This window comes from Hydractinia symbiolongicarpus, chromosome 5 (assembly GCF_029227915.1).
Source record: "Hydractinia symbiolongicarpus strain clone_291-10 chromosome 5, HSymV2.1, whole genome shotgun sequence".
Taxonomy (NCBI): Eukaryota; Metazoa; Cnidaria; class Hydrozoa; order Anthoathecata; family Hydractiniidae; genus Hydractinia; species Hydractinia symbiolongicarpus.
Genome location: NC_079879.1, coordinates 7224800 through 7513157, shown reverse-complemented (window position 1 = coordinate 7513157; position 288358 = coordinate 7224800). Strand labels below are relative to the sequence as shown.

The 288358-nt window shown below is 33.5% G+C and overlaps 25 protein-coding genes across 34 annotated transcripts; 15 read left to right on the top strand and 10 right to left on the bottom strand.

Annotated features, from left to right (window-relative positions):
* The first annotated feature begins 19143 nt into the window (after positions 1-19143).
* LOC130644501 (armadillo repeat-containing protein 2-like) lies at positions 19144-30455 on the top strand. Its single transcript, XM_057450138.1, has 17 exons — positions 19144-19858; positions 20796-20910; positions 22578-23114; positions 23262-23364; positions 23545-23717; positions 24114-24164; positions 25184-25329; positions 25895-25994; positions 26167-26307; positions 26385-26441; positions 26635-26731; positions 26828-26953; positions 27023-27136; positions 27331-27463; positions 28374-28534; positions 29117-29307; positions 29571-30455. The coding sequence occupies exons 1-16, from the start codon at positions 19647-19649 to the stop codon at positions 29284-29286; spliced, it is 2436 nt and encodes an 811-aa protein (XP_057306121.1). The 5' UTR covers positions 19144-19646; the 3' UTR covers positions 29287-29307; positions 29571-30455.
* A 297-nt stretch (positions 30456-30752) lies between these two features.
* Positions 30753-43767, top strand: LOC130644499 (transient receptor potential cation channel subfamily A member 1 homolog). Of its 2 annotated transcripts, XM_057450137.1 has the most exons (19): positions 30753-31068; positions 32485-32615; positions 32962-33127; positions 33699-33833; positions 34134-34342; positions 34491-34649; positions 34964-35322; positions 35465-35648; positions 35864-36078; positions 36243-36638; positions 37164-37279; positions 37742-38004; positions 38421-38729; positions 39271-39401; positions 40049-40256; positions 40864-41037; positions 42155-42223; positions 42363-42527; positions 42895-43767. In XM_057450137.1, the coding sequence occupies exons 2-19, from the start codon at positions 32517-32519 to the stop codon at positions 43057-43059; spliced, it is 3522 nt and encodes a 1173-aa protein (XP_057306120.1). In that variant the 5' UTR covers positions 30753-31068; positions 32485-32516; the 3' UTR covers positions 43060-43767. The 2 variants fall into 2 exon arrangements, with proteins under 2 accessions (XP_057306120.1, XP_057306119.1); XM_057450136.1 differs by lacking the exon at positions 30753-31068 and having other exon boundaries at positions 32339-32615.
* Positions 43768-50336: 6569 nt separating this feature from the next.
* LOC130644505 (uncharacterized) lies at positions 50337-52084 on the top strand. The gene is made up of 2 exons (XM_057450143.1): positions 50337-50566; positions 50920-52084. The coding sequence occupies exons 1-2, from the start codon at positions 50485-50487 to the stop codon at positions 51159-51161; spliced, it is 324 nt and encodes a 107-aa protein (XP_057306126.1). The 5' UTR covers positions 50337-50484; the 3' UTR covers positions 51162-52084.
* A 10-nt stretch (positions 52085-52094) lies between these two features.
* On the top strand, positions 52095-56079 carry LOC130644503 (coadhesin-like). Of its 2 annotated transcripts, none has more exons than XM_057450141.1 (8): positions 52095-52216; positions 52426-52482; positions 52819-53231; positions 54046-54165; positions 54481-54651; positions 54848-55021; positions 55162-55290; positions 55538-56079. In XM_057450141.1, exons 3-8 carry the CDS (start codon positions 53165-53167, stop codon positions 55777-55779), a joined length of 903 nt encoding a protein of 300 aa, XP_057306124.1. In that variant the 5' UTR covers positions 52095-52216; positions 52426-52482; positions 52819-53164; the 3' UTR covers positions 55780-56079. The 2 variants fall into 2 exon arrangements, with proteins under 2 accessions (XP_057306124.1, XP_057306123.1); XM_057450140.1 differs by having other exon boundaries at positions 52127-52332.
* Positions 56080-70548: 14469 nt separating this feature from the next.
* LOC130644504 (UPF0538 protein C2orf76-like) lies at positions 70549-71170 on the top strand. Its single transcript, XM_057450142.1, has one exon. The coding sequence runs from the start codon at positions 70593-70595 to the stop codon at positions 70965-70967; it is 375 nt and encodes a 124-aa protein (XP_057306125.1). The 5' UTR covers positions 70549-70592; the 3' UTR covers positions 70968-71170.
* A 2073-nt stretch (positions 71171-73243) lies between these two features.
* LOC130644497 (leucine-rich repeat serine/threonine-protein kinase 2-like) lies at positions 73244-91375 on the top strand. 2 transcript variants are annotated; one of them, XM_057450132.1, is made up of 14 exons: positions 73244-74046; positions 74682-75062; positions 80170-80805; positions 81172-81379; positions 82765-85778; positions 85966-86176; positions 86509-86743; positions 87117-87656; positions 87823-88041; positions 88162-88389; positions 88475-88673; positions 88946-89172; positions 89252-89501; positions 89620-91375. In XM_057450132.1, exons 1-14 carry the CDS (start codon positions 73287-73289, stop codon positions 90324-90326), a joined length of 7815 nt encoding a protein of 2604 aa, XP_057306115.1. In that variant the 5' UTR covers positions 73244-73286; the 3' UTR covers positions 90327-91375. The 2 variants fall into 2 exon arrangements, with proteins under 2 accessions (XP_057306115.1, XP_057306116.1); XM_057450133.1 differs by lacking the exons at positions 73244-74046; positions 74682-75062 and adding an exon at positions 79876-80094.
* A 754-nt stretch (positions 91376-92129) lies between these two features.
* LOC130644502 (nucleolar protein 56-like) lies at positions 92130-95992 on the bottom strand. Its single transcript, XM_057450139.1, has 10 exons — positions 95759-95992; positions 95477-95677; positions 95216-95381; positions 94661-94848; positions 94364-94515; positions 94145-94245; positions 93909-94057; positions 93615-93826; positions 93201-93305; positions 92130-92773 (listed from the first exon to the last, which is right to left on the bottom strand). The coding sequence occupies exons 1-10, from the start codon at positions 95961-95963 to the stop codon at positions 92669-92671; spliced, it is 1584 nt and encodes a 527-aa protein (XP_057306122.1). The 5' UTR covers positions 95964-95992; the 3' UTR covers positions 92130-92668.
* Positions 95993-102693: 6701 nt separating this feature from the next.
* On the top strand, positions 102694-110631 carry LOC130644498 (mucin-22-like). Its single transcript, XM_057450134.1, has 13 exons — positions 102694-103358; positions 103461-103562; positions 103741-103831; positions 103948-104031; positions 104124-104225; positions 104305-104445; positions 104600-104815; positions 105465-105536; positions 105623-105700; positions 106037-106126; positions 106204-106266; positions 106348-106416; positions 106770-110631. The coding sequence occupies exons 1-13, from the start codon at positions 103009-103011 to the stop codon at positions 110460-110462; spliced, it is 5151 nt and encodes a 1716-aa protein (XP_057306117.1). The 5' UTR covers positions 102694-103008; the 3' UTR covers positions 110463-110631.
* A 6833-nt stretch (positions 110632-117464) lies between these two features.
* On the top strand, positions 117465-120861 carry LOC130644495 (uncharacterized). Of its 2 annotated transcripts, XM_057450130.1 has the most exons (5): positions 117465-117641; positions 117723-117776; positions 118859-119055; positions 119140-119259; positions 119782-120861. In XM_057450130.1, exons 1-5 carry the CDS (start codon positions 117583-117585, stop codon positions 120135-120137), a joined length of 786 nt encoding a protein of 261 aa, XP_057306113.1. In that variant the 5' UTR covers positions 117465-117582; the 3' UTR covers positions 120138-120861. The 2 variants fall into 2 exon arrangements, with proteins under 2 accessions (XP_057306113.1, XP_057306114.1); XM_057450131.1 differs by lacking the exon at positions 117723-117776 and having other exon boundaries at positions 117466-117641.
* A 1874-nt stretch (positions 120862-122735) lies between these two features.
* Positions 122736-130914, bottom strand: LOC130644490 (autophagy-related protein 16-1-like). Of its 2 annotated transcripts, none has more exons than XM_057450124.1 (9): positions 130715-130914; positions 130110-130240; positions 129682-129804; positions 129482-129612; positions 128027-128109; positions 126177-126288; positions 125960-126085; positions 123548-123712; positions 122736-123396 (listed from the first exon to the last, which is right to left on the bottom strand). In XM_057450124.1, exons 1-9 carry the CDS (start codon positions 130801-130803, stop codon positions 123277-123279), a joined length of 1080 nt encoding a protein of 359 aa, XP_057306107.1. In that variant the 5' UTR covers positions 130804-130914; the 3' UTR covers positions 122736-123276. The 2 variants fall into 2 exon arrangements, with proteins under 2 accessions (XP_057306107.1, XP_057306108.1); XM_057450125.1 differs by having other exon boundaries at positions 129682-129802; positions 130065-130190; positions 130715-130847.
* LOC130644493 (tigger transposable element-derived protein 4-like) lies at positions 126295-128020 on the bottom strand. Its single transcript, XM_057450128.1, has 2 exons — positions 127199-128020; positions 126295-127085 (listed from the first exon to the last, which is right to left on the bottom strand). Exons 1-2 carry the CDS (start codon positions 127570-127572, stop codon positions 126935-126937), a joined length of 525 nt encoding a protein of 174 aa, XP_057306111.1. The 5' UTR covers positions 127573-128020; the 3' UTR covers positions 126295-126934.
* Positions 130915-131281: 367 nt separating the features above from the next.
* On the bottom strand, positions 131282-133313 carry LOC130644485 (polyamine deacetylase HDAC10-like). Its single transcript, XM_057450119.1, has one exon. The coding sequence runs from the start codon at positions 133281-133283 to the stop codon at positions 131928-131930; it is 1356 nt and encodes a 451-aa protein (XP_057306102.1). The 5' UTR covers positions 133284-133313; the 3' UTR covers positions 131282-131927.
* A 1251-nt stretch (positions 133314-134564) lies between these two features.
* On the bottom strand, positions 134565-136318 carry LOC130644489 (uncharacterized). The gene is made up of 2 exons (XM_057450122.1): positions 136300-136318; positions 134565-135990 (listed from the first exon to the last, which is right to left on the bottom strand). Exon 2 carries the CDS (start codon positions 135988-135990, stop codon positions 134884-134886), a length of 1107 nt encoding a protein of 368 aa, XP_057306105.1. The 5' UTR covers positions 136300-136318; the 3' UTR covers positions 134565-134883.
* Positions 136319-137868: 1550 nt separating this feature from the next.
* LOC130644487 (uncharacterized) lies at positions 137869-153229 on the top strand. The gene is made up of 11 exons (XM_057450120.1): positions 137869-137981; positions 140713-140881; positions 141827-141926; positions 144113-144230; positions 145075-145480; positions 146567-146681; positions 147151-147208; positions 147451-147530; positions 147609-147666; positions 148055-148117; positions 151334-153229. The coding sequence occupies exons 2-11, from the start codon at positions 140776-140778 to the stop codon at positions 151454-151456; spliced, it is 1227 nt and encodes a 408-aa protein (XP_057306103.1). The 5' UTR covers positions 137869-137981; positions 140713-140775; the 3' UTR covers positions 151457-153229.
* A 153-nt stretch (positions 153230-153382) lies between these two features.
* LOC130644492 (pleckstrin homology domain-containing family A member 7-like) lies at positions 153383-163813 on the top strand. The gene is made up of 10 exons (XM_057450127.1): positions 153383-153560; positions 157156-157255; positions 157401-157515; positions 158304-158372; positions 159070-159234; positions 159517-159558; positions 160561-160628; positions 161275-161326; positions 162239-162310; positions 163283-163813. Exons 1-10 carry the CDS (start codon positions 153458-153460, stop codon positions 163430-163432), a joined length of 936 nt encoding a protein of 311 aa, XP_057306110.1. The 5' UTR covers positions 153383-153457; the 3' UTR covers positions 163433-163813.
* Positions 163814-164204: 391 nt separating this feature from the next.
* LOC130644483 (uncharacterized) lies at positions 164205-176929 on the top strand. The gene is made up of 11 exons (XM_057450117.1): positions 164205-164345; positions 165584-165683; positions 166105-166201; positions 166280-166553; positions 167227-167695; positions 167859-167892; positions 169442-169521; positions 169706-169763; positions 170151-170213; positions 171477-173122; positions 174058-176929. The coding sequence occupies exons 1-10, from the start codon at positions 164258-164260 to the stop codon at positions 171594-171596; spliced, it is 1383 nt and encodes a 460-aa protein (XP_057306100.1). The 5' UTR covers positions 164205-164257; the 3' UTR covers positions 171597-173122; positions 174058-176929.
* A 6404-nt stretch (positions 176930-183333) lies between these two features.
* On the bottom strand, positions 183334-184545 carry LOC130644494 (uncharacterized). Its single transcript, XM_057450129.1, has 7 exons — positions 184360-184545; positions 184212-184280; positions 183979-184038; positions 183816-183866; positions 183633-183698; positions 183440-183552; positions 183334-183347 (listed from the first exon to the last, which is right to left on the bottom strand). Exons 1-6 carry the CDS (start codon positions 184502-184504, stop codon positions 183488-183490), a joined length of 456 nt encoding a protein of 151 aa, XP_057306112.1. The 5' UTR covers positions 184505-184545; the 3' UTR covers positions 183334-183347; positions 183440-183487.
* A 6295-nt stretch (positions 184546-190840) lies between these two features.
* LOC130644482 (uncharacterized) lies at positions 190841-197882 on the top strand. 2 transcript variants are annotated; one of them, XM_057450116.1, is made up of 11 exons: positions 190841-190938; positions 192217-192341; positions 192793-192892; positions 193025-193142; positions 194626-195613; positions 195770-195818; positions 196230-196314; positions 196405-196484; positions 196564-196621; positions 196973-197035; positions 197337-197882. In XM_057450116.1, the coding sequence occupies exons 2-11, from the start codon at positions 192239-192241 to the stop codon at positions 197454-197456; spliced, it is 1764 nt and encodes a 587-aa protein (XP_057306099.1). In that variant the 5' UTR covers positions 190841-190938; positions 192217-192238; the 3' UTR covers positions 197457-197882. The 2 variants fall into 2 exon arrangements, with proteins under 2 accessions (XP_057306099.1, XP_057306098.1); XM_057450115.1 differs by lacking the exon at positions 190841-190938 and adding an exon at positions 191509-191651.
* Positions 197883-198564: 682 nt separating this feature from the next.
* LOC130644484 (GPI mannosyltransferase 2-like) lies at positions 198565-199953 on the bottom strand. The gene has a single exon (XM_057450118.1). The coding sequence runs from the start codon at positions 199951-199953 to the stop codon at positions 198589-198591; it is 1365 nt and encodes a 454-aa protein (XP_057306101.1). The 3' UTR covers positions 198565-198588.
* A 42-nt stretch (positions 199954-199995) lies between these two features.
* Positions 199996-222049, bottom strand: LOC130644480 (phospholipase DDHD2-like). Of its 4 annotated transcripts, none has more exons than XM_057450113.1 (19): positions 222029-222049; positions 209079-209133; positions 208133-208974; positions 207746-207950; positions 207333-207422; positions 206292-206430; positions 205205-205307; positions 204817-204922; positions 204698-204732; positions 204236-204318; positions 203623-203773; positions 203445-203540; positions 203114-203367; positions 202914-202983; positions 202700-202711; positions 202512-202602; positions 201772-201957; positions 201496-201643; positions 199996-201052 (listed from the first exon to the last, which is right to left on the bottom strand). In XM_057450113.1, the coding sequence occupies exons 3-19, from the start codon at positions 208955-208957 to the stop codon at positions 200998-201000; spliced, it is 2649 nt and encodes an 882-aa protein (XP_057306096.1). In that variant the 5' UTR covers positions 208958-208974; positions 209079-209133; positions 222029-222049; the 3' UTR covers positions 199996-200997. The 4 variants fall into 4 exon arrangements, with proteins under 4 accessions (XP_057306096.1, XP_057306094.1, XP_057306093.1 ...); XM_057450111.1 differs by lacking the exon at positions 222029-222049 and adding an exon at positions 214652-214819; XM_057450110.1 differs by lacking the exons at positions 209079-209133; positions 222029-222049 and adding an exon at positions 214652-214957.
* On the top strand, positions 215073-218171 carry LOC130644491 (stimulator of interferon genes protein-like). The gene is made up of 3 exons (XM_057450126.1): positions 215073-215223; positions 215380-215714; positions 216489-218171. The coding sequence occupies exons 2-3, from the start codon at positions 215391-215393 to the stop codon at positions 217242-217244; spliced, it is 1080 nt and encodes a 359-aa protein (XP_057306109.1). The 5' UTR covers positions 215073-215223; positions 215380-215390; the 3' UTR covers positions 217245-218171.
* On the bottom strand, positions 219121-220960 carry LOC130644488 (stimulator of interferon genes protein-like). Its single transcript, XM_057450121.1, has 2 exons — positions 220583-220960; positions 219121-220421 (listed from the first exon to the last, which is right to left on the bottom strand). The coding sequence occupies exons 1-2, from the start codon at positions 220919-220921 to the stop codon at positions 219615-219617; spliced, it is 1146 nt and encodes a 381-aa protein (XP_057306104.1). The 5' UTR covers positions 220922-220960; the 3' UTR covers positions 219121-219614.
* On the top strand, positions 221578-229403 carry LOC130644481 (uncharacterized). Its single transcript, XM_057450114.1, has 2 exons — positions 221578-222573; positions 227419-229403. Exons 1-2 carry the CDS (start codon positions 222333-222335, stop codon positions 229290-229292), a joined length of 2115 nt encoding a protein of 704 aa, XP_057306097.1. The 5' UTR covers positions 221578-222332; the 3' UTR covers positions 229293-229403.
* Positions 229404-238343: 8940 nt separating this feature from the next.
* On the top strand, positions 238344-283121 carry LOC130644479 (uncharacterized). The gene is made up of 2 exons (XM_057450109.1): positions 238344-238460; positions 280290-283121. Exon 2 carries the CDS (start codon positions 280918-280920, stop codon positions 281896-281898), a length of 981 nt encoding a protein of 326 aa, XP_057306092.1. The 5' UTR covers positions 238344-238460; positions 280290-280917; the 3' UTR covers positions 281899-283121.
* LOC130645933 (tigger transposable element-derived protein 6-like) lies at positions 241427-242641 on the bottom strand. The gene has a single exon (XM_057452059.1). It carries the CDS (start codon positions 242639-242641, stop codon positions 241427-241429), a length of 1215 nt encoding a protein of 404 aa, XP_057308042.1.
* Positions 283122-288358: the final 5237 nt, after the last annotated feature.

The following is a 288358-nucleotide window of genomic DNA, read 5'->3' as shown; positions in this document are numbered from 1 at the left end:
CAAGTAGCTAGACATTTCTTTTTTGAGTATGCCGACTTCTTCTTCACATCTTTTCAACAGCTCTAATTCAATCAGAACAACTCTTTTAAATTTCATCGACAATCCTTTAAAAAATACGATGTAGTATATATTGGGAGATATTTTTGTGTAACAATATTTTCGTTGTTGCCACTATTTTTTGAGCCCTACAGTACCTCTATCCGAATGTTTTCACAATAAATGTAAAATCGTGATATACGAAGTGTCAAGAAATGTAACAACAATTCTACTTACCATCAATTCCGGTATTTTCCATCTATTGGGATGACACTTCATGAAGTCTACCCATAGTTGAGAACTGTTTTGTGATGGCGGCATTGTAGCCAATAAATCCAATGCTAATTGAATGTGTTCCTTCAAATATGAAAAAGTAGAAAATAAAGTATGATGACACAACATGTATCAACAAAAATGTATTGGAGTTTGTTTCACTATCCAAAATTCAAAACAACAGACAAAATGTTTTTGAATATCAAGCCAAAAAAATCTGTATATTTTGAGATAAAAATATAGTATGTTCCCTAATTCTAATAACCATATCCTAATACTGTATATATTTAGAAATAAAAACACATTGAGCAAAATATTTCAGCATCAAGCATTCGTTGTAAAATTTAAAAACTTTAAAAATGTAAAATTTAAACCCTCTACTTTTATTTTATACATAAACAGTATTGGCTCTCAAGTTTTACTACCATACAATATAATTTTCAACATTTATAATTTTTATCAGAGTCTCCACAGATTTACATACTATGTAATTCAATTCTCCTTTTATTATCTGCCTTCTTTGTTTCTTGTTTGTCCTTATATGCATTGCTTCTGCCCATGAAATAAGGTGTCGTTGTCCTTTTCGCTAGCTGTTGTTATTTTTAAATTTTTCACGGAGCAACTTTCCCATTTTGCTAGATCTTTTTCAGAGAGAAGATATATTCAGATGATATAATATATCTTACCTACTTTAATCATAGAAACTTTGCAAGATTGAATTGAATTGAAGAAGAATTTCGAAAAGTGAAATTAAATTTCGTGAGATAAATTTTCGCCATGGCACCATTATGCGATTGTTTCATGAAAAGTACATACACATTTTCAATGTGTTTATTGAAATTTCAACACGTTCTTGTTTCAATTATTCCTTTTGAAATTCACTATATTGGTCAGGAAGGAATCATTTTTAGCTCGAAATATAATTTTTCTGCACTTCACTCACAAGCTACCTAGATATACAACCACCTTCAATCTACATTCGCTCGGCGTTCATTTTTTTAAATAATGAAACAATATTCAGCAACCTTTCCCAACAAACTATCTGATGCTGATTAATTAAGTCTCAAATGATCCTCCATTATAGAAAACTTCATAGATTGTTATTAAACAATTGATATTTTATACTCTTAGCCTTTTACTTTGTGTTTAGTACTCTACTGTGAGTTCCTGTGTTATGATAGTTATCCTTTTTAAGCAATTTAGTTTGGTGCGGTTGTCTATACCATGGCAAACAACTCTGTTTGTGAGTGACCACGGTAAAATATACAGTATGAATTAATGGCCCCTTAACTCACCGCTGGAGGCAAAAAAGAAGGTGAGATAACTCTTGTACACGCCTAACTGGCTGGCCATCTCCAAAGGCTTTCAGTCTGTCTAGCCATAAATTTGGCCAGGAGACCCAGCGTTGTCCCTTCAAACCACCCTTATAATCATTTTTTCTTTCTCTATAAAAGAAAGCTTAAATAACTAGGCCAGCCATAAATTATAATATGAAATGTTGTGGAAGGTTGAGCTGGGTATCCTGGCTACAGCCTCTGCTGTCTAGTGTAAGTGGCGGCTCTCAAGTTTGTAGATACCGATGATGGCGTAAATAAATAAATCTTAGTGTTATATTTCCTTGTCTGAAAACAGGGTAGAGGGTGGGGAACAAGGATGCAGTAGTCCGTAAACCGCGGAGCGCCCTGCAGTGCAGCGGATAGACGCAGAAGCGATGCGCTCCGCCCTGACATGGTCACCAGGTCTCTACATTATATGGATTCTTGGATCTCCTGAAAAAATCATCATTATATCCATTTTTTATACATATGGTCAATATATCAATATTTAGAAGCCCGTTCATTCCAGTGCATATGGACATAATATCCATTCTACATTATCGATATATTGTCCGTTTTTTATAGTGAGGATGTTGTAAAAACAAAGCCCTTAGAAGTCAAAAAAGTCATAACGAGGACATTTTAAACCTTGTCAAAACCCAACCCAACAACTTTACTATTTAAATCTGACTGTTCAAATCTTCGTTGTCGAACCATTAACTTTTGATTAATCACGATAGAAAATTCGAAGAGCTTAAATTTCTGATTTGTTTCCATTTTAAAAAAGCTGCAAAAGATAAATAAGAATTTCATCCATATCGTTACTTATAGGTACTGGCATGGATAGAACTTGATGATGTGGTTACAAAAGATTGCGTACGGCGGTTCTTATTATTAATGGCAATTAAAAATAATTAAAATACCCCGATATCGAATTGAACCTTCGATTTTTTTTGTAGATTAATGGAGCTTATTCTGTTCACCGCAATTTTGCACACAAAGAGACGGAAAAAGGGTATAACTGTATGAATTTTAAATTTTGAATTGATTTGGATTATTGTTTGTTGCAGTATGAAACTAATTACTGCACACCATGTTGTTCTTCCATTTGAACTACCACCTTCAAAGATGGATTGGATTCGAACCAATAACTTTCATGGTTTTACAACAATAGACATTTGCTTGGAATTCACAAAATTCAATGTCACTTCAAATAAAAACACATCATAAAGCTTGTTGTTACAAAATTAATTGTGAGTTAAAAACCCTAGCTAAGTATTACAGGTTTATTGAAACTGTTGTCTCCTTGAATTAACAAACTTTAGACTTCGCCAAAGTTTTTATTAAAGTAAAGGGTGTAGCCAGCTATTTGAAAACTTTTGTTGCAGCCAACTGGTATTCGGCTATTTTTGCTTTTTAGGCAAATTTTTTAAAAAATTCACGTTAATTTAAATACAACCTAGACCCGGGACGACGTTGTACTTATGAAACATAATACAAGTTAACCTGGGAAGAGGTCAGGGAAGGGCAACAAAAAGTTAGTATGTATCACCATGCTCGACAGCATGACTACATGTATTAATGCAACTGTTTCTCTTTTATTACTTGCAGAGTAATGAATTACCCAATGGGTTATAGCATATGCTTGCCATTTATAAAACAACGCCTCCATCCATGATCGTACGCATTTAATATTTTGCAACGTGAAATTCATCCTTGAACAAAATTTAAAATTTTAGGCCTACTAAATATCTTGAATTAACATTTAAGGTCGATTTTGATCACATGAAACGTGTACAACTGTTCTAAATTTTAACGAGCTTGTTTGAAAACGCATGCTGTACAAAAAAGCAAGGGGAAACTTCATTCTAGTCAATACATAAGCAAGCGAACTGAATTAAGTAATAGGGGAAGATGTCCTATTAGGGTAAATATTTAGGCAAGTAGCCAGGCCCATCCATACCTACACATACAATACTAAAAACAAAATTTAGGAAACTATTCCCGCAATAAATACGATATTGAATGTATTGTGAAGCTAAACAAGGAAAAGCTTATTCTGATTAAAAAACAATTAGACAAGTAGTGAAACCTATCAATTCATCATTAAAAAAGTATTTTAGGGAATAACCTTACGCAATATAAAAAAAGAACAGAATAAAAAAACGTCAAACGATCACTTTTTTCTATTCAAAAATCGAAAGGGCGAGTAGCACACGCGTGCGTATATCATTGCATGTGCATACATCAAAGATTTTGTTAAAGCTCTCTCGCACCAAATGAAATGTTCAATGTTCTAGTAAGCAAATAAAAAAACCTTTCTTCTACTCTGTAAACAGGCAAGGGAGCAAAAGATCCTGCAATACAACCTAACAAAGAGATCTGATAAAAACGACATCGCGAAAGGTGAAGTATTAAATCTCTTGGTCGGCCAATTCGAGACTTTATTTCACTCAGAAAACAGGCACGAGAGTGTGAGACCCAATCCATACATCATTTAAAATGAGAATTTTGGAAGTTGCTTTTCACGCTGAATAAAAAGTTAGATATCCATCCATACACTACTAAAAAGGAGATTTAGATAATATCAGATGTCCTAACATGTGAATTCACAGGAAGACTTTATCCCACTCAGTAAGAAGCAGGAACGGGGGAGACTGATTCATACCACCATACAATATTAAAAGGATATTTTGCAAAACCTTCCTTCAGGCGGAAAAAACATACAGCATGTCGTAGCAGACCTGTGTATACAACATTAGTTCTCCTCAGTAAACAACCAAGAAAATGAGAGATCCATCCATACCTTATAAAAATAGAGATTCTATCGATATACATGCATCATTTAAAAAACGCATTTCTTTTATTTACCCTTCTCGCGAATTAAAATATTCAGCACGCCAACCTGGTAGAAAACTTTATGCTAGACACTAAACAAGGAGTGATGTTTGATGCCTATCCATACACCACTAAGAAGGAGATTTTGGAAAAAAGTCGCAAATACGCTAGTACGAAATAATAAATTAGATGTTCTAACAGCTCAATTCATGGAATACTTTATTTTTTATCTTAACACAGTAAGTTTGCTGGAATGTGGGACACCTATACATACATTTATCAAAGGAGAGATATTAAAACAAACAGTAGATTTGGATAACTATCCATACACAAATAAAAACGATATTTTAGAAAAATAATTGTGTGTCATGTTTTTTTTTGCTGTTTATAGGAAGCAGTGTAATTTGATTTTGAACTTTTAATATTTTTAAAACTAAAACCTCATGACAACAATGATAAAAAAGTATATGGACTTTTTTTGTTCGTAGCTGTTAGAAAAACTAATATTGCTAATATTTATAGGACACATTTTAATAGCAGACGATGTTTTATACTGTATAAATATTCATTATAAATAAATGAATGAATAAAAAATGAATAAATAAATAAATAAACTATTCGAAGGAACATAGTTATTAATATAGTGTAACTAGCTATATAAAATTGAGTTATGACTGCATCTTTCACGTTTTACCGGCAATGTTAATTGTCTACATTTATAACGACGATATGGTTGCTACGAAGTTAAGTTATATTGCGCTGTACAAGGCCCGTTCTTAAAGCTCTCTAGCCATTGAACGCTACGACTTTCTCATAACCGGTTGAAAATAGCTATTAGTTAATAATAGGGTAAATAGAATTTGATTTAGCTAATATTGCGTGTATTTCGACTCCTAAAAAGAAATAGTACTGTAGCATTTTTTTTGCAAAACAGGAAAATTTGTTGAGTTATTTCTAAAAGGTTTTTTAGTAACACTAATTGACCAAGGCAGTTCACAAGATAGCGTATAGCTCTGAATAGACCATTTCGGAGATTATGCGCCATTATGAATTTGCGGAACTCGGTGGTGCAAGTTGAACTTTGGACTTCACGTTTATTCAGTCATTTGCCTTGCGAAACTGCTGGCGGCAGGACAGTTTTGATTTTTGATATCTGTTTTTATCTTTGTGATACTAATTTTATGATATATATTTTGAAAAAAACTTTTATTAGGCACTTATTTGTACTTTTAATTTCTTTTTGTACAATAAAGGCAACTTAATATATCCTAAAAGCCTTTAAACTAGCTAGCTAGCTAGAGGTCTCCCAAAAATGCTTTTAGGACACTGTACTGTAGCTAGCTATAAGGCTGTAATTAGTAATTAATGCTTGGTTAAAGGTAACTTCATTTTATATTTAGATATTTAAAATTGTGTAGCTACTTTGTGCATTATAAACATATTGGCATTGGATTTTAAACTTGGATTATACTTTACTTTAGAGAGAAATTTTTGATTTTGGAAATACCTTACTGGATTTGGACTTGAACTATGTTTTTGGATTTGTAAAGAAATGTTTAGGTTGTAATATTTGTAAAGATCTAGAGAGTTATAATCCATTGTCAAAATACTTGTCAAAACTCTATAGTGTTATTTATTCCTAAAGTGAAACTTAAGCTCGCAAAATAATCTGGCTTCTTTTCTATAACGGATGTAAAAATTTTCAATACACTGCCCATAGAGATACGGTAACAGGTTCAGTCGCAGATTTTAGGAATAGAGTCATGAGTCATTTTAATTGCAAATAATTTTTATTATTTTGATATTTTTATAATTTTGTTTCTCGGTGAATGTTTGACCCTTGATTCGTCTACTTAAACACTCCTATCTTTGAGTCTTTCAAGAGTGGTATTAGAAAGAATACCTGTCTTTCTTCCCTGCTTTCGCTATTGCCCTATAATTTTTTTGTACGCTTCTCTTATTGAAAAATATCAAAAAGGGAGAAATGAGTTTAGTTTACAGACTAAAAGTGTTATTCAATTTTTTGTTTTTTTGTTTTTTTTTTTCAGTCACAATGTATATTTTACATGATTTTTTGTTATATATACGTATGTCTTTGTCGGTTTCTTTATTAGAACACGCAATTATAGCAGTAACTTATTACTAAAGTGTAAATCTTTATGATAAATAAATAAATTACTCTGTGAAGCTTGTTTGAATTATTGGCATAATAAGTTCCATAGCAGAAAAAGCTATTAATTATTAATATGAGGGGTGGTAATAAATTGAAATGGGTCATAAAATTTTTCGAAATTTGGTGTTGCTTGTTCAATTTTTCAACACAAGTCAATAATAAAAAAAGGTAGGAAATTAGCTCACTGAAGAGAAAGGGGTATTTCAACTGGCAATATTACCTGTACATATAATGTGACCCTCCTGAAAGTCAATATACTGAATAAAAATTTGACTACTTATTTGAATAATTATGGTATCAAGTTAGCAATATCTCTACACTCTCTCAACTTAACAAGGATTGTCCAGATTTCAGACATTTCTAGCCTAGTTAACTAAGTTTTCTTCGAGATATTAAAATTGAGTTTCTTATTTAATAATTTTCCAGTGCAAAACCGAATTAAAATCAACCAATAAACATAAAGCCAGCATGACCACATCTAACATTAAAGATATCTCAATACTGATCACGTGAGCAAAAAACAATAGAATTTCTTGCCTTAAAGTATTCACAAATTTCTTTCATACAAGACAAAAAATATCTTCTGAGCAATTGTATTTCAATTGGCATAACTGGTATTTTATTTAATAAATCATGTTAACATCAAAGATAAATGTATCATAAATGTAAAAAACAACTTTTTAAGACAAAGCATTCTTACTACAAAGTGAGCACACAACACTATTCTTCTTGCTTTAAAAAATAAGATTAAAATAATTCGTTAACAAAATTCAATCTAGCTCAGGCTACAAAAAGTTAATTATATGCTTAACTCAGATATCTTTGAAAAGATGCCATACACTGCCTCTTTTTTCAACAATAAATGCAAATGCACTAGCTCTTTTGGAACATGTATTCAGTATGCAATTAGCTACCTTTCATGTTGATAGAAAATATATTTAAAAAAAGTATTCTGTTTATATAAAAAATCAACTCTGGCCTACTTTTCACCACATCAGATTTTAAAAACTAACGTTTTTCTCAAAAAAATATTTTAATTTTTTTATAAAATTATTATTCAACAGATAACCGAAAAAAACATATCAATTTAAACTTTTTAATAGCAAATTTCCAGAGTTAATGTATACTATTAATAGCATGGCTTTATTACGTATTATGACGTTTAACAGTTAAAAATTTATTGTTGCCAGAAATTGTATCCTGGAAGAATCAATTTTTATATGAAAATTATACCAATAATCATAATTTTCCTCAAAAAGTTACTTTTTGGTCTTATAACAGCAGATCACTGAGAATTTACACAACTAAAAATCTTGTGGTAACATTTTTAAAATTAAAAATCTTGATTTTGTAAACATTATATGCACAAATTCTAAAAAATTATAAAAAAAAATTAAAAGTAATTGGAAATATCATCTTTTTTAAAACATCTATGGACACGCTGCGTACAAAAAAAGAATTGTATGGAGCAAAAGATCGAAATGGAACTGAAGTTTAAAAAAAATGTCTTTTAGTAAAAAACACAATCGTTACGGAGAAAATATCACTTGCCGTAAAAATATAGTCTGCGGCCATGTGGAGGGGCGGATGGACATAGCAAACAAAATAGTAGATGATCGCAGTGAATACAACATGGTATGACATAGCCCTCCCTTTGTCATGTATTCCTGCAGTATATATTTGCTATAGGTTACTTCTAACGACAAAGCAATGTGTTTCGTTAATATATTAACACTTTTAAACCACTCCATAAGTGAATAATAAAAAATAACAAATTAACAAATATAGGTTCATTCGTGTTGTTTTTTTTCATGGAATTCCTGGTACAATGTGCATATGTTATACAGTGACAGTCTTATCTCTAGTTCTGATTCACTGGTGGGACTGTCAAGATTGAGGCCCTAGACGCCTCTTTAGTTTTGATCTTTAATAAATCCCAGTTAAATGAGATGTTCTAAGGGTACAATCTTAACGGCCCCATCACTGCTTCTCTGCTATGGTAATAACTCCAGTTTAAAATGGTGCCAGGAGTAATTCTTGTAAGTAGATGTTTTTTATCTTCTCTTTTTTTCTCATTTTCTGTGATCGCTTTTACTTTCGATTTTTTGTCGATTTATTATTTGTTACTTTTTCTGTTTAAAGTGTAAATGATACAGTTTCCCTGTAGTGTGTGTGGAAAACCAGTTAAAAACAACAGACATGCAATTTTAAGCAATTATTGTGATAAGTGGTCCCACTGTAATTGCAATGAAATCTATACTTTTGAATACCTATTTCATTAAACAAGGTCCAATGATCCTTGGCTATGCCTAAGTTATGTAAATCATGCCATGCCCTTTTTTTATTCCTCAGATACAAATGTTGTAAAAATATGGACAATGCTCCCACTTCCGTAATAACTAAAACAGGTAACGACTAGTCTCCGCAGAACCACCACAGAACAAGCAGCGAACCACCAGTCTCCGTAGAACAACCAGAGAACCAGGAGCGAACCGGCAGTACTATGACAGAACGAGTAGTCTTGGTTGAGAACCACCAGAAAATGTTGATGAGAAAAAACAATAGTTGACGGAATCATCAGAATAGCGATCGCTGTAAATGCTCCATGCCTTATAAAAAAAAAAAAAAAAAAAAAAAAAACTGCAAAATTTCGGTAGAATTTACTATCCCACCCCTTATTTCCGGGAATATTGAGAATAAATTAGTAGTATATGTCATTATGTTCATTATATCTTTTAGGTTTATATGTACGGCTTTATGCCATAATTAAGAATAAAGATCTTTTCACATTCTGGTAGCAGAGGCTAGTTAAGAAGATGGCAACTGGAACAATCATGATGGCACAAAAGTATGGATTGCCCCAATTTTCTGAAGATGGGATTTTATGGGAAGTAGTTACAGAACTCAGAAAAGAAGAAACAAGGACCAGTTGTTTATTTGAGTTTAAATTCAGAAGTACGTCAGCCTTAACGAAAGAAGAATTGAATGAAGAAGATGGTTTAAATAAACTTGTTAATAAAATAAAAGAACTATATGGCATTACTGAAGATCAAGCAATGTTCAATGCTTACGAAAAATTTGAGACCTTTCACCGTTCCAAGACAATGTCGATTGGTGATTATGTAAATGAATTTGAACAGTTGAATCAAAAACTTAAGAGTTTTAAAATTGAGTTACCAACTGCAGTTCTTGCATATCAACTACTAAAAAATGCACATGTACCGAAAGCTACACGTGAACTAACACGTGCTACGGTTCCTTCCCTCACATACGACTCTATGAAAAAACAGATAAAAGCCATTTATGATCAATGTGCTCAAAGTGAAAGTAGTAGAGACAGTAATGATATTGGTGTTGAGCAAGAAGTATTATATGGTCAAAAGTTTGACAGACGACGTTTTACCAATTGGAACACTCATGGACGTGGCAGAGGTGGTAAATATTTCAGTGCTAAAAGAAGCCAGTACAACCCTGATGGTCCTGATGGACATCCATTGCAATGTCACCATTGCAAATCTATAATGCATTTCATGAATGACTGTCCTGATAAGAATAAAGGAAGCAAAGGGCAGGATAAAGTACATGTGCAGTTTTTCGCAAAGGGTGTGGAACAATGCTTTATGGAGCAAGTTGTGTCTGAGTCTTTGAATTGTGCTTTACTAAACTCAGGATGTTCATCGACAGTTTGTGGTAAAAATTGGCTTGACTGTTACATAGACACTATGCCAGAAGGGACAGCTTTAGCTGAAAGTAAGAGTAACAAGTCCTTTAAATTTAAAGTTAACATCCCTGTTAATATGGCTGGAATGCAAGCCCATATTCTTACTGATGTTGTCGATTGTGAATTACCATTATTGTTATCAAAAAAGAGTCTGAAAGCAGCTAATAGCCAACTTGATTTTGTTAATGATAAAGTCACTATGTTTGGAAGAGACATTCCTTTACAACACACGTCAAATGGCCATTACTGTATACCTCTTACACCTAAGCAAGTTGCTGTTAACAAAACATCTCCGGGTGTAAATGCCACCAGAGTTATATTCACAGTCAACGATCTCACTGTAAAATCACCTGAAGAAAAATGCAAAATAGCTACAAAGCTTCACAAACAGTTTGGACATCCCATAGACAGCAGCAAACTAAAAACTCTTCTCCAAGATGAAAATGTTGAAGATAAAGAGTTATTTCAGCAAATTGACAATGTTACAAACTCTTGTGACACATGCAGTAGATATATATGAAGGCTCGATCAAGGGCCAATTGTCTCACTACCAATGGCCTCAGATGTCAATGAATGCCTTGCCATGGACCTAAAATTCCTGACAGTTAATCATAAAAAGTTAACCATACTTCATATGATTGATGTGTTCTGTAGATACAGTGCATCAACAATTATCAAATCCAAGAATAAGGAAATTATCGTAGACACAATTCTCAAGCACTGGGTTGCTATTTTTGGCACACCAAACTCGATTTTTTCAGACAACGGAGGGGAGTTCAACAATGAGCTCTTAAAGGGGCACTCCAGTGAAAAAAAATATTTGAAAAAAATGTTATTTTAAGAAGACAATACATAAATATGTCAGAATAAACCTTTTACAATCGTTAAAAATCTTTATTTATACCTTAATGGGGTCTGTAAACATCTTCAATTTTAAATAAATTTGCAAGGTTGCGTAAAGTTGAGAGGACTAGGTCCGAATAAATAGGCATACGTCACATCGTGCAGACAGTCCGTGAGCTCAGCAGCACACCTTCTAAAAGTTTGTTTACTTAGTGTTTACATTGTTCGTTGATAAAACGTCTTGTAGTAATGACGGAGATTTTAACTTAGAAAACATAGAATAGGATAATTAGGATAAACATAGAATAGGATAATCTCTTCATGAAAAAGACTTAACAAAGCTACAGCCACACGACTTCGAACCTCTTGTGTCTCACAAGGGAGAAATTAATAATGATGCAAAGTGACGAGGTGTCTTCTACTAACTCAAAACAACGTTCTGAGCAAAATATTTTTTAAAGAAATAGAAAATATATTTAATTGGCTTTTTTTTAACATTCTTTTCATCACAAAAACTTTATCATTTGTTTCAGTAAAAAAACTTTCTTACTTTACAAGCCAATTTATTTTTATTTCACAATTCAGCAATATTTTTTTTTAGTGTGGTGCAGTAATTATTCATCAGCATAATTACATTAGTAACATTTCACCAATTAATTTGACCAATAGTACGTCTACAATTCCACTTACAAAATATGAAGCACGTCAAATTCAATGGGCAGCAAAACAAACTAGACCTGATGCTGCTTACGTTGCCTGTGATTTAAGCACTCGCATAAGACATGGAACAGTTGCTGATGCTCGTAGAGCTAACAAGCAGCTGAAACATCTGCAGCAAACTGAAGTAAAGATTGTTATTTCAAACACTGGAGATGTTAAAGCATCATCGCTCATACTTTTCAGTGATGCATCACATGGAAATTTAATTAATGGCGGCTCACAAGGTGGATTTGTTCTGCTACTGCATGGTGAAAGCAAAATTCCGCCAATTATTTGGAGATCTCACAAGTTAAAATGGGCTGTTAAAAGCGCCATGGGTGCGGAAACCATGGCTCTCTTAGAAGGTGCGGAACATGCTATGTTGATCAGATCCCTAATTAAAGAGATTTTTTCAGTTGTTATACCAATTATCTGTATATCAGAAAATAAATCACTTGCGGAAGCAGTCAAAAATACCAACGTCATAGAAGATAAACGATTGTATATTGATATTTGTGCACTTCGTGAGATGGTCGAAAAAGGAGAAATGGGGGAACTCATTCTTACGAAATCAAGTGATCAGATTGCTGACTGTCTTACGAAAGGCACTGCTTCAGCTGAAAACCTGCTACGTATACTATCCGGTAGAGAACAGTTGAAATACCGTTAAGTTTTGGTTAATTAAAACAAATATAACAGTATGCCAAATGACACTTTAAAAGCATTCTTACATTGTGTTCCTGCGTCTTGCAGTTTCTTTTCTTGAACATACTTTATGATTTTGTTTTATTGAGAGAGAATGTAGTGGCAAGATTGTCATTATGTTCATTATATCTTTTAGGTTTAGATGTATGGCTTTATGCCATAATAAAGAATACAGATCTATTCACAGTATACACTATATTAGTGAAATATAATCCAAATTATACCGTTCTGGGATTAAAAAATCAAGACTCATTCTGTTTCCTTGCAATTTACTCTTCAACGCAATAAATAACAAACCAACATTTCAATCTTTTTCAGTAATTTCAATCAGGAATGCTAATGATTACCATGATAACAACAATAGCTAGAACATAGAACTCGGTAATACGACGACCATCTTTTTTTAACGAGCGTCTAAAATACATATGTTACCTCCAGCAAAACAACACTTTTCTTGCTGATTCAAATCGTGAATTTTTATGAAATGAATAACAAAAGATCGACTTTTTGTATTGTGATTATTTTTTTTACGTAGAATGAAGTTTATAACACTTTGAGAGTCATTTTTAAAATTCACCTGCACGAGGACCGTTAGTTTGTGTACGAGGGACACGAAATAGCCAGTGGAAAGTAGGGTCTTCGACTGTTATGTATTTAATTAGCTTCGTTGCGCTCACTTTAGCGTGGAAGTTTAATATTGGAGCTATTTATTCATTGGTGGTTCTGTGATGATACTGCTGGTTCGCTGTTGGTTTTCTGGTCATTCTACAGGGACTGCTGGTTCTGTGGAGACTGGTAGTTACCTGTTTTAGTTATTACATCCCATTTCAACTAATTTACAAACCTTTGTTCAACCGATTTGGAGAGGTGAACGCAAAATGCCCTTTCTCGAAACGAAAAAAAACAGGTCATGGTCCTGGACGCGAGATGAAGAGGGATTGCGAGGATGATGTTGAAGGAAGCAATGAGGCACTATGCATGTACTGTAAAAGGTCATCTATGCATTAACCATGTGCAAGCAATGGAGTTGGTCAAATGCGTAGACAGCAAAAAAACTTATATTGATTGGCAAACTAAGTTACAAAGTGTTGTATGTAATCATTTCCTTGCAAAGATGCAGAAAAAAGACAACACACCAGGACTTAACCCTTATGTGTGACTTATTTGTGGTCATTCTTATAAGGGAGACATTGTGACCACTGCCACTGTTTTTACATTCAGGTCATACTCACCTATATCATCCGTCGAAATACGCAAGGCTAAAAGAGCATTAAGCATAGGAGAAGAAGCAGGTCAAAGTTAACATACTAGCACTTCTTAATAATTTCCACGTCCCTTTTGGGCACAGGATGGGTAGGCGGAATAAAGGGAAAAAAGTGCGCAAAGCATCAACATTGCCATTACAGCAAAACCGAAAGGAGAATGGCAGCTGAAGTTGTGTCAGTAACAGTTGAGGGCAATATTTGTGTTCTTGTGGCCGAAATACAATCAGAGTTTCCTAATTGAGCCCTAAGGGGCCTTCAAAAAATTTTTGGGGCCCTGTTAGCGGGATATTGGCGCTAAGGGAGGGAGGGGGGTTCAACTTTGAAAAAAGAATCCGCGAACGATTGAGAAATTTCAAAAATTTGTTTGTGGCCTGAAAATTCTTCGTTCGCGAGCATAATGTCTCATGTCATCAATTCCGATAACTTTTATCTACAAAACACGCCCCTGAGCCTTCTAAGATTTATCCAAATGTATGTATTTCACGGACAGAAATCTGCTAAAAGAGGGGGGAGGGGGTCCAAATCTTAGCGGCGATATCCCGCTAACAGGGAACAAAAAATTTTTTGAAGGCCCCTAATTTTGTCTCTAGGGAATTGCACTGGATTGCTTTTAAATCCAACTTTATCAAAATTTAAGGTTACAGACTTAGCTTTACTCTTTCTCGCAGCCAAAGTTTTGTTTTAAAGGAACATTTTTTAAGCTTTTTTGTTGTAGTTGTCAGAGGGATTTTCTCCTCCTGGAGGTCAAAGTTATTGCACATGCTCCAAGGTCTGACAAATGGCTTTGTATTTTACAGGGCAGGATCAAAACCAGTCAGTAGCCATTTTATTACCTGGATTCTATTCTCGTCTTAAAGCAATAATCAAATTTTGCACATGATAGAATACCAATGACAAATTTCCCTCCACAACTACTTAAATTAGAATATACAGTTCGAATTTCGAAGGAAAAAAAAACATTCGAAATTACATAAGAAACGAACCAACCAAATAAGGGTATTTGTTTCATTTATTTTAAACCGACTTACCCTTCCAAACATTCCAAGTCAGCGCATCGTCTGATTCAAATGTCTTTTCGCATGTTACGCAGAAGCAAATTGTATATTCAGCAGTGGCTTTTACTTTTACTTTTTGCTCATGAGCAATCAGAGCTCTTGCAGTATTGAAGTTTGTACAAATTTTTTTGCATAGGGTCCTACTCGCATCTTTTAACTGGCCTTCGGGCTGTTTTGAGAGGTCCCCTGCTGGTTGTGATAGTTTGTTAATACTTCCTTGTATTTATTCAGTTCAATTTTTGTAAACTTTCATTCCCAGAAAAGATTATCTGTATCTGTATCTATATCTGTATCTGCAGCCAACGTTCCATGTGATATGTGAACCAGCCCACGCTGGGAAGAAAAAATACCCAGAATGCTTTGCGCAACCGTCAAAGATCTATTACATGTATTACAGTATATTACTAAGTATTACAGTGTATTACCAAATACTACAAAATATTGCAGTTAGATGTTACAAGTACTACAGTGTATTACCGAATACTACAAGGTATTACAGTGTATTACTGAATACTACAAAATATTACAGTATATTACTAAGTACTACAGTGTATTACTGAATACTACAAAGTATTACAGTGTATTACCGAATACTACAAGGTATTACAGTATATTACTAAGTATTACAGTGTATTACTAAATACTACAAAATATTACAGTATATTACTAAGTACTACAGTGTATTACTGAATACTACAAAGTATTACAGTGTATTACTGAATACTACAAGGTATTACAGTGTATTACCGAATACTACAAGGCATTACAGTATATTACCGAATACTACAAGGTATTACAGTGTATTACTGAATACTACAAGGTATTACAGTGTATTACTGAATACTACAAGGTATTACAGTGTATTACCGAATACTACAAGGTATTACAGTGTATTACTGAATACTACAAGGCATTACAGTATATTAACGAATACTACAAGGTATTACAGTATATTACCGAATACTACAAAGTATTACAGTATATTACTGAATACTACAAGGCATTACAGTATATTACCGAATACTACAAGGTATTACAGTGTATTACCGAATACTACAAGGTATTACAGTATATTACCGAATACTACAAGGTATTACAGTATATTACCGAATACTACAAAGTATTACAGTATATTACTGAATACTACAATGCATTACAGTATATTACCGAATACTACAAGGTATTACAGTGTATTACTGAATACTACAAGGTATTACAGTGTATTACCGAATACTACAAGGTATTACAGTATATTACTGAATACTACAAGGTATTACAGTGTATTACTGAATACTACAAGGTATTACAGTATATTACCGAATACTACAAAGTATTACAGTATATTACTGAATACTACAAGGTATTACAGTGTATTTCTGAATATACTACAAAGTAATACAGTGTAAAATACGGGATATTACTATGTACTACACTGTATTACTGTATATTACAAAGATATTATGCTAGGCACTAGTATGTATACTAGGCAGTATTATGTGTTAACAACATTACGACGTTGATAAATTGCTTAACGTCGTGTGTCGGATGTCGTTGGAAGAATACGACAATGTCGGATACGACATATTCACAGACTAAATGGATCCTTCCATGAAGTGCTTCCCAATTTTGGAGCATATATCTCATTTGCTTTCGAAAAGCTATTATTATTCTTTTTACAGAAAGAGAAATCACTGTTGACAAAGAATTCAAACCTGTTTTTTCTTCCTGTTAGATAAATGTATTAATATTATCCTTCAAATATAATTGTAATAGACTAACATAGCCAGCTATAGCTAGCTATTTGTTCCTATTTTTATTCTTTTTTACTAGAAAAAGGTTTCTTTAGTTTAAAAAAAATCTTCCCTTGGTAGTGTCAGCTCAAATTTGGCTTGCTTAGGCAGGAGAAATAATGATTTCTGTTAAATGAATTTAATTTAGTCAAGTTACTGAGTTTATAGGCCACTCTCACTAAGTAGAAACAAAGAAAAAAGGGACTGCAAATCATACCGTTGTTACATTGTATCAAAAAGGAGGTCCAGGCCAGGATAATATTATTATGTATTACCCAAACAAAGGTCTCTCTCCTGCACACCAGAATAGGCAACAAGTAAGATCTGCCCTCTAATTTGCAAGGATAGGTTTTTTGAGTCTGCTGTTTCTGTGACAAGCATTTTCAAACCTTGTCTCTGACAACCTCTGCAATATACAACAGCACTTAAATAAATATCTTATCCCTGCAGTCACTGTGCCTGCCAATAATTTAAAATAGCAGGCAAGTTAATTTTTTCATCAGTCAAGAAATGGAAATTATTGGAGAGACAAGGCGCCGTAGATTAGCGGTTATATCTCTCGTACTCTGTGCAGGAGACCAGGGTTCGATTCCTCTTGACGGCGATTCAACATGCGCGAGTGAATGTGGAATTGCTTTTTTCAGTTTGTTTGATAATATCCAAAGTCGAGCCTGCTATGGCAATTTCTAAAATTGCCATAAGGCTACCATAAGATTGGTAGCCTTATAATGAATAATAATAATAATATAGTAATAATAAATATTTAAAGTGGCTAGCCCAGAAAATCACTAAAACCTATAGTTGGTGGATTGTTTCCACTTGGGGCCACTAGAACAAAAAAAGAACCAGAAAATGATAAACCTGACAACATAGTTACATTTATAGTCTGAAAATTGAAAAGAAAAAGAATAAAAAACAAAAATTAAAAAGTTAAAAAGTGATCTCCATTAGAATTTGCCAAATACATTGAGATGGAAGTCTTAAAAGAAAGCAGAATTCCATCACAGGTCACTTGGTCGGGAAGATTATTCCACACTTTTGCAGCCCTAAATGGGAAGGCTTTTTTGCTAAATTCCATGTTGACCAAGGGAAGTGTGAACCTGTTTTTGAAGCTCCTCTTGTTTGATGATTATGACAGTTTTTTGTCAAAAGGAATTTTGAGCGCATAGGAGCAATGTGATTCATGGCTTTGAAAACTAATATATATGGCATCGTTTTTGATGAGTAAATTATTTAGTGAATATTCCCTCTTTATTCCAAGAAAGGTACGGACACATTTTAATCGTTTTTCTAGTTTTCCCAATCTACCTTGGGTAGCACAAGCCTATGCCGAGGAGCAGTAGTTGAAATATGGCATGACAAATGCATTAATTAAAAGGTTTTTTGTGTGGGATGTTAAACAGGATGCAATGGCTCTAATTTTAGAATATTTAATTAGTATTTTTCTGTTTATGTTATTATTGTGCTCTTCCCATTGCATTTTTTGATCAAATGTTACCCCAAGATATTTAACTTTTTCGCTCCTCCTCAAAGGAATACCCATATAGTTAATAGTTTTGTTCTCAACGTGGCGCCGTAGATTAGTGGTTATAGCTTTCGTACTCTGTGCGGGAGACCGGGGTTCGATTCCTCTTGACGGCGATTCAACATGGGCGAGTGAATGTTACCATAGCCCCGGGTTAACCCAAGCCATGTGAGGGAAATTGGGGAGATGGCACACTGTGTGGGCCGTTGGATGTTGCCGGGAGTTGTCTAGTAGAGCGTGGGCCCTACTAATTGGGTCTGCGTAGCTCAAAATGAGCATTAAATACTCTAGGACTCTCCATCTAAGCCATGGCCCCTCCTGGAAATAATAGACAGGGTATATCCCTCGATATTTGTGAGGCTAGCCATGTAAAATATGCACATCTATCTATCTATCTAATGTCAATGAGCACAGCACAAACAAAGTTTTGTTGGTCAAGCTCAGTAAGAATAAAATGAGAGACATCGACTACTGCAGTTTTGTGGAAAAACGTTTTGAATAATTTTAATAATAATAATAATAATAATAATAATAATTTACTATAAATTGTTGCGACGATTTAGAAACAATTGTAATCTACACCATCTACTACAACCCCTTTGTTTTCACAATTATGGTTTTATGATTTTTAATCTACGGCAATGATTTTGTTTTCTGCAATCCAATTTTCATGATTTTCAAACGATCTACAGCGAAATTTAGATGCTGTTTTGACTATATTTAAATGATCTGTAGCAATTTTTTTTTGCTTTCTACAACACTGTTTTCCTAAAATGTTAAAGCATCTACAATGATATTTTTGCTTTCTATGATGCTATATTGACTGTATTTAAACAATCTACAAAAATCTTTTCGCTTTCTACTATCTCATTTTTTTTTTATTTTTGTGATGAAGAATGCAGATATTTACATAATTTGATAGTTAATTTCTTTAAAAATTGGCGCTTGTGTGATAAACTTGTTATATTAAAAGCAATGTTAAAACAATTCAACCAAAACGAATTTAAGTCTTACAAATTAATTTTAATTTTTTGAAAGGATAAAACGAATGTGAAACTATTTAGAAACAATTTCAAAACAATTTTCAATTCAACAAAGTGATTTGACACTATTTAAGGATGATTTGAAACAATTTTTTGGATTTTTTTTTTTAATTTGTTTTGAGATCGTATATAGAGATCATTTTAAATAAAATATTATACAAATTGAATCGATTATTTTTTAAACACTTATGAAGACAATCCTTTACATATCTTTCCATTCTTTGATACATTATAATCTGTTAGCACAAATCAAAATATCTGGTTCCTATAAAAATGTGTATAAATGTTTAATTATACTCTCTTTTTTAGATATAATATCTTCGGAAACTAAAAACATACAATATATTTTAGGTTTTATAATTCCATGGATCCATCACCTCCTAAAACAAAAAAGTCAACTAAACACCGTCCATTTTATGAAGCAAGTAAAAAAACAAGTGCCGAGATAATTTCAGAAGCAAGATCATCTGTGCGATCATTGGAAACTAAAAGGCCTTTTACACCTGCTGAAAGTACCAGGACACTTTTTGGTAGCAAGGGGCAATATCAGCAAAATCGTCCTCCATCAGCTTGCAGGTAAATTACGTGATTTAAAATGTTATTTGTAATGTTCTATTAAAGTATAGTTTCAAAATAAAGAGATATTTATGCACACATAGTAGTGGTTATAAAAACTTTTTTTAAGAGATATTTTTAATGATTTTTTTTACATAATATGTATTAGTTAATTTTTTGTTTTGTCATTCTACAACTGCTGAATCATGATCTGTTCATTTTATACTAAAATCTGCGTTATTTGAACAGTTTTCATGTATTCCTTTATTATTTTGTTCCTTTTCAACAAAGTTATTCTGTAAAGTCTTGTGGTCTATTAGTAGTAGCTAGTTACATGAAAAAATCCAGATTGAATTGGCTGGGGCACTTGGAAAGAATGGAGGGGGATAATTGGGTAAGAAAGTGTAGAGACTTAATAGTTCCTGGGGCAAAGCCCAGAGGCAGACCGAGAAAGTCTTGGCAGGAGGTTATAAGGACAGACTTGATACAGAGGAAGGTGAGTTTAGATCTAACACAGTCTAGATCAGATCGGAAGAGGGTCATTAACATACCCCGTCCAACCCATGCTAGCATGGAAAACGGACGTTAAGCCGAAAATGATGATGATGATGATGATGATGATGATGATGATGATGATGATGATGATGATGATGATGATGATGATGATGATGATGATGATGATGATGATGATGATGATGATGATGATGATGATGATGATGATGATGATGATGATTTGGTATGGTCAACACCACAAGTTATCACAATATCATCTATGGATATAAAACTCCACCAAATGATTAGTAGTGATTATTACTTTCTGTAGTCTATAATATAACAAGTATAACATTTTTAATTGTTATTTAACAGGGATAACTCATCAACCTTGGATATATATCATGATCTATGTGTATTTTACCTAAATTTTGAAAGCCATAATTAACTTGTTTTTAAATTGCAGCATAGCATCATCTTACACAGATTCCCGTCCACCAACTGGCAAAAGGCTAAGTCCCATCCAAAATGTTCCTGATTTTAAAGAAATTTCTTCATATTTTGATTCAGACCAAGAGAACGTAAGTTCTGATTTAGTTTCTTTTTATTTACAAGTCTTGTCATTTATAATTATTTTGCTAAATTTTTAGAATCAGAATGTGTGGAATTAGAGCAAAGTCTGGAAAAGTCTAAAAAGTCTGGAAATAGTCTAGATGTGCCTCACTAGTCTAAAAAATGTCTGGAAAAGTCTGGATAATAGTTACAATAATTGTTTAGATAACAATTTGTTTTTCAATTTCTTGAATATTACTTTTGCACGAATATATAATACTCTATTGTGTGGTATATATGTTATAACAAGGAGATTCATCTAAGCAACTTCCATTCGAATTCTATTCAAGTTTGTTTACGTGCTCCCATTAAACATATTAAGAACTGCAACGGACATAAATAAACACATGGCTTTGTAGAACTATAAGAATTAATGCTAGTAAAGTTTTTTTCTCTACTTGCAAAACGATTCAGCTGGTATTTGGAGCTTGTATTGCGTAAATTGTTGCCCTGAGATATAATATAATTTTATATCTTATAGATATTTCTGTATGTTCCCTTCTAGCACAGCATCAGTTAAATGTTTGATAAAACTTTTAAAAAATATTACTCCAGGAGGGGTTACATATTTTTTTCTTCAAAGTTACTGAACTTTCGGTATAGAATCAGTGTTTGGTGACTATTGTTTCTTGCATAGAAAATATTAATCATTTGTTACTATCTCTTACGCGTTTTTCATTGGGTGATGATTTACTTGTTTTTTGCGTTTTTATTTTCTAAGATTGTTTTTTATTTTTATTTTACCATAATTTCCCCAAAATAACCCTTATATTCGGCTGATTTTACTTATTTTCTGCATATATACCACAAGATATGATTAAAAAATGATTTTAAACAATCAAATTACAAAACAAACAATTTTTTATCGCTGTAAAAATAATTTATAATTTATGCAAAAATAACAATCAGCAACAGTTACTTTTATAATTTACACACAAGATTTAAAAAATTTTGTTTACAAAATTGAATTTGAAAACAATGCAGCAACTTGCAAATCGACAATGGATGGTTTCAGTAGAGACTACTGAGATGTATCTCATTCTCTCTTTAAACCTCCTTGGTCGCATAAGTTAAATAATTGGCACTGTTTCTGACTTGAAATTACAATAATATATATTTCCAAATTATTTCACCAGGTTTCAGTCTGGAAAAATATTCTCTTTTTAATTAATATCCATTTCACTCCAAGAGTCAAAAAAAAATAATAATTGTTATGATATGTCTGGAAATTTAATTGAGAAAAGTTTGTGACAACCCTTGAATTCCTGTGATATATTTTAACAGTAACTTTTAATGGACTTTGTCATTTTTGGTTTTGCTTTTTGTTGTAAATAAAGCTAAGAAACATTTAAACCATTACACTAACATAATTACTTGCATCTGCCAAAGCATTGTATATAGGCAAAAAATTATGTTAAAAATTATGTTTTAATTTTTTTAAAGAAAGTATAAATTACCATTAGCATGCTTTAAAAAATGTTTTAAATGAGAGTTGCAAATTTTTAAAATTTCTTGGAGGTCAAAACGTAAAAGATTGGGAAAATGTATTTTTCTACTTTTAATTTTTTATTTCCATTATTTCCATATTTTATTTTATTTCCAACTAATAACCAGTTTTTCTTTATTTTGACATCAGGTAACATTTGACCAAGATGATCCTAATAACAACAACAACAATGCACCTATACTAAAAAGCTCTATTGTTCCTAAACCACCTCAAAGTTCCGAACCAAAATTTTCCAAAACCAATAGAAGACCTGTAGTTCAGAGAAGAACTACTGCTCCTGGAGACCTATTAGAAACAGAAACACGAAGAATTCACAGTGGGCCTAAAGAGAGAACGCCTTTAACTGAAGATTTGTCATCATTAAGGCGGTCAAGTTCATTTGGAGATGTGTCAAATTACTCCAATGCCCAAGAAAGATCTGTTTTGTGTTTCGAAGAAACCGTTAGACCATTGTTAAAACAGATGGAACTGAATCATCTACATGGTGACATGGATTCTTTGTTAGTTAACTTTGATGTTTTATGGAGGACCTTGAAGACAGAAAATATGCTTGGAAAATCAAAATTAGGCTCTAAACGGAGATCAGAGCTTTTAACATCTGTTTTTAAATGTACAAGTGATCATAATGCTGTATTGTTACTGAAGCTGAGTCGACTTTTTATTGCGGTAGGGTTTTATTTCATTGTGTTTTTGTACCATAAGAGGAAGTCGTCAATTTCTTAAATCTGTTTTGTAGTCATGCAACGTTTCCATTACATACTATCCATAGCCGCCTTATCAATTTTTCATTTTCATTTTGTTTGCCTTTTTTAGTTGGAAGTAACAGGTAAAAATTTAGAAGTTGTCTGTAAGCTGCTGTTTAAAGTTGGACGTAATAAAAAGCATGACACATTGTTTGTTGATGAAAAGTTAATTGGTAAGTCAAGATGCTAAAACAATTATAATGGTATACTGTTGTTTTTTATTAAAAAACTTGCTTTTTATTCAAAGCTCCAAACACCTAAGGAGTTTAGAATATAATCTTAGCATGTAAAAGAAAAACAATTTTATGTTGTGCTATAAAACTGTTCTGCAAGATAAACGATTTATATTTTAGAGCCACTATTACTTCTTATGGAGAAGCCTCAGCAAATGGATCTAGTGGACTGTGTTGTTTATTTAACTGGTGCATTAAAGTTTCTTTCTTTAAATGAAAAGGTTCAAGCTGAATTAATCAAGCATGGCGTGTTAAAAACAATCTCTAATCTATTGCAGTACTCTATTGATGAAGTAAGTTTTTTTTTTTTTTTTTATGTGTTACTATCTGAATAAATAGTAGCTACAAGTACTTGAGACACTATTGGCAGAGATATTGTATCACTAACAGAAAAAGCTCAGTTTTAATTAATGAAACTTGACAGATTATGGAGTGTAAATCTATTACAATTTCACAAACAATTAAAAATACATGCTCAGTGAAAAAAAGGCTAATGAATTTACCTATTTTATTATTTTACATGCTAAACTCCTGTTTAGCATGTAAATTCAAAACGAAAATTAACTTTCCATACACTAAGAACATCATCAGACTATAAACAACTGTTGTTTATAGTCTGAGGATAATTTTCAAAGTGTTGTTTTTTGCATAGGTATACTTTTAATATCGTAACATTTAATTGATTTTAGTTAACAAATGATGCAGCTCGTAACAAAGAAAGTTGTCACATGCTAGTTCAGGTAACTTTATCTCATGTTTAGCAAGTTAATACATAACAATGTAAAGTTTATTAAAGAATTTCCAAAAGTAAGGGAGAAGTGGGGAAGTTTTATTGTGTGAATCGTTCTTGACGTAAAAGACCTCGAAATTAGCCCAAAAACCAGACATAGTTGTTTACAGCGGCAATCCCTTAGCAATAATTAGCCGGCGCAAGAAAGTGAAGTGTCAGCAATTTTGAAAATATTATTTAAATATTAACAGTATCTAGCATAATTCTTTTTTACTTCAACCTTGGTAACTAAGCAAAACTTGTGAATTATTTTCACACAAAAGAATAAATTGGATGAACGGTTAGAAAAAGAAACTTTTAACAATATCTAAAAATACACAGAACAAAATAAATTTTTTCTTTGACGATTTTAGCCACCGTATTAAATCGATTGTTTCTAATGTTTGCAGTATGCCGGTAGAAGGAAGTGGTTTAAAGTTGCGAGCATCAACATTAGTAGGCTGTTTAGCCAGAAAGTGGGACAACACGTTAAGCAAGTGGATCTGAACAGCGTCGGCAGTTTTTTGCCGTCGCGAAATGAAACCACGCCAGCAATTAATTTTAAGGGCTGCGTAATGTTTGTTTTCCATGCTACCATTGGGTGGACAGGGTACATTTATGAACTTCTTCCAATCTGATCTAGACTGCGTTAGTTATAAACTTCCTCAGCATCTAGTCAGTTATTATTACCTCCTGCCAAGTCCTTCTTGGTCTAGAGTGCAAATTAAATTTTGCTTTTCACATATTGTTTAAAAATGTTTTTATTAAAAAAGTTTACTTAGTCAAGAAATTTTCATTTTAGTCAGGGAAAGGCTTAGGCAATCCTATTTTATTAAGGTTAATTTTACGAGAATCATATGCATCTATGTTCCATACTTTAAGTGTTGCTTTAAGGAAGTCTTTGGTATTGCTGAAAGTCACTTCCTTAAACTATCTTCATCACTTAAACAGAATTTTTTTTAGTCTTTATGTATTTTATCATTTTTTTAGGTCACATCAGCTCTAAGTAATTTTGCCAACAACACCTCTCTTTTTAAAGAATTCATATCCTATAATATCTTGGAAAAATTGTTGACATTGACTGAAACAAGATTTAAAGATCGCGAGTATTTTTTGAATGTATCCAAGATATTTAGGTAATCAATTGTGTACATTCATCATAATCTACTTTAATTATATATAATGCTTCCTGAACATCATTGTTTAAAGGTTACCTCCTGGGAAAAATCAAGTTGAGCAAATATGGAAGATCTTTGAAAGTTCTCCAGAAATCTTTTTATTTTTTTTGAAAAATCTTTATCCGCTCTTGAGATATTTGTCTTCAAAGGTGCACTAATTATGCGAAATTATAACGTCATGAGTTAGCATTGAGCATAATTATGGCAACTAAATATTGAAATTTATGTAAAATGTTTAAAACGTGTCAAAGTGAACGACCAGCAAAGCATACTCTCACATCATGCATAATTAGTGAATCTTCTTAGTCCAAATTATAAAGAACCAATCAAGAATTTTAAAAAATATATTCAAATTCCTAGACAACCTTCTAGCTCTTCCATATGCAATTAACTTTATTTTTCGTAGGAGGTAACCTTTAATAATTTGTATTAACAGGGACTTTCTCACTGATTTAGACTAATTCTTTTTGTGGGTTTTTTTTGCCTTAAACACATTTTAAACGATTGCCTGTTTTTTTCATAGCAAACTAACAACTTCACTTGAAGCATGTAACGTGTTACATAATTTTAAAAAAGGATACAAAACTTTGTTGGAGGGTTTACGAACTCACTATAAAAAACAGGTAAAAACATTAAAATTTTATATGTAGTTGTTATTTCGATGGCATAATATAGCCTTATTGGTCCATTGTTTTGTTTTCGTTAGTGAGTTTTTGCTAACATTAGTGTTATGTTATCTCAAACTTTGAATTAACTTTCTTAGTTGTGTACAGGTAATACTTTTCTTTTCTTAAGGAAACAACTGTGCGATTATGTTATGCTTTCGGAAATATTGCAGACCATGTAAAAGAATCGCAGATCATTGTTGGAATAACACTTGATGGAATCAATATATTCACTCAAATTGCAATATATTATCTGAATCTCATAGAAAAGGTATGGAATCGTATTACACTGTTTAAAGATAAGATTTACTATGTACATTAGTTTTTATCAACATGATCTCCTTTTAGAATGATAAAGAAAACAATAAAGAGAGTCAATCTCATTCTGAAGATGTTATCATCAAGGTTAGTAAAAAAATTAAAATATTTCATTGCAGTTGGTTAAAGTTGAGATGTCTAGTTAAAGTTGTACACTATTATCTCTCCAAATAGCATTTTTATTCAAGGGAAAACTTAATTTGTAAGGTTCAACCAGAAACGCTTGATTAAAATGTTTAATGGAGAAGATATGTTGCCACAAATATTTTTCTCCTTTTAGGTTGTCCGGGTAATAGCAAATTTGTCACTGAGCAAAGACTGTGGTGAAGCATTTGCAAATAATTCAAAATGTGTGGACATACTTCTGCGTATCTTGGGTAAAAGACCTAGTTTTAGATATTTATTGATGAATTTGAAAGATGGATGACATGTTTACCTTCCAATCTGATTTCCATGTCTATTTCTGTATTTAGTTAAAGCCGTGGAGTTACATCTTAGCGATGAGTTAATAATTAACACTACTGCAACTATCAACAACATATCGTTCTTTGCAAAACAAAAAAGTACATTAATGCAAAAACAACAAGAATTCGCAAAAGGTAACCAACAAATCTTAATTTAAGTTGTATTTTATGTATGTATATGTTCTACTGTTTATTTTTCTTTAGCTTTCTTTAAAATTCTATTGCACGAAAATATGGATTGTGTTTTGGAAGCTGTTAGAGTGCTTGGAAATCTTACACAATCCAAATATGTACGAGAACTTGTTATAAAAAACGAAGGTATACAAAATTGTTCAATAATTCTTTTTTTTATTTACACTGACATAACAATGGAAAACTTAACAATATGAATTTTTTGTTTTGTTTTTTCTTGTGTCGTTGTAGCCTATATATCATGTGATGCACTGGACCATCGTCATACATGAAAACATTTAAACTGTCAGAATTAAAATTTGTCAATTTTTTTTGTTTAGTGTTTAAAGTGTTTATTACATTGCTGGATTCACAAGATCCGGAGGTGATATTTTGTACTTGCGGTGTACTGGTTAACATGATGGTTGACGTTTCTACGCGAAACTTGCTAAAGAAATTTAATGCAATCTCAAAGTGAGTCATTGCACTATGTACTGCCTTGTTATGAAATTTGTGTGATGCTATTATCACACTGTCTTTACAAACAAGCTAAGGTTTATATTGCATTTTTGAATAATGATGACACAAATAGTGCTATGAAGTGTAATGTTACTTTTAAATACTTAGCAACGTAAAAAAGTTTTTCTAACATGTTAGAAATGAGAAAGGGTTAAATTTGCAGTGTGCAAGTTCGGTTTGTAAACACGAATACCATCTGTGTGAATAGTTCCGAAAAGGAATATTAAAATTTACAAATACAAAAGTTTCTATTTGTTTTTAGCCTTTACTTGCTGATATTTTACTTTAAGGTTTATAGCTACTTCTTTAATTGTTCTACGTTGAGAATTTATTTTACAATCAAAGCAAGAGGAATTTCTCAAATTAAAAAAAACAAACCTCATACAAAGCAAAAAAAAATATTAACATGTTTTTTATGCCAATGAAGGCATAACAAATTCAAAACTAGTGTCATTTTGACATAAGATTTTATCTATATTATAATACCCGTATACGTCTGTCCGTCTGTCTGTCACGCAAAATGTTAGCTTAGCTGCGCAAGTAGCGAGACGCACGCAATGCGTTATAAAAAGGACGGGCGCGAGCCCGTGGAATCTTCCACGGGCTAACGACTAGTGTTAATAAAATCACCTTTATAATATCTAGTTTAAATGCACGTACCTTAATCATAATTTATGCAGCATAATTAAATCTGAAATTTTTTCAACGTGAATATCTTTAAAAAAACTAAAAAAACCTTTTTAAAAAATTTAAAAAGACTTGTTAGCCAACTTTTTAAGCACTTTAATATAAGTCCAACATTATTTTATACCTTGGGTTTCCTTTCAGCATTATTTCAAAACTTATTGAATTGCTATGTTATTAGGTTAATTGACATACTGAAAGATTTGGCTGAATCTGATTGGCTGTTAGCTGGTATGGTTTGCCAGATATTATGGAACTATAGTGAGAAAATCAAAACATCACTTTCGTGTTTTGGAGAAAATGAAACAGATGAATTAATAACTGTGTTAAATGAGCTGTTAGGTAAATAATATGTTTCCATTTGTTTTTGTTGCTTTTGATATTATAGTATAAAACACCAGTCAATAGTGAAAACTAAGTTCACATACTTTTAATGTATTTGACCGAGATTTAGTTGAAAAATCTACTGGCTTGGTTAAATTTGGAATTTTAGAACGTTAGAAATTTTAATTGTTATATAAAAACCTAGTATAGAAATAGCTTATACGTGCGGGGACAAACTTTGAATTTGCGAGAGATAATCTAAATTGTAGATAATTAGCAATCTGCAATCTTTTTCTAATAAAAATGAAAAAAAAAAACAATTTTATGCTGAAATTTAAGAAAAATTGGAATATTATTCTTAGCAGCTTCTTATCAAAATTTGCGCTTAGCAACTAAGGTTAAATGAGAAATGAAGTTTAAAAAACATGCACAAAGAAATTAAAATCCAATGTGTATATCCTTTTAAAGTGAGATAGGAGTTGTGTTGGTGTTCTATGTTTACAAGGGATAAGAATGCTCATTGGTGTGGAAATTTGATTTTTATCCTGTTATCCCAGTGAAAACGAATCAAACATAATATTCAAATGTTTTGACTTTCAGAACCTGAATTATCGTTAGACTATGATGGTCGACCTGATGTAGGAGATGAAAGTATAGAGTTTTTAAAAGAATCATGGGAAGAACACTTCCAACCTGTTGGTGTTATGTTACTTAATAGAATCGAGAGACATCATTCTGAACTTGAACCAATTATATCAGAACCTGATTAAAGAAAAAAGATATGAATATATGTAAAGAATTAATTAAGTCTTATAATATTTTTTATATTCGGCGTAATAGTTACAAATAGAATCAACAAAAACAAAAAAATGGGTAAAATTTAGAACTTATTTATAATAATCCGTGGAGACACGACTGTACTACGTCTACATTTTCTTATCACTTTTAACTTAAATAGTCTTTAATAGTGTTGCAAGATACATTTTTAACTCATACTTGTCCAATTTGACCAGCTATTTCAGTGCCCTATTGTTTTTATTTTAATTATTTTTAGCATACCAATTGTGCTGCACATTCGTTTAAATTTATTCCATCAGATTGCCTATTGAAAGATTTTCTGAGTGTGTGTTCAAGCGAATGCATTATGGAATGTTATACTGAATGGCACTTAAAGGTTGTGGACCATTATGAACCAATTTTATGGAATTTATAAAGAAATCTTTGTTTATATGTACAAGTTTATGTAGTTATCTTTTTAGTTTGTGTGACAGGATTTCAACAGATTCTAATAAATTTTTTGTGAGCAGATTTTTATCGGAAATTTTATTTCTATTTTTTTGGTTTACAGGGGTTCTTTTTAACTTCAAATTACACAATTTTTATATTAAAAAAAAGTGTTTCTATGTACGCCTGAGGTAGGCGTTGGCACAGTATTGTTCTAAAAAACAATTTTAGTATAAAAATGTAATTGAAGTCAAACCTGCCTTTCCAGCACATCTATGGGGTGGCTACCTCATCCAGTCAATTTTTAAAGCACAAAATATAAAAATACCTTTATGTGACAACCAAGATTTTGAACTCTTGCAGTTTTACTAAATTTAGATTTCCAATATTTATACACATTTAAATATGGAAATTAGTTGATCTACTTGCCGATGACTTTCAGTGACCGCACAAGAAATATTTGATGTAGTGGAATAGTCTCATTAAGGCATCTTTGAATGGAAGATTTACAACTGTTGCTATTATACAAACGATTCTTTATCAGACAGCCACCTGTCCAACGCTTTTCTTCCCTGATTGACCATTTTAAACAGGTTTGACTGTATTTTTTAAATTTAAATGTTTGATATAGAAGTTATAATATATATATGTGAGGTCTGTAAATATTAGATTAGTAATTTATTTGTTGTTTATAATATAAGATAAACAAATTATTTATGCTTACATGTTTTTTTTGTTTGTCCTTCAGAAAAACTGGATTTTTTATAATAATTATTATAACAAAAACAACAAGAACAAAAAAAGCGACAATAACAACAACAATAAAAATAATAGTTTATATTTTTGATCCAATGATAAGTTACAATACCATAGTTGTAATGTACAGGGTTTAGCATTATATTAATAAAAAAAAACATGAAATTCGAATCCATGCAAGAAATGATCACAGAAAAAAAGAAATAAAATTTGGATAAAATATACAAGACAGAAGATAAGATTTATATGGAAATAAAGTAATGAATAATGGATAAATAATGAATGTTATGTTTGTAAAACAGTTTAAATAGAGAACTGATGCAGAATGTAGTGAAAAACAGATAAAATGAAAGTAACTGTAGAGCATGGCAATGGATTTTAAATTTGCAAAATTGAATTCTCGTTTCATATATTTTGAAAATTAATTCTTTGGTGGTTACAAATGTTTAATCTTTATGGTATGCTGTTTATTAAAGCGCAAGACTGAGAGATGGCACTATCGAAAGAAGATTGGTTGAAACTAACTTGGGTTTTACAAAGCAAAAAGGGAAACTTTCATTTCAATAATTGAGGTCAGCACAAATTGCGTATTTATCTTTTATTTCTTCTTTTGTTTTTACCATTATATTGGAAATGCTAATTTTAGTTTGATAAAAAAAATTCAATCACAAGTGATGTACCAATCTTGTGGAATAGATACTTAACTACAAATCATCCCTTAGGACTTGATACACTTATATACTAATAAATTTTCAGTATTTTCGCTTTTGTTGTTTAGTCCTGGTTTCTTTATGGTTATCAAAAAGCTATTAAGTCATAAGTGTTTTTTCTTTTATCACATATACTTATTATAAAAACCAGGTGTGTCAATTGCTGAGTTACTGCAATGTTCTTTAAAATGACGAATATATATAAAATCAGTTGCATATTTAAAAATTTCAATAAATTGTTAACTTTGTTTGCTCATTTATTATTTTCATCCTTTTCTCAACTTTTCTTTTTTGTTATATTACAAAATTAGTTGTTCATATATGTATTGCTAGTTGTCACGATTTCAAACTTCTTAGAGCTGATATTTCCTAGAGCAAATTGTTGTGACGGTAGAGATTACTCTTCCTGTTGTTTTTACGGTTTTTGTTATTGTTGTTTTTGTTTTTGTTGTTGGTAGTGATGGTTGTTGTAATTGTCAAAAAAGATGGCAGAATATGTCCTCGTTGATATTAATCTTTGTTTTTCAAGGTTTTTGGTGTAGTGGTGGTGGTGAAGGAGGTAGTGGTGGTAGTGGTGGCGGTGATGGTTGTGGTGGTGGTGATAGTGTCGATGTGGTGTTGTGGTGATAGTGGTTGTAATAGTGGTGGTGATTGTAGTGATGTAGAGATGTTGTGATGGTGATTGCTGAAGACTTTTTGTTGTTGTTTTATGGGGGTATTGGTGTGGTGGTTATTAGACATAATTATAGTTAGATATTCGTATAGAAAATACCAAGTTTATTAACGTAAATCAATGGAATTTAGTTGTTTTGTAGTGGTTGTCATTGCCAGTTAAAATTTAAAACAAAAAACTGTTGCTCTCTTTTAGACATTGGTGGTCATGTTTATTTGTCACGATGAAAGATTCTAGCTAAAATAATTGAAATGTAAATGTAACTCAAAATAAATTCGAATTTCTTAACGTCTAGGTTAAACCGAAAGGTAAATACTAATTTCATAAGCATTCGGTTTATTTAGTAAATTATTAAGTATTTGAAAAATTTGTATTGAGAAGTGAATGAGGGATATTGAAAGTAGTTTAATAATTTAAAATCTCAATTTAGGTTTTTGAATCATTTTGTTTTTATCTTATATAACTATGGTTATGTCTTCTAAATATTTTCTTCTCTTATTGAAGTATATTACTTTCAAGTGCTTATGAATTTTTTATTTGAAATCAATATTCCATTTTGACACAACTGTTCTGTTTTATCAGCAAACATTATATTTTGTATTAAGATGGGAGTAAGGCAATATAAGCGTTAGTTAAAATGGAGAACGGTGGATTTGATACCCAAGTGTTTAATGAAATCAAAAAGGAAGATATTTCTCAACCGGTATCTGAGAGAGAGAAATTATCATTTCATCAAGTGAGTTAAATTAATATTATTAAAAAACAATTCATCCTCGTTAAAGTATTTCAGTTTTTTTATTATTTCTGGACCTTTTTATCTGCTCATCTCATCATGGATTTCATTCATTTTTTTCAAATGTCAAATCAATGTTTGTTTCAAATAATATCATCTAAGAAGGAAAATTGACACAACTAAAACTCCAAGAGTGTGTTGAAGATTATCATATTCAAGAAATATTGATCATTTAAATTTAACTGATGGTAAAATCATTTGTTTAGAATCTAACCTCTGCAATTTTCACCCAATCAGTGCTGTATGTTTCTTTAGATATGTTGTTTTCTAATCTTCCACTACCTTATAGGCTGCTCGGTATGGAAATGTTGCTATTGTACAAAAATATATTCAAAAGTATCATGGCAAGAAACGAAAAATAAACAAATTAAACAAGCAGGAGTTAAGCGCTCTTCATTATGCTGTTCGTTATGGACATATGGAAGTTATAAAAGTACTAATCCAGGCTAGAGCAAGTAAGTACCACGTGTGTGAAGGTCTGTTACAAGTGATTTCATTTGTTTTTAATTACATATCTTAGAAGTTTTGTACATTCTTATCTGACTGTTTCATAGAGATTTATAGCGTGTAATTGCGGAGAAAGCCTTTTACTTTCTATAGGCGAATATAACGATAACTAATATTTTGTAAAACAAGAAGTCGAAAAAAAGAGGTGTAAATACACAGTGCTTGTTGTTGTGTTTACTGTTTCAGCTTTTGTTGCTGACATTGTTGTTGTTGTTGTGTTTGTTGTATTTGGTGTTGATTTTTATGGTGTTGTTATGCTGTTGTTGTTGTTGTTGTTTTTGTTTTTGGTGATTTTCCTTTTATTTTTGTTGCGATTCCTGGTAATTTTTTGTTGTTGTTGTTGTTGTTGATATTGTTGTTGTTGTTTTTGTGGTTGTTGATTTTTATGTTGTTGATTTTTATGTTGTTGTTATTGTTGTTGTTGTTTTTGTGGCTGTTGTGTTTGTTGATAATTATTATGTTGTTGTTTATATTGTTGTTTTTATCAATTTTTTCAACAATCTCTTTGCCGACTTTTAGAGGTTAACATTATTGGTTCAGACGGAGCACAACCAATCCATTTTGCAGCGAAGTATTTTAAAGTCGATAAACATAGTGATGCAACTCATTTAATACGACATGTACAGCCTGTTATCCAAGCCGAAGAAAATTTCAGTTAGTTTCATATTTTTATGTGGTCGGAAAGGGAAATTTAGAACAACCACTTTTCCAAGACCTTTTATAAAAAAGTTTGTGACCAAACAAACAACAAATACTGATGTGATTTGAAATTACATAAGAGAAATTTTTTGTGTTACTTCTGTTTAGTAAATTTAACAATATTGTTCATGTTCAGTTAATGTTTCATCCTTCTTTGGATAGTCTTGGTGTATAAAATCTCATGTACCCAACAACTGCATGAAAGGATGGAAAGAACCCTTATATCTAAACTTCCATATTCTGATTATGTTCTAGTTAATGTTCAAAATGATGGGACAGTTCTAAAAACATTTTCCGTCAATAACGGTAACGACACGTCAGATGTGATCACATACCTTTTAAACAACGGCGCTAACGTCAATGCAGTGGATAACTACAATCAGACTCCGCTTAATTATGCAGCTGTGAAAGGAAATTTAGAAGGAATGGCAATACTTTTAAATTGGCCAGGTATAGACCTGGAGGTAAGAAAAGTCTGCAGTTATAAAATGAAGCGTTCTTTAGGAAAGTTAAATAAACCTGTGAACACGTTTGAAGAACTGGAAAACTAAAATGACAGTGAATACAAATATGTTTAATTTTTTTTTTTTTACTTCTTAAATTTTAATTTAGGTGATAGACACATCTGGAGGTACAGCCCTTCACAATGCTTGTGGTAATGGTAACACAGATGCTGCGAAGTTATTATTAATGTCTGGTGCTACTCTCATGAGGTGGGATAATGAACACATGAATCCGTTACACTACGCAGCCACTGGTGATGGTGTCTCTGTAAGAAAATTATACAAAAATACTTTCTTATCAGGTCATATTGAAGAAGAACTACTTTGCTCATCACTAACTGGGATCCACAGACGAATGTTGCAGAATGTTAAGGGTGAGCAAAGTAGTTCATCTTCAACTTGACTTACACGGATACTTGTTCGTCATAATCGGGGATTCAATCGGGGTGAAACATTCTCTGTTAAGACTAAAAATACGGATGTGCTATGATAAAAATACACCTATGTTCTTATCCGGTCTTTTCAAATAAACGCATTTGTAGCTAAACCCTATGTAATTGAAATAAATTGTTTTTTTTTTAGATTTTAAAAGAAATACTCTTTGATATCGAGAAGCAAGGTGGTACGGTTGATAACTGGACATTAAAAGACATTATCAATGACCAAGATAATCAAGGCCAAAGCATTCTGCATTTAGCTGTAGATACTGGCCACTACAATACATGCTGCTTGGTGATAGAGAAGGGTGCCAACGTAAATCTTTGCAAAAGTGGTTTTTCAACCCCTCTTCATTTGGCAGCAGCCACAGGTAATACTGATATTGTGAAGCTGCTTGTTGCATCAGGAGCCGATATTGAAAGTCAAAATATCGTACTCGAAACGCCATTACATAAAGCTGCTCTCTTCAACAGACCTGAAGTTGCAAAGTTTTTACTTGAAACGTAAGTACACCCTGTGTTTTTTATTTTTAAAAAATAGCTATCATTTGTTAATTACAAACGTTTTTACTTGAAACGTGAGGAAATTGTTAAATAGTTATATTTGTCATTTTGTTATTAACAAAATCAATGTTATTCACTTTAGGCGCTGTTCTGTTGACACTTGTAACCAAGACAACGAAACGCCATTAATTATCGCTGCTGCGAACGGCAATCTCGAAACTCTTCAAGTGCTACTGGAGTATAACGCGGATCTGCATATTGTCGACACTACGGAAAAGTCTGCTATTTTTTGGGCTGCGGAAGAAAATTCTGTTGAAGTTCTCAAGGTGGGAAGACGTCATTTCTTTTTTGTGTGTGCGATTGAACGCGATTTAAAGATTGTAAAAACCACAGACCTTTGAAGACTAGCAAGTGAATTATTTTAGCATTGTAATAATTCCTTTTTGTTATTATACATTTACAAAGAAGCCAACCAGAGCAGGTGTATAAGTTTGATCCTGAAATTACGTCATTTACAGTAAATCCTTTCTGTTTAACATAGCTTTTGTTGGAACATGTGCAAAAAAGCGATTCTTCATGTGTGGACGACCTGGTCAATCAAATGGATCGTTTTGAAAATACTCCTCTTCATGTCGCTGCTGAGAAAGGTTTTAAACATGTCGTAGAACTTCTTCTTGATACAGGAGCGGATGTCGATGCTTGTAACGATGAGGAGCTCACACCTTTGCACCTCGCTTCAATGAATGGAAGAAAAAAGTAATTACAACATTCACTGTATTGTGTTTACAAGGGATTACCAAGTTATTGAGTCATGTGTTTGACTCGATATGACATCTCATGTCCGTATACAATAGAACGAAATGTTTTTTTTGTATTGTGGTATCAAGCGTATCTCTAAATTTTTATATATATCTTTTCAGAGTGACAATGTTGTTATTGAATAAAAAGCCCTCCATTATCAACGATGAAGACGAATCTGGAAATACCGCTCTCCACCTTGCTGCTTTGCATGGTCGTCCAAAATTAGTTGATATACTCATTGACTTTGGTGCAAGTGTAGACGCAAGAAACTCTGTACTGTGGACACCATTAGACTGCGCTGCTGCGAAAGGTCACACTAGCGTTGTGTTGCATCTATTAGATCGCGATTCACCTATCGACCCAATTGATTTGGCGAGCACTACACCATTGCATTTAGCTAGTAGAGAAGGTCATGATGAAGTGGTGGAAGTACTGTTGCAACATGGAGCAGATCTCAATCTTGTTGATCATACGGGAAGAAATGCGTTAGACATGGCTGTGGAGAATTCGCATAGGTTAGAATTGCTTTCCTGAGTTGCATGCTTTCGAGCGATTCAACCGTAGTAGCCGTAAATTTTAACAGGTTTTTTAAACTTTCCCTATAATAACGGCTCTTCTAAGTTCAGTGGCCTATAGCTAAAAAAATAGGTGAAGTTTTCCATGAATGCAATTTGAAGGCATTGTAGTTCCCTGTATTTATGTAAAAAAAACATTTAAAAAGAAAATAAACGCAGAGAAAAAAAGGATCTATGTTACATGATTTAGAACAAAAAATAAGCAAAAATTTTCACATTTTTTGAAAATTTTATTTTATATTTAGCTTCTTGTTTACCGTGTGAACTCATTTTCTAAAAATGACTTTAGCCACCAAATAGTACGCTGTCGGTACGCCCCTCACCCCCACCAAAAAGAAATCACAACCCGAAAGATAAAATAAGGCTGCTGGAAGTTAACGCGACAGCTTTTGTTAGACTGCTACGATATTTCTTCTATTTTACTGTAATATATCCTTATTACTTTGACACGTTGTCTTTTCTTAGAAAAGTGGCACTTGCGATTCTTGATCATCCTGATTGGTTATCTGTAATGAAAAACAGATCGAGAGATGGACGAAATGTGACCACGCCTATGAGACAACTTATCAAAAAGTTGCCTGGTTAGTCTTCCTTTGTTATTGTTACGAATTTTAACTGTGCAATCTCTTTCGAAATGTGACCACGCCTATGAGACAACTTATCAAAAAGTTGCCTGGTTAGTCTTCCTTTGTTATTGTTACGAATTTTAACTGTGCAATCTCTTTCGAACAATCCTATAGTCAAGACTGCCTTCTCAAGTCAACTTTCGTATTTTATAATTCGATATTTTATAAATTTTGGGTGATCAACTGAGTCCAACCACACGGCAGGTAAATGTTTTCGTGATACGAACCGAAGGGTGGGTGGGAGACCTTATAATCTTAGTTGGAAGTAAACACTGAGTGAATTAGTTTGTGCTTTATATTTAAGATTTGCAAATTTATAAGGGTCCTGTGCATATTGTGAAAGAGGTTGGTTTTTCTATTCTATCATTTATTATGAAAAGAATCAACGTCTGTATTGTATGTGTTATCCATCTTCAGATGTGGCTTACCTGGTGCTAAACAAATGCATGAAACTAACAACACATCTACCGCCTGACAGTTTTGATTACAAAGTTCAGTTTTACTACGATCTCCTTGATGACACATATTCTGATTGGACGAATGACGGTGAAGAGTTGGAAGAAGACCAAAAAAGTATTGTCACGACAAGCTCGACGGTGGAGGGTGATAATGTAAACAAACTGACAGGTGAAGTACAGAAGTTAATGGAAAGAAAAAGTAATCATCCATTGTGCATGATGGTGAGTTGTTCAGTTCGTGAATTTTTTTATGTATAACAATTGAAGAGGCTATCCTGGGTAAACCATAGCAATAATAATAATAATAATAATAATAATAATAACGTCGACCCCAGTATTTTTGTTCTTTTTTTATATAAATGCCCTGTGGTCCAGGCTGGATGACTCAATATGAGCCAACGATACCTGGGTACAAGGTTTATATCTCGTCCATTTTTTACTCGGACTTAGTGTAAAATCTAAAATCGATGTGTACTTATGAGCCCAAGGTGGGAGGGTCGAATGACAGTGCTTTTTATATTTCCTATATCTGGTAAGATATAAATGTTGTAATGAATAACGAAATCTAGTGAGTTGATCAAAAAAAATCACGCCATCACTTGTTTGCCTTTCATAAGTTACTAATTTCTTCTCTTTAGTGTCAATATAAGAGAGGAGAATTATTAAATCATCCATTAGTTATATCTCTTATTTACGAAAAGTGGCAAAGATTTGGTCGTATTGTGTTTTACTCCAAATTTGCTGTGTATTTTGTGTTCCTGTTCTTTCTTACTGGATATGTATTAGTATCAAGGCCGTATCTCCCAGCTTATGTGACAAGTAACGGCACCAGAGTGTGTGTATCAAAGATCACAAGAGCTGACAAAGATGACGCCCTTGTTGTTATTTTCATGATTGCTGGTAGATTGCTTGTTATTATACTTGGTACTTTCCAGTTGTTTCTAGAGGTAAAGTAGTTTGTAAAAAGCGGAATGAAAAACTGTGTAAAAACAGAATGGAAGAAAAAATAAAAATAATGTTGCAGTGGTAAAATAACTTATCGGAAAGCACAGTTTAGGAGTTTGGACCAAATAACCTAAGTCCTAAGTCTCCTCTGAACACAAGTGAAGTTTAAAAAATTCAAAATGTGTAAATCTAATATAGAAACAGCCTACGCAATTACTTGTGGTTTCAAACTTCGAACTTAGCTGTCTTTTCTCAACATATTATTACGATTGTAGTTCGCTTTTTGCGTTCATTTACCAAATTTATTCAGCATTTACGCTTTAATCGTCATTGGTGTAATACTAGTATAATTTTTTTTCTAGTTTTGAGTTAGATTACTAGTATAATACGTTCTTATTCCTTTTCGAACGAGTTTTGCAAGTTTCAAAATAAAAAAATTCGCAGTAAAAATTTAACCTCGATTTTTTCTCAATTAAAGTAACAAGTGCTTACATGCGCACTATAAACACGATATAAACCATTAAATTATTCAAACATTTTTAGTTGTTACAACTGGTCGCAAGAGGTATCGGGTATGTTCGAGATCTCACGAATGTCATGGAATGGTCCATATACATCATGGCTATTTTCTATACATTAGATGACGTTGATCATTACATTAACACCAAGCAAAGGTAGCTTGTTTTTTGTATTTTGAGTTACATTGCTAAAATTCGCGAATTGGATCAAAAGCAACCAGCATGTAAAGTTATAAAACAAAAATATGTATATATATCTCACATAAGTACAGCTGAAAACCTGATAACATATAGCATTTATGTTGGAAAGCAGAAAATAACGAAAAACTGTGGGGAACACAACTGTGGGGAACCATTACTTATTCCAGGTTCCTGTTACCAGTGGGAAATAGTTTCGCGTAAAGGTTTTTTCGTAATAATCGAACGTGTTTCGCGCGTATCATTTTTTGCGCAAGTTTAAATTCTACGAAAAATAACAATGAAAAAATTGTAAAATTCAGGATTTTATTCTAAATATAGATGAGTGTGGAATAATTCTGTTTATAGCTGTGTTTGTTTAAAAAATGTTAAATAACTCAAAGACAAGAAATTCAGTGATTAAAACGCCTTTCCCCAGTTAGCTTGTGTTTTGTGAAAAAAAGTATTTCTCCGCTAATTATGATTTGTTCTACATTTTGCGCGTTAACGTCAAAAAGGTTTAGGCAACCGACAAATAGTTCGACATCAATTTTTTTGTGTGTTACTTGCTACCTGACTTTCTATTGTATTACATTTTATTTGTACAATCTGTATTTTTCTTCTAGTTGTAGCTCATTGCATATCAGCATTGGTTCGATAGCCATCTTTTTAGCTTGGATTGACTTGCTCTTGTTTATTCAGAAGTTTCCAACACTTGGTATTTACGTGGTCATGTTCACGGACGTTTTGAAGACCTTCTTAAAGTTTTCAATGACTTTTGTTTTGTTCATTATCGCATTTGCTCTGGGTTTTTTCACGCTACTTGGAGATCAGGTACTTTTAGTTATTTGCTAATTTTTTGATCTCTAATTTGTTGATCTATAAATGTTAAAATTCAATATTTGTTAAATAGGAAAAAATTCCAGCCTTTGTCTATTCAATTATTTTACACGACTTTTTGCGTATTTGATTTTCACATAACCTTGAAATGCAGCATTTTTGACTACCGTGAAAGCGGTAACTACTAGCTTGCGTCCCTAATTTAACCTTCCAGACGAGGCTTCCTGTTTTTCCTCAAATGGTTGATAATGAATATAACGAACTTTCCTTACTGATAAACCACGCATAACCCGCACACTTGATTTGAAAGTGTAAATGACGCAATTTCGGATTGTTACTGTTTGTGTTCGATTATATTTTTCATAATTGACATAAAAATTTCTAAACCCAGGGAAAATTTATGTTCGACTTAAATTTGGAAATACAATATTTTTTATGCGTATTAAGTTTATTGGGCAGTATTAATTATTTCTCCTGAGTGAAAAAAAACGCGTAAAAATTTAAGTATTAGGCTCTTCAATGCAATAACTCAATACTATCACCTAATATTACAATAATGCACGTGTTTTTAACTACATTCCATTTTAATCTTCTGCTGTAGATGCGAACATTCAGTACTTTCGCTCGTGGCATTGTCAAGACTACAGTAATGATGATTGGTGAATTCGATTTCGACGCGACTTTTAACTCTGCAGAATTCGACCCGCCCGTGATCACATGGTTTCTTTTCTTCATCTTTGTTATCATTATGACAATTTTGTTGATGAACTTGATGGTAAGTTGGTTTCTTAGGAGCAGGCTACTATCCAATTAGAGATTAACGAATTTATATTATTTCGCCAACATCCACTTTGCTGAGAATGGCTAAAATGAACTTTTTTAGGAGAAAATGTGTCTTTTCGGATTTGCCTAAAACTGCCACTGTATGTCTTTCGATGTAAAAAACTCTTGGAAAACAATTCTTCTAAATTTATAATTGGCTAGTCATATTTTACATCGTCAGATTATTAGAACTGTTTACATTGTGAAAGTTGGCGGCCATAATAATCTATATAATAATATGCCAGTTTCGTGTGTCTGTAACAGGCAAAGTGGTTATGTTTATTTTCCTTTGATCTTACCGAACTTTTCTTTAAAGTAACCGAAAAATGCATGTCTAATATATATATATATATATAGGTATACAAATTTCTAAAAAAAAAATTGGGGTTTTTGACGAGCCATTGCTGGACGTCAGCAAACATTTTAAACCCTTATATCTCATTGATTGCTTCTCAAAACACATTTTTTTGATCGCTCTGCACAATAGAGGCAACGTGAAAACAAATTTCCAAGAAAAATATTTTGTCTCTTGCCAGATCCTTGATGACGTCATCAATATTTAAATAAAGGTTCTTTTTTACTGTTATCCTGTCTAAGTTGACTTTCCACGGGCTTTATCAACTAGTAATAATTATAATAACCGATTTATTTCAAGCATTTCCTTAAATACATAGTTCTTCATCTTGAAATGCGTAAATAAATATATATATGTAATAACGTAAAGTAAAAAATACTTGAAACACAACGAACGAAAATCAATCATTAATTGCTCTATTATGCGGAAGTAAATCTATTGATTAAAGACACTGGTAAGGATTAGGATAACATAAGCGCGTAAATGAACGAACAGGAATTGGTAGCACTTGTGGATAAATAAAGCAAAGGCGATAAAGGATGACATAATAATCTTCATCCGTCATAGGGTACATATACTAATATGGCTTACCAAACCATGGAGGTGTTTTATTGTAGTAGATGATGATGATAAAAATATATTTCTATTGTAGTACTGTTTATGTAAGATATCTTACACTCTGTCAAACTCACCAATAAACGTGTTTGATTCACAGGTTGGTTTAGCTGTTGATGATATCAAAGGTGTGTTGGATCAGGCTGTCGTAAATCGTGTAGCTATGCAGGTATACCTCTTGAACTAGATTGCTTTCTAAATTGTTCCAAATACTTTTCTGCTGAATCATCATATTTTTTGTTTTTTTGTTCTGTTTTTATTTTTGTTTTTAAATTGTCATTTTTGGTTTTAAACATAATTGCTTTTAGGTGCATCTTGTACTGGATGTTGAAAAATCTTTACCGAGTCGTTTCCGCCAACGTTATGTAATGAAAGAAAAAACTGTTTATCCGAATCGGGAATTTCACTGGTTTAACTTGATGTCACATATCACAACAATGGATGAGATTCATGAAGCAGTCAACCCGACGAAGGTGGGTTTTCCAATCATGCTTGGTAATCATAAAATTTTTTTGAATTGTCACCGTTACCATCGTCACATATTTAATACAAAATCCACTGGGAAATAACAACCTCATCCCTGGTTCTTTTTTACGCCTATAATGCTAACGGAACGACCCCTCTGGTACATCACCCCAATAAGGGCATAAAAAGCCTAGGGACAAAAAGCCTAGGGACGAGTTTTTCTTCCTAATGTTTCTCCTACATTTAACTGGTTAATAAGTCCTCATATTGCTAACATAGAAATCCTTGAATTTTCCCTCTGAAAAATAATTAACAGACAAGCCAATGAAATTACAGTAATAATTACCGTAAATGCTTATGTCTTGTTGTTTTTAGTCTGTTTCAGATATCGTCCAAGAACATACACAGTCTATCCGCCATTCAGTGGACAAGTTGAAAACAAACTTTCAAGATATGAGTAAACAAATAAAAAATCTCGAACAAATGATGGAAGCACTTTTAAAACATTCTAATCTATCGAACGATACGGATGATTGGTGATTGGTTCCCAATATTAAGGCTGCGACTTAGGTTTTTGTGTACACAGGCTCGCTTGTTGCTTTTCCTCATTTAGGTTGGTGAACGTAATCGATATATCGAGATCAACTTTAAACACATTTGTCACCATATAAAAATTGCATCACTTTCAGCACAAGGAAAGTCTCAGAATCCGTACTTTTTTTACAATCCCTGTAGGGTTCCCTACAAAATGTTGAATAAAATATTAAAAAGGGGGTAATCGTTTCATACTTATATTGTCTGTCATAGATATTAATGTGTTTGTACTTTGCCTTTATGTTTTGTAAATTTTGAGTGTCGAAAAAAACATGTCGACAGACAAGCTTGTCGAGAACATGGTTAAGAATTACTGCTATGTCTGTAGTTAAATACATAACTTTTTTATTACGATTGTTGTAAATATTCTAAACACAAACATAACGGTTAATAAATTTAAAATTCTTACTTGTCAATTGCATAACATAGAAAAAAGACCCAAAGTTTTAGATGGCTTCCAGTTATTTTTAACTCAAATCCGTTGATTCGGATGACTTTTATTTATTTTTTAATTCATTGCATTCAATCGAAAATAACTTTCTATTAACTCTATATAACCTTTGTATATGCGATACAAGTAGTAATCAAACTAGGTAGTATGCAGTCAGTACACGGTAAATTTTCACAAGATAATATAGTTCTAATATAACAAAATATATATAATTATTTTATACGAACACTCTCACCGAGGGCGGGTGGGTTGGTCTGCAAAACTAACTAAAGGTATGCAATATTTTCCCGCTTATTCCGCCCTCTTATTTTCTTAGTCACGTGACAAAGCAAAGTGTACTTTAGCTGTATCTTGACATACCTGGTTATATGTAATAATAGTAATTTCGTATACTTGCAACAAATATACTATAGAGGTTTTTCATTGCTTAAAAAGGATAAAGAACAAGTTATAGATACCTCCATGGATCGTTTTACTTTTTGCATGTGCTTTTTACTTTACGTCATCCAAAGAGTGTTTCATGAACTTCGTATGTTATGTGTGTTATTACTCATGAAATAATAAAGTTAAATAAGGGTTAGATAGTATTTCAGTCACCATAGATGTTTTGTAAGCCCTGTGGTCAAGGTTTCGGATGATACACACAAAAAAAGTGAAATTCATTCATCAGAACGAAAAAAACGAAGGCTTTTAGTGGAGGTAAGGAACCTGCTTTTCGACAGACATTTGGTATGTTTTATTTTGTGAAAACGCCCAAATTAACAATTAAAAACAGTCATCACCATATAACTGTTTTGATCAATGTGTTTTGATCAATGATTATTTAAATGCGCTGTTTCCGACTGCGATAAGTGGGAACGAAGTTTCTTTTCGGATTTTGCACTACTTAGTAACCCGACCTTTCGGGTTATGCGCATCAGAATAGTATAAATGCACGTGTCGTATCCTCGAGCAAGCCCCGGTCTTTGGTCGTGTGGTAAGCATCGCAAAACTGTCAATAATATTAATTGATGCAATTTTCGTTCATCACCGGCGCAAATAATCAAGAAAATGTTGGCCTGAAGAAGAACAGACGGACATCGACAACTGTAAAGTGACCAGCGTCAGCGTTTTTTTTTCTTGGAAAATAAGCACAAAGGATGCAATCCACATTTGGCTGTGGATATTAAGAAAGTTTTTAATCCAGTTCCTGGTCACAAGTCGGTCGATGTCAAGTGCAAAGATCTGTGATGAATATGAAATATGTTTTATAAAATGTGTCATGCGATGTACCACCATACCAAGCTACTCCAATACTGTTATGTTTTTCTGTTCTAATTTATTGTTAGGAAGATGTGAAAAGAAATAAAGAATCTACTATGTACTTCAATCCAAGATGAGATATGAGATCAAGTTTAACTTTTTTGGTTTGTCATTACGAACTAAAAATTATATTATCTAACATTGAATATAATATGTTGCGAGAGATTATAAAGACATAATTTTCAACATAACTATTGATTGAAATTATGAAGAAGAGAATCAGAAAATTTCTCACCTTATTTGGACAAATATATAAAATATGGATAAAATTTGTTAAATAATTAAGTAAGTAAGTAAATATCTTTTCTATGTAATAAAATTTAAATTTACTGAATTAATCCATACTTTAAATCTTGCATAAAATAACCGCTCGTTTATAAATATATGTAATTTGAAAAAAGGTTTATAGCTAGAAGGTTTCTGTTGAGGTATTACAGATGATCCAATTGTCAGAAAATTATTTTTTATTAGGCAAATAAGTCTAGACCTGTGCGAAAGTAAATATTGTATTTACCCTTTCATTCCTGTCGCGGGATTAGCATGTTGTCAAAGGATGTTGTAAAGCGAGTGTAGAAAAAATAGCGGCCGAATTAATCAAAGTCCCATCTGCTGATGAGGAGTGGGTAGATAAAATTTTCTGCACGCTTTAGGAGCGATTGACGGGAGTACTTGAATGTTTAAACGTGAATGTTGGGTCCAATGGAAGGATGAGCCATAGAAGATGACACTTCGTCTTCCAAAGGACGGAAATTACCCAATGGTTAAAATGTCCCCTATGTGTTTCTTGGAGATGATGCTTACGCCTCAGAGCGCAAAGAATTTCGAAAAAACTCTTTGGCATTTTGGGAAATAGATGGAGAGGTTTTTTTCGCAATCATTAATCTAGAGACGAAATATGTTAAAGATATCATTTTTACCACTAACCACTCTTATTCTACACAACATGCTTCTCAAAAGTCTAAAGCCAAGTAAAGCCTACCGTCCGCCCTTATCGTTTACCGTCACTGTTCTTGCAGTAGGAGGAGAATGGCGCAAAAATGTTTCATTGCAAGTTCTACAAACAGGACATAATGCATCCTTGAGTGCAAAGCCAGTTAGAGGAACAATTATTTTGGTAATTTTTATATACCGTAACAATTTTATTATACGACTAATAACAAAATGCCCCTAATAAATTATAGTTTAATTATGGTTTTATCGTATTTATATAGGAGTGTCCTAGTTAAGGCTGTAATTCCACAGAGCTGCCTTGATTTCCTCCTTGTTGAGGTATATCACTTGCTTGAGAATGCAGTTCAGACACCGTTTGTTGAGGCATTCCAGAGAGAGCTTGTCTAAACATACTAAGAGTAGGTACAGCGTGTTGAGGAATTCTACCAGCTTGAAAATTAATGGGCATAGGTTGCTATATCGATGATACAGAATAGCCAAAGGAGAGACTAAATTTTTGCGAAACATCATGCAGTCATTTCGATATTACACAAATCATCTGAAATGCGTTTCTCTGCCATTCTTTTATCACGTATGTTCAGCTGTGACAGCTGCTCATCAACGTAAACAGCAAATGCGGACATCTTGAACTTTGATGATTTCTTCGAGAGTTGTTTTCTTCGTATTGGCTGCAATAGCGTCGGTACACTTTGAAAGCAAGTCGAGTTTCTCTTCAGCAATTGTCTTCTTCTTATTTTGCGGTGAAAAAATATCGTTTTCACAATCATCTTTTGCCAAACTCATTCTGTTAAAAGCATCTCAGCTTTTCGAAGCTGCGAAAACTGGTATCAGGAAAGCTAGCTTTTGGAGGTGTATCCAATTGCTAAAACAGAGGTCGTCAGTTCCTTGACCACTTTTTTTGCTTCTCTTCCTAGTGAGCTATTCTCCGAGCTGGGTTCTTAGGCTGTTTACCTTTGTTTTTATCAAAGCGACCGTGGTATCTAAAGACGTAGCCATTTCTGGGTACGCTATTTCCTTCAAATCGCGTTTCATATATAGTGCTTATGATAAATGTTCCACAAGCAAGTGTTGACTTCAAGCAATTCGATAAGTAAAGACGTTTATCATCTGTCTTTTGTCACCTTGGATTTATCGTCAGCTTCCTGTTTTGCTTCCTTTCTACTTTTATCTTTCTTCTCGGCCTTCTTTTGGCAAATAAATCTCTATTTTTTATAACCTTCTCTTTGTTTTCTAATGATGACATTTTGTCAGAAAGTTTGTTTTGCTGCACTTCATTGCCACACTAAAAACGTTTGTTTTAATTGTCGCTGAACCAAATATTTGAACGTTTAAAACACTTTTTATCGTTTATGTTTTGCACTCAGCGCAGCGTTAATAAAACAACTATTTGATGGAATTTAACTAAATACTTTTAAACAGACTTCAAACATGAAAACTTGGTTTGATGAACTCACTTTATTGGATGAAAAGTTTGATCGCGAACAAACTTCATCAAACTCCATCAAACATGAATTTTATTTCTTCTTATTTTTCGAGTTTAATGATTTATCTCAAATGCGTCAAATTTTTCATTAAAGTTGCGAGCTAGATAAATTTTGATGAACATTTTAACGCATTTGCTTCCGTCTTCAGACGTTTAGAAACATGAATATACCCTAGGTGTTTACTCGAATAAGACGTGAACGATAAATCAGTAAAATATTGTAACAGTTTATGTAGAAGACCAATATTCTGTACGTGCTTTGAATAACGGCAAAACATTCACCGCTCAACCGCTTTATCGTTCAATCGTGCACGTATTTTGTAAACTGAATGGAATTGCGAAGTGATGTTACTTAAACATCAGAATATGAAATTATCTCAATACACAAGGAAGTAATTGGTCGTCTGTCGAAATTATCAAAGCTTGTATGATACTACGTGCAACTTAAGGCAATAATAAAATACATTATTAATCATAATTGATTTGAAACTAATATTACAAATAAATTGTAATGACTAAATTTGGAAACCACGAGAATGAATTTATTATTTATTGCTGAAATCTACACTCTGTAATATAACATCGACGTACCCCCGTGTCATCCAAAAAAGATACGTCGTTTAATATAAAGTGCCTGGAATGAAATTAGATAAATGTAGTCCATAAAAGCATTGTACGGGGGGGCTGCTTTAGTTTTTTTTAATTTCCATTTTTCGATAATAAAGGCTACGAGACAGTTTCGCGTCAAAGTTCAGAAGTACTTTAACGGTTTAAGAATCAACAGGTTGAAACCAAGAAAGAAATTTTCATACCATTATGACGATACTTTTTCTTATTTTGTTGTTTTCGATAAATGGTTTCTTCACAGCAGGTAAGTGTCGATAGAGATTAGGTGCATGTTGTTTTTTCTTATATGCGAAGCATTGTAAGGCCTGAATTTTCTTACTTGTTTTTGACTGATGAAAAATTTCAGCGCAGCAAGACTCACTGTGCACTGCACTGTTTTAAAAAAAAATATTTCGTTCAATATTTGGTTCACGAATAAATACTTCTTCGACATAAAGACTTTACAAGTTTTAGGGAAATAAAATACCACATAAAACAGGAAAATATATTTGAACATTGTTTCCCATTGTATTTGAGATTTAATCAAAATACCTCGTAATTTTGAATTTGTGGATTTGTTAATGCTTCGTAAACACTGAAAATAAAGCGTAGATAGTGTCAACTTCGCTCCTAGAACTTTTTGTCTCTGCGCTTATTGACAAGTGTGACGAAGAAAAAGGTGGAGAAATAAAGGTTAAAGTTTTTCTCAACCGAACCGTAAAATCTCATATTGAAAAAGAACTACTTTGCTCATCTCTAACATACTGCCTGGCAGTGAGTAAGATTTGATCCGCGGTCCACAGAACTTAAAGCCGCAGACGAACCCACTACAATACGTAATATGTTGCGGCAATATGTTAGTGATGAACTCAAATAGTTTATCCAGATGTTGTGTATACATAGGAGTGTTTTTGTCATAGCACATCTGTTACGTAAAATTTTACTTTATTGTTTATTTAACATTTTCTCAGCTCAAAATAATGGCCATTGGGGTTCTTGGAAAGAATGGTCTGTCTGCTCGCCATCATGCGGAGAACCTCGAAAGCGGGTAAGAACGAGATGGTGTCATAATCCTGTTCCACAAAACTGCCCTAGCTTCGGCAACACCGAAATACAGACGTGCAGTGTTATTCCTTGTTCAGGTATTTAAACATTTATATTTATGTCTCAACTTTAAGTAAAACTTTTAGTAAAGCCATTCATTTTTAAAAGTTATCTTCCCAGCCCATGCTTATACGCTAAAAAAATTTCTCTAGTCCAACTTTTATTTTATTAAGCAATCAAATTGATACAAATTAATTTTTTTAGTAGTTGTGTTTTATTGTTAGCAACCAAACCATACTCAGCCTTTGATTTTCTTGTTCAGTACGTATAACAATCGCTTTGCATTGCGCAAAACAAGAAAAAAGAGAAAAAGTCGTTTGGTTTTAAGCTTTTTAAGCGGGATTCGCTTTTTATATTTGGAATTTAAAGCATTTTGTCTTCATCAAACAAGAATCTCCCATCACAAATGTAATATTGAACTGTAAAAATTTGTATTCGATGTGATGAAATTCTATTTTTTTTTTAAATACCAGTGGATGGAAATTGGGCGCCATGGTCTGGTTGGACTGAATGCTCAGCTGCTTGTGGTTATGCAACACAAAACAGAACGCGAAGTTGTACCAATCCATCACCATTGAATGGAGGAACAGATTGTTTTGGATCAGCTAGTGATGTTAGAGTCTGTAATTCCAATCCATATTGTCCAGGTAAGTTTTACAATTACTTATAAATGAAAAAAAGTTTGGTTGTGCAAACTTGAAAGTAAAAAAATGATATAACGTAGGAAGTTGTCTTGTCTGTGAAACCAGCGAAGATCTTTTTTTATTTGTCTGTTTTTAAATTAATCGTAACAGGCGCTACTAAGTCAAAATAAAGAATAAAAGGACGATATACGAGGCGAGATGGACAAAGACAGTCTAATCTTAAGGCAAGTCCTGCGAATATAAATCCTGCATAAGCAAATTTTAATTATCTGCATCACTTATTATGTCGTGGAACAAAGGTTCACATTTGTTATTTGCGTTAAAAAAAAGTTATAGCAATCCAACAGCTTTTTATAAGAGACAAAGTTTTACTCTCAATCCCATATCTTTCAAAATTTTTTTTTTAAAGGAAAAAGTGAAATCCGAGTTAGGTATAGCATTATGCTACAATCTTTGATTTTCTTAAATTTGGCGTTAAGTAATGAAAAAAAATTTGGTGGTTAGCAGGTAGTTAATTACAATTACGTTGTAAGGCAGAAGTAACACAAGTCCGATTTTTAAAGTATTTCTAAAAAATTCCCCATGATATTTTTCAAAATTTTGCGTGTAACCAAATATAAATATCGACTAACATCATTGTTTTGGTATTTAAGTGGGCGTTACAAAAGTAAAGCATTTTTCGACACGCCCTTGATTTTTAAAGTTGATCTTGAATAGCTATAGGGATTGGAAAACTAAAATTTAAAAGAAAAAGTAAGCGCAGTTTTGATTTCCTTTCACTAGGATGTGACGTAGCAGTCCAAAGAAGAATCAGATTAAACACGGAGAGTATGCAGAATGAAGAATGTGTACAAATGGGTTACTGCTTTGAAAAGGAAAATATACCAAATCCAAAATGTTACATGAAAAAAGGTAATGTTCTATATATATGTAAGTGAGAATGTGGTTATTTACAAATAATGTTTCTTCTCAAACATGTTTAATGCAAAGAGAGATGACCAAGAGCAGATTAATGCGTGTAATGCGCATATGTTCGTCCCCAGGGGTTCTTAGCCGTCAAGTAAACGCTAGAGGCTTTGACATCGACATCAAGCCCTGGTGACGAGGATGATAATGACCACACATTATTTCGTGTTTGTATTTTGACTTATAAAAGCAATGGTAAATTTTTGGTAATGTGATATTTCCACTAAGCCTTCCAAATATATTTCGTTATACCTATCATATTGTAGATACTACCCTGCTTTCCCTTATCTCTATTTTAGGTTCTGCTGGGAAACGATACGAGTCATCCATAAAAATGACCTCAATGTTTGGAAAGGAGCTGGGAAAATCAATTAGTCAAATCCAGTGCTCATTAAAATGTACACTTGATGAAAATTGTGTTGATGTTGTGTTTAAACCAACCAGTGGCAACAAAGGAAATTGTTATGTGGCTACCGGAGATCACGTGTCATCAGCTGACCATGCAAAATCTGGCTACATAATTAAATCTGTGAAACCATAATGAAAGGTTGAACGTGCAAAAGTTATATAACTATTATTGCTGTGTTGCGACATCAAATTGGAATGCAAAGCTACGACAGCATTTTGTTTATTAGGTATTTTTTGAAGTAGTTGTGTTTACCGCACTTACTTATGATAATATTGACCGTAATCGCTGGTGTTCAGCGACCTATTAGATTTTTGAGATTTTTTTTAAACTGAGCAATAACTGTGCAATGCGAAAGGAAATTTTTGTTTTGGACGAACATTACTAGTAATTTGCTGATTAATCGAAGAATAAAGGGCCGCTTAGCCGATTTATGATGGTATTTTGTAATTCTACAAGCATAGAATTCATATATAAATTTAAAAGCACTAAGCAAGCCTAATTTTTTTACGCTCTATTTCTAATAATATGTTGTTTCGATTACTTTGAAGTGTGTTGAAGTTGACGCAGCAGTTTTACCGTACTTACACAACAAACTGCTTAGACTCTTTTGTAAATATTTAATTCTGTTTAGTTTTGAATTCAAAAAACATTTATTACGACAACTTTTTGTACAAATAACGATTGTAATATAGTAGACGAGAATTTGTTGTGTTTTCATGCATAAAAGTGAATTTCAGCTATACATGATTTGTGATTATATTTTTTTCACCTCCGCTGTTAGCTTTATCGAACATAAACAAGGCGTATCATCAGACAGAGATAGGAGCCTATTATTTAGGTTTTTTCAATGTCTGATATAAAAAATAGCAATTTCACTGTATCAGCATAAATTTTTGAAATTCAGTTTTATCTTAAATAATAAATTAATCCTGTCCTGTCTCGTATTTGTTAACAGCACGCTGCCGTTTTTAAATTTTTAAAGTTCGCCCCAGGCCACGTAGCTATGTCATTGTTTTATCGAGTGATCTCCGCTGCTGACATCATAGAGATCATCATAGCTATGTATCATCGCATATTATCTTTAACAAATAGTCAGTTTACCTAACGATTTTTAATTTGAAAAAGAACGCATAGTCAACATTCTAGACAGTGATAGCTACTGCGAACAGAAGAAGTAGTTTTTTGTGGTATTAGATATTATTATATTATCGAACCGCTTTAACTAACAGCAAAATGATAGAAGATTTATAAGCTTATCGTACGTCGTTGGTTACGACGATTTAATTGTCGAGTGTGGTGGCAAGTCAGTTGCTTAACCAGATTGTTCAGCAACCTACACTGTGTCTTTAAACTTCTATTTTACAAAAACATTTGGATATACATATCTTTTTTTCAGTACACCTTCTCAATGACCTTTCCTTGCAACATCAACTAAATCGAAGTCGATTTTCAGGTAAATAAACATTAAGGAATCAAGATTGTTATTATTTTAAGTTCAGGTGATAACTTTTCGATACAAAATTAGATGAAAAAGTACGTACATAAAAAATTTACAGTAACTTATTGATAATTCAATAATTTTCAAAGTTAAATAGAATTCAGTACGAGACACATAGATTAAGAAATTCTCTTATTGAATATAAACTTTTTTCTCTCATCAAACCACATGAATGAACCGTCAAAGCATGCGAAAGCTAGAGTTCCGCTATCAATTTTAATTTTAAATTTCATGCAGTATACAACTTTGCCCGCAATCCCTATTAAGTTTTTTTTTTTTTTTTACTTTCAGATTCGGCATTTAAATTGGATTTAAAACGAGGACACAAATCCACCGGATATATCACAAGAAAAGGGAAGCTATTACTAATTGATGATTTTTTATTATTTTTTTTGCGCAATTTCTTTCAGTAACCCTTCTTCTCCCAGTGCAGCTTAATGAAAAAAGGCTTCACATTGAAATTTAAGAAATTAATTAATTAAAGCGACGGTAAGTTTTGATTTTTCTTTCATCTTTTGCTAATAAAAGAGAAAAGAGTTCATGAGTGAGGATTTATTTGCAGGCGCATAGAAGAGCAGTAGGTACTTCGTGAAGAGTTTGAATTTTACATAAGAAATCAATCAATTTTATTTTCGACATGAAGTTGGTTCAGATGACATTTTTTTTCGTCTGGTTGTTTTCGAAAATTGATTTGTCCACCGCAGGTACGAGATAGTTTTAAAGCGAAAAAGAAAATTACTATGTGAAAATGTTTTTTTTAATTGCTTTTTGATATTTTCTTGTGGAAAGTATTACGAGCAAAGGGTGTGTGTACAAAAAATACAGTCAATTTCAAAGCACTCTTCAAAAAAAAGTTAGGAAGTTTATCAACTTTTTTCATTTTCTTTTTTGCTTTTTCACTAATCTTTATTCGATTGAAACAAACGTAACATATTTCAAGAATAGGTTCAGTCAACTAAAAAAGTCCATATTTCATAATGCACTTTAGTTTTTTAAAAATATACTGGTATATGAGGCATAAAAAAACGTCTTATAGTTTCTAGTACTGTATAAATGAATTTTATACTCGAAAAATTTTGAGTTCGCCTAATTATCCAACTATTTGGTGCAACTTTACTTTCCTCCAGTATAACACAATGGGGCAAAGACAAGCCACACAACATGTTTACAAAAAAATAATTTAAATTTGCTTCGTTTTAATACACGAAATTTAACATTTATTTTCGTATTTAAAAATACGATTAGTTTTAAAGGTGAGATTTTTATTTTGTGTTCTGGGATCTCTTTAAATTTCTCTACTTACAAAAAATAAAGAAAATAAAAAAATTGTCTTTTTATTTCTCGTGATTTGCTTCACTAATAATAATAACAGCGTTAACGTAATAGCCCCCGTCCAAGCAAATTTCATTACTTCATGCTAACAGGTTGGCTAGCATGCACGAAATAGAGACGCAGGAAATATGTATGACAAGTTAACAGCCAGTGTAACATGTTATTAATTTATTCTAATTGTCTTAGATTGCAGTAGCATTCAACGATGCAGCGATTGCAATTCAGATGCTTGTGGAGGACAGTGTTTTAATTTATATGGCGGACTCCTAAATTTTTTTCAAAATGGAGATTGTTATTGGAAAAAGGGTACATATTTTGTTTTCATTTTCATTCAAATTTTTCTTTAAATAAAATACACGCTTTTTCGTTATAAATATATCAAAATTCTAACCAGGCTGGTTATTATTCATATTTCTCTATTGTTCTAAACAATAGATCTATTGTCTTTAACCCGAAATCCCAGCCTGATATTCTTTTAAAGTATATCTTTATAAAAGCAAAAGCGCGTATATTCTTTTAAAATTAACTTACACGGATGTGCGCGCATAAAAATTCTTCATGATTTAAAATCCCACAACCTGGTCTTTGTTTTAATAAAATGCATTTCTGAAACAATTTTAGTTCACGGCAACTGGGGTTGGTGGAGCAGTTGGACTTATTGCTCACGCACATGTGGAAGTCAAGCCCGATCAAGATCTCGATACTGCAACAATCCTTCTCCGCAATACCAAGGGAATAACTGTTATGGCAGTAGCTACGAAACGAAGTCGTGTTACCTTTCTCCGTGTCCAGGTAAATATTCTTTCAATGTTTTACCGCTTATCAGATAACCTTTATAGCATCTCTTTAGCCCTTTTTTCTTTTTTTTTGTTGTTGATATTTTGGAACTTGATTACAAGAGGCAATTCATCAAAGTAATAATATTAAAATTACAATTTTGCAAAATTTAAGCATAAGATGATACAACTTAATTTTTTTTAAATACCAGTGGATGGAAATTGGGCGCCATGGTCTGGTTGGACTGAATGCTCAGCTACTTGTGGTTATGCAACACAAAACAGAACGCGAAGTTGTACCAATCCATCACCATTGAATGGAGGAACAGATTGTTTTGGATCTGCTAGTGATGTTAGAGTCTGTAACTCCAATCCATATTGTCCAGGTAATCATTACTAATGTTTATACAGTGGAACCACATTAAAACAGACAATTATGGCACCAAATATTTTTTCCACTTCAGAGCTTTTTGCTAAGAAGATTTTTGTTCTTTTTAAATTTTCGAATCCTGTTTTCTTTTACTAGGATGTGACGTAGCAGTCCCAAACAGAATCAGGCTAAACACAGAAAGTATGCAGAATGAAGAATGTTTGCGTATGGGTTACTGTTTTGAAAAAGAAAATATTCTAAATCCAAAATGCTACATGAAAAAAGGTAAAATCATGTTTATATGAGTACCCACAACTTCAACCTTTTTTCTCTTTTTGATAACATACGGTGTAAAAAAGAGACAAAGAGCCCTGGGGTCGAAGTTTAAGTAACTTTGACCACTTCATAGTTGTCAATAGGTATTTCAGTCATAAACAGTAGTGTTGTTATCACCATCCATCGATTTTACAACATCACATGAGGCCTTTAGTAAGAATGACAAACATTTTTTAGGTCCTTACCTCTATTTTAGGTCCTGCTGGGAAACGATACGAGTCATCCATAAAAATGACCTCAATGCTTGGAAAGGAGCTTGGAAAATCAGTTAGTCAAATCCAGTGCTCATTAAAATGTACACTTGATGAAAATTGTGTTGATGTTGTGTTTAAACCAACCAATGGCAACAAAGGAAATTGTTATGTGGCTACCGGCGATCACGTGCCAACAGCTGACCATACAGAAACTGGCTACATAATGAAGTCTGCTAAACCGTAACGTTGGACAGATTTTTAGAAATAATAAACTTCACCAGACTTATGGCATGGAATAGAATCGTAGAATCAATTTCGTTCTAATTAAGGGCGTTTTACTTTTATAATAATTATTTAAGTATCAGGAATAGCATAGCTTCCATTACATGCAACGTCAAAGCTCCACAATGCACACAGGAACCCAAATTGTTTTGTAACGTCATGTATATAACAGAAACAGAAATATTTCCATTTGGCAGTGTTAACATTTTGTATTTTTTACGACACAAATTTTGTTCACATTTTATAACATATTGTACAAGAATTTTGTTGTGTTTTCTGTGTAGACAATATACTAACCTTTCGTGAATATTTAAACATAACGGTCCATCCAGGGTCATCTACCAGGAGAAAGGATGTATAGGTCATCCCAACTTCTCTTTAGAAATTATCAGGTATCATTGTTAAGGGTAGTTTTCTCTGCTACAATATATTGTACAGAAAAAATTTAAAGGTCACATTTTTTTTTTAAATAAAATCAGTTTGAATTAAAAAAACTAGTAGCAGGACCCTTAAATCAATTTCAAAAGAATAAAAATTTCTTTTGTTTACTGCGCATTTAAGCATTAGAAAAACAAAGTGTGAACTATTGTTATTCTTGTATAATTCTACAGAATTTTACACTAGTTACCAAAATATAGTGTACAATATTGCGTAGAATAAAGTTTATTTACAACAGAACAGAGATAAAATTGTAATTGTGCTAGGAATGACTACAGCAAAAGATCACAATAATTTTCAGAAGACGAGAAAACGGCTGGCACATATTAGAAATTGAAAAAGAAGCTCTAGGGGATAAGATTGAGTTATAGTATTTTTCACGCGCATCATATCTGCCGCAATATTTTTGCCGTCCGTGGACAATCAGGGAATGGCAGCCACAAATAGTCTTCGTTCACCGTCAAAAACAACGTTGTTTACATTTCTAGGAAAAATGGCGGCAAATTGGGCTCAAGATCAGTGGGTTGTAAATGGAACATTTGAAGATTCAAACTCAGGATAGATTTCAGGATAGAACAAGTTTTACAGCATGTTATGTTATATAAGAAAGTAGATTTTTTTGTTTCCCTATCTAGTACGACACAGATCACATAATTTGTAAGATTTTATATCCATTTTCAGGAGATCGTTTTCCCTTTTTTTAGTTTGTGGAGATAATGGAGAGAAAAACGCAACTTTTTTGCTTAGCAATTGCTATGGAAAACGCCAGGAGTTTTTTCACTTAACCAGCTCTAGCTAATTTTCAATCAATAAACTAAGTCAATTAAATTTTTAGCAACTTTTGTCTGTGAATGATTTCCCTTTCTCCACCATCAATCTTGTCCCTAGGAAGATATGCCTGCTTCAACATTCAAAGACCAACTGACATGGCCAACATTGATTGTGGGGAAAGGGGAAAGGCATTTTATTGTGTTTTTCCACTTTTAGCAATAATATTTGACAGGGATTGTAGCTAGCTACACCATTTTGTTTTACTCTCAAAAAACTCCATGTTCTAGTTGCAGTGTGACATATATGTTGTTTTAATTTTGCATCTAAAACAATCGACATGCGCACGGCTGCATGCAGGCAAGAAATATAAAGAACAGACTGCAATGATCGAAGAAATCAATTTAAAAAGGCAACTTACTTTTTGAAATAATTAACGTGATCTTAAAAAGAGAAAATTATAGTAAGAAAAACCATTTCCAGCCCCTTTTAGTCCCTTTCTTTTATTGCCTGTTAAAATGTGCGCACATATACGGACCTTTGTAAACATTCGAAACTTATCTATTTAGGACAACAATATAGCTATAAATGATTTTTTTAAGTAACAACAATGGACATGCATTACATGCATGTGAATATGCATTCACAAGTGGAAAGAAAACCAAACAAACTGCAACTGTTCCAACCTATATTGTCCGACCGACCCATGTTGTCCGAAAAATGGCACCAACCCATATTGTGATTATTTTCAGAAAATATATCTTGTGTTAATGCAGACTGTTATGACCCTTAATAAGACCTTTTAATATGGAATTTATGAGGTAACGCAAGTCTCATCCTCATTTAAACCTTTTCAGACAACATGGGTAGACATATATCTCCTACCCATATTGTCCTAAACTTTCTTAGACAACGTGGGCAGGCATGTAGCCCTCACCCATATTGTCCTAAACCTTTTTGAAAAACATGAGCAGGTGTATAGCCTTTACCCATATTGTTTATTTGTGTGGGCTGTTAAATGTTGCAGAGAGTTGTCTGGTAGAGCGTAGTACCCTAATTGGGTCTGTGTTAATCAAAACGAGCATTTAATAATCTAGGATTCACCATGTAAGCCATGTCCCTTCCAGTAAATAATGGACAGGGTATCACTCGATATTTGTGTGACAAGCCATGTAAAGGCAGGTTCACTTTTCATTCGCCATAGTCGCACGAAAAATCAACCATGAATCTACACACGTGCATCTACACACGTATTTATTGTTAGGATACTACGTAATTTTTTCTCATTCGCCAGCATTTGCGCAGTAGTTGTATTCAGATAAGTTCAATAAGTAATAGAAGACACTTATTTTTAGGTACTTAAGACCAGCAATATATTTAATTTAAAAGGGTAATAAGAATGTGAATGTCAATTAGGTCTTAACATCTCCTCTGTTATATATTAATGGTCTGTTGATCAAGATAATTGTTAGAATGTATATAGTTCCAAGTCTAATCCTCTCTTCTGTCTTTAAAAGTCATTAAACAAAACTTTAAACTTTGTAAAATAGTTATTAATAACATAACACACTGTAGTGAAATTATTGGCTGTACAATGTGAGTTAAGTTCCATTGTTGTGGGTTAAATGTACCAAACGTTTAGGAGGTAGGGGCTGTTGTTCACAACGACCTGGTGCATTGTGTGAAGCAAGACGTTGAAGTAACCGGCCAGTCCAGGGTTTTGGGGGTACTTGAGTTGCTAATTCAGGAGGGGTGCTGGTGTCTTAGATGGTGAGGTCTACAGCGGTAGGAGTGTCCATTACTGGTGTTATTGAAGGCATGATTTTGGGTGTTGGCTTCACTACTTTACGAATAAAGCATCAGTTTTGTAAAGTGATACGTCCCGAGACATCCATCCTAATCTGATACTGGCGGTTGGGAAGGGTCTCAACTATGCGACCAGTTTTCGTACACTGGCGAGGATGCTTCTTTCCACGCTTGTGAATGATGACAAAAGTGCTAACTGGAAGGGGAGGCAGTGCATGTACATGTTTGTTAAGGCCGGTTTCCATACAACTGCATTTTGCGCCCAGTCGTAAAAAGCGCCGTGACTTTTGATCTACGCATGCGCATTATCAGAATAATGCCACTGACCTCGCGCTTTTGCATGCGCTGGGGCGATTTAAAAAAAGTTGAACAGGCTCTACTTTTGCGAGCTACATTTTGCGCTTCAGCTTAACAGCCAATCAAAAGGTAGCAATCTACATGAATTACGAAAGAATTTTTAATTAGATCATTTCAATATGGCTAGCAACATCTCGTTTCTGTGTTAAATTTTTGTCAAAGCCAAATGAATGTAGAGAATCAGAATATATATCAATCAAGTGAAGTAGATGAAAAACAAAATAACATTAATGAGTCTGTGGAGGCACAAAGAAACAACATTGTAAAAAAACTTAAAAAGACTACTCGTGATCTGATGACATAAAATCCATAAGCAAAACGTTTGATTCTTCTTTCTATGGAAAGTCGTCTCATCCACATGTTTTTCTTACGTATTTTACAACGTTGTTTATTTCTACGCTATAAATATATTGCTAGGACTACTCTCAAATTTTGCAGCAACAAATATCGTCTGTTTACATCAGCCGTGTTTTGCAAAAAACGTGAGCAAAAAATTGCTAAATGGAAATGGTTCGGTATATGTGATAAAAGTTGCGGTGCATTTTACGACTGGGCGCAAAATGTAGCTGTATGGAAACCGGCCTTTATAGTCTTCAACTAAGACAATGTTGTGGTTATGTAGTGCAGCCTCTCGTTGCTTAGCTGAAAGGGTCCAATCTTGGTGCGGGCAGTAGTGATGGGGGTGCGCTGGTAGGTGATCCCGAAGTTGTCTGTGGAATAGAATTTGGGCTGGACTTAAGTTAATGTCAGGTAATGGTGTGTTGCGGTATTGTAGAATGGCCCGAGATGCCCTATCATTATCTATAGAGTGGTTGTTAGAGATACTATCATAAAGAATACATTAAGAACTCTTAACACCAAGTTCTGCTTGTCCATTAGACTGGGGGTATTCAGCAGAAGACAGTTGATGGTGTACACCCCAATTCAGTAAGAAAGCTTTGAAGGCGTTGGAGGTCAATTGTGGCCCTCCGTCAGTGCTGAAGTACCATGAGTGGTGAATAAACTGTGACATACTGATATAAACTTCTTTGTTGTAGCCTCATTCAAACCAAAATGGTAAACACAAATCCAGCCACTAAATCGGTCAACATGGAGAGGTAGTGGATCCCATTGATGGTAAAGTAGTCTCCACAGATCTTTCGAAATGACCATTCTGGAGGTGGTGAGAGTGAGAGTGGTTCTTTGGATTGACTAGGCGTGTGTTGGATACACGTACGACAGTTGTCTCGAAAAATATGGATGGTAGAATTGAGTCCAGGCCAGTAAATGCATTTTGAAGATCGAGCTTTCATTCCAGTGCACCCTTAGTGGGCAGAATGCAGTGATGTTAACACCTCTGTTCTGAGACTCGATGGAATAATAATGCGTTTATTTAGTAGGGCGATGCCATTCCATGTTGAAAGTCTCCCACGAATGTTCCAAAATTGACGGAGCATGTATCTTTTCGGTTATCTGGAAACCCGTCAGAGATGGCAAGTAGTAGGGCCTGATATTTAAGGTCATCCATCCCACAATGACGTACACGGTCTAAGGAGGTCACTTAAATGCCTTGTTTGGCATCCTAGAATTGTTCCATTGCATGGTTTAGGGGTGTTCTGTGTTAAAATCTGTTTCATGCAGGGGTTGTCGTATTTTATTGAGCAATGGGGATTCAGCAAATGCAATTTCAGCAACCGAGGGGAATCTGGATACAGCATCTGGACCTCGGAGCCATTTTCCTGGGCAGTGATGCATTTTAAAACGAAATCGTAGGGTTCTGCTTTTGAGTTTTTGCAGTCTTGGGTTTGTTATAGTTCCAAGATCATGGTCACCAAAGATGCCCAAAAGTGATTGATGGTCTGTAGTGACCGTTAGGTTGGTGCATCCCAGTAAGAACATCCGTGCATGCTTCAGACCCCATGCTACTGCAAGGGCTTCCCCTTCTCTAGGTGAGTAGCGACTTTCAGCCTCTGACGTAAAGCAAGAACCTGCATATACCAAGTGCCATCCATCTGGGCAGCAGATAGGGGCAGGTGTCACAATTGCAGTACTTCTATAGTAGAATGTATCCAATGCCATCTTTACTCCAGTCACTCTGTAGACAGGTAGACAGGTAGGCCTGGCAGGATCAAATGATTTTATTCCATCTTCAACGAGGGATATCAACTGTATTTTGGACAGACGAAACAGTTCTTCCAGTGTATCATCCCAGTAAAATGTTTCTTAACTAATTCTTTAAATGGGAGCATAATTTTACTCGTTGCATAAGCCCAAGATGTTTGGTTAACTAGTCCAAACCAAAAGCGAGTCCCACTGAAGTTTGTTGGGATTGGAAAGTCTCTGATGGCAGATAGAATATGCAAGGATGGTGCAATGCCTGTAGGAGTTATTGTTAAGCCGGCAAAGTTGACTGTATCTTGACAGAATTGGAATTTATCAGCGTTAATTACTATCCCCTTTTCAGCACAGAGGGTGAGATAGTCCCATGTGTGATAGAAAGATTCTTTAATGTTGTTGTTATACAAAAGGGTGTCGTCAACGCATTTCACCTTATGTGGTACAGTACAGTCCAGATGTAAGCGTACGCGTACGCTCAACTTGCAAAAATAATTGCTTTCATTAAAAAAAACAATGGGATAGCGAGTTCCTTTCAAATTGCGCGAAAATAATTGCTTCGTGTTAAAAACAAAAGCATAGCAAGAAACATTGTTTAAAAACAATACTCTGCGCGGGAAAAAATTAAACGCGAAGGCCATTGAATTTTTATTTTTTTTAACAACGAAACTAATTATAGTAACGCGATTATAATCTGATATATTTAAAAAACACAAGCTCTTTTAAAAAACAACAAATCCAATGATCTAAATATTTTAAAAAAACTAATGCTACTTTTAAAACTTTTAGTAATATTTCTTTATCGTCGAAATATATTTTTTAACATGCGAAACTTTTAAAAGTTCTTTTTATAAAAAGCAATGTTTAGCAACGCAAACGGAAAAACCCTACGTTCAGGACTTTTCCCTTCGCAATAAGATTTCGAAAACAAATTAAATTTTAATACCAAAGAAAGAAAAAATCTAAAAATATAACTTTTGACGTTTTATAGTATCACGCTACATTTTATTGTTAAAAACATTGTCTTTGTTTTTTTAGCGCGCAACAGCTCTATCTCTTAAAAGATTTAAACAATGCATCTCGCTGTCTATTTAGTTTTCGCGCAAATCTTTTATTTTATAAAACTATCAAATAATGGCTCGCCGTGTCACATTGATAGAGTTCATAACGAAGCTTTCCTATCGCCGTTCTTCGTTCTTTAACTTTCTAAAAAATCATTTCTATCGCCGTTCTTCGTTTTTAAACTTTTAAAATGCGATCTAAATAAACATTTCTATCGCCGTTTTTTGTTTTTAAACTTTTAAAATGCGATCTAAATAAACATTTCTATCGCCGTTTTTCGTTTTTAAACTTTTAAAATGCGATCTAAAAAAACATTTCTATCGCCGTTTTTCGTTTTTAAACTTTTAAAATGCGATCTAAAAAAAACATTTCTATCGCCGTTTTTCGTTTAAAACTTTTAAAATGCGATCTAAAAAAACATTTCTATCGCCGTTTTTCGTTTTTAAACTTTTAAAATGCGATCTAAAAAAAACATTTCTATCGCCGTTTTTCGTTTTTAAACTTTCAAAATGCGATCTAAAAAAACATTTCTATCGCCGTTTTTTGTTTTTAAACTTTTCAAATGCGATCTAAATAAACATTTCTATCGCCGTTTTTCGTTTTTAAACTTTTAAAATGCGATCTAAAAAAAACATTTCTATTAAAATTAAAGTTTCAATCTTTGTTAAAATATAATTATTTCTATCGCTTAAAAGCTTTATTTAACCCGCGCAACCAACAATGCTTTCTCGCTAGTTTATTTAGTTTCCATGCAAAACATTTGTTTAATAAAACTATTAAACAATGGCTCTTCGTGTCACATTGATAGAGTTGATAACATTTGCAATTATGCTATTGGGAATAGTTATGTTTACACTATTTAACAATAGTTACGCGCAGTTATAATAAGCTATTTTTTCTTCAATAATCCTTTGTTTATTACGCGCAAGTTAATGACTTACAAGACTCGCAAGATAATTAATAAGAACAAAAGACAAACAACTACCGCCTCCGAGAAAAAGGTGTGAAACTTGAGCGTACGCGTACGCTTACATCTGGACTGTACTGTATGTTCTTTATGACTTCGTCGTACCGTCTGGTATAAGCATTCCCAGATGCAACAAAGCCTTGTGGCATGCGGAGGTACATATACCAACCCCATTCGGTGATGAATGCGGTTAAGGGTTGATTTTGTGCATCAAGGGCAATGGCACGGTATCCGTCAACTGCATCAAGAATAGTCTTCTTTGTGCTGGGTGGCACCTAGCACGCTAGCTGGAAGGGGGAAGGGCAGTGGTGAGTTTCACAAAGGTGGTTGTTTAACTGTTGAAGATCAATGGTTCTGCGGAGTTTTCCGTTTTTCTTTTCGGTAATAACCATTGTGGTGGACCATTCCACAGGAGTCCCGATAGGGACGTGTGCTATTATCCCACGACAGACGTCCTCGTCAAGACTAGCCTTGACCTCTTTTTTCCAGTGGTAGGGTATAGAGTATATTTTACTGAATGTCGTTGTAGAAAATTGGTCTAGTAGGTATTTTTCTAGTTTTGTAACATTCTTTTTGGTAGCTGGATAAGGCAGATTACCTGGTCGTGGAGGTGGTGATGCACGGTGATGATAATTATTTTCTTGTTCGATGTTTGCAACATGAGCGGGAGTATTATCCATTGGATATGGGAATGAAGATGGTAAGATGTTTACTGCAGTGCAACCTTGGCGGCTAAAGTAGATACGATCAATGTTGTTGCATATGTGTAGTGGCTGTTTGGTTGAATGGTTACCAACGGTAAAGCGAACAGGAACCCATCCTTTGAATCTGAGTGTTGTTCCACCCACTGCATGAACTCGTTTTTGACAGTGTATTAGAGCATTTGCTGTTATTCCAAGTTGTCGTAGATGTTGTGGCCCAGCTAGGCATATACTGGCACCACTGTCTGGAAACATTTTCAGTCGGTTGGGGTGGCCGGAATAGGCTTCACCTGGTAGCAAAGGTGTTAATGATGTGAGAATGTCTGTAGTTGTGCTGCTTTGGGTGTACAATTTGCTATTAGTGTTATAGGTTACGTGAGCAATCAAGGCTCCAGCAGTATCAGGCGTTTCCAACTTTTCTGAAGTTCTGAATGGTTTCTTTCTGCATACTCTGGCAAAATGATTTGGGGTATTACAGCTTTGACAGATTTTTCCCCAAGCTGGGCATTTCGCAGCCCTCTCTCTGCCAGTATGGTTGTTACTCCCGCATCCTGTACATACAGGTGTGTGTTTGGTGATGGGAGTTCTCTTTTGTTTCTGGTAATCGGTCCAACGTACGGCCATGACATCAGATATGTCTTGGAGTTGGGCGGGGTCTGGTAGAGCAGTCTCGAAGGCTTCAGCATGTTTTAGGATGTCCTCTAGTGTTGTTAGTTGGCTGGCCTTAGCAAGGACATCTACTTGAAATGTTTCATTATTCAAGCCTCTCATAAATTGGTTTCAGATATGTGTAGGTGATAGATCGAGGTTGCAATGGGGACATGCAAACTCACAGTCTTGCACAGTAGATTTAGGACGAACTAAATAATCTTTCAATGACTCATTTTCATGTTGTGAAATAGCGGTAAAATGCATTACGATGGACAGTTGGGTTGGATCGTGTAGTCACAATTTCCTCAATGGCATCTAACAGTTGTGGTTCAGGCAATGTCAGGAAATCTGGCACGGTATTGATGATGCTATGTTGTGTGGTGTCATCACAGGTGTTTTACAACATTGATGTTAGATGGGTAGGTGCCATGACTGAAATGTTTTTGTAGACTTCCCAGTCAATCTTAAACTTTCGGAACTGGGGACGTGTTATCTCAGAGTTTATTTCTGGTAGGAGGAGCTTTTGATTGTGGTGTACTAGGGATGGTGGTGAGAGCACTCTTTATCCGTGGAGGTAACTATTTGATATGGTTTAATATTTTCAAGATATCTCCAATAACGGTAATCCCTAGGTCTGTTAGTAGGGGTTTGTCCAATGAAGGAAGCAGTTCTCAAGGACTCGATTGTCATAAAAGCTTTTTGCATAGATTTGACTGGCTGTATCAGGAATACCAATAGAAAGAAAAAGATGTTCTCCAGTCAGATTCTGCTTGCAGCGCCATATTCAGATAAGTTCAATAAGTAATAGAAGACACTTATTTATATAGGTACTAAGACCAGAAATATATTTAATCTAAAAGGACAATAAGAATGTAAATGTCAATTAAAATTTAACAAGCTGGAATAAGTTCAACTACCACCATGAATAGGATTTTTATCAACCAATCAGATTTCGAAATACAATTTCACAACAATATTTAAAAATAATATCTTAATTGTTACATGCTGTTTATTTTTAACTGCTTTTTGTCATTTGCAACAAGTAGATTTTTTGTATTCGCCTTGCTCAAACGACCATAATTAATGAATGTGAACCCACCTTAAAATATGCACATCTAATCTATCTGTTACAACTCTGAAGATACATTAATATAAATTTCATGGCCTTTAAATATGATAAAAACTCTTGACCTCTAATTTTGTAAAAAAGACCGGAACAAATGGGGGTTATGATGTGGCTATTTTAGCTACAAATTATTATCATTATATACATTGATTGTTTCATTTAGGTTTGTAGTATTTCAATTTTATGTAGCTTTTGGTTGCACACGTTGCTTCTCTTATGATTAATTGTCGTAAACTTTGCGTTTTTAGCAACGTTCAATAACACTTGCTGCGTAATAACATTATTTGCTTCAGACAACTTAAATTATTATGGACAAATCACTACAGTTAATACAATTTGACCATAAGTTGAGCAAAACATTAATGTCAATTAGTTTTTTGAGAAGTTTTGAGAATCAATGTGAAAAATTACTTTAATTTTTATTCTTAACTTCTTAAACTTCTTTGGCAATGAAACCAGCAGAAGCTACAGTGTTAATTAAACTTGTGATGGACGAATTTTTCTTAAAATTAGTTTTCCGAAATTTCAAGTAATTCGGACTGTAGGACACTTGTTACTGTTGTTTGCTTGCACCCTTAGCAACTGGAGAAAAGTGTCCTATTTAAATACTAAACTGGTAATACTTATAGCCTAATCATGTAACAGGATTCTAATATACTTCTTGAAAGTAAAGAAAAAAAAATTGTTTTGTTGATAAAGTAGGAAATTGTCTAATAAAACTAATTGTTGTTCTTGAAATATTTAATACAACTAAATTTAATTAAAAAAGCACCATTGTAATTTTGATAATTTCATAAGAAAGGCTGTGATGCATCTGTTATTGGCCTTTTCTATCAAAACCTTTTTGTGAATTTTGTTTAAGCATGTCTTTAAAATTCTTTATTTAATTCATAAGCTACTGATACACATGTGCACACTGATCTGAGTAGTTGTTGGCTGAAAGTTTGTTTAGTAAAAAGAAGATAAAAAGCAATGCAGGTGTAAATAATGTTAAAGTTCTCGTGCTACCATAATGTAAAGTTACTTTGTGACAATTAATTATGGTGTTGTTAGTAATAATTTTCTCTTATGTGATTCACTTGCATAGTGCTCAGACACATGCTATTCCGCTATTGCTTTATATTTGGTGTGCTCTGCCTTGATATACGATTTTTATACTATGGGCCTGAAATGCAACAAAAACAGGTAATGTTTTAACGACACAAGTGTAATAATGGGCATTACACTGTAATATGGCTAACTAGAAGAGAAAAGTTTGATAATTTCAATATCCTTTTTAATAAGGCTCAAAAAAATGGGTTTAGCTTGGAAAGGTGTTGCTAAAAACGAACCTTGAAAGTGAAAAAAGCTGCTGATTATTACTTAGTGTTGATTAGCAATGTTAAACAAAAACTAAATATTTTAAAAATTAGACAAGGTCTTTCAGATGCAGATATAACCATTTGTAAATGCACATCCTTTTTTGACAAACCAGACCAAAGTGATTAAAATATGAGGGTGATTTGAACCGTTTGTGATACTTTATTACGGAAGATTAGAAAATCATTTTATTAACTCGGCAAATTAATGCATGAAATTAAATCGTTTTTAGAAACCCTAAAACAAAAAATCATATTAGTCTAAAATCATAATCTTTTCTAATCATAAAAATCGATTAAAATCTACTACAGTGCCACTTCTGGCGTCTTGCTTGAAACACTCCAACTGCTTTTCAACCATTCCAAATTTTTTCATACTCTTTGATTTTAAAGTGATGATCACCCTTGCGTGGATTGGATCAAGAGTAGACAATTTAAGATCCACTTGAATAGTCATTACATACGGTGATGGTTTTAGTGAAATCTGAAGGCTTTTTTTCATCTTTATTCCCTTAAAAAAATTATTTTTTATATATTTTTTTATTGATTATTTATGAAATTTACATTGTTACTTTGCTCTTCCACCCGCTGTACAACAAAGAGCCACAAGGCGTCTCCATTTTGAACAGTCTTTAGCAAAGCAAGTCCTTTGACTTGAAACTAGTTGGTGTCTTTGTGTATTATTTATCACAGTAGAACCACAGGTCTTTTTTGGTTTCTCACGAGATCGCATGCCACTTAAGGGGTCACTTTTGCCTGTCTGCTTTGAGATAAACATAAAAAGGTGACCAGTAAATTAAACTCGTCTGCCAGCTGCAATTCTACTAAGTGTTCTTGATTTTGCTTTTTTAAGAACATTTCTAATGTGATCAAGTTGAGATATGCTTTTTAAGAAAACCATGTATTGAATTTACAAGGCTAAATAGCCCATAAAAGCACTATTATATAGTTATACTCTTTAATATACTGTAGTCACTGGAATTTAAGCTAGCAAGTTGGCATTTAAATTTTTATACCTGTTCACACCTTGTATTACCTTAAAAAAGAAAAAAACTTTTGCAGGAAAAAAATTTCACCATACTAATATCACCTTGGTATTTTGGAAATTAACCTTGGAGTTTTTTGTTAAAAGATCTTTAATTTTGTGCTAATGTAAGTTTGCTGGAATAAACGTTTGTAGCTGATTACCTTGAACATGTGTAAAAAAGAAATATTTGCAGCTTAAATAACCAATGTTTTTCACTGCAAAAGTTTTCTTTTTAAAAGTAGTTCACTATGAAAAAAGCTGCTGATTATTACTTAGTGTTGATTAGCAATGTTAAACAAAAACTAAATATTTTAAAAATTAGACAAGGTCTTTCAGATGCAGATATAACCATTTGTAAATGCACATCCTTTTTTGACAAACCAGACCAAAGTGATTAAAATATGAGGGTGATTTGAACCGTTTGTGATACTTTATTACGGAAGATTAGAAAATCATTTTATTAACTCGGCAAATTAATGCATGAAATTAAATCGTTTTTAGAAACCCTAAAACAAAAAATCATATTAGTCTAAAATCATAATCTTTTCTAATCATAAAAATCGATTAAAATCTACTACAGTGCCACTTCTGGCGTCTTGCTTGAAACACTCCAACTGCTTTTCAACCATTCCAAATTTTTTCATACTCTTTGATTTTAAAGTGATGATCACCCTTGCGTGGATTGGATCAAGAGTAGACAATTTAAGATCCACTTGAATAGTCATTACATACGGTGATGGTTTTAGTGAAATCTGAAGGCTTTTTTTCATCTTTATTCCCTTAAAAAAATTATTTTTTATATATTTTTTTATTGATTATTTATGAAATTTACATTGTTACTTTGCTCTTCCACCCGCTGTACAACAAAGAGCCACAAGGCGTCTCCATTTTGAACAGTCTTTAGCAAAGCAAGTCCTTTGACTTGAAACTAGTTGGTGTCTTTGTGTATTATTTATCACAGTAGAACCACAGGTCTTTTTTGGTTTCTCACGAGATCGCATGCCACTTAAGGGGTCACTTTTGCCTGTCTGCTTTGAGATAAACATAAAAAGGTGACCAGTAAATTAAACTCGTCTGCCAGCTGCAATTCTACTAAGTGTTCTTGATTTTGCTTTTTTAAGAACATTTCTAATGTGATCAAGTTGAGATATGCTTTTTAAGAAAACCATGTATTGAATTTACAAGGCTAAATAGCCCATAAAAGCACTATTATATAGTTATACTTTTTAATATACTGTAGTCACTGGAATTTAAGCTAGCAAGTTGGCATTTAAATTTTTATACCTGTTCACACCTTGTATTACCTTAAAAAAGAAAAAAACTTTTGCAGGAAAAAAATTTCACCATACTAATATCACCTTGGTATTTTGGAAATTAACCTTGGAGTTTTTTGTTAAAAGATCTTTAATTTTGTGCTAATGTAAGTTTGCTGGAATAAACGTTTGTAGCTGATTACCTTGAACATGTGTAAAAAAGAAATATTTGCAGCTTAAATAACCAATGTTTTTCACTGCAAAAGTTTTCTTTTTAAAAGTAGTTCACTATTTGTACGCCTGATGCGGTATTCTAACTTAGCAAGGCATGACAGCCAGCCAGCCAATGGTCTGCTGGAAGGTTTTTTACATGTCTCTTTTATCATCAGGAAAAAGTATTTTTCTCTCAAGTTTATTTGGGATATAGAGGTGTAGCTTGAAATCTTCCACACTGTTTTCTCAGAGTTTCCAGACCTTCTTTATTATTGGCTATTACTCAAAACTACCCCTCACATTTATGTCAAAGTCCTATATACTCTGCACATCTAGTAACTCCTGTTGTGATTATGGTTAAAACTTGTAGCTTGCATCATAACTTAGGAAACATATTATGCATATTTTTGACACATCACTTATTTCTTCGGGCACCTTTTGCTATCTTTATATTTAAAAAATAAGTATACAGCATGTACTATATAAGCCTTACAGAGGGATGCACAAGTTCTAAGAAGCAGAACTGGGCGCTTTGTTTGAAGTAGTTTTAAATTATTTTCATAATACGTCTATTTATCCACAATTCAACATTGTGTGTAGCTGAAATATTTTTGCTTTTCCACGTTATATGATGACCACTTAATATTCGGTAATGTGCAAAGAGTCCCTCATTAAAATTTTTTAATTCCTTGCTGCAAATCATTAACCAGTTTTAAGTTAGTTTCCGGGACAAAACTCATAATTTTGAAAAACAATCTTTACACTTCAGTTCATTAAGAAGGATCTTTTTAAATTAACTGCAGCCAGAGAATTTACCTCCCCCTTTTTAACATGGCAGGCATTTTTTCCGACGAGTCTCCAAAAATTATCTGAAGTGCTGGATTGAGGTATAAATACTATGTTGTTTGTGACTATAAATTTGTTTTTATTTAGTCTGATAAAAACAAGAAAATTATGAGTAGTTATATCATTACAGTCAGGCTGATTCGTTCATTTGAGTATCGAAATATACGGAATGTAGTGTATCATCATGTTGATTTGAATCAAACTGGACTAGAATTTATAAATTTCGTGAAGGAAGACATTTTAAAAAGAACAGAACTCCCAGCACCTTTTCGTAAACACTTGTATAACGCTATGAAAATTGAGCAAAAACAGTTTGGATCCAAAACCAATGATCCAGTCATAAACAATGATAATGACGAGGAGCTTAGGATTTGTGAGCACAAAACACTTATCGAATGTGGTGTAGGAAATGAAACGGTGATATCATTTTACAACAATGAAGAATACGAGAAATACAAGCACAACCCACAACACTTGTGGTAGAGATGGTGTATAGTGGACAGAGGGAGTGTGTACAAATTGCTTCACACACGCCCTTCGTCCACCATTCTTTTTCAAGATTGTTATCAAGCTGGGCGTTGTTATCAAGTTGGGCGCTATTTGTAGAAAAAAAGGATTGTGGGGCGTATACTGGATTGATGGCGTATGTAGAAATTCCTTTGTGACCTAAGATTTGTTATTAAGTTCACATGTTAAAAGAATTGTTTGTATTTGAAAACAAACACAAAATATATCTGCCTATAAACTGTTACTATCATGTGACACAATACGCAATTTTTTTGTTTATATTTGTTTAGTTTTAAGTAAACCATATTACTCAGAGAATTGTTCTCTTTGTTATATCCCACTTTACCCTTTACTTAAAAAAGAGAAATTCGTAATTATAGACTTCTATATTAATCTTGTTACTTAGAATAATTACTATGTTCTTGGAAGTTCTCGTTGTACTAACTTGTTTGTTTTTGGTTTTGCCAGCTACATTTTTTGTTATTGTTAAAACAATAGTTTGAAATAAAACGAGGGAGATGTTTATATTTATAAGTGTGGTTTTCTTGTAATTTCAAAACGTGTTTTGTGGAACGATTTTGTAGTGTTTAGATAAAGTAAACGAGGTTTCTCCATCATGCAACGCTCAAAGGTATTTTTTTTTCTTCCTTAATTTTAATTTTTTTTTATTAACTAGGCTGTAATGATTCTATAAAGAACTTTAATCTTCTTAAAAAATTAATTTTAGCACAGGTAATGTTTAGTTGTTTTGATTTTTATATATAAATATATTTTAATTTAAATTTGAAACTTCGTAACGTAAAGTGTAAATAATGATAAGGTAATGATATCATATAAAATATTACTGTTTTATTTATCTGAGGCTAGTTCTTTCTTGAGCCTTTTTTGTTCCAAGTAGTCATAACACAACTGTAGAATTCAGCTTTTTATTTCATACTTGTGAGTTTTTCCTCGAATTTCTTTTAAATTTATGATTTTTATAGAAAAAAGAGGTGGTTTTTGTTGCTTTAAGGTGTTTTTTTTGTTGCTAACGAAACTCTTTAATTTAATTTAATGATTACAAATAATCGTATTGGAAATATTTAGTATTGGATGTTAATTTACATCCTGTATTTTTTTATGGTAAAGTTCAGATTCAGGTTGGTTTTAGTTATAAAAAACATTAGTTCAAGTCTTTTTTATAGGCAAAATCCGAGGCTACTTGTTGTTATAAAAAAAAAAGGTTTGTATTGTAAGTCCGTCCTGGATTTTAATATTAATAGTCTTTAATGATCTTTCATACTTAAAAGTTCAGATTAAGAAAGTAGAAGGAGAAGCAATCGGCTTTGAAACTAATTTCTACATGCTTTGAACTTGAAGCAAAATCTGTCACTCTGGGAATGCTCGTGTAATTTTCTCAAAGGAGAATTTCAGATTTTTTATTTATTTTCCTTAAAAAGTATGACCAATCAGATCGCTACAAAAAAATTATTTCAGTGGTTGTACTTTTTTCCATTTATTTCAAGAATTAACAAGTTAAACTCGAATGGCTAAATGTTTCTTATAAATTTTGCCATTTCTGGGCCTTAATTAATAGTTATTATGTAAAATCAATGTTACTCTTATTCATAAGGGCTCCCTTGTAGTCTAATGTACGTAAGCGATTAAGAACCAAATTGTATATCTCTTTTTTCTGTGCATTGGCATGGTGAAAGGTGTTTGAATGTATGCTCTGAAGAGTCGCCAGGGAAACAGTTAAAGTAAAAATACCAAAATAAACTATATTTATAAAACAGTGATAATTTATAATTAAGAATTGTAGAAATATTTTTTTTCGATATATTCAGTTAAAGTATGATGTGTCGAAACGTGATATCGAAAGTTGCATATTTAGCGGTAAATTAACGACTTCGTGGAAATTCCGTTATCCATTCAGCCATCATGTGACGTTTATCATTTTTAATCGTTGTTGTAAACCATTTTCAAATGTTTCAGGGTTTTTTCAAACAATGTAATTGTTCCTGAAGACCATAAAGCTATTGCTCAATGCTCACTTCGTCCCCACGACTTTTTGTTTTCATTACAGCAACCTAGGAAGATAGTTATAGTAGCTAAGTAAATCTCTCTTTGCTGAGCTGTGCTTTATGTTCTCCCTCCCCGTGCTTGTAAACTATGTCGAGGAAGCTCGGGAGGTTATGGGCAAATTCTATAAAATCAACCCTGGGTACAATTTTTTTCATAATCATAAAACTGTAATTTCAAATATTAGGATGGACTATTTCATTACACACTGTTATTTTTTAGTCCAAGAAAGAAATGGAATTACAGGACGATGGCGTCCTTCACTTAGAGGGGCTGGAAAATTTCTTAAATCATTATCAAAGCAGCCGAATGAATTTTCAGGAGTTGATAAGAAGCTCTGAACATCAGATTACTAGTATGAACACGGCGTTGCATTACCTTAAGAAGAAAAATCTTGCTCATAATGAAGTGATCGAACTGTTTAAAATGTTGCTTGGTGTTGATGAATACGAGCAAAGTCCACTTCCACCTCAATTTTTTGATCTTCTATCGCACAAAGATTTCTTAAAGAAAATCGTCCGTTACTTGGATCAGTCCTACTTCTTCGATTCTCGTATTCAACAGTTATGCGTTTGCGTTTTAACCAACGTACTTCAAAATACGACGGAGAAAAACCTATTTACAAAAGGCTTGCAGAATAAAAGCAAGTTTTACACAGACATCGCGAATATTATCAAGTTTTGCTTCAAAGCTGATGAAGATTCTTACCGCTACAACAATTGTGTCAACACATTGACATTAACATTAAATATGCTGAAGCAATTGAGGCTATGCCAGGCAGGAAATGTAGACGAAAAATATGAGATTTCTATTCTATTCTATCAACTCGTGTTGCAATGTTTGACTCGCTTCATCGGTGAAGAAGATCTTTGTGAATTGAGTTTGGAATTGTTGAGAATTCTTTTAGGTGACAAGACGGATGAAATGGAGAGGTTTATTTTTGATAGGCGGTATGATTTACTGGTGAAGGCAATGACTGAGAATCCTCACAACGGTGAGTTGTACTAATTATTTACTTGTTCTATACCAAAAAGCGCGTCTAGAAGTAAAATTTTGAAATGTGTTAAACTTAAATTTCTTTTCGCTGCATTTTTAGAAAAATTGTCATGTGAAGAAAAAAGAAAAGAACCTAAAAAAAAGCGAATCGTATTTTTTTAAACTTATTATGTTGCACTAACCAGAAACACACAAAGAATTAGTATTCGCCAACATAATTGACTTTCAATTGGGTTTATTCCCTTAGTCATTTGCGAAAATTTAAGTTAAAAACTCATAATGATCAGTACGCGAAAAATATTGTGCTAACGAAATCACAATTTTTACACTCGCTATCGACACGTATGGTTAGCTATAACGTTTTTTTAGAACAAAATATGGCGTAAAATATTTAGACAATTGACTATAATAGGATTTTTTGTGTTCATAAAACATAACAAATTATAAAATTAGCTAAAATTAATTTGACTAATGCTTGTTCCGGTAAAATTTCTAGTATATTTAAATCACTCAGCGGATTATCGCTAAGTGAACATACTTAGTGAAATTTTGGCTATAGCGTCGCCAAATCAATACTTGTCATGTAATCTCTAGCATTATTTCAAGGTTTCACTTACTGTGTTTTTACCATAGAAACCATCATACAGAGTTCATGCATGTGCATGGTCAACCTAACTACAAAAGGCGACGAGCTCTATCAAAGTGTCAATACGTGGGATGTTAGTTTTGATGAGTCAGCAGAAATTGCTCTAGCCTCATTGATGAACTGCTCATCTACAATTATAACATTTCTTTTGGACAGGCTTGGTTTTTACTCTGATGACGTCATCTTTATTGAGCACATTTTAAATGCGATCTCCCAGATGGCAAAGCTCACAAGTTATTGTGAAGGTCTTCTTGATCACGATGCGATTGAAATTATGCTCAAAATGATGAGTCATCTTCGCCAGGATAGTACAATACAAACGTCAGCTATCCATATTTTGGCACAGCTAAAGGAGGCTGAAAACGAAGGTTAGAATATTACAGTTTTTTTTCTTTTGAACGGATGAGTTTTTTCTTCATCTGGTCCTTCTTTGAAACGGCTGTTCAAAGTTATTTATAATAGCATGTGGAGTCCACAGTCGGAGGTCGTTCACTTATGTTTCAAGTGGAGCTGTCAAACTCGCACCTCCTAAAGACCTAGAATTAAAAGCTGCGTCAAATTTTGTGTGTTTGTTCACTAAAAACAACGAATTCATAGAACTTACAGATTTCCACGATTATTGTATATCTCCTACATTTAAGTGATGTCATTTGTTCAAAATAAACTCTCAAGTTAAGAGGTATGGAATTAGAAGCCTCGTTACCAATGCCTTTTTGTGTATTTTCAAGGAGGAAAAAGAGGCACTGGGAACGAGATTTGCACATGAAAAGTAAAAAAGAAAAAAAACAGCTAGGTCAGTCACGTTCATTGAGATACAAAAAATTGTTAGGCGAAGAGTTTATATTACATGCGTGCGAGTCCAGCTGTCGTTTTCTTCCCATGAGTTGTCAAATTTTCATCCGCCATATAACGCGCATGTTTGCTTTAGTAAGTGGATGTGTGACTGAAGAGCAGTAAACTGTGCAGCATTTTTCCTTTGCACTATTTATTTAGTTTATTTATTTATTTATTGATTTATTTATATATACATTTTTATTCACAATGAAGTTTAAACCCTACCCGTTGATTTCCTGTCAAATAATATTTCCTTTAATCTTATGTTGCTGTGTAGCGATTCCTGGCCTCTTTCACTAAAATAAACGTCAAAATGATTACCGATAGGGTTGCACGCACTGCGAATAATTTATATTGCAAATCTGTGTGTTGCAAAGCCGACCGTAAAAACAACCTAGTGCTCAATTCTTGACCTTCTAAAATAAAGAAATCAAAATAAAGCCTAATACACGGTTAATTCTCAGTTTGTTTTAGCTGTATTAAGCTCAACATATGAAACCAGGAAGGTTTGAAAGGTTACTGAAAGTTTTTTAGTAAGAGGTAAAACCAGTTAATTGGGAGACGGTTTCTGACGTAACGCTGTTCTTCATATGGTCAGTATACTTTACTATTGTGGTTATTTGCTAAGTACAGCTATGTTGTCTCGCACTTAGCAACGTATATTGAAATGTTTTCGTCGCAGAAAAGTATTATGAGGAAAAAAAATGAGATGAAGGATCGTGTGAAACACATGGTTACTTTTTGGGGTGAGTGAGTTTTCTAATTTTGTTTTACATGCGACTATAAAAATTTACCAAAAATAAATGCAATGTTTTCCTGACAACCACGTCAAAACTCAGAGCAACTTTCCCTTGAATATCCAAGGTAACTTTACACAAATAGAGAAACGGCTAGAACTGTCAACTGAAATTCATTATCTAAACTTTTCACAACACCTGTAATTCAACTTTGTCCCTAAGCGAGCGCCACCCAGGCGTTTTAAACCGTCAAATTAAAACCTAACAAAGCGCTTTGTCTCACCACTCAGCAAACAATAATTCCTTTCGGGACGTAACCATATTTTGTAGTTGTCTTCTCAGTTTTAATGGACGTTCAAATTGAAATTTTGTGAGGTTGTTGGAGTTTTGTTGTTTTGTTTTATAATAATATTTTTTAAGAAATTTTCAATCAATTTCTTGAAATTATATCAGTTTAAAGATATGGAATCTAGATATTTTTAAATTAAAAAAGATCATTAAAAAAGAGATTTAATTCCTGTAGGCCAGGCTGTAAAAAAAATCGTTGTTTTAGAAGGTACACCCTTCATAAACTTCATAAACTGTCCGAACTTAATACTAATATTTGCACAGGTAAAATGTCTAGGTCACAGATAATATCATTTTAATTTCAGTCACATTACAAGGTTAATATTTTTAACATTTTATTTATTGGAATGTTTGTTTGTGTAATCAGATCACCAGCTAAGTCATTGTCGTTCCAGAAAAACAAGAAATGAAATACCAGCTAAACCCACTGTCAATACCAGAGCTGTTTTTAGTCTAGTTTCCAGTTTACCTTCTCAAATTTCTTCGTTGTTTATCACGCTTGCTTCATAAAAAAATTTATTTATTTATTAATTTCTTCACAAAGTTAGCTGTATTTTTGTAAAGTTTTTTTCATAAAGAGAATTATCCGATTCTAAACTTTTAAAGTTATAATCTTTCTCATTAATACAAGACGTCTTATCAACGAACAATGCAATGCAGTAAACAAAACTTTTAGAAGGCGAGCTGCTGCGCTTACTGACTTTCTGCACGATTTGACGTAAGCTCATTTATTGGGACCTCTCGGCTTGACGTGACCTTGAAAATTATTTGAAAGTAAACGTGTAAATGAAGATTTTTAACGACTGTAAAATGTTAATATACTATTGTTTTATCAAAATAACAATTTTTTTAAAAAAAATAAAAAAAGTACTGGATTGCCCCTTTAAAACAATGTTTCTAAAACTCTGTACAAGTTACCCTATACCGCCAAAAAAGGTTGTTAATTAATTTCTATGGGTCATGTGTTTGCTAGGTAACGTAGTGTGAACAAGGCTTACGGATTTCGTTTCTTAAAACTTCAGCACAGGTACCCATAATGAAAGAAGAATTACCAAACTTTAAAATCAGAAAACTCCCTAGTTTTATGTTTTCAAACTGTTGAAGAAGTTTTTTTTCGCAGTGACAACAATTGTAAATTTGCAATATCTCATTTATCTATCCCATCCACGGTGATCATATTTTGAGTGCATAACGAAAATTACGGCCGACGATTTATTAGGACTGACGGTTAATATATGCCGACAAAATTTCAGGCTGATACTAATTTCGTCATCTTTTTTAATGTTTCTGTTTTTCGACCGATTATTTTCACATGTAACCGCTAAATCCGTTTGCCATATAATCAAGTAAAAATAGATTCAAGAAAAAGTAAATGGAAAATATAAATGAGAATTTAAATAAAAATGCAATGTTTTCCTGACAACCACGTCAAAATTCTGAGCAACTTTTGAATATCCAAGGTAACTTTAAGCAAATAGAGAAACGGCTAGGACTGTCAAATGAAATTCATTATCTAAACTTTTCACAACGCCTGTAAGTCAACTTTGTCCCTAAGCGAGCGCCGCCCAGTCGTATTAAACCGTCAAATTAAAACCTAACAAAGCGCTTTGTATCTAAATGAAAAAGCGGACACCCAGGTTGTTGAAAAAGGCCTGGCACGAGTGCGAGGTTTTTTGCCGTGTAAATGTCTTTCCTTCAGTGACGTCATGGGAAGATTTTCAATACACAAGTGTGCTTAACAGACCACGTGAAATTACAATTTACAAGAAAATACCTTTGAAATACATAGCAACACGGAGTAGAAAACCACAAGTAAACACAAAGCAACCATCGTTACATAGTTCCGTCTATTGTGCGTCAGACAACAATATAGTCGAACCTTGTCTTTTGTTGATTGGAGGTAATGCTGAGGTGAAGGCACTTTAAAAAATGATTTGAATAAAAAAAACATATAGATATTTTGACAGGGGAATATTTTTTTTTGTACAAAGTATAGCTGTACGAAATTATTCCATGTGGTTTTCTGGTGTTAGGGAAGGAACTTTTCCGTAATATACCTCAACAAAATCTATTTTTGTTGTTTTTTTATTCAGCATCTGATATCAGACTTTATGTTTATATGTGATTAGCTTCTTTTATCAGAAGAATACTTTTTATCTAGGTTAACAATCATTGCGAAAGCTTTTTTCGTTGAATGTGTGAAATTTTCTCTAGAAGAGTACTCAATCGAGGTTAAGAAATAATCAAACATGAAAAAACTTCACTTCAGACTGTAACTCTAAATGAGTGCATTTTAGCAAACCCCCAATACGATAAAAAGTATATGACTTTGCGATCTTGACCCTCCAACGGAAAACTATTATTACCCTCTGCTTATCTTGTTACATATAAGCTTTAAAACCAATGTCTCTGTCAGATATAAAACTTCTGCTAGCTATTTAAAAACCTTCATTTATCACCTTATTGATGTCTCATCGAAGTTCAGTTTTTTTATATATAAAGCGTTGACATGAATTAAATTCGTGATTTCTGTACACGGTTGTGAAAGAAACCAAATTTTTTCGGTAGTTTTTCAACATTTCTTTAGCTACATATTTTACAGAGGGGCATGTACACCTCCCACCTTGGGATATTATCGATATTTTCGAACGCATAACCTTGAAATCGTTCCAATCTGCCGCTGCCTATAGGCGTAAATTAAATCACTGACAAAACTGTAGTCAATCTTTTTTGGCGGGGGCGTCTCTTCCGTTTTAATTCAACATCTTTGTTATTTCGGTAGTTTTAAATTTTTCATATTAATATGTAAGAAACAATTTCACGTACATATTACTTATGGAGCAAAAATTTTTACAGGATCAAAAAATCGCGAAACGCCTCTTATGAACGTTTTCTTTTAAAGCAATCATAAAAAGTTTTGGCGGGAAAAAATCATTTTGACAAGATATTAATAACCAAGTTTAAGCATACATAAATTCGCAACATCTAAATAATTATATTAAGCAAACATTGTGTTCACAGGAAGGAGATCAGAATACTTTGCACTGTATTGCTTCCTCGTACCATGACTTAATTCCGATGTAATTCTGTCTCAAAAAAATCTCCTGTAATGCAACTTCTCTCTTTTTCTTTATTTATTTGTTCCCATGGATGTCGTTAAAACTGTCAGTCAAATATTCCATATGACGTTCTTGTTATTAGAGATTATTTATTTAAGGCTTTTTATCTCTTGAATTATAGAAAGTCTTTTTTGATGTAACCCTGGTTACAAAGAACGCCTAACAGTGGGAAAGAAAAAGCTTTTAATTGGTCTATTGTTGTGTCGGGACTTGCGCAATGACGCTATTTTTTATCAACGTGATTTCAAACTCTTGAGTAATCAGTTATTAAAATCAAGCGATGGATGTAGATCGCTGTTCTGTCTACAGTCAAAATAACTTGAAATTAAATTCGGCATTAAATGTTCTAAAAAAGTTCTGGGGTAAGAAATGTGAAACTTGAGTATGGTCGTGTTCACCAAGTCACATAGCTGAAGTTTTCTTGTATTTTTCTTTAGGTACAACTGATTCGCAATGGCTTGTAGAAATTTTCGCCGCCATGATCTCACATCAAGACAACGCGCAAGTGCAACAAGCAGCGTGTCAAGCGCTATCGAGTCGTATTGCGTCGAATCCAAGCGTGTGTAACTTCATAGGAGAAGAGAGCGCCAGTTTATTGCCATTGCACAGTAGCGTTTTAGCTGCCTTAAATATACACTCAAAAGATGTCTTCGTTTTTCAAGCATCGTGTTCGGCCATTTTCCAAATGGCTGTCCATTCAAAGGTTTTACAGCAATATTTGGTGGCGAAAGGAGCGTACGTTTCTATTATAAAAGAAATGCGAGCCTTGGTTAATGACGTTGAAATTCACGGCTGGGGATGTCACGCCCTGCGAGCTTTAGCGTTTCGAAATCCGTACCAGGAAGAGCTGATGTATAAGTACGATATATTGACTATCCTTGCCGAAAATCTCAAGTTCTTCACTAATCTCACTGTGCTGAAGGAATCTACAGGGCTGCTTGCTTGCTTAGCCACCGATCTTGAGATAGTGAAAAGACAAAGTGTTTATTTGAGGATTCCTGATATTATTCTTCGTATTGCTGTTGAAAATGTATTTTGCGAAGAGTTGGTCGAGATGGCTTTAGAAGCGATTGGTATGTGTATTTATTTCTTTTTCTTTTTGTTTTATGTCGAATCTTGCTCACTGCTAGACAATATGTTAGAGATGCGATCCGGTGCGTAGAATAATGTAAACTTGTAAAATAATCAAGATTTCTTTATCAGGGCGTTGGTTTGAGTTGGGGTTAATTCTAAGGGTTGTTTATCAAAGGGTGCGTCGTTTCTCTTATTTAAACGCAATCAGAAAAAGAAACCTATTTTTTTTACATATTTTAAAAGGGTCTAGATTTTTTTCCCTAAGGCGTTTATTAGAAAAGTACAATATTTTTTCTCTAGAAAATTCATTTAAGCTTTTGCTGTAAGGAGAAGAAAAATTTCGATGACTTTATGTTATATTTCAGCTATATTCTCAACTTCAGAAGAGCAGCCATTATTGAAGCTCGAATGTGTACGAGACATACGTCATGTCATGACTGCAAACAAAGCAAATGAGACAGTTCAGCGTTTAGGATGTATTATTATGCAGCTCATGGCGGCTGATCAGAGTTTTATATCAGACGATGCTGTTTCGTTGGAAGTACTTCAAATCATCCGAGATGCTATGATACGGTAACTTTTACTATCACTTTCTTTGTCGTCTATCATTTGATGAAACTATTCAGAACTATTTTATTTTAATCACCCTACTAAAAGTGCTATTCAATTCCAAATCACGTTTCTATGACATTATAATATATGTTTTTATTTTAAAAAAAATTACTTAGATAAAAATTCATTTTTTTAATCGTAAATAGGTGGTGTGAGGTCAGAAATATTTCCCCGTGACATTTTAATCAAGTTGTATTGTTTTCGAAGGTAGCAACGCTTTATCGTGTTTAAGTCAATGGAAATTCTACGTAAATTACACTTTTTGTGTGGGAATAATTTGTTTGTGCTGAGCCTTCGTTTTTTAAAAAATTGGAATTTGCAGCTATAAAAAACTTGATATCCATAGGAATCGTTAAAAATGTCGGATATGAAAGCCATAGATAAAGTAATTTTGTAAGTTTTGAAACTCGGTGAGCGACTGAATTCTGATCCTAACTGTAAGGAGAGTTTAAGCGCACACGCGAGATATTTTGAATTAAAAAAATTGAGAAGTCAGCACTTGCAAAAAAGTTGATTTACTTTCATTTTTTGCGTATGTTTGCAACTTTGTTGCTTTTGTCGATTCTTATTCCCCTCTGCTGAAATATACCTGCCAAAATATCACGTTTTTAACATAGTATGGAAACTTAGAAATTAGGTAAAAATATTTTGCAAGTCCATGGTTTGCAATTTAATTCTGATTGCGGACTTACATATCCCCTTCCTCCTTTAAAAGTACTTAGCATCATCCCTGTGCATTCCTGTACATAGCGGACACCATGTACATGCTTCTGCTATGTACAAGTTGATTGTAGTTTATTAACATACTAGTCGTTGCCCGTGGAAAAATCCACGGGTTCGCCCATCCTTATATTTACCCGTCTCAACAAAGGGGATAAAAATATATCGCATTTGATATTCGTGTTTCCGTAACATCATTTTCTAACTCAGTGGGGGTCCGCGCAGAGACAGACAGACGACGGCTATTATTATAGAGAAGTCGTAGCCCGTGGAAAAATCCACGGGTTTGCCCCTCCATTATATTTACCCATTGCAACAAAGTGGATAAATATATATTGCATTTAAGACGAACATAAGTTTCGTTTCCAGTCCGCTACGTAGGGCGTAGACCATACGCATGGTCATTTCATACACCATGGACAATATGAAGAACTTTTAAATCGATTATTTTATATTTTTATATGACAGAAAACGATGTTGCTATCATGTAGTAACTTAAAATGATAACTGTCTCAGTGCATAGCAATACATAGTACCCCCAAAATTACCTATGTCGTTTTTCACTGTAGAACTCAGAAACATTTACCACTGCACCTCTCGCTAGGTTTTTTATTCTTTCTGTCTAGATTCAAGGACATTATTTCTGTTCAAACCGAAGGCTGCATAGCGTTATACCTTCTTGTGGAACACGAAGAAGAAATTTCGCGAAGTATCAAGAAAAGAGCGATCGAGATGAAAATACACGACCTGTTGTTTCCAATCATTGAAGACTTTAAGAAAAACGACGAGATAACATTATTAGCACAACAGTGTTTAATAGAGATTACTTCTGATAAAAAGAAAAATATTGTACAATCATCCAGAGATGAGGTCCTACATAGGGCGTGTTTTTTAGGTCATATAAAATGTGCTGAATATATGCTTCAACTTGGTGCGGACGTGGACGCAGGTAACCCGAGCGCACTCTGTACAATCGCGTTAAGTGGAAATACGAAACTAGTTGAGCTTTTGCTATCTTACGATGCTTCTGAAGCAGCCACGGCTTTAACTATGTGTTTGGAAGAACAGGATTGGGACATGGCAGGCATTTTATTACGTCATCTTGGTTATGAAAAAGAAAATGGTGCCATAACATGGAGTGCTATGAAGATTAAAGAAGTTCCGCCAGAATTGTTATTTCCAACCTTAACGTCGAAGGTATGTCGAATTAATCCGCCGACATCTGCGAATGTGACGCCCATCAAAAGCGTCAAGATGCGAAATAGACTTAGAGCAACGTCTTTTAATAAGGAAGAGACGGACCCATTCCAAACTCCACGCCGTTCTCATGAGTCTATGAACAGTACACCATTGAGAAATCGTTCCTCGTCAGATCTGAGTACGAATGATTTATTATGCTCAGGGGGTCGCCAAATCAACACTCGAAGTGGCACTATTCTTCCATACAATACGCTGGATCCTAGATTAGTACGAAGAAACTCGGGCGAGAAACACACCATTGTGACGTCACCGAAGGAAGAACTTGAATTTTACCCGGGGCACCGAGATGGAATGCTGGCATCTGAAATGACAGATAAGGACTTTTGTGTAGGACATTTAGTAGACAGATGCGTGACACCTGTCATGGTAGAAAAAACACGCGAAGCTATTCGGAAATCACTCTCCGATTTAAACCTCATGAAAAAACAAGGAAGATGCGAACCATTTCAAACGCCTGATGCAGCACCTCCTTGTAAAATGAAAAAGCAAAACTCTCCACGCCAAAGGGCGAAAACCTGGTTGACACCATTTCGCGAAGAAATAAGCGATGACATTAAACAGTTAGACGTCTCCCATAACAACATCAGGGATCTAGACAATCTGGCGACTTGTCCCAGTACTCTTATCAGCGAGTTCTTCCATAAGCTTGAATGTTTAGACTTGAGTGATAACATGTTGACAGAAATGCCGGCATCGTTGTCTCAATCCTTGCCTCGATTAAAAGTATTGAATGTATCCACCAATCAAATCGCACGATTTCCATATGAAATTTTTAAGCATCAGAGAATCGAGACTGTAGACATCTCGAATAATCTGGTATCGAATGTTAAACCTTCACTTTTACAAGTTGCGATATCTTTAACTAAACTTGATATAAGTAGAAATAAACTTCGCGAATTTCCTTCATGGATAGGTCGATTCTTCCCACGTCTTGGAAAATTATTTTTATCACAAAACGAGATTAAAGAAATCCCTAATTCTGCCAAAGGTTTTCGTGCTTTGGTTGAATTGAATATGAGTCGAAACTATTTAGTGAGCGTTTCAGGTACATTTATCAGCGAATGTACCTCGCTTGAAAAAGTTGACTTTTCGCATAATCAGCTTATTAATTTGCCAAAATACACACCGAACACTTTGTCTCGCTTATCTACGGTGAAGCTATCTCATAATCAACTTAAAGACAAGCGACCGTTTTTCATTCCGCAATTGATTCTATCGATACCGTCGTTACAATTTGTCGATTTGTCGCACAACATGATTACGCAGTTACCGGAAACGCAATACTGGGCGTCAAAATCATTACGCGATTTATTGTTAAGCCATAACAGAATTCGAAAACTTAATCTGATTAAAAATGTCGCTATATATTGGCCGAAGCTATCCATACTAAACCTTTCTCATAATAATCTGGAAATAATCCCAAGCGAAATCGGACATCTTACAAGTCTCAGCTCTCTGGATGTTAGCTATAACCCAATAACGACATTACCGGATGAGATTGGACGGTTGATCAATCTTTACGTCTTTCCATTAGACGGCTTGAAACTTCGCCATGACTCAGCATCTTTAGGTTCTGCTCGTGACATTGTATCGTTCTTGCAGTCAAAATTGAAAAATGCTGTGCCGTATTATCGATTAAAATTTATGATTGTCGGTTTAGCAGGCCGTGGGAAGACGACTTTAATTCGTCAACTAGCACAAAAGAAGCATCCCGATTACCCGATCTCGACCGTCGGTGTCGACGTTAATGACTGGATTTTAAAACCGAAGAATAAAAAACTTCCATCTTTTATAATGAACACGTGGGATTTCGCTGGTCAAGAAGATTTCTACAGTACCCATCAATATTTCCTTTCACCCAGGGCTTTGTACGTTGCTGTTTATGACGTCAGTCGTGGAGTTGAAGAAATCAACACTCTCACACCATGGCTGCTCAACATACAGGCTGTAGCGCCCGGCTCTTTAGTTATACTGGTAGGAACACATGCTGACAAAATTCCGAAAGAGCGCAAGAAAGATTACCTCAGCTCCGAACACAAATACGTTGAAGAGTACCTAAAAAGTCCAGGTTTTCCTCAGATTTGTAAAACAGCAATTGTTAACTGTACAAAAGAAAACAGCGCCATGGAATCTCTCCGCGAAGAACTGTACGAAATTGTAAGCAACTTCACATACAAAGGACAAAAGATAATCAAGCAGCTTGTACCTGAAATTTACGTACAGTTGGAAAGCATGATTCGGGAAGAAGCATCGAAGATGTCAAAGAAGGATTTACTGCCCATTTGCTCACAAAATCACTTGTGGAAGCTAACAACTGAAAGTGGAATACATCTGAACAATGACGAGTTTCAGCGTGCTTTGAAATTTCTGAAAGAAACAGGTTAGCTGTGCTTGAACCCGTTGTGTTCATTTTTTAATTATAGCAAACGATTTGACGTGACGGCATGTCAATGTTTACAAAGCGATGACGAAATATCTGTGTTGTTTATTTATTTTTCTAATTGTTTGTGCCAAATGAAAAATAGTAGGACATGAAATGTTTTTTTAATTGTATTTATTAATTTTAGGCTCCCTTCTGCATTTTGACGATATTTCTTGCAATCTTTCGCATCTGTATTTCATTGACCCTCAGTGGTTGTGCAAAATGATGGCACGTGTTGTGACAGTGAAAGAAATCAACCCTTACATTGACGAGTTTGGCATCATGCTGAAAGAAAATGCTGTCCATCTTTTTCCAGAGCGAACCTATCCGAAAGAATTTTTAGATCGCTATTTCAGGTAAAGAAAAAGCTTTTTTAAGTCACTACGATGAATATTCATTCATTCCTTCATTCATTCACATTTATTCGTTTATTCGTCTATTCGTTTATTCGTTCATTCGTTCATTCGTTCATTCATTCATTCGTTCATTTATACATTCATTCATTCATTCTTTCCCTCATTCATTCATTCATTCATTCATTTATTCATTCATTCAACCATACAGCCTTATGTCCAGCCATTTCTCCGCCTACCCTCAAGCCCATCCATCTTTCTGTTTACTCATCAATTCATTTTCATACAGGTTCATTGTGTGTTCACGTATCTTCTGCACACTATATATTTTTTAGATTGCTTCGTAAGTTTGAAGTTGTGCTCCCACTTTCACGCGATAAGTATTTGGTGACATCAAAACTGAAACTTAAGCCATCAAAGAATGTAATGGAGTTGCAAAAACATTTCTCGTCTGGCAAAGGCGCCGTGACGCGCATCTATTCGTTTCCGTACATTCCGAACGGGTTTTGGGCTCGATTAATCACAAGAATATTGTCGTACGTTGACTCCGTTATAACGGCGTTTAAAAAGGTAATATATGCTGCAATTAAAAAATATTTTCTTTTTATAACAAACTTTGTATTTTAAGGGGAAGTGATTTTGGCGGAATTTATTTTATTCATTTAGTCTTAAATCCAAATTTTCTTTTTATTACACATGTGGCAAAAAAAAAGCTGTGCAAAAATTAATAGGACAAGCTAAGGATTAAATTATGCTTTCCGAATTTTTGGTAACCCCCCTTATAGGCTTCGTCTAATACACCTAGTCGCTAGTCAACTAACATGGATAATTGTGTGAGCAGGGGCGCTTATTTTTTGAGGTTTATTCTCAGCCTTTATTAAAGAATGGGCGTTTCTTACGTCGTTTACAGCATGCTATAGTAAAATCTTTTTCGAACAATTAGATTCCAGAAATCAAGTATTGGAAAGAAGGAATATACGTACTTTGGTCTAGGGAAGACTTTTTTCTAATTGGACAACAGTGCGACGTGCCGGCATGCAATGATCGTTGTATGTTTGAAATCTTTACATCTGTTACTCAGTATGGCTTCAAATTACTTGGTGTTTTGGTGGATCTTATTGATTCTTTAGTAGAAGAATGGTATCCAGGGTTAGCAGGTGATTCTATCGAGGGAAATAACACAATGATTAAGAGGCTGTGTCCTTGCTACTCTTGCTTGGATAAAGACGAACCATATACTTTTTACTTAAACGACTGTGTCACAGCCTCTTACACTTCAGATACAATCGAATGTCCAAACTGCGGACCACGTCTAATCTCCACGGTTGCACCAGATTCTGTGTTTAGTGATTTAAATCGTGATTTGATATACGAAGAGTGTCCTATAGAATTTCATGATCCGAGAATGCACGTATTAATAGGCAGTGGTGCGTTTGCTTCTGTTTATAAAGCGAGCGTGGACGGCACGAACATGGCAGTTAAGGTTGGTAGTAAGGGTTTGAATCACCTCTTATGTAGCGACTAAATGAAGCTACCCATTTCGAAACAATAATCAGTTTTTTTAATGTTATGATAAAACAATAGTTTAGTTTTTGTTGGAAAAATATACTTTTTTTGTAAATTATTTGGATATACTTTTTATTATTTAGGTCTTTGGTGAAACGACTGGTAGTTGTCCGAATCGTTTGCTTCGTCAGGAAGTTGACATATTGTGTCGTCTTCACCACCCGTGTTTAATGTCTCTGATCGGTGTATGTTTGCGACCGCGATTGTTGCTACTTGAATACGCACCGCTTGGTAATTTGGAGAACACTCTTACGTCAGGGCGTGGCTTAAGTCGTGGTATGCAACATCGTATTGCTGTTCAGGTGTGACGATTTACTTGCTATACGACTCCTAGTTTGTTCTCCATTAGGCGCTAGTATTAAAAACTCCGAGTCGTGTACTAACAATTTTACTGAATAAGGAGACCTGGATTTTTTTTACAGATTTCCGAAGGTTTAGCATATCTTCATCAAAATAATATTGTACATCGAGATTTAAAGCCGAGTAACGTGTTGGTGGTCTCTCTTTCTATGGGTATGTTGATTAATGTGAAGATAACTGACTATGGCATTTCTCAAGAATCTACCTTTCTCGGCTTGGCTGCTCAAAAAGGTACATCTGGTTACCAAGCTCCTGAGATTGCTAAAGGAGACGGGGAATACCATACTGAGGTTTGTCTTATTCTGTTGATACAAATCAACGGTAGACGATTGTTTCGTGTGTGTTTTAACTGCTGCATTTTGGTATATTTTTCAGGTCGATATTTTCTCGCTCGGAATTACCTTATATCAAGTCGTAGCAGGAGGAGCTATGCCGTTTGGAGAGAAATCGTTTCAAAATGAACTCGACGAGGCTGTTTTAAGTAATAAGGCTATCACAAAAATCACATCCCATGGAAGTGCCCCCTGGCCTGACATGGAACATTTGATCAGACGCTGTATCCTGGCAAACCCAGGTGCGAATTCACAACACTACCAAGTTTTTTTTTTGGAGAGGCTGGGAGTGGGTAAATCAAAAGAATAGTAATTAATTTACCAATATGTGAAGCACCACACCATGATTAGGGTTGACTCGTGAGAGAGATTTTTTTATATTTTAACTTCCTAGATTAGTAGAAAATATCTCTCTCATATTTACTATAAACGACTGGGTCCAACTGCGTTCCCCCGACCTTTTACAAACTTTAAAATAAAAATAATTTTGCATACTTTTTCTTTTTACTTTTAGACAAGCGTCCATCGGCGAATGATATTCGAAATGCTTTGCTCAGTGTTGATCTGTTGTGTTTAAAACGCGAAGCTGCAATTTGTAAAGAGCAATCAGTAGAATGCATGGCTGTTAGAAAATATATCGAAGATGGTAAAGAGAAACAAGAAGTTTGGGTAGCAAGTGGTCAGTTTAATACTGGAGGTAATCAGCTTTCATGGTTTTCAATAAATCCGGACAAAAAACAGGTAAAGTATTAAATTCTGAAGTAACCTTAAAGTAATCGTAGCATAAAAAATTTGCTATTGTAATAAACTTATTTCTTAGACTGTACAAGGAATGTTAGTAAAGACAAGAATCTTTTGCATGACCTCATACAGACACTTAATCATTGTTGGCACAGCTGCTGGTACCATTATGGTTTTTAATGGCATGACGAAGAAAGAAGAACGTTGCTTATCGTCGGCTAAAGACTCGATTCTGTGTTTGAGAGTTATTCTGAATAGAGACTTAATTATTGTTGGTGTAGCTAACGGAAGCTTGATTTTTTATTCGGCGAGTGGAATTCTCGATTCCGGTAAGGTTACCTCTATTTTGCATGTTTTAATGATTCAGATAATTTAAACGTCCATTTTATAACTTGTTGCTAATTTTAAATCAAATCTAAGGGCTTGTAAATAATCATTTATGTTTAGATGTCCCTACAAAGCGCGTCGATTTAAAAGGAATGCTCGAAGCTGAACTACCTATGTCCTTGATCTCCATCTCATGTGTCAATGTTGTTGGCAATCAACTTCTTGTTAGTTTCGGTCTGTACGTCGTCGAGTTTAGCTTGGACACATTCAGCGTATCGAGATATTGGCAGGTATCGGAGAAGAATGTTGTATCGCGTATCGAAACATCAAGAAGTCGAGTATTAATTTCCTGCAAAGACAGCTGTGTTATCTCTGTTTGGGATTTCGAAAACTGCGATGAAGCCCAAAGTAAAATAGACTGCTCTCAGATTCTGATTGATCGCTATGGCAACGAAAAAACTGAGAGAGACTGTCGCGTAGTAACAATGACGGTTGTTGAGAGAGTGCTTTGGGTAGGCTGTGGAGGGGGCGATGTTATTTTAATTGATTTATTGAAATCAACTTATAAGCCTTTAGCTATGTTTTCACGTCACACATCTGCAGTTCGTGCTATAGTAGTTGCACCCAAGCTCATGGGAAAATCGGCTGCCGTAATTACAGGAGGGTTGGGATTTCGACAATTGCAGCATCTGGATCAAGATGATGGCAATATGAAGGAATTTGGCTTTGTTCTTGTCTGGGAAGCTGATTTAGTGAAACAGCAAAAACACATGCAAGGCGAACGTAAAAAGAGAGACGAATTAGCATTGCAGATGGCGGAAGCTTAAAAAGTTGCCATTTATTGTGATCATACTGTAACTACTTTTTTTGTCAAAACTAAAATTTGGACACTAACTCTCACAACATATCGACGAATCTACCAACATTCAAAGACTAATTTGGACGTATTTTTTTCTCCCCAATTTGACTTCGCTTTTTATCTTTTCTAAACCTTTATCATCTATTTTATCATTTAGAAAAAAGGCAAAATATTTTCAAATTCTGAATTCATTATTCGCACATCAGAAAAAAACTTTAAGCTATAATAAAAAAATAAAAACAATTTTTTCAACAATCGCGTATCAGTTTTTTTTTTCGGGCATGATTTATAATATTCGTTTATCTTCCAGAAAATAACTTATTTTTTATATGTAATATTGTATTTTTTTACATTACTCATTTCAACGTTCAACGCAAACATTTTTGTAATTGACTATTTTATCTTACTGGCGGTTGTCTAATCTTAGGACTCTCGATATAAATAACCTTGAAAAGGGAATTCAGTTTACGGAGAAGGGAAAGATTACGGCTCAAAAACTAAAATGTTTGTTATATCAAGGGATCATGGTATCCAGCGTTTATTATATTTTTAACGACTTTACTAGTAATGATAGAAAGAGTTTTTATTCTGTAAACTTTGACAAATTGTCAGAAAATGTGTCGGGTGTGGTTTCAAAACCTTTCTCGTTAGGAATGTAGAACATTTAACACCGTTCCCTCAGTAATTTATTCTATCGATGTGCGTTATATGTTTTGCTAATTTCCATCATGTTTTATTCGTGTGACCAAAATATCTTAACTTATATTAACTAATTTTACTATTCAAAAGTTGAATGAAAATGAGAAGAATCTAACAAGTGAAAACGAATAGAATGGAAGGAAGAATTTTGACGACCTTCGTTTTAGAATTTCTTTTAGCTTTAAAGAGAAGTTGAGGGGGAAATTTTGTAAATATATTAAATTTAAGTTATTCCCTAGAATTTTATATTAACTTTTTTAATAGATCATAGATAATTATTTAAAGAAATTATGTTTATATATATAAAAAACAGCTAAATATTGTTTCTTTTGAAAATTCCTTTTTACGAAGTGTCGTGCAAGAAGATTTAGTTTTATTAGCACCATTTAGCTGAGCCGAAATGTTGGGTGGGATGATCATGCCACTTTTTCCAACAGTATTTAGTTTTTATATCTTTCTCAGTCTTTTTGTGGTAGAATACACAAGGAAAGTGTGTAACAAAAAGACAACCGGTGCGACACAACTTAATAAAATCAATATTTTTAGATTTGGAATTTTTGCAGGTGAATAGTCAGTAGTCTGTGTAAATTTATTTAAAAATTTAAGTTGGTTAATTTTCATGTCTTCCAAGAAAGCTTGAACAGCAAGCTAAAAACTAGCAAATTTTACATTTCGGCTGATGAAAGTCTTCTAAGAACTTTTGCGGTATTTTTACAATTAGCCTTAATACAACAAATAGAAATAACAAAATTCATGGGTAATAATATTTGCGAATATCTGAAATAATATTTCGCAGGCAAAAAATCTTCAGAAATTATTAACGGCGAAAATTCTGACCTAAAATATTTGACTTAAAATTAATTTTTTAAATATTTTTAATAGAAAAGTTTTTTATATCGTTGTGTTTTTGCGAAAGAAAGTCTCGAAAATAAATGCCAAAATTTACGTTGCACGAAACTTTGTAACGCTAACATTTTCTTATTGGTTTGCTACTTTAGGGAACAATTTCAAAGTTTTATATTTATGGCAGCGACACGAGTGTCAATGCGGAATACTTGAAAAAAAGAAGCAGTTATTTTCCCTTTTGTATCTTTCAATATAAGTGTATACAAAAAAAATTACATCACAGTCAAAAACGTTTTCTAAAAATAGACACTTACCAGCATTTCGTTGGAAGAACGTACCCTGAGGGCGAAAAATTTTGCGAATTGCAGTTTTTGTACCTGTCCTTTGCAAGATGACTGGCCTTTAGAGACTACACGCTTTTTTTTTCAGGACACTTAAAATGAAGAAAGCCCTTGAATGTTCTTAGCTCTTAATTTGATTTTATCATTTTTGAAGTATAAAGGAGCATTTCCTTGTTAATAGTGACAAAACCTAAATCTTCGTAACATGTTCTCGAATTTTGAACCTTCATAGGCATATGTTCTTATATAGTTTGTTCTTAAAAAAAAACATGCGAATCAGTAGTTTTGTCGCTATAATACGTAGCAATAAAGACTTGTTAATATGAAACTATTCACAGCACAAACGCAAGTGGAAGTTTCTAATATTCTTCAATTACATTTTTACTTCCAGTAATAAAATGTTAAAAACATTGCCACAAAAATATCATTCCTCTGCATCCTTAGCTTTTTTCTTCTTTTTCTTCTTCGTAACAAGTTCGTCCACCGTTGTATTGAAGTCAGCGGTCTCTGAAAGGCTTTTATCTTTGTTCTAAACAAACAAAAAAAAACACATACATTGGGCGCCAATATTTCGCGGCAGTGTAAAAATGTAAAAATGCAAATTTTCATATAGCTACAAACATATGCTGAGGATAATAATCCGCAATCAAGAAGTCCCGAAATATCAGAAAAAAGATTCATGCTGACGTCAGCAACAATAAGTTGTGCTTATTGTTGCCTAGACAGAAAATAAGTTTTAAGTCCGCTGGAAACAATAAGAAGTTCAAATTAAGTAAATGTAAAAAATGTAAAATGTAATAGCCTAAATAACGTAAATTACCACTTTTGGGAAAGTAATTCAAAATTTAAGGTCTTGTACCAACATTTTTTGTTAGTGATAGTAGTAAAACACGTTTAAAAATTGCTAGAGAAAACAGTCACCACAAACATTCGCATTCCATTGCAAATAAACTAACCTTTTTCTTCTTCTTTTTAGGTTCTTCCTGTTCTTCTTCTTCGTCTACTTCTTCAACCTTTCGCTTCTTTTTCTTCTTCGCCGATAAATTTTCTTTTTCGACAACCTGACCAAATAAAATGTTGAAAATTTGTACCACATACATTTTTTTGATTGATCGAAATAAAAATATTTTTCCATTGTTTTTTTATTTTTTTAATTTATGTTTTCAAGGTCATACTGAAGAGCATCATCTAGTACAGAGTAGTTCTTATGGATTAGGTTTAAAAGCAGCGACATTTCTTATTGGAACATTTTGCGGGAATAAACCGTTGCAAAATTTTCTGCTGTAAACACCATATAATAAACACAATAAAGAATTTACTTGTTAAACTTAAAGGAAGACAGAAATTTCCTCTTAATAAAATAAACTAACCTCTTCCTCCTCACTCTCATCGTTCTTCTTTTTCTTTTTCTTCTTTTTCTTTTTATCAGCAGACTTCGAAACTTCGTTTAATGCAGCAATCTCTTGGATCACCTCTTGCATAGCATCAGCATTTTTGATTGGAGCTTCACCAGTTTCGTAAAATTTTAAGCGGTCATCCACTTGCTCGTGCAGCTTCTTACCGAACAAATTTGTTGGATTTTCTAATACGTTATGAAAAATCGAGTTAAGGAAAAAACACAACATAATGACGGAAACGTATGCAAGGCTATGAAAATTACATACCTGAGAAACAATCAATTCTTGAAGCAATTGAGCACTTATTAGCCAGATAACGGGATATCCGACCTTTGTTTTTAGCACCAGCTCTTCCAATAAATGTCGAGTGAAATATCAAACCATACTTAGGTGTCTTTCCTTTTGTTTTAAGTGCTCTAAACAGACAACAGAGAACGTAAATAAAAATTACAAGCAGCTTATCTTTACCTTACAATAGCTAAAATGTTAACTCATAGGCACACCTAAAGAGCGCTTTTTCTGCACCGAGGATTTGCACTGTAGAAGCTGGATACTTTGCAAGATTTGTCAAACTACCTGCGTGTGCGATAAGACGTGCACCTACCTAAAATGAAAACAAAGAAAAATGCTCACATATATAGAAAGCTTGAAAGGAAACAACTAGTCACATAAAAATTTATCGCCGATCAGGAAGTTGCCGCCATCATGCTTCTTTTACTTACCAGGTCTCCAATAAGAGCTTGCAAGTTTGGAGCAACTTGATTCATCTTGGATTGCAAGTATTCATGTAACTTTCTTCTGTAATCCACCAAACCAATGACTCGTTGAGCAAAACTTTCAATATTGATCAAGTCTATCGGCGAAATGTCCATCCCTGTAAACAAAGATATACATTTTTCTGTAAAAACAAGAAACACAATGCATAAAAAACTTAAGTCATATTGCATCAACTGTAATGTTAGAGCAAAGCAGTGAACAGCAACTGCAGCTGTAAAAACCTATGCTATATTAAGGCTCACCCATGGAAGCTTTGGAAGCGTCAAGGATTGCTTTAGCTTTTCCTTCGTCCATCACAATCTCTTCCAATCCTTCTAGTTTTTCTTCAGTGAAATCCTTTCGAGATTTTATGTACTGAGCAACTTTCGCATAAAGATAGTTGTCGTTTACAATTTTAATCAACTCTGGGAAATGATATGAATACCACTCTCTAGAAACAAAGAGGACGAAAACTAATTTTTGCGAGTCAAAGAGATTTCATCTCTAACCGGAATTAATTTTCACGGTTCTTTGATTTCCAGAAAATTATTTTTGCGATATGTTGGAAATCACGAACCCAATTATCCCTAACAAAAATGACTTTTTTTAGTAAAATTACTTTCGTATTAAGTATAGAAGAATAAGAAATTTGTGCCTTGAATTATTTTACAGGCCAAAATTTAGCCATAAATGGAAAAAGGTAAGCGAAATTTGAGAAAAATTTTCTTCTTCCTAAAATTAGTTTCCTTAAGGTAAAATGTCCAATGCAATAGCTCAACATGTCGTCTTTTGGAAAACAGTCTCGGATATACACATACCTGATTCTCATGGAAAAAGTGTTTATATCTTTATCAAGCTGATCAACTAATGCGATTGTTTGAATGATCATATTATCTACTCGGTGGACATTGAACTTAACTTTTGCTCTTGAATAACTGTGCCCTAAACCCAATTGTGCTTTCCCAGACGTTTCAGCAGTAAGGCCTGGAATAAACATATTGAAAAAAAACATTAAAAAATCAAAGTAAAATAATAACACAACCAATAAGTTTTTTAAATGTAAGGATAGAGTGCATTACCTTGGATCAGTTTATGAAAATGAAACCTAATGCCTCGAAGAACTTCAAGAACAGTTGATCCCGATTCACATTGTATGTTACAACTTTCTTGGATTCCTGCTCCAATCTTTGGATCAGAAATTCCCAACGCTACTTTGCTTTTCTTTTTTCCAGTAGGTACATTACTTTCCAAGAAAACTTTTAGGTCATCATGGACAACACCTGCATAAAGATATACTCATCAGTAACAATGTACATATCTATGAAAGTCTGGCAACAAATATATTTTTAGAACTATCTTACCCTCAGATATACTATTAATATTTTCTAAAGCATTAGCTGCAGTTTTGAAGGGACTAAATGCAACAAGTTTAACAATTCTACCAAATCTTTCCAGATCTGTCACAGCTTCTTGAACTTCAGGCAGTAAAGCTCCAATATCCTCTGTGGAATTCACTTTGAATACTGCATAACCAGCTGCATGTTCAAACAATGCATACAGTACCATGTTTTACTTTTTTAACTACAAAGAAAGAAAGTCACTGAGAATGAGCTGGTTAATAGCTAATCTAAATCTAACCCAAAAAAGCCTGCACCTATTTTAAAAATTAAAAAATATACTTTTTGGTTGCATTAAAACACTGTTTTATCTTGTAATTTCTGTGGGAACTTACTAAGTCAAAAAAAAAACAATGCCAACAATTTTTCACCTATTAATAAGAACTGTGCGAGCCAATGCCTTTCTTATTAACAGGAGTATTTATTAACAGCCATGTCCTGTATATACATAATTTCCCCAAAAACATAATGGAAAATTTACTGCAAAGGCATCCTAAACAACCTTGGCATAATATTTGTTCGTGCAAAGTCCTGAAAAAAAATTGCTTGAGAAATATACAGTTGAGTCAAACAACTCTGTTTACTTCAAGGGTTTTTAGATAAATTAACAGAATTAAAATCGCTGCTTTGCATTGTAGGAATAATTTGGTTGAGTTTAGGAGTTATTATATCAAAAGCCTGAATTTTGTTGTGCAGTGTTTTCTGTACGTAGGCACACTTATATTGCTGTAAACTGCTTTATTTTTTATGGTTGTTGCCTTAAGTGAGATGATTAAAAGAAAAAAATCTTCATTTTGTTCGGAACTTTGCCAGAAAAGATCCCTTAATGAAAAGCACAACCCGTTCACAATTTTGGCTTGCAGGGTGAGTTTCTTGTGTGACATAGTGGAGCATTTCCTAAAAGCTTGAACCAGTGACAAAATTTAAGATGAGTTATGGTGCAACGTATGTACAAGCATATATGCAGATAAAAAAAACAAAAACAACAGATCACAATGATAAAAAATATCACATAAAAAATCACAAATGCTAAATTATTTAAAGTCTGCTCTTGAAATGAGAAGATAATAGTTGAGATAAATTACTATCTTATATTCTTCTAAAATTAACAATATGGTCCTTGTCGTCCTTCTTTTCTTGCATATAAGGATGTGCTTACATATAGATACATAGATGTGCATATTTTACATGGCTAGCCTCAAAAATATTGAGTGATATACCCTGTCTATTATTTCCAAGAGGGGCCATGGCTTAGATGGAGAGTCCTAGAGTATTAAATCCTTATTTTGAGCTACGCAGATCCAATTAGGGCCCATGCTCTACTAGACAACTCCTGGCAACATCCAATGTCCCACACAGTGTGCCACCTCCCCAATTTCCCTCACTTGCCCATGCTAAATCGCCATCAAAAGGAATCAAACCCCAGTCTCCCGCACAGAGTACTATAACCACTAATCTCTATTACATTAAATTCTATAAGTTAGCTTAGTTAAATGTGGTACAGATGTAATATATCCCAAGAATAAGTAAAAATTTTACAAAAAAAAGTTATATATATTGTTAAATCAGAACAAATGAGTTTTTTGTTGCAGAAAGCAAACATTTAACACTAACATATATTTTTTGAAGAGGGTGCAGATAAGCCGCAAACGCCCGCATGTATAAGGGCAAGTTCGGGCGACTTTTCGAATTAAATTGGCGGTTGTCGCTCGGAACCGCCCGCACTTTCCCGAAACTCCCCCGGAACATTCCCGAAATGCAATTCCTTGTAACAAACCATGCGGACGATAGTTGGAAAGGCGCTTGAAGATAAAGGAGTTAATAAAGTTTATATATAAGTTATTTATCAAGTAAATCTTATTTTAAACTATCAAAAACAGTTCTTTAAGAACTTCGCTACCACATAGTAAGTTTATTTTAATTTTCATAGTTTTTTGAATCATTAGTGTCTGTTTTTCTTTTCTTTTTCAAGCATTGTTCAGGTCTCTTCGGGGGTTTTCGGGCAAATACCTGATTTTTTTTTAAAACGCCGAACTCGCCCGAAAACGCCCGCACTTTTAACGGCGTATGCGGCTTATGGGCACCCTCGTATTTTTTGCCTGTGTTTTCATGTTTCACAAAAGTCACATGGAAACTTATCTATAACTATAGAACAAATTCCACAAATTATCTCTTATTCTTGCAGACAAGTTTTAATATCCTGAAAAATCAATAAGCAATAAAATGAAGACTTAAGTCAAATTATGAAAGAAAGTCAAATTATGGTTGAAAGCTTTTCCACATTCCTAGTAGCATCGTTTTAATTCTCAGATGCGGGTTATCATCAAATTAATTTTTGACCATACTCACATAGAGTGTATCAGCGGAAGTTCTTATATCCCACCAAGCACTTATGAAAGATGGAATATTTGGTAATGCATGGGCATAAAACAATCATAATCCATGTCGGTATTTGCACAAAATTCAAAATTGACTATTGAAATTAGTTGGGTGAACAATGGAAGCATGTGTAGTAAAGACTAGGTTTTCATTTTCACTGCAGTTAATTTGCATGGTCAGCTAGTTTAAAAACCTAAGAAATTGCATGATTTCATAAATTTTGATGCTGAATTTAAATATTTTTTTTGAAAATGGTCATTAAATTTCAAGCATGTTAAGGCGGACATCACAAATATCTGGTGTTGGAGTCATTTGAGCACCAAAAATAGAGTTGGTCGGTTGGCAAATGATAATTCAAAAATCACTGCGCGCCATTAGACTGCCAATATTTAATGATAACTTGGGGGCCTCATTTAAATTTAGCCTTTTTTCAGAAGCAACCGTGGCCGTAAAACAAAGAAGCCGTAACACAGCGCATGCGTTCTTAATCAAAACAAACTAAACGCTATATCTTCTGACAGCGCAAATAATAAAGAAAAATATATTTGGACCATCAAAAGGGGTTCTATAGAATGTTTTTAGCTAATAAAATCATTGCGATTATGCAACAGAACAGCGATAGGCAGCAAAAACCATGTTGATAGCCTAATTAGGAGAGATAAATCGCCTAAATAGGCTATCGTAGACTAATTAGACTATTATAGCCTAATTTGCGGTTATCCCTGACTGGGTGGGTAAAATGGTGGGTAAAAACTTGTCTATACAACCAGCTAAAAAAACTTAACATGAGAACCTTTTACAAAATTATAAGATAAATCAAGTCTATCCATACTGCAAATTTAGTTTATTTTAATTTAAAAGGCTTAAGCAGAAATTTAAAAAAACGAGTTTCTACCTTTTTTTCTGGGATTGATGTTTTTCTAGGGGAGTTAAAACATACCCTAGTAGAATAATAATGTAAGAAGTAATGAAATTTTTTCTAAAAGATAAAAGAAAGTGTTTTCTAAGTTTTCCCTGTCTGTCTAAGTTCTAATAAAAAAATAAAAAAACAGTTAAAAAGCAAAACAAGACAACCAGGTAACTACACTACACTTTTAAATCCACGAGTTCTGCCATCTTTTTGTGTCCCTCGTGAAAGGCTAAATTGAAATGGAGGCTGAGTAATTAATAGGGGGTATCGTAATCAACTTTATTAAAATGAATCCAAAAATATAATAAATATCAGCAAATAAAAAAAGGTAAGATAATTTAAAGAAATTTTTACACGTTATTATTAGCAAGAGAAAAGATCATATGCAATTCAAATACTCTTTTGGTACTCGAATTTCAGAGTTTTGTCCCCCAAACAACTTTTCGAAACATTTTTAACTATTTGTCATGGCTTCAGACAACAGGTGAAAAGATAGAGAGAAGGGAGAACTTTCACTTTATGGTTTAGTTTTCACTTCACATTAAATTAATACTGTTTGTAGTGGCGTTAAAGTTATGCATTTCTTAATGTATTGTCATTTTACACTATGGCTCACTTCTCTTAGCAGTAGCAATTCCGCTATTAAAGTTACCTCCCACGGAAAATGTTAAATTTCTTATGTGTTAAAACTTCAGTTAAAGTTGTCTAGGAATTTGTATATTTTTCAGAAAATGTTACTTGGTTCTTAAGATTTTGGACTTCGTAGTTCCACTAATTATGCATGCAAGGTGTTGTATTAACCATCATAATTATTATTCTGATTTGATATCCAACTAATATAGCTAGCTAGCTTCAACATCAAAAATAGCTATTTTGTTTTTTATAAAACAAGACATAATAATATTGTATGTGCCTGGTCACAGACATGCACATGCAGATGTGGAGCATTAAGGCTATAGATAAACCCACTGTGAAAAAACAATGGACAAGACCCTTCATCTGTATTTTGATGATTTTAGCAAGAACCTGTGGATAAAGACAAATGTTTTTTTAGAAATTTTGTTACATGTTGCATCTCTTGTTAGGATAATTCAACACCGATTATGAAATTGTATAGGTTTGTGTACTTTTGAACGGTTGAAGAGATATCAACAATTAAAAGGTTTTTGAAGCATCATCAACAACCCATCTGTTCCAAAACATTTTCGTCCCATGTTGTCTCTAGTTACCATTGCAGGAGATGGCATCAGTTATTTTCACTTGTTTCCAAGTTATTTAGCCTTAAACTTAAAGTTCAATGCAATGAATTCACTAATCTTATTTAATTGATGTTGGTCTGAATGCATTGACGTTGCACCATAATGTCTAGGAAAGTTGCCAAATAAGACATACTTTTTTTGCTACATCAAAAAAAAAAAGAACATATCCACAGACACACGCAGTTAGCGTATAATATAGGCGATAAGTTGACTTAAAAATTTGTTTGCAAACTGACAATCACATCCTAAGTTACCAGCCAAATCATCAAAAATCAGAGACCCTTGTATAGGAGTAAACTAGTACCATTTTATTACAAGTGGTCCTTGTGGTTGTAGAGCTTTCACCAGAAATTTAAATCATGGACAAGCAAATAAGTTTAACCTTGCCAATACAATTGATAAAGTTTGACAGATGATTAAAAAATTCAAACTCAAAAATTCAACTGTGTATGTAAATGTATGTAAATAAGTGTTCAAAGTTTTTATTTCTTTGCTTAATTTTAGCAATATTGGACTTTAACTCAAGATGGCAATCAGTGTGTCTGTCAACCCAGCTGTTCAAAGATTATGTATGGTAATTTCAATGATTATACTGATAGCCTTCTTTTCAGCAATTCTGATTGATGTTGGCAAAGGCAAAGATATTGCTTTATGTATATCTAATAAAACAATTGAAAAAACTTGTTGGGACTGGAAGCTTTCCAATTATAAGCAGACATTCAAATGTCCTTTCACTTTGTTGTTTGTGAGTCTGTTATTGTTTTCTATATCATTGTTGATGTTCTTCCTTGTTGGTTTTACCAAGTGCATTTGCCCAGAAGTTGTTGTAATTAGCTATCGTTCACCATTTTGTCGGATTTTAACACAATATTATACTTTGACATTACACTTGTTTGGAACTTTGTTTGCTTTAACATTCATTGTGTTTATGTTATTTTATTCCATTCATCAAAATTCTTGCTACTTATCTGGAGACATAATGAGAAATTGTATGAACCACAGATCCTTATGTTGGATGCTTTGTTTTACATGTTTTGGCTTTCTTGGATGTTTATTTGCCACAATGTTCAGTGCATTTGAGGCAAGAAAGTTTTATGTGGAACGTTTGGATAATGATATGTGTGATCAGTTGTATCAAGAATATCTATCAGGTTCTCATGAATACATGAAGACATACCCAAGTTAAAACATGAGTTAAGAAATTCCACTATTTAAGTTCAGATATATATTTTTATATATAAATATAAATAGTTTTTGACATATTTGTTATGATTTGTGTAAAGTTAAGTCGTGCATGTTTTTCTTTCATTCGTTTTTAGTGAGTAAAGGTACTGTTTTGGTGATTTTCTGATTGATTGGCCACACTGCCTAAGATCTTTTAAATAACCTGAAAACATTGTAAAATCTCCTAAATTATAACCTAAAATTTGCATCTAAAATTTTGTTAACTCCCAAAATATCCTGATATGATTATTTCGAGAAACTTTTTTTCTAAGCGTATATTTACTCTTTATCATTACGTTTTTAAAAAGATCTAAAATTGTGTGTTCATAAAGACTAAATTTGTAATAAATTTTGCATGTTTTTTATTATTTTCTAAAACACCGAAAACCTCCCAAAATGTCTATAGATTATAAAATTCTACAGCTGTAGCAACCCTGATATAGAAAGATAGAATACATCTTGATATATTTGTATTTTGACTATTTTATAAGTAAGCATAATTATAAGTTTTCCATGGGTCAACAACTACTTTAATAATAGCCTTATTTTGCGTTTAATATGTTTTGGGTGCCCTTACTGAAAGGCGAATCTGTGTAACTTTCCACACGTTAATTGCTAGTTAAAGCAACTTATCATGGTTGTTGCAATAAAGTTACCAATAACGAGGAATCAATAGCTAGTGGCCTACAGTGCTTCCTGACCCCAGCTGGAAGGAACTTTATTTGACACGGTCAGCATGTGTGCTATAACCTTTATATTTGCTGCTTGCACCCTGGAATGATAATTCTGTTATGTATGTTAACTTTAAATATGATAATTATGTGATGCATAGATACATCAATTTGCAGTAATGAAAAAAAAAGCCTCTCCTTTAAAAACAAAATGCAAATGCAAAAACAAAATGTTTATATATTTTATATAGCTCATTGTAATTTTAATATATTATGTAAATTTATTTCTTTTTCCAAAATAGAATTATGTTCTATTTTGGACTTAGAAAAGTCAATCAACCGTGTCAATCAATCTTTTCGCATGACTGTTCACGTTTATATTTTTAGTGTTGATTCTATACTTAATCGATAGGTCCATGCCTTTGTTTTGATTTCTCTTAGCTTAACTGTTGAGTTTTTAATAAAAGATTGACTTTTTATAAAATCATTTTAAGCTTTTTAATTATTATTTTCAATTTTCTCATAAGACAACCCACTGACCATCCTGAAAGGCAGTCTTAGCTTTATTTCTTCAGCCGTTTGAAAGATGATAAACAAGTCATTTAACTCTTTGTTTCTGACAAAAAGAAGATGAAGTATGAAAGGTTCCCGAAACTAGTTAGAGATAATAAACTTTCCTTATGTGAGCAATAATGTGAGAGCAGATTTGTTTAGACCAAATAAAATTATTTCAAATATTTTCTTGTTTAGACTAAAATTACATTGAACATAATGGATTATTTTGACACAGATTTTCAATTTCAAGATATCCCATCTATTGCACCTGATCTTATGTTTGCAGAGCATCCATCATCCCCTGTTAAAGAAACAAAAAAACTAACACCACTTGATCGTAATGTCATTTTACAGTTTGTCTTTAATGACCATGCTTACGCAAAACCATACCCCATCCTTTCTACCAGTAATAATAAAAGTTTAACACCGCGAACAGTTTTGCGACTACATTCAAAAGATCTTGCGCCTAAAAAAAAAACAAAGAAAAAAGTGAAACAAATATCATTTGACAGTGAAGATGATGTCGATGTTGTTTCTGTCAATAAGACAGATGATCTTCTGGTCAAGTATGGATTGTTTATTTTTCATTTATTTTTTTTTTTTTGAGTTGCATATTCTTTGAAGAGTTCAAATTCTTTAACAAGGGAATCTTTCTTTCTTGCATATAGGTATGATGGTAGCAAAGCTAGGCATGTCATGAATGAGGTCGAAGCGTATCTAAACTCATTATGGAAAGATGTTGATAAAGATGACGAAGAAAAAATTGTAAGGTAATAATGCACTTTTTATCTCTACATTAACAAGTGTTGCCTGCTAGTTTTGTGCCAAAGACACAAAAAATGTTGTAGCCTGTAATATGATACCTGGCCAGTGAACCGTGGATATATATATACAAATTTTACTAAGATCTATTTTGATTTATTTGCTGCTATTATTTTTTTATTTTAGAGGGAGTTGGTCCAAAGAACAGGCTCGTTTGTTTGATTCGACATATAAAGCCACTAACAATTACCAACTAGCTAAGTTGGCTTATGCTAAGGTATGGACTTACTTGTATATTTATTGTTAAAATAATTTTTAATTAAAGTTCATTTTTTAGTATTAAATGTAAATAAACTAGATTGACACGAATTGGATAATTACTTCAATTTTTAGAATATCAATGAACCAGTTCTTCGAAAACTAGCATTGGAAAAGGCGACAAAAAGATTTCGAAAATCATTTGGTTCGGCAATGTGGGTAAGAATTTAAAAGTGCATTGTTTTAACATGATTGTGTGCTATATATTTGCACTAAATTATTCTTTATTTTTTATACACTTTTTTTTATAGAATCCAAAATTCATTGTTTGGTTACATGGAATAATGATTGATGGTTTAGGGTCGTCTTTGTTTCTTTGTTACTTGGAAATTCTTCAATCTCTTAAACGAAAGGCATGTATATTGATGCTAGTTCATACTTATCAATCTAGCTGCAATGTTTTAAATACTAACCTTAGTTGTTTCTTTGAAGGTCCCTTCGTTATTTGAGAGAGTGTTGTTATCAGATAAGGCTGCAAGTGAGAAGGAGATGTCAGCTGGACTTCCACAGCTTGGAGCAAGGCTTCGAAAGTCATGGGAACCTTCTGTTGGGCTACATACAAAAGTCGTGCTGGTAAAAAAAACTTTTGTTAATTCACAGATATTGTTGTTGGCGTTTTATTGTTGTTAGTGTTTTCATTTTAGTTGTTGTTGTTGTTAAGTTTGTATTTATCTCTGCACACAGATTAGTAAAATTTGTTACTTATTCTTATTTACTTGTTTACCAGGAGAAGTTTCCAACCGCTCCTTTTATCATCACCATACCTTCAGGACCAAGCGTTCCACACCAGTCGACTAAAAGAAACAGGTTTTGGAACAACCAACTCATGAATTTCGGCAAAGCAATACCTATAAGTGTTCCAGCTTATCGTACACCTGAAGGCTATGTTATTAAGTATTATTTGGAGCATTGTATAAGTGCTGTCAGAGGGAAGATTGTTGAAGTAAGTCATATGAATTTGTTTCAAAGCATTCACAAGTACACTCAATTGACAGTCTAATAAATTTAGACTTCTGGAATTAAGCTAACTAAGGGACTAGAAGCTAGATAGCGAGTTGTTCAGTAAAACACTAAATAAAAAGTCCGCTTTGGTGTGTTTTTTCGCAAATGCAAGAAGCGGTTGAAAGTGCATGGTCAAAATGACCCATTATTAAAAAATAAAATGATGATATTGAAGTAAACCAGAAATATCTCAAAATAGGAGGGACAAAAGAAAGGTTTTTGTTCTTTAATGCTCTAACATTGTATTTGAACTTCATTTTTCTTTTTTCTTGTAGCAGGATTTTTTATAATGTACGCCGCATAATTTTTTTTTTATTTTTTCCAAAATCTGTCTATAATGTGTTTCTAAACATGCTGTAAAATGTGTTTAGTCCAAACAAGTCCTAAATAAAAGATGCACCGCTTTTACGAAAATGGAACAATAAACAAAAAAAAGCATTATAGTAGTTGCAAAATTTATTGTTTCGCACTTCGCAGAAGTAGGAGTCCAAGCATGCTACTAGTGAAATTTAAAATGTTTTTACTTCTTGTGCCAATTAAAATCTTTTTTTGTCGAATACTAAAAACGTACGTACATTTCTTTGCTTTAGTTTCGAAATCGCTTTCCTGATCGCCATGTCGTTCTGCTTGGGTGGGGTGTTGGATCTCTGATAGCCTGCAAGGTATGTTGTGTGTTCTGAAACAACCTTTGCTGTCGTGGAGATGAGAAAATTTTAACATTCTTAATGTTTATATGCTTATTTGACAGGTCGCGACTTTAGATAAAGTAGATGCTGTTGTATGCCTTGGCTTTCCGTGCAATAGTATGGAAGAGGATAATGCTCAAGTAAGTAATGGTTTGTTAACTTTCTTCTTTTACAAAATTTATTCTCACGTAGGGGCTTTTCGTGATTTTGCGAAGTTTAATTTCCGGGAATGTTTAAGAGAGCTGTCAAAAATAGCACGATATATTGAAAATATTCACGTCATTGAAAAAGAATATATGATTAATTACTTTCATTTTTGTCTCTACAAATTTCACGAATTTTTGCGATTGGTGGAATTTTAACCAAGAACTATTTTTGCTAATGGGTCTCATTTTCATATTCGCAAATAATTGATCTCTGTAGGGTAATTTTAGTTTCATGCTTTGTTTGTGTGTGGAAATTATTATTTTTTTAAGGATTTTTGGACTGGTTTGGTTCAAATTGAATGTCCGGTGTTATATGTAATCGGTACACACGCTTTGTCAAATTCTATCGATCGCACAGAGGTAGGGATAATAGTTTTCTAACCAAATCGGGTTTAACTCGTTATACAATCTAATTTGTGCTGTTATGTACTTTTCAGGAGCTTCGTGAAAAAATGAAAACTCAAACGAACCTAATTGTGATGGAGAGCGGAGACGAACTTGTATGTAATCTATTTTCACGTTATATATACAAGATCTTCTCCTTACTACGCCGTTATTTCGTATGAACTTTTGTTCCCTAGCTTCGCTTAACTAAATCTCAAAAACGACTTCTGGGAATGACGCAAAACATGGTGGACAAGTTAGTTCAGGTAATCTCGTGAAATATTGTGGTCATGAACTTGTGTTTGGTAAACTACTAGATAAAACAACGTAGCTATAAACCAAGAACATCCTTTTAAAGAAATTACAAAACTTAAAGTGTGATCTAGCCTTAAGCAGTATTTTCAAGCACCCCACATATTGATAGCCTGTATGTCCACAATGTTGCGGAATTTTTATTTTTTAATGCTAACAGGCAAACAAAGGCCAGAATATGTACAACTGACCAAAATCTGAGAATCAAGGAAAACATAGTCATCTTATTGTGCATAGTCGTCTCAGCATGGATAAATAACCTGAAAAAGTTTGTTTAGTTTGATCTTTTGTGAATTCTACTTTTTAGGATGAAATCTACTTGTTTTTAAAAAGCGTTTTGTTCAAGCCGAAGTCAGCTGTATGCGCTCCACTTGTGAAAGGAAATCAACCTAAGAAACGCAAAAAGAAAGTCGAAGATGGCGAGGGAGGAGAGACGAAGAAAAAAAAAAAGAATTTGAAAGCTGACGCTGTTCTGTCTGTTAAAACAAGTGATAATTCCTCTATGTTCCAACCACTGGATGCATCAAGTGCCTCAAAATCGAGTCAGCTGGGTGATCAAGGCTTGCTGACAACAGGCTCGATAAGCACAATCATACCTGTCACACAGCTGCAGAGTGAAACACTGATCAGTGGAAATGTCCGAGTGGTTGGATCCAATGTTGGTGCAAACGAGTTTAAATCGGTCGATCAAAAACCCAGTGTTAAAAGACCGCTAAAAGATAAGCCGAAAAAAGTTAGACACTCGAAAAAAACGGGCAGTCAAAGAATTGGGCAAGTTTTAAATAGTTCTCAAAAATTTACTGCAAACCTTGGCAACCAGAGATCGGGAAATCTTTCTGGACAGCGTTTCTCCAGCGGCGAGTTGGGTTTTATAGCAACAACGAATTCCCAACCGCAGATGACTTTGCAACGGGCACCATCCGGTACGTTTATTTTGTCCGGTGCTTCCGGCCAGGTACGACTTCAAGGCGGTACAAATATAGTATATCTCCAACAAGCTACAAGTGGAGCTACCCAACTCATCCAAACGCCAATAATAGCGAGCTCTAGTGGAACATTGTCCACCCCCACCGTTGGGGTGTCTCCTTCACTTATAAGTTTGGTTCAACAAGGCAATAACACGTCGCATGGTGTGGGTAGAAAAACTGCGTTATATTTGAATCAAAGCAAAAGTTCGGGAACGTCAAACACCGTTAAAACATCTTCCAATGAGGCTTCAATTTCGTCTGCTGAGATTCCTATCGCTGCATCAGATAAATCTGAACATAAAAGTGACACAAATTTGTTACCAGTTGTTACATGCGCTGCTCTCGCAAACGTCGCCCCACCAGTACATCACCACACTACCACGTCCTCGTCGTCTGGCGTCACCACTTCAACAATATTGACGCATTTGTCTGCAAATGACTTAAGATACCTTGCGTCTCTGATTGCTAAACATTCAACAAGTCGCCCGGATTCTCCGCAACTATCACCTGCAACAACGTCTGTTACGTATCAAACATTAAAAGTGGATAATGTTAAATCCGAAAGTATCTCGATCTCGCCAATGGGAAAGGAAGTTCCAGAGACGACGAAATCCGTAAGTCAATCAAATATAAAAACACCTTTACCTGGTCTTCACCCTTTGAGAAATATTACTTATCCATCACCGTTGGGACAGAAGGTAGCTTCCGCTCAACTTAAGGATGTGACTAAAACGAAATCTCTGCCCTTAAAACCGCCACGTATCTCGACCACAGCTGCGTCTTTTATTCGTACGAACGTCACACCCACATCGATGTCTCCGACTAGAATTACGGCTAATATTTCCTCCGAGAAAAGTGTTCGTAAAGTACCAGTTACCCTCACCATACCAATATCGAGATTGCCTACCAATCTAAACCTCATTTCTTCATCAGCGACTTCAAAAGGCATCAATGTTCCTGCCTTATCCGCGTACCTTGCTCAACAGAAATTTGTCTTATCCACGACGAAATCGTCTTCGCTTTCGAGCGGCAAGACTGTTCTGCTAAGTCCCAATGTAGGGAGAAAATTGGTTTCCGTGTCAACGAACATTTCTTCGAAAACAACAACGAGCATTACTAACGTTCACTTAAAAAATAGTGTTCTCACGTCCCCGGTTTTGTCAAGTAAAAGCGCTGGTAAAGGTACTGCCACGATAACACTACACTTACCTAATCAAGCGTTGTTAAAAGACCCAAAAGTGTTGAAGAAGGCTGCTTCTGATATTAAATTAGTTGGAGTGCTAAGTCAGCAATCAAAGCCCGGTATCTCGTCACCAGTTAATTTTTCTACACTTCGCTCTAGCAGTGTTCCAAGGACACCCCACAAAACCACGCCTGAAGATGACTTGTCACCTATCCAACCAAGATCGATCGAAGAAGCGGGAGAAGGTAATAAGAGTGAGGAGAACGTTGTACCCATTAAATATCTTGTTGGACCTAAGTCTAATATAGAGGCATTGCAAATAAGTTCCTCAGTTTCTGTCTCTTCGTCATCTCCAGCTCTTTCAACCACAACGGCAACTACGACAACGACAACTTCGACAGATCAATCGCAGGCAGGCACTAGTATCGATGATAGCGATGTTGATTTCGCTGTTACACCAACGTCATCGAAGATCAGTTACGCGTCGAATAAGCCCGTAACACCAGATGCATCGAGACATGTTATCAATGTTGCGAAACTATTTCAAGCCACACCAGTAGGGATTTCAGTGCGTACCAATAAGACTGCTCAAGCAGGTTTTTCTGGATTCTCTAATGGAAAGGGTTTTTCAAGGAGTCTAATAGAGCTTGCTAAGACCAGAATGCAAGATACAGGAAACACGGTGGATGCCCAAAAGCTTTTGAAATCAGCAGAAACCTTGGAAGGATCTGGCCAAGTCGCTAAATCTGATGCAAAATTAAGATTTGAACCACTTAAAATAACCAGTAACCGCTCCAACCTTACGTCTGTGCTATCGTCAATGCGAGAGACTGGAAAGATCATTGTTGACGAAAATGGAAAAATGCGAACAACAATCGTAGCTAAACCAACTATGGTTAACTCAAAGACAGCTGCTTTGATTGCAAAAACAGCTTTTTCAACTTCCACGCCTATGTCTCTCTCGAAATTTAACCACACTGCAGCCTCAACATTATCAACTAATGTCAAACTATCTCCGACACCAGTTTCCGTTAAACACCCTGCACCGTCGTCCATTGTGAAGAATACTGTACCTGTAAATACCAAGCTAGTATCGGTTGTTCCGAAAAAAATGTTGCCTGTTACCATCAAAGCAAACGACGTTTTTCGGATCACGACGCCGGCACGTATCGACATACCTAATAATCGTCCATCTCTTCCAGAAGAAGCAGTTCAGTCGCCAACAAAAAAGTTTTGCAACGACACGACGATAACTAAAGTAACGAAATCTCCAAAAATTGTTACAGAAGAGAAAGACGATGCGCCCGAACCAGTTCCGTACGTTACGAGAAGCGGTAGAGTGTTAAGAAACCGACCTTCCTTTGCCGACGAATTGGATAAAAGAACTGTGCCGCGAAAACGGCGACGTACAAATTCATCAAGTAAGGAAGATGCGAATCAATTAGCCTTTTCACCTACGAAATGTACTGAGGCGCCACAGTGTTCAACATTGGATAGTTTAGTGGAAGCTGCGAAACTTATAAAAAACGATGTTGGAAATTTTGTAAACGGAAATGTCGTAAGACAAGGCAAACAGAACACAGAAGTAGATACAAGTGGAGCCAACATTGCAGCCAGTGCTATGTTAGAACTTTTGACAAGCGAATCCAAGCAGGTCGCTGAGGGCTCTGTTTCTGGCGAGGACATAAAAAGCGATCATGAGACAGTTCCTAAAGTAACTGTTTCCTTTATAGATGAGTTAAAAGAGGATGTGATGCTTGTCCAAGATAAAGATTTAAAATCCCGAAGTTTAGAGTGTATAGACCGTGAAGAAAACATCTGTGGCGGAGAATTTAAAGGCGAAGAATAAACTAAAACAAATTATTTGGACAACAATGTGTAGTGTGTTGTTTTATTATATATATTTAACTATATTCATGTAATTGTTGTAAACCGAGTTGAATTTTAAACCAAGTTGACCAAAAGTCAAGTTGGTTCAAACCAAGTATTCCTGCGCGTATTATAGTAAACCAAGTTAACTATTTTGAGTTATTATTTATTTTTATATAAACCAAATTGACTCCATGCATCAATTTAACTCCCTCCATTGTACTTAGTAAAGTTCCCGATCTATTAAAGTCTGGATAATAAGGTAAAAGACTAAATTGGGTTCATGATAGGGTTAAGTGTTTGATGAGACATTTAAAGGTAAACAGATGTATTTTTCAAGCTAAAATATATGTACAACGATTTTACATTTCAAGCACAAAAAGAGTGTGTTGTGGCTGAAATTCTTTCAACAAATTTATTTATCTATTTGACGAATGTTTTACAAGTATGGCCATTTCAGACATTATAAAGTCTGTTATCAACATGGGTCCTTAAAATAAATAGGATAAAAAATATTAGTAACAATAAAACAAGAAAATGTAAATGTACAATAAAAACGGTCAGTATAAATATATAAACAGCGGAAAACACACAGACAAGACGCTAAAAATCAAAATACCACACTAGAAAAATGAGTTGATCAACCAAAAAATAAACAAAAAACAAACAAAAAGCCATAAAAAAAGACTAAATACGCAGATAATATTCTCTCAGTTGCGACTTAAAAATATTTTTACATTGGCGGTGTTGTGTTTTTAAGTTTGACAATCATCGCAGGTACTCTCTTCATTGCAATTTTCGCCCTATCAATTTTAGGGACTTTCACAGCAACATTATCACCTACATCAAATGTCCGAACAACAATCCGCTTTTTCTTTGAGAACTGTTTTTTCATTCTTATTGCGTTGATGTTAGTGTTTTTCCGTACTTCATCGCGGATCTCCCTTCTATATGGTGATGTTTCTAACTCTTCTATAATTTCCAGTTTGATGTTTTAATGTATATGTATTACAAAGTTGAACGAACTTCTGAACAGCAGATCGAGGCAAAAGACAGAAAAGTAAAGTAGAAGAATATGTACAAAATAACCGAAGTTAGCAAATATGACTTTTTTATTGTTCTGCGTCCTGTTTTTAATCCAAGTACAATGTAATTACTCTTACCTTTTTATCTAAAACGCATACACAATTCACTTCGCTTGGGAAGTTCGCTATAGTAAACCGATTTCGGTTTATTCTTTTCTTCATAACTGGACTGATTGAATATCCACCTCCCTCACGACATGACAATAAATATCTTTTTACTTCCGCTAAATCAGTACGACTAATAAATTTTGTATTTGCTTTCACTTCAACCATTCTTCAAAACGTTTTCTGTGGTCGTCAAGCTTTTGTTCCGCCATTTTGAACACCACGAGGCGAGTGAATAAAATAAGAACTCGCAGTTAAACCAAGTTTGGAATTTCCGATTCGTTTAAATCGAGTTGTATTTTTGGACAACTTGGTTTAATATTTCACTTGGGTTACAACATAATAATTCATTTGGTGCAAATTTCTTTATTTGGGAGGAATTTTACTAATAATTTATAGAACCTGAACGAAGCAGTTGTGACTCCACTGTCTTGAGACAACAGTTGAAGAAGATTCACATATAAGCATAGCCAAGTGTTCCTAAAATAAAAGTATCAGAAAAAATATGCATAACATTTATTTAACTTCACAAATATTTTGTTCCATTTAAGTTTTGTTATGAGGATTTTATTTATTCTATCTTTATGTAAATATTCATAAATCATACACGAAACCTTCCAAATTAATCTTCCTATTCCCCAAAATCCCCCTAAATCTCTGAAATTCCTTTTAAAAAGAAAATAAAATAAATTCAATTAGTGTTTTTATAGGCGAACGATTCCTAATGCGAAACAACGGCAAATCTGTTTGAGACTATGAAATTGCTTAATGGAAAAACCTGTGCTTGTCAACACATTACTTGCACGCAACAGTGTAGCCAATAAATCTTATAAAATCCTGAAAATTGCATAAATTCCTGGAAAGTTCAAGAAATGTTGCAAATATGGGAGAACTGTAAAATAATTTTCTGAAACCATTCTTTGCTTAGTTTTTTTTGTTAGTTGTCAGGTTATTTGAATTCTACATTTTTTCCTTTTGAGCTTTTTATCAAACCAAATTTGACGGAAAGAACCTGGATTTACTGATGAAATATTTTTTAATCTGCTTTTACTCAGCTCTCTTATTCCTCTGAATTTCGAGTCTTGTGTGGAATGCGGCATGTTTACGATTGAAAATACGGTCCAATTTGTATTTCGCAGACCAGACCGTGTGAATTTAAAATACTGATTACCTGAACTTTTAAGCTTGCTCAATAGTAAGGTGAAACACGCTAAGCACGAAAAAGGCTTGTACATTCTTAACCTGCCTTGAATGTTTGTCGTTAAAAAAACAAGCCACTCTTTTTTTTCTCCGTATTCCGGGTACACATTTTGTTTTTCGGAACCCCTGGCGTTTAAAAAGAGTAAAATAAAATTATTTTTTAATTCTCGTTCTTTAGGCTTACTGAGATATATATAGACTTGATTATCCAACTCCATCTCAAAGATTTCTTAGTTTATTTTACAATAACACGGCTACATAGCTTATTCCAGTACCAAAAGACAAAGAGTCCTGGGTCGAGGTTGGGACAAGGTTTTAATCCGATGTAAGAAACTGATAGAAATTCTGACGACTAAATACGATCCGCATTAGCACGGCATCGCAATAAGATGAGTCGAAAAGCGCGTGGGTTTTTTTGTACCAATAAATTAAATGATTCAATACGATTATAACCCCTTGCATTTTTCAGCGCGTTGTAACAATTATAATTGGTATTTGTTGAAAACGGTTTTTAAACATGACCTTACGGCGCATTCGTAAAAGTCATCTTCCTAAATACAACACTTCCTAACACAGCAGCAGTAAGAAACTTGATCTCCTTTCCTGCCATGGAAGGAAATTTCACTTTTATGCATCTAGTATTTTAATTCAATTCTGTTAAATAAAATAAAAAATCTCGAAGGAAAAAAATTGATATCTTAAGATTTCATCCTAACGCGTGATGTTTACTCTTTCTTATTTAATTAGCCGTGAGACACAATTGACGGGCTGACAACGCTACGTTTCAAGTCGAAGTTTATATCGAGTCACAACTGCCCGCTGATTACAATTACAACGCATCTACCTCTAGTTGTGGTTACTTGTTGCTTGATGAAAAAGGTGACGAAATAACAATAAAACTTCATGATTTATCATTTTACTCCTAATGTTTTGAACAACACAATCCATTTTATCGAAATAAGGACAGTTTAATTAATAGTGTCAATGCTAGTTACTATCAAGAAGTTTGTCCACGAACTCGCCATTATCGGGCCGAAAATTTTTTCACACATTTAAGTGTATATTGTTTCCCATCTTTGTGTAAAACATCAGAAAAAACTAATAATCCAATCCTTAGAAAAGTTTAAAAATCCGTATTTTTGAACCGTTTTGACTAATTTTGCTCACGAATCCGTCATTATTGTGCCGGAAAAAATATTCGAAAAACTGGCTTCATCACACTTGAGGGTCACTTGTTCTCTATATTTGTGCATAAAATCAGAAAAAAATGATGTTCCAATTCTGAGAAAAGATGGTAACGGGCAAACACAGGTCAATTTTTAGGACCTCCCCTGTACCAGGTTGATTTAAAAAGGAGACGTGATTTAAAGGTAGCGTAAGTTCATGCACGTAAACCGCTCAGGCTACCTCATTCCTCTTATTCGTACAATTTCCGCAAGTAATAATTTTCGCTCATTGCTATCTCGCGCGTATTATTTTTCGCGACATAGCGATATAAACGTGTTTTGCGCCTATTAATTTTCTCACAATTTAAGAAGTCTTTACAAAGAACATGGTGAAAATTAAAGGTATAAAACAAAATACAGATACGTTTAAAACACCCTTCTAAAGCTATTTTTCTTTCTTTTAAAAAGACTATATTTTCGTTCGTTACAAATAAAGTAGTTATCAGTAATTGCTATAAATAAAATTTATTTAAATGAATTCTTTATTCCTTACTTGTGACAAGATTTTTAAGTAAGTCCAGTTTTCTCTAATTTTAACTTATCAGGATAGTGTTTAAATACTCTAGAGAATAATCCTCTTCGCCTCCCTTTAGCCCCTCTTCCAATTATTAATTTTCAATACATCCTCCCCCTATTTTGCTTGAGAAGACAGAGGTGATGATGTTAATAAAAACATACATTGTACAACAATGCGACAGGAGAAATATCATCATATCACTTGAACATTACACATCATAGATATTAAGGGAAAACAATTTATAATTGATTCTGCTATTCTTACAAGTTAAGTTACATTCCCATAAAGATCTTTAAAATTTCAATATCACAAACTAATCACAAGAACTAAATACATCAGATAGTACTTAAGACACACTTTTTGCTATGTCCTTTTTTCCAATGCTCTATCTGACAATCACGACTACAATATGAAACCAGCTTGCAACGAGAACAACGTTTAAAAGATGTCACATCTGTCTGTTTGCATTCACTATTAGAACATTTTATTGGCGGTTGAAAAACATCATGCTTTTTGCTCTCTTCTGCAAAACCCTTTCGAAATGTTTCCACAAACCTCTTTTTATCCGTTGTCAGCATTAATAACTTCTGATATGTTAAATGCGCAACTTTTAGCAGATCATCTGAGCAGTCTGTTCTTTCATATATTTTCTTAATGACTAAATTAGCAAAGTCTAAATCATTCAATTGCTTCTTGCAACTTGATGTTCCTTCAAGAAGTAAATTTAAAGCCAAAAGTATAGATTCAACAAGATTGTCATGACAACTTAAAGTACAATTTGAAAATAATTTATGTAAATATGGAATAGTTTGTGTCGAAGCTACATGATTGTAAAACGAGTCATTTGCTTCTCCAATGATAAATGCAATATAGTTTACGGTAATACTCTGTAACGATGCTTCCCTTTGGTCCTCCCATGCATGAAAGTTTAAATCTATAAGTCTTGGTAAAAGATCTTCATCAGCCTGAACCTTTTCTTTAACCTCTGAACAACTTGTCAATAATTGCAAAAAATGCCACATGTAATATCTTACTTCAATGTTTTGATACTCATCTTTAAGTTGTCTTATTATTTCATCAAAACAAGTGGAATACAATTTTAGACACATCCTTTTCGCTTTATCAATATTTTCTTCTTCACCTAAAGTTTTATATAATTCCGCTAATTTTTTGATATTTTTCTCCTTCAACTCAACTTGAACATTGTCAGCATATTCTTCGGCACTATTATCCATTTTTTGTATCATATGCAATCTATAACAACACAATCATTAATAAGAAAAGACAAACAGCATGTCATCCTATACACAAAGACTATCATGAAAATATTAGGAGATTATTGCATCTTTATTGGTTGAATATCAAGATTATCCACTTGAGGTAAGGCAATATTGCATGATACACACTCAATTCTTACCAAGGGTGAATAAATCTAATATTAAAAAATAATAATAAAAAATAAGCAACATCTGTTCAACTGTATCCTTAATCTTTCCTTGAGTTTGAGTTAAAACTTTGTGTTTTTACGTGTTCTAAAGTTCCTGCCTTAAATCATTTTATATAAAATACATTTGAGCAATCAAGTTTAAGAATTGCTGGGACGGTTTGAATGATTGAAATGATGTCACTCTCCCGATTATTTAATTTGATCTATATATACCATCTTTGTACCAATTTTCTTGTGTATAATGTTTTAAAAAGAACAACAACATTAGTAACATTTCTTTTACAGATATGTCATTCGCGTGTTGGTTCTATTTACTGTGAAGTAAGCTTTTTTTTCAGTAGAAAAATGTTATGAAAAATGAAAAATTCTCACACTTTATTTCATGTTAGTCAATAGTGAAAACCAAGCGTTATTAAAAATGAATCAAGAACAAATCAGGCTGTCAAAGGCTCGAAAGAACCCCCCAAAAGCCAGCCTCGGGTCAGATATTACTGATACAATCAATAATGTATCTTTGATCACAGTAAATATTATATATATATATACAACTGTTAAGGAAACAGACATCCAGAGTTGGAAGAACTAGAGCGGATAAAAAATATTTTATGTTCGTTTTCTACCCACAGCCAGTATACACCTGCCATTATTATTGTGGATCGCTTCAAAATTCTGGCAGTAAGTGCCAAAAATCCTAAGAACTAGTTTGAAATGGTGCATGTGAATTTACAAATTGTTGTGTTAGACTCAAATGACTCTAATACAACATGGCGATTCAATATGGAAAAGTGAATGTTACCATGATAGCCCCGGGTTAACCCAAGCCATGTGAGGAAAATTGGGGAGATATACAACATGGCGATTCAATATGGAAAAGTGAATGTTACCATAGCCCCGGGTTAACCTAAGCCATGTGAAAAAAATTGAGGAGATTGCACACCGTTGGATGTTGCAGGGAGTTGTCTGGTAGAGGGCAGACTCTAATTTTGGGTCTGGTTGGCTCAAAATGAGCTTTAAATACCCTAGGACTCCCCATCCTAAGCCATGGCCCCTCCTGGAAATAATAGATAGGGTATATCCCTCAATATTTGCGGGGCTAGCAATGTAAAATATGCACATCTATCTATATTATCTATCTATCTATATTGCACGTTCAAAAGTTACACAAATTTTGATATGTTTCAGCAACCACTTAGGTAGCTAGCTAGCTCGGCTAGTTTAGCAAGCTAGCTATATTACTTAGCTAGCCGAGCCAGCTAGATTCTGTGAAAATTGGCTTGTGTGTTGCAGAAATTTATTAAAGAATCAAAGAGTGGTAAGAGTGGTGTGTTAAATTTCGCATCTGCGCCGCCATTTCATAAACCATCTGCCTTGACTATGGAAAAATACAAAGGTTTTATTTGTAGGCAATCGAGAAAAACAAAACGTGGGGACTGGGTCGTAACAACAAGTTTAAAGCGGCAAATTTGGAAATTTTCGAATGTTTACTTTTTTAAAGAGAAGTTGTGCTTGTGACTAGATGTATGTTGTCCACTACAAATTTTGAGGTTTCAAAGAAGAGCGTTTTTGTTACAAACAGAAGGTCAGTTTTTTCAATTATAGAATTTACCCTGAATTGTGGTAATCTTGTAAATTCACTTGACTTCTAGCTACACATTTTTAGTGGACTTCGAATTGCTTATATTCGCCCCAGAGAGTCCAGATTTATGAAGTCATGGTACGTCACCACTTTTGTTCGTGTTAATTAAATACTCTTGCGCAAGCTTTTTTGCAGGTTTTGTTAAATTTTGTTCATCTTTCCCTTCCGTAGTAAAGATAATTTTTTTTAAAAAAAAGATAGCGATAAATAATATTTTGCGTCGAGTTTATACTTCCGTCAAAGGTGTTCACACAGTGTTTTTATTGTGTTTGTGTGAAAAGTGTGAACCAGCCTAACTCAAAGTTACTCGTGTTTTATTAAATTTTTTTTCGAGATCCTTTATAAAACCTCGTTTTTATCTAATATCGGGGGAAATAGCAATCTTATACCTAGGGCCCTGTTACGCCTATAGAATCCTGCTATCTTGGAAGCTAAAGAGTCCTGGTGATGAGACTGGGGAAATCAAGTATCACAACAATACTTCCAGATCGAGGTTGGATACGAAATATCAAATTAAGCATTTTGTTGTAGGCAAGAAGGAAATACTGTGCTGGAATTGAAAAATTTAATCAACAAATCCCTGGGATGTTGTAGATTAGCTTTGCTAATAATTGTTTTAAATCCACGGTTTTGAGAAAGACTTATTTTTTTAGACCAGAATTTTAATAACCCTGAAGAGAGCTAAGTTAACTAGGCTATTGCAGGACTGATTAAAGGAATATATCCTACTGCCAGCACACAATTGGCGTAGAAGATCACTGAAATTAAGGTTCTCGTAAAAAACAACCCAGGGTGCCATTTACAAGCGTCTTAAAAAGCGTGGGCATATCTTATATCCCCGTTTTAAAGTTATCAACCAATATGCCAACCAGTATTTGACTGCAGAAAATTCGTTTGCTATTGAGGGTTATTCTTGTCTTTTCGATTTTTCTTTTTTCCCTATTGTTGATGATAAAAGGAATCAAGCTGGAAATTCCTGCTTTCTATGTCTTCTATACGCAAGTTTGAATTATATCAAAGAAATATTTCCATTCATATACATTTCGTGATACCAATATTTGGAGATATGTATGCAACTCCTTAGAAATAAAAGGAAAAAAAACGCAGCATGCAAACTTTTAGACTGATTTACCTTTTTTGTTTTATGCATTTTTACACAGTTTTCACAGAATGAAGAATCACTCAGATTACATGGGTACAAGAAAAAAGCGTTCTTACTGTAAAAACGACGATTCCTTAATTCAGAAGAAGAACAAGAACTACAAAGAACTGGCGGTGTATGTAATACAATCAGACTTTAAACTCACGAAACCTGATAATAAACAATACAAACGGAAGAGATCAAATGTTGATTTACGTGAGTACATACTTTATAATCAATTCTCGTTTTCTAACCTGCTTTTTAAATTTAATTCTCTTACTGCACTATTTTTTGGTTTAGAACACGTACGCTTTCCTGAAGACCTCGAAGAATCGTTTTACCAAGGACTAATTGATAAAAAGGCAAGAGATGATCATGTAGTGCCAGATTATATGATGCCGATGTATTCTTGTTTAGATGGTAAATACCGTATAATTTATCAGGATTATTAAATTTTACTCGAGCGATAGTTATACTTGGATATTTGGAGGCCGAATTAATTGAACTTTGGAAATTTACATATAACGCTTTTTCAGTTTTTTTGATTTGTTGATGAGACATCAGATGTGCTTTCATACAATCTTTTTTCTTGAATTTAACAAATTCCAGATCATTCTAAACTTCCGATTTCGCAGTACTAATTTACGCGCAATAGCAATGTAGACGTAATTGACAAGGGTTAATTTTTTTGCGAGTTAAATATTGGACACAAAAGGAAAAAATAATAAAAATTTCGGGTTTTGGACAAAGTAAATATGCGTTAAAAACACTATTTCGCTGTCAGTTCTTGAAAAAGTATATTTTCGCGCTTATTATTTTCTTACAATAACAAACTTTTTGCGCTAATGCACGAAAATAAAAGCCCATAAGTTCATTATGTTCAGTGATCCTTTTTCCGTGGATTTTTTTAGACAGTTCAAAACTTAAAAATATTTTCACTAGATGATCATGAAAATCCATTACCAACATTATTTCCTGAAGAAAGAAATAATAAAGGCAAGAGTGGCAACAAATCATTTCTAAGAAAGATAAATCATGCCGAGTCTACCAACGTGACGCGTTCATCAAAACCAAACATTCTACAGACTCCTAATCTTCGATGTATAGATGAAAAGAGAACTAAACTAGTGGCGGAAACACCTTTATTGTCGAAGTTTGTGTCTGGCCAAATCCATCGCATCAGCAGTGGATTCTTAGTACCGGAAACGCCATTTTATGCAATAAACACCACGACACCTGGTTTGAGAACAGTGGTTGAAGAAACACCTCTCATATCACACGGTTCAAAGTTCAAATAAAGATTGACAAATAGAGTTTGCACACCAATAAATACTTTAATTGGAAAAACTTTCGCGAGAGAAACTTTCGGGAGAAAAAAAATTCGCCAAATTTTTTAGATAAACTTTCGCGAATGAAGAAATTTGGAAAATTTCGCGGGATTAACTTTCGCAAATGCAAAAACCCGCAAATTTTTGCGAGATAAACTTTCGCGAACAAGGTTTTTTCAGTTAAAAAAACTTCAAAATTCTTAGCATAATTGAAAATCTATATACCTAAATCTAAATTATAATACCCGTATACGTCCGTCCGTCTGTCTGTCAAAATGGTAGCTTAGCTTCGCAGGTAGCGAGACGCACGCAATGCAGTATTAAAAGGACGGGCGAACCGGGACAGGCTGTTGGACGGGCTGACGACTAGTGTTATAAATTTTCTTTCTTGAAAAGAGATTTCTAAGTATTTTTTGTGTTTTTGGTAAAAAAAATGATAAAATAGCTTACCGGATAAACTTTCGCGAATGAAGAGATTCGGAAACTTTCGCGAATTAACTTTCGCGAATGAAGAAACCCGCACATTTTCGCGAGATAAACTTTCGCGAAAATGGCGAAAAATCGCGAATTCGCAAAGGTTTCTCTCGCGAAAGTTTCTCCAATTAAAGTATCCGCTAACGAAATCTTAATTTTTGTGATTGTAATGTTATTTAAATATATTTTACTAAATGCAAAAAAAATCATTATTGGTAGATTCTGCTATGCACGTCACACTAATTCTTTTCCAAAAGCTACGTAGGCTGGCTGAGACCAGCTAACTCAGGGTTGACTCAAATGAGCGTAGCTCCAAAAGTTACGTAGGCTGGCTGAGACCAGCTAACTCAGGGTTGACTCAAATGAGCGTAACGATTTTTGTTTTCAACCTTAAAGTAGTCACAATTTTCTTGTTGCGCAAACGCTGATTTTATGTTAAAACTATTAATTGTTTATCATGGTTTCGATTGCTACTAAAACGCTACGGTAGTAAATAATTGTTTTTATTTAAGGCGTGAGTATACGAAAAAAATGGGGTTTTTTTTTAAAAAAAAATTTTTTCAGTGATTAGATAGCAAAAGATCTGGCCTTTTAAAATGGTGCAAAAATATTTTTAAAAAAATGTATTAAAGATAGATTATTATTCCAAAAAAGTTTTTTTTTCATAAATTACTTTTTTGTTATGCGATAAAGATCAAATATTTGTTCACACGTAATCATCTTGGGTATTAATTTTTACTACTCAATTATGTTCAAGGTTATAAATGATAGCCGACTCAAAGAGGAAAATGATTTTCGTATGTAGTTAAAAGATTCTTTTGAAGTTTTTCTCCTATTTCCCATAAGGATATTTTCTTTTTCTTTTTTGTATTCCTAAGTTGAATTACCGTGAAAAACACGACAAAACCAGTTTAAAAATTAACAGCGAATAAAAATGTCCTATCGTCATAAAGCTTTTATATCATCAAAAAAAAGAAGAAAATCCAAAACAAAAATATTAGACTCGCCAGCTAAAAGAAGATTAAGACAAAAGGTTTCTACTGCTGATCGCCAAGCTAGCACTAGTCGAAAAAAAATTGTAGACGCTGTGTCATCCAGCGATAGCGATGAGAGCGATGACGAATACACAAACTTTCCGCCGTGCAACTGGATCGTTGATTTAAATCTATTGACAGATTGTTTAAAAGGCAAACAGAGTTGAAATGATGTAGCCCAACCTCGTTCAAAGCCTTTTTTATGTCGTTTCTCGTGATTGTAATCTACCGGACGAGGAAGGGAAAAATTGACATGAACTTTATAGTAGCAACTCTTCCAAATGAACTTAAAAAAATAATTATCGTGATTTTTCTTTAAAATAATTTTTTTACATTTTGAAAGAATTATCACGAATCAGCCAACACAAAAGATATTGCAAGCAAAAGACAACAAAGGTGAAATGTGCCAACATGAGAGAACTATATTACGAAAAGGGTAATGTAAAGTGTGGTTCTTATTCAATGGGGAAGATGATTAAACAAAAGTCTTAACATTCTCATTGCTATCCTTATTGCGGACAACATAAATTTTTCGCGAATCTGGCAATACCTAAGATTTTTAGATGGTATTAATATTCGCAATTGACGGTCTACGGTATATTTCGGGGGAAGAATTTTTCGCGAATAGTTCAATAAATTGCTAAATTTACATAATTCGCGCAAATTTCTTTCCGCGAAACCTACTGATAAGTTCGATCGCAAACCACTGGAAAGAAAAAGCACAATCTCGAAATCAAAAAAGTGGCGGCGATTCAAGCAAACGTATTGGTCGAAATCATAAATTATGTTACTATATTAGGATTTAGGTTACGAAATTGGGATTTTTCCACTTTTTCAAAAGTGAAAAATCCTAATTTCGCAACAATTAATTTTTACGAATTTCGCGAAAAGCGGGTTACCTGTTAAACTCTTCTGAAACATTCAATTCCAAAAGATTTCTGGCTTAGCATGGTTAATTGAAAATTTTTAATTACAGAGGTTTTTACAACTAGCGATTCTTAAGGAGAGGGATTCTTAAAAAAAGTTATAACTAAATATACGAAGTGTATTCATCGAAATATTGAACAAAAATATGTTAAAAATATATTACATCTATAGAACATATAAATATATACATCAAAGTATTTGGAATGTACAATAGTCAAATAAATATAAATCAACTCAATGAACTTGAAAATATATTCCATACATATTAACTTATTATATTTATGTATCTTAACGTCCCAGTTACTAAAATACCTTAAAGAAAGAAATGAATGCGGGATTACAGGTACTCCAGTTTATATATTAAATTTGAAAATTTATGAAATTCTCCACTTTCGTCTGTCATTTATTTTTACGGTTTTTTTTTTGCAACAACAAAATTTCTAGATTCTCCACCAATATCTGCGCTGGGACTAGCCTACCGTTGACAACAAATTGTAAGTCTATTTCACGGGTCACTACTAAAGACTTGTTTGGCACTTCGGTATATCTAATACGCACACGTTAAATTTTTAGAAAATCAAAGGTGAGTGAGAGAACAAAGAACACAGACCACAATTGGAGCGCAGTAAAACAGTGTACAAGTACGGTACCAAATTCCAAGTTTTGTACAAGTCTTATATCAAAGTTGCAGTTTGCAGTAAATTACCACTCGTTCCACATAGCAACATATTTTTCTTTTCCATTACTTCAACAGCTTGTACAGGGTGGCCAAAGCCTGATAGGGAACCGACAACCTGAACATTGGAGTATAAATTTTATGATTTAACTTAAAAACAACGAAGTAATTAAATAGATTAATTAAAAAAAAAAATCTTATGGTGTCCAAATCCAAAGGCAAATTTTTGATATTACCAGAAGGCGTTGGCTAAAAATTCAATTGGGTACCTTATTGGAGGTAACATTGATCACTTTTAAATCATTTGCTCCACTGCCACCAGCTACTATATTATGCTCGTCAAAAAACCTAGCACAATACAAGTATTCTCCTTTGTGTTCCAGCGTGGGGTATGGCACAGTCTTTATTAATTGACCGCTCGTATAGTCCCAGAGCTATAAACACAATACAATACAGTATAATAACGCTTCTTGTGTTAACAATAGTCTGGAGTGGAAGAAAGTTTGCATAACTTTAGTGTAAATTCAACAGCAACTTGTCCTTTGAGGCTCCGATTATTTAAAAAACAAAATATAAAATACTGCACTTCATAGAGCTAACCTAAATCACTAAATTTCCACTCTAAAATCAAAAATTATTTTCTAGTGCTGGTTTAATTTGGTGCACCAACAAAGACATTGAATTCGCTCAGCCTATAGATATCCCTCTTTAAATTTGTTTACAATATTTCGAACTTTTTCATTTTTCTCACTAGCAGGATATTTGCAGACAAAAGTAACCCATCGTTTAAAAGCCTTTTTTCTCTTTAATTTCGTGAGCGCAACACTGCGTTCCTTTTACTTGGGAAAAAGGTAGGAGACTTTATTATTATTTCTGTCATTAGGAAACACTTGACTCTCTTTCCTGTTTAATAGTCAATGCATATATAGCGCGTTTCACCACATAAAAGGAAAAAAAAACTCTTTTACGGGTTTTAGGCTCCTAAATACCTATAAAACATGAACTAAGACCACTCCATGTACTTATACGATATACCTTAGGAGTACTAATTTTCGCGGGTACGTTTTGACCATTTTCGCGTAATTAAATGCCCGCAAAATATTTCGCGATGTTAAATTCGCGAAAATTAATACCCGCGAATTTCTTTTTCAATTAAAATTCGCGAAAATTAATACCCGCGAAAAAAGCTAAAATTTATCAGGTAGAGATGATAAACAAGACAACCTTAAAAATACCACGCATATATTCCCAAAACCTAATCGACTACAACTTTATCACATCGTTTGTTTTTCTACCCAAACATGTCCCGAATGTCTCTTGACCGAACTTCCGCCTTCTTTTTATTTTTTGTGCTTGAGCCACACACGGCGTACATTTGCTGATTCCCACGAAATCGTTTTCATGGATGACGGATAAGAAAGTCCCCATTATCTCTTCAATAATTCCCCCGAAATTCGAAATACGAACAATTCGTGAAAACTAATACTCGCAAAAAATCAAAATTTCTTCCATTCGCGAAAATTGATACCCGCGAAGTACAACTTATTTTGACTCGCGAAAATAAATACCCGTGAAAATTAGTACTCCTAAGGTAGTAAACATCTCGATATAACGAACCAAAGTCCATTACCCTTAGATTTAGCCTTAAGAAACTTTATTAATCAAACCCCTGATATAGTGAACTCTCAATTTAACGAACAAATTTTTTCGTACCCCGAACACTTAAAACCTCGATAAAACGAACTCCAGGCACTCAATGTAACAGATACACGGCAAAATATTCAACGTTGCGTGCCTTATCGGTATCAATATTATGCTTCATAAACCAAATGTCATTCAAATCCAAAAATTGAAATAATAGAAACATTAGTAGAACATGCAATGGAACAAAAACAAACCAAACTCTGAACTTTTGAAATCATCTTATCAATAACATTTTCCTCACCATATTTTATAAGAAATGCCTACGCAATAAAAACAAGTGTTAAAACCACTGATATTTCCAAGAAAAATTTTCTAGGTTTATGGAGACGTTGCATTGTGTAATGTAAACAAAAAATCACTAATGCTGCAAACTTGTTATGATTTTGGATTGTTTTTTGAGTAGAGTTCTACTTGAGTACTTAACACTTTAATCTTTTTTGAGTTAAAAAAACAAGGCTTCAATTGAGGCAAAATTCCAATTTTTTTATTTACGGTATAACGAATTCAATATTAACTTTTTTTCACTTCCCGCAGTTCGTTATACCGAGAGTCTACGGTATATGCCAAATTTACATAGTCCAGAAAATACTAAAAAAGGGGCCAAATTTGATAATTTTTATGCCTATTGCAGTCATTTGATAGATGGTGTGGTAAATACCAGATTAATCAAAACGCTTATTTTGGCCATTTCAAGAAATAGCCAAAAACTGCCGTTTGTAAAAATATTATGTCCTGGATTTTAGACAGTCTAAGAACCACCCTAATAAAATGTTAGATACGTACAGGACAGGACCTCAAAAAAAAAAAGATTTTTACGTTTCAAGGTAGTAAAACGCGACTGGATCGCACACATAGCGTTGTTTTCAAAGTTTTTAACCATTTTTTATAAAAAAAAATCATGAATTTAAATAAATTTTCAATCTCACTATATTTATAAAGCTACCATGCAATAATTTTTTTAACGCGTGACTGACTACCTGCAGAGAATCTTGAGCATGCCAAGACGCCGTTAGTACAGTATTGTGAAAGATGTCTAAACCATCGCCGCAGATAAAAGGTCCATGGACAGTTCTAACAGCATAATCTGTGCGCAAGTCCCAAAACTAAAAAAAGAAGAAACGCTAATTAGGAAAGGTAAAATACAATATAAAAATTGCAATAGCTGTGTAATGGTCACTGTCTAAGTGGTGTTACCTTCAACGTTCGATCCCAGCTAGCCGAAAAGAAAATATTACTATCATCTGGATGAAACTTCACAGCAAAAACTTTCTTGGAGTGACCAGGTGTTGCAGTTACATCTTCTAAACTGTAAGCTCATTAAGACGTTCCCAATAATTCAACATTAAAGTTTTCTCAGCTCTAAAAGAGGTACTGGTAACAAACAACCCCGCTTTGGTAATTTAGATATTCTTGCCTTGGTTGTAATGATTAGTACATTCGAACATTTCTTTTCTTAATTTCTGATCAATCAAAGTTAGCGTGAGCATTTATTTTACACGAAGAGAAGTAACCATTTTATATATATACAGTTGAACTCATGTAATTCGAATTCTCAAGGGACCGAGAATTTTGTTCGAATTACATGAGTTTTGAACTAGATGAGTTTTCATATTTTTGACCTAATTCGATGAAAAAAGTCTTTCCCAGGTTTACTTTCGAACTAATTTTTGTATTTTCGAGTTAGAATAATGAAATACTAAATTCATAATTTTTCGAAAAAGTCTTTGATTGTTGATTGTTTCATTTTCTGCTCTCGTTTCTTGGAAATCTCTTCGGAGATCTTCTGAATCAATGGGATGACGTTCGATGATTCGAAAAGAGTCATCTTTTTGAGAGTCTCGATTGCGTCGTCAATCTCATTTTGCGATGGGGGTGGAATTGGTTCATCATCAGGACACTCTGCACTTTCGTCGTCTGAAGAGCCGTCATCGATGACTTCTACTTCCGGATTTTTATACATATCCACGATCATCGGCATTGAAGATGTCTTTTAATTCATATCTGGCCAATATAGTTGGTAGGGTAGTTTCTTCCCAAGGTGCTGTCATCTCACTTGTTACTTTTGCAGACTCCCCAGATACTTCTTTGAATGTGATTCCATATCTGAATAGTAAAAAATATCGAACTTACGGAAGTTTTTATCCTTATGTGCATGGAGTGAAAGCATTCATATTAGAATAAACCCTGTTGGAACATAATAGACAAGTAAGTATTACCTCTCCTTCCAGCCTCTCAACCATCCGTTCGATGCTGAAAAATCTTCATAGTTGAATGCTGTGGCAAATTCACGAGCTTTCCCGATTAAAATTGGTCCATTAATTGGGATGTTGTTACCACGCATTGAGGTAAACCAAGTCAACAACGATTCATTCAATTTTTCGTACTTGTCAGTCTTAACTCTCTGGCGTTTTAGTGACGAGTTTTTGAAAGCAAGGAATATCTTCTCTTTATTGTTCTTCCATGTTGACAAGGTGCTGCTTGGAACGGAGTACTTGATGGATGCGTCTTTATTGGACATACCATCCTCCAAGTCACGGAAAGCTTCATATTTTGTTTTTAAAGTGAGTTCTTTATGCTTTCTTTTCCCCATCTTGTCTTGATAAGAAATGGAAGCCAAAAGCAGTGGACGAGCTCAAATCGAATGTAAAAAAAAAACATTCGATTGCAAATTATCGAGTTGGTAAGCTTCAAAAACTCAAAAAATTCGAAAATTCGAATTACATGATTAAAATTTCTTGATGGGACCGGAAAATCTGTTCGATTTACATGATTTTTCGAATTACATGGGTTCGAATTATAGGAGTTTTCTTGTAAGGTTTTCAAGGTAAATTCTGAGGGGACCACAGAATCTGTTCGAATTAAGTGAGTTTTCGAATTATAGGAGTTCGAATTACATGAGTTCAACTGTAGGTGTTATGCTAGCCAAAATCTCCAAGTTTCAAGATATCTTAAGTTTTGCTTTATATTAAACTTTTTGTCCGATCCCTTGATAGTTTGAGAAGGCAAAGTTAAATTGTAAGTACTACACTAACAAAAGGACTCACCTATCAATATCTAAGGAGTTAGTTCCAGTATAAGATCGAGTCAATACCATGGAATCACTATCATATACTCGAACACAACAATCCTATAGAAAAGTGAAAAGATATCTCGAACAAATGTTATATTTTTTCTTGTAAAATATAATAATAATTGGATAACAGGATATTATTACCCGGGTAAAAGCGCGGCATCAATATTTTCGAAAACCGTGCAATGTGATTGGTTAGATATTACGTCATAGCGGGCAATATTCCACGGTATTGCCCGCTACCATAGCAACTGTGTTAAAAGTTTAAATATGGTAGCATTGAATGTAAATAAACACGGAAAAAAGTAAGCAAAGCGCGAAACAGAAGTTAAACTTACTTCTATCTTTTAAAATAATTCATTGTTGTGGCTGCAATGAAAACCTGCTATGTTTACACGATATTCGATTTAAAAAAAATCAATTTTTTGTTCGAATGTACGTTCCATATGGGAATAGTTTCTATAAAGACGTGTATTCTACATCCTGCTTTTATAATGTTATATTTTTTGTTGTGAAATGCAGTACCGGATAATAATCCATATAATAACTGTTTATTTCAGGCAATACCTTCGAATATTGACCTCTGTCACGTATTGCCCTCACAAGCTCGGGCAATACTTTGACATCGGTCAATATTCTCCGGTATTGCCCTCATAAACAGTTATTACAGGGTTAATACGCTTGGCCCTATCCTAATAATTTTGTTAATTTTTTTTTATTATTTACAGTAACGATCACAACCAATAATTAGATTTTATAATATATAATTTTTAGTGTTTTTAAAATCATCTTAACTCTTGAATTGGCAACATTTTTTAACCCTCGGGTAGCCATGATAGCCCTGGGAAAGACAATCGAGGCAAAAGTCCACTTCAATCTTTTCGCACGTCAGTTCAAGGTATACATATTAAAATGGTCAATATCGCGTAATATTTAAGAGCACTTTTGCATGCGCTGATTGCTTTAAAAGTCAAATTATTTTGACTTTTTTATCAGCGCTGTAAGCACTACAGTGGTAAGATGACGTAATTTAATGATTTCGATCAATGAATTTGCTTAAATCACTGCCACTCTGAGTTTGTGCAAAAATTTTTGTTTCTAATGGACACTGTAATGATTGAACAGACATTCTTTGTGATCAAAGCGGACTTTCACCTTAAAACTCCCCCTCCCCCAAACAAATTTGTTTTCTATGGGACTTTATCATAAAAACATTTTTGAGGGTCCAAAAATTCGTGAAACTGAAGAGACAAACTTTAGCGTTTTGAAAAGCAAATTTGAAATCGAGAGCATTTATATTCCAAAATGATCAGGCAGATTACAAAATGAAAAAAAAAAATGAATGTTTAAGTTATTTTGAAAATTTCCAAATTTTTTGCAGAATTATCTCATGATAAAGTTAGGTAATAAAAGCTTGCTTAAGACGCACTTTTCCTCCAGTTGCAAAATATACACCAGTGTTGTTAAAATCCAGTGAAGTGATCTGATTTCCAGACTCTTCAGTTGATTTTGTGTGCGTGTATGTTTCCAGGTTCCACGCTTTTATAACACCATCTGAGCCTAAAAACAAATTATTTTTTTCCTGCTAAAATCCAAAAAGCATGTTCTACACCAACCTAATTTCCTTACCGCCTGTAAAAAGTGTGTTGTTAGTGATGCATGGGAAGAACTTGACAGCTAGCAAAGGTAGATTTGTGAACAATCCAGTACGAAGTTTTCGTACTTTTTCCCAATTGCTGCAGTTATAAAGCTAAACAAAAATTCGAACTCTGACACAGTGTGACTTTTGGGCATTTTCTTCTGTTAAAGCAAGCCTGGGGCTAAAGATTTTTGCATTTTTTCTACTCATTCGCATTCTTAACAGGTGATACGCAAAATACGCAAAATCGCAAATTTAATTTTGCTAAAAATAGTTTCTCAACCAACCTCAAATTTATTTTTGTGATTGCCGGTCAACAGGAAAATAAATTCTGCCAAAAAATTCTTTCCCAGAAATTTAATGTTTTGGATACCTTAAAATATCCAACAACATTTTTCCACATTTAATCAACCTAGCTGCAATATACCACTTCCAAGACCAACAGCAGCTTCGCTACCATCTTGGCTTAGAGCTATTGTATAGATACCATTTTCATCACCTAAATTGATTTCTTTTTGGTTTGATATACTCAATTCATGGTCACACGAGCTAAAGGAGTATTGATTAATCTACAGAAAGATGGAGCAAATTTGTTTCACAAGTATTTAGAGCAAAGTTATACTTTCTAAATTAATAGTTTCCATGCAGTAAAAAAAGCAAGAACGTGTATTACCTGACACACATGGCAAATTCGACATATAATAAATATTAGTTTAAAACGGTTAATTTAAATGTGAAAAGGACTGAACTTTTTTAAAAATTAAAGAACAGCTAAAAATACAACAAAATGTGCTTGTGTTTAGTAACAAAAAACGAATTAAACAGTTTCTGCTAAGAGCAGCAGTTAGGTTCTTCTAAATTTGATGCTTAAAGCTCACAGCACACAGAAAAGTTTCAGAAAATTTCTTAAGAAGCTTTTTTGTTATAGTTAAGATATTTAAGAAGGATGCAAAATTTTAGACCAACTTTAAATTTCAAATTGATTTCAGTTTCCAAATGGATTCTCAACACACTAAAAAATACCTCGTTATTGTGGTACTTCTCTGTTCTTTATCAATTTCCTGTCCAACTTCTAAAGCATGTTCCAACCGCTTCTTTATTGTTGTTGACATCAGGAAAGAAAAGTTTACTGAAAGATAAATTATGAAATCAATGCATTGTAGTGATTATCACTGTTACACAGGATAAGTCAAGGCACAATAAACAAAACAAACTTTCAAATTTAAAATTGACAGGTGGAACGAAAAAAAAATACTTTCTATCAGTGACGAAAAAACTTTTTTTTTTAAGGATAATGCAAGTTTTTCTTCATATTTGAATCAGGCATTTTATTTTTTTTAAAAAGAATTTAGATAAAATGTAAGTCTGTACTGTCAACACTAAAACATGTATCACCATCATCTGCAATTTTTTAAAAGAATTTCTATAATCTTTCTATTATCTCTTTTATATACTATAATTCTTGTGATATTTCGAGGTACTGAAGCACACATGCACAAGAAAAATAACTATGCACAAGAACAGTACCTACGGGCACAAAAGTTATGTAAAGACAAAGATCCAAAATTTGCAGTATTTTCAAAACGTTACTTTAAGACTGACGACCATGTTTTATTTAAAACTAGTCAGTAGCTTGTAGAAAATTCCACGGGTTTGCTATACTTGCGGTACTATTTTGCGTGACAGACAGACGTATACAGGTATTACAATATAGATCAACCCTAGTAATACATATTTACCAAAGATATTCGGTCAGCTTTTTGTAAAATGTTTTTGCAAAATAAATAAAAATATTGTGCATAAAAAGTATGTACAATTGAAATTTTAGTACAAACAAAATACATGCAAAAAATTTTCCTTTTGTACAAATTTTTTATAAATTATCAGACAATCACTAGAAAGACTTCTAGATAAATATAATGCTTTAAAAATAATAACAACAAAAACAACAACATTAGATTCACTTCTAACCACAAAATTAAATAACAAAAAAGTGTTAATAAAGAAACATCGTATTACAAAATACATTGACAAGAATTTTTATGCAGCTAAAAAAATTCTGCAGTTCATTGTGAAGCAACCTGTTTTTTCATTTGTAGAAGTGAGAATCAAGAGTAGCAAAAATTATGTCATTTTTCCTGATATTACAGATTGCATACTGCTTTGAATTACATTTATTATACAACAAAAGCATAGCAAAAATAATCAAATTATTTTAAATAAAATAGTACAAATTCTAATCGTATATAAGTTCTAGACTCTTTTCATCATCCGATGATGACTCATAAACATATTCCTCCTGTTGTCTATTTGCTATTGAAAACCTCTCCTCGATAACACTTAATGTTTTCCAATATGGCTGTATTGCATGCAAAGTATTTGATATTGAATTCACAGCACTCACACTAGCTTCACCTGACTTCAGTGGGGGTACTTCATCACCAAGGAGAGTCTTAACGCATGCTGCCATTGAATTTGAAATTGTATTCAAGTTATAACCACCTTCTAAAACAATAACTACTTTGCCATTTGCTAACGACATTAACTTTTTGGTCATATGTGCATAACCAGTCGGTGAAACTTTGCAACAACCTAATGGATCACCGTGACCTGAATCAAACCCAGAAGACACCAAAATAAGTTCTGGGTCATATTCAGTTGCAACTGGCATTAAAATATGTGTAAATGCACACATGTAATCTACATCCTGCATCCCTTTTTTATTCCAAGCTACATGTATATTAAATCCAGTACCATCCCCTGTCCCAATGGCATCGTAGTTTCCTTCAGCCAAGCAAGGCCAAAAGAACTGGTTATCAAAGCGATGCAAGGAGAAGTATAAAACCCGTGGGTCAGATTCAAACATTTTATGTATTCCATTACCATAATGAACATCCCAATCAACAATCAAAACACGATGTAAATTATATTTAATAACAGCTAACATAGCAGCCAAAGCTACGTTATTGAAATGACAAAAACCCATTGAACAATGAGACAATGCATGGTGACCAGGTGGTCGAACTACAGCAGCACCATTATTGACATTACCCTTTAAGACTTGTTCCACAATCTCCAAGGTGCACCCTGCTGACAGAAAAGATGCCTCTGTCACTTCTTTATGAAAGTATATGGAATCGTAATTTTCTTCAAGTTTTAATAACTGTTTGAGTGTTTTATTTTTAACTGATTTAATTGTTTTGTAATGTTTTTCAGTGTGTTTTAGTAGAATTTCTTCTTTAGTTGCAAATCTTGGAGTAAGCAAAATGCATCTTGAGACTAGTCCATCAACATTCAACTTTTTAAAAATAGATTCTATTCGTGCTGGTCGCTCCACATGATCAGGACTAGACTTGCACCAATAGTTCTGCATCCTCTCATCATATATTAAAGCAGTTGTTGCACTTTTTTGTTGTGCTTCTCTTTCTTCTTTTACACAAGTTGTTAAGTGTTTTTCGTGACTACTTGCATGTGTTTTACAGTTAAACGCATTGTCTCTGTCATCAGTAGAAGATACAACGCCTTCATTAACTGCCACTTCATTGATAGCCAGGTTGTTAAAATTATTTACAACATCTTCCACTTCATTCATTTTGCTAAACTAGTTGTAAACATATTGAGTACAGTAAAAAGACACAAAAATAAGAAGCATATTGCACAAATAATTTACAGATGAACTAAAATTGGACTGTAGAAAACTCAAAGAGAACTCAAGGTGTAAAATGATGCTAGACTCGTATTATGGAGCTCAAAAAGTTGGTTAACAGTGTTTTTATTTTTTCTGCTTGTATAGGCCCTATACTCACAAAATTTGATTGCAAAACAACATGCACATCCCAAGTTTATGAGGTCATCAGCAAAAAATTAAGAGGTCTGGAATGAGCGAGTGTCATTTTAACAAATATTTTCATGTCATATAATTCACCTTTATAATATCATTGCATTGATAAAGTTTGAATGCACATCTCTTAACAGGTCTATTACTGATGACAGAAAATGTTAAAATTTGCTATTACTATAGATATGACATCATAACTTATACAGCATAATTAAATCTGAAGTTCTTTAAATGTGAATATCTTGAGAAAGAACAGAGCTTTTTAAAAAAATTAAAGACTTGAGAAAAAGAAATCATTTCATAAATTTTCAACACATAATTAATCCGACTTCCTGGGTTTTTTTACTTGACTTAGTTGCGTATACTGACCTTTAATGCTGCACAAAACAAACTTTCATATAATTTTGTAAACTTTTGTAGACTTTGTAAATACTTGTAGTAATTTCTTATTATTTTCTATCAACTTAGTATTGATATTTATGCGGGTAGTCAAGAAACGTTTCAGATTCTTTGCAAATTATCAGCAAAAGATCATGAAAACACTGGCACAAGAATAAATATTAATATTTGTGGTTTGATATTGTCAAACAAGTGGGGTCACGTTTTTAATTACATGACTTTAGAAAAATAGCTAATTTACGGCTATATATGAGTAAAAATGTTTAGGAATATTTATACACATTATTTATTCAGAAAGATAAAGTGCTCACTTTTAGCCAAGGTTGTTTTCTGACCTCAATCATCCTTTAATTAAGTAAAAATAGAGAAAAGCCTTTTCTCAATAAAATATTTTACACAAGTATAATTAATGATCCTTTTTTGTTTTGTTTTGGCAGCAATGTTTCATCTTCTACTTTGCATAAACGAAATTGCATTTTTTTCCACGCTGAGATAAAATTTCTCGAATTATTGGAATTTCTTGATTTTTTTTACAAGTATGAATTTTCACGCATGGTATCTTGAATAATGTTTCGCAGTATTTGGTTATAAATTTGAGCAAAATTCACAAATGCCCAAAATAAATACCTGCAAAAATTAGTACTATTAAAGTTCATTATTACAAAACACTACAAAAATTTAAACATTTAAGCCCTCACAGAAGAAAATGTCACATGCATAATAAGTTTCTTCATTAATTACTAAAAAGTTTATAAAAGACAAAATTAAGTAAAACGTCTTAAGTATTTTCACATTTAGTTAAAAAAATTAAAGGTTACAATATATCTTTCTTCATATACCATACATTGTAGCAAGTTTTTTAAATACAATGGACATTCCTTACTATTATGTTAGCAAGGTAAATTCTAATGTCTTTGTGATATAATTATAAAGTTACTTCAAAACCATTTTCTGTTCATGACATCAGTGCAAAATTACGATCTGATGAATGAGCATGATCCAGTCGAGGCGGGTACGGTTTAAACTGTACAACAATAAAATCAATCGCCATTAATACACAAATCTTACTAGTGGCCAGAGTACAGTCTAATTTGTAAACTAAAGCTTGCATAAAATGATCTGGGATAAAAGCAAAATTAACGATTATTAAACATGTCAATGGATCTGATTTCTTTAGAACAAGCAACATAAAAAACATACTACATAATTTCAAACTTGCAAACATAAACCCTTTCAGAATTCCCTCGACACATTTGCTGATGTCTACAACAGAATCTCCAACTACAACCTCCTTATTCGCAATAATAAACACAGGCAAGAAAAAAACCATGGATAAACATAAATAGTAGATTACTTCTAATGGTGGATTCTGTGGATAGGTGTTTAGCATTACTAAATAACAGCAGTAAAGAAAGGTAAACATTAAACACCAACCACTTGTGGTAAATGGAAGAATAAATTCAGGATCTTGCAATAACATCAGAGCTTTCCAGCCTGACAGCACAATAAGAACATAATACACATATGATGGAGTTTCAATATTGCGGAATGAATACATTACTGCCATTAGTACTGGAATGCCCAAAACAAGACAAAATTGATAAAATTCTGTTCCACCAGCCTTGCGTGTAAACGAAATATAATCATATCCGCCAACAACCACTTGTATTAAGTACAAAAAAAGAAGTGGCCATATTGATTTTAATTGCCTTATTGCACCTTTCGCACCTATGGGCAATGAACTGGGATGCGTTTTCATAACTAAGTGTAGTATAGCAACTACAAGTACGTTTTCCAGCCATATGTAGGTAAAATATGTGCCTGATTTCTTCAAAAAATGCACATGCATCCAACGATATAAGATTGCAAAAACAATGGCAAACAATTGCAAGATCAACAACCTAGCACAGGTTGTGACGTTCCCTTTTGTTGTTTTATTTACCCTTCCTTTAATGAGATCCATGATGGATATATCGGCTAGGTTAATTTCTTGCTTTGTTTCCTCTCTGAGTGTTTCAAAAAGTACTTTTTTCAAATTCCCTGGATTATGTATGTGTGACATCTGCAATATATAAAAACAACAATTTAACATCCTTTCAAAACAACTGCAAAAAGCTGAAAATCAGCTACTATATTTTTATAAGAAAATCAGGATATTTCAGATTAAAAGGAACAGTAGAAATCTTTGGGAAAGTTATTAATTAAACTCTAACATTCATTATTCTTAGCTTAAATGCAATACTGAAAAGGTGTTTTGAAAATAAGTCTAGAAAAAAATGTGGATATTGATTGCAAAAAAAGTTTTATCAGCAGGTATAATTATTTGTGTGATTTCTCTTTGACAACAAGAGTTATAAAGTTTTATTCTTACCTTGAGTTAGGTCAGTGGGGATTTCCTACCAGAATTCTTGAAAAAAACTGTACATTATTAATTGCATAACAATATCAAAAAATCTCAAATATAATTAATACAGGAAATTACTTGGTAATTCCTAAATTGTCTGTCAACCTTTTCAGAAAAAGAGAAATTCAATTTGTTTGTATCAAACAGTTAATATTCTAAAGTGAACCTACAAGGTCTAGAACCGCTACCACCACAATTTTTCTCTATCCATCATTAGAAAAAGTAAGGCAGTTTTCATCTCTGTATTTTCAGCGGATGTCCCCAAAATCGGTATAACGATGTCTAAATTACCTATATTAGCCACTGGGTAACCGGTTAGATGACGTGCATATTTTACATGTCTAGCCTCACAAATATTGAGGGATATACCCTGTCTATTATTTCAAGGAGGGGCCATGGCTTAGATGGAGAGTCCTACTACCCCAATTTCCCTCACATGGTTTGGGTTAACACAGGGCTATGGTAACATTCACTCGCCCATGTTAACTCGCTGTCAAGAGGAATCGAACCCTGATCTCCCACACAGAGTACGAGAGCTATAACCACTAATCTACGGTGCCATGTTGCGAATTTAGATTAGGTCAACCCTATTCCCAGGCCTATTTTCTTCTTCTCAACTGCACTGAACTTCAAGGTAAGAGCTCTCAAAAACATACATAGAACGCAAAAGTCAGCTGTCCTTGTATAACATTGAAATCATTATGGCCAACTCATAGTTAATTTCTATCGTGGTAGGGTAAATTGAACTCATTGTTCTCTGTAGCAAAGAGCATGTGCATCTTGGGGGCTTGCAGGAAACTATGGGTTTGGGGGGGGGGATTTCAGTGTGACCAGGCAGCAAGGCAGTTTTTACTCGGTTAGCAAAACCACTCCATCCTCTCAATAATTTTAAAATAAGGATACCATCTTTAATTTCTATTGTGGTAGGGTATATTGGACTTTGAAGTCACTGTTCTCTGTAGCGAAGAGAATGTGGCATCCTCACCATGTTCGTGTTAACCTCTTTGAGCAGTAGAATTAACTACTCTTTCACTTCGTATTAGTAATATATATATAGTTCTTGAATTTGCAAATTTCATTGCATTAGGCATGCTTTAAAACTATAATTCTGCTACAAAAAAAGCCTGAGAGATCTTAAAATATGATGTTAACACAAGCAAAAAAATCTGTAAAGCTGTATACATTTCTCAAACAAGCAAAAAAAAATTAAAGATTGCATCCTAATGACTTTTTAGAAGTACTGCATGTATGACTTTACAAGTAGGACAGCAAATTAATTTTCCCTTATCAGCAAGTTATCTTTAAGCTAGCTAGCTGGCTAAATAAGGCATATGAAAAAAATTTTCGCCTTAACTTGTAGTGACATATGTAAAGAAAAATGAATGACACCAAAGGACTTTTCTTTTGCAGAAACGTTCTAAGACAAAGCCAACAATAAAACACGAGAAGCAACCAGACAACTCAACAGACAAACAAAATGGAAATCCCGGCCCTAAAACAGAAATCCGAAAAGTATTTAATGATTCCGAAATCCAAATGTGTGAAATTTTTTAACGGAATTTCCAACTTTCTGGGAAGACTGTCTCATCATTACAAGGAGAACATTGGAGAACATCGAACGAAACCTGGATTAAAGCAGGAAACGAAAGGTAAAAGATCTCTCAGCAAATTTAATGTATAACGCCTCTCCAGAATTCAATTATAGTATTTTTGCTATTTTTTTACCTTTTTTGTATCTCAGCTGTTTAACTAGCTAACTTTTAGCGCTACCATATAGCTAATAATATATATAACTAAGCCTAGCTTACTGCTATACAATCCTGTTTAAAAATTATTGGGGTAAATGTGTAATTTTAAAGATTAGAGCCATAAGAAATGATTTACACCTTTTTCATTCCGACCTATGCACTGTTCACTTGTCAATGTTTACACTTGCTAGGACTTTAATATAAGGTCTTTGAAACCGGGATTTGTGTAAGTAAAAATAACTGTGATTGGGAAATTTAAAAAATTGGTTGCACTGAAGAAGCTTAAAAATATAGCCATGGAGGAGCAAAACACATTAATCTTTTTCTCTTGCAGACAATATTGTTCTATAAAATCTCTCTTTCCCATTTTTGTATTTTAATAAACTATAAAGGTCTCAGTTGTTTTTCTAACCAAACTACCATAAAGTTAACGTTGTTTACTCATTATCGTTGATTCAAAGTATGTAAAAAATTTCTGATCCAATTGATATTCCTCTTTCCTCAGTCCCTATTCCTCAGTCCCTATGAAAGGGGTGTTTGAAGATGTCAGTGTTACTTACAGGATAGGTTTTCAGAGAGTTACGTCTTTTGTTGATTAGATAGATTGTACGGGGCCTGTGTAAGAAGTATTTTGTTATAAAGTAGTGAGACATGGGCAGTGAAGCAGAAATATCTTAACTGTTCACAAAGTAGTAATATAAGAATAGTTGGGTTAATGTGCAATGCTAGCCTGAGAAACAGAAAAAGCTCATATAAGCTAAAAAGAAGGCTAGGCATCTGTAGCAATAAATATGTTATCTAGGTTAGACGATTGAGTTAGTTGGGATACTTCCAAAGAACGAAGGAGGATAATTAGGTAAAAACAGTATACAGACTTAGTTCCAGGGGTAAGGAAAACTTTGCACAAGATAATAAGGACAGATTTGATGTATAGAGGAATTTGTGTTTAGATCTAACACAGTCTAGATCAGATTGGAAGAGGGTCATTAATATACCCCATCAAACATGCTAGCATGGAAAACAATGTTAAGCCATGAATCACGATGATGATGACCAGGTGTGATGATGCCTTATTTTGTAGAAATAGTTGTAGCCATAGGTTTACAATTCTTTGTAGAAATTTGTAGACCAAATTTAATTATGTAGGGGAAGTTCTTTATTTTGCAGGCCCCCTCCCCCCTTATACACTGATTTACGGTCTAAAATTGCAATTCTGTCTAACATACTGTCAGTCCTAAAAATGTGCAAATAAAAATAATGAATTTTTTATTAATAAATTGTTGAAGGTTAGAGTTGCACTTTAAATTTATGTTGCACAAGTAGTTTAGAATTGTCAACATGTAAGCAATCTGAAAAATTTGAAATACACACATGTAGTTTAATTTAGACAAGCTATGGTGACTTATGTAATTTTCAAGTGTCATCTTCACTAAAATTCTTTTTAATAATCTTGAATAATATAATTTAATTTTATTGTCCCCTAATCAATATTATGCAAGTGTTATGTCATGCAAATGTAACGGTGTATTATGCAAGTGTTATATCATGTTAGCCTCCTTAATTCACGTCGGTACACAGAAAATGCTTAGGTGATTTGAAAAAAGTTTATTTTCTTATTTACTTTAAATTAAAGAAGTTTAATTGTGAACAAGCTGGCTTGGAAAAGAATTTAAAAGGCAATTTGCTGACGTCAGACACCAAAGTAAAAGTTTTTGTCACCATTTTAGCCGATGTGAAATTGTGGATTGCCAAGGCGAAACATAACAAAAATTCACTTCAACATTTTTTTTGTCGACATGAAATCAGTAAATGCTAGCGCAAAACATTATAAAGTAGTTGCCGAAGCGAGAAAATTTAAATTAGAAAGGCTGATCATGCACATGAAAAGATAAACATTAAGGTCAATTTATCATCGTTTTTCATGGAGCAAAATATATACAGCAAGTTTACATCAAGCATTTACAAATTATTATGCATTTGTAATATAAAGAAATTTGCATGTCTGACTTATTGCTCCGCTAAACAATTTTGCATGTGTGCCTGCAATAAATATGATTGCATGTGTCTGCAGACTTCGGCTAAAGGAGATGAAAATAAGAAAATAACACCCAAGCAATAAATCGCTCCCCCAAAGTTACAATAATTTAGACTGGGCGAGCAATCTGAATAAATAGAATAAGAAAAATTGGGGGAGCAATTTATGGCTCAGCTAGTCTCTCATTTCTTAGAATTGGGCTAGTCTTTACGTGAGCAAGAGCAATCGCTGTCCCCTTATTGATAGACGCAGGCCTATTCTGCCTTGTTTTTTACATTTATTTTTTCAAGTTCACTTCAACTGTCATCATATACATAATCATAAGAAAGGAGGGTTTCACAACAAGTACAGTCTGTCTTGTATTTTTACTATTTAAGAGATAATCTATGCACATTTTAGTTTTTATCGTATAAAAAACTTAATTTTTGGAGAAGCAATGTTTAATTTTACGTGTGTGATGAAGACCTGAAAAAAGCATACCCAATTCTTTTTCAAGCATGTGTAGAGATATGCTAGTGCGATCGCATGAAATAGATTGACAAGACTAGTCAAAGAAAAAGACTGGCATTTGCAACCATAATTTTTTTTGTACATTAGGAATTTGAACTCATGATGGTTATCTAACAAAAATAGGAAAGATTAAATAAAGAAATAGGAAATATGGCTGCAAAGACTTTGAAATCGATTAGCGCTCAATCTTTACTGGATACACGTGCATTTGGTGGATGGTTATTGAAACAAGAAAATGGTAGATTTGGAAATGGATGTAAGTTTTTTTTGTAATTTTTATCTCATTTCTTTAAAATTTGAAATACAATAACCCTGTTAGTCTGAAAATTAAAATAAGAAGTAACATTTCTATCCATGTTGCTTTTTAGCACAGTATATAAATTCAACACAATCTAGAATTTCGTATTTTACTACTTTAATTTAATTTTTGACTTACTGCTTAAGTTAAAAATTGTTGTATTTCTTTAAAAACTCTTCCTGGAAAACCCAGAAAATTAGTTATTTTAGTAACCTATAATCAACATCCTAAGTACAACTTGTTAATAATTGTTGGTTCTCCTTTAAAGAAAAGTTGTACTGAGTGGAGGTAAATTTTAATATTTCAAGGATTTATATGAGATAAGAATGCGAAAATATGAAAATCAGATCACAAACTTTTGGGTAAGGATTGTCCTGTGTCTCCTGTGGTTATCTGAAAGTAATTTTATTCATCATGTTTTAAAATAAATATCTTTCACAGATAGTTCTCCTTTAAAGAGAAAGTTTGATCCAAAATTATATTTGCAGAAAAAAACAACAACTTTTTTTCTAGTGAAACCCTATGTGTTAAATACTTTTTATGTTTAAACCCTTTTTTACAATTCCAAATGATAAAAGGTATAAAGAACACACTGCTAAAGCTATGTTATTGACACATCAGGGATGACATCGCAAGATGTAATTAAAATAGGTTACAAAGTAAGAAAATGTTGTACAGCCATGGTTGGACGACAGAAAGAACTTTTTACTTTAAAAACGCTAAAAGACCCTTAACACAGCTTTCCTTTTTTTGAAATATACTTTATCTTAAAAAGAAATCATCATCTAGTAAAAAAGTTTAAAAGGTTAAATACTTTTTATTGCATGCATTTCCTTACTACTCTCTAGAAGGTTTAACATATTGCTACTTTATTTTTAAAATAAATCATTTTTGTTTTTCCAGTCATCAGACGATACTGCATTGTACACGATGGTTACTTGTACTATTTCAAAGATCACAATAGTAAATCACCTAAGGATGCACTTCTCCTTAGTGGTTTCAGGTAAGGGTAAAATAAATGTATTATCACACATCTGTCATTTGACATGTTAACTGAATTATATATATCCAGCATAATTGTGGTTATCTTAACTATTTGAAATTTATTTCAACACAAAATGCAATAAATCATTTCGAATTCCTCTCTCTTTGATCCCTTTCAATTCTTTAAACATGTGTTTCTAATTATTAACATTGCAATAACTAGGAAGAAACAGGTGCTTTTGAATTTCCAACGCTTGAGTTTTAATGTTTAACTAACTAGCATAAGCTCTGAAGATGTTGCAAATGTGTATTTCAAGAAAATATTGATGGAGTTAAATTGAACCCCATAGTTATTTCGAGTTACCCTGTTGATATTAACTCTGCTGGGTATGCTATTAAATACAAGTTCAACTTCTTTCCAAATTAAAAGTTAATTTTATTCTTATTTTAGGAAATAAATTATTCAACTCTATAATACTAAATTTCAGTGGTGGATTTAGGGTATGTCGAGCTAGTCGGGTGGATGTACTTAATTTTCGCCTTGTTAAAATTTAAAAATAACTTTCTTACAATGCACTGGGTTAAATTTCTATAGATTTTCTACACATAATACGCACATGCATATATTATATAGTTGAGCGCATATTCATCAATGATATGGCGTAATATGTAAGAAACTGCCTAATTCAGTTACTATTTGCGTTTAGTCACCGTAAAAATAACCCCTAATTTAATCTCGACTTACTTTTACTTACAAATAAAGGTAACATGTGACCCTAAAAAGCATAAGACAACCCCAGTAATTTTGACAAAGTATGTCAAAGCACTTTGATAATATTTTATTAAGGGGTAGTGGCCTGTGATATACTGTTAAACACAGAAACAAATCATGCTTTACTTTGTCATACAATAGTTTTTTGCAACAAAAATAAAATAATAAACAACATATTTACTCTTGAAGATTTGTTATTAAGGGCATAAAACAGCAAAGAAATAAGAAATCACTGAGCTATGAAATTTTTGTTAGTTATATAAAAACGGAAAATGCCTTAAATTTTTTTCTACTTTTTTTCTCACACAAGCTTTCATAAAAGAGTACTCTTATTTGGCTGGTCACCAAAAATATATTGAAATATGCTCTCCAGCATATAGTTGGATATGTGGTATACAAAATTTTGTAGTTATTTAAAAAAAGGCCTCCTGGATAGAGGGTTGAAATACTCAAAATATTTTTTTCAAAGCGTGCAGAAATTTTGACCTCAACACAGGGTGTGTAATCCAGTCAGTTTATGAAACATGTCTTTTTAAGTAAACCAGCTCTAAATCTCAGTATAAAACTGGCTAATGTATAGACCTGTACCTGCTTGGTTTTCCTCACTTTGGTTTTAATGCGTCCGTCCTTGAAAGCCTTGCAAAATTTAATGGCCATTTCTTAATGACTTTGTAAAAAAATGAACTGATATGTTTAAATTCCTGTATCCACCCCTGAATTTTACTATACGTTTTACAAATAATATTAGGAAAATATAAATACATCACGTTATTGGTAACTATTTTGGCTGTTACCATAGTCATCACCAGTATTACATTCTTTTTGAAAAAGACGAGTGTATTTCCTAGTATACACTGAGTTATAAATAGACCAAGCACATCACATAAGAAAAATTCACAAAAGAATAATTACAATTTATCAATATAAAATGAAGATGATGTGATGTTTTTATTTAAAGGATTCTCCTTAAAGAGCATCATCCTCTCCTTAATTTGCGAAAGAAAATTATTGGGAGCTGATGTGGCAACAGTAAAATCATTAAAGGAAACTGAACCACAGGAAAAAACATTTTTTGATGGCAGCTCAATATATTGATCGTATATAAAATTCAATCAAATGTCTAAGTGATTTCTGGAAAATTATTAGTAGTTACTGACATTCTATTGCTATATGGAAACCAAAAATTTTAAGTCATGTTTAAGATATCTAAAAGCCTACCAACAATTATCAAGTTTTGGTTTAGGTTTGCTAGCAGAAAGAAATTTGATAATTTGGTGTACTAATTTAAGTTTCCTGCCCATTCCCTGATTTTTTTTTCTTACCGCCATCCTTTATGTCTTTCTGTCAAAATGTTTTTCTCTGAAGATACATTTTATTTTCTACTACTAATACTTCTTTGTTTTTTTGTCTTACTGTTGCATTTTTATGTTTAGTGTGGAAGCAGCTAGACAAAGCAAGGGTCATAAATGGGGTTTTTCTCTTAAATCAAATGTAAATACTGCTAAAGGAAGAACGTATTATTTCAACGTGCCTTCTCAAAGAGAACAAGAGGTATTTACTTTTTATTCTCTAATTTTTGTAATTTGCTATTATGTATGATTTAAATTTGTTATTTTTTAAGGTTAATAGAATTTCTCAAAATTGTGTTCAGTTTGTAGAACAAGTAGAGCTGCAATTAGGTTTTTAAGTACAGGTATACAATACAATAATAATGGCTGGGATAAAAATCACTTATACCAGATTGAGTAAAAACCTTAACAGAACAGCATGAATATAATAGCATTGTAGAGCTTCTCGCTACAATGTACATTCTTTCTAATCATTATGGATTTTGCGTTGACGGAATATATCTATTACTATAACTTCTTAGTCTCTCTAACTGTAATTTTGGCAGTTACGTTTTTGTAAACTTTTGAGGACACAAAATTTTTCAAAACATTCATTCCAAATAGACTTGTTCTTTTAGAAATCTTATTGGCAAAAGTTAATTGTTTGTACAAATTAAAATCTCCATGTTGTTAAAGATGCCGAACTTACAATACATTCCTAACAATATTTTCTGTGAGCAGCAGAGGCCTACGCAATTATTTTTTTTCAAGAAACTTTTTTCTAAATTGTGAGGAGTGAGTATAAGTATATGTGGAAAATATTGAGAATAAGACAAGTTTTATCTGTTTACAGAGTATTTTGAGATCAATTTTTAGTCTGATCTGTTTTTATGGGAAACATGTTTTTTATGTCGTTGAATACAAAATTCTAAATTCTCTTAAGCAGTTAGTGCTCCAATGAACAGACTGCAACAACAGTGGGAGCAATCTTTTGTTCGTGGGCACACCTGCCTGTGGTGACGTTTTTTTAAAGTATTAATGATTTTGAATTTATTTTTGTGTTCAAGGAATGGATAGCCCAACTAAAGCGGGTGGTCTCCCATAACCTTTCAATGACAAATCGTGCTGATGATAATCAAGAAGAAGAACTTAATTCAGACGATAGTGACTTTAGTTATGACTATGTTGATATAAAACCTTTTGATGTATGCTTTTTTAATCCGGAACGTGCTGAACAGCCAAAATTAGTTACAGATGATCCAGAACCCCCAGATCCAGAGTTTATTGGCCCAAAAATAGGCCCTAAGCCAGATGCTTTGCAATCTTTTGAACAACCAGCTCTCCCTGTTCCACCTCCCAGAAGTCCACAAGTAAAACAAAAAGAACCAAAAAATAACAGGGGAAGTGGTAAATACGAAGTTACTGAAATACAAACTCGCATCACACCTCCTAAGAGAATCGAACACAAAGAAGGTAACACACTTATCCTAAAATTAACCATTTTTGAATTTCATATTTGTTCTTGTGTTATATTCTATTACTCATCTGTCTGCACCTTTTTCAAAATGGATGTTATTACATCTCATTTGCTATGTTGCAAGGCAACCATTTTAACACTACATAATCATACTAATAAGGAAACTGATTTCAATGCATTTAATAATATTGGTAAAGCCTTGCGACACACTTTTAATTTTTAAGGTCAAATAACCTGGAAACAAGGTGGTGACATCTGTCTCTTCCCTGTATATGTTGCCGGGACCGCCTGAGATCAAAATTGACCAAACTTCTCAAAGTTAGGGCAATTTACCTAATTGTGAACTGGTGGGTCAATGACATCTGTGTTTGTTGTCTCCTTTGTAACACAACAAATTAAGCATTTGAACATTGTGTAATCCCATCAGTATGATGGATTCACAACAATAGTATTTTAAAATGGCCAACTTTCTATTATCTTCAGTTGTATTTGCTGCATTCAGTGGTAAGTGGTGTTATGTTGTTATATAACTTTAAATTGAAAAATAAAGTATGAATACTTTCCACTTGAATTCCTTTTCTAATTGTAAACTCTTTGAATGCATTATAGGCTCTCGTATTTTTGTTCTACAAAAACAATGCATCCAATTGAGTAATTATTTTAGCAAGACTATCAATCCTGGCCAGTTTGCCCTCCCCCCTATACTTATAATAGCTTCCCTTGCTTGTCCTGTGACAGATAAAATAGCTGGTCCTTGTTTCTTCTTATCCAAGTCAGTATATATCTGTGACACATCAATGTTATTTTTCCAAGCTAATCATCTTCTTCACACAGATGGATTTAATACTTGATTAGTTGCCATTGCCAAAAACACAATAACATTTAAATACCAATCAAGTATCACAATGCAGAATTGTCACCCTCTGCTGCCATATTAAAAGACCCATTTGGATGTCTCACCTTGAATGTGTATATTAAAAGCTTCCCCAGTATCTTCAGTTACTAGTTACTTAAAAAACAATAATAATGTTGACTATTAACACATTTAACTTGTTTCCAATATTAAACCAATTCTTTTTTAGGATTTTTGGACTACGAAAAAATGTCTGGCAATGCAGAACATAATAATGCTGCAACAGAAAACAAAAAGCCTATGGTACCACCAAAATCTCCATATCATACGGCACCTAAACCAAAGTATTTACTCAATACTTCTTTTTTTGTGTTTGACTATGTTGTTTTTTATTTGGTTTAGAATACTAATCCAACTTATTTGGGTTTTTATGAAGATAAATGGTCAGTAAAGATTTTTTTTTTGGCTAGGCTTAAATTCCAATTGGACTTTTTCTAAATCGCTTGGAAAAATAATAATCTTTAGTATTGTTGAAAATGTTTGTTATATTTTGTTCGTTAACAATTCTTCTGTCAGTGTTTTTATGCTGTGTTTACAAAGCTTTCTGCTGCACTTTGCTATATTAATTTTATTTCCTTTTATTAAAATGCTCTTTATTTTACTGTTTACTACAAAAATTCAGTACAATTTTAGTAGAATATGAGTAAGAAAACTGTCAGTTGTACTCTTTTTTTTCTGCAAAAATTGACTCCACTTTTTAATTGCTGTGATAAAACCAATGACCCTGATCGTTATTTAAACATATTCCTGTAGACCTCGCAAACCAAAACATGAAGAAAAAAACGAAGGCTATTACGAAGACCCACATGCAGTAAGTTTTTTACACAAGCTTTTAAAATGTTTTGTTTATTCTACAAAAATTAACATTTTTGTTATGATTTAAAAGCTACCTCAATTTACTGGATTGTGATTTATGTTCTTTTTTTTTTCTAAAAAATTGATGTAATGTCACAATCTTTGATAAACATGTACTCCAGAAATCCTAGCCTGAAAATGTTTAATTAACTAAACCTTTAATAGAGTTATGTGTGAAGAATGTAAATATTATTTTAGATTGATGTAGTGATGGATGATGCATCAGTGTTACCTAACTCTGTGTATCAGTGGAGGTTGGGCAGAAGTGAGGCAGAAAAGTGTGTTATTGTCTTTTTTGAACTAAACAGTGACTTCCAGTAAATGCCTATAAAAAATTACTTACAATTTGATTGTAGATTACTTGAAAATTTTGGAGCTATTGGTTTATATTTGATACGCCAAGGGCGAGAAGAGGTAATATATATCTAAACAAAAATTGTGACTTGTTCTACAAAGCAAAGCATTGGAGTGTGTGAAGCACTATAAACAAAGAAATTGCATTAATGTTTTTTTTGTTATAACTTCAAAATTATTTAAACCAGTCTGCATTATGGAGTTTTCTGAAATTATTTAAATGCTTGAGAAACTGCTGAACCAGATTCTATTTGTAACAAACATTTCTAATAGCTTCGTATTTATTAGGGCAATTTTTGAACCCAAAGAATGCCTTTTGTTAAGAGTATGGGTAGTAAAAACATTAAGATTGTTTGTTTGTTTATTTTAGAAAGAAAGTGGATTTTGTTAAATGATTTGCTGTCAGCTTTCTGTTCTATGATATGTGACATCTTTTTTTCTTTCATAGAAACATGTATTGAGTGTTTACACAGGGGGAGCTTCCAAACATTATATAATCTTCATAAAAAATGTAAGTGGATAACTGCATCCTGTACATCTTGTGCGTGTTATTTTTGCTTATTATGCATCATGGCAGACTCTTTGCACTCATACAAAACAATTTAGCTACAATATTGTCCCAGGCTAACTAAAATATAAAGAAAATTACTGTCAACAAACAAAGTTAATGCCACCTATCAGCATAAAACTATCCCAATTTTTAAGATTTGTCTTAATCAAGCTGACACTATTACACACTTCTTCTTATTTTAAAATAAGTTTGCACTGGTTCAGCATTAAAGCTTACCTCCCACTTTAAAAAAAGTTCACCTTATTCTGTTTTTACTATGTTGAGAATTTGTAATTTAACATTTATTAAGTAAAATTCGAAATAATAAAGCTAATATAAGGCCACATTTTCTTGTGTTTACAGCATTCTTTCTTCTCGAAAGCCGCCATTTTGTGATAATTTTTTTTTCGGATTAAACCCAGTTTGACGTCCTCTCCCAGATGACAAAAAAGGCCCCTGAACATGTGATCGTACTGTGCTGGAAAGCATTCCTTTGCCAATCTTCCAACAGGCAAGAAACAACGAGCTGTACTCATTAACAGAGTCGATACGCTTTCAAAGCCGTGTTTTAATCACTAGAATGTTTTAATCAACATTGGCAAAAAAGGCTTTGGCAATTCCAAATCTCTGTCTACTTGTCTCTGAATTAGGCCATGTGCAAAAAATGGTATAGGTATTGCTCATCTTCTACGTTGTGTCTAAGACTTCTATATATTGTGGTACACTAGACAGGGATTTACAGGAGTTTATTTTCTTCTGCGCGCGCGTCGTTGTTTCTTCTTTCTTTCTTTCTTTTTTTCTTTCTTCCTTACTAATATTAATCTATTTTAATTTATTTTCCGTGTCACATTTCATTCTCATATCAAAAATTGCTATATTCCCTGGAATCGAGGTTGCTTGTTATTATAATAAGCCAAGGGTAGTGTTTTTGCACCCGCCCTTTCTATGTTTACTTCCGCATGGTCATGATTAATAACGCTGCCAATAGTCTAGCCATAAAATGAAGTTTTTTACTAATCTAAGTCTAACTCTTCTAACCAACAAAAATTCTTAAGGATCACAGCGCAGCATTTAACATTGGGGGAGGAGGGGGGGAGATGGGCTTCAAAAGAGTAAATAAAAAAAATTTTGCTTGCAATGGCTTGCTCTGATAGCCCTAAATAGCTTCTTTTTTCTTTAAAATATTGTTTCCAGCAGTTCTCAGGGCATCGGAATAGAGAAAAAGCCACGGTTTACTAATTGCTTCCACTTCCATTCTCATGCTCATAACAGCTTTTCCAAACCCGGGAGTGAATCAGACTATTCACTGCCAGGTTTTGTAGACTTTTTGCTGGCCAAAACTTCAAAACTAAGAAAGCCCACAACTTTTTCATGGGAACTCAGTTTTAAAAAGGTAAGTAACAAGTGTTTACTTATCTTCAGTATATACCTGTTACAAACTCATCTTCAGTACCCATTACAAATTTTGAAAAACAAAACAACAACCACTTTGTATATATAAAAACCTGGGTCATGGCAGAGTCAGCGAAATTATCATCCCAGAGTTGACGTCACAAGCCGTCCCGGGAAGGCATTTATTTACAATCAGGAGACAAGATAGCGACTGACACGAAGCCTTTTCTCCAGCTAATATTTTACAACTTTAACGACGAATATTTTGCGAACAAACCAAATAAGTTTAGTACAATATTTTGGGTTGATTTTCAATTACTTTTTTTAAAGTGGGAGGAGTAAGTAAGTATATGTAAGTAAGTAAGTAAGAAAATCTTTTACCAATAATATTGAGTTTCCACAATTTCTTTTTTTTTGAAACTAAAACATTAATAATTAATTATTTCTTTTGAATACTGTTGAAGTTAAAATTTTCAGACTTGTTTGGTAAATCATACAGCTATACCATGGTGTACAGAAATATTTTGACTACAGATGTTTTTTTAACAGTGTTTTTTGCAGCAGAGGATGCTACCCATGAATCTTTCAAAAAATACAAAAGTTCATTATGTCAAAACTAGAAGGAACGAAAAAAACTCTGCACGCCCTTTTAAGTTTATTTTAAAAAAGAAGCAGATAAAAAATTAAAAGGTCATAAAAGCAGATGTTTTTCTTGTTTATTATACATTTTTTACTGGAAATGTTTGCTGACTCAGCAATTTATATTATTAGTTACAGTCATTTTTATGCGTTTTAAGGTCCATATTTCTAAAAATTAGTAACGAAAATCTATATACATAAAACACAGTATATAATGCAGCTGTTTGAACGACTAAAAAACTGTCACCTTAGGGGCTTTTTTTCATACCTGAGGTTCAAATTTTTATGCTCCTAATGTTCCACGTGCTGTGGTGATCAAAGAAACAGCACTGATTCAAATTCAAGTAAAATTGGTTGCATAATTTGAAGATGTATGCTTCGCTTTCTTGCAAAAGTATGAAACCAAAGTAGATTTAACTTTATCTATTCTGTAATATCTAATTTAGTTTATGTTTTTTGCATAATTAACTAAGATCCTGTGTTTTTTTAATTAATGCAAATTATTCAAATTTGTTTTCTTACTGCAAGGGTTACATCAGCAGACTGTGACCAAATAAATGGGTTTTTAGAGCAAGTAGGCTTTGATTGTAGTAAGACCAATTATTAGTTCTGAGTGCTCTAAATGGATTCTGACTGCCCCAACTTACTAAAGAAATCGTAAATGGACCATTTGGAGCATTCAAAACTAAATCTTGTGTGTGAGAAAAATAGCCCCTTAAGCAAGATGCCAGGAGCTACAAGCATTCACCTAAAACTTGCCAGAGTTCCCTTTTCAATGTTCAAGCCAGATATACAGCATAGGAGATTTTGATTGAACCTCGAAAACGTGCTTATTTCTTCCTTATTACTTGCATTTTGGGGCCTTCCATGCCTTAACATTTGTTTTGTCCATCACACAGGCAGTTTCCAATTGAAAATACTAATTGACTTTCTCAATCAATCATCTTTTTTATTAATCAATACTAATTTTGATTGAGTTTTTTATGTGGCTGCACAACCCATTGTTCTATTATATATACCATTTTTTATTTATACGCAAGTGACTAGATCATTTCTTTGTAATTTATTTGGAAATTCCCAATTAGGGCATAACAGCCACAATTGTGAATTTGTAGCTAACACCCTAGTATACAACTTATATTTTAGAACAAGAGGTTCATTGGTCAAGAACCTGAGCCGCAATTTGAAGCACTGGGTGATTTGATACGATATTACATGAAGCATGATTTACCTACTTGTAGTATAACGTTGTCAAGACCGTATAGGTAGTTAATTGAAGATTCAAATCTTTTTGCTAGCATGTCAAGATATTTTTTGTTTTGTGCATGTTTATATTTTAATTATTATCACTTGGTAGTTTTTTTTTCTTAGTTTATGAAATTTTTGTTTATTTGCATGTTAAAACATGGTTTAGGTTCATTTTGTTGTTGCATTATAATTTAAAAGCTGGTGTCAGTTTTGTATTTTTTATATTATTTTTTCGCCATGATTTTTCACTGTTTTTAAATAAGTTATTTTTCTAAACTTTTACATTTATTACTAGAGATTTTTCGAATGATTAAGATTGAGAATAATAACTATGATTTTAAGTTAAAAAAGTTGAAAAAAGCCTCTGATGTGGTTCTTTTTCTTTATGTGAAAGGAAGTTACTGCAAAGTAAAAAGATCGAATGCTTGTCAATTAGCAATGTCCATCTTAGTATATTAATGCAAACAATGGCTAAAGTGAAATTTTTTAGAAAAATGTCTAAGCAAAATTTTTTAAAAAATGCCCAAAAATGTTAAAGCAATGGAAATAAACAGAATTCTTATTTTATCTATTTTTATATTTTCTTCAGAATGTGGTAAGAATAAAGCTGATTTTCGACTAGGTAGATCAACAACGTGTATTGTTATTTTACAAAAAGCCACCCTAAAAAGAATTTGTGTTTTTGGCCTTTTCGTATAGAAAAAATTGTGTTCTTACTTGCCATGTAACCCTAACCTCCTTCCCCCCCAAAAAAAAGGAAGAAGAAAAAAGTAAAATATGTTTGCTGAAAAATATTTTTCACTTTCATGTTTACATAATACAAACATTTTTGTATATATTATCATTGGAAGATGGAGTTGTGAGTAAAAGAAAAGGTTAAAGTGAGTTCAACTTTGTATTTTCTGCAGAGCTGACGGCTTCTGAAAGAATTTTTGTAGTGAAAAAAAGACCTGTTTTCTAGGCATAGAATAATTATCCTAGTGGAAATTCAGCTTCCTTAAAATAGGTAAAGATAATTATTTCAATTGTTTACTCTGGGTATTATCTCTTAAAAGAACCAGGAAGGTTTTTCCTGCTTTTTTCAATTCCAGCACTTCCTCTCCAAATATTCTAGAATACTTTAACTATTTTTTGGATGGGACCATAAAATAGATTGTGTCGTATAGATCAAGCTACTTGTGAATAAAAGTTTTTTTAGAAGATTAGGGACACTTTGGGTAAAATCAATGATGTAAATATTAATTGTTGCAATAAATTTTTTTGCTTTAATTATATTTTTATTTTGTATAATTATGTTATTATGCAATGCAAAAACATAGATAAATAGAATTTAGGCATACGAGATATTCTACAGAACAAGATATCGGGTTATCGAAAAGTCGGTTCTGTCTAGCAATAAAAATTCAACAATTCTAGTCTGACTTTTTAAACAATCTCAGCAAGACAAAATTTTCCTACAACGTTTGGTCCTTTTAAAACTTTGCCTTTCAAGTTATGTATTATGCACTTGTTTTATTTTTGTTTAAGATTTTGTTATATTTTTACCACCATTATAATTTTTATCAAATTTGAAGAATAAAAATTATTTCTTATAAAGTTTTAAAGCATTTGTATTTATTTCAAAACTGATATTTATTCAGTAATTGTATATAAAAATTGTTCAATGCTTTTTTTTATACAGACTTTTTCCGGAGGGACAAGTTATTGATAGCACATACAAAATTTCCAATTTTATAGGATGCTGGACATTTTAGCACACCTGAAAACACTTTTTGCTTTTTACTGTGCAGATGGCAAAATCTTTCTGCAAAAGCCTGTTTATAGTGTATCTTTGTGTTCTGGTATACCCTATAATAGATTATGGAAAAAATGTTTTATTGCATCTTGAGAAGACGAAACTTTGTTAATTGAGAAATTAGAAAAAAAAATTATATGTCTTTTATTTTCATTTTTAACTATCTTTGTTATTGTAGAGTAATGAGCAAGTAAAATCGAAAGAGATTATAGCAGAAGTATAATATTATGTCACTTCAACTATTACTTGATCATGGAGCTGCTGAACAAATAATGACTGCCAAACCAAGTTGTAGTGGTTGGTTGAATAAGAGAAACAACAGTGGGAGAGGTAACAACTGAGTATTTGTGCCAGAAAATGTTATATGTTGCCATAATGTGTTGTAGCTATACATTTAATTAAGGATCTTTGATTCATGTTGTTGTTTTTTGTTTTTTTTGGTTTGTTTTGCCTCCAATGCAATTGAGAGCAAAGTTGAATTACTTTATTTATTAAAATTATTAAAGGAAATTTTTTTTAAATGGTGTCAATGAAGACACAAGAAAAAGCACAGTACAACTAAGTGATCTTGTAACAAATTTGGTGTGTTTGTAACCTAATTTTTGAATGTGTAAGAGGGTATTTTACACTACATTATTACAAAATAGACCAGGAAAAAGTGCCTTAGAACTAATGGATATTTGATTATGTCGATCTGAGTTTTACCATTTTAGCAGCTTAAAATAACACTTAGGTGTGTCACATGTGTTTGGTGTGACACTGCTGCATGTTTTTACATTGCGGCATGCTGATGTGAGCATGTTGCTTTTTTCTGTCTGTTGTATACAAAAATAAGGTCATGCAAGGCGAGGTTGCAATGCTGCAGAGAACTGCGATTTTAATGTAAATTTAGCCTTAAAAAACCTGATTTAGGCTTCTGTATTATTATTTGTAGTGTACATTATATTGTGTATTATAAATTGTTTCAACAAATTCATTTTGTGGCACCTGACTATTGAAAGTTGATTTTCCTGTAGCTAATTTTGTGACAACGGTTGAAATAAAGTGAAACAAGGACAACATTCATCTTAAACCATCTCTGTGTAGGCTTTATGATACACCTGGAGAACATGTACCTATTACCAGGTACATATATTTCATGATAAAAGATGACAGAAATCAAGCTTGTCCTTAGGTTTTTTACTAGGATAATCTGTTGGGCACAACGAAAATGCCTTGTGCATTAGATTTGCTTGAGAAGAATCCACAATGACGAACCCATCGTTAAAAACGAATCAGTGATTAATGGCCAAATTTTTGCTCACTGAGTAATATTTTGTACTGACCAATTTTTGACATATATTTTATACCAACAAATCATTTTTGTCTGGTGGCTGAGAAGTGCATAAAAATATTTTAATGCGTAAAAATAATTTAAATGCATAGAAATAATCTTTCAATGTGTAAAATAAATGTTTAAATGTGCCTCAAAGTTACAAGTTACTTAGCATAGTACCTGCTACACATTAATTACAATAGTTACATCTATTACAATTGTCTAGTTTGCTTTTTTGGTTATTCAGATTTAAGTCTTAGTATTTGCTCACTTTTCCAAATTTTCAGTATGTCCAATTGATTAGTGGTCGTTAGTTTTTGAGACAAATCTCAGTCTAAAACTGCAACTTGGTTGCTTATAAAAAACTTGTTATAATAACAGAGAAAAGGTGCATGTTTTGCTACAAAAGTAAATGTGTTTTGTCAAGTAGGAAAACCCACCTGAAAATATTTACTAGACATAAAATTAATGTTCAGAATATTTATGACATGAAAAAAACATATAAATTTTACAAAAATTATAAAAGTTTTTGAAAACTAGCTTTAAGTTTAAGAAGCAGTATTATCATTACAATTAAAAATACTAGCATCTTTTCACTGATATATGATCTAAATCTAAACTACATGCAATCTGTATTCTAATTTCAAAATCGAAAGATGCCTCTACCTGAAAATAAAGGTAGAGGCATCTTTCCACGGCTTACCCCTGCATTATTTTTCCTGTTGTTTAGCGTAAGAAGTCTGGGGATTATAAGCAACACTCGTCACGATGAAAGTCTTCTATTGAATGCCATTAGATTCGAAAAAACCGAACACCAAAACAAAAAGCTGGATAAAATATCAACCAGCAACATGTGCTAGAGTATTACAACGGCCATTTTTGGAAAGGTAGCCACAATCATTTTCTTTGGTTAAATTTCTAATAACTCCTGTGACAAAAAAGGTTTGTCTAAATGGACTTAATTTTGGTTCAAATTTAACAATAACATAACGTCGGTATGTATTGTTGTGAAGTATGTGAAGAAAACAAAACTCCCTAGAAATATTGCAACACAACTGTAAGTTTTTAAAAAAAAAACATGCTGTGTTGTTTTTTTATAGAAAATTGTATGATTTTGCTAGTCCCTCGATAATAGTTATGCTGTTCTAAAATCTTCTACTACCTAATACGATATCTATTTCTTATCGATGTCCGACCGAATAATTTCTATACGTCAGGCCATGGCTTAAGCATTAAGTGTGGTTTTAGAGAAAGTGATAAAAAATATTTTCACTGCCTTAACAAATACTTTACTATGTCACTCAGCACGAACTCTTGAGTAGATTTATCTGTTAAAGTTGCGAAGTTTTGGGCAATATCTATATTATAATACTGGTATACGTCTGTCTGTCTGTCACGCAAAATGGTAGCTTAGCTGCGCAAGTAGTGAGACGCACACAATGCGGTATAAACAGGATGGGCGGAACCCGTGGATTTTTCCACTGGCTAACAACTAGTATATATACATTTTCCTTCATCAGCACATTAATTTAAGTTGCTTTTGATAAACTTTTTATGGAACAGGAGGTAAACTTTAAGCACAAACATTTAATAATCATAACACGGCTAGCAAAGTGAAGCACAGCAATAATGGTGGGTAATGGTTGTGGGGAGACATATTTTTTGGTTCTAGTTCTTTTAACTGACCAAACCTATTTCGCAATACAAAATGGGTTCAGTCGGTTGTTATTGCCCATAACTCACAGCAACCTAAAAAAATTATCAACCTGACAAATCAGATTTAAATTTATTGACAATAAGTCGAAAGGAACTGAATAAAAAGTATTTGCAATGTCCACCTATTGTTGAAGCTTAAAAAAAGTAATGCAACCTCTGTGACTAACTAATAGCTAAAACCTTCCCTAGCTAAGAAAACATAGAAACCATGTTAGTATTATTCCGGAAATATTGATTGAAAGACAGATATCCATAGCTAGCAACGTAACACTATGCTTCTCAGGGAACTATATAGCTAGTTGTGAAAAAAGCGATACAAAACTGAGGTGCATTATTCTGAAGAAGTAAAAGATTATTTAAGCTAGGTGCATACCCTGCTAAATGAAAATAACTAGGCAATGATAATCTTAGGCTACTTCGAACTTTTCAGAGGCATATAAAGATACAACTGTAGAATGTCCAAACACACAAGTTATTGTCTTAGACAGGTCAAATTAGGAGGGAAGTTTTAAACCAAATGGTGAGACTTTTTTTAAGACCAACTGAATTTTAACACGGTACCTTCAGCAACGGTATAACATGTGATTTTTTGTTGTGAGTACGAAATAAAATCATAACCAAACCAAGGGTATTTCAAACCATCTTCACTTCGCGCAGATGGAATAAGTGATCTTAGAGCAACTGGACTCATCACAATTTAAATTTGTAACTCAGTTAGGAATGTTTATGTCTGCTTTTCCTCTGAGACATCATCTGAAAACATTTCTGGCAGATGCAATTATATTTACCTATTTTAATGATTTGACAATAAAGGCAATAAGGGTAATACTTAAGAATTAGTCTTTCATAGACTTCAATATGAAAACTGCATCTGTTATATTTTCTTTGGTTTAGTGCAGCCTCGCTTTTGCATCATTGTGCGTGGTTACTTTCTGTATTACTTGGAAGAAACCAGTAAAAAACCAAGAGGAGGGTTTACCCTGGCTGGTTACAGGTAATCTTCTTTTAATTATGTTGTACGTATATGTATATGTTGTCAGTTCTATCTCTAATTTGTATTTTTTTGTGCCAAGTTATGTTGATATTTGATCAATGTATTAATGTGTATCTGTTTACTTATAGATGATTTTTTGTTTTAGTGCATCTCCTGCGGTACATGATCCAAGGTTTAGATATGCGTTTGTTATAGAATGTAAACAATTTAGCCATCAGCGGGATTATTTCTTCGCTGCAGATAATGAACGAGACCAAAGGGTAAGAAAAGATTCTGATACCATCCTTTACCCGATTCTTAGGGTGTTCACTTTGTCATTTAAAATATTGTCAGAATAAGGTTTGAATAAGGTTTTCTTAAAAAAGAGGTATCAATTTTTTACAATCTGTTTAATTAATATTTTTGAATTGAATTTACACATTTAGAGGTAATCCAAACTTTTTATGATAGCTTTAATATAATAAACTATAATAATATTATAAGCTACAAGCTATACACCAGCTTAAAATCTCTAAATAAAAAGGGAGTTTGTAATTTTTTGTTGGGAAAAATGTCAGGAATGTAAGGAAAATAAGTAGACATCCTAATCTGCTATTGCTAAGTGGTCATTATAAATACTGTTCCCTTAATATGTCGATTCCCCCTGTCCCTCCTTATTCTAATTCGTTGGAAACCTGTCCCTCCTCCTTCTCCTCCTCCAATGGGACATAGTTCAAAAGCTACCAACCCTTCTTAACCCCCCTTCTGACTGTTCGTAAAGATAGTGTTAAATCACCGTCCTCTAAAGGTATAATGAATGCAAGTTATCTTTTTTTAAGTACACACACTAAGTTTGTTATACTTATTTGAAGAAAAAGAAGAATTTCAACAGAGCATAAGATGATCATCCCAGTGACATACCCCCTCCTCCCACACCATAGGACATCTACAATTTGCATTCCTTTCCCTGCTCAGTCTTAGCTCAAGATTTCATTATGTATGACCTCTAAATAGTAAGCTTCATCTTGAGGTAGTATTATGTTCAAGATGTTTTATATGTTTTTTTTAGTACTGGATGTATTATACGAATAAAGAAGCAAAATTGAACTATCCTGACATTCAAACCACACATGTTCATGTAAGCAAACCATTCAAGTTATAATTCAAGCATCACGATAACAGAATCAAATTTAGGATTTTTTTAGCATTTAACAGACTTTAACTTGCTACGCAACAAGTCAATTTATATAACACCGTTTTTAATCTTCTTTTAGAGCTTTATTATGTGATAATAGTTTTTCTTAAAAGAATGACTTTTCACGTGTACAAGGGAAAGTACACGAAGTTGGTTTTGATGTAATTCAGATCTCAAAGTATCACAAACCACCTGATGAGAGTAAATAGTCTGGATCCGCAGAAAGACAAAATTTCAAAAACATTTTTTTTTATTTGATAGTTTACATATATACTATGTACAATGACTGAATTTATGGTTACAATTTCATGTTAAAACTTTGTCTGGTGTAATTTATATAACGCTAATTATGCTCAAATTATGTACCATGGCTGAATTTATGGTTACAATTTCATGTTAAAACTTTGTCTGGTGTAATTTATATAATGCTAATTATGCTCAAATTATGTACCATGGCTAAGAATGCCATTTGTTTTTTCCCAATTTACTTGTATTACAACACTCATACACGATTTAACAGGCATAGTAAGAATTACCATAGCAACGTAACATCAGGACATTGCATTTTGAGAGGATAATATTTTAATCTGGATTTTATAAAGCTCGTTGTTTTTTACGATTTTTTCATTTTACTTGAAAGGATTGGATACAAGTCACACAAAAAGATGCGGAAAAGACACAAAATCAATATGAATATACGAAGCCACACCCACCTGAAATTAAAAAAGATGACGTAATGGTGGAAATACCGACAAAAAATTCTCCACAATTGCCACACAGAAAAAAGAATGGAAAACAGCACGTGGTATTTTGGCATTCTTTACATATTCCAAATGTCTGCTGCTCTAAATGTTCTCTCTGAAATATTTTTGTTTAACAACATGACAATATGAAAGGTTGCTATGGGAACCTTTTATTGTTTGTATTCTTTATTAAGTGGCATTAAAATAACAGTTAAACAAGATAAAAATTTTTATTATCTTCAGAAAGTGGAAGCGAAAGTAGAGGTTAAAAGATTGTGGAAATGATCATTTTGTTTTCAATAGTGCTGACATGCAGTATGAGAAAGTTGATGTTTTTGTTTTAGGAAAAGGATATGGTTGGTTCACATCCGCCTGCTATTCCTGATGTGAGTTTTGTGCTATTTTTTATCTTTAATGTACCTTCTTTTTCGCACTCTTTTTTTCATAGGAATCATACTTGTGTGTTTGATTTTTTTTAGAAAACTTACATTTTGAGCCTTATATAATTCTGATAAGTAATTTATACCTTACTGTTGAAAGAAAACCAATTTTTATATGATGACATTGAGAAAATGTTGAATAAATGAGGACAAGGTTAATATCCAATAAAAAGGAATCAATGTGTGATATATTTTTAAAACATGCATGATTGGTTGCACTTTTCACTACGCCGTCAAATTCAAATTTTACACAACAAGAATGGTGTCCGATGATCAAGCCTTAGCATTATTTTAGAATTTTGGAAATTGAACCTTGATTATTTTTCAAAAAATAATGTGTATAAAAAAGATAGTGCGTGTTTTTTCTTTGCTTTGTGATGATCTAAATGAATGTAAAGTTTATGACGTGAACAAATTAGAAGTAAGTAAGTAAATAACGAGAAGTTTGAACGTCCTTGGGGATTCCATCCTAACGTTTGGCTCTTCCTCTCCTCCGACTGTAACTATGTTACATTACCGTCAGAGATATGTATAGCATTGCTCTAACTTAATTGCCTGCCACACAAGCCAGTTAGTGGTCAGTAGATGGCACCAAATGAGCTGACAACACTGCATTTAAGGTGCGCTGGAGTGAGGACTCGAACTTGAAACCTTATGATTATAATTCGAATGCGCTACTACTACACCATCTTAGAAAAAAATTACTTCAGGCTGATGAAAATTAATATTTTGAAATTTGACTACTTTCTTTAAAATCTGTTTTTGAAGTTCTTTACATTGGTTAAAGTTAAAATTTGATGCCCAAATTTAGTTCCCAAAGACTAATCACTTAACATACTGACCTGGTATTGTTATGCTTCATCACTATCTAATACAATATGTGTCTTTTTTCTTTCATCTTTTAAAGTTTCAGTCTTGGTAAATGCGTTAACCTTTTTGTTCACTTAGAATGACTACCTCAAACTGTTGCCAGAGATTAAGATCAATGAAAAGATGCAAAGAAATGAAGCTGAAAAGTAAGTTTTATGTTTTATCATTGTCTTTCATCTTAAAAAAATAAATGAATAAATAAATTAAAGGAGTTGCCTGATATAATCCTCATAGAATAAAAAGATTAACTTTTAAAATTTGAGAGTGGTAATACTGTGCTTAAATAGCTTTGATATAAATACGTCCCAAAGATTCTTAATGTTTGTTGCACTCAACATATGAAAGAAGCATTATGTTTTTACTTATAAATTAAAGTTTAACATGAGCTGTATGAACGAAAAACAAACACCGATCAGTATTTTCTATGTGAGTTGTTAAAAAACGTGGTTTAAAGGCTAGTTTCCACTGCTACAATATATCTTTGCTAGGGAGTCAGTTTTAAAAAACGTGGTTTAAAGGCTAGTTTTCACTGCTAAAATATATCTTTGCTAGGGAGTCAGTTTTAAAAAACGTGGTTTAAAGGCTAGTTTCCACTGCTAAAATATATCTTTGCTAGGGAGTCAGTTTTAAAAAACGTGGTTTAAAGGCTAGTTTCCACTGCTAAAATATATCTTTGCTAGGGAGTCAGTTGCAAGGACAAAAGGCGTCGTTTGAAGTTACTAAATTTCAAACATGCTTTTGCAGGAATTGGCAGAGGATTTAAAAGTGACTGTTTTTATTTAAATTTTTTAGACTGCTTGTTGAAAATGGTAGAGCTGGTGTGTATATTGTGAGAAATAATGGGGTATGGTGGCTTTATTAGCGTGTATTAACTTATAGCAAACAACGAGTAAAAAATGGGTGTCGGTCGTCTTATATATGTGTAATAATGAGACACTGTGTTACCTAATAACCTTTTTATAAGAAGAATGAGATTGGGATTGGCTGAAAAATACAAAAACATTGGAAATTTTACTCTTGGCCAGAAAACACATGGTGAAATATATCTTTCAAGGCAGAATTTTTTTTAAGATCAATTGGTATTAATTTGCAAAACTTAAAATTAGATTTTTGGAACTAGTCGAATCTCCGTGACTTAGCACCACTTGGTTTTAGTCGACGAATAGACAACGGCTATAATTAAGAGAAATACTGGTAAATAAAAAAATAAACAAAATCGGAACAATTTTAAGCTGAACATATGAAAGAAATAAGAACACCTCAGACTAAAGCCAATAATAAATAATAAGTTTTCTGTGTAGTAATATACGGTTCCCGTTTCCTCGCAATAGCCGAGTTCGACATTTATATTTACAATTTATTTATATAATGTTTCACGATCGCTCAACATCATTCCTTTTTCTTAGTACACTCTTCTGTCGTATTATTAGCTCGAAAAAAATGTATTCTTGGATTTGTTATAATCAGGACGCTATAACTATCTTATGCAAGTTCTTTTAAAAGTTCTGTGTATGTATGATTGAGTGGTTCCTTTTACTAAGCAGCCTGTGTTACGTAGCAGTAAACTGAATTCCAGTTTAAACGTTGTGTAAACACCGAGAATTTTTTCCTTTCAAGCAAGACATTTGCAGACAATAAGTAACTTGACATAACGTGTTGTTGTTGTTTTTAACCCCGGGCTAGTGCCTGTCATTTGAAGTTCGCAATACTAGCCTTGATAGTGAAAATCGTTAAAATGTTATTTCATTTCATTTAGAAAGACGTGTCGAATGTGTTGAGTGTTTACACTGGCTCAAGTTGCAAGCACTACATCATTTTTTGTAGAGAGGTATGCATATCGAATTGATAACATCCGCATCGAGATTTAGCATAGGTGGTTTTGCTTTAGGTTCAATAATGGCGATCTATTTCAAACTGTATGCGCCAAAAATTATTTTTGTCGTTTAATTTTAATAATTTTTTAAGGAAACTGTAGTAAGCGTTGGATAATATTTTCTGGTATTTTTTGGCACTTTTTGATATAAATTCTATACAATTTTTTCTTAATATTAAATATGTTCTCAATATGTTTTCCACAGTTGATACCTTACCCAAACCAGGATTTGAAGGCTGTATAAACTTGACTAAAAATAATAAAAAGCTATCTTAGGTAAAAGTATTCATGTGTGATGTTGCTAGCATGTTATTTTTTGTTCGTTTTAATTCAAATTATGTCCAATTACCCATGATACCCAAAAATCCTTGTACAATATATCATGACATTTTCTACAAATGGTTAACAGTTGTAAAACTGTTTTTTTTTAAAAAATAACCCTATGAATTCCATTTTAACAGTCTCTGAAACCCGACGCAAATCTATAAGTTGTATTCTTAGCTGTTTGTTAAAAAAAATCTGTTAATACTTAAACGACTTGTTGTAACACAGCTTGTCAGCCATCTTTATAAATTTATTGCTATTGCGTGATTTTCACATACAAAGCATGTTAGAAACGTATTTTGTGTTTGTTTGTTGGATTATCAAAGATTTATCAATTCTCATCAACTGATAGCATAGCATAACCATTTTATTGCCCAATGCAACCAACTTTAAACTTCTCTTAACATAGAGAAACTGACTTTTTGCGTTTTAGTTTGAGTCGTTTTGTTTCACGGCGAACAATGTTGTTACGTTTAAAAAAAGTATTTTTATTTTAGAATTTTTTTTAAGGGGAATAGGCATTTCTTTTCGTAATAACAAAATTTGAAAATGGCGTATGCAATTTATTCTGGTGAACTTATGATTAAAGCTCTTTATTTTTAGAATCAAAAATTTCTACACGATGTACCTGAGCCTAAATTTCACGAACTTTCAGATTTACTAAGGTATTATAGCCGTAACAAATTACCTACTTGCGACGCAAGACTTTCGCAGCCTCTCATGGAACTTTATAGTGATTACGGTGAGTCATAAATAAAATGGCAGAGGAGTTGTTAAAAGGGGTACAGTTATTTGGGAAAACGTCAGCTGAAGTTTGGACCACGTGGCGAATTTTAAAGATGAACATGTATATATGATTAAGTTGTAAAATACTGGAATCTAACTTGATGTAAATAAAAATTAAGAAATAGCTATTTATTATATTTTTAGCTTTTTTTTATTTTATAATTTTAAATCTTGTCAGTGACAATTTTTGTTTTGTAAATATTTATATTTTTTTATTTTTTGCATTTTTATGTGATTATATCTTATTTTTACTTATGTTTGCAAGTTTTCACCACTTTTTGTAGCTAATTATTTTTTATGGACAATTTAGAGTCGAAATCGAATAGAAATATCAAACAATTTATAAAATTTTCATTCTCTTTTATAATTTTACCATTTCGTTTTTACTTGTGCTCAATTAAAATGCTGTTCTAGAAATAAAACCAGCAACCAAAAAAATTAACCACTTAGCTGGTGACTCTTTTAACAGTGTAAACTTTTAGAGTATCCTCTGCGTTGGAGTGTAATATAAACTTCTTCTACCGAAAAATTAATTAAGAACATGTATTGCTTAATTCCCAATAACAAGAGAACATTATATATTAAAGTTATAGTAGATTTAGGCGTTCTTTGCACATTGTTTTATTCAGATCATATCATTTAATAATTTTTAAGTAGAAACGGTGCTAAAAAATACTGAAAGTCCTTGAATCTTTTTTCACTCTGCGATGGAGATATAAGGTTGTAATATATAGTTTCCATATTTGTTTTAGATGTAAAAAATAATGAGAGCAAGACGGAAGCAAGAATGACATGGCATTGGAAGCGTTATTAAAATCAGTCGCTGCTTCGGATTTACTTGACACTAATCCAAGTTACAGTGGTTGGTTGAAAAAAAAAGGTAAATTTCGATGGATTGATACTTGATATGACAAACGGCCAATTTAGCGTCTGTCGTATTTACGTCGAGGTTTTTATGAGTAGACTTTTTGTATTTCTTGTTATTGTTGACAAACTTTTGATATTTTTAAACTTTTACTAAAAATTAAAACTCTTTCATATTGTGAGATCTTTTTTATTAGTCGTACGCCCGTGGAAAAACAACGGGAATTATGACAAACGGCCAATTTAGCGTCTGTCGTATTTACGTCGAGGTTTTTATGAGTAGACTTTTTGTATTTCTTGTTATTGTTGACAAACTTTTGATATTTTTAAACTTTTACTAAAAATTAAAACTCTTTCATATTGTGAGATCTTTTTTATTAGTCGTACGCCCGTGGAAAAACAACGGGAATTCCCCCCTTAGCTACTAGTTGCTACCATCTGCTCACTGACAGACAGACAGCGAGCATTAGGTAGTCGGCAGCCGGTGAATAAATTCATGGGTTTGACATTTCTTTACATTTTGCATTTCGTGTTTTTGTAGCATGCCTTTTGCGCACAAAACAGACAGACTGAATACAGCTATTATTATAGAGGCTAGTTGATTAATCCACGGGATCGCCCGTCCTTTATTTATCGCATTTCTTGTGTCTCGCTTCTTGCGGTACTATTTTACGCAGAGACAGTCAGACGAAGGCTATTATTATAGAGGATAGTCGGTGGCCCGTGGAAAAATCCACAGGTTCGCCCGTTCTTTAAATTTACCCGTCGCAACAAATTAGATAAAAATATATTGCATTTGACATTCGTATTTTCGTAGCACGTTTTTCTAACTCAGCGGAGGGTCCGCGCAGAGACAGACAAAATACGGCTATTATTAAAGAGACTAGTCGATGGCCCGTGGATAAATTCACTTGTTCGCCCGTCCTTTATATAACGCATTTCGTGTGCCTCGCTACTTGCGGTACAATTTTGCGCAGAGACAGACAAAATACGGCTATTATTGAAGCGATTGTTTTGTACACCAAGTTAAGGTAGCCTTATTATGAGATCTAACGAATTTCTGGGATTTTTTTGAATTTCTTTAATTATTTTTAAGGAACCACACTTTTCGGGAATTTTTTGTAGTTGATTTAGAATTTCAGTAAGTAAATTTTGCTGTGGATTCACCGAACATTTCCGCGTTTATTTTATTGCATTTCTCATGTTTACGTTGCGTTTTTCTCCCTCTGCTATAATGAATGTTTCCATATTTAGGGTTACATCGATACTGCATCATTCATGGTAGTAATTTTTTCTACTACGAAGACAATAAAAGTAAAAGGCCATGCGGAGGTTTCAGTTTGAATGGTTATAGGTATTTTAAACACCAACTTTTATAATTATGCCAAATATTTCCCTAATTATAAAGCAGAGTCATAATTATGCTTTTTAAAACAATTGATCTTAGGCTTAGGTTATCATAATTATATCTTTGAATAGTTATGATTTGTTTAATTACAAAAAAATCCTGTTAAAACTGTCTGTAACATTACAATGTCGCGTAATTTTATAGAAGATGAATTTATTTTCAAATTTATTGATCATTTGGCGGAAGGCTTGATCACATATAATACTTACTGTCTATGCAATTACATTAGAATTTAGAACAATTTTTTTAAAAGTTTAAAACTACGCACCACAGAGATTTAACATCACTTTCCACCTCAAAATTCGTTTGATAAGATTTGAGGTTAAGTGCATTGTAAAAACGGAGCATGACACGCAATTTTGTTTAGAGCGTCCGAGGGTCGAGATGAATCAGTGATTATTAGACACGGCCAATCCAACACACGCGTGTATATATTTGAAGCTGGATCTTCCAGAGAGCAAAAGGTACTTTTTGTGAAGAAAATCTTATTTGCTATTTCTATTTTTAAGCGTTTCCAAATTTTTCCTTTTATTTGGAATCAGGAATGGATCAGGAAAATAAACGCTGCTGTAATGGCCAACTTAATCCCGCTAAAATCAGTCTCAAGCGAGGAACCGGTGTATGACGAGCCTGAATACGACTATACAAAGCTTTCACCTGACGATGTTCGGTTTGTCGGAGCGCAAGAGGATGGCTACGTAAGTATAGCATCTGAGAAAATGACAGGCGCGTTTACCGGTCCTGTGAGTGCGAAAGGGAGACCTCCGAGAACACAACAAAGATATTCTTCCAAGCCTGGTCACACGGTTCAGGATGGTAATGTGTTTTTTTGGATATTATCTTTTTTATATCATGCACTTTGTCGACTAATCTTGCCGTTTTAAAATATATATATATAAATCACGAAAAGGTAGCTGTGCAAGATAAATATTTTAATTAACTGAATTTTTTAAGAACCTTTTTCCTCTATATTAATGGTTGTCATTCCAGGGCAAAAAATTGATCGAGTGCGCCGAAAATATTGTGGCTATTGCGCGCAAAAGAAGTAAAAATGTTTTTTTCTGTGGAGCTTAACCCTTCCGCTAAAATTTTTTATCTGTTTTTGATATAAAATATGCTAGATTTTCTGTAAAAGGGTCTTGCGCAGAAATTAATATGAATTTCATTTAATATTTCTTAAAATTATTTTTCTTCCTGTTGTCCTGGAACACTTGCATAAAGATCTCTTGGTTTTTTCTAAACCTGAATCCTCCATTCAGGTTTAGGGAAAATCAAATTTTTAAAGCAATTTTTTGAAACGACCAATGTTTGGATGTATACTTTGGCATATAATAAATGTATCTATCAACTGTCTTGTGATTGTCACATATGGCTTAATGAAAACTTTAACGCAGGTTACGAAAGAAGGGAAAAGTGATATATTTTCTGACGTAGGAAAAACAATAATGACTCACTAGATTCACTGTATTTAATTGTGTCTTATTTGTAGATGAACAGGATATCTATAGTAATATTCCAGACGATACTGAGCTGGTTAAAAGAGTAATTGCGCCCACTCCTCCGCCCTATGATGGAGACATGGACGCGCGATACGTTTTTGCTCGTCAAGATATGGGCGGATATATTACTTTAAAGCAGCCTGATGAAGATAAGGATGGTATCTACGACGACATAAACTCGTCGCGGGATGACGAGCAGACTTTTTATGAGGATATGCATGCGGATCAAGCTAAACATTACGAAGATATGAACGCGGGTTTGGTGTATGAAGATATGACTGCATCCCCAAGCCAAGGGGAACAGTACTTGTGTCTTACTGACAATACGTCTGCGCCAGTGTATGACGCACCGACGGGTCATTATGTTAGCCCCAAGCCTCAAACGTTTGCCAATGAACTGGAGAAAAAGTTATCACTTACTAGGAGGGCGCTGCCAGTACCGCCTCTACCGCCCTCTAGGTATGCTATGTGTATAATTAGTTGCATGGAATTGGAAGTTTTAGTAATTGGTGAAGTGTGTTTTTAATTGTTCTTTATCCTGAAATAATCAGGATTTTTTTGACTTCAGAAGATATTCGGGTTTTTTCGCCAGGATACAGTGCATTTTTAAATATTTTTTTAGATCTGGAAGTTTAAAATCGAAAGAAGAAATTGTGGTGAGAAATCTTTTTTCTGTTGAAATACATAAAGTTAATTTGAACTGCCGGTTAAACTCGAACCTCCTATACAACTCAAACCTTTAATATAACTCAGTCTTCAATGCAACTCGAACCTCCAATCTACCTCAAAGATTTAACTGTATATAATACTAAATTTGTTGGCTGTTCAGATATTTTATTATACTAGTCAGGGGGGGGGGGCACGTCGAAACTAACTTTCCCACAATTGTAGTTAAAATATAAACACAGTCTTTCTTTACCCTCTAATTGAAACAACAATCGGCCAACATTTATTTTGCTGAAAACTTTCCGCGAAAGTTCAAAAATTAATCGAGACACTGGGCTGAGCGCTTAGTACAGTTAAAACGTGTCGCATGTGTGTATAAGCGTAATAGCCCTTTTCAGAAAAAACATCGCAACTTATATAGAAAACAGACCGTCGTTATCCCGTCCAGTAATTTTATTATGAGGACTAAGTTTAAAAATAAATTTTAAAAATTGTCAGTGTAAATAAAAACATCCTACAGGCTGTGGTTACAAAATTGATTGCGGTTACAAAAATTAACCCTCAAGTATCAGGTTAATGGAGACTGTTTTTTCATTGAATCAGTTAACTTTTGCTAAAGTTTTATTATAGTAAAAGGTGTCGCTATTAAGCTGCATTTAGCATCAGAAAGATTTCACCGTATTGTTTGGCTTCTTCACTTTTTAACCAGAGGTAGCTAACAGCTAGCTAGATAGCCCCAGTTACAGCTTTGTAAAAATCACAAATAGAAATAATGCTGGCTAAGATCAAAAGTTATCGTACCAAACTGAATAATAAAGCTAGCTAACTAGGTGGTCCTTCAAAATCTATACGTTTGTAGCCAAAATCATAAAATTGGTGAGTTTAACATTTTTATGTGGCTAAACGTGACAATATATTTATCGTAACACGTAAACACGTTTTTCTTGCAGACAGACAGAATACAGCTATTATTATGGAGAAGAATTATTAATCATGAATTGTGATAATGTCCTCTAAAATTTTTATCACAAACAGGCCAACCTTTTTTTATATAAACAAGATGCAATATTGTGTAAAAGCTTCTTTTCATTAAGATGATCTTGGTCGCAGCGTTTATTTTCTGAGCATGCGCATTAGAATTGTTTTATGGCCACGACATCTGTATTTTAGTGAAAGTTGAGTTCTAAGAACTTTTAAGCGTTTGAAGACAATCTTTTGATAATCGATTAAAATCAGAAAACACTGGTAATTTTTAATGTAAAAGTAATTGAGCATACTTCGAGTTGATGTTTAAAGACTGGGAGTTGAGACCGTGCACGATTGAATTGAAAGCAATTTAAAAGTTGACGATGTAGAGCTACATCAATTTTTAACATTTACGATGGTGTTTAAGTATGTTTAGTGAAAATGTCTTACACCACTTCAAGAAAATTAACAAGATATTGTTTGTGACTTCAGATTGTCATTCCATTCCTCACCCTATTAACCTGTATTTTTAGGTCGTGATCACTTAAGATTCTATTTTAATTTTCATCATAGGATGTAAATACACTCTCAGATGATGAACTCCTACCGCCTTCTGTTTATAAACGAGAATTAAGTAGAGATGATTGTCCAAGGTGAAACTTTCTTTTTACAGTTCTTGTATGAAACTTACGTAGATGATGATCGTGTGTTGAAATAACTGCGCAAAGGAAGATTTAAATTTAAAACTGAAGTCCTATGGTGCATACTGTCTATTGAAAAATAATTTTTGTTGTTTATATTGAATGTACCTGGAAAATCTTTTTCTTGTCTATTCAGTGTGTTTAAGAATAATGAAAAGATTGGCACATACTTGATACGTCGTGCAAGAAACGGGGTAAAAATTGTTTTTGTTTGTTTGTTTTTTCTTTCTGTTGTATATCTTATTATTGATATCTTTAATCATGGACAAAATTATTAAAACAAAGACAGTTTTTTCTTCATTTTTCGATCACTGACAAAAGGGTGAAATAGGCACTACTATGCAGTTGGCAGGCTGCGCAGTTTCAATTTTGCGCACACGTAGGCCTGATAAAGAGCGTGTGAAATTCGCTGGCGGCATTCTTTCGCGCGCCCTTACAAAGAAATAATCCACGGCACGGAACACGAAGGTCGGGAAATTCGGGAAAAATAGTCTTGCTGGCGTGTTAAGAGTATGGATTTAAGCAAATAACCTAAGATTCAAAGTCTTTCTGTCAACATTTATAATTATTTTGATGTTTAGAAGGATGTGCTGGCTGTGCTGGATACGACAGAAGTTAGACATTATATAGTTTTTGATAAAAACGTAAGTTGGTTGTAATATTTATTTATTTATTTATTTATTTATTTTAATTTTTTGTGATTACGATACGTTTAAAGCATATTCTTATACTGGGATATTACAGACCACGTGCAGATCCGGGTAAACGCAAACAACCTCGCCAAAAAAGTGTATAAAAAGCTGACGTTAGACACGACATATTTTGCTATTCGGATAGGCAATAATATTGATGGAAAATTTCTCGAAATTTCAATTTTCGTTAGGTCAGTCTGTAAACACGTCCCCGCGGGCGAGATAGTAAAAAGAAAAAAAAAGTAAAAATAGTTACCAAGATGAGATTCGAACACACGACTACTCCCGTGTCGGTGCTCAGAGAGGCAAAAATTTCCATTCTTGTAAGACACATTTGCGTTTTAATACAAGCTCACGAGCTTGTAATAATATCTATATTATTTAATGACAATGACTAAACAGATAACTGGTATATTTTTAAACTTCTTCCTTCGACTTAAAAAGAATCACTTTGAGGTTATGGGTAAAAAGTCAGATATTTTGATGTAAAAATGTCATAAAATTGTACTGATCAAATTTTCTAACTTCTCTTTTTTGTGTGTTTATTGGCTTGTGCCAGTTTCGCATTTTTTGCAGTTTTGAAAAAAAGCCATATTTATTTTTTTTAACTCAAATTTTTGTTATCAAAGTGAACGCTACTTTTATGATGGGTTTTCACGGCAATTTGTAGACAACGTCTTTGCAAATAGCCCCGTTCTGTTTCGCAAGATTCCTATTCTTCGACTGGCGAGAGAAGTTATGGCAGAGGAAACTAAAGAATTTTACCAAAAGCGTTTGATACATCAATTACTTAGTCTTCACGAAATGTCAGTAATGATGTAGTAAATAGGTGGCTTGCTGTTAGAATGATGCAGGACTGTCAAATGGTTAGATTCTGTAAACAGTCACACCAATGACTGTTTTCTTGTTGTCTTTAAAGCTTTGGTGTAATTCCTCTGATCTGAATTCTTGAGACTATCTGTCCAATACAAAGTTGAACGTATGGCTGAGATCTCCCTCCGTAAAAAAATTTCCCATGTGGAGTTTTTTAAGTTTTCACCGTACACGTATTGCGGTGATAAATTGTAGCTATATCCCTAACAAGAGTAACAGAAATTTGTCCGTCGTTATCGTTATTGGTTGTTAAACTTACTCAGAATATCATGATCAAATGTTAAAGCAATAACGAAGCAGAGTGTTTAAAAAGTACACATTGTTAATTGATTGTTTTTTTAGGGTATGCATTTCCTTCGCGAAGACGAGCCGAAATTTAAATATCTGGCAGATCTAATAAGATATTACTACAAACAGAGTTTACCCACGTGTAAAACGAAGCTCTCACAGCCGTTCAGATAACTAATTTTAAAACGAAAACAAGAAGACATTTTCTCGCTGCAATGAAATAGATTCAACAGATAATTACTTGTGTATAATTGTAAGTATTTCAGTTCAGTGCTTATGTTTTCTGATGACAGCATTTCATGAAAATCGCGTAAATTATTCAGGTGGACGTCAGGTACGTAGCGAAGAGGGACAAATAATTTCTGACGTCATGTTCATTTCATTTATAGTTTTTAGCAAATATTTTTATTAAGAGTTTTCTTATTTTTTTCATAACTATTTTTATATATCAATTTTCTGCTCTTTCTTATTTATAATCTTAAGTATATGACATCTAACTCTTTTAAATATCTTTTCTAAATACATTTTTACCATATAATTTTTCAAGCAATGGAACGGAATAGAATCCTTGCAATTGTATGGTCTTAAACCTGGTTTCCATCAGCGGCATAAGTACCAGTATAAGAAAATGTGAAATTTACTTACTGGTGGAAACTAGGCATTAATATAGAGTTCTTGAAATGCACTTCGACAATAAATAATTTCTTTCTGTAAAGTAACCTTCTGCAAAAGTAAACATGTTTTTAGTGAGGATTTATTAGATGACCATATTTTATTCTAAAAATAATTATGACAAGCACTTTTAACATTTAAAAAATGTTCATGACTTTTTTTCTGCCTTTTTAGTGTTCCATTACATTTAGTTAATAATTGTTGTAATTATTTGTTTTAGTTTATTTTTTTTATGTTACAAATATTTTTCTGCACGAATAGTTACAAATGAATTTTTTTAATTATTTTTTTATTATTTTAATAAATACGAAAGAGAATATCATAAACTGTAAAATGTTTTGCCATATAAAAAATAGTTGAATTGGTGGGTTCGTATAAGAACCATACTTTTTTCACCTGAGCCTCAATTCTTAGAGGTAATTTTTTTTAGCCTGGTGGGATTCTTGAAAGATTTTAATGTAGTTGATATAAAAATTTACTGTGGTGATATAGATCTGCGTACAACATGCATATGACCTTTTTATAAAACATTATCGAAAAACACATTTTAAATTTTTTAATAAAATGTCTTATTCGTAATTCACACCTTAAGGGTGTGAATAGTTGAACGTTATGGTCGTTATCTGTTTTAGTCAGGGTGTGTCTGACAGAACTTAAAAGCCTTGTAATCAAAATAAACAAACTCGAAAACTTTCTCTAGAAAATCAACTTGAAAATCTTGTTTGAACTTTGCTTTCGTATGTTGACACTTTACGAAAGGGTATTCCCAATAAAAGTGAATCTCTTGATGCACTTTATAATTGTATTATTTTATCTCCTTCACAGATGCCAGGAAACTGTACGGATATTGAATTGATATTTTCCTATCAACGGTAGAGTGCAATATTGAGATGTTTTATTTTCGTCTTTTACAAGAATATAGTATGTCGTAAAAAAAAAGCAGGAAGAGGTTTGCATGAACACTAGTTTGATTTACTTAGCATTACGTTACTTTGTTTTTGTCATATTTGCTGTGTATATTCTTCAAGGTATGTTATATTAATTATTATCAATAATTATTTTAACGCGAAAAATCCAAAATGTGCTTTAGAAAGCTCGACACAAATCGAAAAGTTCACTGACAATTCAACGTTAAATCATTTGACGTTCACAATTCTCATACTGTAAAATATCATTTTTTTTGGAGAATAGAGGGTGTTTGGAACTAATTCGTCACCTCAGTGCCGTAACCGCCGGGGGGGGGGGGGAGGGGGCGGAACCCCACCCAATAATTTTCCTACTAAAAAAAAAAGAAAGACAGAGAGAGAGAGAAAAAAAGAGACAGAATTAGTGTCATTTCTCCAAAAGTTACAAATCCAAATGCGATGTAAATTTTCTAAAAAGTGCCAGCACCTTCATTTTTTATATTATTGTAGTCGTGTGTATAAATATCTCCTTCTACCTTTTGGTTTCTGATGAAAACTTTTATCTAAATTTTGATGCCAATTAAACAAAGCAGCTTTTTTAAATTACTAAAATATCGAAACATTCATCGTGATTTTTAACATTCAACCATGAGATCGTTGACGTCTGAAAAGGCATTTTCTGCCAATCTAGAGATGTAAAATTTGAAAATTTCCTACTCTGCGCCCACCATTGGGGGCAGCTCGGGTAGCCACTATATAAAGCAAAATTTATACATGCAAGTTTTTTTATATAGCCCCTCCCCCCAAATATTAAAATTGTGGTTAAAGCACTGCGCCTGTAGACAGAATCGTATATTTAAGTGCTTGTGATGTCAGATATTGCATTTTTTTTTTATTATTATGATTTTCATCCTTACGGTAGGTAAAGAGTTGCTATAAACAGCAAATTAACATTGGGCCGATCTACACATTGTTACTCATTCCTAGTATAATCTCTGGTACATCTTACGTTAAGTTAGACAATTTGTATAAATCTGTCTCTTATTAATATTAAATAGTGTATTAATAAAAACATGAATTTTGAATCTCTGCATGGATTTATTAACAACGATAACAAACTGAGAAGAAGAGTTAAACGCGAGTTAAAATGGAATGATGAAAAAATTGAAATTACCCTAAATGCTTATAAGGAGTTCTTAGAACTTAAACTTGCTTTGGAAGACTGGGACGGAAGTATTTTGACACCTTCGATTGAAATCAAAGAAGTGTGGCAACTTCATGTGCTCGATTCTTTGCATTACATCGATCAATGTCGATCTTTGTTTGGTAATGTTATTCATTTTAACCCAGATGAAGACGATTATAGGAAACGAAAGGAAAAAGTCGCCACAACCAAGCTGGCCTATCAAGCTCGCTTCGCAAAACCAAATAACTGGCTATTCGAACAGAATATGGAAAGAGAAAATCTTGCTGAACGAAATACATTTCGCTTATTTGTAGAATCTCTGACAGGGAAAATGATAACAATAGATGGTCTAGATGCTGACAGTACAGTACTGCAGTTAAAGCTTAAAATAACGCATATCGCAGGAATTCCGATAGACCAGCAACGCTTAGTATATAAAGATGTGCAGTTGGAAAATGGGCTGACACTCTGGAACTACAATATTAAAAACAGATCGACTGTACATCTGATTTTAAAACTGGTTGGTTGCTAGAAGAGTTCATTTAAATAGAGTTTTTTTAAAGAGAGTGTTCGAAGATAATTCTTTCTTTTTCTGTTGCGAGAAATTTTTGTTGATGAGAACTTCATCATGAAGGTTGAATCCAGAGTTTTAGATTCACCATTTTCTGTCTAGCAGTTTTTTAAGTGATGATACTGCACCAAGCTTCCACGGACATGTACTATCTTGTCAACCCTTTTTCTTGAAATTCTTGGGTGTATTAAAAAACGAGGCTATTGTGGTTCTTTCGGTTTCAGCATCTTGCGTAATATCCTCCTCCGGGAAAACGATATCTTGACTAAAATGCCAGAACTTTTCCTGGTTCTTTTTTAAGAAAAAAGGTGCATTTCATTTTATTTGGGGCAATCTTCCAGGGGGAAATTTACTGAGAGAGGTTTCCCCGGATGGCAATTAACCTAGTACCGTCGCTAAGTTTTACTTGTTTTGATTGGTGTATTACAGACGTAGCACTGATATTATTTTAGTCAATTACTTAATATAGGGATTTGATATTTGAGACAGGTTTTTTTGTGTTCGTTTTGTTCATTTTTGTATGTTTTTGTTTTTTAATCACAAGATGTGACCACTAATGTCCACATACATGAAACTCAAGTTTGTAGGATGGAGAGCTGAAGTTATTAAATGTTATCACGGTATGTATGACTTTCGCAGTATGTGAAAAAAATGTTTAGTTAATTTATATTTATTTGTCAATTTGGCGCTCCTCCCATCATTTTCTTAAAATTTGCTTTAAGTGACTAAAAATTTTTAGTTCTAAGCTCTTAAAACATTTTTGTCGCCCATATAAACACGGCTCAAAACACATCATAGGGCTCAAAATGATGCCTCACCGATTTTTTTTTTATCACAGAAGAGATATATACAAAGCATGCAACATAAACTTGTTATTAGCTACTTAGCAGCCTTAGATTTGAATATTACACAAGTATGCAGATGTTTAGTCATTTATATAGAATTTAGATATAAAAAAGTGAGACGCATCACCCTAGGTTATATCCTATGCCCAATACTGATGAGAATAATAATAATAATGATACTTTAAGATTGCTATTTAGTATTTGATACATCGTTATTACCCCTCGTTCTTAAGAAAGCATGCAAGACACTTTTTGCAGCAAATCCTGAAATAATCAGGAAACCCAGTCCACTATGTTTTTGCTTGGTTTCTTATAAGAAATATGTATGCGTTTTTGTGTAAATATTTTACAGCAAGAAAAGTCTTGTATCATCTGAACAATATGGTACCGAATAGAACTATAACTTCTCTTGTCCCCAGGGCTCTTTTACAGAACTTTGTAGCTACAATAAATAAAATAGAAGTGTTGATATCACACTATAAACTAAAATTAAAAAAGGAAAAAAATAAAAAAAATCAGGGTATCAGAGTATCATGATTTAGGATCTCGAGTCTTGCTGAGTATCAGGTCGAGGGTATCACCTAGGGTATCGGTCTTCCTTTTATTTAAGAGTTCATAGAAACCACGATTAACAAGTGCCGTGGCACCTATTTGAATTACTAACGTAATTCCATTTTGAAAAATTCTGTTAAAAATTCTTTCATTTTACGAGCATAAACTTTTATAAACTTTCTTCTAGTGTCAGAATATGTAGCAAAATAAAATAACATGGATAACGATAAATTAGATGCTTTCGTTGGCCGTGAACTTCAAACTCGAATTAAAAAGAAATTAAACCTCCGCGAGGAAGAGTTTGTTAAAGCTATTAATGCATACAAACAGTTTATTGCATTAAAAGTCTTATTAAAAGACTGGCAGGCAACTTTGCTCTCTCCATCTTTGCTTGTTGATCAAATTTGGCACTCCCACGTTGTAGATACTAAAGTTTATGCTGATGCGTGCGTCAACTTATGTGGAAATGTTATTCATCATGATCCTGACGGGTGCGAGGATAGTGAAAGTAGAGAACAAAGAATTCAAAGACTTAAAAATATTTATGAGAAGCACTTTGGCGTTAAACCTATTGGTAAATATTGGTATTTTGATAATGATCAGTTTCTGAATGATTTTATCTCCAGATGATGTTGCTGTTGGATATACGGTGGAATTTTATATATAAAAAGTACTGGAACCAAAGTTGTCGAACATAAATACTAGAAATGCATATTAATTTGTTCTTTTGTTATCTGTCTGTATTATGTTTTTAACAGGCTTGATGCTCATATTGCTTTAGGTAGTAATTTCTTGTGAAAGTTTAAGTGAAATGATGTGATATGCTTTAGAAAGACGTATTTTTGAAACTTCAATTTTGTTGATAATGCAGTGAACATTGGACTAATTCTGAGGGTGTATCATTATACTTAAAAAAAGTTAAATTGACGTCGTAGATGTAGTGTGGTATACGTGAGGGAAAGAGAACTCACTTTTTTGTGTTGTTACACATGGACACTTATATTTGATTCTTTTTTACATTTAACCACACTTACATACTATTTCCAGACTTCTCAAATAATTACTAATCAACTGCGCCTATCGCAAAAGTTAATTCTCGCGTAAAATCTTAAAGAGAGGCTATTCACGAATATTATATTCCCTGATTTCGTGATTTTTTTTACCTCGCAAAAGTTTTAGAAATTCTCGTGGAAAGGAAATTTTGCGATCCAGAGAAAGCGTGAATTTTTTTAGATAATTTCAAAGTTAGAATTTCCTTTTAAATCTAGAATATCGTGGAATTTGTTTTTCCAGCTTGAAAGAGAAACCTGACATTTCGCGGAATTTAATTTTGCGAATTTTCCAAAATTGCTACAATAATTTCTAACCATAAATTATTCAGATTAAATTTGGAAAATTTTCGACATATTTCAGTCGTTTCTTACAAATTTCTTCAATGGAACAAACACAGTTATCTCTAAACTTCTGCACAAACCCACGCGAAAGCCACCTTCCACTATAAGCCACGCAGAACCACATTTGCTGCTGTAACGTCGTCACAGTACATAACAGACCGAATGGAACTGTCACCGAAAAATAGTGTTTTCTCATCCAGAAGCGGATCATAATTTCCAATGTTGCTTAGATAAAGAAGATCGCCTAATCAGCACTGGCCGTCTGTCATAAGAAGACTGGAAAGCGTCGGCTTGTTTTGACGTTTCATGTTGCGGTTGACGTCTTTCATGTGACTTATGACGTCATGTCTTTCTCTTGCTTGAAATACTTTCATTGTTTGATCCCAAGTTGTTACGAATAAACCACACGTCATTGGGGATTCAATCAGCGCTGGCACAAATTTACACAAATCTATTGGGAATAGGACTTTTGTAGCTAGATATCGAAACGAAGGGTAGTCTTTCCTTGTTGTTTCGACAGAGTATGTTGGCAAGACCAGGAGAATGCTATGTATCGAGACCTCGGACGATTTGCTGAAGTGCACTAAAGATTTCAAAAGATCTTTGTTGATAACAAGTGGTACAAATTCGAAGGACTTGTCAGCAAATTTAATTTTGCGAGCGGCGTTAGATTTGGTGGAGTTTTCGCGCTTTCATTTTGCAGCTTTTGCTTTCGTAATATTGACGTGAATTGATTTGCTATGAAATCAAAACCGCTTTCTGCGTCAATGATGGCGTGACAAAATATAAATATGAGTATATATTCATGACCACTACGTGAAGTACAAGCATCAAGCCATTTAACTCTCCAGAGGGGAAATGTAAACCCGCTCTTTACTTCCTCTTCAGCAACACTTACATGGGAATATTGTTCAATTAAACGTAATGACAGAACGCAATTACGCAACAACACATAAAAAATAGAGGAACACCAGAAAATGCTGCCGATTTATTATAATAAGATATAAAAGTAAAGGAAGATTTAAAAGTACTGAAAGTATATCATGTATAAAACTAGCTAAATTTTTATATTCTATATATTTCTCCTTTTAAAATCAAATTCCATAAATTCTTAATTTAAAAAGATATTCGTTATAATATGAAAATTTGTTTTGAATATTACGTATTATTATTCAGTTTATGACAAGGTTTTCTCATTTTCTTGCATTGGAAATTTGTGTGACCATGTAGCTTATATTGTAGAATCAGATCGTGCGTACAAACCGATAGGTTTCCTTTTTATCTTAAGGCTGAACTCCCCGGGATAAAATATTTCGATTCGATTTCAATTAAGTGACTGGTTGAAATTTTCAAACGTAGAGTTGATTTCCACTTTCTAAACAGCGGAAAGTTTCGCCAGCCAATCAGAATTTTCGATTATTTCGCTCAACATGGAATATTGTGTCGTTCAGAAGCAAATTTTTGCGGCATGCGAATTTTTGCGGTTTTTGCCACAGTTTGCGAAACTAAACCCTCTCTGGAAATTTGAAAAAATCCGCTGTCCACGAAATTAAATTCCTGCAAATATTTTTCAAGAAATATTTGACAGCGGAAAAAGAGGGTTTATATAGACTGCCAGAAATGAATTTTATGTGTAATTGAATACTCTTAAAAATTATTTAACGCTTAAGATCAAAACATTCGCGAAATTAAATTTGCGCGAAAATATTTTTGCAAAATTGCAAAAATTTGTTTCGGAGTTAAATTTAGAATGATTTACTTGTAAAAATAATAGGCTTTTGTACCTGGTCCAACAGGGTAATTCTGTTGTCAACACTCAAAAACTAATAATTTACCTACCGCTACACTAGACTGGTATCCTTTCGTGCTTCACTAGTCTTGGTAGTAAAAACAGGGACATTTTAAAGTTCTACCGGCTTAAAAACCGTTGAACAAAAAGATTTTCCCTTTAAAATGAAGTGTTTTTTACAACCTTTTCTAACTAAAATTTGTCCCACTATCTCGAACTCCGCTACCGCGCACTTATTTTTAGTCCCTAGCGATGAAGTCCTGTTGTTATCTCACACTTTGTAGAAAATGCCACCCATAGAAACAAGCCCATCATGAATATTTTTATTTGCGCTGGAATGCTATTTCAGTTTTCCAATTTTTAAATATTTTCAATCTGCCATACTTTATGTTATTTGTATTAATTGATTAATTTACCATGTCATGCTTTAGCTATCTTTTGACATCGTTATTTTTCCCGACTCGTACTGCAATTTGTCCCAAAAATTAGAATTTTTCTTAGTGTTATCTTGTTTTCTTAAAGATCGTGCTATCTCAAAATTTTTGTCCGCTCCATTGACAGTTAGCGAAAGCGGGACTCAACTGTATGTTTTCTATAAGACATATACAATATATTTAGACTTACATAGTTAATTCGATAGTATGGTAGATGCTTCAACATCAACACAATTTACGGGAGAATGCAGATACCTCTCCATTGAAGAAACTTTTCGCGAGTTTGGAAACCAGTGAGATATTCCCTGTTAATTTTTCTATCCCGCCTGACCGAGATCTCGGTACAAACAGGCGAGATCTCGGAAACGCGGGCTGGCTCGGTTATCATATAAACACATTTTTATTTTTTCATGTGTTTCTTAATAGCAGCGAGATCCCGCTCAGCCGAGCCAGTCCGGTCAACCGAGTCAGCCCGCCTCCATATAAACAGCCCCTTAGTTTCGCTGAACTGAATCAAATTCTAACTAAAAGTTCTGAGGCATATGAGAAAAGTGAGACCCGATACCCTATGTGATACCCGAGACCCGAGACCCGAGACCCGATACCCTGACACCGATACCCGAGACCCGAGACCCGAGACCCAATACCCTGATACCGATACCCGAGACCCGATACCCTGATTTTTTTTTATTATTTTTTTAATTTCTTATTTGAATATGAACGATAATAAAAACACATTTTGATATGTATATATTTCTTCATTATACGGAAATATTTGTTGCACGTAATATGCGAATATGTTGCTGGCTCAACAATGGTTTTATATCACCAGGAACTACAATGAAACTAGCATCAAAAAAATTATTTTGTCTGATCAAACATGAATAATTAAAGTGATAATAGACGTTTTTAAATTCATTAGAGAATGTTTGTTTTTTCGTTGTAGGGTCGAAATAACTCCTTTTAGTTTTCGAAACCACGATTAAATTTTCTATATTGTCTGATGGAATATTTGACTGAAATTTTCCTCCACAACCATAGCAAGTTGATACATTTTTGTGGGTGTAGTTGAGTAGGAACAAGACATAACCATTATCTGTTGGTACAGGTGGTGCTGGTTTATTAACTGTTGCTGTAGGTGGATAGGTTGCGTTGATGGTGTTCTCGTTTGTGCAGAAGCTTGTGGATTGATTAAATTTGTGATTGGAACCTTTTTAACGTTAGCTGGCTCTTTTCTTCTCTGAGTTGCCTTCGTTTTCTTTTTGCCCGCGTTTTTCTCTTTGGAAAAGTCTACTAGGCTTCTGACATTAGTTGTCTTTTTTTCGCATTGCTTTAAAAAAGGTTCGACCACATTCAACTTGAATGCTATGCAGACAGTATGCGCACATATTCCGAAACCTTTAAACCGATAGCAAATTTCACAGCAAGTTAAAATGTTTTTTTTCTTGTTTATTCTAACTGTGAATGGTTGTTTTTCGTTTTTAGCATTTTTAACATAATATGTATCGCCAAATCCTTTGATGACATCTTCATCGTTACCAGCTAACAATCTGGCATCTTTCATTATTTCTTCAACTATCGACTCTGGAATCCAATTTAACGTTTTCACAATCTCGACGTCTTTTCCATGTGAATTTTGAGTTTGAGAAGAAGTAATTTTCTTTTTCTGAATTATATCAGATTTTCTTGGTGTATCTTGCTTTTCAGCATCGGGCAAGAATGTATTGAACTTATCGATTTCAGCTTTCCTTTGGGTCGGGATCATGTTGTAAAATTTGCTCTCAATTATAAAGAACTGCTGGTATCCCTTTGCCAGTTTCCAATCCCCTATGGAGACACAGGAAAAATAATTAAACTTAAGTCCCAGACGAAAATGTTTGGCGAATTTTCGTCGAATATAGAAAAAAAACACAAGTTAAGAGTTCTTTGAATCAGAGTAAGCATATAATTTCATCTTAGTATTACGATTGCAATAAAGTTTTTAGAAATAAAATATCAAATAGCCCACCTTTCCCAATTAAAGCAAGTTTGACTTTCTCTTCTTGCTTCTTTACCTCATCTTGCATCAATTTCACTGTTTGTTTCAACGTTAGTTTTCCACTTTCTTTGCTCCGTTTTATCATTGAGTTGATTGACTCATTCGCATTTTGTGTATATGGTTCTGGTGGATTACCAAGGCCACACTTGATTCTAACACTCGACAGCATTTTTTCTTTCATTGAATTTTTTTTGAAATTTTCAAAATATTCTATGAATTTTGGCCCATTTGGTTTAACTTTCCATTTTTCTGATATCTTTTCATACATTTCTTCAAACTCCTCTTCTGTTTCACAGTCCACTAAACCCTTTATTTTTGTTTCACCACTGATCTTGCCAAATAAATCCCACAAAATTTCGTTTTTTTCCATACCAAATTTTTTTGCTTGTTTGACTATATTGTCTTTGACATGTATGGAGCATAACAGATGATCGGCTTTTTGGAAGGTTGTTGTAAATGCTCGATGGATGTTTGTTTCTTCATCGGTTCCAAACGATTTCAAATTGACAGCATTAGGCTTAAATCTGACGATATTACTCGGAAGTGTGTAATATGAATCAAAGGTTTTGTGAGAATGTATAATGGTAGGTCCAATCATAACTGGATGTTCTTCAATGTTACTTTTTACAAGTAACAGATGCTTGTAAGTGGTGATTGTTACGTGATAATCACAAATATTGAAAGTAGCATCCACATCTAAAATACTTGGCGGTTCACTGTTAATGCAAAAACGCTCAAGGTCATTTAACTGAGTATCAGTGGCCATAAACAGTGTTTGCTCAGGTGCAGTTCTTATATCTCTCAAAAAAGCGTTACTTGTGCCAAGTTGACCCTGGCATAAGTCCAGCAACTCAACTAGTTCATTTTTACTGTGTAGACCATCAGTTTTTTTACTGAAATCGTATGATTGTCTATAGTTATTAGGTATTTCAGCCACAGTTCGTGCATTTTTAAACCCACCAATGTTATCACTGACTTTATGGAAAGTATTTTTACCCTTTTTGTTAATATTGCTACGTGTTTCTAGCAATTGTTTTCTTGTTGAGTGCAATGTTTTGCGGTTATTTTTTCCTTCTTTTTTCATATCTATTGCATGTTCGTGGCTATCAAAGTAGTATTTTATGTACACGAACAGGTTCATTCCACCATTTCCTTCGGTTACAGTGATGATGACTTTATGAAAATCACCAGTTTGTCCATGTGAATAAACAAATCTCGTGACTTTGTACTCGTGCGACTTGAACTGATCTGCAGATCTCAATTCACCATCAATATCAGTGACATAGTAAAATTTCTTTGTAGCCTTCCTCTTCATGTCAGGAATGAGATCGACTTTCACATCCCTCCAATCTCCAAGCTTAGTTGTGTCGACAACAAATTCAACATTATGTTGAACATAAACGGGTGTTGCAGAAGCAATATTTCCGGTAGGAAAGTCCTGACGAATGATCATATCTGCTATCCATTTTGTTTCGCATGACCCAGAGCTTCCAGATTTAAGAATTGGTAGCGTCAAGTCGTTATTGTAATACGATATACCTATAACATAATTTTTTTTATTATTGGCTATCCTGTTGAAAAGGTTCATTAAGCCATCAGGTGCACCAAAGAGAGGTCGTCTGATTTCTTACCGTCTGGTATGATATCCACATCACTTTCATTACCATCACTCTCATCCATCATATGAAACTATCGGAAGCTGTTTCATCACAGATACTTTCTTCTTCATTTAAACCCGCGTTATCTAATTCGAATAATTAATGACACGTAAAAATCATTGAACAGACACACCAAAATATGGTTAAAAATGTTAAACCTCCTAACCTGTTGGAAAGTTGCATTCGAATGGATTCTTCGATAAAATGTTATCTTCACTATCACTACTTGTATCTATAATATTATGTAATTATCATCAATTATAACGTTGAACTCTACTAGCTCCATACCCAAGGATCCAGAATATCAAGTTTGTCTTCAAGTTTGAAAAATGGAAATAAAATTATTTACCTATTATTACAACTTTTCTTTGCGTATCATGTTTGTTATCTACCCGCTGCTCTAAACCATAAAAAAGTGAAAAATGATAAATTTTTTACTTTATGAATGATAATATTTTACCGTTTTACCAACGTTGTTTCACCATGAAAAGCTATCGAAAAAATTAACTTACTTCTTTTCCCCACTTTTCCAACCCGGATCCATTCTCTATCATCACTTTCTCTTTTAATGCCTAGAGAAATTATGCTGAATCATCACTTAGACACATAAATAATATAAGCTTTCTGCACGTTAGAAATAAAAAAGTAAGTGAAAAATGCACTCGGTAGAAAAAGAAAAAATATTTTGTGTAGATTATTCAATCAAAATGCGAGAAAAACTAAAGTATATGATAAATAGACATACCGGACATTGCGTCTGAAATTTCATCGTCAGAATCAAGATTAATGAAATCCACACAGATGCCATGGGTGCCTAATAAAAAAAATAATATTCAAATTAAAACTTGTCTGTATTAAACTAAGAATTATACACGGAAATAAATGATGCTCACCCAATGTCAAAATATCATAGTGTTCGCCAACTTTCAACACGTCTACTTCGTTATACGATGTTGTTCTGTTGGGCGCAATATTGTTGAGATCGTACAACACGTATTCTTTTTCTTGTTGTAAAAATATTTTTATAGTTAAATGCATGCTATTGCTAATAGCGTGTAAGATTAAATCAACTATACTCTGATTATAATTTCTCATCTTTACGTATTCATCAAATTCTTCGATAATATCAGTGTCATCGGCAGTAAACACTCCGTAATAATCTAAATTGCTTAAGAGTTCATATCTTGTCATTTCAATGAGACCATCCAACGAAGGTATCGCGCTAAATTCTTTTTGCTTCATAGCACCCAACACTGCATATAGTGCACAAAAACCATCTCCTTTTACTTTCTGAATTCTCGCTTCCATCAAGTTCACTTTTTTCAAAATGTAACTGTTGGGTGAGATTACATAGCCTCTGTTACTCGAAAAACAATTTATATTTAAAAAGAACATACCTTGATTCCATTGTAGTTGTAATTGAATGTAAAATATAATAAAAACGCGTTTTAAAATTACTATTACTTCACTAAACACACGAACTTCACTCTTTGCTTTTTCCTTTCCCATTCAATCCATCGAACAGACACTTTCACATGCTTAATCTGGACTTCCTCATTAATTATTCATTCGATCGAACGTACGTCTTGCTTCGAATAAACTTAACATATCATCTCTGATATGTTAGGTTGAAAAAACAAGAAAATAATGAGAAAAAATTAGATTTTTGTTGAAATAAAACATCGCCGAAAAAAATTAATAAAAAAAAATAATCAGGGTATCGGGTCTCGGGTATCGGTGTCAGGGTATTGGGTCTCGGGTCTCGGGTATCGGTATCAGGGTCTCGGGTCTCGGGTATCACATAGGGTATCGGGTCTCACTTTTCTCATATGCCAAAGTTCTGAACCGCAAAGTTTAATCCACAAATCTCTACTTTACTAATTCTTTTTAGAACTTCTGTTATATTTAATTTGCCATTCATGTTCGTTTTGGACACAATTTATATGTTTTTAGACTTAAATAATTGATTCTAAAATATGGTAAATCCTTCAGTATCGACGCAATATACAGGAGAGCGGAGATATCTCTCCCTTCCAGAAACTTATGGAGAGCTTGGAAGTAACTGCTCTCCTTCTTTAAACAGTTTCATCAATGTGACAATTTTTAATTCAAACCAACCAGTAACACAAGACATAGTTAAAGAAAGTTTACCTTATCAGTCGTCATGATTTACTGAAATCTAAAGTAAAAGTCGATGAAAACCAGGACTTATTCTTCGAGACAATTAAAGAATCACCCGAATCGTTGTTTCCGCTTCGATTTGAAAGAATAAACGAAATAAATGACTGGGTTCCTTATATAAACGAAGAACTTGAAAATTGTTTTAATGGGTTAGTGTGAAAAGCTGTATGGTTGGAAGTAGCGTCTAAAGACGAACAACATAAATACGTTCTGGTTTTCACATGCAGTCATGCAGTTATAGATGGTAGGGGTGGTTTTGACATCATTGCGAATCAATTCACTGCCATCTGTAATGCACATTTAAACCATTCGCAAATTGATTTGTTGCCATGCCCTATACCTTGTGTTAAATCAATGGAAGATATCTTTATGAACATGACTCTGCCAGTTTCCCAGCAACCTGTAAACTGGTTCATAAAATCTGCAGTTGACTTTGGATTATCTTACATACATCTGATGTATGTCTGGAAGACAATAACCGTCATGATTTTTATCCATTTACTGTGGATGAAGAACTGAGGAAAAGTTTTATAAGTTGTTGTAAGGAAACAAACGTCACCGTTTATAGTGCTCTTCTTGTGCTGACAAGTTGTATTCTTGAAACTACCGGAGCGTCGTATCCTGAATATAGGAAGAAAATCAGGGAACTTTCATATCCCATTGATCTACGCAAATTTGTCAACAAACTACGCAGTTCCCCTATGTATTGATGAACATATGTTTCCTTTGGGAATCAAACGTTACAACCATTTGATGTTGGTAACAGAAGAAAAATTCTGGACGTAGGAAAAAAGGTGAACGAAAATGTGAATAAAACAAAACAAATCTACTATTGCACCTTGGATATGGTCCTGACTAAATGCCTTTGTGAAAAACGCCACCTTAACATATGAAGAGAAACTTGGTTGTCTCCTAACGGGAGCCCTTTATTGCCTTTAGTAACATTGGGAACTGCGACGTTGTCTTGGCAACAGACAACCAATCACCGTTGTGCGTTAAGGGGAATTACCTTACTATGGCTATTCCTGGTGGATTTTATATTGGCACATCAACTGTGTGAGACGCAAAATGTGTTTTTGCATCGCCTACTCCGGAAAGTGGATTTCTAAAGAATTTGTCACCGATTTTAGGCACAAATTTTGTGAGAGCAGTTGAGAAGATTTGTGATAAATCTAATTAAACTAAATCAAATAAAACGTTTTAATTGGCTAATTTACGATCCTCGCTAAAATGAAAATGTGGAATACACTACCTAAAAAAGGTTTCGTGCATCTGATGAAAGTCTTGCTTTTTAGGTTATCCCGTAACCCACACTGCCTCCTTTTGTACATACGATACTCCGAATCCTCTACCGTGAATCAAAGAGGCGGATGAAGTGATTATAAGTATTTTCTTTAATTATATTGTATCATAATATAATATTTTTTTAAATTTTGTTTTTCCTGCGCTTTCTTTGTCAGTTTCACATTTTCTAATTTTTGCAGTTTAAAATAGCCATATTTGTTTTAATTGAATTTCCGCGCCCGAAGGCGTAGGAAATTCTTTAAAACCGTCGTTTTTTTCTTTCGGAGCATTTTTTGAGAAAAAATCGACCCTGGGATTTCACGTTGGTCCGTCACAGATGTACACTTCGTACCCAAGCTCCTTAACTACTGGGAAGTCTAGTATTGACGCTTCTGGCCAAAATTGGTATTTGATTTCGACAAAATTTGGCACAGTTAACAAAAAAAGTATGCTGAACATAATGGTGACATCAAAATTTTGATTTTTTGTCAACTAATGCCGTTTAAGACCATAAACGTTTCAATCGCAAGACTTTCAACCATGAATGATAGGCTGTATTTTTTGTTAGCAATTTCTTTTAAAATGTGAGTTTATTATGACACGTTTCGTTTTGTTTGCGTTTGTTGTAAGATATAATGTCACTGGTGTGCTTTATCTTCATGAGTTCATGCACCAAACCCCTTCGAATGTTTGGCACAATAACACAACGAATTAGCAGGTTTTCATCAAATATTTTGGTAGTGCGCGGAAATTCTTAGAGCCCCCAGGGCTTCTTGTTTTCTTTCACATCGTCGCTTCCATTCATTTAATCTTTCGCTATAGCGCGAAAATGCAGCCCAATGAAAACGAGCTTTTATGGAGCACGTCGTCTCATACAACCCGCTCTTTCTTGTTCCGTTGCGAAATAAAACGTTAGGCTTTTTTTTTTGGCGGGAAGAGAAATAGTTTTTTTAAAACTGTAGTATTTGCAATTTTGTAATGTGTTTGTAAAGGGGTTCATAGTGCTGAAATATTCCTTCAAAACACGCATTTTTTATTGATTTGATCAACCATGTTACTGCATTAAAACCCAAACACAGTTTACTTTTGATGCTACAGCCAACGTGCGGCACTAGCATCCTCGTCCCCAGGGTTTGTTGCCTAAGGGCTGCTGGCGCTTACTTGACGGCTAAACAAGATTTTTTTTGCCTCCCGCCTTGATGTCAAAAAGGCAAATAACCCTTGGGATGAGGTTGGTGGCACTAGGTGTATCAATAGTTCGCTAGCCTGAGGAGACCCAGCTTGGCTAGCCTGATAGGTAGGAGACCCAGCATATTTTTTCTTTTCCACTAGGAAATTGGAATATTTAAGGAATATTTAATCACGCTGGGTTCAGAATACTGCCGCGTTTTTTTAATGGTTAATTCTATTGTTCTTTGCTCACGTCGTTAACACCGGAACATCCTTTGTTTTACCCCAACAAATATAATTAATTCTTGTTTTATTTAAGAGGGTACGATGTGACCACGCCGACTTTGCTTTTATTGGGTTGATTCAGGGTTTGGTAAAGGTTGATTTGAAATTTAGGGATTCGCTGACATTTGTTTGAATCTAAGCTTTCGTTTGAGAGAAACTGAATTTGATATTCTCGAAGAAAGTAAGTTAACTAGGCTACTAATCTGATTATAGGAAAGATATTGACAAAAAACCCGTTTCTTCAATAAACGAGAGAGTCACAATTATGAAGAGAAAGATGAGTTTAAATCGTTTAAACAGTTACTTCTGTTATATTCCGTCTTCCTTCATGTAGTGAATAAAACAGTTCTTTCTAGACTAGTAGTATTCGTAAAGTGTGGGCACGGTATCTTCCGTTGTGTGCAGGTAATGGTTGAAAGGCCGACCTAATCAACGCAAACAAATCCATCGCTTCTACTTATTGGCGATGTCTCACTGAACTGAATTTTTTAAGGAATTCAGTGCTAACCAAATGTATAGAATGTCTATTGTTTGTTTAACTAATACGATATTAAAGAGAGCAAGTTTATATCGTAGTCCGTTTAGCCACGGAGCACCAGTCCACGGTGTTTTTTTAGGTCGATGTGACCGCAATTTCTGACTTTTATTTGTGTGGAATAAAAAAAAAATGTTTCACAAAACAGAACAGAAATACCCTATTCGTACTAACCTTTGCACGTTTTAATTTTTGCGCATTCGCACAAAAGAGTTCGTTATTGTATTGTGATATTCAGCTTGGAAATTATTGCTATACGCTAAAATTAATACGCGAAAAATACATTCACATTGCTATACGCGAAAATTAATACGCGGAAAATACATTCACATTGCCATACGCTAAAATTAATACGCGGGGAAAAAGTTTTTCTGCTGTGCCAGAATTAATCCGAATAAGTTATTGTTAAATTTTCAACTTGAAAACAAATGATTCAAATTTACAACCGATGAAATGACACCGTTTATCTGGTGTTGTGAAATTTATTTCATAAATGGATATTTTGTTTTATAGTTAAAGATACGTACAAATCTTTCAATGTATTTATTTTAAGATTTTTAGCTATCAATACACTGTAGTTTATCTTTCGGCTTAACCATAGCCAAGTATACTTTGCACTCATTTCGAGAATACGATAGCTAGGTCAAGCGGACCAGCATTATGGTATTAAACAGGAAGATCCAGAAGCGTAGTCATTGTTAAAGTCCCTAAAATTTCTTTTAAAGATATCTCAAATAATGTAACCATAATTTATAAATTCTTGTTTTGCAGAAGTATCGCTGGTACGACCTGAGAAGATTTAGCTAGCTGCCTGAAGTAGAAAGTTTTCATTCGTATTCCTAGCAGCATTATCCTGCTTCTTGCTGTTTTCTATCGCCGACATTGGTCACACACACCTACACTAAATTCGTATGGTTGATTCTAAGAGTGATTTTATTCTGTCCGTCCGTCTGTCTGTCACGCAAAATGGTAGCTTAGCTGCGCAGGTAGCGAGACGCACGCAATGCGGTATAAGAAGGACGGGCGAACCCGTGGATTTTTCCACGGGCTAACGACTAGTTATTTCAATTGTCGCAATAGCTAGCTAGCTAATCAAAATTCTCGGTTATATACTAACTGTAAATTGAATTAAAGGTAGTAAACAAAATGTATCTAATTTCTTATATCGGTTCTTTACTGTCCGAGACGAGGTTGGGTAGTTTTGTGAATATTATTTATACATTCTTATAAACTTTTCGATTGGTCACTCTGTACTGTCCTTAGACCTGCTTAAGATAAACTGCAAAGAGATCTGGATACGAGCTCAAAGTCATCCTCGTCCCCAGGGTCTCTTGGCCTTTAAGCTGTTTTTACGGAGCGACCGCTATCAAAAAGACAAATGTCCTGGCGCCGTAGATTAGTGGTTATAGCTCTCGTACTCTGTGCGGGAGACCGGGGTTCGATTCCTCTTGACGGCGATTCAACATGGGCGAGTGAATGTTACCATAGCCCCGGGTTAACCCAAGCCATGTGAGGGAAATTGGGAAAATGGCACACTGTGTGGGCCGTTGGATGTTGCCGGGAGTTGTCTAGTAGAGCGCGGGCTTTAGTTGGGTCTGCGTAGCTCAAAATGAGCATTAAATACTCTAGGACTCTCCATCTACGCCATGGCCCCTCCTGGAAATAATAGACAGGGTATACCCCTCGATATTTGTGAGGCTAGCCATGTAAAATATGCAAATCTATCTATCTATCTATCTATCTGGGAGCAAGGTTGAAATCAGTCTTAAAACGACAATATTATAATGATGATCTGTTAATATTTTTAAAGAATTGAAAGAAACGGGAAAATTGCTTTTGTAAATATTTAAAACCGTTTAAACAAAAGAAAAAAAAAATTAATTTGTTAAATCAATAACAAAGAAATTTTGCCTAGAATTTTAAAATGTTTTTTTACGTAAACGTTCCAAGAAAAGCACATTAGAAAAAAATAAGAAAAATAGAAAGATAAAGATGGACGCAATCTACACGATAAAAAGTATGTATCTGAAATCGTTATTTGTAGATTTACTACATCAACCTCTTTTCCAGGCCTTTACGCATCAATCAGATATGAATAGTTATGTATAAACACATTGGGGACGAAGGTCATATCACATCAGTAATTTCAAACAAATGCAAGTTCTTTTAAAGTAGTTCGTTGTTTTCATAAAAAAATAGTGGACGCCACACTATGATGATAATTTATATTTCCTTTCTCGCGTAACAGTTGACAGACGGAACATATTGTAAATGATATTTGTGACAATTTCAAACCTAATTGAATCTGTGATTTTTGTTTTAGTTTTGAATTTTGAATGATCTCTCACAATATTTAATAATAGTTATTCTTTTTCGTTTATTTTTAGCAAGTATGGCCAGGAATCTGAAAAATCGAGTAGCTAAAAAAAGCACAACGACGATGATTTTGAAACTATTTAGCAACGAAAGCAAATTTATTTTAATGGCCATAATTAACATCTTAAAGATAATCTAATTTTAATTATAATTACTTATAAAATCGCCCATTAATTTTCATGTATCTATATCATATGCAAACAATGTTTTTTGTGATACTGTGACGGAAGGCAGCGAGTTGGTATGTTCTTTCGCACCTTTACATCGAGAGCGCAATAGGTACAGCTACGCATGCGCGTGTAATTATTATATGATTTTATGTTACTGGAGTGTTGAAGATATTGATACTTGAAGGTATTTTTACTCCATTTAGTCTACTTATTTATTTACAAGTTTGCCCACAGGAAATTTGCTTCCCCAGACAATAAAAGAATTCGCAACATTCTGTTAATATACATACTTCCTGGAGAGTTTTAAGTTAAGCTTAATTGAGGAAATTTTTTGTGATTATAAAATTTTCGTAAAGTTATTGTTAATAATGTTGTTAAAAAATGCTTCTTGATAGACGTTTCTTTGATTTTTGTTGTTTTAATCATTCTCGCTTGTTTTCGTTTTTTCTTTCGCTTGTTCTCGTTTTTTTTTCGCTCGTACTCGTTTTTTTCTGTTTGTTCTCGTTTTTTGTTTTGTTTATTTTTTGTTAATCTTTATTGATTTTCGTCTGCTTCGTTAATTGTTGTTGTTGTTTGTTTCGAACTTCCAATTTTGATATACAAGGAAAAAAACTATACTTTTGTTTTCGTTTTATATCAAAACTTTGATTAAAAAACATCGCGTATAGTAGAAATCTTACATTACTCTAGATGAAATTCAGATTTGAATAAATAAGTAAGTATAAACAAAGAATTGAATATTTTTCTAGATTTATCCCACCAAGATACCAAATGACTGACTACACATTAACTGTTGCTTCACTCTTGCTACAAAACGCTACCTATAGCGGCGTTTTAAAATCGCTCGGAGACGTGCCTGCCACAAGCAGTTCAGGTATGTATTGGTTAACCAACAACATGTTGGAATGTTCATTAAATGCTGGTGTCAGATCTTACACTAAATAATTTGAAACCGCTTGTTTTCAGTAATGACGTCATAACAAAAATGTGTTTTAATGATGCTACTTTTAGTCTTGCAGCAGTGAATTATTAGCGAAATCAATTTGTGTTCCCAGGGCTCCTTGATCAAAATTCGAGGTTTTACCTCTAATAGCTTTGATACGAAAACGAGCAAAGTCCTTTTTTTTTCAATAACCAATAGATCAAAGTAGATATTTATGTTTTTATAGGTATAGATATTTTACGTCCCAATTTGATGCAAGATCACTAGATATTATGAGATCGTAGTAATTTTAACAATGGGGAGTGTATCCCAATTCCAACAAAAATTTTTAGTTTCTTGTATCAACCAAAATTTACAACACGTGTGATAATACTATTTCTAGGTGTCATAAATTATGGTGTTGTGCACAGTGGAATATTTTACATCTTTGATGATTTGAAAAGTGCCGTACCAAATACAACCTTTGCATTGGTTAATACAAGGTTAGTGTCGGCATTTTATTGGTTGGCAAAGTGACAATGTATTGTAATACACAGCTCAGCGTAGACTTAGCTATTTCTGAATTGCCTTTCCTGACTTTTCAATGTTTTAAGGTTTTTTTTGCCATATTTTAGTTTTTCAGAGTGTGTAACTTCGAAAGAAGATACTGATTCAATATTTTATCTTGAAACGACTGAAGAGAATCAAGCAAGAAGACATTATTTCTCAGTTGAATCACAAAGCGAACTTCAGGTTAGTAGTTAAAATACTGGCTACTGTTAACATACTTAGGGCCGTCCATGGCCGTAGTTACTTATTTTTTTTAGCGAACACGTAAGACTTTGAAAAGGATTATTGAAAGCTGTAGGTCGAACGTGACGCTTTGATCTTCAAAAATAAATGTAAATTCATTGGCCAACAATTGGAATTTCATTTGAGTCCTGAAATGATTTAAAATAACTGGAAATATGCTCTGGCAGATTTCATTGTAATAATAGAAAAGAAACACAAAATTTCCCCCATCAAAACAGGTGGATTTATAAAAAATTCTTGATTACACTAATTATATCTGGCTCAAAATCAGGTCTGTGGAAATATAAACTGACGTCACAGACTTTCTCGTTAGTGCGTTCTCTTACCTAGAACTCATATCACGGAGCTGTAAAATGCCCTGGAAATAAATGTGATCTGGCAAGATTTAAAGTTTAGCATGATTCGTACAATATTCCTAGTTTGCAAAAGCTTTATACTCTTAATAATTCTTAAGGAAAGAATTCTTATAAAAAACGGCGTGAACTTCTTGGAGAACAGGATTGCTAGGATTAATTCTTACAGTAGTCATGGGCGACTGTAGTTTTTAATGACGTGCGTGCGGCCAGTAAAAAATATTGTTTGGGCAAATTAATTACTTCCTTAAACGATAATCTTTACAATGCGGTGTCGAAACACGTGGTTAAACATTAATCAAAATTTTTTTGCTGATTTATATTTCCTTGTTTTTCTTTCAAAAAAACTCTTCTTTCAAAAAAAAAGAAAGAAATTCTCTGTCAAGCTTAAAATTTTGGAGCTTTTGGCACCCATAGATTACGTCATTACGCAACAGTTATAAAATGGCGACCAAAGGTGCGGCTGAAAGAGAATGTTAACTTTACTAGTACGGTGACACATCAGTGCGACCGTCTAGCAGCTTTTCTTTTGTTTAAATAAACTAAACTAATGTGTTAATCGATAGCAACCTACACGCGTGAGCCTGTCCAACTGTGTTACCTTCGGCGATACAAACTAGGCACCACCGTCAAGAACTTGTCCCCTTGGATGATCGAACAAATAAGATACTGGTGTATTGCGTAACTAAAACAAACAATATATTCAAATCTTTATTTGGTTCTGCTTCCTGCTTTTCATGCAATTTACACCGTAAACATTCACCTCGTATTGACTAGATACAAACACAAATCTTTATTTTATTGGCTCTTACTGCGCATGTGCAGAACGGTCTCTGTTACCCGAGAACTTACGGTGATGTGTAGATATGTAGAGCATCAAGCGCTGCCGTGACGAGTATTCTTCTTCACCTGTATGAAATAGGTTTAAATGTTTTACACATGTGTTATCATATTTTCCACAAACAGACTTCTTCGTGTTTACTTTGCTTCTCAATAAAAATCACCAACTGTATTTGCTTATCGATTTTTTAATTCTTGGTAAAAGTTTTAAACTTTTTTTTATTTTGAAGAAATGGATTACAGTTTTAAGTGTCGAGAAACGAAGGCACGCGAATTTAATCCGCACTCCTCCAGATGGTGATTCGTTTGTTTTGAGCAAAGATAAAGAAGAAAAACAAACACGTGATGCCCCAATTAGTGGTCATGATTTAAAAACACAAAAGAAACTGGGAACCCGAGGTCGAAGTCTAACAACAATGGAACAACGAAATCATAACAGCGAGTTAGATATACCACGGCGACATTCAAGTCCAGCTGTGTCTCCTGCTCGGCATAAAAAATCGACAAAATCAAAAATAGCCAGTTTTTTTGGCTCAGGGAAGAAAAACTTGACACCGGAGAGTTCACCGAAGATGGATCGACGCAAATCAATACCAAAAATAGAAGTAACTGCTAATAACGACACGCAGAATGTTTACCACACAGGACCTCGCATCGAATACCCACCAACATCATGCCATTACTTCTCACCTGGGTACGCTACCATAACACAAAACCCTACTCGGCGATCTTCTGTGCCAGTACAAGATATACCAAAAGAGCACCTTCAACTTCAACGCAATCATTCCGCTATCCCTAGGATAGAAGAAGCACCTTTGGTCTCACCCTCCCCACGACCAAAACAAGAGCAACGCCAATCGGCGCCTAACATTAAAATTAAAGATACACTGCATATTTTGTCACGCCCTGCTGCGACGCCCCCAATATCTCCTCAACCAAACATACCAGCGCCACGCACTAATCGCAGACACTCCTCCTTTGAGACTAATTCATATACTTACACAAACCACATGCAAGTGCTGCAACATGAAAAGGTAGCACCAAATACGGATCGTCAACCGTTTTCACCTTATATCTCAAGTCCAGATGTCTCTCCTTCCAACACTGCTGGAAACATTTTCAATTTTGCTGGTGCCAACGGAAGAAAGCTCTCACCCGCAGATGTTAGGAAACCGGTCGAAGGAGCAGAGCAGGTTTACAATTATATAGACGAAGAAGGTGAGCTTTTTATATCTCCCTTACAGACAAATTTTGTGTAGGGAATCTCTAATAATCGTCTTTAATAACCGCATAACATTTCTTTTTCAACTAGAACTTTGAATTCATCAACATTTTTTATTTTTTCCTAACAAATCCTCTTTTTCTTATGTTCAGATTCTTCATACGTGGAAATGCGTTCACCTGGTTTTGACATCAAAGAACGGTATGTAACATAGAAGTCCTAACTATCAACTTGGTTCTCAAGCTGTTATGTGATTCTTTGTTCCAAATACTTATTTTTTGCAATAAAAGGAAAATCTAAAGAGGTTATTTAGCCCTTTGAAATGATGTCCAAGCTTAGGATCAACCTTTTAAAGTCGATGTTATAAGCTTCATCTTGTACTGCCAGGGCTGTATATCTCAGTCTGAAGGACAGTTGCTCTAGACTGCAAGTTTGAGCACAAACTCAATAGAAAAAGGGGATTGACACCCATGTTGAGGGCACCCGAAGACCTTACTCATTGCGTTGTCAGTAATAACGAAGATGCCTTCTTTTATCTATTTTAATCCAAAATATATAAAAACAAATATATTGCACAATGTATATATTGCATAATTATTATACAATTTTTAGTGAGGTACAGACAAGCATACGAGATACCCTTCATATAAGTGAACACGATTCTGCAGAATCAGATGATTTATATGTGGTTCCAGAGGTACTATGATTTAGCTGTTTAAGAAATACTTTGTTTGGACGGATACTTATCTCAAAGAGATAAGCTAGACATGATCTCTTTTATTTTTAGACGGAAGGCGATATATCAGAGGACGAATACCTTCCACCCTCGGTGTATCAATGGGGTATGGACCGAGCTGCAGCTAACAAGTAAACGTTGTTTTTTTCTCAATTAGTAAACAAATTCTTTCGAGTTCAAAATTTCTAATGACACAATATTATGTTCTAGGTTATTGTTAAAGTTAGGTGAACCTGGACTGTATGTTATCCGGACTGCCACAGATGAGGTAATTTTTCAGCATAAGAGAATCTTTTTAACTCACGCAGGAGTGCGTAACAAAATAATAACTACCCCAGCTAATCCTCAACCCTTTACATTAAGATCTCTGATGGAATTCGTTAAGTACCAATATAATACCTCGTTCCCAGGATTTGTTGCCAAAGCTGCTAGCGCTTTCTTCGCCGGCCGGCCTGTCAAATAGGCAAAACCCTGGGGACGAGTTTGACCAATATAAAAGAACCTCAAAAGTTTTGGTATAAGGTCGCCGCAAATCACATTTTTCGAATTTTAAAATCAAAGATTGCGAACTTCTTTTGTTATTAAATTAGGTTTGATGTCTTCTTTTTTTTACCTTTAGAAAAAAGTGATTTCAACATATGTTCTTGGTGAAACTCGCCATTATAAAATCTTCCAAGAAGAGGTAATGCTTTAAATTAGTGACGAACAAATTTGATCCCAGGTCCTTTTTCTTGTATATGTTATAAAAAGTTGATTAGCTGTGAGAATTAAGCCTTGGATTAAACATTTTTGGTTCCAGACGCTTCCTGTTATTCTCTTCCTTAGAGCTCTATGAGATTAATCTCGAGGTTTATCTTAAAGGGCTCTGGGGACGAGAATGACTTTGCACGCGCCTGGTTTCTATCATTCATTTTCTCAAGTAGCCGCACCAGGTTAATGTCAAACATCAAAGTTTAAAGGAAGCCGTTTACTTTCTTTACTAGGGGCAGATGTTTTTACGAAAAGACCATCCTTTATTTGAAAACATACGTGATTTGATACGATACTACAGAAATTACGATCTACCCACATGTGCAGCCAGGCTCACAAAACCGTACAGATAAACAGGTACATATTTTGTTTTGGTAGAAATCTTGTGATATAAAGATATGCATAATATTCAGCTATGGTGAAATTCCCGACCAAGAAGGAGGATTTGTGGAATGACAAATTCGTGGACAATTTTTACTGTCGAGATTTTATTTGACTGAATCTTTTAACGTGGTAGCCATATTTTGCTTCCATAGACTTCAACTTTATGTAGAGAATATATTTTACTAAAATTTTACTGAAATTAAATCTTTTCAAGCAGGTGTTTTTGGTTCGCAAAAATTTTCTTTCCTGAATAGGTCTTTAATATTTTGAACAAATTCCAGTCTGTCATGGCAAGTAATTATTTTGTTTCTTCCGAATCTGACACAACGAAATTTGAAATTTTTAGTAAGGCGAGTGTAAATATGATTTACGTGTAAATAACAAGTATGAAGTTATTTGATCTTCTTTTTTGTGCTGTCCGTCGTTATTGGGAATAGGAGCGAAATACGGGTTATGTTCAAGTTTACAGCAAAGTAAGGGAAAATTTCAACAAGCTTCCAATGAAGCCAGGATATCATAAGAGTAACGTGTCAAGATAAAGACATGACGTCAATTTTGTTTTTACTTACTTTACAAGCATTCCCAGTCCTCCTAAGTGTATTACTTTTCGTATGTAATAGTTTACAAAATTGCGTGAAAAATTCGCGTCTTGTTATTTTCACGGTACAAGTAAGTATATATATTTTGTGGCATTTTAATTTCGCGGTGTTTTCGCTTGCAAGATCTCTGTTTCCAAAATGTTTTGCTATTAAATTAACTACCCAGCTTGTAAATTGACAGAAAACTTCGTTTTATGGCGCGAAATTTTCATGCAATAAAGTGCTCGCGAATTAAAAACTTATTTTTTTGTGTATGAACTTTTGCGCATCGAAGCTTAGGCGTGTTGCGTATGTAGTTTTCCGACTTTACCTGAAATTCAGGGAACTCGGGAACAAATTAGCCTGAATAAATATTAGCCTGAGAAGTTTCAAACACTCGATTCAAACAATAAAGAGAATTCAGAAGGCGCGCGATGTCAATGTCCAAGAACCTATGCAAATTTTCCCTCTTAAAATAATTTTAACAAAAACGAGTTAATATAACGTTATTTGTATTCTTATTTCATGTCCATGGATAAAAATTACAATGTAATATTACTCCTATGAGGTTATACACGAAGAAGTAGCCAATTACTAAACGTGTTTTAGACAATTTATGGTCCAAGTCGCGAATAATAATTGTCGCGCATGCCCAGTACAATACTGGAGAAGAGGAAAACAACATTCTTGTTAGAATTTGGACATGAAACCCAATAAGACCAAAACAAGTTAAAAATAAACAATGACAGAGATAAACAAACAACCTTGCCGGCGGCATTAGCACGTCATTTTCTCTCTCGTCGGTTTTATGTTTTAATATCCCAAACGTTAGAAATATGTCAAGGTTTTTTAAACCAACCAGGAAGTCTTGAATATGATAAAACACAATAATAACAACGGGAGATGCTAATAGAAAATTTGGTAACTGCTTTATGTCCCAGTATCGAAATAATCCGACATTCCAATAATGATCTTGAATATACGAATACGACATCGGTATTACTCCGTCACACCAATGGTCACGTGATTGATTACAATGTGATAATTTGCAGAACGCATTATAGGTTTGAATTTCTTTGAAAACATACGGTAGAAACACTGCGACGATAGATACTACAAGTAGCGACAATTTTACGAGTGACGTGCTTGTAAATTTGAAGAAATTTAAAGGCGAGAACAAACGCAACAGAGGACCTTCTCCAATAATTCTTTTAATTTCTTCCGGATGGTTATACTTTAAGTAAAAATAAACAAAAAATACACTTCCCAGCATGCCATTTGATCTAGTCAATATGGAAAACGTTAAATAAAGAGAAGCAAATAAAAAACATTTCTTTTCAAGATGATAAAATAATCCAAATTGTAAAAATGCGAACAGTGACTCAGTGTATGATGACATCATAAACACATTTGCTGGATTCACGATAAACAGTAAAGCTGATAGAGAAGCAAAGTGGTGTTTGCTCGTAACTTCTACAGTCAGGTAGAACATATATACAGTCGCTAGCAAGTAGGATAAAAAATTTACTGATAAAGCAATCCATTGAAATGAAGTTGCAGTAATTTCTACGTTAAAAATTACATTTACAAAGGTTGCGATTGTTGAAACCATGTAAGGAAAGCATGGAAAGAACGCCAACATTTGTTCATATGTGTACCCATATTGACCAATGTGGGTGAAATACACAGCATCCCATTTTTGCAGTCCATTTAAAAAATAATTCTTCACAGCCAGTGAACTGTTATCGAGCGCCCTGTCATCAATCCATGTGGAAGTATCAAAATCTTCAAACAACAAGTTAGCAGCATACTGGAAAACGAGGAGAACAAGTCTATACCCAGTTGCAAATAATACTAAAAATTTTGGGCTAATTGCTCTAGTTTTCATTAATCTCAATTTTTCCACTTAAAGTGTCTGACGCCTAGAAAACTACATAAATCTTGTATATTATTACCAGGTAAAACAAACAAAAAAATAAACAAACAAAAAAATAAACAAATAAAAAAATAAACAAACAAAAAAATAAACAAATAACGTAAACAAAAATAAACAGTTTTAGGGAAGAACAGAAATGTGGTCATATACTCAAGCAAGGAAGAATATTCAAATAGCGTTGTATAGTGTTATATAAAAAAAAAATTTTTCTGGCAGTGTAGGAGAGTTTGCTTTAACTGTCCTCTCCTCCTTCTACTTATTTTATCCTACGGTTATCCATACATTGTTTTTCGGAAGAATCCTCTCTATAAAATCACTAGGCTTAAAGACTCTAAAAATAAAAGAATATTCTTACAAAAATCATGCGCCTAAAATTTAGCATCCACCAGATTTCTATAGTGTCTACCCGAAAAACTGCCACGGATGGCCTCGACGCTCAGACTGTTTAGATCATCTAAAAACGATGCAAATTATGTTTTATAAAATCTCATTGTTGGTCTGCTTTTCACAACATAAAAATACACGCACAATGTCGCACTCTACTGTGAACAAAAGTTAAAAAAAAAATAAAATTAAAACTTGACTACCTTACGAAAGAAATTGCTTGTGAAAAAAAAAGAATTAAAGTTTGCAAATAGGACCTCGAGAATTGTGCAAAATGAGATAAAAAAGTTAGAGGAAAATATTAAAGGACCCAAAATAAAGTAAGAGGCGAAAAAAAGGTAGGTCTCCTTCCTTGCTTAAAACGAGATTTAATTACGAGGTTAATTCGCAAACAGTAATTCCGCATTTATTTCTTCCCCTAAATTAGCTAATTAGCTTTGTGCGTGTTTATGACATCAAAAATAAATTTCGCATACTTCAGTTTATGCAATTTATAAAAAATCGAAATAAATAAATATATTTTTTTGGTTTAAGAATTGTTTTTTTATATCATCCCATCTCTACACTTCACAAGCACTAATCCATGGTTACCGCACGTCTACCATCTTGAGTTTACACATCACCATACACTTGTTTCAAGATAAGCAAAGCTGTGTCCTCTGACGTCCTAATAAAAACAAGACATAAAAACAAAACAATAAATATGTATACTGCAGAAATTAAAGAGGAATTCATATTATTAATTCGTATCCAGATCAGAATTCCGATTATAACGAGTGAGAATCAATAACTATGGCAAATTTGAAACAGTTGTTTACTGAACAATGTTCGTCGTGTAGAATCTTCTCATAAAAAGAACCATAATTATTTGATGTTTTCATTCGCGTTCGAAAATAGTGACCCCTAGTTATAGTCAATTTGCGAATTGTGATTTGTTTAAAAAAATAGGTTTAATTATTGGTGACGTAGTAACAATTAAAGTCGCGTTGTTCAAAAAATGGCAGCAAAAGATGACTTAGATTCTATGCAACGTTTTATACTGTTGTTTGCTCCTAATATGTTATATTAACAATACACAAGACAACCCTGTCGAAAATGAACTCATCTTACCAGTAACACGTGTGACTGCTGAGAGCAAATAAATATTCATTCAAAACTTCAAACGGTTTTTCTTGTAAGACATAATCGATACGACGTCCATTATTTAACACACCAAAGTCCAAAGCCTCTTCTTTTATTGCTATTTCACTGTCAATGGCTAGGTAAATAGAGTTCTAAATATTACTTAATGAGAAACCATTGTATTAGCGCAGAGGTCACAGAGACTATTTTTTTTGTTATTTGAGAGGTTGTAGCAAGGGATCAACAACAACAATACGAACTTACATTCTTGTGTTACGTCTGAGCTGGAAGATGACTCGGCAGTTTCACCAGTAATTTCTTCCGTCTGTTGTTCGACACCTGTACGATGTGCTTTTGCGAAGTCGTTAATAGATGACCAAGTGCGATTGACGGCATCAATGAAACCTGATTTTAGATTAGCACCAACCCTACTTAGATTTTCTTTTATTTCTAAATAAGAATTGTAATGTATGGTTATACAGCCTTTTATTTAATTCATTTCACATCTATATTTATATTTTCTTTTGTCATCTCACGCTCTCATACACGAACATGACATGAGAGTACAATATTTTGTATGTTCAAGTTACGGTTAAAGAGAAACCACGTCAGCAAATATTTACCGACGAGCATCAAGAATTTTCGTCACAAAGACTGCATTCGCCTTGACAATTTGCAAATTCGGACGTGAATTAAAAAGGCTGGATATACCATGTTGATATACCATGTGAAATGTCGTCGGAGACAATTTAGATTTCTTAGTTTTCAAGAAAAAAAAGACAATTATACATTTGGCCTCATACTTTATTTATAGTTCATCCGCAGCTCACGTGTTACAGTAAAAATGGACTGGATAGGAGGTTGCAAAACTTTAGTTGAGATTTCGCAGACGGTGAAAGAAGGCCGGAAGATATTATTTTTTGCCGTGAATCTCTTTGCTAAAATTTTCTCCTTGATAAGTTTTTCACTACGCGAATCATACATACGCAAAAATTCTATCATACCTAAGTGAAATCTTTTTCTGCCTTTGTGATGAGGTATTAATACTGGAGGGATATCAATAAGTTTGTTGACCAATGGTTCTAATCTGTACACCTGCGAAGTAAAATCACATTCAATAAATAGCCAGGTATCACGCTGGTAAATATAGACATGAAATGGAATACCCGCGGGAGAAAAACAAATCACTTACTACTGGGTCATACTGCATGTCGTTGACATAAAAAAGAGAAACATAGCAATGAAAAACTTACACAGTAAACAAAATAAACAATAATAAATTCTCGCTGTTGCATATATTCCGAGTATCGCTATTTTATGCATTCTTAGGACAAAAATATCGACCAGGCTTTCATTTTGATCAAAAAACGCCTATTATTATACAGAGAAGGAAAAAATTGTCATACCGGATGAAATATGTTAAGAAATTTCGGACATTTAGGTAACTTGTAACTAGCACCAATGGATGAGACACCCCTAAAGTAATTAGTCAACAGATTAATATTTGCAAACAAAATATGGTAGTAACCGCCCTTGAAACTTTCCACCTCTCTGAGGCGCAGCATCTTGTAACTCTGAAGTGTAAATACCTAAATTAATACAATACCTGCACGTCAGAAATAAACCAAGAGGAGATCCTAAACAGAAGAGACCGTCTGTTTGAAATTCAAGTTTCGGATAGATGACTAACGGCTGACCGATACCAGCTGAACCTTTCTTATACGTACATTGAACGCTATCGACGCTCAATGAAGGTGCATTTTTCGACACACGTGTTTGTGTGCCACGTGTAAGGCTTTCGTTACACGAAGCAAAACTGTTACTTTGAACTGGTGTCGTCGAGTGTGCAGACATCGTAACCTAAAATGGGAAAGACATGTTATTTAAAAAATACAAAAACCTACTCGCAAGCAGATTTCAATGAGATAGCATAGTACCGTAGATGAAGAAAAGTCTTTGATGTGAGCAATTATTTTTTTCCTTGGTCCAAACGGAATTCCCAAGTCCCTTAAATCCGCATCTGAACACATCATCTATAAATAGAAACCAATCCAAAAATGACAGTTTCAAGTCAAACTGTGTCACTGCAAGGAATGAGACAATGGTGACACTTACCAAGGTTTCAGTGTCAATCTGTTCTTCGGTAAACATACTTTCTAAGTTGGTCAGGTTAAGCTTCGTCAATAACTGTGTAATAGACGGCAATTCCTTTTTATCGAAACTCGTCGACGTATCGTTTAACGACGGTGGTGAAGATGACGGTTGACTTCATATGAAAAAACAAAACAAAGGAGTGAAGGATTTTTCAAAGTGTGTTTCACAAATCAGATTTTTTTTAAGAATATCAAAATTCTAGCCAGGTTGATCATTATTCTTACTTCACTTGTTCTAAACATTATACCAATTGTTATAGAAACAACGGCGCATATGTGAGATATATTGGTATAAGTAATCCTACACATTTATCTTCCCAAGTCATGCAAAAATGATGGATCGAGTGGGATATAAACCCACGACCTCTCGCTTGCCGGGCGACTGTTCTACCGATTGCGCTATCGACCCGATGCTATGCCTAACAATAACATCCCAGCCTGTTATTCTTAAAAATCTATTCTTACATAAGCAAAAGCGTTTGGAAATTTAAACAAATTCTGAAATAAAGTCACAATATAATAATGGCAACCAAATAGGTTCCAGTCTAGGAAAAATAAAACGGGGAAATAAATACATTGTATTCGACGGAATGCTTTCAACAACTTCACCAAAATCTTCGTATGTTTCTGCTTCACTATTCTCTGTTGTTTGATCGATCTAGAAATATTGCAAACAAAGTTCTTTTTTGACTTTAATACCAGAAGAAAGATATTGCACGTTTGACCAGCACACTTCAAAAATTCTAATTACAAGAGAAGTAAATCTACAATTTATGATAATCTCGAAAAAATGTTTTAAAAATTTTTGTGTAGCATAATCTAACAGTCACATCCTTCTTACTTTATTGCATAACGTCACGCTTTGAATAATATAGGGTGCGGCCTTTTTAATTTAATTTTTATCACGTCGACAACTAATTGCAGGCGCGACACTATGAAACTAAGTTGAAGCTTTATCTCCAAATAGCCCACTGTTGACGTGAATTTGAAAGGGTATAGAAAGTTCTAACAGATATAATACTTAGGAAGTTTCATACCTGATTAGCAAGTATATCAAAGAGAATACACGAACCTGAAATAAAATAGAGTACACAATTAAAAATATGTATAAGAAAAATAAGATTTAAATAGAAAAAATGAGGATGAAGTCACGCACCCAGACTATGCCCAACAACAGAAACTGCTCCTGCGTAAGATGGATTTCGAGAGCGAAACATTTTAAAGAGGCGGTTCATTTCACCAACTACTGTGTCGCAAATTTTCTAAAGGTAATAGAAACGAGGCTACAAACGGTACACGTTCGATTCAAGTAGATGATATTCTTAGGTGGTACTTGCTAAAATGTGAGAACAACAGAGAATCTCAGAAAAAGATGATCATTAGAGATTTAGGAGAAATAGAACAATGTAAAAACAAAATCCAAGGACTCCCCGGAGTATCTCACTCTGTACGCCTGTGCCAATTGGGGAAGCATATCAGCTCGAATAGTTATTGATTATTACCGAAATTTACTAATCATAATTTTTTTACTCGTGAAAACTAACCTGGCAGTATATTGGACTGGAAAAGAACAAAATATCTGTCAAAGTTTCGTTGGTGAAGTTTCGAAGCTTGTTTATACTTGGAAGAGACAATGCCTTCAGCTGTCTAAAAAAATAATAATAATAATAATAAAGAATCAATTAAACAGAAAATTATATAGTGAACGTGAATAGACGGTGACAAAAGCTCCAAAATGATGACGTTTAAACAAGAAAATAAATATATATATAAACAGGGTTCGAATTAGAAAAGTAAAGTCGGTTCGCAAAAATTTTGGCACTCTGTAACGAAGTAAACCACCATACAGTAACGAAGTAAACCACCACCGTTCTTCGTTCTTAAGTTTTTAAAACGCGATCTAAAAAAGCATTTCTATCGCCGTTCTTCGTTCTAAGTTTTTAAAACGCGATCTAAAAAAGCATTTCTATGGCCGTTCTTCGTTCTTAAGTTTTTAAAACGCGATCTAAAAAAGCATTTCTATCGCCGTTCTTCGTTCTTAAGTTTTTAAAACGCGATCTAAAAAAGCATTTCTATGGCCGTTCTTCGTTCTTAAGTTTTTAAAACGCGATCTAAAAAAGCATTTCTATGGCCGTTCTTCGTTCTTAAGTTTTTAAAACGCGATCTAAAAAAGCATTTCTATGGCCGTTCTTCGTTCTTAAGTTTTTAAAACGCGATCTAAAAAAGCATTTCTATGGCCGTTCTTCGTTCTTAAGTTTTTAAAACGCGATCTAAAAAAGCATTTCTAACCCCGTTCTTCGTTCATAAACTTTTAAAATGAGATCAAAAAAGCAATTCTATCCCCAGTTTTTCGTTCTTAAACTTTTAAAATGCGATCTAAAAAAGGATTTTTATCGCAACTTAAAAATATTCGATTCGCAATTTTATCATTTTCTTCGCAAAGTGATTCGCAAAAATGGCATTTCGATTCGCAAATTGCGAATTGCGAACTGCTAATTCGAACCCTGATAAACTCTAAATTGCTGCAACATAAAAGGGAAATTTGTTCCAGAAATATTATTAAAAATAGTGTTCTCCCAGGGTTTCTTGTTAAAACAGCTATAAAAATTAACCACTCTTTATGCCACGTACTTGTCAATACCATATCTGTCATCTCTCAAACAAGAGTACCATTGAATCGGAAGATATTCAACACGACACGCAGCTTGATCTTTTACTTGGAAACCATGCGTTGAAGTTAAATTCAAACTGTTTCTTCGTAGATCATCAACTGAAAAATTTAACGTGGAGAAGGTGTATGTATCATTCTTGCTGACAGGAATAGACATGTGACAGTAAGAAACAAAGCTTGCAAATAGTAAAAGTAATGACGGTTTGTCGAGAAGATACGCTATGTGCCGAACTAATAGTGATAAAAAATTACAAAGATTAAGAAAACAAAAGGCGTCTATTAATTGTTATAAAAACATTTAGGACTTTTTTTTTTTTTTTTTTGTTTCGAATTTAATGACCAAAAAAAAATTAACCTTCAAATCTATTTGATTGCATTAGGATGCTCACCTTTTACGCAATCTACAACAGGGTGACCACTAATAAAATTAAAACAAAAGTAAGGTTATTAAGGAGAATTAAGGAGAAAAATTGACATTTTTTAAGAATATTTTGCTGCGAACGAGAATAAAAAAAGTAAAAAAATAAGGATAATTAAGGAGATAATCAATTTTAGTTCTCTATCTTTAACGTTACATACTATGTTATATGATAAGAAAATTCTACATATTATACAAATATATACATATGAATTATCCCCTGAAAGATAGGAAATATAGGATTTCAGGTGACAGAGAAATATGTCTTATTTTACTGGTGATGAACAATCCATGAACACGTTTCCAAAAAAGTTACGATCAGAAAAATAAGAAATCAGGAGAAATTAAGGAGAATATCTAATATTTCAATTTTTTAAGTATATTTAAGTACTTTTAAGGAGATTTTCTTTTTTTAAGGTTATTTAAGGAATTTAAGGAGAAGTGGTCAGCCTGTACAATTTCCAACTTTTTCATAACTAATTTACTCTTTAACTAATACCCGTACATAGAAAAGAGAGTACACATGATTAAAAAGACATGTAAAGTCACTAAATGTAAAGCCAAAAAATACAAGCAAGCATACCACATTCAACAATTGTTCTCATTTTTAGATCTGCAACAGGTCCAATACCATGGACCACAAAAACTAAATGGTCTATCTCAGCAGATTCGCCTGTAAGTAAAAAGAAAAACATATCTTCATTGTACATATGTAAACGTGATAAGTATTTTATTTTATTTTAAAAAAATTCATTTTTTCTTAATTTAACCTTGATTTTCAGAGAAATATATTGATTTTTTAAAATCGTTCAGAACTTTTCCTTTCACAGGGCAAAAATTATTTTTGCTTTAATTCTTTTAAAAAGAAGACTGGTTTTAATACAATGGTCTCAAACAACTTAAAATTGATCGAATATTGTTTAAGGAAATGTGTGATTGACTGGAGCATATCTACCCCTACACACTAACTCCTCCTGCTTAAAAAAACAGTAATACCTCTTTCAATCTGCTCTTGAATTTCTGTAATACCACGTTTAACAACTTTAGGCCGGACTTTAGAATCTTCGCCTGTCCAATCATGCTCAACATTGGAAACATATTGAACTAGCACATTTGGATTATGAAAGATAACAAATTTCCCTGGAACTATGTCAATTCTGATGTTGAATATTCCCTTTTTCATCATTGCTATGTACTCATTCTAAACAATAAGACCACACTAAAAACATCAAAATCTGGAACTCATGGTGGGCTATTTTATTTAGATGACTTTTTTGCATAACAAATAACTTCAAAACACTTTTTGAACAAACTTATAATGCGAAATTAAGACTGCTAATAAACACCTATTTCAAACAGACTATGTTATAAACAAATTGTTACCTCCAACTTTTCTGCGACATCACTTTCATATGGTATCAGTTTATTTTCAGCATCACCCTTATAAAACCATGTACAACGTCGAACCTGACAGGGAGCTTCATTCCAATATATTGCAGTCTGCCGTAAGGAATTTAAATCGACATCATATCTGCCACCGTTTGTACTAACTGATTTCAGTGGTTGTGATGAATGGAAGAGCCTTTCCAAATTATTAGAATCGACATAAGAGAATGGAACCCAGTGTGTTGAGTTTTTGTAATAAAACCAATGTGCAGTGACTGGGAGTGTTGAAACCAAAGGCGTTGCACCAACATCAGTTTGTGTGGAGGAAGTAGCACCAGGAAACGGAGAAATATTGTAATCAGGCGAGGGTGGCGATGTTTCTAGATTAATATTTTGAGTCAAGGGTTCCGCAGGCTTTTGAGGTTGAGGTAATTGATTTTGTTGATTTGGAAATGCTTGTTGTGGTTGCGGAGGGACAACCTGCATGGGTCTTTGCATTGGAGGTCTTTGTGGCTGTCGTTGGTAGGTTTCTGATGGAAAAGGGTTGGAAGCAGTTGGTGTAAACACTGAAGTGACTGGCAAGATATTAACTGGCGGAGCCTGATTTACAAGAGAAAGATTCGGATTTACTGGAGAAACCATTCCATATGGAAATGGTGGTGTTTGATTAGTTGAAGCTTGTTGCAAATTACTTGCTTTATATGGTGTAGATTGAAGCAAGGATGTGGTTGGAAAAGAAGAAGCAGGAAATCTTGGGTTATGCTGGTTGTTAATACCATTTCCAACAGTAGGTGTGGTGTGCAAGGGAATATATGGTTGCATTCCAGTAGATGAGTTTGCTGTAAAATAAAAAAAGTTGTAATAAAGAATGTTTTAGACTAAAAACAAGAAGCCCTGGGGGCTCTAAGAATTTCCGCTCGCTACCAAAATATTTGATGACAACCTGCTAATTCGTTGTTATCGTGCCAAACATTCGAAGAGGTTTGGTGCTTGAAGCTCTGAAGATAAAACACACAAGTGACATTACATCTTACAACAAACGCAAACAAAACGAAACGTGTCATAATAAACTCACACTTTAAAAGAAACTGCGAACAAAAATTATAGCCTATCATTCATGGTTGAAAGTCTTCCGATTGAAACGTTTATGGTCTTAAACGGCATTTAGTTGACAAAAAAACAAAATTTGATGCCACCATCATGTTCAGCATACTTTTTTTATTAACTGTGCCAAATTTTGTCGAAAATAAAGTAGTTTAAATTTTTGGACCAATTTTGGCCTAAAATGACATTTCAGGTGGCAAAAAATCAAAATTTTGATGCAACCATCATGTTCAGCATACTTTTTTTATTAACTGTGCCAAATTTTGTCGAAAATAAAGTAGTTTAAATTTTTGGACCAATTTTGGCCTAAAATGACATTTCAGGTGGCAAAAAATCAAAATTTTGATGCCACCATCATGTTCAGCATACTTTTTTTATTAACTGTGCCAAATTTTGTCGAAAATAAGGTAGTTTAAATTTTTGGACCAATTTTGGCCTAAAATGACATTTCAGGTGGCAAAAAATCAAAATTTTGATGTCACCATCATGTTCAGCATATTTTTTTTGTGATCTGTGCAAAATTTTGTGGAAAATAAAGTAGTTTTAATTTTTGGACCAATTTTTGCCTAAAATGAGATTTAGGTAGCCAAAAATCGAAATTTTGATGTCACCATCATGTTCAGCATACTTTTTTTGTTAACTATGCCAAATTTTGTGGAAAATAAAGTAGTTTTAATTTTTGGACTAATTTTGGACTAAAATGACATTTAAGGAAGCCAAAAATAGAAATTTTGATGTCACCATCATGTTCAGCATACTTTTTTTGTTAACTGTGCCAAATTTTGTGGAAAATAAAGTAGTTTTAATTTTTGGACCAATTTTGGCCTAAAATGACATTTAAGGTGGCTAAAAATAGAAATTTTGATGTCACCATCATGTTCAGTATACTTTTTTTGTTAACTTTGCCAAACATTGTGAAAAATAAAGTAGTTTTAACTTTTGAACCAATTTTGGCGTAAAATGACATTTAGGTAACAAAAAATCAGAGGAACGTGAAATCCCAGGGTCGATTTTTTCTCAAAAAATGCTCCAAAAGAAAACACGACGGTTTTAAAGAATTTCCTACGCCTTCGGGCGCGGAAATTCAATAAATCACTGCATTTTATTTGTATAAAATATAGTAGTTATTAAACATAATTTTTAGAAATATTTGCTTCGGCAGTAGAGTAATTCAAAACATTTACTTCAACAGTCCTCAATAGTCAAAAGCACTAACAAGCCTTTGGTATTTCTTTGGCTCTACTTTAGGTATAAAAAATGTGTATAGAAGAAAAGCTACGTGGAATACCAGTTAAACCATATTCATCACCCTAAACTGAATTTCCTTGTTTGTTATTTTTTGTGATTACGCAATTTTAGGCTTCTTGGGAGCTCTTTCTTGTCATTTTAGAACACCATTCTTGGGGTAACATTTGATCAAAAAATTCAATGGGAAGAGCACATTAATGATATAAATAGAAAAATACTAATAAAATATTCTAAAACTAGTCGATAAGACCCGTGGAAAAATCCACTCAGGCAGAAGGAAGATGGAAAAATAGGTTGTTTTACATTTTTTGCTGACGTCAGCAGTGCAAACACAAAATAAACAAATTGAGAATCTTGTTTTTAATGTTTCCTCCATTGTGTAAAGCTTACACTGCTGATCAAGAAAATGTATACGATCGTGTGGTTTTGATGAGCGGTTAATGAAATATAAGGGTTTAAAAATTTTGCTGACGTCAGCAATGACCCGTCAAAACCAAATTTTCGTATAGATCCTGAAACGCCGGTCAAGAAAATGTATAGGATCATGTACTTTTGACAAACGGTTGCAGAGATATTAGGGTTTAAAGGTTTTTTTGATGATGTCATCAACCCGCCCATTCTGAAACGGATTTGGGGACCCAGGTTTGGGAAACTTACCCAAATTGGTCTTAGGTGGTCCCTAGTTACCCACTCGTTGAAAAGTCATTGATTTCACTACCTATTTCCAAGTTATATTTGGCCTCAAAGTTTTATGTGCACTGTAATGGCTTCAATATAGGATATTGATGTTCAAGTTCATCCACTTTGCCTGTCACAGACACACAAACACACAGACACACTCTCCGTATTATTATAAAGATTTGAACAGTTGCATCTTCACACAAAAACCCCTTTTAATTAATGTACTTGTCATGCCATATTTTATCTCCTGCTCCTCGGCATGGGCTTGTGCCACCCAAGGCAGATCGAGAAAACTAGAAAAACGATTAAAATGTGCCTGTACCTTTCTTGGAAAAGAGAGGAATTATTCAAGGAATAATTTACTCATCAAAAACGATGCCATATTAGTTTTCAAAGCCATGAATGACATTGCTCCTGATTACCTGCGCTCAAAATTCGTTTTGGCAAAAAACTGTCATAATCATCAAACAAGAGGAGCTTCAAAAAACAGGTTCACACTTCCCTTGGTCAACACAGGATTTGGCAAAAAAGCCTTCCTATTTAGAGCTGCAAAAGTGTGAAATAATCTTCCAGACCAAGTGACCTGTGATGGAAGTCTGCTTTCGTAAAAAGAGTTCCATCCCTAATGTGTTTGGCAAATTCTAATGAAGATCACTTTTTAACTTTTTAATCTTTTTTTATTCTTTTTCCTTTCAATTTTTACAGATTATAAATTTGATTTAGCTGAGCCAGTCTAAGGGTTATCATTGTTTGTTTTTCTTTTGTTCTAGTGGCCCCCAGTGGAAACAATCCACTAACTATAGGTTTTTGTGATTTTCTTGGCTAGTCACTTTAAATATTTATTATTATTATTACTATTATTATTCGGCCTGGGCAAGAATTTGGTGTGATAATCAGATTATAACTATTTGGCAGCACATATATCTGTACTGCCTGTCATTAGTTCATTTTATTGCTGGGGAACCGGATCCATTCTCCAAATTTATATAGAAATTACGTTTCAATAGACAAGTTTCAATGTGATAGGATCCTTGCGCATGAGCGCAAAAATCTGAAAAATATCAGTGAATGTAAACTTTAGATTAAAAAATCAAATTATGGTTAAAAACTGTTCTACTGTGGTATCTAGTTTCAAATTGAGGTCTACATTATAAAACTATACATTGAAAAGTTTAGAATGGGCTGGTTCACAGCTTACTGTCTGCATTATTATTCCTATCGATTTGTGTAAGAGGTTTATGGGATAAAAACAACATGTGTCACAATGAAACATTTTTTGTGCGAAGAATGTTGCATATATTTCACATTACAATTTTCCTTATCGTTAATATATGTGTCACTAGTTATTAACACAGGTGGTAGTATATATTTACTTAAAAAACCTCTCAAAATTATTTATCACAAAAAGATTTGTCACAGAATATAGTCTTTGTGGGCGTTTTTTGGTGTCTTCCTCACATGGAGTTACTGAAACTTCGTGTTGTGTGCTGATTTGATCTACAAGCTAACCAGATGAGTGACAGGCAATAGACATATAATTTGGTTGGCAATATAATAAATAATAAATAAGGAAATTTTATTTTTTAATATGTCTAGCTACGAAAAGAATAAACTGTGATGTAATGGCATATCGGAAAATTGGGATGCAGGATGCAAGATGCAGGATTGAAGATGCAGGATGCGTGATGGAAAAAAATCATCGAAATAAAATAACGGCTGAGCCAATGTTATTTTTTCTCGCCATGTATTCAATGCACGAAAATTTCGAAAATGAATAAATACATTTTCGTTTATTTTTAACAGACTTAACAGATTATAACGAAAAATAACAGAATTTTAACAAGTTCAAAAAAATGTGAATTATAAAAACAAAGGGGATAAGGGAAGGCAACTTTGCTTTGGAAATTTCTAAATGTGCAGAATGGTTAGAAAAATATCCTTCAAAAAGGGATTACTTTTTGCTAGTATCAATTAGTACAAATAATAACCAAAAAATTAATTTCTGCTCTTTTAAAAGGATTTGAATTTTTTTACAAATATCGCAAAAACCTAACTCTGGGACAAATATAATCCTCACGAAAATTAATTTCTATATTTCCTTTTGTTTACTTGGTTATTTAATGGGAAGTCAACCAATAACACCTATAAGAATCCATACTAACCAATATTAATTAAACAGAAAATTTGATTTTGCAATAACATATTTCTTTCGTTAAATACGGCAAATGATGAATGTCGAAAACTTGAGCGAAATCAAATTCGAAATAGAAACCAGGTTCTTTGAAGAAAAAAATGTCTAGACGTAGGTGAACGTTGGGCTGTCTACAATTGGTACTCGCCAAGCACCACAAGTCAAAATGGTTGTTTGTTTTTTATCACCTGAGCATTTTTTTAAGCACATGCTCAAGAGATCGATCAATTCATCAATAAATAGTAGTTACCTGTGTACCGCAAAACCAGAGAAATTCAAAATTCAAAATGTGTAAAATCTTGTCCAGTTCCAAAGCAAAGTCCAAAATCCAGTTACAAAATTGTGTCCAGTAGGATAATCGAAATGCGTTCAAAATCCTGAATCCAGTTTCACAATGCAAAATAATATTCGCAATGATAAAAATAACAGCTTGTAATCATACAACATCCCAAACAAACCTGTCAAAGTATTTGCCCATGATTCGTGCATGTTTTCAGTCAAATAATTTTTTAATCATTTTGGTCAGTAGACCGTAATTTGTAGAGCGGATAGTTGGGTTTAGATACAAGGAAATGAGACAGAGTTATGTCTACTCTTCTATGCTATAAGCTGTGAAAACCTGGTTTCTACTCCTGTTTTTTATTAAAAAAGGGCAATTTGTATTCACAAAGATTTTCGTTTTTCTTACTCAATGAAATAAACACTCACACATAGACTGGTTTCTGCAATATCAACATTTCAATCTGTCTTTAGAGTGTATAGGTGGAAAGCACTACTTTTTCAGATCGAAGGTATATCCCAACCTCACCAAAGGATATATAAAAGGTCAATTGTTTTGTATCACATTAAGTTCATCAAGCAAAAAAAAAAAGAAATTAAGTCATGCATTTCTAACTGTTGTATTCTTTTTAGAAAAATCCCAGCGTAATTTATTTTAATGTCTACGCAATGTTCGGTAACGAAATAGTCAGTAATTTTTTGCATCGCTCATCCCGCTTCCCGCATTCTGTACCTCGCATTTCAATAGGTGATCCTGCATCCCACTTTTCCGATATGTCGTGATGTAATTTCCTTCTGCGAAAGATTGGCTGAGGACCCCTCCTGGACAAACGGGCAAAGATTTTGCCAAGTTCAGACTTAATTCTCTAGCAATCAAACACAACATGGGTAATTTCTGGGTAAAAAATAGCTAATTTTATAAGACTTTTTATAGTTCCTCAAATGAGCATATTGTGTTGTGTTGGTTTTCATATGTTGACTTGTTATATCCTACATATAAAAGTAATATTTACCATCCATAACAGGAACATGTTGATGGATATTGCCTTGTGTTTGAGGTAAAGGAGCTGGTGTAAACAGACGTGGCCCTGAGAGTTGCTCAAATGTAAGCTGTCCCTCTAAGGATGTGTCAAACAAACCAGAATTTGAAGTTGTTGAAGATTTTTGCGACGCCATTTTAACTAATGACGTTTTGTGTGAAAATACTATGTTACGGCTGCACGAAGCATGCAACGTTGTACTTCTATTTTGATCACTACCTCCCTGTATCTAAATCAAGACAAAGTAAAAGAAAAGTTTTTTTGTAAATCTGAATAATTATTTTGCCACCTTTTGAATCCTTTTAAACTATGGACAAATCGATGTTTTTTTTAAACGGAATGATTTAGGCTCGCCGGTGGAGAGCCTTTGTATAGGGGAGATGTTTCCGAGAATTTAAGCTGGCTGTCGAACCAGCTGTTCTCTGCTGGGTGGATTCCCGTTAAACTACAACAGTACAGTAAAAACCCTTGAACAGAAAAGAGACAAATATAAGGGCCTAATCGCGTTTAAAACATAAAAGAAAAAAAAATAACAGTTCAGACAGGTATGTGTTACTGTAGCTAGTTAGCTACCTCAAAAACAAATTAATGTTGTCAAATGTGAAAAAGTCAAAAAGCAAATTGGTCAGTGTAAAAAATAACGATCCAAATAGAAGTTATGGCTAGCTAGTTACGTTTCTTGTTTTTAAAATTTACTTTAGACTTTTAAAAGATGGCATTGCAAGAAAAAAACAATGGTTTTGGGCCAGTTTCTGAAGACAGAGGAAATCGTGCAAGTATTGCTAGAATGATTTTTCTGGGTTTGGTCCTGGTACTTATTCCAGTATACTATGTCTGCTACTCAAACCACTCTTTGAAAGATATGGTCAATGAAATAGCATTATTATATTGCTCAGTTATATCATCCCTTGTTCTTGGTGAAATCTTTCGTCGTAGCATTTTATATTTTGAGGAAAAGTTTCATGTTGAAACACGTTACTCTGGTTCCAAAATTAAAGCTTTTCAACACTGTATAGCTTTTCCAAAAACTGTACTGGTGAGTGATATGTTATTAAGTATTGTTATGTATAGTTTTTGTGTGTCATTACTGTGTCTGTGTGTCACAGATTTTTTTTTGCAATGCTGTATCAATATATCTATGTGACACCTTGTTAAAGAGTATGTTTAGGGATGTTGAAGCTCAAAATAAAATGTAAAATGCATAAATAATAGCAGTAAACAATTGGCGGTTTGGGTTCTTTCAGCTTTAACATTTTTTTTCTTGCCCAACAGCATGGCAGCTAAAACTTTATGTTTCACTTATGTGGCAACTTCATGTATATATTCCCCCCCCTTTTACTGCATCTTATTTAGAAAACATAAGTGTCTCTTTGCCAGAGCCATCACACTTGCAGACTCGCATTAAATTTCAACCTCTCCTTGCTATCTTTTGCCTTATTTCTAAGAAATGAAAATTTTAATTTATTTTACAAGATATTTTGTCACCTTATTCGTATTACTTTTTGTCACCTTATTCGTATTACTTTTGCACACTAACAAAAATGTTTTGTTAGTGTGCAATATTAAGTACGAAAAGTATATGTAAAACGGTTTTTTTATGAAAAGTCATACACACAAGAGTATACTTTTTTAAAAAGCAAAACTGACTTTGGCAAAGGGTTCTTAAACACACCTGTTTATATTGCTATTGCATGAAAATAAGCGTGCATGAAATTTAATATAGGAAGTCGTCCCAGAATAGCGCATAATATTGATAATATACGCTGTATAAACAACCATTTATAACAAAATAAGATCCTTTATATTTTAGGTGATATTTGTCTTCTTTGTATCAACTTTTGGCATGATTGTTTGCCGTATGAATTCTGATGGATATGACCTGTTTCCATGGCCACTGTATGTGTTGATTACTTGCTGGAGCTCTGTAGGAATGCAGTTGCTAGAAGTCAGAAGTTTATCATTGGTTGAAGTATCTCAGCTAACAGAAACCAAGATAAATAATGTTGCGACCGGATTAGCATGGAGTTATTATTTTGGCTATCTCAAGTTGATATTACCAGGAATACAAGGAATGGTTAGAAAAGCAGTTAAGCCAGATTTTGTACTTGATGGCAACGATTTAAGAGATAAAATCTCTAGCGAAAAGGTGTTTATCATTATACCAAAAAATTGTTGGTGCTATGAATCATTTGACAAAGTGGATAAGAGAATCAGCTTTTTAACATCAATGCCAGAGCAAAGAATCACCAGAGGTGGCGTACAAGAAAGAGTCTACAAAAATACTCTCTATCGTATCCAATTAGAAGGAAAGGAACCAAAGTATATCATGATGGAGTATGCAACACCCTTGTTAGCCCTGTTTGACATGGCACGTGAAAGCAATGCACAGTTTACGATGGCAGATCGGGATGAGCAGGTTGTGGAGTTTTACAAGAAGTTGAAGTATATTTTGGAAAGAATTCCAGAGTGCAGAGATAAGTTTCGTATTGTCTTGGTATCTGATGCACACGATAATCTCGCTGAAGTTATTTATCAAGAACTTCAAGAAGAATCTATTAGAGTTTAGAGGAGCAAATGGATGAGGTTTTTATTTGCAATTTTTATTATAATATAAAGGTAGTTTTAGACTGTGAACTTTAGATGAGAACAATTTTGTTTCTTTTATAATTTGACTTAATATTTTCTTAATATTTTTAGAAAAAGAGTCAAAATAACAAGGAGCAGATGTTCCTTGTTGATAAGATCCTTTGTTTATCTTTTTAAGACAGTCAACAAAAATTTTTTTTTTAGGAACTCTATATTTCGTTGAAACCTCAGTTAAAGGTTAAATTTTAATTTCAGCTTTAGAAGTATACTAAGAAGGCTTCAGATTTAAACTTGCTTTTCCTTCGTTTTACTGTTATGATTTAGTAGAAAACAAAACTTTTATTCTCATTTTATTCTTGTTTCATAGGTAGCGTGTTCGATTATCGAGGAATAAGTCTTGGTTTCTTGGTTTCTTGGTTTCTTGACTTTTTAACATTTTCATCCTGGTTACAAGCATCTAGTACTTAATGTTAGATGCCTAATTTTGTCTCAAACCTGAACCTCAGCTCTTAGCAACTTAGTTGCTTATGAAACATAATACGTTTTGTGGTTGTTACATACCCCTTTTTAGACTAAAGAAATAGAAATCCATGTTATTATCTTTATTTCGAGACTTTCGGTAGTTAATGATAACTTAATTAAAACTTAAGTTTAAAAGAATTGCAGCAGCATACCACTGTAAAATTTAAGAAATGTTTGCAACCAGAGTAAGATAATTTTGTCAAGAAACTCATGCTTTTTTATCTATAACTTATTATTATTTCTCAATTGTTTCAAACAATAGACCTGAAATTTTGACCTAAAATCCCAGCCTGATATTCTCATAACACACTGGGTAAAGGAAAGAATAATCTTATGTAGAATTTAGCTAACAACTATCTCAGAGTGAATAAACATTGCTTAAAAACTTTGTTTTTTTAATAAACAATTATATTTACATACGCAACTCGGGGAAATTTTTATTTTGGTGAAATCGACTGATTATTTTCCTAGAATATTGATTTGTAAAATCCCTGTTAAATGCGTAATACTGAAAAACCATAATGCGCTCTTGAGTAGTCTAGACATAAGCAACAATTTCATTCATTAGAATGGGCAATTTAAAATAAATAAGCGGTCAGTATATTTATCAGAACCAATAATAAGAAACCTCGTACGCAGGACCTGCTGACGTTTTTACGTTAAACCAGGAATTCAGTCTTAATTTATCTTGTCCTGGAAACACAGTTGTGCGTTAAGAACATGCTAGGCTTCACTTTGTATCTAAGAGTTTTTTTAAAAAACAATAGTAAAGGACCGCTTCCGTGGTTGCTAACTCTGTTCCTGAGATTTTCGCAACTGAAGCGCCAATAGCTGACGTCAAGGACGGAATCCTTGACTTCATATATTGGCGCCTCAGCTCAACCTCGACCCAGGGCTTTTTTTCGTTTTGTGTTATTGTTACCGAAAAAACATTTGCGCAGAATATATTGAGCAAATGGATTCTTTCTGAATTTAACTCCACTGTTGGATTAACCCAGAAAAAACTTTGTTACTTCCTTTGTAGAAACTAAAAAAATGGCTTTGTGTTGTCGCTCCTTATTTAGTTAGATTATGCAAACGCGTCATAAGGAATACTTTAACTATACATTATGCGATCAACAATGGCAGAACATTAGCGGTCAAACTTTCCACTCTTGGTGCACAAAGTAAAGGTCAGAATACACTACACTGTACTGTAGTACGTTTTTTGTCGTACTCACTTATGGCGGGAAAAATAATTGTGTAGGAGGTTACATCATTTTATTTTTAAAAATGTAAAATAAAATTGGGATAAAGCAACAAAAAAGAGATGAACAAAATAAAAGCGAGAAAAATTACCAGATATAAAACTTTTTTTATAGTATCTTTTCCTTCATTGCTAGCTTTATAAAACTATACAAAATATATACAGGTCACGATTTCAGTTGGTTAAATTGTTTAAAATATCCCCATTTCATTCTTGAAAACCATTTGCACTCGTAATAACATACTTGTAGCTTAATGTTAATATTCAAGACGGTGGACATCCTCGAAATACATTTTGCACCTCAAAGCAAAAATTAAACCTTATATTGTACAATATCAATATGGCACAAAAAGTTCTACAAGCTCTTATTTATAAGAATATGCTTATAAGAATATCAGGCTGAGATTTCACGTTAAAAACAACAGCTCTTTTGTTAAACAAAAGGTGTGTAAACAAAAACAAAAAATTCTTAAATTATTTTTTGTAAAGCTCTTTCTTAGTTCAAGTTTTCAATATTTTGAAGTTATTAATTTTATCCTTGTTTCGTTTTATTTACATGATCAATACTTCCAAAAGTAAGCATTACTCAGCACTGACTTCTGTTACTTCTGATATCGCTTCTAAAATCATGTCGGCAAGCTTTGGTTTATCTTTAGTAGCACCGCGAGAGGTCAAGACTAGTTTAAACTTTCCTTTGCATTCGCTGTCATGATCAAGGATCTCTTTCAACTTTGAATAAAACTCCACAACTTGCTCTTCTCTGTTTTCCTCGCTGAAGGCTGCCCGGCTCTCCATCGACATATCATACATGGACAGCAAAGGAGTAGCGTATTCCATCATAACATACATCTTTCTGCCATCCTCCATGCTGATTCGGTACAAGCTATTCTTGTAGATTCTTTCCTGTACTCCTCCACGGGCGATCTTTTGGTCTGGCATGGTTTGGATGAACTTGATTCTTTTGTCCACTTTTTCAAATGGGTCGTAACAATAGCCATCCTTAGGTAAAAAGATAAACAATCTTTGATCTGTAATCAAATCACGGATATCAGTTTTCTCGCCTTCTTCGTCGGCCTCATCGCTCTCAATTTGAAATCCTTCTCCTCTAGCCCGTTCAAAAATTCCATCCCATCTTGGTAGAATTAGCTTCAAGTAACCAAAGTAATAGCTCCAAGCTAAACCGTCTGAAACGTGTTTATTTTGGGATTCATTCAAATCTGAAATTTCAACTTTGGTTGGTGGCTTTACGCTTAATAGATCAGTACATACGGAGCCCAGTATGGCGGTTATTAGGTACAATTGAAGCGGATAAGTGCTTGCAGGTTTATCATGCGATATCCAAGAATACATTATAACCGACGTTGCTAACGTAAACAACATTAAAGTAAGCTATAAAATAAAGAAGATTTAATTAAACGCGTTCAGTTTTAAAAAGCACACGTTTATCCTCATAAAAAACGCTACAGGCACTGCGTTCTACTTTGAGAGCATTAAAACAAATAAGCTCTGGTGACACGGTAGCAAAAATTAACAACTAAAATTTAGCCAACCTTAGGTAGTTTTGATAAACAAAGACAGGCTTCTAAAGCTTTTCTTTTTGATCCCATATATCTAGTATCAGAGTGATGGCATTCTTCAGCATATAAACAAAGCCGTCGAATTATTTCACCAAACATGGCTGCGGACAGTACACCACAACCGATAACAAGATCTTCTAGATCAAAAGCTCTGGTTAATGAAACACTTGTCGTCAGGATTTTGTTGACACCGTAACAAATGTAGAATAACAAAATAACTGCAACTGAAGCTATTTTTCTCCATCTTTTTGAGCGAAGATTGGATATCGGTCCAAAACCATTGTTTAAGGATTCCAAAGCGCTTTTAGCCATGACTTTTCAGACTCTTCCAAAGAGAAACAACTTCAATTTTCTTTAATCATGCAAATTTATACTATACTTTCATAAGGGAACTTCCCTCCAAAAGGGGATCTTGTGTGCAAACCAAAAACGAGGTTAATAATTAATTAGGTAAAAAACTCCGGGTAATTCCCCAGCTGTTTATCTTCATGTTTATAACTTTGTTTTCATACAATGTTTTGATTTTTTGCCACCATGGCTAATCATGAAAAGGCGATATTGAAACAGGTCTATTAACCAAATTAAAAAACACATTCTGCTTAAAAAAGTACGTTTTTTAATGCTCCACAATTCCGTAAAACTAAAAATTAATGTTAAAACTACTATTTCTGCTTGTCTGTTTGGGTAAAGACAAGTTTCCAAATTTTTTATAAATACAGAATACGAAAGTCACTAATAATTTTCTCATCTATTCTTACTTCTTCTCAAAAACAAGTTGCAAGAATCTCAGCGTAAGTTTCTTTGTTACAATGATTTTCCTTAATCATCGAAATCGTGTTATTGTGTTACACGCCCTATTTTTGTTTTCTTTAGAGAGGTATTCACTTTGACGAGATTTTCCACAGTAACTGATAAAAAAGGGAACAGAAAGAGGAGGTAGAACAATCTGGTCCCCAGAGATATTTAGGTTTTTTACATTTGGAAGGTTCTGTCCCAATGTTAACCTAAAAAGCCCTGGGGACGAGTTTGGGGGGGATGCGAATTCGAAATACCTTTGTAATTATTATTGCTTAAAGGGTCAAGAGAAGGATTTTGTGGGGAATATTAAGGAAAGAAATAAAAACTGCCTGCCAATGCTTGTAAAAAAGTATCCGCAGGAGCCTACCTACAAATCTTTAAATAAAGGTTGAAAAGGTTGTCAATTGTCCTTCTTTTCCAGGACGCTTATCGAGAAGTTTATATATTGTCTTTTTATATGGATCTAAGACCGTATTTTGGGAATCGATTCGCCGGGCCCCGGAACGTCAGAACCTTATAGAGCAGGGAATTAGAAAAAATCAAAGCATGATGAAGAAAAATGTAACGTTGAAGATGCAACTCCCGTTTCCAAGAAAGTGCATCACCTGCGATAAGTTTTACCTGAGTTTAATTTATGCTTCTGCAGCCAATTTTTCATATTTTCTAAACCTCGAACTAGCAATTACCCCTTTCAAAGCTGATGTTTCCTTCTTCCTGTTTTAAACATGTTTATAAATCTCCCCCTCTAGGAGAGTGTTTACGGGCGACATGGCGGAAAAAAATAATGCGCGCTTTTGCTTATTGGCCCCAGTCTTCTTAGGGTGCAAATTTGGATTATTAATGGTAGACACACGGATGGAAATCCTGTGTTGTTGTTTTTGTTTTTTTAGTCACATATTTTAGTCACAACTTATAGCTATTAAACATGCCTGGTTCAAACTGCTCTATAAGTGGCTGTGGGACATGTCGAAGGGGTCAAAATCCTTATGGCATATTTAAAGTTCCTGTCCCTAAATCAGACGATGATTTTCATAACACATGGAGAGACGAACTGATAAAAATTATTTGCAAAGATAGGGAGAAGACAGATAAGTTACAGAAACAAATTGATGAAAGTAGGCTTCACATCTGCGAAAAACACTTTAAAGACGATCAGTTTTATACTCGTAAGATTTTTTGTATTTGTGCACATTTTAGTAGGTAAAAGACAAACAAACAAAACACAGGACCATATAGGGCAAGTATCTATGAATGAAATTTGTAGTTTTTGGAAACAAAAGATCCGAAAGACATTGGAATTAATTTTTTAACTGTACTCCTGTTTTATCAAATTGTTTTACATAATTTTTTCTATACAGTAGGTTACTGTGGTTGGTTGTTTTTATTTTACCTACTGGAATGCATGTGCATGTCTATTGTTCTCAAGGCAATGCTTAAACATAATACCTTTAATATTTTATATGGTTTATAAAGGCCCTTATCAGTGGAATTAAATGTTTGCACATGTTTCAAATGAGCGTTCATCCAAAAACTTTTTCGAAGGAGCGTTTAATTAAGGAAGAGTCTAATAGAAAGGGTAATATGTTTATTTTAAAGAGTTCATATGTGATCAAAGGCGATATCTATATAATAATACGCCAGTTCCATGTGTCTGTCTGTCACTTTTGCAAAGTGGATTACATTCTTCAAAATTTTCTTTAACAAATTCTATAAAACATTGCCTATAAAATTGTTCTGTAATTTACCAAACTTTACCGATAAAATAGTATTGACGTCAAAGGAAAGTTAATTAAGATTAGTAAAGCCATTACAATGCACTTAAAACTTTGAGGCCAAATAACTTGGAAACGAGGTGGTGACGTCAATGTTTTTTCACCGCGTGGGTAACTAGGGACAACCTGGGACCAATTTGGGTAAGTTTTTCAAACCTGGGTCCCCGAATCCGTTTCGGAATGGACGTTTTGATGACGTCATCAAAAAACCTCTAAACCTTGATATCTCTGCAACCGTTTGTCAAAGATACATGATCATATACATTTTCTTGATCAGCATTTCAAGATCTATACGATGAAGGCAACAGGTATACAAATTTCTAAAAAAATATATTTATTTTGTATTTGCACTGCTGACGTCAGCAAAAAAACTAAAACAACCTGTTTTTCCATTGTCCTTCTGCCTAAGTGGATTACTCCGCGGGATTTATCAACTAGTCTCATAATAATACGAAGAGTCTGTCTGTCTGTCTGTGACACGCATAGTGGATGTGTTCATTTTCCTTATATGTTGCCGAAATAGTTATGTCTAAAATGTTGTCAATATCGTTATTTAAACCACAATATTTCCGTAACCATTTATCAAAAATACATGATCTTATACATTTTTTTGATCATCGTTTCAGGATCTATACGATGATGCAACAGGTATACCAAATTCAGGCTCTTTAATGTCAATTAATGAACCAGCAGGACCTTATCTTTATTGCGTACAAAGTTTTTGAGCCATATTTTTTTAAAAAAGCAGAATAACTATTCAAGTTTTGTCTTTGTCTGCAGGAAGAAAAAAACCCAAAGTGTTTACCAGGTAAATTGTGTACTTTTAGGGGGCAATTAAATGGAGAATTTCAACTCTGATAGAACAACTGGGCTATAATTTTCGCCTCCGCAAAAAGCTTTTTCTAACCTAGTTAAAAAACAATGTACATGATGTGCACATGCTTGCAGAGATGTAATTTTCGAGTTAACAGTATCAAAGAAAAAAAATTAGATGTTTATGTTTTTGATTTTAATTTGTTTGACTGTATATATACTAAATGCATATGCATCTTTTTTAATTTTCAAATTTTGACAAAAAAGTGTATGTAGCTAGCTATACACACAATAAGTTTGCTACAAGCAGTTGTAACAAATATTTTTTTAACGTTTAATGATTTGTTGAGTGATCTAGCTATTTTTTTCAAACTTTTATTTTGTTTGAGTAGGCATTGTTTGTTAACAAAATCCCATGCAGTGTACTGCACCACTATCTTTTCTGTAACAGTGTCTGATTGGTAAAAACTTACATTCCATATCTGGAGAAGATGTTTCCTCTCAGCTGGGTAGAGAAAGGTTAAACCGGGCCAAGATCTTGTTAAATCTCCATGTAATAACCCAAGATTAAATTCTCCATGTAATCAGCCCCTAAATACAGAAACTTTAATGTGAAAATCCACAATATGTGCATTTAACAAACCTAAGCTTTTGCAAATAAGCGACACTTTTCAATATAAAATTTCGCAAATTACACACATGTCATTACAGTCATTTTTCTTGAATGTCTTTAATTGAACTAAGTTGAATATTAGGATGACCTTTAATGCAATTTAGGAGCACATCATAATTTCAGAGCCCGGGTGGTGGAGAGTGAAAAATATTTAGGGCAGCAGTCATAAGTAGAGGAACCCTTATACAAAAAATAAAGACCAATCACCATTGTTGACTACTTTTGTTTTGAAATTTTTTTTCTTTTATTATGTAAAACACTTTTTATTTAGTGACAGTTATAAGACGTTAAAAGTTATTGTTACATCCTTAACTCACGTGTAATGGTTAGTTAATAAGATATAGTAATATATGAGTGGTCCCTTTTTTAATAATTTAATATTTTATATGAAATAAACAAAGAAATCACAGCATGCCATATGGTCTAATCTCGTTGTGGATATATGTAATTTTTGGAAACCACTGATTACTTTGTTAATGGTATAATACAGTTTGTTTTATTTCGCATAAATCGCTGACAAAATTAATAAAGCTCCTGTCAAAATTCCCCTCTTTCTGTTTCAATATAACCTTGCAATAACAAAAACATTTCACTTTCTGTATGAATCTGTTCGGTGCTGCATGAATTAAGCAGTAAAAGAGGTAGAATGCCAGTGTGGGGGTCGGCGATTTTTCACAAAATGTCAATATTTTTTTAGGGCATTCTATTATATTTCTTCTCTTTTTAAAACATGAAGGGCTTTATAACTTTATAATCTGCCATGATGAGAAAGTCAAAATCATGGTGACCACGACTTAGAAATCCTGGAAAAACAAACTTAAATTTTTGCAGATCCAGATGTTTAATGAATCTTTTTACAAATCTTAACGGGAATAGTTTTCTCAGAAACCTTGATCGCATTAAGATAGTCAGTTTGCTATCTAAGAAAGCTTCTAGAACTTATTGAGAAAAAAACTTAATTCTGATTTGCCTTTGTATGTTACTGGCCAGGTTTTTAAGAATGAACTTTTTGATTATTTTTCTTAATGTCATTTTTTAGTCAAAAATTCTATTGTTTTAGTCAAAAATTCTATTGTTCTGTTGATTGCAAGTTTTTTCATAAAATTAACTTCAGCATTTAAATTCTCTTCAGATTAATGAAAGTAGCGAGAAATCTATGTACGGCCTTTTTAATTCAATTTGTTTAGCATTGACAAAAAATGCCATCTTGAAATGTCATTTGTCTGATTTAAGTTGGCAAATTTGTGTTTCATATCCGCAAACTTGTGTCCCACATTGACATTTTTTGTTTGTTTTGTAATTCCATGTATACAGGAACAACAGTTAAATGAAGAGAGAGAATGAGAGCAAATCTTTTGTAAACTAAAGTTATATACAAACAATTTAAGTTACATACAGAACCGACGTAAATCAGGAATCTTTATAAACACGCCAGCATTCACCTCGACAATATTTGAGTGCCGATCTGAATTAGATAGGGCAATGTAAATGCTTATCATGCTTAGGAGAACCTTAGAAGAACGTTTTAATTTAAAATTACTCACTATCGCATTTGAAACCAGTAAGTTTCTCAGTAAGAGTGTTACAAAGATTTAAATCTTAAAGATAAAATCAACATTTTTCAGGTGCATGCGCCTAAAAATTAAGTTTGCATTGTGTAGCCATCTATTGCAACATTTTGTATAATTTTCGTTTTAAACCAATCAGAATAGTTGAAAATACTTTACCATATGTTCTTATGCAGAAGTTTAGATACAATACTGTAATATTTGGCACAGTATTTTAAGTGGCAACCTAATTTAAAGGTTAACAGTTAATTTTATTTTTACTACCTTAAGGGAAGAAAAGTTTGCGAATCGCGTAATTTTTCTAGGAATTGCGAAAGTAGAAATTGCGAATTTTGGCCAAATTCGCAATTTTTTCTACCGCAACATTTCCTTGCGCAAAAATTTCTTCTCTTAAGGTACATATTAGGGAAAGTGTCTCCATTTGTTTAACCATGAAAAGACTTTGGTGTGCTCTGCGGGCACTCTTACTTCCACTCGATTCTTCTCTTTGTCTACTTAATTAACTTTCAAATATAACATAAACATTTTTTTTTACAAACTGTATTTTGCCACCATCTATTTATTTCGTTATATCTATAGTTTAATACATGCAACTGGAAGTATTCCATTTTTTTGAAGATTCTCTGTATTATGTAAAAGCTTCGTTTTAAACCTGCCAATATATGCAAATTCTATTTTCTTTTTTTTTAATGAATTCTTCAATATATTAACCTTTATACAGTGCCAATGTTAAAATTTGCTCCTTGATTTCTAAGAAAACGCTTTTTTTTTCAAAAAGCTTTGATTGAACAATAGCAGCTTTTTTAGATTTTGTTTCTCAATATCATAGTTATTTTCTTTCTCAATTCCTGGAACTTTAGCATGATTAGCCATTTAGTCCTAGAATTGTCCTGGAACCTCAAACAATTTTCTCCTGGAAAAAATCAGAAAAATGTGCTGGAAAATCCTGATATTTGTAGTTTATCTGTGGTCACTATGAAAATGCAAAAAGTTTGAATCACCTCTCAGGTGGCGTAAAATTTTAATAAACGGGCGGGCGTTTAATCTTAACAGTACAGTATAATTGTATTCATATTTTCTATTGTGGCAATTGTTCGTGCTGCTACTTGTGACTGACCAATCAAATGTACATTAACTAATAATTCTTCTAATGTGTTGCCATATAAGGTATGTGTTTTATTTTAGACTCGTGTCGGAAAAGCCTCAACGAAGGAGCCTTACCCACCCTAAATCTTCCAACGCCCGAAACGAACGTCATAGAGAATTTGGTTCGCAAATCAATAAAAGAGGAAAATGAGACCGTCATGAATGCGCTCGTCGGAAATGTAAAATCTGTACGATACGAGGACTTAAAATCGCTCATGAACAGCATCGAAGCAGCTAAAATTACTGGCTGGAAAGTTAGTGCTGAAAGTGAAAACTTTTACGTGACCGACGAAAATTCAATCAAGTATACTTCGCGCGTGGTCAAATTTCTGAAGTACAAGCCACCGTATATTTTGCCTAAGTACGAGATGTACGTAGACGATAGCTTGAGCTTTACCATTCGCGTGTTTGGTTGGTTGCTACCGGATACGCATCCTGTTTATAAAGACAACTTTCGCTCAGTGCAGTTCATTACCGTGACAAATTTAATAAACGTGATTGAAAAATATAACATCTGTGAAGGAGTGTGCGACAAATTGCTGTTGGGAAATACCGTAAAGCATGCTATACCAAAAGAGTTTGATATCCGGGACAGCGAGTCTTATGGTTTAAATCAACAAGAATATAACCGTTCTGTAGAGTGTTTTGTTATCGTTCACGGAGGTACAGTTTGTCGTTCGTGTAAGGAGATTCAACAAAAAGAGCAGAAAGAAATTAACAGGAAAAACCGGATTTCACAAACGCCCGCTAAACTTCGTGCTCCGATGAGCAACACATCTAAAGAACGTATCATCCTGGCTTTAAAAGAGCAAAGAGCCGAAAATAAGGAATTAAAAGAATCTTTGAAGAAATTGAGAGATCAAAAATATAAAGAATGTCAGGAGGAAATAAAGAATTTAACGAGAGAGATTTTTAAGCTGCAATCCGAGCTGAAGGAAGCATCTACTCCGTTCAGTCTGTTTCGAAGATTAAACGAAGCACTAGAGGAAAACCAAGACCTTCAAACATCACCATTCATGAAAGTCTTCTGGAAGGAACAGATCGAATATTTACAGCAATACGAAGGTACGGGTAATGGAGTCCGTTATAACCCGTTAATTATTTTATTTTGTCTTGATTTATACGAAAAGTCCGCGTCCATATATGAGAAGCTAAGATATAAACGAAAAGAAGGCACGGGCGTTTTATATTTGCCGTGTCCAAGAAGACTGCGCGATTACAAAAATGAAATTGTGAAAAAAGAGGAAAAAGAAATACAAGAGAAAGAACAAAGTGATGTACAAAGCGTGACGGACAGTCTCGCTTGTTCTGAAAATCGAGCTAAAAGCAAAAGCGAACTGACTATTGCAACTAGCAAAGAAAATGTGAGCGGGAAACACTATCCTAAAAGAAAGAGCAATGTTGCTCACAAGAAAGAAAAAAACTTAAAGAAGAAATCTTTAGAAACTAAGAAAGACGAGTCTGATGATAGAACACCTGTTACAAAGAAAAAGAAAACCTGCGATAGAGAGAATAGTCCAGCTAAAGAGAAGAGTAATAGTGGGAAAACTACACTGAAGAAAAAGAAAGCCAGTAAAGGTCGATGCAGTTTGAAGAAAGGTGTTGCTATTGATGAAGTTTCCCTTCCATCATTACTCAAAAAAGTAACACCAGGTGAATTAACAGTAAATCCGGATAAAAGGACTATGAATCCGGATGACACGACTATGAATCCAAATGAAACGACTATAAATCATGATGGATGGACAATGAACCGGGATAAAACGACGGTAAATCCTGATAAAGTAACTGCAGGTTCGGATAAAACGACAGTGAATTCGGATAACATGACAGTAAATCCGGATGAAACGACAGTTGATTTCGTTAAACACACGGCAATTGCTGTTAAAAACACTGTGGTTCCCGACAATTAAAAGCTGTTGAAAATAATGTTGCAGCAACATGAGAATAGAGAAGAGAGATTTATTTAGTTTATATATTTTTCGTTTTTATTAAAACAATGGACAATTAAAAGTATGACATGCCGTATTGCATTGTTTATTGTCTACATTATAATATTTTCCGGCGTGCCAGTACCGTCAGGGAATTAATTTGCTATTCGCGAAATTCGCAAAAATTAAGCAATTTACACTAATTTTTTTTTTAAGATTTACCTAGAATTTAACCTTCAATAGTATATGTTTTAGGCCTCCAGTTAGGAGTCCGTGGAAAAACAGTATAAATTAATAATAAAGGTAAAGGCGAAAAATAGTAAGATTTTTGCAATTTTTTCCACACTTTTCCCAAAAATAGAAAAAAAAACCATTAACCTTGTCCACCATCAACAATTCGCAAAAATTTGTTTTGCGAATTAAAACATTTTTTAAGCATCAATCGCAAAAATTAATTCCGAAACAATTTATGGCAGCACAAAGGTAGTTTAATTAGGGCTAAGTCACAAATGAGTCTACGCTAAATGTCTATCTGATAGAGTTAAATCCGTCCGTGAAATATTTTTGGATTTTTCGGATTAATTTGTCGTTTCAGCGCATCACAAGAGCGTATTTCCAAATGCTTGTCATATTTTTCTTGTGATTCTAAATATTATAAAAAAATTTCAATTTGCTAAAACAAGGGAATGATGAGGTGGGTTTTCTAATTTTTTTAAGGGTGGTAATTTTTCTTTCCGCCCTCTCCTATGAAACGGGTGGGAAAATCTTCCAAAGTTTGGCGTTGTCTGCCCTCTCCTAAACTCTTTCTAATTCCTATAAACACAGTCAATCGTCATGCAAATGAAAAATTATTTATGGTCTATACATCAGCGTTCAAGCCATGCAAATAAAAATTACTTACGCGCAAATAGACAGCTGACTGCACGATACTTAAACTGTTACGCCGGATAAAAAAAACTTTCAGTGGCAGGAAACGTATTCTTGGACCCAATGTAGCAGCTACTTCCCCTCCCAGGTTAAGTTAAGGTCTCACTTTCTCTTCACTTTAAGTTTCATGTCTAAATGCATTTTTGCATGGCTGTTGGTACGGTTTGACTGGCCGTCTCTTTAACAAGCTTATATACAAAGAATAGAAAATAAATAAATTAACAAAACATCATTCAGTTAAATTTATTACTTGTTACTGTGTATTGAACGACCACGAGGTCGATTTTTGACAAAAACTTCTTTTTTAGTTCATGGCCCACGCGCGAACGTAATATTACATAATTTACGAAACACCAAAACAAATACATTACTCCTATTTTGCGAAACGTGGAAATACCAACCTCGATCCCAGGACCTGTTGTCTCTCTTTGCATATCTATCAATAAGCTCGGCGCTGATGAGAGAAAACAACCTCTGGGAACGAGGTTGCGGAAATAGCGCTTATCTAGAACAAATATTTGTAAATTCAATCTTGATAAATTGGTAAGCATCTCAAAAGATAAAGTTTTATTTATTACTACTCTGAGTATTTTGACCCTACTTTTTGCTATTAAAAAATTGGCTAATAGATCAGAAAAGCACATCAATGTTTAAAGTCTACAGAATCTGGGAAAGCATCCTACAAGTCTCTTTAAAAGTTACCTTTGTTGCAAAACGTTATTAGTTTGTTTGTTTTAAAGAAATTGACTTTGCGTCATCATGATAAGAATAACGTGAAACACTTCATGATTGAAGCCGCATGTAAAACCGTGACGAATGACGAATAGAAAATAATTTGGAAAATAACTTCAAATACCACGAAAAAATTTACGTGCATGTTGATGTTACTTTAACCAACGCGTAAGAAAACGACGTTTTGAAGCATTATTGAGCGGATTCGCTTGTTTTTATTGATGAAGTTTGATCGCGATCAAACTTTTCATCAAACAAAATGCGTTCATTAAACCGAGTTTTGCTGTTTGATGGCTGTTTGACGCATTTGAGTCGAAATTCATCAAACAGTCATTTTTAAGAACCGCGATGAGTGCAAAAACATCAACAGTGGAGTGCTTTTCGAACGTTTCGAACGTATTTCAAACATTTTCGACATTCGAATACTGCTTTTGATATTCCAAAACAAAAAACATATGCTCATTCGGTCATTCATTGAACGTTGACCAAGACAAAATGGCAACGTCAGAAAGTGAAACAGAGATCAAAAATGGCGATTTGTTTGCCAAAAAAGGAAAGAGAAGAAGAAAACGGCCGCTAAAAACAAAAAAGAACTAAAGCTAAAAGTTGATGATAAAGCCAAGGCCGCCAAAGATTGGAAAGATGAAGAAACTTCTGAACTCGTCGAATTGCTTGAAGTCAACCCTTGTTTGTGGGATATTTTCCGTAAGAATTACACAAATCGTGATACAAAGGGATTAACATACTCAGAAATGGCAATGTCCTTGAATACCACCGTCGATTCAGTAAAGACGAAGATAAACAGTCTGAGAACGCGGTTAGAAAAAGAACTTTCTAATCTAAGGAAAGAAGCACAAAAAGTGGTCATGGGGGACGAGCTCTATATATCAGCAATTGGTTACACTAGCAAAAGCTAGAGTACTTAGTACTGGTCATTCGTGCTTCGAAAAGCAGAGAAACTCTGAAGAGAATGTGTTTGCAGGAAGTCGATTGTGAAAATACTTCACCGCAAAATAAAAAGAAGAAAAGAAACTCGATTTACTTTCGAAGTGTACTGACGCTATTACAGCCAATTCAAAGAAAAAAGCTCCCGATGAAGAATCGCCAAAGCCTAAAATGTCCGCGTTTGCTGTTTACGTTGACGAAAAATTGTCACAATTGAATAAACGTGACAGAAGATTAGCCGAAAAACGCATTTCAGATGTTTTGTTTGATATCGAAATGGCATAGGATGCTTCGCAGGGTGTAGGCAGCCCTCAGCCATATAACTATGCTAAAGCCATATTAACTCAGCAACCTATGTCGGGACCGATGCCCATTATTAATCATCAAGTTGCAGCTGGAATGAATCAACACGTTGTTATACCCTCTCCTAGCTTTGTTGATTTACAATCTCAAACAGGACAATCTTATATGGATATGATGAAAACATAATTTTTAGTTTATTTTGTTATCTGTTATTTTATTAGTCAAATAAAATACAAAAGAAAGAAACAAAGCAAAAACACTGAAATACATCAAAATTAGTATGTTCTATAAATTAAGAGGTTTTCCGATATTCTTCGCGCTCTACTGTGTCTATAATTGTAGATTCTCTTCTCGCCATTTAATCCTTGTTGAGGAAACGGCTTCATCATAAACTTTTTCAAAGCAAAGGCGTCATCTCCAAGAAAAACGTATAGGGCTTCTTCACCATTAGGTAATTTCGCGTCCTTTGGAAGAGTAAAAGTGCCATCTTCTATGCCTTGAAAATAGGGACGTTTTGTTTCATACACCTGAATCATTTACCCTTCCATTAGATCCAACATCGGCATACAAACATTCATATTCAAGACCTGCAATTGCCATTAAAATAATGGAATGATGATGTTTATAGTTATAATAAAATGAGCCACCATTTTTGGATTTTTGGGATTTTGAATCCTCACATGCTTCCCGTCTATCATTTCCAATGTTTTGATAAAACGTGTTTGACGGGTTGATGCAAATGGAAAATTCGATTTCATCAAACATTCGCAGTTTGATATAATTTTCATCAAACTGTTTGATGAGCTGTTTGATGAACAGTTTGTTGACGCATTTGCGCCCGTCTTAAGATACATGCCACCGTACATCACCGTATGATGTTGTCATTTTGGAACTGATTGTCATTCAATGTGCTAACAAGCAATTGTGTCAATTATTGTGGCAACACTCTTTCGTCGAAAGGGAGGGGCGCGACCTTTTTAGAGCTTCTAAAAGGGGTAAATTTTCCACAGGAACGTAAGGATTTAATTTTTAATTTTTCTGGAATTATTAAAATAGAACCAAGCCCTTCAAATAATTAGACTCTTGTTACAAACAATTACGAATTTGTTGAAGTAATAACCATAAAGGTATTTTCATGCTATTCTGTTAGTAGTGGACGTGCATTATGCATTTTCCACAAATCTACCGTTGGTAAAATAACTGATGCTCTAACAGTCTGAGTTTGTGTGTAACCTCATTATCAACGATTTTAATTTAGAGAAGACGGTGAGTAGTTTTATTTAGATTCTTTATATACTTTTCTACTCATATCAAAAATTCACAATTCCTGCGAATAAACTAGTCCATCAGCCACATTAGTATTGGAAAGGTAATCTCAGCATTCTCCTAAAAGGTTATGCTGATAGGAAAAATATTTGGAAAAGAAGGAAGAAGTTTAGGGAAGTTGCTTGAGTCGGGACAAATAAATTCTGGTTAAAACGACTACATCAATTCAATTATTTGGGAAATCTGTTTAATAATACCTTTACCATTGATGGTTTAAACCTTGAAACTATGAGAAATAATGAATACAAAATTAGTAAAAAATTTACGTTTTGTTTTTCTAACTTTAGGTAGTCTGTTTTGTTTAGTAATTTTTAATGTTCACAAAAATTAAAAGATTCTGCCTTGTCCGAAATGGAAATATTTTATTCAGCTTGTTCATTGTTGTCAGCTTTAGGTTTATCAATAAAACAAAAACAAAAACCGCCAAATTTTCTTCCAGCGAAAGTTTCTGTCATTAAATACTTAATTGATGCAGAATTTAATTGTGACAGAATCAAATATTTAAAAAATTCTCGCTAATTTTGAATGCCCGCAAAATGTTAAAATTCTGTCTTGTCCGAAATAAAAAGATGTTATTTGAAGCCAACAGGAAGAAAATTACTTCCGCTATATATATTTTCTATAGTCGCAAATAACATAATTACAAATTATTGAAAATGTTATTACATTTTGGTGTTTTTTTAATGTATCTTCGAGTACTATAAATACTGCGACTAAATCAAGCTAGCCATTCTTCAACGCAACAAAATGACAATGAAGATCGTATTCATAACAGTGCTTGCTTGCTTTCTTTCCAACTCTGGAAGGTGTCAGCTGGTTGATGACGTCAATTTCGACGACTTATCAGAAGATGAGCTAGACGTGAACGCTGCTGATATTAATAAAGTAATTGAAGATCCAGCTCAATCAGGACTAAATCCTAACTTAAGGATGTGTCATGGTGTTGGTTTGGAATGTGGGCACTGCTCTGGATGTTATCCAGGTGGGTGGTGCATCAAGTATCCTGGAGCTAAACCGAAATGCTTGTGTATGTATGGCTGGACTGGCCCGAATGCTGAGTGGGTTCCTGATACGGATGATCCAGCTTGGGGTAAAAATCGAATCAGAGCTGATAACTGTTTAAGTGCTTGTCACTACACTCATCACGTGCGGTGAGTTTTGTGTTTAGATTTTTAAGAGTTTTTTTCATTTTGTTTTTCTCACAAGGTAAAAAAAATTGATTTAGTGATATGCATAAGCTGTTATTAATGTTATTTCTGTGATTTTCTTATTGTTATTGACATATATAATATTGACAAAGAGAGACTCGATATAAAGAAAGGAGAAGTTAGAGAACGTATCACATATCAAGAACATATCAACTAATCACAGATAAAAATCCAGACAAAAGAATAAATCATTTTGCTTCATATTTGTGTTCTTAAACATGTATCACTTATTTGGGATTTTTTGTTTAGAAATCAAGCCTGCATTGTACCGAAACCAACCAAACGGCCTGAGTGTCATTCAAAATGTTCCACAAGTCAAGGAAAATGCTATCTCACAAATCGAGGAAAGTCCTATGGTTATCATTGCAAATGCTGTCGCGGATGGTCTGGCCCTCGTGCTAATTACGACTACACCCTAAAGACGTATCTTGCTCTCTATTGTGACAGAGAATGCCCGTTTTTAGGTGAAGGAGTTCCGTAAGTGTAAACATACCTTTCACAAAAATGTTTCGATTGATGTTTAAAAATAGAAATTAAAGGTGTGTATAATAAAATATACGCATCACCCGTTATCATTTTTAGAAACCCAACATGTAAGAAAACTAATGATGATGTACCTCCATGCGATCCAAAATGCGAAAGAAGCGAGGGTAAATGTTTGAACAACGGTCGATGTTTGTGTTGTTTGGGATGGACTGGAACTAATGCTGAGATTATAGAAACAGGGCATAATAAAGGAAAAATCATGGCAGATGTATGCGATGTGTACTGTCCCTACACACTCACTCATCAGTAAGTGAACTAATAGTATCACTTTGCGTTAGATTTATTTTAAAGCTGCTCGTCCCGGGGTCTCTTTGCCTTGTTATCACTAAGGGCAACACCCTGGAAACAAGTTTGATCTTCAAGGATGTTCGGTAGATAAAATGCCCCTGGAATTTAAAGTATCTCTCAATTTTGTACTCCAAATGGGATCCTTAAGCGAATTATCACTGTGTTTATGTAGCAGAGATGGTGTAGCGGTGCATTGTGCTTGCAACCAGAAGGTTGCAGAAGTCCCCACTCCATTGTCAGTTCGTTTGGAGGCGCCTATTGACGGCGAACTGGTTTGTTATGTTAACGCTATATGTAACTCTGATAGCAATGTAACATAGTTACAGTCGCAGGGGAGGAAGAGGGCAGTCAACCGTTGGATGGAATCCACAAAGAAGTTAAAATAACCAATAGTTACTTTTTATTTTCTGTGAACAATGGAAAAAACTTTTGAAAATTTGTCGCAAATATTTATTCTGCTAAAGATGCGTGCTACCGAAATGTACCAGTTAAAAACACCAACTAATTCCCAGAGCCTCTTTTACACATATTATTGCCCCATATCACCCCAAAAAGAGTCTGGGTACTAATCATCAACGTTCCTTGTTTTTTTAGGAACAAATTATGTGTAACGCCAGGTTATGTTGAAAGAAGAAGAGAGGCAGGACATACCTTTCACGTCACGAAATAAAACACAAAAGAAAATATAAATGAATCTTGGTTAATAAAACTGAATAATTAGACATTAGTTAAACATATGTAAAAATATGTAGTAGATACTACAATCCCGATCAGAAAAAATGGCAGTAAACCCTTTTTACACGTGTAGTAAGAGCAAGATAAGTACAAAGCCCCTTTCCCCCATTATCAATGTTCAAAAGTTGTGCAACACGTTTCCAAACATTGATAATGGGGGAGAGGGGGTAGGAAAGGATTATACTGCACTTTTTGTAGCTTACTGCCAATATATTTTGACCTGGATTATAGAAGTGCGTTATTGCTGAGAACGCTGTCCTAAAAACATGTAAATTTAAACTCATTTCGGAAAAAAATATTCTTTGATTTAAATGTTCGTTCGATTATTACCTGTTGAAAATTAAAATCTGCTAAAAGTTGAGCTTTTAAAGGTACTGTCCGGTAGAAAATAAAAGTTTTGTGCATGTTACATTATGTTGCTAAAATAACGGAAATTGTTCTCTTATTATAACCGTCTAATGTTGAGATCTGAAGTTGAGAGTTGGCTACGCTAGGGTTTCAGGTGCTAACATTCGAACATATCTTTTAAATATATTATTATTTGCAAAAATGGTGTTGTAATCACAAGAAGAAAAAAATAGTAAAAGAATTAATGTGATGACGGAGGAAAAATTATCAAAATTTGAACATCATAGAAGATCAATTTTGTGATCTAGTTTGGAGAGAAATTTGTGCTGGGTGTAAAAAAATTATTTACCCATTTGCCTAAAATATTTTTTTAATGACATACAATCAGCGTTTTATGACAATTTTCAGCACGCTTATACCATGCCAAATTTTTGTCAAAATTGAGCCAGTTTGCATCAATTTTAGACTAGGTCGAAATAATTTAGTATCATCATGATGTTTTTGTCCTGACTGTGCTTGTTTACTGTAGTACACAAAGATAGTATACTGGAAGTTACGGAAACCAATTCTTGCCATTTTTAATATCTTAAAAGAACTTTTAAAAAAAATTGATAGACATGAAAAAAAAATTTAGTTGATTGTTCATAATTTTCAAAAAGTGCATAAGTAAATATTTATTTTTTTCTTGGCTATCATTGGTTATCCACTGATTCGTATCTCCGTTACGACAAAATGTCCTGTGGACGAGGCTGTTGACACGTGTTTTTGAAAAAGAAAGTAAGCAAACGTCCAACTAATAGTAAAAGTTCTGATGTCATTTTATTTAATTTTACGGGGCCGATAAGAGGAATTGATTATTAGGACATGATTTTAATACAGCAAAAAGACTTCCGTTAGCATACACTCGACAAAAAATGATATAACGTTTTTTTTTTGCCTTTTATTCATCATCTGAACTGATTTCATTACTGTTAAAATTGTCTGAATTGTGGAACATTTTAAGTAGTTCCATTTGTCAGGATAACCTACTCAATAATCGCGCGGTTTTATATTATACCGTTTTTAATACTCCTTGAGAAGACAGAAGTACTAAAAACAAAATTAATATCGCTTTTATATCATGGCGTTTGTTCAAGTTGACAATTTTAACTTTCGCTATTACTGTCATTTTTTTCTAATATTAAAGTTTAATTACAAGTATTGTAATTAGTAAAGGCGAAACAACGTAAAGAAAGTACATAGGAGTCACAAAAGGTTTAATTATATTTATTTCAAGCTTGTTTAAAAGATCCTTGTATTGAACAAAGTCTACCTAATTGTTGTAGCAGAGGATTACATATACTAGTACAATATTCTCAAAACACGCGGTATGCAAATAAAGAAGAATCTATAACAATTACAACGAAAATAGGCAACTACCAATTTTCAATACAAATGCGCTCTTCCTTTTACAGTATAAAAACTCAGAATAAAATGGCTGGTGAAAGTCAAGAAAACATATCTCTTTCTCTAGAAGTATTTCTAGTTTGGTGTGAGCTGGAATCACTTGAGGGCTGGTTTTTACTGTAGTGTATTGTATTTGTAGCTTCCTACAACTACTCCAATTGTAAAGAATTATATTAAAGATAAATGTTTCCTATATAATGAAGGAGTCGAACACGAGGACTTCAATATGCTAAAAATCATTAAGCTGCTCAGTGCTGCAACATGCCAAAGTGCTCAGAGCATTTTTAAAACCAATCATTTGCAAACTTTTCTTCCGCAAATTTGAATTTCTTGTATCCACAAAAAGGTTTACACCAATTTCCTGTGAACCATCGGGGTTCTTGTTTGTTTCCCTAAAGTATCTTGATATCTGAAAGCTTTATCAGGCTTAATACTATTTTTGCTTCATCTAAAACGCCTGAATCTTCACAATCGTAGCTAGAAATAGTTTCGCAAATTTTAGAAGAACCTATAAATCCACAAAAATATGTTCTGCAAAATAAAGCATTTTGAGGCAACTTGTCCGCAAAAATATGTTTCGTAAAAATTTCTTCTGGAAATATGTTGTTCCCTTAAAATAGTATGTGACATAAAGTGATAAATTTTTTAAAAAAATGATATTTGGAAATAAGAATTCGAAAGTCTTTTTAGTCACAACATCCTTTCACATATTTCAATATCATATTACATAGCTGTCAGGTTATGTTGTAAAATTTTGAGATCAAAAGTTGAGATTATGCAAATTAAAAAATTACAAATTTGTGCGGTATGCTTCTGAGAATTTAATTTAGCTAATCTTAATCAAAACACGTTTACGTCAGCACTTGAATTAAAAACATATTAAATGAATAAGAGAGAGAGAGAGTTTCAGAAAAGAAAGTTCGTTGTTATTAGAAAAGGTTAAAAGCTACTAAGACGCCTGCGTTTTGTATTTATGAAAATGGAGGAAAAATATTCTTGCATCACACCATACACAGTTCTTTACAATTTAACAAGAACAGATCGTATTGTTTTTGCTTCTATCAACATTACAATCAGCGTTATCAATCTATTCACAAATGTTGCTGTCATTTATGGAATTTATGCTTCTAAACAACTAAAGAACACATCAGTAAAGTTTATTTTCTATCTCAGTATATGCGATTGTTGTTCAGCCTTAATTTCACAACCATTTTTTACACTTATACTCATCCATACTTTTGAATCAAAAACAATACAATGTGGATTGGAAAATGCTTCATATTTTTGTACTGTTTTCCTCACTCACACGTCATTTTATTTTCTCATTGTGATAGCTTGTGATCGCTTGATTCGATTGCGATTTTTAAACATCAATATGAATAATGTGATGAATCGTAACGAAAAAACAGTTTTACTGATTCTGATCTTCCTATCACTACTCCAAGCCTGTTTAAACGTATTTGGAATCGCTTTCGACTTTTTTCTGATCGCATTTAAAATCGGAGCTGCTTATGATATTTTTCTTGGGTTTACCCTGTTTCCAATCTATCTGATGGGTATAATTGCAGCCAGGAAACATAGCCAAAATATGAACAGACTGGCTGGCTTAAAAAGGATTGATAAAGTTATGGCCAAAGTTGCTTCAAGAATCCTACCAGCTGTATTCATCTGTTTCTTCCCTTACAATACACTGTCGACAATGCATTGGATCATACGCGAAAAAAAGAAACAAAAAACTGGATTGGAATTTTATTTGGTTTTGAGTTATACTCTGACATATTGCAATGCGTTTATCAATGCAATCATTTTTATTGCGTTAAACAAGAAAGTACAACAAAAGTTACTGGTCTTCTTCTTTCAAATGAACGAAGCAAATCGAATTGTATCTAAGAACAAAATTACCATGGAAGAGTACTACTTGAGAAGTGTTGAAACAAGTAATACAGATATCTGATTGGTCAATGGTTCTAGGTCTCTTTAAATAACTAAAGATGGACAAGACAAATGACAAAAGAAATTATGTTTGCTAGTTGAAATCTTGGCATGTCACAATTATTATTTTGTCATACTTAAATATTACATAGGAAAAGGTGTTGGAATTTACATAAAAAGAATTCGTTCAGTTCCTAAATGAGAATTAATTTTTCACGTCGTATTATTTAAATAAAAAAAAGATAAATTAAGTTGTAAGATCCATATTATAATGCCCGTATATGTCTGTCTGTCTGTCATGTAAAGTAGTAAATGCAGTAAGAACGGACGGGTTCGTCCGTATATATTCACGGGCCATCGACTAGTTTTAATGCAGTATTCCAATAGAATATTTTATGTCTAATTAAAAACATTTAATATGACATTAAATTTGAAATAAAGCGTTGTCAACAAATACAGTTTCACGTGAAACAATTTTTCGTATTTTAACTTGTACAGTAAATTATTAGTAATTATTTCTGAAGATGTACCGGTGTCACAGAAAGTTAAGACTAAGCAGTCAACCACGTTTTATTCTCTAGCAAATTAGAACCAATTAGAGTTTAAATCCTAAAGAAAATAAGGAATCCTGAACTTCGTCTCTATGTTAATAGTTCTATTGTGTCTGTGTGTACCACAAAATCCGTAATGATTGCAAAAAGGCGGAAAAACTTTCATAGGCGAATTGCCGGTTCGTAGTCAAGCGTTTTCTCTAAGAAGTACCCCTCCAGCTCTAAAAACGAAATGGAGTCTTGCGGTGATTTCGCCTTAAAGTTGCTATAATTTAGAATGGGCCCATTAGAGAAGAGCGATATGTACTTAATTCAATCAACAGGTCGTTTTCGGACGCCGTTCTTGTTTACCGAAGGACATGGGGGTCGTGATGAAAAGGTTATTTTGAGAAAGGGCTGTTGGAGTTGGAGTTTTCACTTTTGTACTTAAATATTTCATTCTATGTAGTCAAATTTAAAATGCTAAAAATTTTAAGTTACAGTGGAATCCCTCTAAAGCGGACACCATTGGTGCAAAAAAAAGTGTCCGCTTTAGAGGGATGTCCGCTTTATAGGAAGTTGACCAAAAAATTAGTTTTAGACCTAATTTTGACCAAAAAAGCTTTTTTTGTAGTACTGGCGGGTATCATGGGGTGACTTGCAACACTAGGGTAGACGGCAACATCAATAGATTTAGCTTATCGAGCAAAGAACCCAAGTTGGCTGTGTAAAGTAAGTTTAGCAGCTCAAATTTGTCGGTGTTGCAACCAACCTTTAAGTGTTGCTAAGGTTATAAACTAAGAAACCAAGTTATATTACGAAAATATATTTCATTTATCTTATAGGTCTTTCAATACACGTTTTTCTCCCTATTTGAAATAATCTTTGATTGAGGATTGTTTTCTATTTTGAAGCTGAAGTTCCTCAATCTTTTTCGTACTTCTTTCCACGCATCTTGAACCCATTGAATAGCCATAAGTATGTCTACGCTCTTGATAATTTCAGTTGCAGATTTATTCTCCTGGATCCTTGCAAGCACGTATTTGACCAGTCTTTTTCTGTACTTCACCTTGAAGTTTTGGATGATCCCCGCATCGAGTGGTTGAAGCCTTGAAGTTGTGTTCTTCGGTAAGAAAATGATTTTGATTTGTGAAAACTGGCCTATCATTGACTCCGGATGACAGGTGGCGTTGTCCAGAAAAAGAATAACTTTTCTGTCCTCAAATAAAAGTTTTCTGTTAAAACGTGCCAGTACAGTTTCCATTACTTGAGATGTCATCCAAGATTTAGGATTTGAAAAGTAGTGAACGTTAGCTGGACGCGATGGATCTTTCAATTTTTTAAAACAACGCGGGACTTTACTCTTCCAGATAACAACAGGCTGGTCGATCTTTTCCCCAGCTGCATTTACAAAAAAAGCGACAGTTAATCTAAGCTTTGACTTTTTCCCACCTTTTGCTTGTTTTCCTTTTTCCACTAACCCTTTGGCCGGTAGAGCTTTAAAAAAACAGCCAGACTCGTCCATGTTCCAAATATTTTCTAGTGAATAACCTTCAACCAATTCTTTGATCCTCTCCATCCAGGAAGTAACCGTTTCTGTAGAAACGTCACCAGCTTCACCAACAATACGACGTTCTTTGACGGAATATGTTGTTTTCCAACGATCCAACCAACCGTCAGAGGCGGAGAAATTATCAAAATCGCTGTTCTGAAGTTTTTCCTTAATTTCCAACGCCTCCTCTTTAAGCATTACACCATTAGGGTAGATGTTAGAAGCGCAACATCTTTTGTACCATTCGAATAAGATCTCATTTATCTTGTGATACTTGCCATGGCGGTTACGTTTTTTTGTTTTCTCACGAAAAATTTCATGTTGTTCACGAATTTTCTTTTCGTCTCTTAAAATATTTGCTGCGGCTGTCTTTCCAATCTTGTAAATGTCTGCTAGTTTTCTACATCCAAGTTCTGGATTTTTTTTGGCGAAATCCAAAAACTTGATCTTATCATCTAATGATAAAGTTTTCTTCGCTAGTTTATCAGCAAGCTGCTGCTTCGACATTGCCATGTTGAATGTGCATTAGAAATTCAAAATTCGAAATTCTTTCCAGTTTAAAATTTTACGCTGCAATGTCTTCACGATTCGAATGCTATTTTAAAGTTAAAGAAGCTGAAGAGAACACAGATATGTCGAACGTTCAACTAAATGAGATGCTTCTCAAAAACATTGACCAACAGATTGAGATTATCCTTATAAAACAGAAAGAATATCGCTTCGACTCGTTTATCCGTGGATACCATGCTTACATGGACATATGGAGCCCAAAAGTCGGAGAAGAGAATTTTTGTTTAAAAGCGGAAGAAGATAACGAACATGACAAGTTTGCTGTAGCTGTTACAGATGACGATAAAGTAGTTGGGCACGTCCCTAAAAACCTTAGCAAACTATTCAACAAATTCATGTCGCTTCCTAACTGTACCATCGGATGTAAAGTGACTGGGAAGCGAGTGAACCGTGTTGCTGGCTACGGACTAGAAATTCCTGCCCAGTACCAATTAATTGGTGTTGAAAAGGCAGTTGAGTGGGCCGAGAAAAATATAAGGAAAGTGTTGGACTCGGTAAATAACAAAACTCAAAGATGTACTAAGTAAAATGGTTTAAATTTTAAGAAAAAGTGACATTTCATCTCGTTATTTTTCCATTGTCCGCTTTATAGGGAGTGTTTATAAGGGAAACTGTCATTTGGTGCAAAGATTTTTGTCCGCTTTATAGAGTGTCCGCTTTATAATCGTCCGCTTTATAGAGATTTTTTTATGAGAGTTTAACCTAAATTCTGCCGGTGCAAAAATTTTTGTCCGCTTTAGAGGGCTGTCCGCTTTATAGGGTGTCCGCTTTAGGGGGATTCCACTGTATTAGTGTACTTGTAATGTATAACAAAAGATAAGATTAGGATCAATTCATGGGTTATAAATTTTGGCTCTCCTCAGTATTTTAAAAGAATATATTAGAAAGAATATATAACATGTAACTTTGCGAAAGTTTGTGAGAGTGACTTTTTATCATTCTTCATCGGCGAAAGCGAAATCCTTTAATTTCTCGAAAATTTAGCTCTGGAAAGTTTCAGCTTGCGAAAAATATTTAATAAGCTAGTTGATGCAAAATTTAAGTAACATCATTTCACATGAAGTACACCTTTTACGCGGTTTAATTTTTCATATCTCGATATGGAAAAACATGTTGTTATCCACGCGAAGTTAAGTTGCTCTGGATTTTTTTTTAAAAAAATTGAAGCTTTTAAAATTATAAGCATGATGGTGCTGAAAATGTCCAAAGCAATAATATTATGAGCATGGCTTGGGAAAAATACAAGCATATCATGTCAGGCTTGCTATACTTTTCACTTTATTAACAATTTTTTAAGACTGGTTGTTGCTTTTAGGGAAAATTTTATTTTTACATATGTTGCAAGAAAGCAATTGACTTTGAAAAAGGTTTGATTGATAAAACGTTTGAAATATTTAAAAGTACTTAAATATAGTGAAGAATTTCTCGCTTATCTAAAATATTGTTCCGGCTTAGATTTTTGAAATGCTAAGCATGATTGAGGCTGAATCGAATTTACCTCATGAAAAAGTAACATTTTAAAAATAGATTGAAAAGGAAAGAATTTTTAATAGTGTTTACAACATGTGTTGAAAACTTTCAATTTATGTGTTTTTAACTTGAAAATTTTCACTTTCACTGTTTCTGTCATCCTATTTTTCCCAATATTAAAGTTTAATTAAAAATTGTAATTAGTGAAAGTATAAAAAAAACGAAAACGAAAGTACAAAAATTGACACTTTTCATTCTTTATTAACCCAACTCTCACAAATTAGTACAATTTATTTTTAGTGCGTTTTTATTTTATTTTCTATTTTGAAAAGGTTGTTTCTCTTGAAAGTATATTTATTGTCTTGTGTAAAAAAACCGAATGTGAGAAAATTAATTAGAGGTGCGCTACGTTAACCTTTGTCAACTTTAACGTGAAAATAGTACGTAGCTAGTACGTACACATAGGAAAAGTAACCACTAATGAAAACAACCATCACTAATTTACATAGAAATACACTGTTTTTCTTTAATAAAAATGTTTAACAACATAGATCTTTACTTATAATGTGCTTCAGCAGGGATTTTTGCCCAATTATACCCGGGTCTTTTTTCTCATGTAACATGGGGGACAGCACAAAGTTTTCACGGGTTATAAACTCTAAACAACTTATGCTTAAGTGATGAAACTTGGTACAGTTGTAAAATGTCTTACTGCAAACTCATTTCAAGCAAAAAAATAATTTTATGACTTAATGCAACCTCGGTCCTAGGACCTGTTGTCTCTATTTGTATATTGGACGGCGAGACCAGACCTATTAATAAGCGCAGCGCCAATAAAAGACAAAAAAGAACTGAGAACGAGGTTGGACTTAATGGGGATAGCAAACTACGTCACATATACGACAAATATACGTCACACAGGCTTTGCAATATTAACATTTTGAAATATACTTTAATTTCTCAGGTGTTGTTCATGCTACGGTTTGATTTTGCTACAACCTTGATTTTTGGTTTGACTTTGCTGACATTACATTTATGACGTTTTTGGCATAAAAAATGACGTCATACCTGCCAGAAAGTCTACTATTTTAACAATCGATCAGATAAAAGGATCCGTTTTTTCACACATATTGACACATATGTGGAATTTTGCATTTAAGGATGGTCGAGGTAAGAAAAATAATATACTGACGTTAAATTGCCTAACTGGTTTTTTGTCGTTCCGCTAGATTAATATTCTTTAAATCTGGTCTGTATCTTATCCGCTATATATACGTCCTTAGCAACCCCTTTGGTGACCATCTGCCGACCAATATACAAGTAAAAAGTATTTATTTAACAAATACAACAACTTATTTTTCACCGTCTTAAAAATGCAATGCCCGAAGCAAAGTATAAAACTTTTGCAAAAGAACTTAGGGAGAAATTACAAAATTTCAGCACTCAATCATGTGCCCAACAAAAGTTATGCGTAGTCAAATAGGCCACGGGCACTTTGTGTCCCCCAGGTATATTGTGCAGAAGCATGCCTTGGCCTCTGAAGAACTTTACACTTTGAGTTACTAAATAGGTAGTCTAATCGAAACAAGAAGTTATGCGGCTTAAAGATTTCCGCCGTTAGCAATAATCTGAAAAAAAAACTGAACTTTGAAGTGGACTGAGTAATAAGGGCATAGTCAAAAGAAAAAACGAAAATTTCCTATGATTATTATACGGGGGAATGTCATTGAATATTCTAAAATTTTTAAATATAATTCTTGGTTATATATTATTGTAACTGTGAATCATAGCTAACTTAAATTACAAAAACTTCTTTTCTCCATAAGAACAATTTTAAACATTTTGATGATATACTTTTTTTTACATCAAAAAGCTAAATAAAATGCTAATCTTTATCAATTCATTTATCCTTTTTGCTTTCAGACGTCGCGAGAAATTACGACCAAGTCCCGTGTAAATCAGCCTTTGTTGCCTTAGTCTGGATACGCCATTTATCATATTATTTCTACCTCATCAGGCCATTTTAAAGATTTCGCCCTGACCGGCGAAAATCAATAAAAGTTGGCTAGCTAAACTCCCCTTCCCAAAAACAATGTTTTACTGTGGAAAATTGTCAGTAATAAATGCTCCTGTATAAATTCTACATCACATGTGCATTTGAAGGGGTACTGCGTATCATGCTTACTAAACGCCTGCAATACTAAAGTAATTACAGTATATGTACACGGTGATCACTTTCAAGAATAAATTAAAATTATTCAGACTATTTTTTTTTTTGAAAAAAAGACAAACCCTGAGGGTTATTTACATGTCAGCACATTAAATAGATTAAAAAATCGAAAGTAAAAGAACAAAAAAGTTTAGTGTTAATATAATAAGACTAGTCGATAGCCCGTGGAAAAATTCTCGGGTTCGTCCGTCGCAGCTAAGCTACCATTTTGCGTGACAGACAGACGGACTAACAGACGCATACGGGCATTATAATATAGGTATTGGCAGCAATTGTGTTCGAACGTACTAAAATGGAGACAAATTATTCTTGCATCACACCATTTTCGGTTCTTTACAATTTAACAAGAACAAATCGTATTGTTTTTGCTTGTATCAACATTACAATCAGCGTTATCAATCTATTCACAAATGTTGCTGTCATTTATGGAATTTATGCCTCCAAACAACTAAAGAACACATCAGTAAAGTTTATTTTCTATCTCAGTATATGCGATTGTTGTTCAGCTTTAATTTCACAGCCTTTTTTTGCACTTATACTCATTTACACTTTTGAATCAAAGACAATACAATGCGGATTGGAAAATGCTACGCATTTTTGTAGTGGTTTCCTCACTCACACGTCATTTTATTTTCTTATTGTGATAGCTTGTGATCGCTTGGTTCGATTGCGATTTTTAAGCATCAATATGAATAACGTGATGAATCAAAAGTGCAAATTTATCATAATAATTCTTAGTATGTTATCTCTATCGCAAGCCTGTTTAAATGTATTTGGAATCGCTTTCGATTTTTTTCTGATCGCATTTAAAATCGGAGCTGCTTATGATATTTTTCTTGGGTTTACCTTGTTTCCAATCTATCTGATGGGTATAATTGCAGCGAAGAAACACAATCAAAATATGAACAGATTGGCTGGCTTGAAAAAGATTGATAAACTTATGACAAAAGTTGCTTCGAGAATCCTACCAGCTGTATTCATCTGTTTCTTCCCTTACAACACATTGTCGACAATGCATTGGATCATGTACGAAAAACAAAGACATAAAACCGGATTTGAATTTTATTTGGTTTTGAGTTACATCTTAACATTCTGCAATGCGTTTATCAATGCAATTATTTTTATTGCCTTAAACAAGAAGGTAAAACAGAAGTTGTCGATACTTTTCTTTCGATTACATGATGCGAATGAAATTATATCTGAAACTAAAAATCATAAAGAGCCATGTCGAAGAGATATTGAAACATGTAATATATAAATCGGACAGATCAAAGATTCAGTTTTACTCAAATGAATTAACTGAAATGTTTAGATAGAGTTCGAAAATGATTAAACGAATTTCACTTGTCAGAGATTCTATCCTTCACCATAATCCGCCTGAAGCAGAGTAACTAGTTGAGGTAGGACACAGGTTTTATAATGACTTGAGCATAAATTAATACTTTGGTTTTATTCTCGTGTCTTGCAATTTTTGATAGACTTGTAGTAAAAAACATTTAGATGGTACAGTTATTGTATAGCATAAAAAATAAAGAGAAAGCAATATCGCTTTAGTAATGGTAATAAAATTTATAGAATTTGACCTCAGTTATAAGTTTTTTGTAGATAAATGAAAAATTATATGCTATATCTTGAGTTTTTTTAAATATTTCGAATGGTGAAATGGTGGAAAACCGATTTTGTTAAACTTTTTTGGTAATGATCGATAAGGCAGGGAGTTAATTTCCGAACCTAAACTAACAAAATGATTTTCTATGATAAAATAAAAACAAAGTTTCAAGTTCTAATGAAAGTACGTATCCCAACAACTAATTGCAAGTTGTAGATAATATCAAAAATTTTAACAGATGGAGTCTGATAGGTTGATAACGAGGTTCTGTTATTTGACGCAGGATTTTTTCTAATTTGATTTTGTAGATAACTTCACATGTACCTAAAATATTTTAAATTTAATGAACACGGCCGCAATAAGGATGCCTAAATCATGTCGGATAATTTGTTACTGATATGGAAGTCTGAAGGTGTAGACAAAATCGTTATATGTCGTTTTCCTGGTGTTCCCATCATAATATTTTAGATTAGTTCATCGTATGAATTCCATCATTTTTTTATCAACCTGGATAAATCCATGCTCTTTTGTTTGATACTTTTTCCAATGTCTGAAAAATCAAAGAAATCTATCTCTTTGTATATCTTTAGGATGCTGTTCAATAGAGCTTCACATGTTTTGCAATGTATTAACAAGGAAATGTTAATTTATTTCTTGATATCGCCACATTACTTCCCATAGTCATACAAAACATCTGCACAATGATAGACTGAAGGCAAAAACAAGATTTTGTGTTCACACTACGAAATATTGCGCTATAAAAACATATCCGATGCGTAACGTACCACTTTTCGTTGCATTGCGATAGTTATCAGAAAAAGTAGTTATACGATGTAGACATGATCTGAATAAGGAAATAAAATAGAATTCTCATTTTTTTTAAAACATATATAACAAACATTGTAACATTACAATTTTTACTTTTACAATTAGTTTCGCTTTCTCGATAATTAATTTTAGTGACATACTTGCTGGAGAACACCATAGTGCCTGTCAATTAAAATTGAAAAATAACAAATAACTTTTTCAATGATTTGTTAAAAACCGAAACTAGTAGTAGAAGGATATCAACGGGATAAATAAATATAATCTTCGACAGGGCTTCTTTTTAGGATAGCACTTTCATTCTGTAAAATCTGCATAAGATAAATCTGTAAGAGTAGGCGAAATTTATAAGTCTATTAGACTCTTTAATCCATAAAATTTTCTTTTAGAGGAAAGACTTATTTTTTTAAGTTATTATATTGTGATATCTGGGTCTTGGGGATCAGCAACCCACTTAATGGAGTGTTCGACTCATGCCTAATTGGTTGTGGGTTCGATTCCCACATTAGATAATCGTCTAGTTGGGCAAATTGCAAAGGTTTCTGTAGCTCAAATGGAAGGTTTCAGCAGTCAAGAGCTGTATTTGTTTTTCTTTCTACGCATATTTAAAAAAATATCTTTCTTTGGCATGCTATATATATGTTTGTTGGCTTCTATAATTCATGCTTAGAAATCTCAGAACTCAATCAAAATACATAAAACGACATAACTCCTGACAACACGCAATGCTAAGAAACTCGAAGCTAAGCTGTTGTTAACAATAAACCGTATGACAGGAGATTAACTTCTTAAATTATTTTTATAATGTTTATTTTAGGGCAATGAGTGTAAAAATGCTTGAAAACCAACAATACAAAACTTCTCAAAACACCAACCACCTCTAATAATTTTTAAATTTCGACCGATTGAAAATCACGCCAAATAAAGGTGATTTTCATTTACCTGGATTAGAGTTATTACGGAGCCGTCCCAACACAAAATTATAGGCGTAGAAGAGCCCTGGGGACAAGTTGCCTTGTTGGCGCTAAAGTATAAAAGCTTCACGTTTTTGTTTTCATTAGAACCTAGTTTTAAAAAATTTAGGCCAATATTTAAGAAAATCTTAAGAGAGCATGCTAACCGTCCACTGGGTTTTAAGATTTTACGAAAAGTATTTTTACGGCGCTTTTGAAAAAAAAATAGCTTTTTCTGTTTCTTTTTTTTTTTTAAACTAAACAAACAAATAAGCACACATCAATAAATATAAAAAATAATCCTTTATTATGAAATTGAGTGTTGATGTTAATTTCAACCAAAAAGCGGGAAACACAGACATCAAACAAAAAATCCACTTACAGAAACTTCTTAAAATGTACTTTTTTTCTCATATCTTAAAACTGATAATCTTTCATTTTCTTCATTTTCTTTGTTTGTAAATGCAATTTCCAACATATATTTGCAGAAAAGTTCCAAAAATAGGATACACGAGAACAATATTTTATGTACTTTCTTTCAACGTTAAGCAATGTTTAACTTTTTTCATTAATTAAAAACAGGTTTTAACGTAACAATTTTGCTTTCAAATTCGTGTTTTGACGCTTCAACTAGTTAAAGGAACTCAAAGTTGCTTTACCTAGTTGAAGTTTTATAATGCTGCTTAAAAGAATTACAGACTTGCGTAGTTTTATTGAAGATATTATTTCGGTTTGTCTGTTCAGTATTCATATTACTGTGGAAAGTTTATCATTTCTTGAACATGATAGCGTAGTTTTATTGTAAAAAATATTCTGGATCAGAAGTCAAAGAGTGGTGGAGCGGGAACGGGTTCAAAATAGCCCTTTCCCCTAATACTCAATATGAACAGCGTTAAGGAAAATTATTGACAGGCGGAATTAGCTTATTATTATATAAGACGAGTTGGTTAACTTGTGGAAGAATCCACATAAAGAAAAAATTAAAAAAAATTATAGTACTTCTTAACGAAAAAGCCAACAGCAATAATAACGTCAATTTCCCCTGCCTTTGGTCGTGCAATTTATAACAAAGCAATTACATTCCCTGTGCTTTTAAAACCGTCACCATAAATTAAAATCTGCAAAACAACAAAGTTTTATAGTTTTTAAGGAATATTTTATAAGTCCCGTTGTAAAAAATATGTAGGAAAAATAATCCACTTCGCCTGTTACAGACACGATGGTTTTTATCATAATAATGGAAAATCCTTTTCACCAATATTAGATTAATAGCGTCAATTCTAAAAATTATTATTCTGTAAGACACGGTGGAATATATACAACCAAGGAGGTTTAAACCTCCTTGTTACAACGTATGCAGCTAAAAAGCAGGGAGAATTAACGCATATATAAAAGTCATAGCGAGATTTTAATTTTTTAAGAACAAACAACATAAAAAAATAGAACAGGATTTTACTTGTAAGTGGAAAAAGGTAATTAGGTCCTCTAAACTGTTTTCTTTTTCAAGTATTTTTCAACTTATTTCACAGGTTATTTCGTTATATTCTTTTCCTATTGTAACGGTTATTATATGCCTCTTAATAGAGCATATGTTCAGTTATCCTTTCTGTGTGTCCGTTTTAGACGTAAAATATAAACAGAGAGTGAAGTATGTAATACTAAACACGAGATATTAAAGCATAAAACCTCACTTATCCTATGATTTTTAAACTTAAAGGTACTGTCCGATTAAAAATCAACTAAAATTTTGACAAAAAAATCTTATTTGGAACTAATTTCTATAAAATAATTAAATAATTATTTGTTTTCTTTCCTAACACTAACTGAACAACATGTCATTCTTGTTTACAGAAAAAGCATGCGGTCTCTCGCTTCGATTGTTTATATGGATGGCGGATGATAGGCACTAAAGCGAGGCTGAAATAATATGTCGCGTGTGACGTATTTACCTGGAGCGCGCCGAACTGACCAAAATAGATAAAACGTGGGCCAGGGCTGATATTTTATTATATGTTTAAAAATTTTGGTAATTTTACCCCCTGAATTGTGAAAGACCGCTTTTTATGAATTATTCATATGGAATTAAAAAATCGAAGGCGAGAGATGTGTCTAGACCTTAAGGTAAACACACACTGTGCTAATTCTGTACGAACCTAAGTAAGAAGCTTTCGCTAATAAACTTGAAGTTCAATATGACTTTAGCCTTAGGGTTGCATAGTTGTTTCAACTACTCTAAAGACAACCAATCAATAATTAAAAATTAGTTTCCTCTTCACTAGATGTCCCGCCACAGAGAGATTAGACTCAGATCGCACATTCAGTAAGGTTGAGAGGCAGAATAATGTCGTGGTGCGCTGTTGTGAATTGCACTAACAACAGTCGAAAAAAACAGGATAAAATTTTTTTTTCGCTGCTCAAGGATCAAAAAAAAAATCTTCCGTATAAGGAAAAACCAAAAGTCAGAGAAATATCTGAACGGAGGAAAGAAAAGGATGTTAAGGAGGTGAGTGGGGGCTGGTAACTAGGTGGTCGTTCGAAACTCTCTGTCATGGAGTGCCACCAAAGATGTTCACAGCGTACTCTTCAATAAAACCACCGCTTGGAATTCTTCGTGTTCCGGAATACATTTTTTATCTGAAAAATATTACAATATTACTCAATCACACTCGCATCTAAGAATTACTCATGAAGGAGTAGAAACTTTTATACCATGTAATTGAAAATATTTAATAGAGTCCAGTCTTTTTCAGGAGAGGCGTGCGATCGCACGCGCACGCCTTGGCACACGCCTAAATCGTTTCAGGCGTGTGATTAATTATTGAGTTTTCAAAATCAACCTATAAAATCCATTTTGTAGCGTGCGATGGCAGCCCTCGAAATAATTTTTGGACAGTTGTCAGACAAAACGTCCGATAGATTTCCGTATTGGTCGGACACTTTTAGATCTCAGAAATTATTGAATAGTCCTGGTCCTTTTAATCCACGAGCAAGCCTATTCATAGCCAACCTGACCATCCTAGCTAATTCACCGACTTCTGACTTAGTTAAAAGAACTACGTAGACATAAATCTCTTTTGCCTGGCCCCTTCGTCGTTGGTAACCAGGTCTTACACAAAAAATCCAGTCATGCGGTTTTTAACTAATGCGGAGGTGAACGCCGACGGAGCACGGATGAAGCAAGTCTGCAAAACTGCACTTACAGGCGGAATAGACATTTTATCATGGATTTAATTGTAGATAATTCCTTCATTTGACAAAATAATTGGAAACCATAGCAGGTCCGAATTTAATGGATTTTTTCTTTATGCCTGTAAAACCGAAACCCACGGGCGGTATAAATTTTTTTCTGTGAAAATTTTGTTAAAGTGTAGCTGAACTTTTTGAATGAATTTGAAGTTTTATTTAAGCTACGTGGATAAAGATTTTTTTTAATTTGAAAACAGAGCATATTTTTGCCTATTTGCTTGTGAAAAATAAACAAATATAAAAATGACAGTATAGTCATGCATACTATTTCGGACATGTAGAAAAGGAAGTTAAGATTGAGAGAGTCGCTATACCAGTAGACGCTCGATCATCGTGTTTGGGGTTCACGATTTAAAACGTCCCCCACTTTTCTACCGCAAAATGAATGCGCAACAAAAATAACCTCGGAGCCCGTATCGCAGCCCGTATTCTTTGCACGTGCGTTTTACATCGCACGCGTTACTTGATTTACACGTGCGAATCATCGCACACCTACTCAAATATTCCTGAAAAAGACTGAGAGTCTGTCTCGTGACAGCAAAAACATTCTACACTTCAGAGGGCATCCTCTCACATTTATCGCACAGGCACCATAGACCTCCGTCAACATTTAGAAGAGTAGGAGCAACAAGGTTTCCAATGTTATGTTCGTCTACGTCTTTAAAAGTCGGAACTAGCTCATCATTCGCTGTTCTTTCCGGCTCGAATTGAAATCTTAGAACCTGTGAATTATTTTCATTCATGCTATCTTCATGAAGAACTTTTTTAAACAAAGGAAAAAAATTATAAATAAACATTTAGTCGTTCGATGCGCAAGTCGGGGGGGTTCGCCTAATAAGAAGCCAGGTAACTACGTCACAAGCAAAAATGTGCTGAATAATGAATTGACCCAGTCCTTTTGCCGCGTTCGAAAGTTCGTGAAGATGGTAGGCTAGTGCAGCAAGATCAAAACAAACAAACGATGGTGCTAAGTATTGGATAAATCTTTGTTGTTTAAGAGTGCAATCTTCGTTATTTTTGATACTTAATAAAACAAAAGAAAAGATATTGTTTTTTAATCGGACAGTACCTTTAACTACAAAGTTATAGTGATGGAAGTTAATTAATTTTCTAAAATGTAACAGTTTCATATTTCTTAGAACTGATGACTAATTTTCTATACAAAACTTATAAGAGAAAATGACTTTCATGTTATGAGCAGATATGACAGAAAGAGATAGTTTGAAATTTTAGAAAGATCTCTAAATATTTTTTACGACTGTGTATTTTATTCATAAGAATGGTAAAAAAATATTCTTGCATCACGCCATACACAGTTCTTTACAATTTAACAAGAACAGATCGTATTGTTTTTGCTTGCATCAACATTACAATCAGCGTTATCAATTTATTCACAAATGTTGCTGTCATTTATGGAATTTATGCTTCTAAACAACTAAAGAACACATCAGTGAAGTTTATTTTCTATCTCAGTATATGCGATTGTTGTTCAGCTTTAATCTCACAACCTTTTTTTGCACTTATACTCATTCATACTTTTGAATCAAAGACAATACAATGTGGAATCGAGAACGCTTCGTATTTTTGTACTGTTTTTCTTACCCATTTTTCTTGTTACTTGCTTATTGTGATAGCTTGTGATCGCCTGGTTCGATTGCGATTTTTAAACATCAATATGAATAACTTGATGAATCAGAAGAGAAAATTTATCATAATAATTCTTAGTATGTTATCTCTATCGCAAGCCTGTTTAAACGTATTTGGAATCGCTTGCGACTTTTTTCTGATCGCATTTAAAATCGGAGCTGCTTATGATATTTTTCTTGGGTTTACCCTGTTTCCAATCTATCTGATGGGTATAATTGCAGCGAAGAAACACAATCAAAACATGAACAGATTGACTGGTCTAAAGAGGATTGATAAAGTTATGACAAAAGTTGCTTCAAGAATCCTACCAGCTGTATTTATCTGTTTCTTCCCTTACAATACACTGTCGACAATGCATTGGATTATGTACGAAAAAAAGAAACAAAGATTAGGATTGGAATATTATTTGGTTTTGAGTTATACTCTAACGTATTGCAATGCGTTTATCAATGCAATCATTTTTATTGCGTTAAACAAGAAAGTACAACAAAAGCTAACACACATTTTTCAATGTCATGAAACAAATAAAGTTGATTCGCGGAATAGAACTTTAAACGAGGAATATTCATTAAGAAGTATGGAAACCAGTAAAACAGAGGAATAACAAGTTAAAACAACTGTAGTTGTATTAAAATTAAAGTTAAGAGACCAGAAAACTATGTATTCACACTGTTATAAAGATGATAAAATATTGCAATTTATTTTACATATAAAACTCATTCTCTTTTTCACATATGTTATAATATTTACTTATACTTATGTTTTGTGAATCTTCTTAATAACAGAGGCTGGCTAATCACCTCTTGCAGCGGTACTTAGAAAATTCCTGTGTTATTTTGTGTTAATTTTACGACAGAAACAGAAAAGACAAGACAACTTACTATATGGGAAAACTGCCTTCAAGTAATAAGTAAAGGGGATAGTCAGGAATGTGAAAGTGAAAATAGATAAATAGTCCATAGGGTATGTGTTAAATTTCTTTTGCATGCAACTGTATCACAACATCGTAAATTTCAAAAAAAGCTGTAATTCCACCGTCTCTTTAAAATAAATAAGTTTTAACCTGAAGTATGAGAAAGACTACGTGTTCTAAAGAAGAGCGCAATATGACCTAATTACCCGTTATAGACGCCTGTCATCCTCCGTGCTATAAGCGGTAATAAATGGTTAAAAAATTAGAACATCCCTGATAAGTAGAGGTGACTGTCAACAAAATAGTCCCCTATGTTTGCACCTTTAGGTATTCTATTTTGGACCCTGAATACAAAACCCTGCTGGTTGATTTAAATTGAAAACGTACTTTAGTGCGACACTTCCAGATTATATGAGTTTATAGTGCTTCTGTTACTTGTCAATTGACCCAGAAATACTGATAGAGTAATTCATTCACCTTCACCTCTACCGTGTTAATAAGGAAAATATAGGTGCATCAATTTAAACGTCAAATGAGCGCTTTGAAATTGTGTATAAGAAATTCAACACTAGATTGTGTTACATCTTAAAATATAGAAGGCAATAAAACTAAAAGCAAAAGGCATAAGATTGTCTCGTTATTTTCAGTTCTGCACTAAAGGTCATGTTAGAACAGCAACTTCAATATTGTTGAGAAATTTATTATTAGACATGACATAATATTAAAACCACCCACCCCGTAAGTGATCGCAAGATATTAATATTTTGATCTGTATATTTTTCAAACTTTGTGCCCCTAGTACACTCTTTTAGATGAGAAATACGCTTCTATTTATTGTAAAGTGTTTTATAAAGACAAAATACAACCTCTTTATACTTTTACAATATATTCAATTAATATATCAAATATACTATATATGCATCAAATTAAAAAGACACACTTTAGGCCGACATGAAGATAACGGATTCTTCCAAGATATTATTTATAGACAGAAAAGTTATGAGCAAAAACCAGCAGGTGGAACGAGTATCATACCCAACCTCTAATACACTTAGGAATTGAATTAACAACATACATTGAACATTAATACCTGCTTTTTCAAAGGAAACGTTGGACTAAAACTCATCAAATAACAAAGGAACTAGTAAGCAACCAATGACCTTGAATGAGAAAATAAAAACGAGACGAAAAAAAAACAGAAGTTATAAAAACAATAATAGTTTTGTAGACATGTGCGACAAACGCGATTAACGTTTCATTTCAACTCTCGCATTAATTAGCCCGATTGAGAAACCAACACTTGAATTAAATATTTCCCAATGGAAACGAGCAAAAAGCAATTGAGCCTAAAAAAAAGACAAACTTAACCGAATTGTGTGTTGCTTATAAAAAATATCATACACATTTCACTATCATCAGCTGCAAAAAAAACAAAATTAGGTAAAATAAGATAAGATAAGAATTTATTGTGTGAAATCTGCAGTATAATTTTTAACACTTCCAGTCTTCATGTCATTCCTTGTTGCCAATAACATCTTCAAAGGAATTAAATCGACTTTTTTGCCCACCAGACCGTTTAATTTTTGACGTGCCAGTGAAAAAAAGGCGACCGCAATACTTGGCATTAATTTGTATCACAAGGGCGGAATTACTGCAATTAAAATTCTCCCCTTCATCTACCCTGATATTAAAGTTGGTTTCCTGGTATGCCTGACCAAGAACGACTTTTATCAAAATGTAAAACCTGCTAAAGTTTTCTTGAAGCAGGTAAAGACTGCTCTTAACTTGACTTAAAGTCATTAACAGCTTCTCACAACACTACTGTAATTCTTCTTCTATTTAACAAACAATATCTATTGTTTACCTGACCGATTACCTGCCGCGAACATAATCCATAATGTTAGCAAATAATAGATTTCGCTTATATTCGACACACCTAAAAACCGTTGAAAAATCTATTTTTAGGGGGCCAGACTGTGATAAGTAGACAAATCTGATTATAAGAAGAGTAAAAGATAATTTCTTAAAATCAAGGAAGACCTCAGATTACAGGGTTTTAGTACACCCCATCAAAGCAGCCATTTTTTCTAGATCATAAAATTTGTGTTGGAATCAGTAAATAAAACATTTTTGCACAAATTTTTTTAATCAAAAATAATGCTTTACATTAAATAATTTGCAGGCTATATTATTTCTTAACTATACATACAATTTACAAAATTTTGATGCGACCGGCGCACACTAACATAAAGATGTGTAATCAAAGGTATTTAAAGAACAGCATACAACTTTTCAGTATAACATATACAATTAAAAATCGGTAAATAGCATCTAATGAACTTAAATGCAAAATATTCGCATCACAAAAAATAGAACGAAATTAAAACGTCTAAAGTACTGAAAAAGACGATTTGCTGAATACAGAAAAAGTGACAACGGAAATAATGTCAAGAAATGTTATCCCTGCATATTTTAATCCCTATTTTAAAATTGTAACTAAAAATTTGCAACCACCAATCAACACCCAAAAACATCGGAATCGCGCATTTCAGCACAACTCAACTTTGCTTGATTTTTAAACAGCTATTTTGTAACCTGCGTCTCTTCGTCTGCTCACATAATCAGGGACAACACACAATTCGTTTATTCTAAAAAGAATTTAAAAAAATAAGAAAAATGAAGTCTAGAATCATGTCCATTCACAACAAGTATTGAAATTACATAAAAAAACAACACAAAAATTGGTGAAAATCACTTACGCTCCATTTATTTTGTAAGGGCAATAAACATCACAGAAATCTGCCACAACTATTCCTTTGTGTACACTGTGTGTCAAAAACTTTGCATGCGGTCCAGTCCATCCAGCACAACACATACATCTACCATCAGCCATGCATTCTCCGTCACTTGCTACACATTTTGGATTACATGCTGGTACGTTGTCATTTGGATCGGAGTGACAACCAGGATTTCTATAGTGAAATCAGAAAGGCGCAAAAAATAAGATTTTGTCTAACTATCTTTTCGAGAGTTAAAGGTAATTTTCAATAGTTAAATCTCACTCACGGTATTCCTTTACCAAGGAATGGACACTTCGCATCACAATAATCAGCTAAGTACGTTCCCAAAGTGTAATCATAAACTCCATTAGGTCCAGACCAGCCACGACAACATTGACATCTTCCATTTGGAAGACACTTTCCGTGTGTTAGTTCGCACTTTGGATCACATATAACTGGGTCTACATGATGCACACATGTCTGATTCCTTAATAAAAATTATTTATTGTCAGTCAACACTGTGGTGTTTAATCATTTTAATAATAGAATTGGTACAAATTTACCTGACATGATGAGTGTAGTGACAAGGCTCCAAACAGTTGTCAGCCCTTATTCTGTTTTTACCCCAAGCAGGATCGGAGGTGTCTGGAACCCATTCAGCATTTGGTCCAGTCCAACCGTACATACACAAACATTTAGGTTTATTTCCTGGATTTGTTATGCACCAACCACCAGGATAACATGAAGAACAGTGTGTACAATCCAGCCCTGCTCCATAACACATCTGCAAGTTAGGATTTAAAGGTGGCGTGGATTGTGTGAAATTAACAACTGTTAGAAAAAGCACAATCATTTGTTTTGAAAACTCCATCTTTCTTTCAGTCTGATCGATAATCTCGAATGGTATCTTTTCTCTATGAATGCATAAATGTAAAAAGTTTTAATTTATAGAATTTGACAAATTATTGTGACATAAGAAGAATGGGAAAACGTGGTTTGTTATGTAATCCTGATATAGTTTCTCTTTCCATTATTTTGTTTCAATACGTCAATTTGTTTGAAAACAAAGTTAATAGTTTGCGTGTTTTAATGCAGGTCTTTTCGTATTTATTAATGCACTGCTCTTTAAATATTTTTGTAAACCGAAAGATAAAGGTATTGACATCAGAGCACTTTTTTGTTAAAATTTACATTTAGGTTACATATAGGTAAACTAAACTACGAAAAACAAGTAGAATAATGTTGTGGAATAATTTGTACATCTCACAAGGAAGTGGAGGAAGCGCAGGGCAATATGTTCTAATAGGTTTAATTCAGAACGTGCTCAATGACCTTAAATTTCATTGAAGAAAAGTAATTAAAGTTGGAATTAGTGATTATTAAAAAATGTAGACGCAATTAAGTTTATCTCATCAAAACAACATATTATGTGCGGTTGGTCATTTTAAGGATTTTTTGATAAGAAATTTAACTTTTTAAGATTAAATTATGAATCTCTATAAAGCGAACACAAAGTGTTTCAAAAGATATGCCCGTTTTATGACGTTATTACCGCTTCACAGAAAGCCCTTCTAACACTCAATCATGTCAAAGCATCAGCAACCAAATTAGTATTAGGTTATTGACCTGCGTCGGGCTTTACACTTCAGAATTTAAAACAATTTACATTTCGCATTACTTATCTTACCTTAGTGTATAAAAACACAGTAATTTTTTTCTACTTAAAGGCTTTGTATAATCTGTGATACATTTTAAGACTATTTGCTGTAAAATTTATAAAGTATTGTTTAAAATAAAAATAAAAGAGTTAGCCCACACAAACTAGTTCTAAATTTTTTACCCCTTCCGTTTTAGAGAGTTTTAATTTAAATGGGAAGTTTAATTCGTCCCTGAAAACAGTATTGTCTAACGGATCGTTCTTTTTAACCGTTTCGCTTCATGGAGACTTTGTTGTAAGAGTTAGAACAGGAAAACATTCCAATTTAATTCTATGTTTGACTGAAGGAAACTTCCGCCAATAATTTAATGCACACAGAACCTTTAACAAGAATGACTTAAAGTTTAAAATGACGAAAATGACATGCTCTGGAAATAGCACATAGCTTTAGTATGGTAAGTATTACTAGACGAAAGTTCACTTCAGTAAACATCAATTAAAAATTGCGGTCGCTGGCAAAAACATAAGATGGTTATGCAATAAAAATGTTTTCCACATATATTTACATGCACTTTCAACATGATAAAAGACACGTTCCATCTTTTAACATTACCCTTGCAAATAGCAAACAAAGACTATTGTTATGTAATAATTACGTAATTTTGACGATCAGAAAATATCACAAAAATTTGCCAATTTGTATAAATACAAGGTTTTAGGAAAGAATGCCATTCAATGAAACAATCTCATTTAAGATTATTGATCTGAAAGAAAGAAAGATGGAGTTTTCAAAACTAATTATTTTACTTTTTCTAACAGTTGTTAATTTCACACAAGCCACGCCACCTTTAAATCCTAACTTGCAGATGTGTTATGGAGCAGGGCTGGATTGTACACACTGTTCTTCATGTTATCCTGGTGGTTGGTGCATAACAAATCCAGGAAATAAACCTAAATGTTTGTGTATGTACGGTTGGACTGGACCAAATGCTGAATGGGTTCCAGACACCTCCGATCCTGCTTGGGGTAAAAACAGAATAAGGGCTGACAACTGTTTGGAGCCTTGTCACTACACTCATCATGTCAGGTAAATTTGTACCAATTCTATTATTAAAATGATTAAACACCACAGTGTTGACTGACAATAAATAATTTTTATTAAGGAATCAGACATGTGTGCATCATGTAGACCCAGTTATATGTGATCCAAAGTGCGAACTAACACACGGAAAGTGTCTTCCAAATGGAAGATGTCAATGTTGTCGTGGCTGGTCTGGACCTAATGGAGTTTATGATTACACTTTGGGAACGTACTTAGCTGATTATTGTGATGCGAAGTGTCCATTCCTTGGTGAAGGAATACCGTGAGTGAGATTTAACTATTGAAAATTACCTTTAACTCTCGAAAAGATAGTTAGACAAAATCTTATTTTTCGCGCCTTTCTGATTTCACCATAGAAATCCTGGTTGTCACTCCGATCCAAATGACAACGTACCAGCATGTAATCCAAAATGTGTAGCAAGTGACGGAGAATGCATGGCTGATGGTAGATGTATGTGTTGTGCTGGATGGACTGGACCGCATGCAAAGTTTTTGACACACGGTGTACACAAAGGAATAGTTGTGGCAGATTTCTGTGATGTTTATTGCCCTTACAAAATAAATGGAGCGTAAGTGATTTTCACAAATTTTTGTGTTGTTTTTTTATGTAATTTCAATACATGTTGTGAATGGACATTCTAGACTTCATTTTCTATATTTTTCTAAATTTTTTTTAGAATAAACAAATTGTGTGTTGTCCCTGATTATGTGAGCAGACGAAGAGACGCAGGTTACAAAATAACTGTTTAAAAATCAAGCAAACTTGAGTTGTTTAAGATGTTTTGGGGGTGTTGATTGGTGGTTGCAAATTTATAGTTACGATTTTAAAATAGGGATTAAAATATGCAGGGATAACATTTCTTGACATTATTTCCGTTGTCACTCTGTCCACATTCAGTAATTTTTGGTCAGTACTTTCGACGTTCTAATCTCGTTCTATCTTTTTTAATGCAAATGTTTTTCATTTAAGGTTAATAGATGCTATTTACCGATAATTTATTTGTAAATGTTATACAAATGTAATGTAAAGAATTATGCTGTTCTTTAAATACCTTTGATTACATATCTTTATGTTAGTGTGCGCTGGTCGCATCAATATTTTGTAAATTGTATGTATAGTTAAGAAATAATATAGCCTGCAAATTATTTAATGTAAAACATTATTTTTGATTAAAAAATCTGTGGAAAAATGTTTTATCTACCATTATACTACTGATTCCAACACAAATTTTATGATCTATAAAAAAATAACCGTGTTCATGTGGTGTACAAAAACCTGTAATCTAAAGTATTTGCTTTTAAGAAATTATCTTTTACTCTTGTTATGATAAGATTTGTCTTTTTATTTAAAGTCTAGTCTCTTCGAATTAGACTTATCAACGTTTCTCAAGTGTGTCGAATATATGGGCACTTAATTCGCAAAATTAAATTTCAGGATTATTGTTTCTGCTATAAGATAATTGTTTTTGCTCTGACAAGGCAACAAGGGGTACTAAATTTGCAAGAAATTTCCTTGAAAAAGATATTATACTAAACTGCTGTACTGTGGTAAGCGTTTCACTTTATTTGCAACAATCTCCAAGTTACGCTTTAATTTTGAAACACTCAAAAACTTATGTCTACAAGATGTTGAGACATTTTTTCAATTTTTGCAATAGGGTGTGTTTTTATTTGAATTGTTGTTACGGGAAAGCATTTAAATAAAGCATATCAAATAAAAATATCTTTACCAAGCGTTCCCCTCGGGAGCTCATCCTTCGCTAAACCCTGCATTCAACGGCATCATACCTTCAAAACCACTAGATATTGACAAAACCACTAGATATAGACTGTTACTCAAAACTACTCCCTAAATCCTATAACATCCCTGATCAGTTAAATCAATAGCTTTTGTGAGGTTTGAGATCGGACGTTGAAACTTACATTGTAACTTTATCTCATAAAGCGCGATAAAAGTAGCTACAAGATTATAACCCGTGACAAATCCGATTTCCCGATTTCTTTGGATTTTACCCGATAAAATAAAAGAATAGAAACACAGGTGATAAACTCTTGAAATGTTTGCTCTAATTTCTCTGTTCCGAATATTAATGATAATTATCACATCTTGAACAAGCCAGTTGTAGGCAAGAATTTCAATCGTTGCAAAGTGAAAAGACGTTGTTTTGAAATAGATATTTGTTCAATATGTGTTTTGGCAAAATAGTTTTTATTTTATTTTATTTTCTCAACAAGCAAATTACAATTCAATTTTATAAACAGCATTTCTTAGCCTTTTAACATAATCTGGCTGGATGCAAAGGTTGTTTCTAAAAGTGAAAATGACAATGTAAAAGAGTTTATTTATCACAAACAAATAAAATCAAGTAAGCTAGCTTACTTTCTGGTGTGTGTGTATGGACAATGAACACCACAAAAATCAGCTATAATCCTTCCATCATTTTGAAATTCTGCATGTGGTCCGGTCCACCCAGAACAACACTCGCACCGTCCATTACTCACACATTTCCCCTCAATTCTATGACATTTGGGATTGCATGCAGGAACTGTTGCCAATTTAGTAGTGCATTTTGGATTTCTATAAAACGGTAGGACCTGGAATATTATTCGGCTTGTACATGTTTTAATAAAGTTGAAACAAGATGAACTTACGGAACACCTTCTCCAAGAAAAGGGCATTCTTTATCACAAAAGTCTGCAACATATCGACCAAGAGAGTGATCATATTGTGCGCTAGGTCCAGACCAGCCACGACAACATTCGCATTGACCGGTGTTCATATTACATTTTCCATGAGAACTTGCGCACTGTTTGTTGCATGTTCTCATAATGCAGGATTCGTTTCTAAAATATTTTATCTGTATTTTATTTGTTCTTGTTCATGACCCAATGAGTTTTTGTTTAATATTTTAAAAATGGTTTGCTGCTCTATGAAGCTTAAAACGAAGTTAATATCCGAATGATTTCTAAAAAACAATTTTTTGTTTAAGTTTAAACTGGAATTCAAACTTAAATTTGCTCGGCTGAAATATTCTTTGAACAGCCTGCAGTATGGACAAACATGAGCTGTTTTTAATTTATTTATCATGCGCTGTTCAGACCTCCGGGCGGCTAAGGCCCCTCCACTTTTTTGCCAAGAAGTGATTTTTTTTATAAGGTTATCATGTGTTTTAATCAGTTATTAATTGATCAATACATGCATATGCTCTGTATGACATCAACAATGCTTCCAGCCCTTTTCAACTCCATCACGATTCTCAATTTCTAAAAAGATAGAACTGACAAACCAAATCTCATCAAAATTGCCAACGCATTTCTTCAATCAGACGACAACAGCAAGCAAGTATTCGGAAAATTTACAAAGGAGGAATGGTAGTTATCATATACTATAGGCTTTCTCTGCATTATCTTTATTTTGCTTTGATGTTACTATTTTTTATTTTGAAAATATATCTTACATGAAACATGGCGTTTCTATATAAAATCTCCTGCATTTTGTGTAGGCTTTCGAGCGCAATAGTTTGGAATTTGAAGTATGTTTCAGCCAATCTAGGGGCCAAAAGTTTAAAAATTTTCTTAGCTCGTCGGCCCCAACCATGGTCGGGCCTCCTTTAATACTGAATAATATAGCCCCTCCACTTTCAAAATTTTTTCCGCCGGGCCTCCTTTTTTATTACCATTATTAAAAATGCCGTCTGCTGCTGTTCAAATTTACAATTAGGAATTTCAATGTCGATAAACTAATTTTGAAATCAGATTTTTACACTTAACGCAATCATATTGTACAGACAAAAGAAGGACGCAAGTTACCTTAACTCATTGCATTCACGAGAAAGGTGTTGGAAACAATGCCTTGTCGTTCGCAAAACCAAGACAGGAGCTAGGAGGTGGATAGAGAAAAGGAGAAGCATATTTTAAAATTTGAAGTAAGGTAGTCTTCCAGATAATATTTCTTTTGCTAGAAAGTTTAAAACTCTGACAGGTTTAGTGCATAAATTATGCTACATTAGAAATACTGAAAGTTCATTGTTTTTCTTTAACAATCAAAGCAAAACTTTATTATTATTAAAATTATTTTCCAAGAACAGCCAGTGCATTTAAAGCTCCTATTTGAGCTGCAAGCACAGCAATCGCTCATCTAGACAACTGCCTCAGAAATTTATCCTATTTTCCTGCTGAGCGCTAAGCAGAAAGGATAGATTCACACTTTTTTAGTCTCTGGCATGACTCGGCTGGAGTTTGAACCCACACTCTACCACCAAACTACCAGTCGTTGTTTATCAATAGATTTTTGAAATTCATGTTCTGCTCGCAAACGGAAAAAAACGTGATGTTATTATTGGTATTTAGAAACTCATGTAAGTTTTGTGCTACCACTGCCATAAATAAAGCATCTAAAAAGGTAGGGACTAAGAAAATTTAAAGGCTCTAATCTTATGCATGATAAAGGAAAACTAAGTCACGGTTGTTTTATGAATCATCATATTTTCCTTGATGGAAAATGTAGGTCAAATTGTGTTATAAGAGCATAGTTACGTGTTGCATGGCTAAGATTTATTTTCGGCAAACATCGCTTGCACTAATGCTGTCTTTCTATATTTTATATCTCGTTTTTTAATAAGAGACATAAGAAATTGTTTTATCTTCCAGTTTAACTTTCCAATGTTTCTTAAATTTTCCCTAAAATAATCTTTTATTACTTTCTCAGATATCCAGCCTGCAATGTGCACGTCTAAGAACTTTAAAATGGCGATCTTTAACTCATCCCGCGCGTTTAGCAGATCAAACAAAGTGTTTTATATTTGCACCGCTGTGTAGTTGGCAGAAAAAGTATTTGACCGATGAAAGAAGTCAATCGTGGCAACTATGACGCAGTTTTCTCGTGTTGCGTGTTTGAAAAATTCCTTTGATCATTTTTTTATTCTCGATCATCTAAAATTTTGTGAATTTCATAGAAAGCCAAACATCAATTTTGGCATAACCTTAGCTGATCAAGTCAATTTAGTCGTGCAAAAAGCGTAGACAAAGAAAGAAACAACGAATGGTACTTATGACAAGATATGGGAAACAAACTTTTAACTTTGTTTTAAAATGCCTTTTACCTCTTCTGTTTAGCCGTTAGCACCAACCTTCCATTGCTCTTTATAGGCTACTTCAATAGTAAAGACGTTTTACACGAGTAACTTTCTAAGTACCACAAATGGTTATTGGTAGTTGTGTTGTCTTCAAACAAATTCTTTTTTTCGTGCTCAGAGTTAAATATCGTCATTTTAAAGTTTTATATAAATTTGTTTTTAAAGAAATAATTCTTTAAAAGCAGTACTGATTTGTCCAAAAAACAAAAAAAAACATTTTCCTAGGTGTCAAAAAACTGTTTTTTAAAATCCGAAAAATGTCTAAAACGTAGCTACGAAAAATTTGTTGATTTTCTAGGGAGTTTTTTGTGGGACAATATTCGTCTATGCTCTTCGTCGAGTCGTAATACTTTTTATCGCGTCATATTATTCTTCGTGGTATGGTTTTGTTGTGTCGTAGTGCTTTTCTTCGTGATGTGATTTATTGTACGGCGTGACCTTTTGTCGCGTCGTAGTTTTTGGTTTTTGGTCGCGGCGTATCATTCTTCATTGTGTGGTTCTTCGTTTCGTCGAGTCGTGTAACTCTTTGTAATATGTTTGTTACAGTGTACTTCACTTCATGCTGTTTTACACTAAAAAAACTAATTTTGTACACTAATTTCAAGAAATTACTACATAAGCCCATAACACATAAGTCATACATAAGTCAAGCGTTTTTAGTTAGCTAGCTTAAAACTACAAACTTTAAAAGAATAGAATGAAAGTAAGTTCAGGTATAGTAGGAAAAATATTATTAAATGTATCCTTTGGGGAGAGGGGGCAAATGCTTTGCCCAGTCTAATAAAATTGAGAGTGTGCCCTTAAAGAACAGTGGAGGAGTAAAATATTCAACCTAAATTTATGCCAATAAATAGCTAACATGTGTTTCGACACAAAATACACAAAGTTAAAATGTGAATTTACTTAAGAGTAAATAAAGGATGATTTCCACTAAAAACGAATTTAAACTTTTATTGCGTACAAAAACGGAAAATTTTTTAAAAACAAAAGTATAATTAGCAGCCAATCAAATTTAAGTATTTTTCTTGTTCCGCTCCGACCCTTTTTACTTTTGAGCAAAAATCCACCTTAAAAGGTGTTACGGGCAAGCTAGCTTTTGTATCCTTTGCAAACAAGCTAGCCTGCCGCAAGGTAGCCTACTTTTTCCCACGATTTTGTTTTTCTCAAAGAAAGAAATTTTCCTAGCCTAGACTAAGCTTTCTTCGAGGATATTAAAATATTTCTCCTAAGAAAAGGCTTAAATGAAAAAATGTGTCAGATAAAATAATGACCAATAAACATAAAACAAATTCTTAGAGCCAACCCTTAATTAAAATCAACCAACAAGCACCAAGCCTGCAGCATTTCCACATGTTACAGTCCTAAATGGAGGCGGGTTTTATTATATCAGATCAGGTAAGTGAGACTATTCGCGCTCAAAACATTAATGAAGAAGGATTTCCTCAACAATGATCACGTGTGCAAAGAACAATGGAAGTAAACAATCAAAAAGCGCAGGCATTATTTTGACCTTAAGAAAATCGTTTACGACCAAGCGTAATTTTCGCCTTCTTAACTATTCTCAATTTGTCGGTGGTAGCTGAGAACAATTATAATCGCGTTTCTTTCAAGGTAAACATGCATATTACAGATCAGGCGATCCTAAGAATTAATGTATCTACCAATTAAGATACAAAACAACACATACACAAATTTGCTAAAAACGAACACTGTCTGCTTGAAACACGTGCCCAGTTTTCTTATTTCATTGGAAGTTCTTTTAGTGTATACCAATGCTTTTTAACAGTTGAAAGAGATAGAAACACAAATAGCTACAGGGAAAATATGACATGATAACCGTATTCTGTTAAAAATGATTGCGCCGTAGCTTTTTTCGAACCCCCGCAGAGTAATTTAAAAACTTTATGCTAAAAAGGTTGACAAAAATTCTGGAAATACTGATATGATAAATATGTACGACAGGCTACAATCTGAGGACCAGATCCTTTTATAACGATTTTGAATTGCTCTGGTCATTATATCTATCATTGATGTTCATACAATTATGGTTTGTGGACATAAAAGAGAAAATATCTACGAACACCACTCCCAACTTTTAACTTGCCAACTTGTAACTTGCTATTACGGTAAGGCTATTATCCTAACATCAAGCACAAAACTTGTTTTGTCCTACACTTTTATTGATGGAAAGGAATCATATCCAACTCCACTTTTTTTTGCAATGCATCTAACATTTGTTAGGGACATACCGCTCGACACACCTAAATAAAAACTGTCGTAAAAAATAGAGAGCAAAATATAAGAGGCTCCTCAAAGCAACTCTTTTGCGTCTATTTTTCAGAGCGTTTTATATTAATATAGATTCCTTGCGTTTGATTATTTTCCTGTTTTGTGACCAAAAAAAAGATGTTTGAAAAAAAATTGGCTTATTTGCGCATGTGCACTTTTTACGAAGTTCCATTTGACGTCATATTATGAAAATGCAATAAAACGTCAATAAAGTCGACGAAATTTATCTTTCTACAAAGATTCCTTCACAGTTGGTAGCGTTTTTGTTGCGACTTGTGAGATTTGTATTTATAAGTAAATATGAAAGCCAAAGAATTGAAAAACGACAAGGTGAGTTTATGTACCGTATTATCACAAATACAGAGAATTACCTACGTCCTTCCAATAATCCTTGTAACTTTTGAAAAGTAGTATACTATCGTGTTTAAAACTTTTTGGACTATGCGCTCAAAAGAGTCCTAGAAACATCTAATAAGCAAATGACAATTCTATTTTTTTTACTATCAGGGAAACCCTCTTGGACCACGAAAAATACAAGAATCATCCAGTCTTCCTTTAAAATATAAGAAGAAGATTGCTGAAATGTGCTTAAAGCGTGCTAAACAAAATGGCGGTATAGCTGTCAATCCTGAAGTCATTGAACAAATGATGTTAAAACGTATGAAAGAAAGAGCTGAAAATAAAGAAAAGTTAACAAAAAAGCGACGACCAGAAGTCAGTGATGATGCTCTTACTGGTATACAACCTAAAAAAATCGCTCAAAATGAAGAAGTTTCAAGTGAGAGTGATGATGAAAACAGTAGCGGGGACTCCTCCTTTGAGTACGATAGTGAATCAGAATCAGAAGATGAACAGCCAAACAACACTGAAGACGAGAAACCAAAGAAAATATCACCATTAAAAGTGGCAGGGGTACAGTCTTTGATCGTAGTACCCAAAAAATCGACTTCCTTTGCCACAGTTCCCGTTCAAAGAGTTTGTTCCCCTTTGGAAAGAATTAAAAGAGAAGCAGTTTTAGAACACGTCGACAAATTTGTTATTCCTAAACCAGCAAAGGTAACTGAAGAAGTAATTGTTGTTGACACTGAGATTAGTGAGAGCGAAGTCGTGCTTCCATATTTGAATAATGACGATAGCAAACTTTTTGTCCGTGACGATGACATTGAGATGATGGAAGTTGAACAAATTGTGTATTACAATAGGGAAGAACTTGCATGGTTTAACGATGATGTGGAGATGGTGGATTTGAGCGATGACTATTATGCTCATGTTGACATTATTGATGAAGATCTATCAACTGATATCATAATGTTAGACGAAATACATCTCTACTAAATATTCTTGCGATTTTCTGTTACACCCATAAAGTAAGGCAATGAGATATGGCCTTCTCAATTGTTTTTTACTTAAAGTACAAAGGAAAATATCCAATCTCTTACATCCATTTTATTTTTTAAGAACGGGTAAAATCTGACTTAACCTTTTTCAGTTAGATTTGTTCTTTTTTTGTTCTGAAAATAGTAAGAAAACAGCTTCAGGCCGTCTCTTTAACAAGCTTATATACAAGGAATAGAAAATAAATAATTTAACAAAACATCCTTCAGTTAAGTTAATTTTGACAAAAACTTTTTTTTAGTTCATGGCCCACGCGCGAACGTAATATTACATAATTTACGGAGCACCAAAACAAATACATTACTCCTATTTTGCGAAACGTGGAAATACCAACCTCGATCCCAGGACCTGTTGTCTCTCTTTGCATATCTATCAATAAGCTCAGCGCTGATGAGAGAAAACAACCTCTGGGAACGAGGTTGCGGAAATAGCGCTTATCTAGAGCAAATATTTGTAAATTCAATCTTGATAATTTGGTAAACATCTCAAAAGATAAAGTTTTATTTATTACTACTCTGAGTATTTTGACCCTACTTTTTGCTAATAAAAAATTGGCTAATAGATCAGAAAACCACATCAATGTTTAAAGTCTACAGAATCTGGCAAAGCATCCTACAAATCTCTTTAAAAGTTGCCTTTGTTGCAAAACGTTATTAGTTTGTTTGTTTTAAAGAAATTGACTTTGCGTCATCATGATAAGAATAACGTGAAACACTTCATGATTGAAGCCGCATGTAAAACCGTGACGAATGACGAATAGAAAATAATTTGGAAAATAACTTCAAATACCACGAAACAATTTACGTGCATGTTGATGTTACTTTAACCAACGCGTAAGAAAACGACGTTTTGAAGCATTTTGAGCGAATTCGCTCGTTTTTAGTCATTTTTGAGCGGATTCGCTCGTTTTTAGTCATTATTCAGAGGATTTGCTCATTTTGAAGTACTATTGAGCGTATTCGCTCGTTTTTAGTCATTATTGAGCTCGTTTTTAGTCATTATTGAGCGGATTCGGTCGTTTTTAGTCATTATTGAGCTCGTTTTTAGTCATTATTGAGCTCGTTTTTAGTCATTATTGAGCGGATTCGCTCGTTTTTAGTCATTATTGAGCGGATTCGCTCGTTTTTAGTCATTATTGAGCTCGTTTTTAGTCATTATTGAGCGGATTCGCTCGTTTTTAGTCATTATTGAGCTTGTTTTTAGTCATTATTGAGCTCGTTTTTAGTCATTATTGAGCGGATTCGCTCGTTTTTAGTCATTATTGAGCTCGTTTTTAGTCATTATTGAGCTCGTTTTTAGTCATTATTGAGCGGATTCGCTCGTTTTTAGTCATTATTGAGCTCGTTTTTAGTCATTATTGAGCGGATTCGCTCGTTTTTAGTCATTATTGAGCTTGTTTTTAGTCATTATTGAGCTTGTTTTTAGTCATTATTGAGCTCGTTTTTAGTCATTATTGAGCGGATTCGCTTGTTTTTAGTCATTATTGAGCTCGTTTTTAGTCATTATTGAGCTCGTTTTTAGTCATTATTGAGCGGATTCGCTCGTTTTTAGTCATTATTGAGCGGATTCGCTCGTTTTTAGTCATTATTCAGAGGATTTGCTCATTTTGAAGTACTATTACGCGGATTCGCTCGTTTTTAGTCATTATTGAGCTCGTTTTTAGTCATTATTGAGCGGATTCGCTTGTTTTTAGTCATTATTGAGCTTGTTTTTAGTCATTATTGAGCTTGTTTTTAGTCATTATTGAGCTTGTTTTTAGTCATTATTGAGCGGATTCGCTCTTTTTTAGTCATTATTGAGCGAATTCGCTCGTTTTTAGTCATTATTGAGCTTGTTTTTAGTCATTATTGAGCTCGTTTTTAGTCATTATTGAGCTCGTTTTTAGTCATTATTGAGCGGATTCGCTCATTTTGAAGTACTATTGAGCGGTTCGTTCGTTTTTAGTCATTATTGAGCTCGTTTTTAGTCATTATTGAGCGGATTCGCTTGTTTTTAGTCATTATTGAGCTTGTTTTTAGTCATTATTGAGCTTGTTTTTAGTCATTATTGAGCTTGTTTTTAGTCATTATTGAGCGGATTCGCTCTTTTTTAGTCATTATTGAGCGGATTCGCTCGTTTTTAGTCATTATTGAGCTTGTTTTTAGTCATTATTGAGCTCGTTTTTAGTCATTATTGAGCTCGTTTTTAGTCATTATTGAGCGGATTCGCTCATTTTGAAGTACTATTGAGCGGTTCGTTCGTTTTTAGTCATTATTGAGCTCGTTTTTAGTCATTATTGAGCGGATTCGCTTGTTTTTAGTCATTATTGAGCTTGTTTTTAGTCATTATTGAGCTTGTTTTTAGTCATTATTGAGCTTGTTTTTAGTCATTATTGAGCGGATTCGCTCTTTTTTAGTCATTATTGAGCGGATTCGCTCGTTTTTAGTCATTATTGAGCTTGTTTTTAGTCATTATTGAGCTCGTTTTTAGTCATTATTGAGCTTGTTTTTAGTCATTATTGAGCGGATTCGCTCATTTTTTTAGTCATTATTCAGAGGATTCGCTCATTTTGAAGTACTATTGAGCGGTTCGTTCGTTTTTAGTCATTATTGAGCTCGTTTTTAGTCATTATTGAGCGGATTCGCCTGTTTTGATCCACTATTGAGCGGATATGCTCGTTTTGAAGGATTATTAAGCAGTTTCGCTCCTTTTGAAGTACTATTGAGCGGGTTCGCTAGTTTATAGTCATTATTGAGCGGATTCGCTTAATTAAAAAAAATAAAACAGGCACGACTTTTTTGGCAGATACATGCCACCGTAAAGCCCGGGGCAAATCGATCAACATTCTCGATTAACATTCTCGTCCACATTTTGAGCAAAATGTTGATACGATTTGCTATACCCTTGTCAACATTCTCGTCAACATTTTGAGCAACTACATTCTACTGAAGCGTGGCCATTCATTCTCATTTTTCAAAATGGTGGAGAAGAAAGCTGCAGCATGTTTATTGCTGGCATTGGTAATAGATGCCCATCTCTTCTTTTATTTCAAAGAGAACCTTTTCCTTGACATCTGTTTTTGAGTAGCTTCGATCTAAAATGTCCCAGAGACAGTGTCTTTCTTCGTATAGGTCAATCAGTTTCTCCACTAATTCATCGTTCCATTTAAATTTTTGGTTACCAGCAGTGATAGTAGCAGGATTAGCTAATACAGTGACTTCCGCCATTTCAAAATGAATATATCTCTATGTTTTGATTTTATTTTCATGCAAGTCGTGTATGCACTCGAACAAAAACATTCAAATTTGTGCTAGAACATTCGAATTTGCCATTAAATGATTCGAAAATGCTGAAAAATGTTGCCAAGCAAATCGTAGCAACATGCAAAACATTTATAAAAAAGTTAATAAATGTTGATCAACATTTTTAGAGGTTTTTTTCTTCGTCAACATGTTGATACCCATAGCAAATCGAGTCAACATGTTCATCAACAAATGTTGACGGGTATTGTTGTTCAAAAAGTTGCCTCGATTTGCCCCGGCCTTAAGATACATGCCACCGTACGTCTCTCCAATGTAAACCAATCAAATTATCAACAGTTTTTCAAATAGAGTCTCTTTTTTGTGTGAACTATGAAAATAAACTTTGAATGAAACTTGATTTTTGTTTTCTTGATTTTGAAATAACGTAATTTATCTCTGTGATCAAATTTACACTCTCGGAGGCTGAAAATCCGAATTACAGAGACTTTCTATATTTAGAATCTCTCTATAATTCAAACAAAATTTTTTCCCGTGGGAATTCGAATTAGGGAGAGTCAACTGTATGTATTTTTTTCTAATATTTTCTTGAATAGGACCTAAAGATGACATTCATGCTAAAAACATAATAATAAAATAAATAAACAAATAAATAAATAAACAAAGGAATGTTAAACCTTTCACTTAACACTGTCCACGCTGGGGCAGGGAGCACAAGTTGAGATTTGGTGTTTTTGCATTATTTTTATCTTCAGTACAGTGAATGAATTTTGGTGTTACGTCTGTTGTCGTGGTACAGGCGGTCAAGGAAGAATATTGTCAAAAATCCTCAGCCATTTTTATACGCTTATCGAGTTAATCAACACATGCAAATTATTTAGAAGACTTTTTTACATTCCAAAATTTATGTTCCTCCACTTTATAGCCATTTTTGCAGGGTCGGAAATATATGATGTTGTCATTTTGGACTGAACTGATTGTCATTCAATGTGCTAACAACTATTTGTGTCAATTATTGTGGCAACACTCTTTCGTCGAAAAGGAGGGGCGCGACTTTTTTAGAGCTTCTAAAAAGCCTGTCTTAAAATGGGTTGGATTTTTCACAGGAGCACAAGGATTTAATTTTAATTTTTCTGGAATCATTAAAATAGAACCAAGTCCTTCAAATAATTAGACTCTTGTTACAAACAATTACGAATAGACATACTGCTTTTTCTTATCCAGTTATTCTTTGCTAAAAACATGGTCAGAGTGGGCATTAAGTTTGTTGAAGTAATAACCATAAAGGTATTTTCATGCTATTCTGTTAGTAGTGGACGTGCATTATGCATTTTCCACAAATCTATCGTTGATAAAATAACCGAAGGCCGGCTTCCATACAACTGCATTTTGCGCCCAGTCGTAAAAAGCGCCGTGACTTTTGATCTACGCATGCGCATTATCAGAATAATGTCACTGACCTCGCGCTTTTGCATGCGCTGGGGCGATTTAAAAAAAGTTGAACAGGCTCTACTTTTTGCGAGCTACATTTTGCGCTTCAGCTTAACAGCCAATCAAAAGGTAGCAATCTACATGAATTACGAAAGAATTTTTAATTAGATCATTTCAATATGGCTAGCAACATCTCGTTTCCGTGTTAAATTTTTGTCAAATCCAAATGAATGTAGAGAATCAGAATATATATCAATCAAGTGAAGTAGATGAAAAACAAAATAACATTATTGAGTCTGTGGAGGCACAAAGAAACAACATTGTAAACAAACTTAAAAAGACTACTCGTGATCTGACGACATTAAATCCATAAGCAAAACGTTGTATAGTTCTTTGATTCTTCTTTCTATGGAAAGTCGTCTCATCCACATGTTTTTCTTACGTATTTTACAACGTTGTTTATTTCTACGCCATAAAAATATTGCTAGGACTATTCTCAAATTTTGCAGCAACAAATATCGTCTGTTTACATCAGCCATGTTTTGCAAAAAACACATAAGCAAAAAATCGCTAAATGAAAATGGTTCGGTATATGTGATAAAAGTCGCGGCGCATTTTACAACTGGGCGCAAAATGTAGCTGTATGGAAACCGGCCTTGATGCTCTAACAGTCTGAGTTTGCGTGCAACCTCATTATCAACGATTTTAATTTAGAGAAGACGGTCAGTAGTTTTATTTAGATTATTTATATACTTTTCTACTCATATAAAAAATTCACAAATCCTGCGAATGAACTAGTCCATTGGAAAGGCAATCTCAGAAAGGTTATGCTGATAGGAAAAATATTTGGAAAAGAAGGAAAAAGTTTAGGGAAGTTGTTTGAGTCGGGACAAATAAATTCTGGTTAAAATGACTACATCAATTCAATTATTTGGGAAATCCGTTTAATAATACCTTTACCATTGATGGTTTAAACCTTAAAACTATGAGAAATAATAAATACAAAATTAGTAAAAAATTTACGTTTTGTTTTTCTAACTTTAGGTAGTCTGTTTTGTTTAGTAATTTTTAATGTTCACAAAAATTAAAAGATTCTGCCCTGTCCGAAATGGAAATATTTTATTCAGCTTGTTCATTGTTGTAAGCTTTAAGTTTATCAATAAAACAAAAACAAAAACCGCTAAATTTTCTTCCAGCGAAAGTTTCTGTCATTAAATACTTAATTGATGCAGAATTTAATTGTGACAGAATCGAATATTTAAAATTTTTTCGCTAATTTTAAATGCCCGCAAAATGTTAAAATTCTGTCTTGTCCGAAATAAAAAGATGTTATTTGAAGCCAACAGGAAGAAAATTACTTCCGCTATATATATTTTCTATAGTCGCAAATAACATGATTACAAAATTATTGAAAATGTTATTACATTTTGGTGTTTTTTTAATGTATCTTCGAGTACTATAAATACTGCGACTAAATCAAGCTAGCCATTCTTTAACGCAACAAAATGAAAATTAAGATCGTATTCATAACAGCGCTTGCTTGCTTTCTTTCCAACTCTGGAAGGTGTCAGCTGGTCGATGACGTCGATTTCGACGACTTATCAGAAGATGAGCTAGACGTGAACGCTGCGGATATTAATAAAGTAATTGAAGATCCAGCTCAATCAGGACTAAATCCTAACTTAAGGATGTGTCATGGTGTTGGTTTGGAATGTGGGCACTGCTCTGGATGTTATCCAGGTGGGTGGTGCATCAAGTATCCTGGAGCTAAACCGAAATGCTTGTGTATGTATGGCTGGACTGGCCCAAATGCTGAGTGGGTTCCTGATACGGATGATCCAGCTTGGGGTAAAAATCGAATCAGAGCTGATAACTGTTTAAGTGCTTGTCACTACACTCATCACGTGCGGTGAGTTTTGTGTTTAGATTTTTAAGAGTTTTTTTCTTTTTGTTTTTCTCACAAGGTAAAAGAAAATTGATTTAGTGATATGCATAAGCTGTTATTAATGTTATTTCTGTGATTTTCTTATTGTTATTGACATATATAATATTGACAAAAAGAGACTCGATATAAAGAAAGGAGAAGTTAGAGAACGATCAAACATATCAACTAATCACAGATAAAAATCCAGAGAATAAATCATTTTGCTTCATATTTGTGTTCTTGAACATGTATCACTTATTTGGGATTTTTTGTTTAGAAATCAAGCCTGCATTGTACCGAAACCAACCAAACGGCCTGAGTGTCATTCAAAATGTTCCACAAGTCAAGGAAAATGCTATCTCACAAATCGAGGAAAGTCCTATGGTTATCATTGCAAATGCTGTCGCGGATGGTCTGGCCCTCGTGCTAATTACGACTACACCCTAAAGACGTATCTTGCTCTCTATTGTGACAGAGAATGCCCGTTCTTAGGTGAAGGAGTTCCGTAAGTGTAAACATACCTTTCACAAAAATGTTTCGATTGATGTTTAAAAATAGAAATTAAAGGTGTGTATAATAAAATATACGCATCACCCGTTATCATTTTTAGAAACCCAACATGTAAGAAAACTAATGATGATGTACCTCCATGCGATCCAAAATGCGAAAGAAGCGAGGGTAAATGTTTGAACAACGGTCGATGTTTGTGTTGTTTGGGATGGACTGGAACTAATGCTGAGATTATAGAAACAGGGCATAATAAAGGGAAAATCATGGCAGATGTATGCGATGTGTACTGTCCCTACACACTCACTCATCAGTAAGTGAACTAATAGTATCACTTTGCGTTAGGTTTATTCTAAAGCTGCTCGTCCCGGGGTCTCTTTGCCTTGTTATCACTAAGGACAACACCCTTGAAACAAGTTTGATCTTCAAGGATGTTCGGTAGATAAAATGCCCCCGGAATTTAAAGTTTCTCTCAATTTTGTACTCCAAATGGGATCCTTAACCGAATTATCACTGTGTTTATGTAGCAGAGATAGTGTAGCATTGTGCTTGTAACCAGAAAGTCCCCACTCCATTGTCAGTTCGTTTGCAGGCGCCTATTGGCGGCGAACTGGTTTGATATGTTAACGCTATATGTACATCTGATAGCAATGTAACATAGTTACAGTCGCAGGGGAGGAAGAGGGCAGTCAACTGTTGGTTGGAATCCACAAAGAAGTTAAAATAATCAATAGTTACTTTTTTATTTTCTGTGAACAATGGAAAAAACTTTTGAAAATTTGTCGCAAATAACTAAGTATTTATTCTGCTAAAGATGCGTGCTACCGAAATGTACCAGTTATAAACACCAACTCATTCCCAGAGTTGCTTGCCTCTTTTACACATATTATTGCCCCATATCACCCCCCCAAAAAAGAGTCTGGGTAATAATCATCAACGTTCCTTGTTTTTTTAGGAACAAATTATGTGTGACGCCAGGTTATGTTGAAAGAAGAAGAGAGGCAGGACATACCTTTCACGTCACGAAATGAAGCACAAAAAAAATATAAATGAATCTTGGTTAATAAAACTGAATAAATAGACATTACTTGAACATATGTAAAAATATGTAGTAGATACTACAATACCGGTCAGAAAAAATGGCAGTAAACCCTTTTTACACGTGTAGTAAGAGCAAGATAAGTACAAAGCCCCTTTCCCCCATTATCAATGTTCAAAAGTTGTGCTAACACGTTTCCAAACATTGATAATGGGGGAGAGGGGGTAGGAAAGGATTATACTGCACTTTTTGTAGCTTACTGCCAATATATTTTGACCTGAATTGTAGAAGTGAGTTATTGCTGAGAACGCTGTCCTGAAAACATGTAAATTTAAACTCATTTCGGAAAAAAATATTCTTTGATTTAAATGTTCGTTCGATTATTACCTGTTGAAAATTAAAATCTGCTAAAAGTTGCAGATTTCCTGTGCTATTAAAGGTACTGTCCGGTAGAAAATAAAAGTTTTGTGCATGTTACATTATGTTGCTAAAATAACGGAAATTGTTCTCTTATTATAACCGTCTAATGTCAAGATCTGAAGTTGATAGTTGGCTACGCTAGAGTTCCAGGTGCTAACATTGGAACATATCTTTTAATTATATTTTTATTTGCGAAAATGGTGTTGTAATCACAAAAAGAAAAAAATAGCAAAAGAATTAATGTGATGACGGAGGAAAAATAATCAAAATTTGAACATCATACAAGATCAATTTTGTGATCTAGTTTGGAGAGAAATCTGTGCTGGGTGTAAAAACATTATTTACTCATTTGCCTAAAATATCTTTTTAATGACATACAATCAGCAATTTATGACAATTTTTAGCACGCTTATACCATGCCAAATTTTTGTCAAAATGGAGCCAGTTTGCATCAATTTTAGACTAGGTCGCAATAATTTAGTATCATCATGATGTTTTTGTCCTGAATTGGCTCACTGACTGTGCTTGTTTACTGTAGTACACAAAGATAGTATACTGGAAGTTACGGAAACCAATTTGTGCCATTTTCAATATCTTCAAAGAACTTTCAAAAAAAATTGATAGACATGAAAGAAAAATTTAGTTGATTGTTCATAATTTTAAAAAAGTGCATAAGCAAATATTTATTTTTTTCTTGGCTATCATTGGTTATCCACTGATTATCTATCTCCGTCACGACAAAATGTCCTATTGACGAGGTTGTTGACGCGTGTTTTTGAAAAAGAAAGTAAGCAAACGTCCAACTAGTAGTAAAAGTTCTGAGGTCATTTTATTTAATTTTACGGGGCCGATAAGAGGAATTGATATTAGGACATGATTTTAATATAGCAAAAAGATTCGTTAGCATACACGCAATGAAAAATGACATAACGTTTTATTTTTGCCTTTTATTCATCATCTGAACTGATTTCATTACTGTTAAAATTGTCTGAATTGTGGAACATTTTAAGTAGTTCCATTTGTTAGGATAACCTACTCAATAATCTCGCAGTTTTATATTATACCGTTTTTAATACTCCTTGAGAAGACAGAAGTACTAAAAACAAAATATAATCGCTTTTATATCATGGCGTTTGTTCAAGTTGACAATTTTCACTTTCTCTATTACTGTCGTTTTTTTCTAATATTAAAGTTTAATTACAAGTATTGTAATTAGTGAAGGCGAAACAACGTAAAGAAAGTACATAGGAGTCACAGAAGGTTTAATTATATTTATTTCAAGCTTGTTTAAAAGATCCTTGTATTGGACAAAACCTACCTAAAGGTTGTAGCAGGGGATTACATATACTATTACAATATTTTCAAAACACGCGGTATGTAAATAAAGAAGAATCTATTACAATTACAACGAAAATAGGCAACTACCAATTTTCAATAGAAATGCGCTCTTCCTTTTACAGTATAAAAAAATAAAATGGCTGGTGAAAGTCAAAAAAACATATCTCTTTCTCTAGAAGTGTTTCTAGTTTGGTGTAAGCTGGAATCACTTGAGGGCTGGTTTTTACTGTAGTGTATTGTATTTGTAGCTTCGTACAACTACTCCAATTGTAAAGAGTAAATTAAAGATAAATGTTTCCTATATAATGAAGGAGTCGAACACGAGGACTTCAAAATGCTAAAAATCATTAGGCTGCTCAGTGCTGCAACATGCCAAAGTGCTCAGAGTATTTTTAAAACCAATCATTTGCAAACTTTTCTTCCGCAAATTTGAACTTCTTAGGTTTACACCAATTTCCTGTGAACCACCGGGTTCTTGTTTGTTCCCCTAAAGTACCTTGATATCTGAAAGCTTTATCAGGCTTAATACTATTTTTGCTTCATCTAAAACGCCTGAATCTTCACAATCGTAGCAAGAAATAATTCCACAAATTTTAGAAGAACCTATAATCCACAAAAATATGTTCTGCAAAATAAAGCATTTTGAGGCAACTTGTCCGCAAAAATATGTTTCGTAAAAATTTCTTCTGGAAATATGTTGTTCCCTTAAAATAGTATGTGACATAAAGTGATAAAATTTTTTAAAAAAATGATATTTGGAAATAAGAATTCGAAAGTCTTTTTAGTCACAACATCCTTTCACATATTTCAATATCATATTACATAGCTGTTAGCTTAGGCTGTAAAATTTTGAGATCAAAAGTTGAGGTTATGCAAATTAAAAAATTACAAATTTGTGCGGTATGCTTCTGAGAATTTAATTTAGCTAATCTTAATCAAAACAAGTTTACGTCAGCACTTAAATTGAAAACATATTAAATGAATAAGAGAGAGAGAAAGAGTTTCAGAAAAGAAAGTTCGTTGTTATTAGAAAAGGTTAAAAGCTACTAAGACGCCTGCGTTTTGTATTTATGAAAATGGAGGAAAAATATTCTTGCATCACACCATACACAGTTCTTTACAATTTAACAAGAACAGATCGTGTTGTTTTTGCATGCATCAACATTACAATCAGCGTTATCAATTTATTCACAAATGTTGCTGTCATTTATGGAATTTATGCTTCCAAACAACTAAAGAACACATCAGTGAAGTTTATTTTCTATCTCAGTATATGCGATTGTTGTTCAGCCTTAATTTCACAACCATTTTTTACACTTATACTCATCCATACTTTTGAATCAAAAACAATACAATGTGGATTGGAAAATGCTTCGTATTTTTGTACTGTTTTCCTCACTCACACGTCATTTTATTTTCTTATTGTGATAGCTTGTGATCGCTTGATTCGATTGCGATTTTTAAACATCAATATGAATAATGTGATGAATCGTAACGAAAAAACAGTTTTACTGATTCTGATCTTCCTATCACTACTCCAAGCCTGTTTAAACGTATTTGGAATCGCTTTCGACTTTTTTCTGATCGCATTTAAAATCGGAGCTGCTTATGATATTTTCCTTGGGTTTACCTTGTTTCCAATCTATCTAATGGGTATAATTGCAGCCAGGAAACATAGCCAAAATATGAACAGACTGGCTGGCTTAAAAAGGATTGATAAAGTTATGGCAAAAGTTGCTTCAAGAATCCTACCAGCTGTATTCATCTGTTTCTTCCCTTACAATACACTGTCGACAATGCATTGGATCATACGCGAAAAAAAGAAACAAAAAACTGGATTGGAATTTTATTTGGTTTTGAGTTATACTCTGACATATTGCAATGCGTTTATCAATGCAATCATTTTTATTGCGTTAAACAAGAAAGTACAACAAAAGTTACTGGTGTTCTTCTTTCAAATGAACGAAGCAAATCGAATTGTATCTAAGAACAAAATTACCATGGAAGAGAACTACTTGAGAAGTGTTGAAACAAGTAATACAGATATCTGATTGGTCAATGGTTCTAGGTCTCTTTAAATAACTAAAGATGGACAAGACAAATGACAAAAGAAATTATGTTTGCTAGTTGAAATCTTGGCATGTCACAATTATTATTTTGTCATACTTAAATATTACATAGGAAAAGGTGTTGGAATTTACATAAAAAGAATTCGTTCAGTTCCTAAATGAGAATTAATTTTTATTATATTATTTAAATAAAAAAAAGATAAATTAAGTTGTAAGATCCATATTATAATGCCCGTATATGTCTGTCTGTCTGTTATGTAAAGTAGTAAATGCAGTAAGAAGGGACGGGTTCGTCCGTATATATTCACGGGCCATCGACTAGTTTTAATGCAGTATTCCAATAGAATATTTTATGTCTAATTAAAAACATTTAATATGACATTAAATTTGAAATAAAGCGTTGTCAACAAATACAGTTTCACGTGAAACAATTTTTCGTATTTTAACTTGTACAGTAAATTATTAGTAATTATTTCTGAAGATGTACCGGTGTCACAGAAAGTTAAGACTAAGCAGTCAACCACGTTTTATTCTCTAGCAAATTAGAACCAATTAGAGTTTAAATCCTAAAGAAAATAAGGAATCCTGAACTTCGTCTCTATGTTAATAGTTCTATTGTGTCTGTGTGTACCACAAAATCCGTAATGATTGCAAAAAGGCGGAAAAACTTTCATAGGCGAATTGCCGGTTCGTAGTCAAGCGTTTTCTCTAAGAAGTACCCCTCCAGCTCTAAAAACGAAATGGAGTCTTGCGGTGATTTCGCCTTAAAGTTGCTATAATTTAAAATGGGCCCATTAGAGAAGAGCGATATGTACTTAATTCATTCAACAGGTCGTTTTCGGACGCAGTTCTTGTTTATCGAAGGACATGGGGTTAGAGATGAAAAGGTTATTTTGAGAAAGCGCTGTTGGAGTTGGAGTTTTCACTTTTGTACTTAAATATTTTATTCTATGTAGTCAAATTTAAAATGCTAAAAATTTTAAGTTATTAGTGTACTTGTAATGTATAACAAAAGATAAGATTAGGATCAATTCATGGGTTATAAATTTTGGCTCTCCTTATTATTTTAAAAGAATGCATTAGAAAGAATATATAACATGTAACTTTGCGAAAGTTTGTGAGAGTGACTTTTTATCATTCTTCATCGGCGAAAGCGAAATCCTTTAATTTCTCGAAAATTTAGCTCTGGGAAGTTTCAGCTTGCGAAAAATATTTAATAAGCTAGTTGATGCAAAATTTAAGTAACATCATTTCACATGAAGTACATCTTTTACGCGGTTTAATTTTTCATATCTCGATATGGAAAAACACGTTGTTATCCACGCAAAATTAAGTTGCTCTGGATTTTTTTTAAAAAAAATTGAAGCTTTTAAAATTATAAGCATGATGGAGCTGAAAATGTCTAAAGCAATAATATTAAGAGCATGGCTTGGGAAAAATACAAGCATATCATGTCAGGCTTGCTATACTTTTCACTTTATTAACAATTTTTTAAGACTGGTTGTTGCTTTTAGGGAAAATTTTATTTTTACATATGTTGCAAGAAAGCAATTCTATGACTTTAAAAAAGGTTTGATTGATAAAACGTTTGAAATATTTAAAAGTACTTAAATATAGTGAAGAATTTCTCGCTTATCTAAAATATTGTTCCGGCTTAGATTTTTGAAATGCTAAGCATAATTGAGGCTGAATCGAATTTAACTTATGAAAAAGTAACATTTTAAAAATAGATTGAAAAGGAAAGAATTTTTAATAGTGTTTACAACATGTGTTGAAAATTTTCAATTTATGTGTTTTTAACTTGAAAATTTTCACTTTCGCTTTTACTGTCATCCTATTTTTCCCAATATTAAAGTTTAATTAAAAATTGTAATTAGTGAAAGTATAAAAAAAAACGAAAACGAAAGTACAAAAATTGACACTTTTCTTTCTTTATTAACCCAACTCTCACAAATTAGTACGATTTATTTTTAGTGCGATTTTATTTTATTTTCTATTTTGAAAAGGTTGTTTCGCTTGAAAGTATATTTATTGTCTTGTGTAAAAAGACCGAATGTGAGAAAATTAATTATAAGTGCGCTACGTTAACCTTTGTCAACTTTAACGTGAAAATAGTACGTAGCTAGTACGTACACATAGGAAAAGTAACCACTAATGAAAACAACCTTCACTAATTTAAATAGAAATACACTGTTTTTCTTTAATAAAAATGTTTAACAACATAGATCTTTACTTATAATGTGCTTCAGCAGGGATTTTTGCCCAATTATACCCGGGTCTTTTTTCTCATGTAACATGGGGGACAGCACAAAGTTTTCACGGGTTATAAACTCTAAACAACTTATGCTTAAGTGATGAAACTCGGTACAGTTGTAAAATGTCTTACTGCAAACTCATTTCAAGCAAAAAAATAATTTTATGACTTAATGCAACCTCGATCCTAGAACCTGTTGTCTCTTTTTGTATATCGGACGGCGAGACCAGACCTATTAATAAGCGCAGCGCCAATAAAAGACAAAAAAGAACTGAGAACGAGGTTGGACTTAATGGGGATAGCAAACTACGTCACATATACGACAAATATACGTCACACAGGCTTTGCAATATTAACATTTTGAAATCTACTTTAATTTCTCAGGTGTTGTTCATGCTACAACCTTGATTTTTGGTTTGACTTTTTTGGCATAAAAAATGACGTCATACCTGCCAGAAAGTCTACTTTTCAGATAAAAGGATCCGTTTTTTCGCACATATTGACACATATGAGAAATTTTGCATTTAAGGATGGTCGAAGTAAGAAAAATAATATACTGACATTAAATTGTCTAACTAGTTTTTTGTCATTCCGCTAGATTAATATTCTTTAAATCTGGTCTGTATCTTATCCGCTATATATACGTCCTTAGCAACCCCTTTGGTGATCATCTGCCGACAAATATACAAGTAAAAAGTATTTATTTAACACAATACAACAACTTATTTTTCACCGTCTTAAAAATGCAATGCCCGAAGCAAAGTATAAAACTTTTGCAAAAGAACTTATGGAGAAATCACAAAATTTCAGCACTCAGTCAGTACTAAATAGGTAGTCTAATCGAAACAAGACGTTATGCGGCTTAAAGATTTCCGCCGTTAGCAATAATCTGAAAAAGAACTGAACTTTGAAGTGGACTGAGTAATAAGGGCATAGTCAAAAGAGAAAATGAAAATTTCCTATGACTATGATATAGGGGAACAAAGTCATTGAATATTCTAAAATTTTAAATTCAATTCTTGGTTATATATTATTGTAACTGTGAATCATAGCTAACTTAAATTACGAGAACTTCTTTTCTCCATAAGAACAATTTTAAACATTTTGATGATATACTTTTTTTTACATCAAAAAGCTAAATAAAATGCTAATCTTTATTAATTCATTTATCCTCTTTGCTTTCAGACGTCGCGAGAAATTACGACCAAGTCCCGTGTAAATCAGCCTTTGTTGCCTTAGTCTGGATACGCCATTTATCAGCATCCAGGCTTCAAATGGTTATTTCTACCTCATCAGGCCATTTTAAAGATTTCGCCCTGACCGGCGAAAATCAATAAAAGTTGGCTAGCTAAACTCCCCTTCCCAAAAACAATGTTTTACTGTGGAAAATTGTCAGTAATAAATGCTCCTGTATAAATTCTACATCACATGTGCATTTGAAGGGGTAATGCGTATCATGCTTACTAAACGCCTGCAATACTAAAGTAATTACAGTATATGTACACGGTGATCACTTTCAAGAATAAATTAAAATTTTTTTTTTTTGAAAAAAAGACAAACCCTGAGGGTTATTTACATGTCAGCACATTAAATAGATTAAAAAATCGAAAGTTAAAGAACAAAAAAGTTTAGTGTTAAAATAATAAGACTAGTCGATAGCCCGTGGAAAAATTCTCGGGTTCGTCCGTCGCAGCTAAGCTACCATTTTGCGTGACAGACAGACGGACTAACAGACGTATACGGGCATTATAATATAGATATTGGCAGCAATTGTGTTCGAACGTACTAAAATGGAGACAAATTATTCTTGCATCACACCATTTTCGGTTCTTTACAATTTAACAAGAACAAATCGTATTGTTTTTGCTTGTATCAACATTACAATCAGCGTTATCAATCTATTCACAAATGTTGCTGTCATTTATGGAATTTATGCTTCTAAACAACTAAAGAACACATCAGTAAAGTTTATTTTCTATCTCGGTATATGCGATTGTTGTTCAGCTTTAATTTCACAGCCTTTTTTTGCACTTATACTCATTCACACTTTTGAATCAAAGACAATACAATGCGGATTGGAAAATGCTACGCATTTTTGTAGTGTTTTCCTCACTCACACGTCATTTTATTTTCTTATTGTGATAGCTTGTGATCGCTTGGTTCGATTGCGATTTTTAAACATCAATATGAATAACTTGATGAATCAGAAGAGAAAATTTATCATAATAATTCTTAGTATGTTATCTCTATCGCAAGCCTGTTTAAATGTATTTGGAATCGCTTTCGATTTTTTTCTGATCGCATTTAAAATCGGAGCTGCTTATGATATTTTTCTTGGGTTTACCTTGTTTCCAATCTATCTGATGGGTATAATTGCAGCGAAGAAACACAATCAAAATATGAACAGATTGGCTGGCTTGAAAAAGATTGATAAACTTATGACAAAAGTTGCTTCGAGAATCCTACCAGCTGTATTCATCTGTTTCTTCCCTTACAACACATTGTCGACAATGCATTGGATCATGTACGAAAAACAAAGACATAAAACCGGATTTGAATTTTATTTGGTTTTGAGTTACATCTTAACATTCTGCAATGCGTTTATCAATGCAATTATTTTTATTGCCTTAAACAAGAAGGTAAAACAGAAGTTGTCGATACTTTTCTTTCGATTACATGATGCGAATGAAATTATATCTGAAACTAAAAATCATAAAGAGCCATGTCGAAGAGATATTGAAACATGTAATATATAAATCGGACAGATCAAAGATTCAGTTTTACTCAAATGAATTAACTGAAATGTTTAGATAGAGTACGAAAATGATTAAACGAATTTCACTTGTCAGAGATTCTATCCTTCACCATAATCCGCCTGAAGCAGAGTAACTAGTTGAGGTAGGACACAGGTTTTATAATGACTTGAGCATAAATTGATACTTTGGTTTTATTCTCGTGTCTTGCAATTTTTGATAGACTTGTAGTAAAAAACATTTAGATGGTACAGTTATTGTATAGCATAAAAAATAAAGAGAAAGCAATATCGCTTTAGTAATGGTAATAAAATTTATAGAATTTGACCTCAGTTATAAGTTTTTTGTAAATAAATGAAAAATTATATGCTATATCTTGAGATTTTTTAAATATTTCGAATGGTGAAATGGTGGAAAACCGATTTTGTTAAACTTTTTTCGTAATGATCAAAAACACAGGGAGTTAATTTCCGAACCTAAACTAACAAAATGATTTTCTATGATAAAATAAAAACAAAGTTTCAAGTTCTAATGAAAGTACGTATCCCAACAACTAATTGCAAGTTGTAGATAATATCAAAAATTTTAACAGATGGAGTCTGATAGGTTAATAACGAGGTTCTGTTATTTGACGCAGGATTTTTTCTAATTTGATTTTGTAGATAACTTCACATGTACCTAAAATATTTTAAATTTAATGAACACGGCCGCAATAAGGATGCCTAAATCATGTCGGATAATTTGTTACTGATATGGAAGTCTAAAGGTGTAGACAAAATCGTTATATGTCGTTTTCCTGGTGTTCCCATCATAATATTTTGCATCGTATGAATTCCATCATTTTTTATCAACCTGGATAAATCCATGCTCTTTTGTTTGATACTTTTTCCAATGTCTGAAAAATCAAAAAAAACTATTTCTTTGTATATCTTTAGGATGCTGTTCAATAGAGCTTCACATGTTTTGCAATGTATTAACAAAGAAATGTTAATTTATTTCTTGATATCGCTATATTACTTCCCATAGTCATACAAAACATCTGCACAATGATAAACTGAAGGCAAAAACAAGATTTTGTGTTCACACTACGAAATATTGCGCTATAAAATTTTGAAATCGTTGCATTGCGATAGTTATCAGAAAAAGTAGTTAAACGATGTAGACATGATCTGAATAAGGAAATAAAATAGAATTCTTATTTTTTTAAAACATATATAACAAACATTGTAACATTACAATTTTTACTTTTACAATTAGTTTCGCTTTCTCGATAATTAATTTTAGTGACATACTTGCTGGAGAACACCATAGTGCCTGTCAATTAAAATTGAAAAATAACTAATATCTTTTTCAATGATTTGTTAAAAACCGAAACTAGTAGTAGAAGGATATGAACGGGATATATAAATATAATCTTCGACAGAGCTTCTTTTTA

Bases quoted from the DNA above. Each gene is read 5' to 3' on its own strand.
- LOC130644488 (XM_057450121.1), bottom strand. From the start codon at position 220,921: ATGGCTAAAAGCGCTTTGGAATCCTTAAACAATGGTTTTGGACCGATA. The intron at 220,422-220,582 runs GTTGGCTAAATT...TTTATTTTATAG, and splicing joins GTTTATCAAAACTACCTAAG to CTTACTTTAATGTTGTTTAC.
- LOC130644497 (XM_057450132.1), top strand. From the start codon at position 73,287: ATGGAATTACAGGACGATGGCGTCCTTCACTTAGAGGGGCTGGAAAAT. The intron at 86,744-87,116 runs GTAATATATGCT...TCGAACAATTAG, and splicing joins TTATAACGGCGTTTAAAAAG to ATTCCAGAAATCAAGTATTG. The intron at 87,657-87,822 runs GTTGGTAGTAAG...TTTATTATTTAG, and splicing joins GCACGAACATGGCAGTTAAG to GTCTTTGGTGAAACGACTGG.
- LOC130644503 (XM_057450141.1), top strand. From the start codon at position 53,165: ATGAAGTTGGTTCAGATGACATTTTTTTTCGTCTGGTTGTTTTCGAAA. The intron at 54,652-54,847 runs GTAAATATTCTT...TTTAAATACCAG, and splicing joins TTACCTTTCTCCGTGTCCAG to TGGATGGAAATTGGGCGCCA. The intron at 55,022-55,161 runs GTAATCATTACT...TTCTTTTACTAG, and splicing joins CTCCAATCCATATTGTCCAG to GATGTGACGTAGCAGTCCCA.
- LOC130644494 (XM_057450129.1), bottom strand. From the start codon at position 184,504: ATGCATTTAACTATAAAAATATTTTTACAACAAGAAAAAGAATACGTG. The intron at 184,039-184,211 runs GTATGTCTATTT...TAATTTCTCTAG, and splicing joins AATTTCAGACGCAATGTCCG to GCATTAAAAGAGAAAGTGAT. The intron at 183,699-183,815 runs GTAAATAATTTT...ATAATATTATAG, and splicing joins AAGAAAAGTTGTAATAATAG to ATACAAGTAGTGATAGTGAA.
- LOC130644495 (XM_057450130.1), top strand. From the start codon at position 117,583: ATGTTGTCCACTACAAATTTTGAGGTTTCAAAGAAGAGCGTTTTTGTT. The intron at 117,777-118,858 runs GTACGTCACCAC...ATTTTTACACAG, and splicing joins TCCAGATTTATGAAGTCATG to TTTTCACAGAATGAAGAATC. The intron at 119,260-119,781 runs GTAAATACCGTA...TATTTTCACTAG, and splicing joins GATGTATTCTTGTTTAGATG to ATGATCATGAAAATCCATTA.
- LOC130644502 (XM_057450139.1), bottom strand. From the start codon at position 95,963: ATGGTACTGTATGCATTGTTTGAACATGCAGCTGGTTATGCAGTATTC. The intron at 95,678-95,758 runs GTAAGATAGTTC...ATCTTTATGCAG, and splicing joins TATTAATAGTATATCTGAGG to GTGTTGTCCATGATGACCTA. The intron at 94,058-94,144 runs GTGTGCCTATGA...TTGTCTGTTTAG, and splicing joins GCAGAAAAAGCGCTCTTTAG to AGCACTTAAAACAAAAGGAA.
- LOC130644490 (XM_057450124.1), bottom strand. From the start codon at position 130,803: ATGTCAACAACAATAAAGAAGCGGTTGGAACATGCTTTAGAAGTTGGA. The intron at 128,110-129,481 runs GTGCGTCTTAAG...ACTTTTCTATAG, and splicing joins ATTTTGCAACTGGAGGAAAA to GATTGTTGTGTTCGAGTATA. The intron at 126,086-126,176 runs GTAACACCACTT...TTCTTTTTTTAG, and splicing joins GCTGGGATCGAACGTTGAAG to TTTTGGGACTTGCGCACAGA.
- LOC130644485 (XM_057450119.1), bottom strand. From the start codon at position 133,283: ATGAATGAAGTGGAAGATGTTGTAAATAATTTTAACAACCTGGCTATC.
- LOC130644504 (XM_057450142.1), top strand. From the start codon at position 70,593: ATGAGTAGTTATATCATTACAGTCAGGCTGATTCGTTCATTTGAGTAT.
- LOC130644484 (XM_057450118.1), bottom strand. From the start codon at position 199,953: ATGAAAACTAGAGCAATTAGCCCAAAATTTTTAGTATTATTTGCAACT.
- LOC130644482 (XM_057450116.1), top strand. From the start codon at position 192,239: ATGACTGACTACACATTAACTGTTGCTTCACTCTTGCTACAAAACGCT. The intron at 193,143-194,625 runs GTTAGTAGTTAA...TTTATTTTGAAG, and splicing joins AATCACAAAGCGAACTTCAG to AAATGGATTACAGTTTTAAG. The intron at 196,315-196,404 runs GTACTATGATTT...TTTTATTTTTAG, and splicing joins ATTTATATGTGGTTCCAGAG to ACGGAAGGCGATATATCAGA.
- LOC130644480 (XM_057450110.1), bottom strand. From the start codon at position 214,814: ATGGCGTCGCAAAAATCTTCAACAACTTCAAATTCTGGTTTGTTTGAC. The intron at 207,423-207,745 runs GTATTACTGTTT...TTTTACTTACAG, and splicing joins TCAAGAGCAGATTGAAAGAG to GCGAATCTGCTGAGATAGAC. The intron at 202,984-203,113 runs GTATTGTATTAA...TAATTACTTTAG, and splicing joins GGTTTATTTCTGACGTGCAG to GGGTGTCTCATCCATTGGTG.
- LOC130644487 (XM_057450120.1), top strand. From the start codon at position 140,776: ATGGCTGCAAAGACTTTGAAATCGATTAGCGCTCAATCTTTACTGGAT. The intron at 141,927-144,112 runs GTAAGGGTAAAA...TTTTATGTTTAG, and splicing joins CTTCTCCTTAGTGGTTTCAG to TGTGGAAGCAGCTAGACAAA. The intron at 147,209-147,450 runs GTAAGTTTTTTA...ATATTATTTTAG, and splicing joins ATTACGAAGACCCACATGCA to ATTGATGTAGTGATGGATGA.
- LOC130644493 (XM_057450128.1), bottom strand. From the start codon at position 127,572: ATGGGGAAAAGAAAGCATAAAGAACTCACTTTAAAAACAAAATATGAA. The intron at 127,086-127,198 runs GTAATACTTACT...TTTACTATTCAG, and splicing joins TTGAGAGGCTGGAAGGAGAG to ATATGGAATCACATTCAAAG.
- LOC130644501 (XM_057450138.1), top strand. From the start codon at position 19,647: ATGGATCCATCACCTCCTAAAACAAAAAAGTCAACTAAACACCGTCCA. The intron at 20,911-22,577 runs GTAAGTTCTGAT...TTTTGACATCAG, and splicing joins TTGATTCAGACCAAGAGAAC to GTAACATTTGACCAAGATGA. The intron at 27,464-28,373 runs GTGAGTCATTGC...CTATGTTATTAG, and splicing joins AAATTTAATGCAATCTCAAA to GTTAATTGACATACTGAAAG.
- LOC130644483 (XM_057450117.1), top strand. From the start codon at position 164,258: ATGGCATTGGAAGCGTTATTAAAATCAGTCGCTGCTTCGGATTTACTT. The intron at 165,684-166,104 runs GTATTTTAAACA...AATTTTGTTTAG, and splicing joins TTCAGTTTGAATGGTTATAG to AGCGTCCGAGGGTCGAGATG. The intron at 170,214-171,476 runs GTAAGTTGGTTG...TTGTTTTTTTAG, and splicing joins ATATAGTTTTTGATAAAAAC to GGTATGCATTTCCTTCGCGA.
- LOC130644489 (XM_057450122.1), bottom strand. From the start codon at position 135,990: ATGTCACACATACATAATCCAGGGAATTTGAAAAAAGTACTTTTTGAA.
- LOC130645933 (XM_057452059.1), bottom strand. From the start codon at position 242,641: ATGGCAATGTCGAAGCAGCAGCTTGCTGATAAACTAGCGAAGAAAACT.
- LOC130644492 (XM_057450127.1), top strand. From the start codon at position 153,458: ATGTCACTTCAACTATTACTTGATCATGGAGCTGCTGAACAAATAATG. The intron at 157,256-157,400 runs GTAATCTTCTTT...TTTTTGTTTTAG, and splicing joins TTTACCCTGGCTGGTTACAG to TGCATCTCCTGCGGTACATG. The intron at 161,327-162,238 runs GTATGGTGGCTT...CATTTCATTTAG, and splicing joins ATATTGTGAGAAATAATGGG to AAAGACGTGTCGAATGTGTT.
- LOC130644505 (XM_057450143.1), top strand. From the start codon at position 50,485: ATGCAGAATGAAGAATGTGTACAAATGGGTTACTGCTTTGAAAAGGAA. The intron at 50,567-50,919 runs GTAATGTTCTAT...TCTCTATTTTAG, and splicing joins AAAATGTTACATGAAAAAAG to GTTCTGCTGGGAAACGATAC.
- LOC130644499 (XM_057450137.1), top strand. From the start codon at position 32,517: ATGGAGAACGGTGGATTTGATACCCAAGTGTTTAATGAAATCAAAAAG. The intron at 34,650-34,963 runs GTAAGAAAATTA...TTTTTTTTTTAG, and splicing joins CCACTGGTGATGGTGTCTCT to ATTTTAAAAGAAATACTCTT. The intron at 38,005-38,420 runs GTGAGTTGTTCA...TCTTCTCTTTAG, and splicing joins ATCATCCATTGTGCATGATG to TGTCAATATAAGAGAGGAGA.
- LOC130644491 (XM_057450126.1), top strand. From the start codon at position 215,391: ATGGCATTGCAAGAAAAAAACAATGGTTTTGGGCCAGTTTCTGAAGAC. The intron at 215,715-216,488 runs GTGAGTGATATG...TTTATATTTTAG, and splicing joins CTTTTCCAAAAACTGTACTG to GTGATATTTGTCTTCTTTGT.
- LOC130644498 (XM_057450134.1), top strand. From the start codon at position 103,009: ATGGATTATTTTGACACAGATTTTCAATTTCAAGATATCCCATCTATT. The intron at 104,446-104,599 runs GTAAAAAAAACT...CTTGTTTACCAG, and splicing joins TACATACAAAAGTCGTGCTG to GAGAAGTTTCCAACCGCTCC. The intron at 104,816-105,464 runs GTAAGTCATATG...TCTTTGCTTTAG, and splicing joins TCAGAGGGAAGATTGTTGAA to TTTCGAAATCGCTTTCCTGA.
- LOC130644479 (XM_057450109.1), top strand. From the start codon at position 280,918: ATGAAAATGGAGGAAAAATATTCTTGCATCACACCATACACAGTTCTT.
- LOC130644481 (XM_057450114.1), top strand. From the start codon at position 222,333: ATGCCTGGTTCAAACTGCTCTATAAGTGGCTGTGGGACATGTCGAAGG. The intron at 222,574-227,418 runs GTAAGATTTTTT...GTTTTATTTTAG, and splicing joins AGACGATCAGTTTTATACTC to ACTCGTGTCGGAAAAGCCTC.